The 288,358-nt window shown below is 40.9% G+C and overlaps 5 protein-coding genes, 1 long non-coding RNA gene and 3 pseudogenes across 11 annotated transcripts in view; 7 read left to right on the top strand and 2 right to left on the bottom strand.

Moving 5' to 3' along the window:
* Positions 1–26,941: 26,941 nt before the first annotated feature.
* Positions 26,942–64,738, top strand: NOX1 (NADPH oxidase 1). Its single transcript, XM_055437867.2, is given in 16 exon segments — positions 26,942–26,971; positions 27,190–27,344; positions 31,861–31,956; positions 40,234–40,344; positions 40,804–40,888; positions 41,219–41,364; positions 41,464–41,645; positions 41,735–41,794; positions 41,796–41,865; positions 56,387–56,447; positions 56,727–56,758; positions 57,796–58,031; positions 58,250–58,412; positions 58,834–58,980; positions 59,169–59,293; positions 63,908–64,738. Coding segments are annotated over 15 exon segments (1,686 nt in total). The 5' UTR covers positions 26,942–26,971; positions 27,190–27,299; the 3' UTR covers positions 64,035–64,738.
* A 7,227-nt stretch (positions 64,739–71,965) lies between these two features.
* Positions 71,966–106,631, bottom strand: CSTF2 (cleavage stimulation factor subunit 2). Of its 2 annotated transcripts, XM_055438633.2 has the most exons (13): positions 106,463–106,631; positions 105,270–105,348; positions 104,531–104,700; positions 100,028–100,164; positions 99,147–99,266; positions 98,916–99,053; positions 96,657–96,780; positions 84,862–84,924; positions 81,125–81,266; positions 80,140–80,315; positions 79,563–79,855; positions 72,809–72,919; positions 71,966–72,089 (listed from the first exon to the last, which is right to left on the bottom strand). In XM_055438633.2, the coding sequence occupies exons 1-13, from the start codon at positions 106,518–106,520 to the stop codon at positions 71,967–71,969; spliced, it is 1,734 nt and encodes a 577-aa protein (XP_055294608.2). In that variant the 5' UTR covers positions 106,521–106,631; the 3' UTR covers position 71,966. The 2 variants fall into 2 exon arrangements, with proteins under 2 accessions (XP_055294608.2, XP_055294609.2); XM_055438634.2 differs by lacking the exons at positions 80,140–80,315; positions 81,125–81,266.
* Positions 106,632–106,642: 11 nt separating this feature from the next.
* Positions 106,643–129,391, top strand: TYW2 (tRNA wybutosine-synthesizing protein 2). Its single transcript, XM_088834287.1, is given in 12 exon segments — positions 106,643–106,689; positions 106,840–106,991; positions 108,522–108,611; positions 108,614–108,628; positions 116,119–116,563; positions 124,770–124,957; positions 126,501–126,572; positions 126,575–126,612; positions 126,614–126,676; positions 127,426–127,593; positions 127,596–127,763; positions 129,290–129,391. Coding segments are annotated over 12 exon segments (1,548 nt in total).
* SYTL4 (synaptotagmin like 4) lies at positions 106,755–231,814 on the top strand. Of its 5 annotated transcripts, XM_055438408.2 has the most exons (22): positions 106,755–107,271; positions 108,522–108,628; positions 124,326–124,436; positions 124,863–124,976; positions 126,549–126,676; positions 163,116–163,310; positions 197,537–197,708; positions 197,952–198,167; positions 198,303–198,412; positions 198,652–198,754; positions 208,229–208,330; positions 208,806–208,881; positions 209,531–209,621; positions 209,731–209,834; positions 214,077–214,166; positions 215,782–215,960; positions 216,252–216,354; positions 216,875–217,036; positions 223,698–223,806; positions 225,652–225,751; positions 226,757–226,965; positions 229,154–231,814. In XM_055438408.2, exons 7-22 carry the CDS (start codon positions 197,599–197,601, stop codon positions 229,300–229,302), a joined length of 2,013 nt encoding a protein of 670 aa, XP_055294383.2. In that variant the 5' UTR covers positions 106,755–107,271; positions 108,522–108,628; positions 124,326–124,436; positions 124,863–124,976; positions 126,549–126,676; positions 163,116–163,310; positions 197,537–197,598; the 3' UTR covers positions 229,303–231,814. The 5 variants fall into 5 exon arrangements, with proteins under 5 accessions (XP_055294383.2, XP_055294386.2, XP_055294384.2 ...); XM_055438411.2 differs by lacking the exons at positions 124,326–124,436; positions 124,863–124,976; positions 126,549–126,676; XM_055438409.2 differs by lacking the exons at positions 124,326–124,436; positions 124,863–124,976; positions 126,549–126,676; positions 163,116–163,310.
* Positions 115,308–116,324, bottom strand: LOC129564423 (AP-1 complex-associated regulatory protein). Its single transcript, XM_055438414.2, has one exon. The coding sequence runs from the start codon at positions 116,240–116,242 to the stop codon at positions 115,334–115,336; it is 909 nt and encodes a 302-aa protein (XP_055294389.2). The 5' UTR covers positions 116,243–116,324; the 3' UTR covers positions 115,308–115,333.
* LOC148773376 (uncharacterized) lies at positions 133,893–140,597 on the top strand (annotated as a pseudogene).
* Positions 139,891–140,820, top strand: LOC148773377 (uncharacterized; annotated as a pseudogene).
* Positions 140,750–141,985, top strand: LOC148773378 (uncharacterized; annotated as a pseudogene).
* A 40,490-nt stretch (positions 231,815–272,304) lies between the features above and the next one.
* LOC129535072 (uncharacterized) overlaps positions 272,305–288,358 on the top strand; it is a 17,197-nt gene continuing 1,143 nt past the window's right edge. Inside the window, exons 1-2 of the long non-coding RNA XR_008681531.2 lie at positions 272,305–272,425; positions 282,205–282,364. This is a non-coding gene — a long non-coding RNA (uncharacterized LOC129535072). The remainder of the gene's footprint in view (positions 272,426–282,204; positions 282,365–288,358) is intronic.

Consider the following 288,358-nt stretch of genomic DNA (forward strand, 5'->3'; position numbering starts at 1 on the left):
ATCTCCTGGAATTTGCTCAAAATCATGTCCATTGAGTCAGTGATGCAATCCAACCATCTCATTCTCTATTACACCCTTTTCCTCTTGCCCTTAGTCTTTCCCAGAATCAGGGTCTTTTCTGATGAGCTGGATTTTTTTTATCAGGTAGCCAAAGTAACTGTATATTATTCCACTTCATGGATATACTGGATTTCTTTCAGTCTTTTGCTACTACAGATAATATCACAATGAATACATTGGACATATGCCATTTTTGCTTTTTTCCCCCAGTATGCCTTTGGAATAGTTTCTGGAAAGTGTGATTGATTTATGTATGCATATCTAATTTTATTAGATTGAGACAAATTTCTCTCCATAGGGGCTATGCCATTTTCCATTCCCATCACCAATGCGTGAGAGGTTAGACCTCTTTATATCTCTCCATATAGCCAGTGCAGATCAAATTGGTAACTCTGGCCTTCATAGCAGAGGAGAGACTTCACCTTCCTCACCATTCATCCCACAGATACATACCAGAGCTTGCATCCCATTATTTTCCCTATTACATGCTGCTGCTAAGTCACTTCAGTCGTGTCCGACTCTGTGCGACCCCATAGACGGCAGCCCACCAGACTCCCCTGTCCCTGGGATTCTCCAGGCAAGAACACTGTAGTGGGTTGCCATTTCTTTCTCCAATGTATGAAAGTGAAAAGTGAAAGTGAAGTCACTCAGTCATGTCTGACTTGTAGCAACCCCATGGACTGCAGCCCACCAGGCTCCTCCGTCCATGGGATTTTCTAGGCAAGAGTACTGGAGTGGCTTGCCTTCTCCAATAGCCTGTGCTAAAAACAAATGGGTTGCCTGACAGTAATGAGGACCAAAGTAATGTGGCAAGTTTTGTCTTGTTATGAGCCATGTCACAAGCTGCCTGAGGTTGAAGTACATTCCAAAACACATTAAACAGCCCTGACAGCCTGATTGCAAACGAGTCTACATTGTCTGCTGTCTATACCAACCATGTAATTTTGCCTATGGCTCTGTGACTGAAGCCCAAATGGTACATTAGATGTGCATCTTTAAACTTCCCTGAAATACTTGTTTTCTATTTGTTATTGTCAACACAGAGTTGGACACGACTGAAGTGACTTAGCAAATAACCCCACTGGAGGCATCCAAAAGACAAATGCATCATTGTTATTATGGTTGATATTTCTTCCATCTGTGGCACTTGTCTTCACTTCCATTTGCTTCTTCTCCACACATCTCTCTGGACTCCTGCCATCTTATTGCAGGTCAGCAGGCATAAGAATTGAAATATTGACTTTTCATAAGTGTGAAGAAAGTGTTTTCTAACCTGTAACAGGCTGAGGCTCCACCGCTGCCAACTTTGGCAGCACTGTGAAGTAGAAAATGTTCACTTCCAATGTTCCAGGTTTCCCTTTTCTAGACCTCCCCTTATTCTTGTGCTCCCAGCCCTTCTTCAAGGTGCCTTCTCTCTGACCTCAAATACTCAGAACCCTGGTGGTCTCTGCATCCATCAATAGCCTCTTGTGACCATATGTCATCACATTCCTCTCCTGGAGAGTTTGCTCTTTGATTGTGAAAAGAAAGGCTGTGTCTTTGGCTAAAAGGATTTCAGGCACCAAGGAGGGTGGCAATGGCAGAATGAAGGGAGTATACAAACTTGAGAGTGAGACCTTTTCCTGTAATCATGTCATGCAAACATTGTCTATTCAGCCTCTGCAGGGACTCTGACTTAGCAAGCTGAGAGAGGAACTGAAAGAACTTTCCAATATAATGGCAAATTTTCACAGCATTCTATCAGTTCTTTCTATCCATGATACATGCTGGGTACTGCAGTTCATTAAAGTTCTCCACAGCGGAACTGATGTTTCAGTGGTAGTCAAAAAGGTGTGATCCAAAGGGTTCTGGAAAGACTCCGGGGCCAAAAAGATGTTTTCCATTAGACTTTTACTCTTCTGGAAATTTTCACTTGTATGTGAAAATATGTATTTTAAATTGTAAAAGCAAAGCATGGTTCTACTTGAGGCTGGAAAATATGAATTTGGTTTTGCTCCTTCACCAAGATCCATTTAAGTGACAGTGAAAGAAAACCTCCAAGACTTGCAAAATAGTAACAAAAGGATTAATATCCAGAATATGTGTTTTTAATATGTAAAAATGACAGTGAAGGAATTTTTTAAAAGAAGAACCAAAAAAAAAAAAATGGGAAAGAAGACAGCATAGATAGTATTTTGAAAGCTGGAAAGCAAATGGTGAAGTGGGTAATTTACTCAGCAGATCTGACAAAGCTGAACCTTACAACAACAGTGAGAAAAAAACAATTTGCACTGCCCCCCAAAAGGGCTCAGGAATTGACAGCTCCTTTGAAAGTGGGAATGAAGATGAGGCTAAAAATAGGGGCATTGGTTGAAAGTCTAAGAAGCAAATCCCCAGAATCCTTCCTTCATTTCATGCATATAGCAACTGTCCTTTTTTCTAGCATAAGAATGGAGATTTATTTTATGGAAAAGATAAAACAGAGAACCTCCAGCCGGCGGGGGAGGATACAATTGAGGACAAAGTTATCCAACCATAAGCATAGGGATTAAGTGAATGTTTGGGCTTCCCTGGTGGCTCAAACAGTAAAAAATCCACTTGCAATGCAGGAGACTTGGGTTCAATCCCTGGGTCAGGAAGATTCCCCTGGAGAAGGGAATGGCTACCCACTCTAGTCGTCTTGCCTGGAAAATCCCATGGACAGAAGAGCCTGGCGGGCTACAGTCCAGGGGTCACAAAGAGTCAGACATGACTGAGCGACTAACTTCTTTCTTACATGAATATTTACATACTGAATACTGATACTTTAGTCCTCTTCTCCACTCAATTTCCAGAAAGCTGGTGGCCAGGTATGTATCCTCCAGATAGGAGACTGAAGACTCTTCTCTGGAGAATCAGAAGAGCCCCAAAATAAAGACCTAAATATATTGAAGTCAAGTGTTCCCCAATGAAATGGCCTGACTACATTTTCCTACAGTGAGTGTCACAATTAACACCAACTACAGGCTTTGAATTTCAATTAACGTTTGAGCAGCCTGTTGTTCATTATAATCAGATGGCCAAAGATCAGTACACACCTGATAGATAATGGCCAACATAGCAAAAATGGTATGTAAAGTTTTTCTGTTTCCTCTACCCCAAAGCAGAGCTTGAGGTAGACTTTTCTGCAGGTGATCTATTTTGGGATGTAATCCCAGGAAACAAGAATGGAGACTTGGGATAGTAAAACAAGGAAGAAAAAAAAGATGTATTATCAAGTAGTCACTGCTGTTGGCAACTGGGGTTCTATCTTGCCAGTGCCTTCTGAAGAGCTATGTTTAACCTACCTCAGAATTATCCTCCTGAGGTATGAAAAAGGAGAGCATTAATCCACTGGCTCCCATCCCTCATTGGTCAAGGATGTCAACTACCCTGCACTTCTAGGTTGTGTAGGCTGCAGTGGAGAGCTGATTTCCCCAAACATAACTGTAGGTCAGAAGAGCCCTAGGGTGTAAAGCAATGCTTGGTGCAGTTAAAGTGAGGCACTGTCAGATTACTCCTGTGGAAAAAACTAATTGCCATAGCAATGGCTGGGCTAAAGTGTGGGCTGAGAGGATATGAAGCAATGTATACCAGCTGTTTGCTACAAAGAAGAATAAAAGACTTTTTTTAAAAAAAAAACAACAAAAACTATTGTTAGTATCCGTAGAGTTAAGAGAACCCATAAACAAGATGAGTGGCACTTTTTTAAAAGGAAAAATCAGAATAACAACAAAGAGCTCTCTGGAAACAAAAATATAACAGCAGGAAAAATTCAATAGGCATGTTGAAGGTAAAGTTGAAGGAAACTCCCAGAAAGGAGAGCAGAACAATAAAGATTGAAATAGGAGAAAGAATATTTGAAAATTAGAGGACTTGTCCAGCAAATCAATAGCTAAATAGGAGGCATTCTAAATGGAAGAGAAAATGATGGAAATAAAATGTTTAATATAGTCAAGAAATTTCCCTCAAAGTGAAGGTCATGAGTTTTCAGGTTGAAATATCCCTGATGGATGAAAATGGACACCACAGAGACACAGCTTCATAAAATTTCTCAGTTCAGTTAGTTCAGTTCAGTCGCTAAGTCGTGTCCAACTCTGTGACCCCATGAACTGCAGTACACCAGACCTCCCTGTCCATCACCAGTTCCCAGAGTCCACCCAAACCAACGTCCATCAAGTTGGTGATGCCATCCAGCCATTTCATCCTCTGTTGTCCCCTTCTCCTCCTGCCCTCAATCTTTCCCAGCATCAGGGTCTTTTTCAAGTGAGTCAGCTCTTCACATCAGGTGGCCAAAGTATTGGAGTTTCAGCCTCAACATCAGTCCTTCCAATGAACACCCAGGAATGATCTCCTTTAGAATGGACTGGTTGGATCTCCGTGCAGTCCAAGGGACTCTCAAGAGTCTTCTCCAGCACCACAGTTCAAAAGCATCAATTCTTCGGTGCTCAGCTTTCTTCACAGTCCAACTCTCACATCCATACATGACCACTGGAAAAACCATAGGCTTAACTAGATGGACCTTGGTTGGCAAAGTAATGTCTCTGCTTTTTAATATGCTATCTAGGTCGGTCATAACTTTCCTTTCAAGGAGTAAGTGTCTTTTAATTTCATGGCTGCAATCCCCATCTACAGTGATTTTGGAGCCCAGAAAAATAAAGTCAGCCACTGTTTCCCCATCGATTTGCCAGAAAGTGATGGGACCGGATGCCATGATCTTAGTTTTCTGAATGTTGAGCTTTAAGCCAACTTCTTCACTCTCCTCTTTCACTTTCATCAAGAGGCTCATTTGTTCTTCTTCACTTTCTGCCATAAGGGTGGTGTCATCTGCATATCTGAGGTTATTGATATTTCTCCTGGCAATCTTGATTCCAGCCTGTGCTTCATCCAGTCCAGCGTTTCTCATGATGTACTCTGCATATAAGTTAAATAAGCAGGGTGACAATATACAGCCTTGACGTACTCCTTTTCCTATTTGGAACCAGTCTCAACATTGGGTTAAAAAGAAGACTTTACAAGTTCTACAAGTTAAAACAGGTCACATATAATGGAACAGGAATTACATGGCTTTGAATTTTTCAATATCAACATTAGAAGCTAGGAGATTAGCAAAAATGCCTTCAGAATTCTGAAGAACAATTATTTTCAACCTAGAGTTCTGTACCCAGCCAAGGTGGCGATCAAGTGTGAGGATAGGACAAATACATTTTCAGACAAGTAAGGTCTCAAAAATTTACTCCTCATACTAACACAACATTGTAAAGCAACTATACTTCAATAAAAATTAATTTAAAATATTTACCCCCATGTATCTCTTGAAACCAAGAAAGAAATCTCTTTAAACATCTTGAAACTCTTTATTTAACACATTTTTTATTGAAATATAATTGACGTATAATGCTGTGCCAATCTCTGATGTGGAGCAAAGTGATTGTTATACATACACACATACACACACACACACACATATATTCTTTTTAATATTCTTTTCCATTATTATTTATTACAGGATATAGTTCCATGTTTGAAATCTTTTTAAAACCAAGAAGTGAGTGAAGTCGCTCAGTCGTGTCTGACTCTTTGCGACCGCATGGACTGTAGCCTACCAGGCTCCTCAGTCCATGAAATTTTCCAGGCAAGAGTACTGGAGTGGGTTGCCTTTTCCTTCTCCAGAGGACCTTCCCGACCCAGGGATTGAACCTGGGTCTTTTGGTTGGAGCATTTAATCCATTTAGATTTAAAGTAATTATTGATATATATGTTCCTATTGCCATTTTCTTAATTGTTTGAGGTTGATTTTGTAGATCTTGATTCTTCTCTTGTATTTCTTGAGTGTATAAGTCTCTTTAACATTTGTTGTAAAGCTGTTTTGGTGGTACTGAATTCTCTTAACTTTTGCTTGTCTGAAAAGCTTTTTATTTCTCCATCAAGTTTGAATGAGATCCTTGCTGGGTACAGTAATCTTGGTTGTAGATTTTTCCCTTTAAGTACTTTAAATATATCCTGCCATTCCCTTCTGGCCTGCAGTTTCTGCTGAAAGGTCAGCTGTTATGCATATAGGGTTTCCCTTGTATGTTACTTGTTGCTTTCCCCTTGCTGCTTTTCATATTCTTTCTTTGTGTTTAGTCTTTGTTAGTTTGATTAGTATGTGTCTTGGTGTGTTTCTCTTTGGGTTTATCCTGTATGGGACTCTTCGTGCCTCTTGGACTTGATTGACTATTTCCTTTTCCATGTTGGGGAAATTTTCAACTATAATCTCTTCAAAAATTTTCTCATACCCTTTCTTTTTCTCTTCTTCTTCTGAGACTCCTATAATTCGAATGTTGGTGCGTTTGATATTGTCCCAGAGGTCCCTGAGAAAATCCTCAGTTCTTTTCATTCTTTTTACTGTATTCTGCTCTTCAGAAGTTATTTCCACCATTTTATCTTCCAGCTCACTGATTTGTTCTTCTGCTTCAGATATTCTGCTATTGATTCAATCTTGAGTATTTTTAATTTCAGTAATGTTTTTCTCTGTATGTTTAGTCTTTAATCCTTCTAGGTCTTTGTTAATTGATTCTTGCATTTTCTCCATTTTGTTTTCAAGGTTTTTGATCATCTTTATCATCATTATTCTGAATTCTTTTTCAGGGAGTTGGCCTATTTCCTCTTCATTTATTTGGACTTCTGTGTTTCTAGTTTGTTCCTTCATTTGTGTAGTATTTCTCTGGCTTTTCATTATTTTTTAAAATCTTATTGTGTTTGAGATCTCCTTTTCCCAGGCTTCAAGGTTGCATTCTTTCTTCCTTTTGGTTTCTGCCCCTCTAAAGTTGGTCCTCCGTGGTGGCTCAGAGGTTAAAGCGTCTGCCTCCAATGCGGGAGACCCGGGTTCGATCCCTGGGTCGGGAAGATCCCATGGAGAAGGAAATGGTAACCCACTCCAGTCTTCTTACCTGGAGAATCCCATGGACGGAGAAGCCTGGTAGGCTACAGTCCACGGGGTCGCAAAGAGTCGGACACGACTGAGCGACTGAACGGAACAGAGATCTGTGTAAGTTTTGTATAGGGTGAGGCTTATATTGAGTTTTTATTTATTTGTTTGTTTTTCCTCTGATGGGCAAGGCTGAATGAGGTGGTAATCCTATCTACTGATAATTGGGTTTGTATTTTTGTTTTGTTTGTTGTTTAGATGAGGTGTCCTGCACAGGGTGCTACTGGTGGTTGGATAATGCCAGTTCTTGTATTCAGGTGGTTTCCTTTGTGTGAGTTCTCACTATTTGATACTCCCTAGGGTTAGTACGGAGAAGGCAATGGCAAGCCACTACAGTACTATTGCCTAGAAAATCCCATGGATTGAGGAGCCTGGTAGGCTGCAGTCCGTGGGGTCGCTAAGGGTCGGACACGACTGAGTGACTTCACTTTCACTTTTCACTTTCACACATTGGAGAAGGAAATGGCAACCCACTCCAGTATTCTTGCCTGAAGAATCCCAGGGACGGGGGACCCTGGTGGGCTTCCATCTATGGGGTCACACAGAGTCGGACATGACTGAAGTGACTTAGCAGCAGCAGCAGGGTTAGTTAATTAGGAGAAGGCAATGGCAACCCACTCCAGTTACTCTTGCCTGGAAAATCCCATGGACGGAGGAGCCTGGTAGGCTGCAGTCCATGGGATCACTAAGAGTCAGACATGACTGAGTGATTTCACTTTCACTTTTCACTTTCATGCATTGGAGAAGGAAATGGCAACCCACTCCAGTATTCTTGCCTGAAGAATCCCAGGGATGGGGGAGCCTGGTGGGCTGCCGTCTATGGGGTTGCACAGAGTCGGACATGACTGAAGCGACTTAGCAGCAGCAACAGCAGCAGCAGGGTTAGTTCTCTGGTATTCTAGGGTCTTAAAGTCAGTGCTCCCACTCCAAAGGCTCAGGGCTTGATCTCTGGTCAGGTATGAAGATTCCACAGTCGTTTGTTATGGCATTAAGTAAGAGTAAAACAAATATCCAAAAACGGGAAACCAAAGATGAACCCCAAATGGCAGTTACAAAATCAGACAAATAATAATTAAAATAATGGAATATACACGTATACATATACACCCGTGAGCAAAGTCAAAACAGTCCAATAAAAAAACAGTATAATAGATTGACCCAGGTAACAGCGGAAATCAAAAATTATATTTCCCAGTTAAGAACAAAACTAACTAAAGCACAAACTGGAAAACAAAACTAAAGTAAGGTGCCAAGTGGGGAATAAAGCAATGGAAACAAAACTAACAAATATGTTGAGAGGAAAGGAAAGAAAAAAAGAATTCATATACAAAGTTAAATAGAGGTAGATGAAGAAGACTTATATACATTATAGGTTAACTGCAAGCAGAAAAGAACAGTAGGAAAGGCAAACAAAGAAATAAATGAAGAAAAAATATAATAGCTTTTAAAAAATTAAAAATTAAAATTACAAAAATAAAAAAGGAAAAAATGGAAAAAGAAAGAAAAAATAAAAAAAAAACAAGAAAACTCCACAGAACTGCAGAAGCCCAATGTAGATGAAGGGGTTTATAGCAACAATAAAAAGTGTAACTGAATATATATGTATACATATACACCCATAAGCAAAATCAAAACAGTCCAACAAAAGTAAAGTACCGTAGATTGACCTGGCGAACAAAGGAAACCAAAAATTATATCTACCAGAAAAAAGACTAACTAAAGTACAAACTGGTAAAAACAAAACTAAAGCAAGGTGCCAAGTGGGGAATAAAGCAATGAAAATAAAACTAACAAATATTTGAGAGGGAAGGAAAGAAAGAAAGAATAGATATGCAAAGCTAAATAGAGGTAGATAAAGATTTATATACATTGAAGATTAACTGAAAGGGGGAAAGAACAATAGGAAAAGCAAACAAAGGAATAAATGTAGAAAAAATAATAATAGGTTTAAAAATTAAAAATTAAACTTAAAAAAAGAGAAAAGAAAGGAAAAAGGGAAACTCCCAGAACTGCAAAGGCCCAACATAGAGGCAGAGGTTTATAACAACAATAAAAAGTGTGACTGAGAAAAAAAAAAGAAAAAGAAAGCTCAAATACTTAGTTAGATTTCATAGTGCCAATAAAATCGACAACTACAGCAGAAGGGGAAAAAGGGGGAAAAAAGAAAAAAATCCTAAAGAATCTACAGAACAAGTCAAAATATAAGAGTGATAAATGTTTTTCTTCAGTCACTACTGTCAGGGTCCTTTCCCTCACTGGGAGTCACAGTCCACCTCACCTCCCTAGGATGCCCTCCAACACTGTGCTGATCTTTAGACCTGTTGTGGGGGCAGCTTAGATTCTAATTTCGTCCTACTCCTCTGTGTTCTTGCCTCCATTGTCCACAGCTATCAGAACTAGTACATTTTCTTTTGTGGGAGCTCTCAGTGACTTTTTATATGTTCCATAGACACAGAGTCTGCCTGGTTGATCATGCGGATTTAATCTGCAGTTTGTACAGCTGTTGGGAAGGTTTTGGGTCTTCTTCCTTAGTCACACTGGCCCTGTGTTTCAGGTTCGATCCCTGGGTTGGGAAGATTCCCTGGAGGAGGAAATGGCAACCCATTCCAGTATTCTTGCCTGGGAAATCCCATGGCCAGAGGAGCCTGGCAAGCTATAGTCCATGGGATCACAAAGAGATGGACATTACCGAGCATAAAAACTGAACTCATTTCTTACCGTATTCTCTCAGTCCTCTTCATGGCTGTATTCATTTGCTAGGACTGCCATAACAAAATACCACACACTGAGTGGCTTCAACAGAAGTTTATCTCACACTTCGGGAGGATAGAAGTTCCAGTTCAAGATGTTGGCAGGGTTTTTTTCCTTCTCAGAGCTGTGAAGAAGAATCTGTTTCATGCCTGTCCCCTAGCTTCTGGTGGTTCACTGGCCATCTTGGGTGTTCCTTGGCTTATAGAACCATCACTCTGATCTCTGTTTTCATTTTCACATGTGTTCTCCCTGTGTGCATGTCTCCGTTCAAATTCCCTTTTATAATGACATTAATCATATTGGATTGGAAGCTCACCCTACTCCAGTATGATGTCCTCTTAACAAATTGCGTCCAAATAAATTTGCTTTCTGAGGTACTGGGGTGTCTGTATATATTATTTTTTTTTGGCCACTCCTTGAGGCCTGTGGGATCCATGACCAGGGACTGAACCTGGGACTTCAGCAGTGAAAGTGCTGAGTCCTAACCACTGGACCACCAGGGAATTCCCCTGCATATGAATTTTTGAGGAGACAAAATTCAACCCATAACACTGGCCTTCTTTTTGTTCCTCTAGCATACCAAGCTCATTTCTACTTCAGGTCCTTTATATGTACTAGTTCTCCCTCTAGAACCCCAGAGAAGCATGACTGTTCCCTTCTCAGCACACAAGTGTCATCTCATATGTCACTTCCTCAAAGAGGTCTTACTTGATCATCCTAGCTAAAATAGCCCCTCCACTACACACATCATTGTCTACTCCTTTCCCTGCTTCAGCTTTCTTCATAGCACTCATCTTTACCTGGTATATTTCTTTTTACTTTTTTAAAAATTTTTGGCTGCACTAGTTTGGTCACCTGGTGTGAAGAACTGACTCATTGGAAAAGACCCTGATGCTGGGAAAGATTGAAGGCAGGAGGAGAAGGGGACAACAGAGGATGAGATGGTTGGTAGCATCACGGACTTGATGGCATCACCAAGTTTGAGCAAACTCTGGGAGTTGGTGATGGACAGGGAAGCCTGGCATGCTGCAATCCATGGGGTCACAAAGAGTCGGACCTGACTGAGTGACTGAACTGAGGTCTTCCTTGCTGCACATGGGCTTTCTCTAGTTGTGGTGAGCGGGGGCTACTCTCTAGATTCGGTGTGCAGGCTTCTCACTGCAGTGGTTTCTCTTATTGCAGAGCATGGACTCTCTAGGCATGAGGGCTTCTGTAGTTGTGGCACACAGGCTTAGTTGCCCCATGGCATGTGAAATCTTCCTGGACCAGGGATCAAACCCATGTTCCCTGCATTGGCAGGCAGATTCTTAACCAATGGACCACCAGGGAAGTCCTCTTTTTATTTTTAATTTGTCTTTCCCACCGAATATAAGTTCCATAAGGACAGGAAGCTTGTCCATCTTATTTACTGCTGTATCATCAGCTATTAACACAATGGCTATTAGAAAGTAAATATTTAATAAATGTTTGTTGAGTGAACATTTGAATGAGCAATTGCTCACTTCATTGATTCTCTGATTTAGTCTCTGGAAAGCTCACTAGAATCAAGTTTTCCCTGAGAAAATGGAACTTACACCAAGATATTAATTTTCCTCCTTGAAATGAACTTATTGTCCAATTATAAAACAGTAAAATAATATTCCTCCTCTCCCCCAAAGTTACCTTTTTTTCCCTCCATTTGTACTACCAGGAAGCCACCTGAGGGCAGCAAAAAATCAGAGTGGAGAGAGGTCAGTTCCAAGGCAGAGGCACACTTTCAGTTTTTCCTCAAAGATTGTCTACCACATGCTCTGTCTCCAGCCTGGCCAGTTCTTTTCACTTCTAGTGCATGCTGCTGTATACCACATGGCATGCGTGCATACTAAGTCACTTCAGTCGTGTCTTACAATTTGTGACCCCATGGACTGTAGCCCTCCAGGCTCCTCTGTCCATGGGATTCTCCAGGCAAGAATACTGGAGCGGGTTGCCATGCCCTTCTCCACGGGATCTTCCCAGCCCAGGGATCAAATCCACGTCTCTCAAGTCTCCTGCATTGGTAGGAAGAGTCTTTACCACTAGCGCCACCTGGGAAGCCTTCACTTCTAGTAGGTGCACATTAACAGGCCTAGCTGGACTGGACTCTGTGTGCTAAGTCGCTCAGTCCTGTCCGACTCTTTGTGATCCCTTGGACTGTAGCCCACCAGGCTCCTCTGTCCATGGGCTTCTCCAGGCAAGAATACTGGAGTGGGTTGCCATGCCCTCCTCCAGGGAATCTTCCCAACCCAGGGATTGAATCAGTGTCTCTTAAGTCTCCTGCGTTGGCAGGTGGGTTCTTCACCACTAGTGCCACGTTAGGAAAAGTAGGGGATCCCTTTTCATTGAATCAGCTTGCTCAGAAAAGGCCAAGGAACTAAGTTACCATCCAATTGAGATTTCTAGATTTAACAGCCTTAAGTCAGAGAAATGGCTATATTTTGTTCTTTATTTTGTTTATTTTTTGAAAAGAACAGTCCACTTTGAGATCTGACCTGCCAGGTATCTCCCAGCTCTCAGCTATATGACTTCTGACGGGCACTGAGATAAGATGGTATCTAAACAAAGTCTCTTGGTTTATTATTATTATTATTATTGTTTTCCTATTTCCTTAATGATCAAAAGATGACTCCAAGCCAGAATCTTTGATGTTTATTCACGTAAACTCAGGCTTTTCCTGTCATAAAAAAAGGGAGGAGTGTGTGTGGTTTATGATCTGGAAAGAGTCAAGCAAGAGCAGAGGGAGGTTCAGTTTCTAAACCATTTATTAAAGGACAAGAAAGGAATCTAATTAAACCATCTTGAGAGATCAGTGCTCCAATTTTTTTTCCATTTAATCTTTTCCCGAACCTGCTTAAATGTTTGAGCCCTAATGGGTTTCAGACTGTAGAGCAACACTTCTCAAATTTAATGCGCACATGAATCACCTGGTGATCCTGTCAGAATGAAAATTCCTATTCAGTAAGTGTGGTCAAGCTTGTATATTGTCACCCTGCTTATTTAATTTATATGCAGAGTACATCATGAGGAATGCTGGGCTGGAAGAAGCACAAGCTGGAATCAAGATTGCCAGGAGAAATATCAATAACCTCAGATATGCAGATGACACCACCCTTATGGCAGAAAGTAAAGAGGAACTCAAAGGCCTCTTGATGAAAGTGAAAGAGGAGAGTGAAAAGGTTGGCTTGAAGCTCAACATTCAGAAAACAAAGATCATGGCATCTGGTCCCATCACTTCATGGGAAATAGATGGGGAAACAGTGGAAACAGTGTCAGACTTTATTTTTTTGTACTCCAAAATCACTGCAGATGGTGACTGCAGCCAGGAAATTAAAAGACGCTTACTCCTTGGAAGGAAAGTTATGACCAACCTAGATAGCATATTAAAAAGCAGAGACATTACTTTGCCAACAAAGGTCCGTCTAGTCAAGGCTATGGTTTTTCCCGTGGTCATGTATGGATGTGAGAGTTGGACTGTGAAGAAAGCTGATCGCCGAAGAATTGATGCTTTTGAACTGTGGTGCTGGAGAAGACTCTTGAGAGTCCCTTGGACTGCAAGGAGATCCAACCAGTCCTTTCTAAAGGAGATCAATCCTGGGTGTTCATTAGAAGGACTGATGCTAAAGCTGAAACTCCAATACTTTGGCCACCTCATGCGACGAGTTGACTCACTGGAAAGGAGTCTGATGCTGGGAGGGATTGGGGCTGGGAGGAGATGGGGACGACAGAGAATGAGATGGCTGGATGGCATCACCGACTCGATGGACATGAGTTTGCTTGAACTCCAGGAGTTGGTGATGGACAGGGAGGTCTGGCGTGCTGTGATTCATGGGGTCGCAGAGAGTCAGACACGATTGAGCAACTAAACTGAACTGAACTGAACTGAAGTGTAGAGAGGATATTATAGGTGGATTAACTGGGCCTTCACACATTCACTTTGGCTTCAGCCCACCTCTGAACAGCCAATGCACCCTTGTTTTCCAGAGTCCTCTGCTAAAGTGCTCCATTCTAACTACTCCTTACTGCCAGATGCCCCAGGGACCTGTAATAGGTTCCTTTCTCAGTGGACCCTGCCTTCTGTGAAAATACAAATTACAGGTGATAGTGGACTGATTAGTAACTTTCTCCTCTCTCCCTGGAGCAGAGGATCCATCCCCCACCCCTTCTTCAACACAAGATAACAGTGGAATTTAGTCACAGCCTCCAAGAATGTAGTTTTCCCCAAAGGAATAATTCCAATGGTAAGAATTCTTGTCCTTTGACAGACTAATAAAAAAAACTATTTCAGTGGGATAGGGAAGAGGAACATCATTTTGAATTTCTGAAAAAAAAATTTTACAACATAGGAGACTGTCAACCTGATTTAGTTTCTCCTCTACCTGTCGTCTGCTTTGGTCTCATTAAAGGAAGCATTTTCTTATTTTAGAAGTAGAACCATGAAACTCATATTAGTCTCTATTTCACATTTATGTACAAAGGAGTTGCAATTCCATAGCAAGAGAAGCAACAGAAATCTGAATGAAGTTTCCCAGTGGATGACAAGACATTATTTGGTGTTTACTGAAGCTTAAAGGATCCTGATAATACTTGACCAATATTTCACCCAATAATTTTTCTATAATTTCTTTATTTTGGTAGAATTGAAACTAGTTATCTAAAATTATTTAAACCTTCAAACCATAGCACAAAATATTTTATAAGGTAGCTTATTCTCATGTTCATTTATAAAAACAAAAATGAGCTCCTCAAGAGATAAATTTGCCCTACTAGAGATATAAATGATGGCCTGCTCTACCCTCACCATGTTGTTGTATTTTATTCGCTCAGTCATGTCCAACTTTTTGTGACCCCATGGATTGTAGCCCACCAGGCTCTTCTGTCCATGGGATTCCCCAGGCAAGAATACTGGAGCAGATTGCCATGCTCTCCTCCAGGGGATCTTCCCAACCCAGGGTTTGAACCCTTGTCTCCTGTGTCTCCTGCATTGGCAGGCAGATTCTTTACCACTGTGCCACTTGTCCTCTTCCTGCCACAGTGGCCATTATCCTGCACTAATAATCACATTAATTGATCAGATGATCATATAACCCAAGGATAAGAAATCTCATCTGATAGAATGGCCACCTATCACATCTGGCCTATAGCATAAGAAAGGCTGGACCAATCAAATTCTGTTCTCAGAAATATTGCTGAGGGAACAGAATAGATATGGAGATGAGAGGGAAAGTAATCCACGAAAAGAACAGAGAAGATACACCTGAAAACAGGGCCTCTTCTTTTCTTGCCATGCATTGAATTGGTTTCTGTTCTTTGCATCAGAGGAGTGAGAAAAGAAGCAATAACAAAGGGAAAAAAAAACCAAAACTGTAGCCTAGAGAGATAAATGATGGTAGATTGTGAAGTTGGTGGCTTCTGCATAAATAAAACATTAAAGACATTCCTTCCATCCTTCTTGCTACACTGTGAGCTCCTTGAAGGTAGGGACTATGTCTTATTCATTTTTTATTTCCTTACACCTTGTGTAGAACAGATATCCAATAAATATCAAATTCCTTTTATTTTTTATGCATGCAAGTCATCAAGATCTGATAGCATAGTTTGGTTGATCACAACCTTTTCATCACCTAGGACTTCTTTCTTTACATTTCCCTCAGTACACCTTATATATTAAAAAATATTGTTCAACTTGCATTAAGTAATAATGATTTTTCTTACAAGATGCCTGAACTTCATTAATTTTCAAATTGTAAAGTCTGAAAGAAAGTCCAGTTTAGTTATTTGAATTAAAAAGAATTGAGCTAGGCTCTTGGGTAAAAATAAATATACCAATTGAATCCTATATAGATGACAAACAGATTAAAAATAAAATTTAAAATATTCAAAATATCAGGCAATAATAAATATGAACAATTAGAAATCAAAATACAGAAAAATATGGAAGACTTCTATGGTTAAATAATAATAGTTCATGAAAGACATTTTAAAATACCAAAGTGCTCTGTCCCAGCCCTGGGGCTTAAGCTTGATTAGCTTATATTTTCTCCCAGAGCAGATGCAGAAACTTACCTCCACTACCTAAATAGATGTCCAAGGCTTATAGGTTTTAAGAACTGAAAGGGCAGGGATTTTACCTTAGAAGCTAGTAAGTGAGACTGTGTCGTGGATGCTGGTGAAGACAAGAGACTTCCGGTCAGAGACAGAGGATTTTATTATTCATGACACAGCAAGCAGCATGAACTTCATGCTGGTTTTTGTGAGTTCCCCACACCTCTCAGGACCCATAGGGGAGACATAAGCAGGGTAAGCGAGGGCCAGGCTGATGCTGTACATGACATGGGTTTGCTTTGTGGCCAAGGTACACTTAGCTTGGGGGATTTATTGATTTATAGCAGGCAGAATCAAGGCCACTCTTTGTCTATGGGGAGATATTAACTCATCTCTCAAGGCTGCTCATTGCCATAAGACTCAGAAATGGCCTGGGTAAAGAGCAGGTCAGGACCTTGCATTCTTGGCATAGCAATATTTGTAGAAGCATGAGAGACTTGTGTGGAAGAGTAGATCCCTACAAGGGGTGTTTATGGTTATTGTGAGGAGATATCTGCATGGGATAGGTGGTTTATGACAGAGCAAAATCTTTTTTTTTTAATTGAGGTATAATTGACATATAACATATTATTTTCAGATGCATAACACAATGATTTAATATTTGTATATATTGTCAAATGATCACTGCAATAAGTCTTGTTAACATTGGTTGTCATATATAGTTATAATTCTTTTTCTTGTTAAGATATACTCTTTTAACAACTTTCAAATATGTAATACAGTATTATTAATTATAATTACCATGCTGTACATCCCTAGCAAAATTTTATTGTGAGATGGTGCAGTCACTGTGGAAAGCTGTTTAGCAGTTCCTCAATATGTTCAATATAGAATTACCACATGACCCAGCAATTTTACTGCTAGGTACATACCCAGAAGAATTGAAAACAGGTGTTCAGACAAAAATTTGTACATAAATGTTCATAGCAGCACTATTCACAAAAGCTAAAAGGTAGAAGTAACCCAAATGTCCATCAATGGATGAATGGATGAACAAAATGTGGTATATTCATACAACAGAATATTATTCATTAAGGAAAGGGAATGAAGTCCTGATATATGCTACAATATGGGCGATCTTTGGAACCTTATGCTAAATGAAAGAAGCCAGTCACAAAAGTCACATACGTTACATATGTTCAAGCCAGCTCTGCTCACCATACGACAGGCCAATTAACCAAGGAGACGAGGTGTTTAGGAAAAACATGCATGCTCAGTTGTGTTAGGGGAAGCACACTGACTGAAACCACCAACCCTGGGCAGGCACCATAGTAACCATTTGCATGAGTTGTTTTAAGACAGGAGGTCCTGGTAAGGAACTAATAAGCCACCATCAATGAGAAGAGTATGGGAAAGGTCAAAAGGAGACACCATGTGTCCAACCACCTCCCAGAATCTTTCTCACTGGGGTCCATTTTGGCTAAGCAATGCATGCACCACCAGGAAGGTCTCTGAGTCAGAGTGATTGGTCAGGGACAACCTGAAAACGAATCCCATCACCATAAAACCTAAGACTGCACATGGCAGAGCAGTTCTGCTGGGTTCCCTTACCCTACTGCTCTCTGCCTGGGCACCCCTTCCCAATAAAATCTCTTGCCTTGTCAGCACATGTTTCTCCTCAGACAATTCATTTCCGAGTGTTAGACAAGGGCCCACTTTTGCACCCTGGAAGGGGTCCCCCTTCCTGCAACAGTTGTGTCTGACTCTTTGCAACTCCATGCCCACCTAGGGTCTTCTGTCCATGGGATTTTCCAAGCAAGAATATCGGAGTGGCTTGCTGTTGTCTTCTCCAGGGGATCTTCCCCACCCAGGGATCAAACCCATGTCTCTTGAATTTCTTGCATTGGCAGGCAGATTCTTTACCACTGTGCTACTCAGGAAGCCTGTCGAGGTAAGGAATAACAACTTTATTTGGAAAGCTGGCTGACGAAGAAGATGGCAGACTAAAGTCTCAAAATAACCATCTCGTCAGGGTCTGGATGCCAGGTTCTTTTATAGAACAGAGATGAAAGGAGGTGAGGAAATAAAGTAAAAAGGCCATTAATCCTGCAAATAACTTCTAGAATGGAAAGACTTGGGGAAGGGATGTGTTAATGTCTTCTTTCTTGCAGTCATTCACAGGTGGAAAGGGTCAGATTATCTCTATGTGCACTGAACAAAGGCACTTTAACAGGCAGAGGGGCAGGATTCTCTGAGGTAAGCCATTATGTATGAGCTTCCTAGGTTGTGCTAGTGGTGAAAAACCTGCCTGCCAATGCAGGAAACATAAGAGATGCAGGTTCAATAGATGGGGACAGTGGAAAGAGTGGCTGACTCTTTTTCTGGGCTCCAAAATCACTGCAGTTGGTGATTTCAGCCATGAAATTAAAAGACGCTTACTCTTTGGAAGGAAAATTATGACCAACCTAGACAGCATACTAAAAAGCAGAGATATTACTTTGCCATCAAAGTTTCGTCTAGTCAAGGCTATGGTTTTTCCAGTGGTCATGTATAGATGTGAGAGTTGGACTATAAAGAGGGCTGAGAGCAGAAGAATTGATGCTTTTGAACTGTAGTGTTGGAGAAGACTCTTGAGAGTCACTTGGACTGCAAGGAGATCCAACCAGTCCATTCTAGGGGAAATGGGTCCTGGGTATTCATTGGAAGGATTGATGTTAAATCTGAAACTCCAGTATTTTTTCCACCTGATGTGAAGAGCTAACTCATTTGAAAAGACCCTGATGTTGGGAAAGATTGAAGGCAGGAAGAGAAGGGGACAACAGAGGATGAGATGGTTGGATGGCATCACTGACTCAATGGACATGGGTTTGGGTAAACTCTGGAAGTTGATGATGGACAGGGAGGCCTGGCATGCTGCAGTTCATGGGGTCACAAAGAATTGGACACAATTGAGTGACTGAACTGAACTGAACTGAAGCTAATACAGACTAATCTACCTATTTTAAGATCAACTGATTAGCAACCTTAATTCCATCTGCAAACTTAACTCCTGTTTTCCATGTAAAATGGCATATTAACAGGTTCAAGTGATTAGAATGTGAATGTCTTGGGAGGAACATGATACCACCTACTATACCATTACTTGACAATGTTTATTGAACACTTACTGTGCATAGAGAGTTTCATACTCTGCCTTCATTTGGGTGTGGCAGGATTTATTTAGAAAAGATTAAATAAGGAAGGTTTCACAGGCCACAGGAGAGGTAAGAAAATAAGAGGAACTTCTGCTATGAAAATTAGAACACAGTGTGATGTGATTGTTAAGGTATTCAGAGAAGACTTCCTGGAAGAAGCAGAACTTGTGTAATCAGGTTTAAAGAAAAGGCAAGACTGAAATATTGTTTCAGTGACATTTAACCATTGAACTGAGTTCAATGAGTTGAACGTGTTACATACTGTTAAATTAATTAAACAAGCAGGCCATTAGACTGAGGTGGCTCTAATGCTTTCATGACTTAGGTGAGCAAATAAAAATCTATACCTCTACATGCTTCACTGTTAAGAAATAGAAACTTAAGGATAACCAATCACAAATAGACAATGAGGCTTTAAGCTGTGGCCAAATAATATCCTTTCTTTGCTTCCATACCTTTTCTATATACGTCATTCCCTTAGTTCCTGTTGGTGGAGTGCTCCTAACCACTTCTGGTTTGGTGCTGCTCTATCCAAATCATTTTTGCTCAAGTAAACTCTTAATATTTTTAATATGCCTGTTTGTCTGTAAATAATACACACTTCTGAGTTCAGCTTTCCAATGCAACAGTTGTAAAAATGAAAGTACTCACTGCTATTAAAGAGATGTCTCTGTAACACTTACCAGCTTAAAAAGCAATGTTATAAGGTCACTTGGTGCTTACCACAGCCCTCTGAGGGAAGTAGAAAGGACAAGAAAACACAAGAGCCTTGCCATAATTAAGTCCTCAGACCCCTTCCCAGGCCTAGGCCAGCTCCCCATGTTCCTTCTTCCTTGTAGCCACAGGAACATACCTGTTTTCTCTTCTTTTGCTGTTGTCTTCCTAAACATAGCTGCAGAATGATACATGGTCTCTTCACCTCCCCTACTTGTTTGCTGACATTGAAGTCAAGCATAGGGCTCATTTAGTTTTAAGGTTTATCTGCTAACTACCTTGGAGAAACATGGAATAAAGTTAACAGACATAAGGGAGTGGCAAAGGTTCTATAATCTTACAAAGTTCATATAATTATGGCTTTTAAACTATAATTTCTGTTCCCATTTTCAAAAGTAAAAGGAAGTACCATTGGGTTCAGGGCATCTGCTTATATTTTCTTATGGATCATCATCATCAGAGTAGTAAGCAACTATGGAGTGCATTGTTCTAAATGAATGCTTTATATATTTTAACTCATAATCTTACAACAAGCCATTTTATGGAAAAGTAAAATGAGACAGGCTTCAAACTCAGGTAGGCTGCCTCTGGAATCTGTGTTTCCAACCGTTAGACCATACTGCTTCACTGTCTCTTTCTACCACCACCCCACCTTCTGCCTGTCAGTGTAGGTTACTGCTTGGACAGTTGCTTCATGAGGAACCAGAGCACTAAGTTATAGATGAATAAACTGAGTCCTAGGAAAATTAGACTTTCCAAGGCAGCATTGGTTGTGACTGGGGAGTGGGGAGTTAATTCTAGTTCCATCACAACATGCTATCTTTTTAAAAATAATATTTATGTATTTATTTATTTTTGGTTGCTCTGGGTCTTTGTTGCTGCATGTGGGCTTTTTCTAGTTGTGGTATATGGGCTTCTCATTTCAGTGGTTTCTCTTGTTGCAGAGCACAGGCTCTAGATTGTGTGGACTCAATAGTTGTGGCTCTAGGGCTTAGCTGCCCCAAGGGATATGGGATCTTCCTGGGCCAGGAATGGAACTTGTGTTCCCTGCATTGGAAGGCAGATTCTTAACCAGAGCAGGGAAGTCCTATACCATGCTATCTTTATGTTCACTTTGTGAAGTCTGGTTCTGATCCGACATAGTGAAAATAATTGATTTCAAGTGATTCCACATGCATCAACCCCTTTTATCTCTATGGGATGTTTCATTTTTGCACACTTCAGGCAAGGCCAGATTAATACCATTAGACTCTAAGCTCTAAAAGAGTAGGATTCCAATACCATTCTCTATGGATTTGAATTAAAAACCTTTATAAACAGTAAAATAAATATAACGAAGTACCAATTTTCCCCATCATGACTACTTAATTTTTTTTCTTTTTGAAACACCAACAATCAAATTCTTAGAAGAATTCTTAAAAACATTTTTCTGGATGTCCCATGTTTAAACTGTTAAGTAATTCAGCACTGACCATTACATATTAATTCCTGGAAATTGTATACAAGAGTTATAACCATGAAAGTAAGTTTAGGACAAACAATGACAGAGACAAGTGATCAGAAAAGAGAGCACGCAAGTCAGAGAAGGGTCCTGTGTTTGAAGTTTACAAAATCCACTTACAATCGGTGGAATCAACTGTCTACAGGAAATCCTTCAAAAGACTGAAGCCTATTTACATCAATAGCATAACTATGGATAAGTTACTGATGACATTTGAGTACTCCCTAGAGGTCTCCAGGAAGCAGCCAACGTCACACTTAAGTAATGTCAGTCTATAAACCTGGGAAATGCCAACATTAAGATAATCTGGTGAAACAAAGAGGGAAAGCATTACAATATGTAGAACCAAAAGAAGGAAAAATATTCTTAGAGAATTTACAAGAAAGGAAATTGGAAGCTAAAAAAAGTTTTTAGTATGTTCAGCATTGCCTAAGGAAGAGGGACTTCAGTTTTGGGTCATGAATGTTTTAGTTGGATTAGCTGATATAATCTTATTTTCAAAGGGCCCAACTGATCCTGCTGCTGTAGCTTGATAATATTCCATTAAGATTTGTTCAGATTCTGTGCTCACCAACTTATCAATTGACTTCCTAGCACATTGGGAATGGGGGTCCTCCAGCATGGCCTATATAATCCCTTGGGTAGTACATAAATTATCATCTAAATTATGTCATTCTCCAATGAATCACAAGATTGGAGGATACTTCAAAGACATTTAATTAACTATCCATCTGGTGCTGAAATTCCTCCCATAATGGCAAGAGGGTCATTAATTTTTCCTTGAGCAACTCAAGCAACAGGAAATTTACTATCTCTTTACTTTTTTGAACACCTGTGATAGGAAATTCTGTTTTATATTGAACAAAAGTTTATCACTTTAGAGGCTCCAGTCCTAGGTTGACTCCTTGTATCCAAATACAAAACAAACTAAGCCTCCAAAAACAAGAAATCATAGATAAGCTCATGTCCCTGACAAACCTCTCTTCCAGGCCAAACTCTCCAAATTTTTAAAAGTTCCTAATATAGGGTAGTTTCAAATCATGACAGCATCCTGGTTACCCTCCCATGGACAGGCATTAATTATTCTTTTAAGCTGTGGTCTTAGACAGGGTCAAGTGTGTTTGTAAAATTTGCAAAAGTTAAAATATCTTCATCACAAATGGCTAAGATGAGTGTCTCTTTCCACTCCTCCTTCTTCTCTGTCACAGTTCCCCTCCTGTCAGGCAATGCTGGAGTGGCCATGTGAATTCTTGAATAGAGCAAAGGGGAAGTTGCATTGGCAATGTAGTTAGTTTGGATTTAAGAGAATTTACTTTATGTGGTTCACTGATACTTTTGTGTAAGTCAACTGATTGTCTTAATGTCGGAATGGCTTCCAGGAATACACCTACCACTAACTGCTAATTTCACACAGCATTGAGACACTAGGTTGCAGGTGTGTTAGACAGTTAAAGAAAGTGTTATATTATTTTATGAGCTTTGTGGTATTGAAGAAATTTTACAGCTTTTTAAAATATAAAATGTGCTGTGCATTGAGCTGTACCCTTACAATGGGGAGATTTTATGGTACGTAAATTATATCTCAAAAAATCGTTAAAATGTACTGTAACTTCTTTTTTTATTTTAAATAAATATTCACTTTTGTGCCTGAAGTGAAGTAAAATGAGAATATATAGCCAGGTGTCTATAAAAAGCTACACCAAACATCATACTTAAGGGTGAAATGTTGAAAGAATCCCCTTTGAGACTGGGGATTAGACAAAGGAATTGATATTACTACTTTTGTTCAACATTGTGTTAGAAGTTCTAGTAATATAAGCCAGGAAAAAAAATACAGTGGACTTTTGAACAACATGAGAGTTAGGAATACTGACCCTCCACCCAGTTGAAAATCTGCATATAGTCAGCCCTCTGTTCAGGGTCTGTGGTACTTCTATATCTGTGGTTCTGTATCTGCAGATTCAACCACCTGGGGATCAAGTAGTACTGTAATATTTACTATTAAAAAAAGCCACGTTTAAGTGGACTCATACAGTTCAAACCCATGTTGTTCAAGGGTCAACTGTAAAAGATTTAAAAATCAGAAAGGAAGAAGTAAAATTGTTATTATACCCAAAAATATGACTGTTTATAGAAAATGTGAAAGACTAAATACAGGGATATTATTAGAATTAACAAGTGCATTTAGCAACATTGTTGGACACAAAAGTCAATATGTTGCACTTTTGTATAATAACCACAATTTCAATTAAAAGATATAATTTACATTTCTAGAAAAATGTAAAGTATTTAGCAATAAATGTAGTAAAAAGGTGCAAGAAAAAAGAAGTTGAATCTAAAATTGACATGAAAGTGCAAAAGACCAAGAATAACCAAATCACTCTTGAAAAACAAGATGGGGAATCTTGCCCTATCAAATGTCAAGACTTATTATAAAGTCATAAAAATTAAGGCTGTGGTGTGGGGAAAAGTAAATAGAGAGTTCAAGAACAAATCTACCTGAATATAGACATTTAATATATAATAGAACTGATATTTAGATCAGTGAAGAAAGTGTACTTTTCAAAAATGGTGCTGGAACAATTAGTTTTTCATATGGAAAAATAATTAATTGGACCCCCTACTTCACACCATACACATACACACACAAACCAACTCCACATGGACTCAAAGCATAAATGTGAAAAGCAAAAATATAATAGAATCTTAATGAGGTGGAACAAAAGATGAAACATCAAGAAAAAAGAAAAAGAAGAAAAAAGGAAGAAACAAGTTCATGTATCACCTTTCCAAGAAGGGCCGAAGAGAGGTTGAACCTTTTGATTTCCACAACAGTCGTGTGGTGTAAGGTGGCCAAACAAGGATGCAGAGTCAAGCACTGTGAATCCTACAGAAACACTGAAGAGCTCAGGGAATACAATGTCTTTCCCACCACATCAAAACTCCTGAAACCACATCCTCTGTAACCACACAATAAAGACTTGGGAATTTACACAGAGAAAAAAGGAAGGAAGGAAGGAAGGAAAGAAAGAAAATAAAAGGAAAGAAAGGTCAAAAAGTAGAATAGGCAATTTCTTTTTTTCCCCTCTATTTATTTATTTTACTTTACAATATTGTATTGGTTTTGCCATACATTGACATGAATCTGCCATGGGTGTACACATGTTCCCCATCCTGAACCACCCTCTCACCTCCCTCCCCATCCCATCCCTCTGGGTCATCCCAGTGCACCAGCCCCGAGCACCCTGTATCTGCCATGGGTGTACACATGTTCCCCATCCTGAACCACCCTCTCACCTCCCTCCCCATCCCATCCCTCTGGGTCATCCCAGTGCACCAGCCCCGAGCACCCTGTATCATGCATCGAACCTGGACTGGCGATTCGTTTCACATATGATAATTTACATGTTTCAATGCCATTCTCCCAAATCATCTCACCCTCGCCCTCTCCCACAGAGTCCAAAAGACTGTTCTATATATCTGTGTCTCTTTTGCTATCTCACATACAGGGTTATCATTACCATCTTTCTAAATTCCATATATATGCATTAGTATACTGTATTGGTGTTTTTCTTTCTGGCTGACTTCACTCTGTGTAATAGGCTCCAGTTTCATCCACCTCATTAGAACTGATTCAAATGTATTCTTTTTAATAGCTGAGTAATATTCCATTGTGTATATGTACCACAGCTTTCTTATCCATTTGTCTGCAGATGGACATCTAGGTTGCTTCCATGTCCTGGCTATTATGAACAGTGCTGTGATGAACATTGGGGTACACATGTCTCTTTCAATTCTGCTTTCCTTGGTGTGTATGCCCAGTAGTGGGATTGCTGGGTTGTATGGCAGTTCTATTTCCAGTTTTTTGAAGAATCTCCACACTGTTCTCCATAGTGGTTGTACTAGTTTGCATTCCCACCAACAGTGTAAGAGGGTTCCCTTTTCTCCACACCCTCTCCAGCATTTATTGCTTGTAGACGTTTGGATAGCAGCCGTTCTGACTGGCGTGAAATGGTACCTCATTGTGGTTTCGGTTTGCGTTTCTCTGACTATGAGTGATGTTGAGCATCTTTTCACGTGTTTGTTAGCCATCTTTATGTCTTCTTTGGAGAAATGTCTGTTTAGTTCTTTGGCCCACTTTTTGATTGGGTCTTTTATTTTTCTGGAACTCAAATGGCCAACAGTTGAATTAAAAGATGTTCAACTGGGAGTTCCCTGGTGACTTAGTGGTTAGGATTCCAGGCTTTCAATGATGTGGCCTGGGTTCAAACCCTGTTCGGGTAACTGAGATACTACATACCATGGGAACTACATGTGCCAAAATGTATGAATCTCAGAAACAAAGTTGAGTGAAAGAAGCAAATCATAGGAGCATACATACATACACACAAACAGCTAGATTCCATTTATTTAAAAGTTTAAAAACTGAGAAAATCTAAACACTATGTTGTTTAGGAATGCATTTAGTTAGTAAAACTATAAAGAATAACAGGGCAATGATTACTCCAAATTTCAGGATAGTAGTTACACCTGGGGAAGAAGGGAGATTGTGATCACAGAGGGACACACAGAGGAAGATACGGGAAATGAATATTCAATTTTTTAAACCTGGGTACTGAATACATAGATAATCACTCCTTAAAATTATTTTTAAATTACATATATATGTTTTGCACATTCTTCTGCATATATTTCATCATTTTAGAAAAGGATAAATAGCAGTGCCCAGAACTGAACACACAACTCTAGGTAATCCATCATACTAGAAGACAATCACCTCCCTCGTTTTAAACACTTTGCTGTTTTTGTTTAGTAACTCAATCGTGTCCAACTCTGACACCATGGACTGTAGCCCAACAGCCTCCTCTGTCCATGGGATTTTCCAGGCAAGAATATTGGAGTGGGTTGCCATTTCTTTCTCCAAGGGATCTTCCTGACCCAAGTGTCAAACCTGGGTTTCCACATCTCCTGCATTGGATGTGCATTCTTTACCCCTCTGCCACCAGGGAAGCTCATAAAACCCAGTATTTACTTATGAAAATTAATTGCATTCATGGAGAAAAATTCAAACTTTATAAACTAGATGTTAAATGTTACTAGTTATTTCTTATTTGACAAAAACCAATTAAACCAAAAAGGTCTCATTTTCATAATACCCCCTTATATAACAAATTATCAGACACATTTGTACATATGGGTGTACTATCTTAGAATATTTTTATAAGTAACCTAAAATCTGATTCGACAAATCATTCAACTGAAAAGTATTGTACTGATTTTATTATACAGTCTTGACTCAACAGTGGCTTTCAGCTTTACCTATCTATATAACATAAAAATTCCCAAATATTTTGAGACAAATACTTTGCCTCTATTTTCTTCTGAGCTGAGGTGTACATTTATACCTGTGAAAATTTCTTTTATTCTATGTGGCCATTCTTTTCACTTATCCTTCCAACCAGTCAAGAGCTCTCCAGAATCAGGTCATCTTCCAGGAGAACTGGTAAACTAAGTTTCTGAGCTAGCCAAGCTGAGGTCCAAATTGCAGCCAGCAGAGGCAACAACTCTTCTGAAAACCCACCTCAAAGCAGCATCCTTAACATGCTTGTGTTCTGCCCTGCTTTTCCAGAGGTCATCTGTTTATAGCTTCAGCCTGAACTCTTCCTTCTGAGAAACCTTAGCAAATGTCTTATCAAGGAAGACAATGCCTCATATTAAGACATGTTGGTAAGTTAATGGGAGGGGATATTCTCACCTAAGAAGATTGTTATTTCCTGAAGGGATAAAACCCCACCTGGGAAAACCCCTGTGGTACTTATAGGTAGGGCTGGTCTACCAAGGCTGATAACATAGTTCTGACCAGAGGAGGAAGACAGAGTGCATTTATTCGTTCCTGAAAGCTTTGTGGGTAGATGTACATCTTTCTGTAATCTGCAATCTTAAAGTTTCACAAACTCTGAGCTGGACAGAGGTGCTAACCCTGAAGAACCTCTCCAGAATCCACGTTGCTGAATCTTCCTTGCTGCCTGCAGAGGCTCCAAACCACCTTTTGACAATGGGAAACTGGGTGGTTAATCACTGGTTTTCAGTTTTGTTTCTGGTAAGTGATTTTTCACTTTCTATTAATTACTCTTAGAGTAAGGAGATGTTACATTTGTTAATATATGTACAGTTACTGGAAAGGGAAAGATTCCATGACAATATTGAGCTCTTCAAGGTCAGTTATCACTGAAAGGTCCAATCCTAGGATTTCATATAATGTTTAATATACTTTTCTGTGTATGATGTATTTCAGTATTTTAGAAATCAGTCCAACTCCAGAAATTGATTGATAAAGAGACAAGAATATAAAACACAAGTATTTGGAGTTTCAATCTGTTTTCATTTTTTTCCTCTTTTTCCTTTTCATTTCACTTCTAACTACTGCTATGGAGCACTCATTTCTGTCCATTCTTTCTATCCTGCTCACACCAAGAAATCATAAAATCATTGAATGTTTGAGGTAGAAGTGATCTTAGAGATTATGGCCTAGCACTGTCCACTAGAAATATAATGTGAAGTCACATATGTAATTTTAAAATTGTCTAATACCTATGTTTGGATGTGAGAGTTGGACTATAAAGAGGGCTGAGCACAGAAGAATTGATGCTTTTGAACTATGATGTTGGAGAAGACTCTTGAGAGTCCCTTGGACTGCAAGGAAATCCAACCAGTCCATCCTAGGGGAAATGGGTCCTGGTTGTTCATTGGAAGGGCTGATGTTGAAGCTGAAATTCCAGTATTTTGGAAACCTGATGTGAAGAACTGACTCATTTGAAAAGACCCTGATGTTGGGAGGGATTGGGGGCAGGAAGAGACGGGGACGACAGAGAATGAGATGGCTGGATGGCATCACCGACTCGATGGACATGAGTTTGAGTGAACTCCGGGAGTTAGTGATGGACAGGGAGGCCTGGCATGCTGCGGTCCATGGGGTCGCAAAGAGTTGGACACAGTTGAGCGACTGAACTGAACTGAATACCTATGGTGAAAAAGGTAAGAAGAAAATGGTGAAATGAATGTCCAGTAATATAGCTTGTTTAACCCAGTATATTTAAAATGTTATCCTTTAAACATGTAATCAATATGAAAATATTAATGAGATAATTTATATTATTTTATTTTGACTGTTTTTGAAATTCAATCTGTATTTTATACTTACAGCACATCTCAATTAAAACTAGACATATTTCGTGTACTTAGATGCCACATGTGGTTAGTGGCTATGACTTTAGGTAGTACAGAAAGAAAACAACTCTTTGATTTTACAAGGGAAAATAAGACCCAGATGTCACACAGTGAATTGATTGCAGAGCCATCACTCAATTCCAGCTCCCCAGTGTTCAAGCCAGAACTCCTTTACCATACTATATGTACACAATCCCCTACTCCTAACACACTCTCTAATTGAACTCTAGCTTCATTTCTGCTATTAACTGAGTGACCAAGATCAAATTACTTATCTTCTCTAGACTTCAGGTCACCAGTGTTATAGGTGGGGGAGGATTAATGAAAACTAGATTACATATAAATATGAGTGTTTCTAGCTCTAAAATCCTCTTTTTTAAATCCCTCTCTTAGGTGATGGTGATTTAAATATCTTTCCACCTTGCACCAATCTCTCCAGAGGGCTCAGACTTCTTATTATCTCTGACATGTACTCCTTTGCTATTTTTTTAATGAAAAATAAATTACTCCCAAAATACTTTTACTCCTCCTTCCTGCCAGGTCTTCTCCTTGACTTTCTTTTCCATTCATAGTGGAGGAAATTATAGTCTAGGTGGGGAAGGGAATGGACTTCCTTACAGATGTCACTGTATTTCATAATTCATATTTCTTGCAGTTGATTATTTGGCTGACACAGTGTTCTTTGCCTCTGTGTCCCTGTCAGATTCTGAAATATTTTTGCTCTCTCTAAATAAGTTTCTCTACCTTGTCTTCTGAACTCTTAAATTATCTGTGGCTTTCACCTCTCTTTTTCCATTAGGGTCAAAGATCTCTGGAAGACACACAACTCTGGAAAGGGTGTGTGGGCAAAGAATGCAGAAAGAAATTGAGTAGAAAAGCCAATCTGGTGATGACACAGCCAGAATTTATTACAATGCACCAAGCATTGTATTAATCACTTCACATGTATTATTTCATGTAACATTCACAGCATTGCTGTAGTGTAGATATTGTTATTATCCTCATTTTGTAAGTGAAGAAATTGAAGTTCAGAAAAGTTAAATCACAGATCTAAGATTACAGAGCTAGAAAGTGGTGGAGCTAGAATTTGAGCCCAGGGAGTTTGACTCCAACATCATGCTTCAAATCACTATCTTATGATGCTACAGGTATGTGACTGGTCCAGATCTAGGGAATCTGAATGGGCCATGTTCTAGACTAAAGGCCCTCTACTCATATGGCTGAGATGGTTCTGGACCATCCTAGGGCCAAAGATATATATTCAGTTTAGTTCAGTTCAGTCGCTTAGTCGTGTCCGACTCTTTGCAACCCCATGAACCACAGCATGCCAGGCCTCCCTGTCCATCACCAACTCCTGGAGTTCACTCAAACTCATGTCCATAGAGTTGGTGATGCCATCCAGCCATCTCATTCTCTGTCGTCCCCGTCTCCTCCTACCCCCAATCCCTCCTAGCATCAGACTCTTTTCCAGTGAGCCAACTCTTCACATAAGGTGGCCAAAGTATTGGAGTTTCAGCTTTAGCATCAGTCCTTCCAATGAACATCCAGAATCAATCTCCTTTAGAATGAACTGGTTGGATCTCCTTGCAGTCCAAGGGACTCTCAAGAGTCTTCTCCAGCACCACAGTTCAAAAGCATCAATTCTTCGGCGATCAGCTTTCTTCACAGTCCAACTCTCACAACCATACATGACCACGGGAAAAACCATAGCCTTGACTAGACGGACCTTTGTTGGCAAAGTAATGTCTCTGCTTTTTAATATGCTATCTAGGTTGGTCATAACTTTCCTTTCAAGGAGTAAGCGTCTTTTAATTTCATGGCTGCAATCAGCATCCGCAGTGATTTTGGAGCCCCAAAAAAATAAAGTCTGACACTGTTTCCACTGTTTCCCTATCTATTTCCCATGAAGTGATGGGACCAGATGCCTTGATCTTCGTTTTCTGAATGTTGAGCTTCAAGCCAACCTTTTCACTCTCCTTTTTGACTTTCACTAAGAGGCCTTTGAGTTCCTCTTCACTTTTCTGCCATAAGGGTGGTGTCATCTGCATATCTGAGGTTATTGATATTTCTCCCGGCAATCTTGATTCCAGCTTGTGCTTCTTCCAGCCCAGCATTCCTCATGATGTACTCTGCATATAAGTTAAATAAGCAGGGTGACAATATACAACCTTGACGTACTCCTTTTCCTATTTGGAACCAGTGTATTGTTCCATGTCCAGTTCTAACTGTTGCTTCCTGACCTGCATACAGGTTTCTCAAGAGGCAGGTCAGGTGGTCTGGTATTCCCATCTCTTTCAGAATTTTCCACAGTTTATTGTGATCCACACAGTCAAAGGCTTTGGCATAGTCAATAAAGCAGAAACATATTCAAGGTATGTATTCCAGTGCCCCCAGAGTCCTGATCAATTACAGACTTTGTTCTACAAAGCAATGGAGAGTAGGTTCCAAATTTCTCTCTTTGCCAATGGAGACAGATCTTGGGTCAGACAAAGTCTTAAGCGCTCAAATGAGTCCACAGCAATGATAGGTTAATTTGAAGAAAAGAATAACTACCTAAAAACAGGGAAGTGTATGTCAGGGTATAATTAAAGAGGCAGGCCCATCTGGAATGGTTTATTCCCTTCAGATGGGTATTGTTACAGATGTTGAATTTATTCTTTCTTTCTTTAGAAATCCATTTATTCACTTATTGCCATCTTTTAAGTGTAGTGGTTTGAATGATCTAGTCCAGGAGTTGGCAAACGTTTTCTGTAAAAGGCTAGATTGTACAATTTTAGGCTTTGCGGGCCATATGTTCTCTGTCACAATTTCTCAACACTTCCATTGAATCACAAAAGCAGTTATAAACAATACAGAAACAAGTAGGTGTGGCTAAGTTCCAATACCATTGTATTTATAGATACTGGAATTTAAATTTCGTATAATTTTTGCGTGTCATGAAATATATTCTTCTTTTGATTTTTCCAACCATTTAAAAATGGGAAAAAATATAAAACCTATTCTTTAGCCTGTAGGCTGTACAAAATAGGTGGTGAGCTAGATTTGGCCTATGAGCCTTGATTGGCTGACCTTGGTGATTAGCATCATTAGTGTATGTCTTAGAGTCCTGACTCACTCTGAGATTAAGTTTACTCATTTAAAATGAAACCAGATAGGATTTCCCTGATGGTCCAGTGGCTAGGAATCTGCACTTTCACTTCAGGGGGCACAGGTTAGATCCCTGGTCAGGGAACTAAGATTCCACATGCCTCGCAGCACATGCCCTCTGCCAAAAAAAGAAAACATATAAACACAAAATAGCCAAATGGTGAAATTATTCTTTACCCCTTATCTACTCCTTCCCATACCCAAATTTCACTTTATTCCTTGCTTCATTTTTCTTCCTCTAGGCTGCTTGGTTGGGGCTGAATGTTTTCCTGTTCGTGCATGCCTTCCGGTCATTTGAGAAGGCCACCAAGTACTACTACACGAGACAAATACTGGGGGTGAGTATCACAGTTGTGATGTGGGGAATCTCTCTGTTTTTTCTTGTCTATGAACCTGGCTCCTTTGTGACCCAATGCCCTCATTTTCACTAGAGATAGGGTTGCCAGTAAAAACTTCAGGCTACCCAGGTAAATTTGAATTCCAGAAAAATAACAAATCTTTTTTATTTATTTTACTTATTTATTTTTGGCTGTGTTGGATTTTCACTGCTATGCAGGCCTTTTCTCTAGTTGTGTTGAGCCAGGGCTACTCTTCTTTGCAGTGCCCAGGCTTCTCACTATGGTGGCTTCCCTTTGTTGTGGAGCATGGGCTCTAGGGCATCTGGGCTTCAGTATTTGTAGCTCCCAGGCTCTAGAGCAAATGCTAAATAGTTGTGGCCACTTAGTTGCTCCACCACATGTGGGATCTTCCTGGACCAGGGATCGAACAGGTGCGCCTTGCATTGCAAGGAGAATTCTTAACCACTGGGCCACAAGGGACGCCCCAAATCTTTTTTGTTAATTTAGTATTTATTTATTTGGCTGCGTCAAGCGTTAGTTGCAGCATGAGAGATCTCTCCTTGTGGCTCTGCGGTGCACGGACTCTCTAGTTGTTGCACCTGGGCTCAGTAGCTGTGGCATGTGGGTTTAGTTGCTGCATGGCAGGTAGGATCCCAGTTCCCTCATCAGTGATTGAATCGGCTCCCCCCCTCCCCCATCACAAAGTGGACTCTCAACCACTGGACCACTAGGCAAGTCCCAACAAGTATTTTTTTGGGGGTATCATTTATTCCAAATATTGCAAGAGACAGGGGCATATCAGAAAATGATTCATTTTTTTAAAGTTCAAATTTAGCTGAGCATCCTGTGTTTTTGTTTGCTAATCTGACAGACTTATCCAGGGCACACTCCCTGGCTCCAATAATGAAAACACACAATAAAGAAACACAATAATGAAAACACACAATATTGAGTAATTTTCAAACCAGTTTCCATAGAAATTCAGGTGTCCCTGCAGAGTGTGAGGGGAAAGCTAACAGGACAGTGTCCCTACATCAACCAAAGCAGCATTTACCTATCTTGTGGATTCCTGCTTATGATTTTAAGAAAGAGTTTGGCTGAAAACAAATGAATGAACAACTTGAAAACCATTGCTGTGGACTGATCTCACAGAAAAATACCTATCAAACAAGAGGGATACTTGGTGTGGCAAGTTTTGTGGAGTGGGTGGTGTTGCCAAATCCAAGGCCTGTAGAAAGATGGGGTCAAGTCAGAGTAACAGGATGGAGAAGCCTGGGGAAGGAGCAGATTATAAGGACAGGAGAGGAAGGGTGAGGTGGGTATGGCACGTTGGCATGGAAGTCAACAAGTAGAAGCTTGGAGATAAGAATGGTTCTCTCATAGGCTCGTCAATTTGGCCACTGCCTGGATAAAGAAACAAATTTGACTGCTAACTCTTGTCAGTTATTCAGTAACATGTAAGGATTTGAAGAAGTCACTTTCATCTTGATGGTGCCTTTTTTCATTAGCTTTCCAGGATGACTCACCTAGTATACATGTTTAAAGACAGCTTGTCCATTTTAAAAATCCTTCTTGTCTCTTCATAATCAAATGATTCATGTTGAGGTCACAACTCATTTGAATGTTCTGTTCAGACTTATTTCACCCTGCTGTTTTCCATTTTAAATGTTGTTCCTTGATCCTTCTTTGAAAACTATAACTCCAAAAGAAGTGTTAATTTGTTTTAAAAATAGTTTTTTACTAAGAGAATGATATAATAAATGTGACTAACTATTAAGAACAGAATTGCTTTATGATCAAAAACTCAGCAGGAGAAAAATGAATCATGCTGATATCCTGTGGACATCTCATTTTGTAAAATCATTTCTATAAAAAATTAACTATAAATGTTACTGCTTTCAAGGAGATCAAATGATATAAAAGTGTTAGAATAAAATGTGAAAATCACTTTCCATCACATTCCATGGAGATAACCTTTGTTAATGGTTCGACTTGTGTGTCTCTAAAGACACACTGATGTATACTCACAAATGCATCGGATATATAGGTTTTGTTTTTGAGATAGGTAATTTTTTTTATGGGAGGAAATTTGTTTTTTTTTTATTTTGAATTTTTATTTAATAAATGGTACAAAGCACAATGCCAAAAACATTAACAGTCAAAATTTCACCAAATGAAAAAATTACCACAGAATACACAGTTGCAAAAAGCCACATTAAGCCACTCTACAACTGCCTCAAGCTGCAAAAAGAAAAAAAAAAAGATAGGTAATATTTTTATTCACTTATTCCATATAAACAGTAAAACTTGCTCGTTTTGGTGTATGCTTCTATGAGTTTTGATAAACATTCAATAGAACACTTTAAAAAAAATTAACCAAAGAAAAAAAAGGATCACATTGTAGATATTGGCTGGAAATTTCTTCCTATACTTAGTGTATCTCAGATATCTCTCCATGTATGTACATAACCAGTGATGTACTGGGACTAGCTCATGCCAGTATGCAGTTGCCAGTTGTGCATCTCTTCCCACCCCTACATCCAGTATTGTTTAATGACATAAGGTTGGTATCTTGAAATCTGCCATGGTGGGAGTATTTACAACAGGTAAATTGACAAACACTGGAAATCAAGAATCTCCTTTCCCCTGAAAACTGGTTGTGAAGCATTTACCAGCCTTACACTACTGCCTATAGATAACGCTCATTCTTTTAAGAGAATAACAGTTAATGGCATTCAGGTACCATAATTTATTTAACCATTCCCAAGGGTATGTCTGAAATTTATGCTTCCTTTAGGAAAATACAGAGTTATTTTATTCAGAGGAATGAGTTTAAATCCATAGTCAATGAGGTATTAATGACAGCTGCAACTGAATTAAAAAATCAGTTAGTGTTGAAAAGTGAACATAAATTGGTGTATTTCAAAGTGCTGCTATGGGGGAAAAAAGATTTGCTCTGAAAACATTTTATCGCATACAGATATCCTCAACAGAATATGAAGCTGTGAAATTGTAGTCCTATATTTTTCAATTCACTTGTCAATTTTAGCTTTAAGGAACATTTGTGATGCAAATAATCAAGCGGTGGGAACTAATGTGGAAATGCAGGATCTTTGAGATAAGCAGAGAATATTTACTCAGAAACAGAACAGACTATCTCTACCAAAAACAGCTGGGGTGTGACTCAGCAGAGGGAGAAAACACAGGTCATGTGGAAGAGTCAGAAATGGAAAACAGTAGGGCAGCTCATGTTCACTGTACTGCCAGACATTATAAGCCATTATGGTTGTAGGCATATCTTGACCTAGCTTATTAAACCAATGTCATGTTGTCTGGGTTTAGGTTGTATGGAAAAATAGTCTTTGTGCGAAAAGATTATTAGAAAAAGGTGGGTGGTGGTGATGATTTAGTCACTCAGTCATGTCCGACTCTTGTGACCCCATGGACTGTAGCCCACCAGGCTCCTCTGTCCATGGAATTTTCCAGACAAAAATACTGGAGTGTGTTGCCATTTCCTACCCCAGGGGATCTTCCTGATCCAAAGTCAGTGACAAATTGTTTATTGTAAAAACCAATTGCATAAATAGAGGGGTTCTTTTTCAGTACCATGGATTACCCTGTCTAGTGAAGCCTACCTACCAACTCCCTTTCAGATTAATATTTTTAAATATAGTCAATAAAATACATGGGATTACAATAGAAACCAATTATATTAAAATATAATCAAAATATACAATAAAAAAATTTGTGAGAGAGTAACATATCTATCTGCTTCTTTAGTTGTTGTTGTTTAGTCTCTCAGTCATGTCTAACTCTTTGACACTCCATGGACTGTAGCCCACCAGACTTCTCTGTCCATGGGATTCTCCAGGCAAGAATACTGGACTGGGTTGCCATTTCCTTCTCTGAGAAAGGGCAAAGAAATTGTTAACTCTGCCTCATCTTCTTCCTTTTAGCAAGTCACTGACAGGCACAAATGTAAGGCTGGTCAGTCAGATGAAGTGCAACAAAAATTGTCTGGCTGTTGCCACAACGTTGTTGCTGCTAGGAAATTGTTATACTACATTGTATGCAGTCCCAAGTACATGGAGCTGACTCAGAGACCAGTTGTACAGTTGAGGAGAGAAATTGAAATTAGCTACCACAGAGTTGAACATATTCTGTCCAGTCCATACGTAATCAAGCCTGTTTCTGGGCTCAATACTTTGAAGCACCGATTCCTTGTCTCCTTTTCTAGCAGCTTCTACTATTACATCAGATGTAATACTGGAGAAAAGAATGGCAAATGACTTCAGTATTCTTGCCTTGAGAACCCCATGAACAGTATGAAAAGGCAAAAAGATAGGACATTGAAAGATTAACTCCCTAGGTCGGTAGGTGCCCAATATGCTACTGGAGATCAGTGGAGAAATAACTCCAGAAAGAATGAAGGGATGGAGCCAAAGCAAAAACAACACCCAGCTGTGGATATGACTGGTGATAGAAGCAAGGTCCGATGCTGTAAAGAGCAATATTGCATAGGAACCTGGAATGTTAGGTCCATGAATCAAGGCAAATTGCAAGTGGCCAAATAGGAGATGGCAAGAATGAACATCGACATTTCAGAAATCAGTGAACTAAAATGGACTGGAATGGGTGAATTTAACTCAGATGACCATTATATCTACTACTGTGGGCAGGAATCCCTTACAAGAAATGGAGTAGCCATCATAGTAAAGAAAAGAGTCCAAAATGCAGTACTTGGATGCAATCTCAAAAACGACAGAATGATCTCTGTTCATTTCCAAGACAAACCATTCAATATCATGGTCATCCAAGTCTATGCCCTGATCAATAACGCTGAAGAAGCTGAAGTTGAATGGTTCTATGAAGACCTACAAGACCTTTTAGAACTAACATCCAAAAGGATGTCCTTTTCATTATAGAGGACTGGAATGCAAAAGTAGGAAGTCAAGAAACACCTGGAGTAACAGGCAAATTTGGGTTTGGAGTGCAGAATGAAGCAGGGCAAAGCTAATAGAGTTTTGCCAAGAGAACACACTGGTCATAGCAAACACCCTCTTCCAACAACACAAGAGAAGACTCTACACATGGACATCACCAGATGGTTGAAACCAAAATCAAGTTGATTATATTCTTTGCAGCCAAAGATGGAGAAGCTCTATACAGTCAGTAAAAACAAGACCGGGAGCTGACTGTGGCTCAGATCAAGAACTCCATATTGCCAAATTCTGACTTCATTTGAAGACAGTGGGGAAAACCACTAGACCATTCAGGTATGACCTAAATCAAATTGCTTATGATTATACAGTAGAAGTGAGAAATAGACTTAAGTGCCTAGATCTGATAGAGTGCCTGATGAACTCTGGATGGAGGTTCGTGACATTGTACAGGAGACAGGGACCAAGACCATCCGAAGAAAAAGAAATGCAAAAAAGCAAAAGGGCTGTCTGAGGAGGCCTTACGAATAGCTGTGAAAAAAGGAGAAATGAAAGGCAAAGGAGAAAAGGAAAGATATACCCATTAGAATGCAGAGTTCCAAAGAATAGCAAGGAGAGATAAGAAAGCCTTCCTCAGCGATCAATGCAAAGAAATAGAAGAAAATAATAGAATGGGAAAGACTAGAGATCTCTTCAAGAAAATTAGAGATACCAAGGGAACATTTCACGTAAAGATGGGCTCAATAAAGGATAGAAATGGTATGGACCTAACAGAAGCAGGAGATATTAAGAAGAGATGGCAAGAATACACAGAAGAACTGTACAAAAAGGATTTTCATGACACAGATAATCACGACGGTGTGATCACTCACTTAGAGCCAGACATCCTGGAATGTGAAGTCAAGTGGGCCTTAGGAAGCATCACTCTGAACAAAGCTAGTGGAGGTGATGGAATTCCAGTTGAGCTATTTCAAATCCTAAAAGATGATGCTGTGAAAGATGCTGCACTCAATATGTCAGCAAATTTGGAAAACTCAGCAGTGGCCACAGGACTGGAAAAGGTCAGTTTTTATTCCAATCCCAAAGAAAGGCAATGCCAAAGAATGCTCAAACTACCGCAAAATTGCACTCATCTCACATGCTAGCAAAGTAATGCTCAAAATTCTCCAAGCCAGGCCTTAGCAATACATGAACCGTGAACTTCCACATGTTCAAGCTGGTTTTAGAGAAGGCAGAAGAACCAGAGATCAAATTGCCAACATCCGCTGTATCATCGAAAAAGCAAGAGAGTTCAGGGAAAACATCTATTTCTGCTTTATTGACTTTGCCAAAGCCTTTGACTGTGTGGGTCACAATAATCTGTGGAAAATTCTGAAAGAGATGGGAATACCAGACCACCTGACCTGCCTCTTGAGGAACCTGTATGCAGGTCAGGAAGCAACAGTTAGAACTGGACATGGAACAATACACTGGTTCCAAACAGGAAAAGGAGTATGTCAAGGCTGTATATTGTCACCCTGCTTATTTAACTTATATGCAGACTACATAATGAGAAACGCTGGACTGGAGGAAGCACAAGCTGGAATCAAGATTGCCAGGAGAAATATCAATAACCTCAGATATGCAGATGACACCACCCTTATGGCAGAAAGTGAAGAACTAAAGAGCCTCTTGATGAAAGTGAAAGAGGAGAGTGAAAACGTTGGTTTAAAGCTCAACATTCAGAAAACGAAGATCATGGCATCTGGTCCCATCACTTCATGGGAAATAGATGGGGAAACAGTGGAAACAGTGTCAGACTTTATTTTTCTGGGCTCCAAAATCACTTCAGATGGTGACTGTAGCCATGAAATTAAAAGATGCTTACTCCTTGGAAGGAAAGTTATGACCAACCTAAACAGCATATTAAAAAGCAGAGACATTACTTTGCCAACCAAGGTCCATCTAGTCAAGGCTATGGTTTTTCCAGTGGTCATGTTTGGATGTGAGACTTGGACTATAAAGAGGGCTGATCGCCGAAGAATTGATGCTTTTGAACTGTGGTGTTGGAGAAGACTCTTGAGAGTCCCTTGGACTGCAAGGAGATCCAACTAGTCCATCCTAGGGGAAATCGGTCCTGGGTGTTCATTGGAAGGAGTGGTGTTAAAGCTGAAACTCCAGTATTTTGGCCACCTGATGCGAAGAGCTGACTCACTTGAATAGACCCTGGTGCTAGGAGAGATTGAGGGCAGGAGGAGAAGTGGACGACAGAGGATGAGAAGGGTGGATGGCATCACGGACTCAATGGACATGAGTTTGTGTAAACTCCGGGAATTCATAATGGACAGGGAGGCCTGGTGTGCTATGGTTCATGGGGTCGCAAAGAGCTGGACATGACTGAGTGACTGAACTAAGTGAACTGAACTTATGTATGCTGCCTGACCACATAAGGAAATAATTTTGAAATTCTGTTCTTAGAAATTCTCCCTTCTCAAATCTTTACCTAAGTTTAAATTTTTACTCTGAGGGGTTTCTTTGTTTTGTTTTATTCAATTATTAAAGGGATCTTAAATATAAACAGTTAATTTTTAAATTGTTTTTATTACATGATTATTACATACTTATAACTGCAACATTAGAAAGTATAGAAAAGAGAAAAATAGTCACTTTAATTATAACTCAAAATATCTAAGCTATATTTAAAATGCAATATATATATTCAAGACTGTTTTACAAATGATGAACTAAATTCATAATTGACTGTATTAAGCAAAAATCCTCATTGCAAAGTGTTACATTCATATAATTTATTTGTTAACTCAAATCATTAAATCCTGTTCTCTTTCATATTGATAAATATTTAGTCAAACATTTCCAAACCACTGTCATGAGGATTTCTCAATTCAGTATTCAGTTCAGTTCAGTCGCTCAGTCGTGTCCTACTCTTTGAGACCCCATGAATCACAGCACGCCAGGCCTCCCTGTCCATCACCAACTCCCGGAGTTCACCCAGACTCATGTGCATCAAGTCGGTGATGCCATCCAGCCATCTCATCCTCTGTTGTCCCCTTCTCCTCCTGCCCCCAATCCCTCCCAGCATCAGAGTCTTTTCCAGTAAGTCAACTTGTTACATGAGGTGGCCAAAGTATTGGAGTTTCAGCTTTAGCATCAGTCCCTCCAATGAACACCCAGGATTGATCTCCTTTTGAATGGACTGGTTGGTTCAGCAAATTTTCTGTCATTTGTAAACAGAGAGTTTGGACTCATTGTCGGGTCTCAGACAGGTGGACCAGGCCTGTGCTCACCTGCTAGATGAAGAGATGAAGCAGCTGATGGTTTCTTCTCTCCTCTGTTCTAGTCAGTGCTGGCCTGGGCCTGAGCCTCTGCTCACTGCTTGAATTTTAACAGCATGCTGATCCTTCTTCCTGTGTGTCGAAATTTGCTGTCTTTCCTGAGAGGCACCTGCTCAGTGAGTCCTAACCACTTGTAGGTCATTTTTCACATTAAAGGCAAAAGACTCTGTACATCTCAGTAGGACAACTCAATACGAAGACCCTAGGAATGGAAGCCAGAGATCTCCTTTGGGGGGTGAGGCAAGGGGGTGAGCAAGAGTAGGTGGGTATTGGCATGCTTTATGTAAGACATGTTGGTTATATATTGAAAGTGAAAGTATTAGTTGCTCAGTTGTGTCCAAGTCTTTGTGATCCCATGGACTGTAGGCTGCCAGGTTCCATGGAATTCTCCAGGCAAGAATACTAGAGTGGGTAGCCATTTCTTTCTCCAGGGTATCTTCCCAACCCAGGGATTGAACCTGTGTCTTCTGCATTGCGGGCAGATTCTTTACTATCTGAGCCACCAGGGAAGCTCAAATAGTGAATTTCATAAAGCTTCCTGGAGACACCTGACCATGATCATTTCACATTTGTAGTTTTATAGGAGTACCCTGAGAAAGCAACTGGATCACAACCTCACCTTCCACAAACTGGTGGGATATATGATCTGCCTACACACAGGTAACTGGGGCAACGGATGAACCTGCAGGCTTCCAGACATTCAGAATCTGGTTTCACTCATCCATGTGTATAAACATTCAAATATATTTATTGAATACCTGGCACTATTTGCCAGGCACCATTTTAGACCTGCTTTCATGGAATTTACATTTTATTTTTGGGAGTGAATATTTAAAAAATCTTAATTATCTCTGTAATCATTATTGGGCACTTTATGTGGACTCACCATTCTGCTTGGTACCACATGTAGGATTTTCCCTTTCTAGTGAGGCATGCCTGCCATGATGTTTCTCAGACAACTTTCACATTCCTTTCCATCTTTCCATTTAGCTATTCACATCATTGCACACCTGTTTAACCTTGAACGATATAGCAGAAACAGACAGGCCACAGATGGATCCTTTGCTTCCATTCTCTCCAACCTACCTCATCAGGAGACTGATTCATGGCTAAATCCCATCCAGTCCCCAAACACAGTGAGTTAATTCAAGGGGAAAACATCTGGGATCTGGACATGAGCAGGAAGGTCATGATGTGGTGGACATTGTGTCTGGCTGAAATTTCTCCTTTCATAGACAGTGGTGTATGTGACATTCACCAGCATTGCTGGTCTCGCTGGAGTGATCATCACAATGGCTCTGGTTCTCATGGTGACTTCAGCTATGGAATTTATCCAGAGGAGTTATTTTGAGGTCTTCTGGTATACACACCACATTTTTATCATCTACTTCATTGGCTTAGGAATTCATGGTCTTGGGTAAGGTCCTCAAACTCCCATTTTTCATGCCCCAGTTCCTGATCTTGTATAATTTTTTGCCAGATATTGTCCTTTTTTTCCTGCCTCAGTGGAATTGTCCAGGGTCAAACAGAAGAGAGCATGGCTGAGAATCACCCTCACAAGTGTGCAGTTTTTTGAGAAGTGGGATGATCCTGCTTCCTACTGCAAGCCTCCCCAATTTGAAGGGCTCCCTGCTGAGGTAAGGCCAGGACAAGGATAGTAGACTCTTGCTAGGAGATGTTATTGTCAATGTTGTTATTATCACTCTTCTTATAATCATTATTAGTTCAGCCTGGTGCTGACTCCTATGGAGGACATATGCTGTAGGTTATTCATCTTATGGCTGAATGCTTGTACTTTTTGACCAGCATCTCCCAATTTCCCTCACCTTCCAGCTTTCCCTTACAACTTTGTTTTTGAGTTCAATTTTTTTTTTCAAATTGAACTATAGTTGACTTACAGTATATATTAGTTTCAAGTGTACAACAGAGTGATTTGGTATTTTTATATATTACAAAATGATCACTGTAATAAGTTGCCATCTGTCACCATGCTGCTGCTGCTGCTGCTAAGTCACTTCAGTCGTGTCCGACTCTGTGTGACCCCATAGATGGAAGCCCACCAGGCTCCCCCGTCCCCGGGATTCTCCAGGCAAGAACACAGGAGTGGGTTGCCATTTCCTTCTCCAATGTGTGAAAGTGAAAAGTGAAGTCGCTCAGTCATGTCCGACCCTTAGCAACCCCATGGACTGCAGCCTACCAGGCTCCTCCATCCATGGGATTTTCTAGGCAATAGTACTGGAGTGGCTTGCCAGTTATTAAAATGTTATTGACTATATTTCACATGCTGTACATTACATCTCTGTGACTTATAACTGAAAGTTTGTACCTTTTAATCTCCTCACCTATGTTATGCATTCCCCCCCATACCCCTTCTGGCATCACCAGTCTCTTCTCTGTATCAATGAATCTGTTTCTGTTTTGTTTGTTTATTTGTTTTGCTTTTTAGATCCCACATGTAAGTGAAATCATGTGGTATTTGTCTTTCTCTGACTTATTTAACTTTGCATAATATCCTTAGGGTCCATCCATGTTGTTGCAAATGGCAAGATTTCACTCTTTTTTATGGTTGAGTAATAATATGTATAATATATATATATATGACATCCATTATATATGCACATATAAAATCATATCTTCTTTATCTATTCATCTATCAATGGACACTTAGATTGTTTCCATATCTTGGTTATTTTAAATAATGATGCAGTGGATCTTTTCCAGTTAGTGTTTTTTGGTTACTTTGGAAAGATACAATTGACCCTTGAACAACAGAGGGGTTAGGAGTGACAATCCTTGGGAAGTAAAAAATCTGTGTATAACTTTACATCTGGCCTTTTGCATCCACAGTTTGGCTTTAGTAGACCCAACCAACAACAGATCTTGTAGTACTGTAGTATGTATTTATTGAAAAATCTGCATATAAATGGACATGTGCAGTTCAAACTCATGTTGTTCAAGGGTCAACTGTACCCAGAAGTGGAGTTGCTAGCTCCTATGATAGTTCTGTTTTTAATTATTTTGAGGAACTGCCATACTGTTTTACATTAAGTAAAATTGGCTGCACCAATTTATACTCCCTCCAACAGTGTGTAAGGATTCTCTTTCTTCCACATTCTTACCAACACTTGTTATTTGTTGTCTTTTAAATAATGGACATTGTGACAAGTGTGAAGTAATATCTCATTGTGGTTTTGATTTGCATTTCCCTGATAATTTAGTGACATTTTGTATCCTTTCATGTGTCTGTTAACCATCTGTATGTCTTTTAAAAAAAATGTCTATTCAGGTTCTCTATTTTTAAATTGGGTTGTTTGTTTGATGTTGAGTTATATGAATTCTTTGCATAGTTTGGATATTAACCCTTTGTTGGATGTATCATTTGCAAGTATCTTCTATTCTATAGGCTATCTTTTCATTTTATTGATAGTTTCTTTCACTGTATGGGTTTTTTATTTGATATAGTCCTATTTGTTTATTTTTGCCTTTGTTTCTCTTGACTGAGGAGACATATTAAAAAAAATATATTGACTGACTAAGACTGATGTCAAAGAGCATGCTGCCTACTTTCTTCTAGGAAATTTATGGTTTCAAGTTTTACATTAAAATCTTTAATTCATCATCATTTGAGTTTATTTTTGTTTATAGTGTAAGAGAGTAGTCCAATTTGATTCTTTTGCATGTAGCTGTTCAGTTTTCCCAAAACCATTTATTAGAGAGGGTATCTTTCCCCCATAATCTTGCTGCCTCTGTCATAGATTAATTGTTCATTTAACTGTGGATTTATTTCTGGGCTCTCTATTCTGCTCCATTTAGCTATATGTGTTTTTGTGTCAGTATCATACTGTTTTGATTACTGTAGCTTTGTAGTATAGCTTGAAACACAGGAGCTCAAGCTTTGCTCTTCTTTCTCAAGACTGTTTTGGTTATCTAGGGTCTTTTGTGTTTCCACACATATTTTAGAATTATTTGTTCTAGTTCTGCAAAAAATGCCATTAGTACTTTCGTAGGAATTGTACTGAATCTGTAGATTGCCTTGGGCAGTATTGTCATTTTAGCAATAATAATTCTTCCAATCCATGAGCACAGTATATCTTCCCATGTATTATATCCTCTTCAATTTCTTTCATCAATATCTTATAGTTTTCCAAGTATAGATATTTTTTTTTACCTCTTTGGTTAGGTTTATTCCTAGGTGTTTTATTCTTTTTGATGCCACTGTAAGTGGGATTGCTTTCTTCATTTCTCTCTCTGATAGTTCATTTTTAGTGTATGGAAACACAGCATTTCTGTTGTGTTAACAGAACACATAATTAACATATTAGTTATCATGTTGTTGTTTAGTCACTAAATTGTGTCCAACTCTTTGCAACCTCATGGACTATAGCCCACCAGGCTCCTCTGTCCATGGGATTTCCCAGGCAAGAATTCTGGAGTGGGTTGCCATTTCCTTCTCCAAGGCATTTTCCCAACCCAGGGATCAAACTCATGTCTCTTGCATTGGCAGGCAGATTCTTTACCACTGAGCCACCAGGGAAGCCTACATTTGTTAGTAATTCTAGAATAAGATCTATTTAGGTTGAACTGGATGAAACTGCCATTTTTGTGGGATAATTGCTCAACATCAGCAGTTTCATCCACTTTGACCTAATAAGACAGGAAAGTAAGACTGCTGTGGATTTCCCCTAACTAACTCATTCTGCTGAGTGGTCCAGACCCAAAGTTTCCAAGGTCCCCAGTTACATTGTCTGTGACCTTTGTAAGAGCCACAGTGCTTTCTTTGGCTACCACAGTGCATCCTAAGGAGTGTCACTAGGAAAGCACAAAAATAACTTCAAAAGTAAGAACAAAACTGAAAATGTCAGCCTGGTTGCAGCACCAGGACATGTGTCCCAGACATGCCAGCCACAGGCTGGGCCCATAGGAGGTAGCTCTTAACTTGTTAATATATATTATTGATATATTAATTTTGTATCCTGAAACTTTACTCAATTCATTTGTTAGTTCTAATAGTTTCCTGGTGGTGGCCTTAGAGTTTTCTATATATATTATTTTGTTACCTACAAACAGTGACAGTTTTACTTCTTTCTAATTTAGATTCCATTTATGTATTTTTCTTGTCTAGTGTGGTTAATACTTCCAATACTATGTTGAATAACAGTGGCAAGAGTGGGCATCCTCATCTTGTTCCTGATCTTAGAGAAAATACTTTCAGGTTTTCACTAGTGTAGATAATGTTGGCTGTGGATTTGTCATATATGGCATTTATTTTGTTGAGGTATGTTTCTTGTATGCCCACTTTTTTAAGAGTTTTTTTTTATCATAAATGGATGTTGAATTTTATCAAAAGATTTTAGGCATCTATTGATATGATCATATAATTTTTATTTTTCAACTTGTTAATGTGATGTATCACATTGATCGATTTGCAGATATTAAACCATTCTTGCATCCCTGGGATGAGTCCCATTTGATCATGATGTATAATTCTTTTAATGTATTATTGAATTCTGTTTGCTAATATTTTATTGAGAATTTTCACATGTATGTTCATCAGTAATATTGACCTGTAATTTTCTTTTGTAGTGTCTGGTTTTGGTATTAAGGTGGTGCAGGCCTTACAGAATGCATTCAGAATTGTTTCTTTTGTGATTTTTTGGAATAATTTGAGAAGGGTAGGTGCTACCTCTTCAGCTGTTTAGTAGAATTCACCTATGAAGCCATCTTGTCCCAGACTTTTGTTAGGAGTATTTTTTTTTTTTACTACTGATTTAATTTCTTTGCTGGTAATCAATCTGCTCGTATTTTCTATTTCTTCCTGATTCATTCCTGGGAGATTGTATGTTTCTAGGAATTTATCAATTTCTTCTGCTTTGTCCATTTTATTAACCTATAATAATTTTTTGTAGTAATCTCTTATGATCCTTTATATTTGTATGGTGTTAGTTGTAACTTTTCTTCTTTCATTTCTGATTTCATTTACTTGGGACCATTCTTTTTCTTGATGAGTATGGTTAAAAATTTATCCATTTTGTTTATCTGTTCAAAGAACCAGCCTTTAGTTTCATTGATTTTTTTTCTTTTAGCCTCTGTTACATTTGTTTCCACTCTGATCTTTACTGATGCTGAGCTCTTTAAGCTTTTGCGTGACTGTAAAACTCTCTTTTTCAAATCTGAATGATAGCGTTGTCAGGTATTCTTGGTTGTAGGTTTTTTCCTTTCATCCCTTTGAATATATAGTGTCTCTTTCTTCTGGCCTGTAAAGTTTCTGCTGAAAAGTTAGCTGCTAGTCTTATGGAAGTTCCCTTGTACATAACTACTTCCTTTTCTCTTGTTCCTTTTCAGATTCTCTCCTTATCTTTAATTTTGCCATTTTAATTATAATGTGCCTTGGTGTGGAAATCTTTGAGTTCATCTTGTTTGGGACTCTCTGTGCCTCCTGGACCTGGATGTCTGCTTCCTTCCCCAGGTTAAGAAAGTTTTCAGCTATTATTTCTTCAAATAAGCTATCTGCCCCCTTTTCTCTCTCTTCTTCTCTGAGACCCCTATAATACAAATGTTAGCCTGCTTGACAAGGTCCCAGAAGTCTCTCAAGCTTTCCTCATTTTTAAAAATTGTTTTTTCTGTTTAGCTCCAGTGATTTCTCTTACTCTGTCTTCCAATGTGCTGATCTGTTCTTCTGCATCATCTAATTTACTGTTAATTCCTTCTGGTGTATTTTTTATTTCAGTTACTTTATTTCAGCTCTGTTTGGTTCCTCTTTATCTTTTCTAACTCTTTGCTAAAATTTCTCAGTGTTCAGTTTTTATTTTCCTGAGTTTGTTGAGCATCTTTATGATCATTACCTTTAACTCTTCAGGTAGATTACTTATCTCTATTTTGCCTAGTTTTTCTGAGGTTTTATGTTGTTCATTTATCTGGGACATATTCCTCTGTCTCCTCATTTTGGCTAATTCTCTTAATTTATTTCTGTATATTAGGTAGGTCAATTACATTTCCTGATCTTGAAGAAGTAGCCTTACGTAGGAGACATCCTTTGAGGCCCAGTAGCACACTCCTCTCTGATCATCAGAACTATATGCTTATGGGTGCCCCCTTTGTGAGTTGTGTGGTCTCTTCTGTTGTGAGGCTGACTACTGTGGGCCTGTGGGCATACTGGTAAGCATGATTGGCCTCTGGCCCAGTTGACTGCCATACCCTGCCTCTTGGGGTGGCCACCAACATACTGGGGGACTGGGTCCCCTATGTGGCTGCCTTCACAGTCTGGGGGTCCTAGGGTTGGTGCCAGCCTGCTGCTGGGTGGGTCCATGTCCAAGTGTGACTACCCTGGGGGTGGGGGGACATCAATGCCAGCCCACTGGTGGGTGGGTAAGCTCCCAGCACTAATAGCCTAGCGGCAGGACTCCAAAATGGCCCTTGCCAGCATGAGTGTCCTTGTGGAAGAATGAGCTTCCTCAAATGGCTACCATCAGTGTCTATATCCCAGAGGTTGGACTCCAATGACCTCTTGCCTCTCTGAGAGGCTCTACAAGAATAGTAGCCTTCCAAAAGTAAGCCCCATTGGCCTTCAAAGCTAAAAAAAATCTAGGGGTTTTTTCATCTTCCTGGTACAAGACCCTAGGCCGGAGAGCCCAATGTGGGGCTCAGACTTCTTTCTCCTTGAGGAGAGCCTCTGCGGTTGTAGTCATTCTCTTGTTTGTGGGTTACTCACCTGGGTAAGTGACTATAACATGACTCCACCTCTCCTACTCATCTCGTTTTGGTTATTTCTTTATATTTTTAGTTGTGGAAAATCTTTTCTGCTGGTCTTTAGGTCATTTTCATAGAGAGTTGCTCTGTAAATATTTATAATATTGGTGTGTCTGTGGGAGGAGGTGAGCTAAGGGTCTTCCTAGTCCACCATCTTGGTCACAGTCTGCTGCCTCATGATTTCGTAAAATGCTAAAAAGGACCCTCTGAAGGAAGATCTTCTCCTTAGTCCTTGGATGGGGAACCTGAAGCTCAGGGAGCTTAGTGTCCTATTTTGCCGTAGGTCACTGGCAGAGGACACACTGGAAGCCTCCTCAATTTAATTTTTAAAACATTCTTGAAGTTGGCTTTCTTTGCTGTTATAAGAACGTGCTTGGAAATTATTATTAAATAGTGGATGATCAATAAACTGGGTTCCAGGAATCTTAAGGTGTGCCTCAAGTTAATTACCATAGATATTATGTTTTACCTTTGCTTGTTCATAAAATGTTAGATTGAGGATGAAATGGAAAGGAAAATTTGACTTGTGGTGTCTTAAAGTGTTCTGAGGATAATTAAAATCTTTAAATCACATACACAATTAAGAGCAATAGTTCAGTCCTCATACAGAAAGGGAAAAATGTTTTTTTAAGAATCCCCTAAAGTTGACATTTCAAATCAGTTGGAAGAAAAGATGCAGTATTCAATAATTTTCTTTAGGATAGGATGGACATCTAAAAAAAGCTGTCTCTGTATTCCACTTTACAGTAAAATATGGTCCAAGATACATTGATCAAGGATTTAAATGCTGAAAAAAGAAAGACATCATAGACATACCCTAAGTCCTCATGGGAATTTTTTCTAATACAAAAATGTTAGTAAATATTTTTTAAAAGGTCAAAGCCAGAAAAGGAAAGATATTATATATTTTCTTAAAATTTATTTATTGTTTCCTGCTCTCTTTATACATATATATATATATATATATATGGCAAAACCATCATAAATAAAGATAGGTAACAAATTACCAACTAGGAAAAGTATTTACAATTCACAGACCATGAATTAATTTCCTAATATACAAATATAGAAATCAATAATAGAAAGCCCAACCTGATTAAAAGAAAAATGTAGAAGATATGAACAAAGTGATCACAGAAATAAACCTAACAGATTAGCAAAGATCAAAGATTTTGCTCACATGCTGTGTTGGTAATGCTCTCAAGCATTGCTGGTGACTGTGTAAATCTATAAAGCTGCTTTTAAGTGCAATTTGACAGTATTTACCAAGCTTTAAAATTCTACTTCCAGGAGTTTGTTCTAAAATATGCTTGCATATGTGTTAAATTACATGCATTAGGTTATTCATGTAGCATTGCTTGACAGAGCAAAAGATTGGAAATAAGTGCCCATCAGTAGACTATTTAAATAATAGGACTTTCCTACGATGGCATACTCTGTAGCCATTGAAAAGTAAAAGGTAGCTTTATAGGTATATGGAGCAGTCTCTAAGATGTTGTTGTTGTTCAGTCGCTCAGTCATGTCTGACTCTTTGTGACCCCATGGACTGCAGCACGCCAGGCTTCCCTGTCCATCACCATCTCCCAGAGCTTGCTCAAACTCATGTCCATTGAGTCGATGATGCCATCCAACCATCTTGTCCTCTGCCATCCCCTTCCCCTCCTGCCTTCAATCTTTCACAGCATCAGGGTCTTTTCCAGTGAGTTGGCTCTTCACATCACGTGGCCAAAGTATAGGAGTTTCAGCTTCAGCATCAGTCCTTCCAATAAATATTCAGGATTGATTTCCTTTAGGATTGACTGGTTTTATCTCCTTGCAGTCCAAGGGACTCTCAAGAGTCTTCGCCAACACCTCAGTTCAAAAGTATCAATTCTTCAGCGCTTACCTTCTTTATGGTCCAACTCTCATATCCATACATGACTATTGGAAGATGTTAAAGAAAAAAGGCAGTGCAGTGTGTATGGTCTCCTACCACTTGTACTTAATGAAATACTTTCACTTAAATGCATATTCTCCAAAAGGGTTCACAAAATAATAATACTGATTGCCTTGGGGAGCTGAACAGGGCTGGAAGGGAGATTTACTTTTTATTGTATACTCTTTTGTACTTTTGAGTTGCATGACATGTCCGTGTATTACCTACTTTAAAAATAATTTTAAAAGGACATACCTCGCATATCTTAATAGCACATTTCATTTCTAAAGTCAGTGGAACTTGTAGGCTATGACCTTTTATATTATTTGACCAGTAGACAAGAGATCCTTAAAGACAGAAAGCTATAAAGCTTGACTAGTCCCTTACTAGCTAAGGTAGTTAATCACCTGTCTTATCTTGAGCATCAGCTTCTATTCTTATATTTGGCCTATTTGGTTGTATACTTAGAACTTGGGGGTTGCTTTGATCAGGCATGTAACACTGCAAGGGAGAGAATATGTTTTACCATCTGTTTGAATGTATTGGTTGAATGTATTGGTTTGCTTCTTTCATGAATGCACACAAAAATACTCTCTCATAGTCTCCCCACTTAAAAATTATAACAATATATTAACACATGCTTATTGTAGAAAATTTGGAAAATACAGAAAAATATTTAGAAGAAAATAAAAATTTCACAGAATTTTACCACCTAGAAGTAATAATTTTTTTTCTTTAATCTATATCGATGCTTTTGAACTGTGATGTTGGAGAAGACTCTTGAGAGTCCCTTATACTGCAAGGAGATCCAGCCAGTCCATTCTAAAGGAGATCAATCCTGGGTGTTCACTGGAGGGACTGATGCTAAAGCTGAAACTGCAATACTTTGGCCACCTCATGCGGCGAGTTGACTCACTGGAAAAGACTCTGATGCTGGGAAAGGTTGGGGGCGGGAGGAGAAGGGGACGACGGAGAATGAGATGGCTGGATGGCATCACCGACTCTGTGGACATGAGTTTGAGTGTACTCCGGGAGTTGGTGATAGACAGGGAGGCCTGGCGTGCTGTGATTCATGGGGTCGCGGAGAGTCGGACACGACTGAGCGACTGAACTGAACTGAACTGAACTGATATCATAGATCCTTTCCTATACTGTCAAATATTCTTTTGAAACTTTTTTGTTGTTGTTGTACTGCACTGCATGCAGAATCTTAGTTCTCCAAACAGGGTTGAACCTATGCCGGCTGCAGTAGAAGCGTGGAGTCCTTACCACAGGACCAACAGGGAATTCCCCATAGCATTTGTTTTTAAAATGCCATATAGTATGCCATTTTGTCATTTTCCCCCCACCTAGTCATTTTTAAAGACCTTGAGGGTATTACTTATTTTTAATTGTGCTAAGTAAATATAAGTCAGACAGAAAAAGACAAATGCTATATGATCTCATATGTGGACTCTATTTTTTTTTAAACTTTATTGTGAAGTGAACACAGGTATAGAAAACCACACAAAATAAACATATGGCTTAATGAGTCATCTTACGGCAAATAAATTTGTAACTACATCCCAAGTTAATAAAGAGAACTTTGCAGGCAATCCTCTCCCCTCAACTCTCTCCAGGTTTTCCGCTCAATCTAAGCCCTCTCATTCCCCTGAAATGAACATGTAGCCTGACTTTTATACTTATCATTTTCTTTCTTTTTTAAAAAAATTATTTATTTATTTTTGACCATGCAGGATCTTCATTGTGGCTCAGGCTTTTCTCTAGTCACAGTGAGCAGGGGCTACCCTCTAGTTGTGGTGTGCACACTTCCCATTGTGGGAAGATTTCTTTCCTTCTACTAACCCTGGGGTTCTTCATTTCTTCCTTTTCTAGTTGCTTTTGGTGTAGAGTTAGGTTATTTATTTGACTTTTTTCTTGTTTCTTGAGGTAAGCCTGTATTGCTATGAACCTTCCCCTTAGCACTGCTTTTACAGTGTCCCAGAGGTTTTGAGTTGTTGTGTATAAATTTTCCATCATTTCTAGGCATATTTTGATTTCTTTTTTGATTTCTTCTGTGATTTGTTGGTTATTCAGCAGCGTGTTGTTCAGCCTCCATATCCTGGAATTTTTAATAGTTTTTCTCAGGACTCTACTTTAAAAAAAAGGAAAAAAGAAGCTCATAGATACAGAGAACAGACTGGTGGTTATCAGAGGCAGGGGTGGGGGAGTAGGTTAAATGGGTGAAAGTAGTGATTCAATATTACAGTAATCCAAGTCTATGCCCCAACCAGTAACGCTGAAGAAGCCGAAGTTGAACAGTTCTATGAAGACCTACAAGACCTTTTAGAACTAACACCCAAAAAAGATGTCCTTTTCATTATAGGGGACTGGAATGCAAAAGTAGGAAGTCAAGAAACACCTGGAGTAACAGGCAAATTTGGCCTTGGAGCATGGAATGAAGCAGGGCAAAGGCTAATAGAGTTTTGCCAAGAGAACGCACTGCTCATAGCAAACACCCTGTTCCAACAACACAAGAGAAGACTCTACACATGGACATCACCAGATGGTCAACACCGAAATCAGATTGATTATATTCTTTGCAGCCAAAGATGGAGAAGCTCTATACAATTAGCAAAAACAAGACCAGGAGCTGACTGTGGCTCAGATCATGAACTCCTTATTGCGAAATTCAGACTTAAATTGAAGAAAGTAGGGAAAACCACTAGACCATTCAGATATGACCTAAATCAAATCCCTTATGATTATACAGTGGAAGTAAGAAATAGATTTAAGGGACTAGATCTGATAGATAGAGTGCCTGATGAACTCTGGATGGAGGTTCGTGACATTGTACAGGAGACAGGGACCAAGACCATCCCCATGGAAAAGAAATGCAAAAAAGCAAAATGGCTGTCTGAGGAGGCCTTACAAATAGCTGTGAAAAGAAGAGAAGCGAAAAGCAAAGGAGAAAAGGAAAGATATAAGCATCTGAATGAAGAGTTCCAAAGAATAGCAAGGAGAGATAAGAAAGCCTTCCTCAGCGATCAATGCAAAGAAATAGAGGAAAACAACAGAATAGGAAAAACAAGAGATCTCTTCAAGAAAATTAGAGATACCAAGGGAACATTTCATGCAAAGATGGGCTTGATAAAGGACAGAAATGGTATGGACCTAACAGAAGCAGAAGATATTAAGAAGAGGTGGCAAGAATACACAGAAGAATTGTACAAAAAAGATCTTCACAACCAAGATAATCACGATGGCGTGATCACTGACCTAGAGCCAGACATCTTGGAATGTGAAGTCAAGTGGGACTTAGAAAGCATCACCATGAACAAACCTAGTGGAGGTGATAGAATCCCAGTTGAGCTATTTCAAATCCTGAAAGATGATGCTGTGAAAGTGCTGCACTCAATATGCCAGCAAATTTGGAAAACTCAGCAGTAGCCACGGGACTGGAAAAGGTCAGTATTCATTCCAATCCCAAAAAAAGGTAATGCCAAAGAATGCTCAAACTACCACACAACTGCACTCATCTCACACGCTAGTAAAGTCATGCTCAAAATTCTCCAAGCCAGGCTTCAGCTATATGTGAACCGTGAACTTCCAGATGTTCAAGCAGGTTTTAGAAAAGGCAGAGGCACCAGAGATCAAATTGCCAACATCCGCTGGACCATGGAGAAAGCAAGAGAGTTCCAGAAAAACATCTACTTCTGCTTTATTGACTACGCCAAAGCCTTTGACTGTGTGGATCACAATAAACTGTGGAACATTCTGAAAGAGATGGGAATCCCAGACCACCTGACCTGCCTCTTGAGAAACCTGTATGCAGGTCAGGAAGCAACAGTTAGAACTGGACATGGAACAACAGTCTGTTTCCAAATAGGAAAAGGAGTACGTCAAGGTTGTATATTGTCACCCTGCTTATTTAACTTATATGCAGAGTACATCATGAGGAACGCTGGGCTGGAAGAAGCACAAGCTGGAATGAAGATTGCCGGGAGAAATATCAATAACCTCAGATATGCAGATGACACCACCCTTATGGCAGAAAGTGAAGAGGAACTTAAAAGCCTCTTGATGAAAGTGAAAGAGGAGAGTAAAAAAGTTGGCTTGAAGCTCAACATTCAGAAAACAAAGATCATGGCATCTGGTCCCATCACTTCATGGGAAATAGATGGGGAAACAGTGTCAGACTGTTTTTTTTGGGCTCCAAAATCACTGCGGATGCTGACTGCAGCCATGAAATTAAAAGACGCTTACTCCTTGGAAAGAAAGTTATGACCAACCTAGATAGTATATTAAAAAGCAGAGACATTACTTTACCAACCAAAGTCCGTCTAGTCAAGGCTATGATTTTTCCCGTGGTCACGTATGGATGTGAGAGTTGGACTGTGAAGAAAGCTGATCGCCGAAGAATTGATGCTTTTGAACTGTGGTGCTGGAGAAGACTCTTGAGAGTCCCTTGGACTGCAAGGAGATCCAACCAGTTCATTCTAAAGGAGATTGATCCTGGGTGTTCATTGGAAGGACTGATGCTAAAGCTGAAACTCCAATACTTTGGCCACCTCTTGCGACGAGTTGACTCACTGGAAAAGACTCTGATGCTAGGAGGGATTGGGGGATGGGAGGAGACGGGGACGACAGAGAATGAGATGGCTGGATGGCATCACCGACTTGATGGACATGAGTTTGAGTGAACTCCGGGAGTTGATGATGGACAGGGAGGCCTGGCGTGCTGTGATTCATGGGGTTGCAAAGAGTCGGACATGACTGAGCAATTGAACTGAACTGAACTGAGTGAAAAGGTACATACTTCCAGTTATGAAATAAGTTCTGAGGACTTAATGTACATGGCGACTGTAATTAATAATACTGTACAGGCTATTTGAAAGGTACCAAGAAAGTGAATCTTAGACTTTGTCATCACAGGAAAAAAATTTTTTTGTAACCATGCATGGTGCAGAAGGTTAGCTAGATGTACTGTGGTGATCATTTTGCAATATTTATAAATATTGAATCATTATGTTATACACATAGGCTAATATGTTATATGTCAATTATATCTCAATATAAAACTAAATAAAATTAAGAAAAGACAGTTTGGTCTCCAAAAAAATCTATATAGTATGCCATTTTAATTTTTTCCCTTAATCAATAGTCATGACTATACTCATGTACTTTGTGCATGCCTTAATTATTCCTTTATGCTCCATTTCCTAGGAGTAAAATTCCTGTGTCAAAGAGAAGGAATGCTTTCAAGGCTGTTAGGTGTGTTGCCAAATTTCTCTTTGGGAAGACACTACTTATTTTTACTTCCCAGGTACACATGTGAATGGTGCACATCTATTCGTCTGCATCCCAGTTAATGGTGGGCATCATTGTTTAAAGCTGTTTTCCAATTTGAGAGGCTAATATGCTATTTTGTTTTAATATTCATTTTCTCTGATTACTTTCAAAGCTAACATTTCTCCCCTACCCCATTGGTGACTAGCAACTTCTTAAATATATTTTTTCATGTCTTCTGAATCATCTGGGGATTTTTTTTCCAAATAAGAGGTAGTATCAAATTGTAATATGCCCCTTATCAGGTTTACTGGCCCTGTCTCTGCCCCCCTTTTCCCCAGAGATACCCAAGGAAGTATCTTTCCTGAAATAGCATAAGAAATCTCTTTCCACAGAGTTCCAGTGTATTGTGGTTGAGCAACTGTGCAAAAAAGAACATGACTTAGCATTGCTAGGAAATACATTTTTAGGAGCCCCTGTGGGTAGGGAAGCAACCTGCTGCCTTTGAGAAGATCTGAGGGATAGAAAGGCTTTTTTTTTTAAGTAGACAAGATAAAAAGTATATTACTATGTTAGATGTTTTGAGCACCTGAGAAAAGACGTGATGAATAAATACCAAGTTTTATATATCGCTGTTATCAATAATGTGAGCCACACACTTGTTTGCCTTGTTTTTAATCATCTACTTCTATTTCACATCAACCTTTTTTGTTGGCTTTTCAGATTGGACAAGTTGTCCTGGAAGAGAGTCTTAACTTCTTTTTTTTTAAGTCTTTACAACATTGCTTCTGTTTCATGTTTTGGTTTTTTGACTGAGAGGCATGCAGGATCTTAGCTCCCTGACCAGGGATCGAAACCATGCCTCTTGCATTGGAAGGTGAAGTCCCAACCACTGGACCGCCAGGGAAGCCCCAGCCTTAGATTCTTAAATATAATTTTAAAATATATATTATTACCATGTAGTTTATTTCTGTGCTTTTCTCTTGTTTCCAGGTGAGACCTGTAAAATTTCAGGAAATGATCTGCTTTATGAGTAACAGATTAATAAAACTGTTGTGGATTACTCCTTTCCATTTCTGTCTTCAAGTTTTGGTGAACTTCGTGGCTTAATAATGATACATGTCACTCAAAAATATTTATTTATTGGATGAAGGAATGAACTGCTACACAAATAAATCCTAGAGAAGAGATTAGTGTGTAACCTTGCTTTTTATTGTCTCTGTATGCAGTCTTGGAAATGGATCCTTGCACCAGGCATTCTTTACATCTTTGAAAGGATCCTCTGATTTTACCGCTCTCAGCTGCTGCTGCTGCTAAGTCACTTCAGTCGTGTCCGACTCTGTGTGACCCCATAGACGGCAGCCGACCAGGCTCCACCGTCCCTGGGATTCTCCAGGCAAGAACACAGGAGTGGGTTGCCATTTCCTTCTCCAATGTGTGAAAGTGAAAGTGAAGTCGCTCAGTCGTGTCCGACTAGCAGCGACCCCATGGACTGCAGCCTACCAGGCTCCCCCGTCCATGCGATTTTCTAGGCAAGAGTACTGGAGTGGCTTGCCATTGCCTTCTCCAACCGCTCTCAGCAGAAGGTTGTAATTACCAAGGTAAAGAATATGCACTTTCTTCTTGCTGTGCTAAGAGTTCTGTTCTTCCTGATTATAGAAATAAATTGCCATGTTGTCACCTTCATGGGAATAAAAAAGAACTTGCGGGCAATATATTTGAGTTCCTCTGGTGCTGGACAGAACTGGAGAGGTTTGGCAGAAATCATCAGCATGGGTCTATGTCAGAAGTTGCTAACAGGCAGTCTCCGCCATATCTCTGTAGACTGTCAGGCTCCTCTGTCCATGGGATTCACCAGGCAAGAATACTAGAGTGGGTAGCCATTCCCTTCTCCAACACTTTGGCCACCTGATACGGAGAGCCGACTCATTGGAAAAGACCCTGATGCTGGGAAAAGATTGAGGGCAGGAAGAGAAGGGGATGACAAAGGATGAGATGGTTGGATAGCATCACCGACTCAATGGCCATGAATTTGGGCAAACTCCAGGAGATGGTGAAGGACAGGGAATCCTGGCATGTCCATGGGGTCGCAAAATGTCGGACATAACTGAGCAAATGAACTATAACAACAACAATCTAGCCCACAGATGTATTTTGTTTGACCCATACACTGATTATTTAGAAAGTCAAATTGGTCACTAACATTTAGAAACCTGGATGGAGTCTTTCACATAAAAAAAAATGTCATTTCTTGTTGCTTTTCCAGCTTATCCAGTTATAGCACAGGGAATTGTATTCAATATTTTGTAACAAGATAGAATGGAATTTAATCTGAAAATAGTAACTGAATCACTTTGCTGTACACCTGAAACTAACACAATTTTGTAAATCAACTATGCTTCAATTTAAAACTGGCATTTCTAGCCTCTCTTGAAGAATCAAGCAACTTGATAATGCTGAATCTCTGCTCCATAGTGCAACCATAGTCTGGACTTGGTAATTGCTGCCCTCTTCAGAAAGGACTTCTGTTTGCAATTTACTGTCATCATCAGCCCTCCAGCTTTACTCATTTACTTTATCGGCTTGCCCTTGTTGCCATTTGAATTTGCCTCTTTTGGCCTCTGTGCTTCGTTCATAGGTTGTCATGCACCCATCCAAAGTTTTGGAATTGCAGATGCACAAGCATGGCTTCAGCATGGAAGTGGGACAGTATATTTTTGTTAATTGCCCCTCAATCTCTTACCTGGAGTGGCATCCCTTTACCCTGACCTCCGCTCCAGAGGAAGACTTCTTCTCCATTCACATCCGAGCAGTGGGGGACTGGACAGAAAATCTCATAAGGACTTTTGAACAACAGTATTCACCAGTTCCTAGGTAGGTCCTTAAGAGCAGTAGAGACCCGGACCAGAATGCAGACAGGCAGAAAAGAGAAAGGAATTCCTCACTGAACCTTAAGTCTGGTAAAAATGGAATATGATTAAAATAAACAAGCAACAGTGAGCTGTGGAGCAGTTATGCCTCTGGGAGGACGTTTGAGGTTGCAGGTAGAGGTGAGACTTCACTTTTACCCATTGTCTTTTGCCTTCTGTCAGGATCCAGGTGGACGGACCTTTAGGCACTGTCAGTGAGGATGTTTTCCAGTATGAAGTGGCTGTGTTGGCTGGAGCAGGAATTGGGGTTACCCCCTTTGCTTCTATCTTGAAATCCATCTGGTACAAATTTCAGCATGCAGATCACAACCTCAAAACACAAAAGGTACACTCCTGAGTATCATTTTTCATCTGGTCTGAGCCTGACAGGTCCATGGTTTTCATGGACTAAGCTCTTTACAATTAGTAAGAGCGTAACCTCTCCCTGGAATTATGAGAGTAAGTGATCACTTCTCCCAGCCAAGGCATCCACTTCTGCAGACTTGCCATAAGAACTGGGTTTCATTTTCAACTGGATTTAAAAGCACCTTGAACTGAAGCTGATGTTTGAGCTCTTTCCATAAGGGAAGTTGTCAGGACTCTGGATATTAATGCCACTTGAGGTCAGCAGCTCTGTAGAAGTGATTTTTTCCAGGTCACTCTTAGACTTGATCAACAAATATAGTGTATATGTGCATAATCGTGTCACCATAGTGCACATTGTAAGAGGCACTTAATAAGGCTATATTCTCTTTTGCTGATTCCAGATCTATTTCTACTGGATCTGTAGGGAGATGGGTGCTTTTGTTTGGTTCAATGACCTATTGGCTTCCCTGGAACAGGAGATGGAGGAATTAGGCAAAGTGGGTTTTCTAAACTACCGTCTCTTCCTCACCGGATGGGACAGCAACTTTGTGAGTTCAAACAACACACTAATTCCCTAAGATGAAGGTCAGATAAAACATAATGCATGCTGAGCAGAAATAATCACATCTTAGGATTTCCTACCTGCTCCCACCTTCACACCCAAGTTTAAAAGTGACTGAAGGAAGGGCAGCTATCAGGACCCGCTTTTTCTAACTTCCTATTTCTCCAACTCCAGGCTGGTCATGCAGCACTAAACTTTGATAAGGCCAATGACATCCTGACAGGTCTGAAACAGAAAACCTTCTTTGGGAGACCTATGTGGGACAATGAGTTCTCTAAAATAGCTACCGCTCATCCCAAGTAAGTGTATTCTCCTCTAGTTGGTTGATTTTGCAGAATTAGGTTTAGGAAAAAGTATTACAGCATGTTGAACACTCTTGGGAAAAGATCTCTGGGGCCAAAACTATTTGCACCAATCTTAGATTCTTGCTTAAAAGTGAGGAAATTTCATCTGAGATTTCAGCCAAATAGGGGTCTTGATCTTGTAATTGATGGGAAGACGTTTGTTTTCCCCACCTGCATTGAACAGTGAGGCAAAGAAACTCAGTTCTGGCTGTGAAAGTGAAGTCATTCAGTTGTGTCCGACTCTTTGCGACCCCATGGACTGTAGCCTACCAGGCTCCTCCGTCCATGGGATTTTCCAGGCAAGAGTACTGGAGTGGGTTGCCATTTCCTTCTCCAGATCTTCCCAAAACAGGGATTGAACGCAGGTCTCCTGCATTGTAGGCAGACGCTTTACCATCTGAGCCACCAGGGAAGCCTGGCTGTATTACCAAATAAAAGAGAGACAATTCTGAAGAAAAATAACAAAGCTGGAGGCATAACTCTCCCAGACTTTAGATAATACTTCAAAGCTACAGTAATCAAAACATCTTGGTATTGGCACAAACATACAGATCAATGGGACAGAACAGAGAGTCCAGAAATAAACCCACACACTTAGGGCCAGTTAATTTTTGACAAAGGAAGCAAGAATATACAATGGAAAAAAGACAGTCTTTTCAGAAAATGGTGTTGGGAAAGCTGGACAGCCTCAGGTAAATCAATGAAGTTAGAATGCTCCCTCATACTATACACAAAAATAAATTCAAAATGGCTTAAAGACTTAAATATAAAACATGTCACCATAAAACTCCTAGAAGAGAACCTAGGTAAAACATTCTTGGACATAAATCATAGTAATATTTTCTTAGATCAGGCCCCAAGGCAAAAGAAATAAAGGCAAAAATAATAAAAAAAGGATCATGTCAAACTTCAAAGCTTTTGCACAGCAAAGGAAACCATAAACAAAATGAAAAGGCAACCTACAGACTGGGAGAAAATATTTCCAAGCAGTGCAACTGACAAGGGCTTACTTTTCAAAATATATAGACAGCTTATACAACTCAATGTCAAAAAAACAACTCTATTAAAAAATAGGCAGAAGACCTAAATAGCCATTTCTGCAGAGGAGGCATACAGGTGACCAACAGGCACATGAAAAGATTCTCAGCATTGCTATTAGAGAAATACAAATCAAAACTAAAAATGAAGTATCACTTCACACCAGTCAGAATGGCTATCATCAAAATGTCTACAAGTAACAAATGCTGGAGAGGGTATGAAGAAAGGGAAATCTTCTGACAGTAGTAGTGGGAATATAAATTAGTTAAGCCACTATGGAAAGCAGTATGGAGGTCTCTTTAAAAAACTAGAGTTACCATATGATTCAGCAATCTCACTCTTTGGCATATATCCAGAGAAAAGTCTAATTTGCAAATATACATGCCATCCCAATGTTCATAACAGCACTATTTACAATAGTCAAGACATGAAAGCAACCTAAATATCTATTGACAGATGAATGGATAAAGAGGGTGTGATACACATACTCCCATGCAATGGAATACTACTCAGATAATGCCATTTACAGCAACATGGAGGGATTACCATTAACATTAACATGGAGATTACCATACTAAGCAAAGTAAGACAGACAAAGATATAATATCACTTATATGTGGAATCTAAAAAATATGGTACAAATGAACTTATTCATAAAACAGAAATGGACTCAAAGACAGAAAACAAACTTATGGTTATCAAAGGGGAAAGGGGAGGGGGAGGAATAAATTGGGAGTATGGGATTAACAGATACACACCACTATATATGGGCTTCTCCAGTGGCTCAGTAGTAAAGAAACCACCTGCAAAGCAGGAGCTGCAGGAGACTTGGGTTCAATCCCTGGTCAGGAAGATCTCCTAGAGGAGGGCATGGCAACCCACTCCAGTAATCTTGCCTGGAGAATGCCACAGACAGGAGTCTGGTGGGCTACAGTCCATGGGGTTGCAAAGAGTCAGACATGACTGAACACAAAACTAAATAACTGATGACCTGACCTCAGTTTTCTGAGGGGTTTTGAGACACGCTGGAACATGAAAATCAGTCATAAAATCAGCCATTCAGATGGGAAGGAGATTAAGCTGATTGTATTAGACAAATTCCTGACACTTCCCAGTTCTGGAACCTTGAGCTAGAAAAAAAACCCTCTGATCTTCATATTCCTCATCTGTAAATGGGGTTTATATTAGTAAGCGCCTGCTCTACTCACTTGCAGGATTGTCATGAATAATAAACAAGACAATTTATAAAAAATGCCCTGTAAACTATAAAGCAGCATATAAACAAAAGAGATTATATTAATTATTGTGTCAGGTTGACCATAGTTGAAGCTGCATTAAGGAATGCTCACATTATGTGGGAAAGGAGAAAGATGAGCCAGGGAAGAAGTAGGAGAGTGTGGAGAAGCAGTGTCACAGAAGCCAAGAGAGGATGTATTAGAGGAGTGTTGTCAACAGTGCTGGAGGAATGGCAGGGTCCAGCAAATGCTTAGTTTAAGGATGATCTAACCATATTTATAGACAGATCAGGAGCCAGGAGATAGGAATAAAATAAACATGCAAAATAAAAATGCAAAAGGGGTTTCTCCCACATTGTTTATGGGAATGTGAAACAGTGCACCACTTTGGGAAAACTCTGGCATTTACTCAAACTGTTAAATTCCATCACCACATGACTCAGCATTTTGACTCCTAAGTATATACCCAAAAGAAATGAAAACATATGTCCACACAAAAACTTGTGTATGAAATGTATGTAAAATAGACAAAAAGTGTGGAAACAAGTGTCCATCAACAGATGAATGGATAAACAAAATGTGATATATTCACAGAAGGGAATATTCAGTTCAGTTCAGTCGCTCAGTTGTGTCCGACTCTTTGCAACCCCATGAATCACAGCACGCCAGGCCTCCCTGTCCATCACCAACTCCCAGAGTTTACTCAAACTCATGTCCATCGAGTTGGTGATGCCATCCAGCCATCTCATCCTCTGTCATCCCCTGCTCCTCCTGCCCTCAATCCCTCCCAGCATCAGGGTCTTTTCCAGTGAGTCAACACTTCGCATAGGTGGCCAAAGTATTGGAGTTTCAGCTTTAGCATCAGTCCTTCCAATGAACACCCAGGACTGATCTCCTTTAGAACGGACTGGTTGGATCTCCTTGCAGTCCAAGGGACTCTCAAGAGTCGTCTCCAACACCACAGTTCAAAAGCATCAATTCTTCGGCACTCAGCTTTCTTCACAGTCCAACTCTCACATCCATACATGACCACTGGAAAAACCATAGCCTTGACTAGACAGACCATGGTTGGCAAAGTAATGTCTCTGCTTTTTAATATGCTGTCTAGGTTGGTCATAACTTTCCTTCCAAGGAGTATGCGTCTTTTAATTTCACGGCTGCAGTCACCATCTGCAGTGATTTTGGAGCCCAAAAAAATAAAGTCTGACACTGTTTCCCCTGTTTCCCAATGAAGTGATGGGACCAGATGCCATGATCTTAGTTTTGAATGTTGAGCTTTCAGCCAACTTTTTCACTCTCCTCTTTCATTTTCATCAAGAGGTTTTTTAGTCAAGGGAATATTATTCAGTTGTAAAAAGGAATGAAGTACTGTTATATGCTACAACATGGATGAACCTTGAAAACAGTATGGTAAGTGCAAGAAATCCAACACAAAAGGCCACCTGTCATATGAGTCCAGATTAGGCAAATCTAGAGACAGGAAGTATATTTGATTATCTAGGGCAGGGGTGGGGGCAGTTGGCAGAAAATGGCAAATGACTGCTAACGTGTATGGGATTTTTGAGATGAAAATGTTCTCAGATTTTGCACAACTTGGTGGTTATACTAAAAAGCACCACCTGCACACTCTAAAAGGGTATGTCATAGGAATTACATTTCAAATAAAACAGGGGAGAAGAAGATATGAGGGAAGGAAGGAGAGAGTGAGGCCCAGAGCCTAGTTAGAAAGAGTATCTTTGGCAAGAAGAATCACCACCTGTTCAATGTGAGAAAACACTGGATGGCTTTAATGGCAGCTTAATGGAACAATGCCTGCTATGTGCCAGGCTTTTTTCTAATTGCTTTACACATGTTGTTTTTGTTTAAACCTCCAAACAAGACTATGAGCTGGATACTATTTTTATCCCCATTTTACAGGGTTGGGGAGGGTATGGTGAAAAAGAGATTAAGAAACTTGCCTAAAGTCATACAGCTGGGACAAATGACAGAACAGGGATTAGAACCTAGACAGCCTGGCTTTAGAGTCTAGCAGTTCATAGCATACTGCTCTCCATATCCTATGGGTGTGCCCAGTAGAATAGGCAAGGCTAAGTACTGAGAGGGTTAAGGGCTGGGAGCATATTGGGGATTGCAAACAGAAAAGGTGAGATGAACATGAAGAACGTGAGACTGTCAATAACCAAATTTTTATGTAAGGTTGTTGGGAGGAGAGGCATAGCAGAGGTAGAAAACATTCCCAAAAACCATCAGCAGCCTTTGCTGCCTTCTAGCTCTGGCTACCATTCTATTCTTGCAGGTAGGCGGTGGGAGTCTTCCTATGTGGTCCTCAGACTTTGGCAAAGAGCCTGAGCAAATGCTGTTGCCAGTATTCCAGCCTGGATCCTTGGAAGGTTAAATTCTACTTCAACAAAGAAAATTTCTGAGTTATAGGAATAAGGATAGTAATCTGCATTTAAGTCTCTTCATCTTCAACAATTTACTTGGTTTGGTCAGGTTGAGGCAACCACTTAAAGACAGTAACATGTTTCTTTCAAGCCTTGAGTCCCTGGCATTCTTTTTTGATTGGATTCAACTTAGTCATCACTGAGCTTCATGGACCTAAGAACTTTAGAAGTTATCATAATTGCAAAGCCCATGGATTCTTTCTTTGGAAATCACTGTAAGTTCTTCTGGAATGCCCTGATTGCAGCAAGGCCTGATAGCAGATGCAGTTGACAGTTACATAATTTAACCTCGGGTGATTTTGTTGATTCCAAGTGTTAACCATATCCTGGACTCTGGGTCATTCTCGTAGTCCTCCTACCCACCAAGAAAATTTCTAAGTAAGGTGATTATTTTTGAAATAAAAATTTATTAAAGAATTAATGACAAAATATAATAAATATAAATAGTAAAACAACAATCATAAAATTACCAAGAACTCAATCCCTATATAACAGTATGTACATTCTGTTAAACATGGTCTTATCCAGTGTGAACGGCAACTTATACTTATTTTTGCTTATCAAAAAATGAAGGATTTTCCTGTTTAATGAATAAATCTTTTGTTACTTTATCTAGGCTCTCCATTTAGGAAAGATAATCTTGAAAGTATGCTAATCGTAACTGAAACTGTATCATAATTGAAAGTCAGCTATGTTCTCATTAGCTTGCCTTGTTCTGTTGGAAATAATTGTGAAAACTTGAACTCCATCTTAGGATGATTATTTAGTCAACAAGGACTCTTTATTACCATTTTAATCAAGGGGCGTTATTAATGTCTTGTCTTAAAAAGATAATTTAAAATTTTGACATTTCTTTGGCTCCTATGTACCTATTAAGTAATTGTTCAGTAACATAAGCAAAATGCCTTTTCTTTCTCCTATCAAAATGCTTTTATTTCTTCCATCCACCTGGCCCTGGGGTGTCAGTAGTCACAGTGAATCAGAAGGAAAGAAAACTGGGGCCCTTAAAAGAGGAAAAATAATATACATTTTGTTGTGCTCAAAGACAATTCAAATCATAAGATTTATAAGAATGTTTCTACTGAATGAACATTAGCGCACCTATCTCTCTACCATTGTGCCCAAAAATGAATGATTGCTTCTAATTGTCCAGAAACCTATATGACTTGAAGGATTAGAAAAACCGATTTTTTTCAGTCACTGGTCTGAACAAAATAAAGGAAGGTCATGAACTCATGGTAGCTAATTGTGTTTCATGTATTAACTGGACATCAAGAAAAAATACTAATGGACGTTTCCGAGAGAATAGATTGGGATACCCCTGCTGTTACCAATTTCCCGGATTTCAGCTAATTTAAATTTAATAAGGCTTCAGGAACATGCACACCACAGCCTTGATTATTTGGTTCCTATTAGACAACTGCTGACCAAGTTATAATTTGATCTCCAATGAGCCTGATTTGGAATCTTAGTGTTCCTTAAAACTTATTATAATGAGTTCCTAAGGAGAAAGACTGTATTCTCGGTCTTGATGTCTCAATATATTGACACTTTGGACATGGCTGCTGCTAAAATCAACATATCAAGGCCTAGAATGTTCATGGAAGCTAGCAGAAAAGGTAATGATAATAAAAAATTCTACATACAATCAACATCTAAGCCCAAATTAGGGATGAGCAGGCTACCTAGAAAGCTTCTCAGCTGTTTTAAGCAAGTTTTTCTTCCTAGGTTGCAATTATCGAGTATCTTTCTCAGCAAATTTTGTTGTAGTAAATGCTTATATATGAGTAGAAAATCTCTCAATTTTAATGTCCCTCATAATTTTGATTATCTTTGCATTCTTTTGCTTGACATGTAAGCAATATGCTATTACATTCTCTATACCTATGGCAGGCTTTTAATTCACTTGACCATAATCCTAACGCAGAGGCTAGGACTTTGAGAATATAAAGACTCAGGAGTAGTTCCAGTGAACTTTACTAATTATTAAGGCACCTCTTAACCTCTTGAGGTTGGCCTGATGGAGATAAATCATGTCTCTCCTTAATGCCACTACGAGAGAGAATACTAGGCTGGAAAAGAGCTGTAGGTTATAGCCAGCGGCACTGACTGTGTTTACACCCATCTGAAAGGAAGCAGGCAGGGTCAGGCCTAATGGGCAATCTGACTGCTTCTACATTTGGTCCTTTTGAAATAAATGAGAAAAATGTAAAAATTTTAGAATTTCTATGTTTTAATTTCCCAGAATAAATTTGGTTACTGGGTAGGACTGCAGATTATTTAAAAGGCAAGATGAAATGTATTGTTTGATTTCTGTTCAGTGTTTATTTCATCTTGAACATGGGAAAAATTAGTGGCTTTCTAAACTTTTAAAGTTAACAACCCAGACTGAAGAGTTTTAGAACAAGAAAATGTCAATAGTCTCTTGTGTTGCTGACACATTAAACCAGTGATCATACATCGTCCTTAACTCTGAACTATGTATGTGAATAGACTTCAGTTCATTTCAGTCACTCAGTCTTGTCCGACTTTGTGACTGCATTGACTGCAGCATGCCAGGCCTCCCTCAGTCAGTTCAGTTCAGTCGCTCAGTCGTGTCCGACTCTTTGCGACCCCATGAATCACAGCACGCCAGGCCTCCCTGTCCATCACCAACTCCCGGAGTTCACTCAAACGCATGTCCATGGAGTCGGTGATGCCATCCAGCCATCTCATTCTCTGTCGTCCCCATCTCCTCAGCTTGTGCTTCTTCCAGCCCAGCGTTCCACATGATGTGCTCTGCATATAAGTTAAATAAGCAGGGTGACAATATACAACCTTGACGTACTCCTTTTCCTATTTGGAACCAGTCTGTTGTTCCATGTCCAGTTCTAACTGTTGCTTCCTGACCTGCATACAGGTTTCTCAAGAGGCAGGTCAGGTGGTCTGGTGTTCCCATCTATTTCAGAATGTTCCACAGTTCATTGTGATCCGCACAATCAAAGGCTTTGGCATAGTCAATGAAAGCAGAAATAGATGTTTTTCTGGAACTCTCTTGCTTTCTCCATGATCCAGCGGATGTTGGCAATTTGAACTCTGGTGCCTCTGCCTTTTCTAAAACCTGCTTGAACATCTGGGAGTTCACGGTTCACATACTGCTGAAGCCTGGCTTGGAGAATTTTGAGCATGACTTTACTAGAGTGTGAGATGAGTGCAATTGTGCGGTAGTTTGAGCATTCTTTGGCATTCCCTTTCTTTGGGATTGGAATGAAAACTGACCTTTTCCAGTCCTGTGGCCACTGCTGAGTTTTCCAAATTTGCTGGCACACTGAGTGCAGCACTTTCACAGCATCATCTTTCAGGATTTGAAATAGCTCAACTGGAATTCCATCACCTCCACTAGCTTTGTTCGTAGTGATGCTCTCTAAGGCCCAGTTGACTTCACATTCCAAAATGTCTGACTCCAGGTGAGTGATCACGCCATCGTGATTATCTTCGTCATGAAGATCTTTTTTGTACAGTTCTTCTGTGTATTATTGCCACCTCTTCTTAATATCTTCTGCTTCTGTTAGGTCCATACCATTTCTGTCCTTGATCGAGCCCATCTTTGCATGAAATGTTCCCTTGATATCTCTAATTTTCTTGAAAAGATCTTTTGTTTTTCTTATTCTGTTGTTTTCCTCTATTTCTTTGCATTGATCGCTGAGGAAGGCTTTCTTATCTCTCCTTGCTATTCTTTGGAACTCTTCATTCAGATGCTTATATCTTTCCTTTTCTCCTTTGCTTTTCGCTTCTCTTCTTTTCACAGCTATTTGTAAGGCCTCCTCAGACAGCCATTTTGCTTTTTTGCATTTCTTTTCCATGGGGATGGTCTTGGTCCCTGTCTCCTGTACAATGTCATGAACCTCCGTTCATCAGGCACTCTATCTGTCAGATCTAGTCCCTTAAATCTATTTCTTACTTCCACTGTATAATCATAAGGGATTTGATTTAGGTCATATCTGAATGGTCTAGTGGTTTTCCCTACTTTCTTCAATTTAAGTCTGAATTTGGCAATAAGGAGTTCATGATCTGAGCCACAGTCAGCTCCTGGTCTTGTTTTTGCTAACTGTATAGAGCTTCTCCATCTTTGGCTGCAAAGAATATAATCAATCTGATTTCGGTGTTGACCATCTGGTGATGTCCATGTGTAGAGTCTTCTCTTGTGTGGTTAGAACAGGGTGTTTGCTATGAGCAGTGCGTTCTCTTGGCAAAACTCTATTAGCCTTTGTCCTGCTTCATTCCGTGCTCCAAGGCCAAATTTGCCTGTTACTCCAGGTGTTTCTTGACTTCCTACTTTTGCATTCCAGTCTCCTAGAATGAAAAGGACATCTTTTTTGGGTGTTAATTCTAAAAGGTCTTGTAGGTCTTCACAGAACCGTTCTACTTCGGCTTCTTCAGCGTTACTGTTTGGGGCATAGACTTGGATTACTGTAATACTGAATGGTTTGCCTTGGAAACGAACAGACAGCATTCTGTTTTTTTTGAGATTGCATCCAAGTACTGCATTTTGGACTCTTTTGTTGACCATGATGGCTACACTCCATTTCTTCTAAGGGATTCCTGCTCACAGTAGTAGATATAATGGTCATCTGAGTTAAATTCACCCATTCCAGTCCATTTTAGTTCACTGATTCCTAGAATGTCGACGTTCACTCTTGCCATCTCCTGTTTGACCACTTCCGATTTGCCTTGATTCATGGACCTAACATTCCAGGTTCCTATGCAATATTGCTCTTTACAGCATCGGACCTTGCTTCTATCACCAGTCACATCCACAACTGGGTATTTGTTTTGCTTTGGCTCCATCCCTTCATTCTTTCTGGAGTTATTTCTCCACTGATCTCCAGTAGCATACTGGGCACCTACCGACCTGGGGAATTCCTCATTCAGTATCCTATCCTTTTGCCTTTTCATACTGTTCATGGGGCTCTCAAGGCAAGTATACTGAAGTGGTTTGCCATTCCCTTTTCCAGTGGACCACATTCAGTCAGACCTCATCACCAACTCCCAAAGTTTGCTCAAACTCATGCCCACTGAGTTGGTAATGCCATCCAACCATCTCATCCTCTGTCGTCCCCTTCATGGTACTGACCAAAAAATACATTTTGATATTTGGATTTTTCTAAACTAAATACACTGGTCTGCTATGTAGGCTCTTTGCTTTGCTGGCCTTCTGACCATTTTACAGCTCTAAGCACATGCTATTTTCTGAGTAGACTCAGAAGCTCTAGCAAGTTCTCAAAGGGCAAATATTATTCCTGTTGGAAGCAAACTAAGCAAAAACTAAGTTCCAGAAAACCCTGCTTCTGAGAAATTCTCAAATATCATTAAGAAGAATAAATGGTTAACTTAAAAGGAAAAACAGCTATGCAACATTAAAGTATAATACTGAAGTAAGGGTAGAAAACACGTGTGAGGTTTCACCCTTGGAGTTCAGCCTTTTAAAAGCAAAAAGGTTATGCGTATCAATTTGCAGTATACTAAAATTATGTTCAAAGTTTATTTCAAGTCACAGAAAATATACAAACTAAGACAACAGAATGATCTGATTTTGTTCTGAAAGAAGGTGATAGGAGTCCTCCACCTGGCACCAATTTGAGCCATTCAAGGTTTAGGATGCAGAAGTCATCTTTTTGCAACATTTCAACAAAGTTATGGAATTCATTTCCGTATCTGTTGCCAGGTATTTTTGAAAACCTGTAAGGAAAAGTTGGGAGAAAGCCATTACAAGTGGAGACAAAGTTCTCTTCCCCAAACATCAGGAAGAAAAGAATTTAAAGGTAGGGGAAGGAGGCTATGCATAAGAACAAATTATCAGGGACAGATTCCTAAAGTGTCTGCCTCCTGCTTCCCCAAAATAATCATCTCTTATAGTGGAGTTTCTCAACCTCAGCACTACTGACATCTGGGGCCAGATAACTCTTTGTTATCAGGGGGTATCCTGGGCATTACAGGAGGTTTAGCACTGAAAGCCAGTAGCACACCATACCCGCTAAAGCTGTGATAACCAAAAATGTCTCCAGACATTTCCAAGTATCGTGTAGGGGGCAAAACCACCCCTGGCTGAGGACGACTGACCTAATGGTAATGGTACATAAGCCTGTCAGTGATAGCAGAGCTGGATCACAACCAGTAAGGTATAGGATGGAAGGAGAGCCAACCTATTGGCTACAGTGTGCACCAATACCAGCAAATACACATTAAAGCCTTCCCAGTGGAAAATTGCAAAGAATTACATGCACCACACGTACATATTAGTGGAGGTTTAAAAGAGATAAAAGGTGAATAAGGTCTGTAACCTAGGTAAGAGTAATGTACCAATGTACATTTCTTCCTTTTGCACTATAAACCAAAAAGGTATTGTGTACAATAGATTCCCAAAATTTTATCATTGTGGGAAGCTAAGGGAAAGGTGCAGGAGGCTCTCTGTACTATTTCCCCAACTTCCTGTGAAGTTCTAATTATTTCAAAATAAAAGATCAAACAAACAAAAAACCCTGCTCTGTTTTATGTGCAAGGCTTTGAAATGAGGTACCTTATAAGCAAGAACACACAAGGAGTGAAATTTCAGAAACATTTTTTACCTCTACTATCCCAAAACATAATTTTCTCACATTCTAGGGGATACCTTTTCTGGCATAAATAGATTAGAAAAAGTAAAAGAGAGGAATAGTTTTTTAAAATCTATTCCTCTAACTGTAATAGGCGGTCTACACTTTCACTAAAGAAAATAGAATGCCTTGCGTATCTGGACTAAAAGTTCTAGTCGCACTGTAAGTCTAGTGCCATCCATCTATGACAGCTTCCCATTAAAGTTCAGTCAATTTAATGTCTGCTGCTGCTGCATCGCTTCAGTCGTGTCCAACTCTGTGCGACCCCATAGACGGCAGCCCACCAGGCTCCCCCGTCCCTGGGATCCTCCAGGCAAGAATACTGGAGTGGATTGCCATTTCCTGTCTAGATACAGATATAATGCATATTTACAGTTTGAAAGTTTTAACAATATTACAAATATGGATTAAAATACAATATATTTAGTAAAGACTGCTAGTTAGTGTAAATGAGACCACTGTTAAAAGATAATATATGGACAGAAATTATTACAAAGATGGAATAAAAAGCAGAAATTCAAAATGTGAAATTCCAATTGATATTGGGACAATGTAAATTTTAAACTGTTTTTAAAAAGCAAAATTGTTTATGAAATACAAGATGTTGGGGAAATTTTTTTTAAAAAACCCTATACATGTAAACAGGTTAGGTCACATGATTATGTTCCTTTCTACCTGACTGAAGAGCAAGAAAACTAAGGGCAGTAGTGTACAGCAACCTCTAAAATGTACAGGGACTGATGGTGATGGTGGACATTCACTACCTTAAATTATGTGCTGTTAACAGTTTAACTTCAAAATATTCAATGTAAAATAAATACTTGAAACTAAAATGTTTACATCTTTTATTGAAATAGTTTATATTTTCATTTTGATGGGATAGTTGGGAATAAAATAATAACTGATTCTGGAAGAATACATACCAAACTATATTTAGCAGTTATGTCTTTGGAATGAGACTGAGAAACCAGAGCTTTTACCCTGAATTTTCTACATTTCTGTATTTGATTTGGTTAAACTGATCACATGTCACTATTGCCAATTTTAGGAAAAAAAGGTTAAATGAGATTACAATCAATTCAATAATTGAACAAATGCCTATCACCTTCCCCTACCATGACAGGGACTGAGTTACTGAAGAGTGAAGGGTCTAGTCAAGAGGGGTACAGGCCTTGGGTAGTCTTGAGATCAAAAGACTCTTGTTGGTTAAGCTTGAAAAGTACATACCCCAAATGCACAAGGAGCTTGTCTGACTCAGGCACAGTAAGTCTGCTCACCTTTAAGGAGCTCCAGTAGATTTCTGTATTTGTTCCTTTAAGATCAGGATACTCTGCCTCTGCTCAGGAGGCAGCATGGCAATCTGGTCTGCAGTTAGTTGAAGAACCTGCATGATCAAAGCAGCCTGTGCAGAGGAAAAAAAACATAATGAGTTTTAATGACGGTGGCTAACAAAATACCACCAGCTTCTGTCCAAGATGGAAGGATAGTTCACATACAGAAAACAGAAAGTCAAAAAAAAATTGTAAAAATCAAATCAAAGAAAAAACCAAACCAGCTGGTGAGAAGAGGCAAAATGAAAAGCACAGGTACAATGCCTAAGATTAGAAGATTCAAAGCAGACACCTTCATGAGCCCCAAATTCTTACAGATGAAGATGGTATTGGTAACCCCTGGGAAATCTACAGTTTTTAATCCTTTGAAAGGATTAAATCCTTTAAAAGGAGCTTTGAAAGTTGCTCCTTTTCACAAGTTTTGAGCTCCCTACAATGGTCAAATATAGAAACAGAAAGATATGCTTGTGGGGAATTTGCTATCATCTTTAGGGATAAAGTATAAAAGGGAAGAAAGGGATTTGGATTTCCAGGTCAATCAGGCCTGCACACAAAATATCTATTGGCAGATGAGTCTGAAAAGTAAGAAAAGCTACCACTGACATATAGCCATTTAAGAATTTTAGGACCTGGCCCACAGATTTTCAGGTAACAAGATCATCAAGAATTCTAAGAGTATAAGCATCATTTCCAAAGGGACTCTGAAGACCCAGGACCTCCACATGGTGACTATGAAAAGAGGACTCCAAAAGATTTGTGCAAATGGAGGCAGCTGGACAACATTACTTACCTTCTCATGGTCCTGGGGAGTGACTTGGTTCTGGCCAGGACTAAAGCCACCAGGCTGGCCTCCACCCTGAATGCTTGCTCCCTGCATGCCTGCTCCCTGCATGACTGGGACCTATGTGCACAGAGACAAGGAGAGATTTTCGGTACTTCTCATTTAAGTTACCAGAATCCAATAATATTAGCAATGTGAAAAAATAGGATCAGATTGTGGAGACGAGTAACAAAGGCAAATAAATGACTCTGAAGATCAGTTCCTACTGTTAGCAACCCCAGAAGGCAGGGTTTAGCCAGAGATCAACTAGTAAGTTGATACATTTGCTTATGACAGTACCAGCATCCTCAACAAATACCACAAAACATAACTGCGGTTGCTGCTGCTAAGTCACTTCAGTCGTGTCCGACTCTGTGCGACCCCATAGACAACAGCCTACCCGGCTCCTCCATCCCTGGGATTCTCCAGGCAAGAATATTGGAGTGGGTTGCCACTTCCTTCTCCAACGCACACATGCATGCTAATTCGCTTCAGTCGTGTCCAACTCTGTGCGATCCCACAGACGGCAGCCCACCAGGCTCCTCAGTCCACAGGATTCTCTAGGCAAGAATACTGGAGTGGGTTGCTATTTCCTTCTCCACAAAGCACAACTGGATACTATTAAATCAAGCAAAAGTTAGCCACATAAGCACAGGGAAAACTGACAGCATCCAAGAAACTATCGCTCAGTGGAAACAGAAATGAAAGCTGACATATTGTAAAATAATGTATGCTGGCCCACTGGGGAGTTACATTCATAGAGATACTGCCTACCTCTAATTTAAACACGGTTCGTCCCAAAGGGCCCTATCCCATAAGTAAGGCAGAAACGATCATAATGGCAGAGGCAGAAAGGAGACGGGAAGGTGTCTGGGGAAAAGACTACTATTAGCCCAACATTTGCTTTTTTATAACTTCCCTCAGAGAATATGCAGCAGATACTTTCTGCTAAATACAGACCAAGAAACATGATTGACCTGAGTTAACCAAGTGCAGTTATATCATTCTTACTGGTACTTAAGATCTTCAGTGGGTTCAATCTTTTGGAAAACAACCAGAACCCAAGGAAAAGGCCTCAGAGTGCCCAGAATACTTGTTAAAAGGTCCCTATGCTGGAATTATGTTCACACTCAAAGCATTCACCCAGAGCTTAGGTGGTGGTTGTTGATCAGTTGCTAAGTCGTCTCTTTGTGACTCTGTGAACCCATGACCTGCAGCATGCCACGCTTCCCTGTCCTTCACTATCTCCTGGAGTTTGCTCAAACTCATGTCCACTGAGTCAGTGATTTACCTAACCATCTCATCCTCTGCCGCCCCTTCTCCTCTTGTCCTCAATCTTTCCCGTAATCAGGGTATTTTTTCCCCCAATGAATTGGCTGTTTGCAATCAGGTGGCCAAAGAATTGGAACTTCAGCTTCAGCATAAGTCCTTCTAATGAATAATCAGGGTTGATTTCCTTGCGGACTAACTGGTTTGATCTCTGCTGTCCAAGGGACTCTAAACAGTCTTCTTGAGTACAACTCGAAAGCATCAATTCTTCAGTGCCCAGCCTTTTTTATGGCCCAACTCTCACGTCCATACATGACTACCAGAAAAAACCACAGATCTGACTATACGGACCTTTGCTGGAAAAATGATGTCTCTGCTTTTTAATATGCTGTGTAGGTCTGTCATAGCTTTTCTTCCAAGGAGCAAGCGTCTTTTAATTTCATGGCTGCAGTCACCATCTGCAGTGATTTTGGAGCCCAAGAAAATAAAGTCTGACACTGTTTCCCCAACTATTTGCCATGAGGTGATGGCAGTGGATGCCATGATCTTAGTTTTTTTAATGTTGAGTTTTAAGCCAGCTTTTTCACTCTCCTCTTTCAACCTCATCAAGAGGCTCTTTAGTTTCTTTTCACTTTCTGCCATTAGAGTGGTATCAGCTGCATATCTGAGTTTGCTGATATTTCCCCTGGCAATCTTGATTCCAGCTTGTGCTTCATCAAGCCTGGCATTTAGCATGATGTACTGTGAAAGTGCTGCACTCAGTGTGCCAGCAAATTTGGAAAACTCAGCAGTGGCCACAGGACTGGAAAAGGTCAGTCTTCATTCCAATCCCAAAGAAAGGCAATGCCAAAGAATGCTCAAACTACCGCACAATTGCACTCATCTCGCACGCTAGTAAAGTCATGCTCAAAATTCTCCAAGCCAGGCTTCAGCAATATGTGAACTCCCAGATGTTCAAGCAGGTTTTAGAAGAGGCAGAGGAACGAGAGATCAAATTGCCAACATCCGCTGGATCATGGAGAAAGCAAGAGAGTTCCAGAAAAACATCTATTTCTGCTTCATTGACTATGCCAAAGCCTTTGACTGTGTAGATCACAATAAACTGTGGAACATTCTGAAAGAGATGGGAATACCAGACCACCTGACCTGCCTCTTGAGAAACCTGTATGAGGTCAGGAAGCAACAGTCAGAACTGTACATGGAACAACAGACTGGTTACAAATAGGAAAAGGTGTACGTCAAGGCTGTATATTGTCATCTTGCTTATTTAATTTATATGCAAAGTACATCATGAGGAATGCTGGGCTGGAAGAAGCACAAACTGGAATCAAGATTGCTGGGAGAAATATCAATAACCTCACATATGCTGATGACACTACCCTTATGGCAGAAAGTGAAGAGGAACTCAAAAGCCTCTTGATGAAAGTGAAAGAGGAGAGTGAAAAGGTTGGCTTGAAGCTCAACATTCAGAAAACAAAGATCATGACATCTGGTCCCATCACTTCATGGGAAATAGATGGAAAAACAGTGGAAACAGTGTCAGACTTTATTTTTTTGGGCTCCAAAATCACTGCAGATGCTTACTGCAGCCAGGAAATTAAAAGACGCTTACTCCTTGGAAGGAAAGTTATGGCCAACCTTGATAGTATATTAAAAAGCAGAGACATTACTTTGCCAACCAAGGTCCTTCTAGTCAAGGCTATGGTTTTTCCCGTGGTCATGTATGGATGTGAGAGTTGGACTGTGAAGAAAGCTGATCACCGAAGAATTGATGCTTTTGAACTGTGGTGCTGGAGAAGACTCGAGAGTCCCTTGGACTGCAAGAGATCCAACCAGTCCATTCTAAGGGAGATCAATCCTGGGTGTTCATTGGAAGGACTGATGCTAAAGCTGAAACTCCAATACTTTGGCCACCTCATGCGACAAGTTGACTCACTGGAAAAGTGGAAAAGACTCTGATGCTGGGAAAGGTTGGGGGCGGGAGGAGAAGGGGACGACAGAGAATGAGATGGCTGGATGGCATCACCGACTCTGTGGACATGAGTTTGAGTGAACTCTGGGAGTTGGTGATGGACAGGGAGGCCTGGCGTGCTGTGATTCATGGGGTCGCGGAGAGTCAGACACGACTGAGCGACTGAACTGAACTGAACCCTGCATATAAGTTAAATAAGCAGGGTGACAATAAACAGCTCTGACGTACTCCTTTCCCAATTTGGAACGAGTCTGTTGTTCCATGTCTGGTTCCAACTTTTGTTTCTTGTCCTGCATACAGGTTTCTCAGGGGACAGGTAAGGTGGTCTGGTATTTCCACCTCTAAGAATTTTCCAGGTCGTTGTGATCCACAGAGTCAAAGGCTTTAGCATAGTCAATGTAGCAAAAGTACATGTCTTTTTTTTTCAATTCCCTTGCTTTTTCTATAATCCAATAGATGTTGGCAATTTGATCTCTGCTCTTATTAAACACAAACTGTTAATAAACATGTTACCTGCTTCCCTAGCAGACGAAAAGCTGCTGCTGCTGCTGCTAAGTCACTTCAGTCGTGTCCGACTCTGTGTGACCCCATAGACAGAAGCCCACCAGGCTCCCCCGTCCTTGGGATTCTCCAGGCAAGAACACTGGAGTGGGTTGCCATTTCCTTCTCCAATGTGTGAAAGTGAAAAGTGAAAGTGAGGTCAGTCAGTCGCATCTGACCCTTAGCGACCCCACAGACTGCAACCTACCAGGCTCCTCCATCCATGGGATTTTCTAGGCAAGAGTACTGGAGTGGCTTGCCATTGCCTTCTCCGAGATGAAAAGCAGCAAAGCATAAAAGAAATGTGGATAAACCATTAGGAACAGATAACATAATAGGATTGTGAAGAACCAGGTGACAGTCTGACAGTGAAGGACACCAGGAAACAAAGCAGGAAATAAGTATGATTCCTATTATAGCATATATAATAATGAGTGGCTACATTTAATGATGACCATGAGTAATCAAAAATGATCAAAATCATTTTTTGCATCCTGTTTAAGAAAAGAAGAAAGTATAGTATATTTTATAAATGATTTTTCATCAAAATAGTTTAAAAACTTGGTTGAATAATTCTATTATCTGGAATATTCATTTGCATGCATTAACTCCATTCCCAAAGACACTAGAGACATGAAGCATTAGAACAGCTTTGTACAGATTGATAACATACTGTCATTTTCAGTTCTTTATCAATACTGAATCCAGAGACCAGTCTGAGCCTTAATGATCTGTTACTGACCTGAAATATCTATGAGAATAACGTTTTTGAGGCTTCAGTCAATACTAATTTGAGGTACTGTAATGTGATCTAACCATTTAATAATGGCCATTTAAAGTTTCTAGAAGAACCTGTTCTAGGCAGACAAGTAATAATACAGGTAAGCATGAATCTAGGTTTACTAAGACAGTCCCAGTTTATGCTTTTGCCTCACAGTAATTACTGACAGCACCCTCAAATGTATCTCTGTATAGACAATAAGTTATATAATTACCCTAGAAATAAGAAGCCTTTATCAACAAGTTTCCAACTAGGTGGATGGAAGTTAATTTCAAAATTTGATTTAAAATTATGAATTAAGGATATTCTATTAGGTTAAAAAACAAGGTGCAGAACAGTGAAAGGGGGAAAAATAAGAATACATGTATATTCATATTTGTAAAAATAGTATGTATTCTGATTTGCTAGAAAGATACATTATAATAAAATGTGATTATCTACAGGAGATGGGGGTCACAGGGAGACAGGTATGGGGAGGAAGGGAGGTTCTTACTGTCTATCTTTTATACATGAGTGAATGTATTTTTTATATTATTTGTTTATAAGAAAACACACTGAACAATTTTTAAAAGTTTGAAGATAATTTTTTTCTCTACCTCAAATCTAATTGGCTTTACAAAATCTACTAATGAAAACTATGACAAATTTAACATTTTAGAGTAACAAGTCCGAGTACTAGAAGATAAAGGACCAAGAAATTATTGACAAATGGTCTTCCAACCATTATTTTTGACATCCTTCTCAAAAGACTTCTCAATAGAATTATATAAGGATATCATGCAGCTATTTGTTATTTATCTCTCCACTAGAATGCAAGCTCTAAAGGGGAAGGACTTTATTTTGTTCACCCTGCTCTATCCCCACTACCTATAGCTCTGTCTGATATACAGTAAGTGCTCAACAAATATTCATTGAACGACTGAATGAAAGCATTAAAACCCCATTTTAATTATGAGGCTTACTGACCATAGAGGGCACAATAAAAATCAAGCCCCAAAACACATTTTTAAAAAAAGTACAACTTGAAAAACAGTAACCAAGTTTTTTCCTGCACATACCAGAAAACAACATATTCACATTTCATATTAAGGAGGAGGGGCAGATAAACATATACACGATATACAATGTGCAGATAACAGAGACGTAGTAGTATAGTAGGAAACAACATAGGTTCTATTTCTTGCTCTACCACTTTTTAGTTTTGTGAATTTGGATAAGTCACCTGAATTCTTGGGTCTCAGTTTCCAAACCTATAAAATGAGAGAACTGGATGTCTGATATGTTCCATTCCACTCTGACCATACAATTCTCTCTCATACACACATATGCATGCACACCTGAGAGGGAGTAAGGCACAGAGCATATGGGAGAGAAAAGAGAAACACAAGTACATAGAGGAAGGAGGAAGTCACACTGAAGAAATATGAAGGTGGCAGAGCTAGAGGCAAACAAAAGTATTAGCAGAAAACAAAATAAGCAAACAAACTCACAGAGAAGATACACATGTACTATCTGAAGGGTAAAAAGGATGGAGATGACAACATATAGATAATCATAGCCCACCATAATACATAGCTGGAGAAAGCCAAATAAAGAGAAAGAAGAGAAAATTCAGTTGCACAGCTTTTAAGGTGAGCATTAGTAAATTGCCGTTCATACTCCACTGTTCACTTTAGGCTATGTGATGAAAGTAAAGTAAAACAGATTTCTCAAACCTAAGATTAGCTGCTGCTGCTGCTGCTGCTGTGTCACTTCAGTCGTGTCCGACTCTGTGTGACCCCATAGACAGAAGCCTAAATGACCACTAATAGCTCTTTACATGCTTGAATGCAGTAGTTCTTAGGGCTATACATTAGAATCATTTGGGGGGAGGCTTTTCAAATTATCCATGCCTAGATTCTACTAATGTACACACTGTCCCTTAAAATCAGGGGCTCTGTTCTGAATGGAATTTGAAATTGTGGGACAAGTTTACACTTATGGACTATACTCCTGGCAGTCAGAAAACCACCACAAGCTAAGGAAACAGAAACAAAAGGAAGGGAGATCCTAATCTTCCCCAACAAGCTCAGAAACCAGAAAGCAGTAATAATCAGCCTCAATAACCATTTCCTGAATAGATCAAGACTTCACATGGAAGTGAGAGTACTTACTACACCTACCTGTCTGGACCCCTGGGGTCCAACGGCCCCTATGTTAATTGGACTGGGACCTTGGATTCCACTAGGTATAGGGCCTCTTGGGCCTGGCACTGGGCCCCGTGTATCCATGCTTCTGGCCTCCATTCCTCTGACTTCCATTGCACGAGCCTCCATAGCACGGGCCTCCATAGCACGGGCCTCCATTGCACGGGCCTCCATTGCACGGGCTTCTAATCCTCTAGCATCTAATCCTCTAGCCTCCATGGCTCGTGCCTCCATCCCTCGTGCATCTATGCCTCGGGGATCTCTTCCACCTATAAAAAAAAGTTGAAAGAAAACTATTCGGTAGCTACCCACATTTACTGCAACAAGAACCAATAATCAAAGAAAGACAGAAATCTATTTTCTCCAGTCACATCTCCCCCAGCTACATGAGACTGCTTTCTCCTTCTCAGTTTCTCAAATTTGCAGATCAACTTGAAAAATGTTTGCCAACTCTACTGCCCCAACATTCTGTATCCCAGATTGGAGCCTAAGACAGAGCATTCATCATGAGTCCACAACTACCAGTCAGCTTTGTGACATGGCTTCCCCTCACCTCTGCCATCCAAGGGTGGACCCCTCTGATCTATCATGGGTCCTCTTGGCTCTGCCATTAGAGGTCTGGGCTCAGTTAATGGCCCTCCCCTCATCTCATGTGGGGGTGGGCCACGGCTGTCATGGCCAGGGACATGGTGCATGGGCGGACCCTGATGAGGTGGTCCCAGGTAACCTCTAGAGATGGAGAAAAAAATGTTATATTTTATAAGAGAACAAAACAACATGAAAAGTGTCAACCAGAAGATTAGTAAGTAAAAATTAGATAAAGAACTGATACAAACATCAGTCTGCAAATTCTAAGAGAATAACACAAAACAGGTCAAAGACAACTAAAGAGATGTAAACCCATGTATTTCAGAATTTCATATTTGGTCAGCGAACTCATATTAAGGAGGAATTAATGTATATCCATTATATATAATGAATACACAGTATGGTGCTTAAGAACATGAGTTATTGTATGGGTTCAGATCTGGGCTTTATCACGTATTTATCTGGGCTTTATCACGTATTTATCTGGGCTTTATCACGTTGTGTGATCTTCAGCACATTTGTTTAACTTCTTGATGCCTTGGTTTCTTCATCTGTAACATGGGACTGATATTAGTATCAACCTCAGGGTTGGTATCAACAGGGTTGTTGTGTAGATTTAATGAAATAATCTCAATAAAGTATTCAAAGCAGATTCAGAGGCATAAACCCCATTAATATCCATTATTATTATTATTGCTATTATTATTAGTTTTTCCCCAGTTCGATATGTCTGCTAGAATTTCTAATTCCTGAGGATGAAGTAGTAATGGTTAGTTCAAAATGACATACTTCAACTACAAATTCTGCCCAGCAAGTGCTTCGTTTTGGACAGTAGTCATGAATATTTATTTATCTTTTCAAACAGGCACAAATGGTATAAGAAGACTTTGTTCTCAAAGCAAGGGAAAATTCTAATTCCTCCAATCTTTTTCTTCTGTGTCAGGGCTTACCTAGGTTCTACCTCTCCCGTTACAGAAAGTAAAGTGCCTCCGCGTGGGTCATTTGGAGCATCTCCCAACAGACCTCGAGGCGTTGGGACGTTGGCAGGCAAGGGCCCACGCTGCATAGCTGCTCTGGGGTCTTGCATTGGCACTGACAGGGAAACAAACGGGGAGTTACTGCTGTGAAGGACACATATGGCAACAAGGAATGACTCTACCACTGACAACGTAGTTCAGACACTGTAGAGTGGATGAAATCTCACCACAGCAGAGTCCTCTTGCAGCTCAAGAACAGAAGCAGGGTATAGGCAGAATCTGCGCCAGGTAAGAGGTATGGATGGAATTATAAAAAGAGCAAACTGGGGAGCAACCTGCCAAGGCCTAGCACTGCAATCTGAAGAAGAAACTTGGGCCCTTGGTTTTGCTTAGAAACAGTCTTAGTTCAAGGACCAGAGCCACAAAAGAGTTATGGTCTTGGCATATGTGAACACTGCCATGGCTCTCTGAGAACCGGCTGTCTCCTTACAGACTGCTATTCCATCCAAGCCTCCTGACACCAGTAGGGAGGGAGTACAGCCTCAGACAGATGCCCATATCCTCCATGTTCTCTGCCCTGTGTGAAGACATCAATCTTAGGCCTGTGGCCCCAAGAGGAAATAAAAACCAACAACCCCAAACGCTACCCTTTTGGGTTCCAAATGTGAGGATGACTGCTGAGCAGTCCTTATCCTCTCAATGTCCCACCCTGAACATCACAAGCAAAAGGAAACCCGAAGATACAATGGGTACCTTGAACTCGCTCAATTGATGCAGGCCCGGTGGGTCCCACGGGCGAGTGCTGTACAGTTCCTAAGTGAGCAGTAAGTTCAAAAGGAGAAAGAGCAGATACTTAAAATAGCTTGCACACACACATGCAGAAGCATACAGACACTGGAGATTTATATATAATATCAGTTAAAAAGCTAAGAGGTCATTAGCTTGCCTTGGGCTATAAAATCTTCCTAAACTATATGATCTGAAACTGTCCTGCTTTGATGAGATTGCTTCCTAAGGTTAACACCTGTGGGCCACTGATTTTATCTGGGCAGGAATAACCAGCCACTTGTAATTTTCACCTCTGCTACTAGGAATCCCCTTAAATCTTATGATACTATGAAAAAAGAAACAATATAAAACAGATGCTTCTGAATCTCTAGTTAGGCAAAGAAGGCAAACATATTTTCATAAGCAAAAAATGGAAGAAATTGCAGTGAATCTGGAAGGCAAGATTTATTCTGGAAAAGCCCATAAGAAAAGTGGGACAGTATTACTTCTGTCATACCTTAAGGCACAAAAATTTCTGCTATCAAATGGGTAAATACAGTGAATGAACTTTAGATAAAGAAAGAGAATATCACTCCTCAAGAAGTACTCAGCCACTGTAAGTTTTCGATAAACAAATATCACGACATCATTAAAGACTAATAAGATGACAAGGGCACCAATGTTAAACTAAGGCAGCAGAAGGCAAGAAGTCTCTTCTTAAACATCTCACTGTCTCTTTTCACCTTTACAAATGTTCAAAAGAAGTATGGATTGCAGGAAAAGAATGGCAAACTGGGTACAAATGAAAGATTCTTGCTTCTTCTGCTGGGTACTAAAGGAAAACTAGGAAGGGAAGTCTCATTTTATCTCTTTATGAATACATCCTTGATATACCTTCAAAACTCATTTCCCTTTGTTAACTTTTGACCAAAAAGGTGAAGATAACTACATCAAGAGGGAAGATGTCTTATGGAACTGTGTATTAAACAAAGTTTAGTTTATTCATGGCTGGGGGAGAGGCAAAGGTATGACTGAAACTCTAATTCCCTCTTTCTAAGTATTCAAAGCAGAAATACTCTGTGACACATACTACTGATAGTGGCCGAGCTGGGTAGGGCACAACATCACAAAAGCAAGGGCTGCTCAGATGAGGTGTTCGGACGAAAGCTTGCTCCACTGTCGAAAGCCTGACAAGATTATGCGTTGTCGCTTCAGCCACCAATATCAGTATATAAACCACAGACAAGGAGTACAGTGCGTAGACCTTTATCTTAGTATTTTGCTTTAAAAAAAAAAAAGGGTTTGGGGGAATTCCCTGGCAGTTCAGTGGTTAGGACTCAGTGCTTTTACTGAGGTGGCCTGGGTTCAATCCCTGGTTGGGGAATTAAGATCCCCCAAGCCATGGAGCATAGCTAAAAAAAAAAAAAATTAAATAATTAAAAAATGGGATTTACTTATAGACCACATGCTAATAAGTAATTTAAGCTTCCCTATACTTATCCAACTGGAGAAGGAAATAGTAACCTACTCCAGTATTCTTGCCTGGAGAATCCCATAGACGGAGAAGCCTGGTAGGCTACCGTCCACGGGGTCGCAAAGAGTCGGACACGACTAAGCGACTTTACTTACTTACTTACTTATACTTATCCAAAGTAGTTTTTTCTAATCACAAGGACACAATAAACAAGAATATGTGCTTAGTCACTCAGTTGTGTCCAACTCTTTGCGACCCCATGGACTGCAGCCCGCCAGGCTCCTCAGTCCATGGGATTTCCCAGGCAAGAAAACTGGAGTGAGTTATCATTTCCTCCTCCAGGGGATCTTTCTGACCCAGGAACTGAACCCAGCTCGCACTCTCTCTCGCATTGTAGGAAGATTCTTTACCATCTGAGCCACCAAGGAAGCCCATGAATTACAAAAGAAGACATTAAAAAGCATTTTTGGAAGTTAATAGAAGTAGTGTGGACTGACAGCAAGAGGAGAGATTTTAGAGTCAGAGACTTTGGAATCTTAGTTCTGCAACTTATTAGCTGGAAGAGAAGATGAGTGCACCACACCCAGTCTACATTATTCAGATACCAGTATTTACTTACCTTGTCCCCTTGAGAAAGTAACTCAGAATTCTGAGCTTCCAGCTCTTCACCTGAAAACTGAAGTGCTGCCACCCCCACCTAACTCGCAAGGTTGTTTATGAAAACTAAAGTGTGTGACCTATAGGATACACTCAGTTTTATTGTTAGTTCCTCCTGTTTTTTTTTTTTCCTCTCTCTCTCTTCCCGATGTTGGTTTCAAACAAATCACTGCATTCTTTTTCTTCAAACTTCAGTAACAGAGAGAAATAACGTGGCGATTTTGGAGTGGCTGTCACTGTGGTGGCATCCAGTGTTACTACCACAGTATAACATACACTTACCGAGCAGGCATCACAGACCTTTGATTCCTTCCCCCACCCCAGTTTTCTCTGGGGTTTAAATTTAGTCTTCCAAATATCGGGCCACATGTTACATGCTCATTACTAAAATTCCTTACTCAGATCTCCATAGAGGGAGAGAGAACATGTGAGTAGAAGCATTAAACTACCAGGAAAATGTGATATAAGTTAAATAGAAACAAAGGATTCTTTTGCTTCATCATTAATTCTTGTAGAGTTGGGCTCTAAATCACCTGACAGTGCTGTCCAACAGAATTTTCTGCAATGATGGGAATGTTCTATATCTGCAATATCCAGTATGGTATCCTAGCCATATGCAGCTACTGAACACTTAGAATGCAGCTAGTGTACACGAGGAACTGAGTTTTAGATTTTACCTAATTTCCATTTAATTCAATTTAATTAATTTCATATTTGAATAGCCATGTGTGGTTTCTGGCTGCCATATCAGTGCAGATATAGAACATTTCCAAGTCTAGTCCACATTAATTGGATATTAGTATTTATTTACCTTGTCCCCGCTCCATGGACACTGGTCCACTTCCTGGCATTCCAACCTGGGCCTGCATTCCTCCTAGAAGATACAAGGCAGGAAAGAAAAATATAAAGACAGTAGGGGAAAAATTTGGACAGTGGCTGAGTTAACAAATTTCCTTTCTGCCCCACAAGCAGAAACCTACAAAGGAGGATCATTAACTACCACTAAACAATGGATTTATACAGAAGATGGAGTTTGTTCGTGTACTTAAGCTTCAGTGACAGAAAAGTGAGTTATGTGAGATTCATTAAGATTAAGCGAGTTAAGATTGAGATTCTTAATCTCACTCATTACCAAAACCTTGGCAGGGGGTACTATAATACAGCATAATGGCACATACCTCGTCCCACAAGAGGTAGTACTGTTCCCAGGGTACTCTGTATTATAAATGTGAGTATATTGTTTCAGTGGTGACAAAGATTTGTGGGGGCACAGCTGGCATTTTATGAGAAGCCAACAGGTATACTATTAATAGATGTCCTGCAAAGTGTGAGACAGTTCTATAAAATCGAGAATTACTCTATCTTGCAAAACTTTCAAATGTCTTGCTGAATATTCACATAAATGAATCTTTTTACAATCGTCTGAACTTAGAACTTGCCTGTTTTATTTGTAAGCAAAGAGCATCCTTGCCCTGTTTTTACACCAACACATACACACAATGAATTTTCCAAAAACGCAATTACTGAGTATTATGGGTACTGTCTCTTGTTAATAACTTTAACAAGAGTTTTCATTTTCACCATTCAGAAAATCACATCATCAACATCAATGGTCCTTGTGGTATCTGAATTGCCAAAACATACCTGGATCTGTCTTTTAAAGTATAGGTGCAAGCATCTGTTATTTTTTGTTTTCTAGTGTACTTGTGCTTAAATACTTGCATATTTATAATATTTTTTATTATAAGTTAATTTCCTTTTACTTCCCCCTTACATTATAGTTAGGGTAACTATACCGAATTTTCTTGGAAACCATGTTAAGTATGTTATGTCATCTGTAAATTTCATTTTAGGACAGAAAAGCATCACTGTAAGATACCTGTTACAAAAAGGAGTCACTGGGTCTAACAGTGTTAAGAATGACAGGTCTACTCTAACCAGCAGTGGTATGATCGCTATACAAAGACTAAACATGTACCATAAATACTTGTCTGGTCCTTCCCACACAGCAGTAATTTTCTTTTCCTCAAAACAATAACATTTACTGCGAAAGGGGAGAAAAGACAGGCTGAACTATTTGCAGTTCTTTAATACTTACCTAAAATACCCAAGTACACGTCACATTCTCTTATCCCATTTAACATGTGAGGCACCAAAGAGCCATGAATTGAGAACCTAAATCTGTGTTACCCTAACAATGTTACTAAGTAATTGTCATTTTAGACAACTAATTTGATAAAATTAATATAGCCTCCAGGTTTGCTCATCTGTACAGGGAACGAGTATCTTCTCAGAATGTCTTCCCCAGACAAGCAGCATCAGCATCAGCAGGAATGTGTCAGAACAGCAAAGTTCAGAGCCCTACCTCAGACCTGCTGAATTAGAAAGACTGGGTGTGGAGACCAGTAATCTGTGTTTCAATAAGCCCTTCAGGTGAAGCTAATGCACATTAACTAATGTGCATTAACTAATGCACTAAATGATTTCAAAGTTCTTTTAGCCATAACATGCTATGATTTATTCAGACCACTCACCGAAACAATACAAAGATTTAGGATCTGAGGTAAGCAGTGGCAGAAGGCATCATGGGCCTAATTTCTCATATTACACTATCACATAAAGGCACCTTTATTTGTATGCGCTAGCTTCCCAGAAGTGGAATTGGTGGGTCAAAGTGTACATGAATTTTTAATGTGAGACTATTAAAAGGAAGAAAAACTTCACATTTCCACTAGCAATGTACAGTATCACTCCCTCCACCAAGTGTCATCTCTGAAAACTTTTGCTTGTATGCTAGGCTCAAGTATAGTGAAATCTTGTTATTTAATTTGCAATCCCCTGAAAAGAAACAAATGTTTTTGTTGCCACCTGGATTTGCTGTTCTATGAAGTACCTATTCATTTTCTTTGCTTACTTTTCTAGTAGTTTGTTTCCCCTTGTCAACAATTGCCAAAGAGCTTGTACAGAGTATCCCAAAACTTGTAGTGAAGTTTTAATAACTTTAGAACTATAAATGCTACAAACTCATTAAAAAAACTTCAAAATCCAATTACTTAAATTCCTTTTACATTTACTTTATGTTTCTAATACTCTAGAACTATCAAAGTTCCTTTATTCTTTAAAAAGGTGCTAAGAAAATTCACTTTCCTTTAAATACTGATTTCACCATTTCTCCACAGGCTTTTTAATGGAGTGTATTACTTTTTGTTGTATTTTTGATAATTTATAAATTTCTTACTTCCTCTTTAATTCAAGGATTACCAAGTTATGCTCCTTAACTTTAAAAGGCTTTTCTCAGTTGCCTTTTAATTATTTGTTCCTATCTTTATTGGCTTATAAGCAAAGAATGCAGCATGTAAAATCTCTACATAGTAAAACTTGTTTTTATTTTTTATGGCTAAGTAGTCACTTTTTAATGGGGTGACTATATTTTCTAGTCAAAATATGTACGGCTCCCTCTCTATATTAAATCAAGCTTACTGGTTCCATTATTTTATTTCGCAACATCCTTACTTATGTTTTGTCAACAGATGACAATGATTTATACACTGTATGTTAACAGTTCATGACAATGTTAAGTACAGAAATGGAGAGCAGACATTTTTATAGCAACTTGACACTGCTGTGACATACAAATGCATGATGTGCACTAGGTTCACTGAACAGGGTATAGACCAGCTTAGGTGATTCTCAACTCATGTAATGAGCTGCATGTCACAAGTGGCACACTTGCCATGTGTAGTAGGACCACGTTATATACTACTTGTGATATTTTAAGGTAAGCTAGGAACCTATAACACAAGAAAATATATAAAACATGGAATCTTTTTCTTTCAGTGAAAGGTAACTTAAGTTCAACGGTAACTCTATAGGATAAGGGAAAACTGTTGAGTTTGCTGAAATTTATTTAAAAATCCCTTCTCCCAGGAACATACCTCAACATAATAAAAGTCATATATGATAAACCCACAGCAAACATCATCCTGTTGATGAAAAATTGAAAGCATTTCCCCTAAAGTCAGGAACAAGACAAGGGTGCCTGCTCTCACCACTACTATTCAACATAGTTTTGGAAGTTTTAGCCACAGTAACCAGAGAAGAAAAAGAAATAAAAAGAATCCAGATTGGAAAAGAAGAAGTAAAACTTTCACTGTTTGCAGATGACAGGATCCTCTACACAGAAAATCCTAAAGACTCCACCAGAAAATTACTAGAGCTAATCAATGAATATAGTAAAGTTGCAGGATATAAAATCAACACACAGAAATCCCTTGCATTCCTATACACTAATAATGAGAAAATAGAGAAATTAAGGAAACAATCACATTCACCATTGCAACGAAAAGAATAAAATACTTAGGAATAAATCTACCTAAAGGAAAAAAAGACTTATATATAGAAAACTATAAAACACTGATGAAAGAAATCAAAGATGACACAAATAGATGGAGAAATATACCATGTTCATGGATTGGAAGAATCAATATAGTGAAAATGAGTATACTACCCAAAGCAATCTATAGATTCAATGCAATTCCTATTTAGCTACCAATGGTATTTTTCAGAGAACTAGAACAAATAATTTCACAATTTGTATGGAAACAAAAAAATTTCGAATAGCCAAAGCAATCTTGAGAAAGAAGAATGGAACTGGAGGAATCAACCTGCCTGACTTCAGGCTCTACTACAAAGCCACACTCATCAAGAAAGTATGGTACTGGCACAAAGACAGAAATATAGATCAATGGAACAAAATAGAAAGACCAGAAATAAATCCACTCACCTATGGACACCTTATCTTCCACAAAGGAGGCAAGAATATACAATGGAGAAAAGATAATCTCTTTAACGAGTGATGCTGGGAAAACTGGTCAAGCACTTGTAAAAGAATGAAACTAGGGAGACAGGAAGATGGCGGAGGAATAGGACGGGGCAACCACTTTCTCCCCCACAAATTCAGCAAAAGAACGTTTGAACGCTGAGTAAATCCCACAAAACAACTTCTGAATGCCAGCAGAGGACATCAGGCACCCAGAAGAGCACCACATTGTCTTCGAAAGGAGGTAGGAAATAGTATAAAAGATAAAAAGAGAGACAAAAGAGGGAGGGACAGAGCTCCATCCCGGGAAGGGAGGCTTAAAAAAAAAAAGAGAAGTTTCCAAACACCTGGAAACACTTACTGGCGAGTCTGTGGTGAGCCTTGGAACCTCAGAGGGCCACATAACCAGGAGAAAAAAGAAATAAATAATTAAAACCCACAGACTAAGTGCCCAGAGGAAACTTTCAGCGGAGAAGCAGCGCAACCGCCCGCAACCCGCACTAGCAAGCGGGGTCTGGGCAGGGAGGCACGGGCGGCAGCACTTAGACAAAGGACCGGGCCTGAATGCCCCGAGGGCAATCTGAGGGCGCTAACTTAAGATAGCGAAGCAGACTGTGCAGCTAAAAGGTGAAAAGCCTGCGAAAAGGTGAAAAGCCCCAACCTAAGACTCCTCCAGCCCCATTCACAGAAAAAAGGACAGGGCAGAGCTAGCCGGCTGCAGTCAGCCCATCCCCCTTCCCCCGCCAAGACAGGCAGGGGAGGGCAGTCAGCGCTGGAAGGGGGCAACCGCGGCCCCAGAGAGTCTTCCCATACCAAGTGGCAGGCAGGCTTTGTTGATAACCTAGACTTCTTGGGTTCCAGCCAGTGGATATCTGCCAGAGAAGCTGCGCTGGTTGTACACCCAGAAAAAACCAACGGCAGGGACTGGGGAGGTGAGAAGTCGCAGTGACCGTGCTCGCCAAACACCTGGTCACCTGAGCTGCTCGGACCAGGGAAGGCACAAAACGCAGGCCCAACCAAGTCTGCGCCTTTGTGGAGTACCCGAGAACCTGAACCTGAGCCACTCAGACCTGGGAAGAACATACAACCCAGTGCCAGCCGTGGACAGCTTCCAGCAGAGCAACCTAGAGCCTGAGCAACATAAACAGGGAAAGCACACATGTGGTGAGCGGGGACAATCCCAGTGTAGCTGAGACACTGCAAGCACTCCCCACAGACGCCAGTGATATTGGTTAGCAGTGTTCCTCCCTCCCCACAGCACGACTGAACGGATGAGCCTAAAAAAGTGTCCACCACCGCCCCCTTGTGTCAGGACGGGAATTAGACACTGAAGAGACCAGCAAACAGAAGAGCTTTAACAGAAGGAACTGCCTTGGAAGTGACAGATGGAGAAGTCTTGAGCCTTCTGCAAGAATAAGACTGATAATTAGAGGCAGAGGCATAAGTCCAAAACCTGAGAACACCAGAGATCTCCTGTTCCAGGGAACATTAATTGATAGGAGATCATCAAACACCTCCATACCTACACTGAAACCAAGCACCACTCAAGGGTCAACAAGTTTCACAGAAAGACATACAATGCAAATTCGCCAGCAACACAGGAGAATAGCCCTGAACTTCAATATATAGGCTGCCCAAAGCCACTCCAAACCCATTGACATCTCAAACTCATTACTGGACACTTCACTGCACTCTATAGAGAAGAAATCCAGCTCCACCCACCAGAACACCGACACAAGCTTCCCTAAACAGGGAACCTTGACAAGGCACCCGTCCAACCCCACACACAGTGAGGAAACTATATAATAAAGAGAACTTCACAAACTGCCAGAAGACGGAAAGGCCACCCCAAGCAAAGCAATATAAGCAAGATGAAGAGGAAGAGAAATACCCAGCAAGTAAAGGAACAAGATAAATGCCCACCAACACAAACAAAAGAGGAAGATATAGGGAACCTACCTGATAAAGAATTTCGAATTTTGATGGCGAAAATGATTCAAAATCTTGAAAGCAAAATGGAGTTACAGATAAATAACCTGGAGAAAAGGATTGAGAAGATGCAAGAAAGATTTAATAAAGACTTAGAGGAAATAAAAAGGAGTCAATATACAATGAATAATGCAATAGATGAGATCAGAAACACTCTGGAGGGAACAAACAGTAGAATAACAGAGGCAGAAGACAGGATACGTGAACTAGAAGATAGAATGGTAGAAATAAATGAAACAGAGAGGAAAAAAGAAATACCAATTAAAAGAAATGAGGACAATATTAGAGACCTCTGGGACCCCAACATTCGAATCATAGGAGTCCCAGAAGAAGAAGACAAAAAGAAAGATCATGAGAGAATACTTGAGGAGATAATAGTTGAAAACTTCCTTAAAATGGGGAAGGAAATAATCCCCCAAGTCCAAGAAACCCAGAGAGTCCCCAACAGGATAAACCCAAGGCGAAATACTCCAAGACACATATTAATCAAATTAACAAAGATCAAATATTAAAAGCAGCAAGGGAAAAACAACAAATAACACACAAGGGGATTCCCATAAGGAAAACAGCTGATCTTTCAACAGAAACTCTTCAGGCCAGGAGGGAATGGCAAGACATACTTAAAGTGATCAAAGAAAATAACCTACAGCCTAGATTACTGTACCCAGCAAGGATCACATTCAAATATGAAGGAGAAATCAAAAGCTTTACAGACAAGCAAAAGCTGAGAGAATTCAGCATCACCAAACCAGCTCTCCAACAAATGCTAAAGGACCTTCTCTAGACAGGAAACACAGAAAGGGTGTATAAACTCAAACCCAAAACAATAAAGAAAATGGCAACGGGATCATACTTATCAATAATTACCTTAAACGTAAATGGGTTGAATGCCCCAACCAAAAGACAAAGGCTGGTTGAATGGATACAAAAACAAGAACCCATATATGTTGTCTACAAGAGACCCACCTCAAAACGCGGGACACATACAGACTGAAAGTGAAGGGCTCGAAAAAGATATTCCACGCAAATAAAGAACAAAAGAAAGCAGGAGTAGCAATACTCATATCAGATAAAATAGACTTTAAAACAAAGGCTGTGAAAAGAAGCAAAGAAGGAAACTACATAATGATCAAAGGATGAAATCAAGGAGAAGATATAACAATTACAAATATTTATGCACCCAACATAGGAGCACTGCAATATGTAAGGCAATTACTAACAAGTATGAAAGGGGAAATTAACAACAACTCAATAATAGTGGGAGACTTTAATACCCCCACTCACACCTATGGATAGATAACCAAACAGAAAATTAACAAGGAAACACAAACGTTAAATGATACAATAGACGAGTTAGACCTAATAGATCTCTATAGGACATTTCACCCCAAAACAATGAATTTCACCTTTTTCTCAAGCACACATGGAACCTTTTCCAGGATAGATCACATCCTGGGCCATAAATCTAGCCTTGGTAAATTCAAAAAAATTGAAATCATTACAAGCATCTTTTCTGACCACAATGCAGTAAGATTAGATCTCAATTATAGGAGAAAAACTATTAAAAATGCCAATATATGGAGGCTGAACAACACGCTGCTGAATAACCAACAAATCATAGAAGAAATCAAAAGAGAAATAAAAATATGCATAGAAATGAATGAAAATGAAAACACAAAAATGCCAAACCTGTGGGACACGGTAAAAGCAGTGCTAAGGGGAAAGGTTCATAGTAACACAGGCACACCTCAAAAAACAAGAAAAAAGTCAACTAAATAACCTAACTCTATACCTAAAGAAACTAGAAAAGGAAGAAATGAAGAACTCCAGGGTTCATAGAAGGAAAGAAATCTTAAAAATTAGGGGAGAAATAAATGCAAAGGAAACAAAAGAGACTATAGCAAAAATCAACAAAGCCAAAAGCTGGTTCTTTGAGAGGGTATATAAAATTGACAAACCACTAGCCAGACTCATCAAGAAACAAAGGGAGAAGAACCAGATCAATAAAATTAGAAATGAAAATGGAGAAATCACAACTGACAACACAGAAATACAAAGGATCATTAGAGCATACTATCAGCAATTATATGGCAAAAAAACGGACAACTTGGAAGAAATGGACAAATTCTTAGAAAAGTAGAACTTTCCAAAACTGAACCAGGAAGAAATAGAAAATCTTAACAGACCTATCACAAGTACGGAAAAAGAAGCTGTAATTAGAAATCTTCCAGGAAAAGGCTTCACAGCTGAATTCTACCAAACATTTAGAGAAGAGCTAACACCTATTCTACTCAAACTCTTCCAGAAATTTGCTGAGGAAGGAAAACTTCCAAACTCATTCTATGAGGCCACCATCACACTAATCCCAAAACCTGGTAAAGATCCCACAAAAACTGAAAACTACAGGCCAATATCACTGATGAACATAGATGCAAAAATCCTTAACAAAATTCTAGCAATCAGAATCCAACAACACATTAAGAAGATCATACATCATGACCAAGTGGGTTTTATCCAAGGAATGCAAGGATTCTTCAATATCCACAAATCAATCAATGTAATACACCACATTAACAAACTGAAAAATAAAAATCATATGATTATCTCAATAGTTGCAGAGAAAGACTTCGACAAACTTCAACATCCATTTATGATAAAAACCCTCCAGAAGGTGGGACTAGAAGGAACATTCCTCAACATAATAAAAGCTATACATGACAAACCCACAGCAAACATCCTCAATGGTGAAAAAGTGAAAGCATTTCCCCTGAAGTCAGGAACAAGACAAGGGTGCCCACTCTCACCACTACTATTCAACAGTTCTGGAAGTTTTGGCCACAGCAATCAGAGTAGAAAAAGACAGAAAAGGAATCCAAATTGGAAAAGAAGAAGTAAAACTTTCACTGTTCGCTGATGACATGATCCTCTACACAGAAAACCCTAAAGACTCTACCAGAAAACTACTAGAGCTAATCAATGAATAAAGTTGCAAGATATAAAATCAACACACAGAAATCCCTTGCATTCCTATACACTAATAATGAGAAAATAGAAAGAGAAATTAAGGAAACTATTCCATTCACTGTTGCAATGAAAAGAATAAAATACTTAAGAATATATCTACCTAAAGAAACAAAAGACCTGTACATAGAGAACTATAAAACACTGGTGAAAGTAATCAAAGAGGACACTAATAGATGGAGAAATATACCATGTTCCTGGATTGGAAGAATAAATATTGTGAAAATGAGTATACTACCCAAAGTAATTTATACATTCAATGCAATGCCTATCAAGCTACCAACGATATTTTTCACAGAACTAGAACAAATAATCTCACAATTTGTATGGAAGTACAAAAAACCTTGACTAGCCAAAGCAATCTTGAGGAAGAATGGAACTGGGGGAATCAACCTGCCAGACTTCAGGCTCTATTACAAAGCCACAGTCATCAAAACAGTGTGGTACTGGCATAAAGACAGAAATATAGATCAATGGAACAAAATAGAAAGCCCAGAGATAAATTCACGCACTTATGGACACCTTATTTTTGACAAAGGAGGCAAGAATATAAAATGGAGAAAAGACAGTCTCTTTAACAAGTGGTGCTGGGAAAACTGGTCAGCCACTTGTAAAAGAATGAAACTAGAACACTTCCTAACACCATACACAAAAATACACTCAAAATGGATTAAAGATCTAAATGTAAGACCAGAAACTATAAAACTCCTAGAGGAGAACATAGGCAAAACACTCTCTGACATAAATCAGAGCAGGATCCTCCATGACCCACCTCCCAGAATATTGGAAATAAAAGCAAAAAATAAACAAATAGGACCTAATTAAAATTAAAAGCTTCTGCACAGCAAAGGAAACTATAAACAAGGTGAAAAGACAGCCTTCAGAATGGGAGAAAATAATAGCAAATGAAACATCTGACAAAGAATTAATCTCCAAAATATACAAGCAGCTCCTGCAGCTCAATTCCAGAAAAATAAATGACCCAATCAAAAAATGGGTCAAAGAACTAAACAGACATTTCTCCAAAGACATACAGATGGCCAACAAACACATGAAAAAATGCTCAACATCCCTCATAATCAGAGAAATGCAAATCAAAACCACAATGAGATACCATTTCACACCAGTCAGAATGGCTGCTATCCTAAAGTCTACATGCAATAAAAGTTGCAGAGGGTGTGGAGAAAAGGGAACCCTCTTACCCTGTTGGTGGGAAATGCAAACTAGTACAGTCACTATGGAGAACAGTGTGGAGATTCCTTAAAAAACTGGAAATAGAACTGCCATATCATCCAGCAATCGCATTCCTGGGCATACACACTGAGGAAACCATAATTGAAAGAGACACATGTACTCCAATGTTCATTGCAGCACTGTTTATAATTGCAAGGACATGGAAGCAACCTAGATGTCCATTCACAGACGAATGGCTAGGAAAGCTTTGGTACATTTACACAATGGAGTATTACTCAGCCATTAAAATGAATACATTTGAATCCGTTGTAATGAGTTGGATGAAACTGGAGCCTATTATACAGAGTGAAGTAGGTCAATAGAGTATACTAACGCATAAATATGGAATTTAGAAAGATGGTAATGATGACACTATATGCGAGACAGCAAAAGAGACACAGATGTAACCAACAGTCTTTTGGACTCTGTGGGAGAAGGCGAGGGTGGGATGATTTGAGAGGGTAGCGTTGAAACATGTATATTATCAATGTGAAGTGGATTGCTGTCCATGTTTGATGTATGAGACAGGGTGCTCAGGGCTGGTGCACTGGGATGACCCTGGGGGATGGGATGGGGAGGGAGGTGGGTGGGGGGTTCTGGATGGGGAACTCATGTGCGCCTGTGGCTGATTCATGCCAATGTATGGCAAAACCCACTATAATATTGTAAAGTAATTAGGGTCCAATTAAAATAAATAAAAAAAATCCCTTCTCCCATTCCCTGTCATCTTAGCTCTTTAGACTGGTTTCTTTATAAAGCAGAAAAATTTAAATCCAAATTATCACTTATTAGTTGTGCTGCAGTTAATCTAACCCAGATTAGATAAAATAACAAGTCAGTTTGTTGAATAAAAAACTTTAAATACATGTCATATGTTCATACAGGTGTTTCATATGAAGAATTACTATTACACTCATAACATTTTTAGTTATGGCTGCTGAATGATGAAAAGCTGTAAGTGTAATATTAATTCCTATATACACAATTTTAGTGAACATATTAGTTTTTAAAATTCTTTTTTCCTCTTGTTGCTGTCTCATTATAGTTCATGAAATACAGTGTTATGTTTGTTAAATATAATGGTAACAACAAACATGACCAGGCATTTTGTTTTTGTTTCCAGCCCCCCACCCACCCCATGTACTTTTTAAGCTAACCTAACAGTCTCTGGCTTTTAGTGGGAGAATTCAGTCCATTTACATTTAGCAGAATGACTACATGAGACTTTATTCCTTCCACCTTAACTCTATGTTTATTATTACTAACTTCACAATGTTGTTTCCTTTGGTCTGTATTTGTTGATTTGGTCTAGTTTCCATTCATTTTATTTTTTCCCTCATTAACTTGGAATTTTATCATTCTTTGCCTTGCTCTTATAATCTGACATGTAAATTTGTATACAATAAATCAACTATTTCTTCCACCTAGGATATATACTGCCTAGCTTTACATTAGTATCAAGATCTTGTTGCCACATCATAATTTTGCTATAACAAAACTCTAGCAAAACACCAAAGTGGCAAAGACTCTAAATGAAAACATACCTCCAGGAGCTAAGGAACCAGGGCCAGGTCCTGTTACAGTGGCTGGTATCTGCCCTGGTGCTGCAACTCCAGCCTGCAGGGAAGCTTGCATCAGAGGAGGTGCACCATTGACATGCATTCCACTCTGACCAAGAGAAAAACCAGAGTATGTATATGCCTCTGTGGAGACTCAGCATGCAAAGTCTTCAAATGGACACCACCAAATATTCTACCAAATACCCTTTTCTTACAGCATGTCTAATGCATCATTAGATTTATAACACTTTGAACAGAAGTTGCAATACATACAATGAGCCTGGTTACACAGAACACGACTAAGAGAGACCATATTCTAAAAGTAGAGATACACAAGTCTTGTCTGTGCAGTGAGGCCATTTTGTTGTTCAGTGGCTCAGTTGTGTCCAACTCTTTGCAACCCCATGGACTACAGCACACCAGGCTTCCCTGTACTTCATCATTTCCCAGAGTGTGCTCAAACTCTTGTCCACTGAATCGGTGATGCCATCCCACCATCTCATCCTCTGTCGTCTCCTTTTCCTCCCACCTTCAATCTTTCCCAGCATCAGGGTCTTTTCCAATGAGTCAGTTCTTCACATCAGGTGGCCAAAATATTGGAGCCTTAGCTTCAGCATCAGTCCTTCCAATGGACATTCAGGAGTGATTTCCTTTAGGATTGACTGGTTTGATGTCCGTGCTGTCCAAGGGACTCTCAAGAGTCTTCTCCAACACCACAGTTCAAAAGCATCATTTCTTTGGCCCTCAGCTTTCTTTAGGGTCCAACTATCACATCCACACATGACTACTGGAAAAACCATAGCTTTGACTAGAAGGACCTTTGTTAGGAAACTAACATCTCTGCTTTTCAAGATGCTGTCTAGGTTTGTCACAGCTTTCATTCCAAGGAGCAAGCATCTTTTAATTTCATGGCTACAGTCACCATCTGCAGTGATTCTGCAGCCGAAGAAAATAAAATCTGTCACTGTTTCCATTTCTTCCCCCATCTTTTTGCCATGAAGTGATGGGACCTGGATGCCATGATCTTAGTTTTTTGAACAATGAGTTTTAAGCCAGCTTTTTCACTCTCCTCTTTCACTTTCATCAAGAGGTTCTTTAGTTCCTCTTTGCTTTCTGCCTTAAGGGTGGTGTCATCTGCATATCTGAGGTTACTGATATTTCTCCCTGCAATCTTAATTCTAGCTTCTGCTTCATCCAGTCCAAGGAAACATATTATATATATACATATACACATATACATATATGTGTATACATATATATACACATATACAATTGAAATCTCCTATAGGTCTTCCCCAGTTGCATCCTGTATCTCCCTCTTAAGACAACCACTGAACATGATGGATGTTTTGAAATTTTATGTAAACAATTACATACTGAACATATTCTTTGCAACTCACTCAACACGCTTTTGAGATATGTACAGAAACATACATCCCATATTTTGAAAATACTTCCACATTTACTTATTTTCACTTCTGTATGATATCACATTTTTGAGTTATCTGTGTTGATAGCATGTATCCTAGTTCACCTTAACTGCTACATGAAACTACATTCTGAAAGTTATTCATGGTGACACATGTATTTTATTGAACTGTTATAGAGTATTTCATTAAATAAATACACTTTTCTCCATTCTTCCACTGGTATACATTTAGGATGTTTCCAATTTTTCACTATTATAAAGTTGTGATAAACATTCTAGAACATGACTAACTTAAGTAGTCAGCCTGCAGTGCATCATGTGGGTAGCAAATACTTTTTACCAATTTGTCGTTTGTCTCTGGTGGTTATTTCTTTTTCTCCATACAGGATTTTTCAGTTTTCAGATATATTGATTTTCATGGCTTCAAGGTTTTGTGTCACACTTGGAAAATTAGCTTCACTTTTTTCATCAGTAAGAATGGAGATAAGAGTACCAACATCATATAATGCTCTAAGTATTAAATGAGATAATATCTACGGAAGAACAAAGTGCCAACCACAGTGCCATGCATGCATACAGACAAAATTAGCTTATAAAAAAGGGCATAAAGCAAGGATCTTTGTTTTAAAAACTTGGCACCAAATATGTCTTCATTCAGATGTCATGTACTATGCAACCTTGTTAACTGTTTTTATGGCTGGAAATTGAAATTATCATCTCTGGCTGCTGAACATTCTTATTTCAATATACCCTTCTAAAATGAAAATGACATTCTCAAGGCAGATTTAAAAAAATGTTAAGGGATAAAGTCTTACCAAAGTCGGAGCCTGAGGTGTTTGAGGATTCTGCTGGTTCATTGACACACTGGATCCTGAGCCAGGTCCGGCACTGTGGACTGCCTGAGGGTTGCCTGCAATCAGCGTAGGGATATTTGTCTGGCGATGCAGAATTTTCTAAAAAGTGAGAAGACAGATCTATGTGCTGTCTGTTTCTTTCCTACTCATGGTTTACCTTAGCATTTCCATAAAAGAACCAGAAGCACTTACCAAGGCAATTTCTGGATCTACAATTCTCATGACTACCTGTGCTTGTAGCAAAGCATAAGCCAGTTGAGGGTTCTGAAGCAGCATGTTCCGTGCTTCTTGAGGACTATTTTGGACACACAGCTGTGAAGATAAACCGATTCATCATTAGGTTCAATACTTATTACTCAGAAATTGACAGTGATTTAGAGCTATTCCCATCTGAGAAATGGAACATGCAAGAGGCTTTTAAAGCTACTACTGGGACTTTCCTGGGGGTCTCCTGGTTAAGAATCCACCTGCCAATGCGGGAAACATTGGTTCCATCCCTGGTTCAGGAAGATTCTACATGCTGCAGGGCAACTAAGCCTATGTGCCACAACTCCTGAGCCCGCATGCTCTAAAGCCCATGCTCTGCAACATCAGAAGCCGGCACACTGCAACTAGAGTAGCCCCCACTTGCTGCAACGAGAAAAAGCCCATGCAGCAACGAAGACCCAGCACAGCCATAGATAATTAATTACTTTTTAAAAAAGAAGCAATTATCAATTTTTACATAGCACAGAAAATCTTGGGTATGGCAGGCCAGAATAGGAGGAGGTGTTTCAAATACCATAATACCACCATTTAGGGAAAAAAGCCACATTTTAACATCTACACATGATATCTATGGGCCACAAAAACAGCCAGATTGAGTAGGTGTGTCTGCGCACAAAAAATAGAAAACTCTGTATGAAATATATAATACAGTGTACATGTGGAATATTGAAGGTGTAAGAAAGATTGGTCAACAGGCACATCTACTATTTGAACTCAGGATATCATTTCCATTAACTTATCAATGACTCCTTGAAAAGTTGATATGATACAATATGATTTAATCATAACCTAATCCCTCCTCCCACCTTCATCTGTTTCATCAGCTCAAACATCTGCTCTGGTGGAAGGCTGGCAACTGCTTTGCTAATGGACTCAGGGGCATCCTCAGGACTGATGGTCTCTCCATAAGGTGACTCAATGACAGGGGCACCAGTTCCAAGGCCTGATTGGGAAGAAGGTACAAAAACGTTAAGGAGGTAAAATAAAGAGCTAAATCATTTCATGTATCTACTTTCCAAGGCTGCTGTAAGAACTTGATAACTTTAAATTTTCTGGAGCCTAGAAATAAGTGATTTGCAAATATTTTATTTCTGTGAAGTCAGAGTGTATTTTCTGTTCCTGGATGAAAGTTGAGACCAAGATCACACAGGTGAACAGTGTTAACCTAAATTAGGGACTGCTGCTGCTGCTGCTAAGTCACTTCAGTAGTGTCCGACTCTGTGCGACCCCACAGATGGAAGCCCACCAGGCTCCCCCATCCCTGGGATTCTCCAGGCAAGAACACTGGAGTGAGTTGCCATTTCCTTCTCCAAGACATGAAAGTGAAAAGTGAAAGTGAAGTTGCTCAGTCGTGTCCGACTCTTAGCGACCCCATGGACTGCAGCCTACCAGGCTCCTCAGTCGATGGGATTTTCCAGGCAAGAGTACTGGAGTGGGTTGCCATTGCTTCTCCAATTAGGGACTAGGCATATCCATTTCCAGATGAGAGATCATGCCATTGTGATTATCTTCGTCATGAAGATCTTTTTTGTACAGTTCTTCTATATAGTCTTGCCACCTCTTCTTAATTATCTTCTGCTTCTGTTAGGTCCATACCATTTCTGTCCTTTATCGAGCCCATCTTTGCATGAAATGTTCCCTTGATAGCTCTAATTTTCTTGAAGTGATCTCTTGTTTTTCTGATTCTGTTGTTTTCCTCTATTGCTTTGCATTGATCACTGAGGAAGGCTTCCTTATCTCTCCATGCTATTCTTTGGAACTCTGCATTCAGATGCTTATATCTTTCCTTTTCTCCTTTGCTTTTCGCTTCTCTTCTTTTCACAGCTATTTGTAAGGCCTCCTCAGACAGCCATTTTGCTTTTTTGCATTTCTTTTCCATGGGGATTGTCTTGGTCTCTGTCTCCTGTACAATGTCACAAATCTCCGTCCATAGTTCATCAGGCATTCTATCAGATCTAGTCCCTTAAATCTATTTCTCACTTCCACTGTATAATCATAAGGGATTTGATTTAGGTCTCACCTGAATGGTGTAGTGGTTTGCCCTACTTTCTTCAATTTAAGTCTGAATTTGGCAATAAGGAGTTCATGATTTGAGCCACAGTCAGCTCCTGGTCTTGTTTTTGCTAATTGTACAGAGCTTCTCCATCTTTGGCTGCAAAGAATATAATCAATCTGATTTCGGTGTTGACCATCTGGTGATATCCATGTGTAGAGTCTTCTCTTGTGTTGCTGGAACAGGGTGTTTGCTATGACCAGTGCGTTCTCTTGGCAAAACTCTATCAGCCTTTGCCCTGCTTCATTTCGTGCTCCAAGGCCAAATTTGCCTATTACTCCAGGTGTTTGACTTCCTACTTTTGCATTCCAGTCCCCTATAATGAAAAGGACATCTTTTTTGTTCTAAAAGGTCTTGTAGGTCTTCATAGAACCGTTCAACTTCGGCTTCTTCAGCGTTACTGGTTGGGGCATAGACTTGGATTACTGTAATATTGAAATGAACAGAGAGCATTCTGTCGTTTTTAAGACTGCATCCAAGTACTGCATTTCGGGCTCTTCTGTTGACCATGATGGCTATTCCATTACTTCTAAGGGATTCCTGCCCACAGTAGTAGATATAATGGTCATCTGAGTTAAATTCACCCATTCCAGTCCATTTTAGTTCACTGATTCCTAGAATATCTACATTGACTCTTGCCATCTCCTGTTTGACCACTTCCAATTTGCCTTGATTCATGGACCTAACATTCCAGGTTCCTATGCAATACTGCTCTTTACAGCATCGGACCTTGCTTCTATCACCAGTCACATCCACAACTGGGTATTTGTTTTGCTTTGGCTCCATCCCTTCATTCTTTCTGGAGTTATTTCTCCACTGATCTCCAGTAGCATACTAGGCACCTACCGACCTGGGGAATTCCTCATTCAGTATCCTATCATTTTGCCTTTTGATACTGTTCATGGGGTTCTCAAGGCAAGTACACTGAAGTGGTTTGCCATTCCCTTCTCCAGTGGACCACATTCTGTCAGACCTCTCCACCATGACCAGCCCGTCTTGGATGGCCCCACACGGCATGGCTTAGTTTCACTGAGTTAGAGAGGGCTGTGGTCCATGTGATCAGATCAACTAGTTTTCTGTGATTATGATTTCAGTGTGTCTGCCCTCTGATGCCCCCTTGTAATACCTACCGTCTTATTTGGGTTTCTCTTACCTTGGTCATGGGATATCTCTTCACAGCTGCTCCAGCAAAGCGCAGCCTCTGCACCTTACCTTGGACAAGGGGTATCTCCTCAAGGCCGCCCTTCCTGACCTTGGACGTGATCTCTCACCTGCAGCCAGACCTCTTGGAATGCGAAGTCAAGTGGGCCTTAGCATCACTATGAACAAAGCTACTGGAGGTGATGGAATTCCAGTTGAGCTATTTCAAATCCTGAAAAATGATGCTGTGAAAATGCTGCACTCAATATGCCAGCAAATTTGGAAAACTGAGCACTGGCCACAGGACTGGAAAAGGTCAGTCTTCATTCTAATCCCAAAGAAAGGCAATGCCAAAGAATGCTCAAACTACTGCACAATTGCACTCATCTCACACGTTAGTAAAGTCATGCTCAAAATTCTCCAAGCCAGGCTTCAGCAGTATGTGAACCATGAACTTCCAGATGTTCAAGCAGGTTTTAGAAAAGGCAGAGGCACCAGAGATCAAATTGCCAACATCCGCTGGATCATGGAGAAAGCAAGAGAGTTCCAGAAAAACATCTATTTCTGCTTTATCGACTATGCCAAATCCTTTGACTGTGTGGATCACAATAAACTGTGGAACATTCTGAAAGAAATGGGAATACCAGACCACCTGACCTGCCTCTTGAGAAACCTGTATGCAGGTCAGGAAGCAACAGTTAGAACTGGACATGGAACAATAGACTGGTTACAAATAGGAAAAGGAGTACATCAAGGTTGTATATTGTCACCCTGCTTATTTAACTTATATGCAGAGTACGTCATGAGGAATGCTGGCTGGAAGAAGCACAAGCTGGAATCAAGATTGCTGGGAGAAAAATCAATAACCTCAGATATGCAGATGTCACCACCCTTATGGCAGAAAGTGAAGAGGAACTAAGAAGCCTCTTGATGAAAGTGAAAGAGGAGAGTGAAAAGATTGGCTTGAAGCTCAAGATTCAGAAAATAAAGATCATATCATCTTGTCCCCTCACTTCATGGGAAATAGATGGGGAAACAGTGGAAACAGTGTCAGACTTTATTTTTTTGGGCTCCAAAATCACTGCGGATGCTGACTGCAGCCATGAAATTAAAAGACGCTTGCTCCTTGGAAGGAAAGTTATGACCAACCTAGATAGCATATTAAAAAGCAGAGACATTACTTTGCCAACCAAGGTCCGTCTAGTCAAGGCTATGGTTTTTCCCGTGGTCATGTATGGATGTGAGAGTTGGACTGTGAAGAAAGCTGAGCGCCGAAGAATTGATGCTTTTGAACTGTGGTGCTGGAGAAGACTCTTGAGAGTCCCTTGGACTGCAAGGAGTTCCAACCAGTCCATTCTAAAGGAGATCAGTCCTGGGTGTTCCTTGGAAGGACTGATGCTAAAGCTGAAACTCCAATACTTTGGCCACCTCATGCGACGAGTTGACTCACTGGAAAAGACTCTGATGCTGGGAGGCGTTGGGGGCAGGAGGAGAAGGGGACGACAGAGAATGAGATGGCTGGATGGCATTACCGACTCGATGGACATGAGTTTGAGTGAACTCCGGGAGTTGGTGATGGACAGGGAGGCCTGGTGTGCTGTGATTCATGGGGTCGCAAAGAGTCGGACACGACTGAGCGACTGATCTGAACTGATATCCATTTCCTTTCTCAAGTTGTTTCAGAAGCAAAAGGTTCAAACAGAAAAAATTCTAATTTCAAAATGGAATTTCTGGATCTATTTCCTTGTGAAAAAAGCCATGAGAATGCCTTGGTATCCCCTCCAGTTACAGATATGGCAGCATAATCACAGGAGTGGCAAACACTAACGACAGTTAACATGACTTATGGTAAGTAAGTCATGTTACTTTCATGTAAAGCTGAAATTCATCTTCAACTGGAAAATCAACTCCTTGGAGATGGAAGGGCTTAAGCCAATCTTACCCTATTTCTCAAAGATACACACACACTTCCCTAATGCAAGCACTTTAGTTGGGTCAAGTAAAAAGGCTGATAACCATTTCAACAGATACTAAAACATATCATTAAGTGAGAAATCTTCATTGTTACATCTTTACTAACTCATGTTATATATATACAGCTTGGATTTATACTCACTCTTCAGCTCTTCTTTGTTCTTTTCGCTGGCAGCATTGTCCACTCGAAGTGCTCTCCCACTAAATTCACGCCCGTTTAGGTTTCGCATGGCACTAAGTGCTGTTTCCTGGTCTTGGTATTCACAGAAGCCATAACCTTTTGGCTTTCCTGTCTCCCTATCATAAACCAACCTGGAGAGCAGAAGCAAGCGTCAGGCGCAAATGTTACATATACACAGGGTTCCTACTACCATTACTGTTGTTTTAGTCGCTAAGTTGTGTCCAACTCTTTTGTGACCCCATGGACTGTAACCCACCAGGCTCCTCTGTCCATGGGATTTTCCAGACAAGAATACTGGAGTGAGTTGCTATTCTCTTCTCCAGGGAATCTTCCAAACCCAGGGATTGAACCCAAGTCTTCTGCATTGGCAGGCAGATTCTTTAGCACTGAGCCACCTGGGAAGCCCCTCCCACTACCACTGCCTTGTAATTTGGTCTACCGTAAGACAGATAACCCCATTGCTCTGTCCCACTGAAATATTTTTTACACATCTTTTTAAGTGAAAAAAAATGTTTCTCAATAGAAATGAATGTGAATCCTATATGTGAATCTCAATGAAACAAAAGCTTCAAACTAACTTACAAACTAACAAAGAAGAAGAATGCATGTGAAAACTCACCAGTAAAAACCTTGCCATTATTACTAAGGGCCAAACCTGTGGTGATTTTGAAGAAACTTCAATCGTAAAAGGGGATCTCACCTGAAACTAACAACAGGTCCAACCTCAGAAAAGATGTCCTTTAACTGCTCTTCAGTAGCCTCATAAGGAATGTTCCCCACTAAGGAAGAAAATAGATAATGTATCAAAATTCTGATTTTTGTAACCTATATCTTGAGAAAATATCTGCATGTATCACTGACAATTTAACAACTGGTTCAAATACAATGTTCCTTCAATCCCAGTTCCCTGGTAGTCCCTTAGACAAGATTTTAATTCTGGCTGCTGATTTTAATTACAAGAGAAATAAACTACTGAGACTGGACACAAAAGGAGTAGGAACTCTTTAAGTATCGGTTCTCAGACTAGAGTGACAAGTGTTAGATTTCCCTTAACTATGGTGAAAATAAATACTTAGGCCTTGGTATTTATCTGAAGTTGTTTAATTTTTATCATTAACTACTAAAAAGGTCAATATTTTAATTTTTAAAGCTGGCACGTGTGTCTTTATTTTCACATATACATGCACTCAAAGGAGAATGACCATGAGTTGTACTAGAGAATGTTTAAAAATTATTTTGTTGTAAAACAACTATAACAAAAAATATTGGGAACTGTTTCCTCACGTTTCTTCCAAAAGATGGCTTTAAAATCACCACGCATACTTAAAAAAAAAACTTATTTCGGCTGAAAAGATTACTTAGAATAGACTCGACCCTCTTTAAAATTTCTTCAACGACGTTTTAACCGTTCGTTCATTCATTCATTCACAATCCACCTTAAGACGCCAGGTAGCCACTACTACTAAACACGAACTAAAATGTAACCGGTAAAAAGCAGAAGATGAAAGCCCTTATGAGAGGGCGGGAAGTGAACACAAGGCTCTACATCCTCAGCACACAACCTGTATTCTAGGCTAGAGAGTGAAAAGTAGCACAGGACAGTTGCCATGATCCCTCGCTTCTAATAGTTGAAGCTCATGAAGAGAAACGCACAGAAGCTGAACAGTAGTTTTTTGAAACACGGTAGTTTTTGCAGAGACACCTTGGGGGAAGGGGTGCGTCACTTTGCTCACGAGTCTATCAGGCTGGGGGCCCCACAAGATAGGCAGGTCGAGCTGTAAGCCCGACCTGTGGCGCCCATGGCGATTCCCGAGGGGCAGGGAGGGGATTCCCCGCCGCTCCCTCTCTTTTTCTGCCCCTCCCCGATGCTTGGTTCCACAGAATTCCTCTCACCGAACACGGAACGTAGAGAACGATCCACCGCAGGGTCTCTCACAGTCAAACCCGCCATAGCTCTTTTCCTGAGGCTTCCGGTGCGCCGAGGAACGCTTCCGTACGGCGCGTGAGCCCCGCGAACACACTTCCGTACGGCGCGTGAGCCGGAAGTGCCTGAGCCACAGGTGCTTGGGCAGGATGGACGCAGCGTCCCTCCCCCAGCGTCATTCCGTCACAGTCGGCACGTATTACTTCCACTAGCGCACTTGCCGTCGGCCCCGCCCCCGCCCCCTCGCCCCGTACCCCGCCTGAGAATTAAACGGTTCCAAGCTAGAGCTTGGCTAATTTGAAGGCTTTTAGTATATAGAATTTCTTATTATTCATTTTTCCCTTAGGCTAACGCAAGTAATTGTCGACCACAAAAATGATGGTGGCGGCGGCTTTACCATAGTAACAGGGAAGTCATTTGATAAACAACCCTGGCACTTTAACTTTAGTTCCGCCCTGTTAGGGAAGGGAAACGCGCGGCCCCGCCCCAGCGGCGTGAGTTTTATTCTTCTGCCAAAGGTGTGAACGTTCGGACTGAGGGAAGGAAACAAGAGTCGAGGCATCCTAGAGAATGAGGGTTGCTCACTGTCAAGGCGTCAACATAGCTGAGGATATGGGGAAATAAAAGCAGAACAAATCCGCCTGCTTTCATGTAGCCTGTGGGCTCCACGTGCTTGGTGATGAGGGGTCGGGGCGGCGGAGGATGTTGGCAGGCAGGGTATCAGAAAACATCGAAGCTGGAAGTATCTTTGATCCCTGGTACACAGCAAGCAGCTAAGGTATGATTTTAACTGGGGTTGCTTTGACTCCAGAGGATGAATATTTATGTGCTGTATCTACTACTTTCAAGTATAACTCATAATTTTTAATGGCATAACTTGAAATCATTTTGGGGAAAGAACTTAGAGCATAGGGCCCGGTGATGGTGGATCAATGGCTCATAATAATGAATCACTGAAGAACATGTTGAGGCACCACGGCTTGTTCTGCCTTCAGCCATTTGTGGAGAATGGACCGTTGGTTCTGTCACTTCATCAACCACCCCTATTGGTTAAAAAAGAAGAGATGTGTACAAAGGATATTTCCTAAGCCTTTTTTTTTTTAATATTTGGGTTTCAGATACAGGCTAGATACCTATGACCCTATGTCTCATTGCTATTGTCCATGATTGTCTTTTCCCTTCAATGCTTCACTCCCAGAGAGGCACATTTGTTTTGCCTCCAGTTTGTAGCAAAATGGAGACAGAAGGTGTTGTTTGATGCTGTTATAGGTATAACATCTCAGAGACTCATGGAATGACATCCCCCTCTGAAAGGTAGCAACTTCTAGATAGATGTCTTTTCATGGAAAAGATTCAAAATAGTCCTTGTAGCATTGCCTAAGTTAAGAAAATCCTCTAGGAGGCCTGCAGACATAAGGTAACTCGGGACCTTCAGAGAGCAACTGAATGTTGACACAGATCCTGGTCAGTATCTGGCTATGGATACCAATTGCCTTGCTTTCCAGAAAGAAACATCTTTCCTAGGTTTTGCACTACTGCATTATCACACTGGTTCTGCACCAGTGTTTATACTTTCTGAGAATGTCTGAGGGTTCAGCTGTGAGGCTACTCTACAGATAATTGTCTAATCCATCAAAGTTGGCTATTCAGTCTTTTGGTTTTAACATTTTCACTTTTTATTTCTTATCTAACTACTTTTCTCAATTCATGCTCAATGAATATATTTTCTGTATTCCTTTCCCATAATCCTGTTCCTTCAAAGGAGGTTTGGGATTCTTCACCTGTCCAAAGGCTGCCTTATGAGATCTTTTGCTTGGTAGCAGACCAGGGAGTTGGACAGTCAGCTGAATTGGAAGATTTCATTTGTTCTTGGCGATGGCATGCTGTCCTCTTGTTGCTGATTGAGGACTGCTTCCAAACTAAGCATTGGAGAAAACTGATTAAAAGGAAGTATTTTGAGTTTTTTTCTATAGAAACCACAAGGCTTGTCTAAAACTTTTGTCAATTTGGGGTCTTGTTCTGTTTCAGAACCAGAAATCTGGGAGACCATTACCTTGGCATGTGGAATCCAGGGCCTAGCGAAATGAAGGTGGATATCACTGGATAGCACTTAAACTCCAACAGTATGCTGCTAGGTAAGCAGGGCTTGATTGAGCATGTGGATAATGGTATCAGGTTGGGATAAAAAGGGTGATGATTAAAAAGAGTTACTATTTGTGAAGGGCTGTATGTTGGATTGGTCCTAAAGTTTGAGTTTTTCTGCAAGCTGTTACAGAAAAACCCAAACCTTTGGGCCAATCCAAGAGATTACAGAGCTTCTTTACATAGATCTCACTTGATTCTCACAAAACCTGGGAGACAGTTTTAGTGTGCTGTCTTTTTCCTTACTGTGATAAAATATGCATAACAAAATTTATAGTTTTAACCATTTTAAGTGTATAATTCAGTGGCATTAAGAATAGTCACTTTGTGCAGCCATCATCACTATCCATCTCCAGAACTTCCATATTTTCACAAACCAAAACTCTGTACCCAGCAAACACTAATTCCCACTCTCCCCAGCCCCTGTTAGCCACCATTCTGTCTCTATGAATTTGAATACATACCTCACATAAGTGTTATAACACTGGTTTTTTTTTTGGTTATGGTTTGTTTAACTTAGCATAATGTCTTCAAGGTTCATTTATGTTGTACCATGTATCAGAATTTCTTTCCTTTTTAAGGCTAAATAATAGTCCATTGTGTGTATATACCACATATTGTTTATTCCTTCTTGCGTTGTTGAACACCTGAGTTGCTTCTACCTTTTGACTGTTGTGAGTAATGCTGCTGTCAACATGGGTGTGCAAATATCTGTCTGAGTCCCTGCTTTCAGTTCTTTTGGATATATATGCGGAAGTTGAATTGCTGGGTTGTGTGGTGGTTCTGTGTTTAATTTTAAAAAATAATTTTATTTGGCTGTGCTGGGTCTTCATTGCAGTGTGGCCTTTTCTCTAGTTGTGGGGAGCAGGGGCTACTCTCTAGTTGTGGTGTGTGGGCTTCTCATTGCAGTGGCTTCTCTTGTGGAGTATGGGCTCTAGGGCAAGGCTTTCCATGTGGCACTAGTGGTAAAGAACCTGCCTGCCAATACAACAGGCATAAGAGTCATGGGTTCGATCCCTGGATCAGGAAGATCCCCTGGAGAAGGGCATGGCAACCCACTCCAGTATTCTTGCCTGGAGAATCCCATGGACAGAGGAGCTTGGTGGGCTACAGTCCATGTGGCTTGGACAGTAAAGAATCTGCCTGCAATGTAGGAGAATGGGTTCGATCCCTGGGTCAGGAAGATCCCCTGGAGAAGGGAATGGCAAACCACTCCAGTATCCTTGCCTGGAAAATTCCATGGACAGAGGAGCTTGGTGGGCTACAGTCCATGGGATCGCAAAGAGTTGGATATGACTGAACAACTAACTCTCACGGGCTCTAGGGCAGAGGCTCAATAGTTTTGGCACACAGACTTAGCTGCTTCAATGCATGTGGGATCTTAATGTGTCAGTGATCGAACCCATATCTCCTGCATTGGAGGGCAGATTCTTTACCACTGAGCCACCAGGGAAGCCCCTATGTTTAACTTTTTGAGGAACCATCCTATTATTTTCCACAGTGGCTGCATCATTTTACATTCCTGCCAGCAGTACACAAGGGTTCATATTTCATCCTCAGCAACATTGTTATTTTTTTAAAAAATACAGTCCACCTTAATGAGTATGAAGTGATATTCCATTGTGGTTTTGATTTGCATTTCCCTATTATACTGGAAAAACCTACAATTCTCCTCTCCTGTGTGTCTCTCTTACTTTAACATAGAACACTTTTAATACTTCCATGTTTTTTCCCACATGAAGCAATTCTCTGTGATACCAGGTGCATGTCCTACAATTTAACTCAATTCTGACACTATCTACCTGGCGATAGCATCAAATTCGTAGGTTAAAGGCTCAGTCCCACAAGACTGCCTTCCACCTCCACTTTAGATGCCAGTTGTAAGTTCAGGTTATCACCTGTGCTTCTGACTAACTGGCTATATAAATGAGAGGTCCCAATGACTCCCTCCTTGGGTTCAACTTATTAACTAGAGTGGCTCATAGAAGTCCAGAGAACAGTTACTTACATTTACTGGTTTATTAAAGGATATGACAAAGGATACAGTTGAACATCCATATAAAGAGATACATAGGATGAGTAATGTGAAGGTCCTGAGCGCAAGAGCTTCTGTCTCTGAAGAGCTGGGGTGCATCGCCCTCCTAGTGCTTGGATGTGTTCACCCACTGGGAAGCTCTTTGGACCCCTACTTTGGGGATTTTTATGGAGGCTTCATCACATAGGTATGATCAATTATTGCTCTATTTCCAGTCTCTCTCCCCTCTCTGGAGGATAGGGAGGGAGTGGAGCCAAAAAGTCCAAGCTTCTGATCCTAGCTTGGTCATTCTGATAACTAGCCCCCATCTAGGAGCTCACCCGGAGTTGCCTCATTAGAACAAAAGATACTCCTAGTGCTCTTACCACTGGGGTGAAAGACCAAATATTAGAATAAGAGGTGCTCCTAGTGCTCTTAGGAAAGGGTTTTAGGAGCTCTGTGCTAGAAACCAAGGATGTAACCAAATGTATATGTTTTCTGTTATCTCACACCTAAGGATTAATGAGGTTTTTGGCTGTATATCTTTGGAGAAATGTCTATTTAATTCCTTTCCCCATTTTTTATCTGGTTGTTTGGTTTTTTGTTGTTGTTGAGTTGTAGGGGTTTAAAAAAATATATTTTGGATCCTAATCCCTTATCAGGTATATGGCTTGCAGTTATTTTCCCCATGCTGTGGGTTGCCTTTTTACTGTGTTGATAGTGTCCTCTGATGCACATAAGTTTTACATTTTCATGGAGATCAACTTATCATTTTTTTTTATTTGTTGCCTGTGCTGCTGCTGCTGCTGCAAAGTCACTTCAGTCGTGTCCGACTCTGTGTGACCCCATAGACGAAAGCCCACCAGGCTCCCCCATCCCTGGGATTCTCCAGGCAAGAAACTGGAGTGGGTTGCCATTTCCTTCTCCAATGTGTGAAAGTGAAGTCGCTCAGTCGTGTCCGACCCTTAGCGACCCCATGGACTGCAGCCTACCAGGCTCCTCCTTCCATGGGATTTTCTAGGCAAGAGTACCGGAGTGGCTTGCCATTGCCTTCTCCGGTTGCCTGTGCATTTGGTATCATTTCCAAGAAAACTTTGCCAAATCAAGTGTCATGAACCCTTTCTTCTATGTTTTTTTCTTAGAGTTTTATAGATTTATCTCTTTAAATATTTAAGTCTTTGGTCCATTTCAAATTAATTTTTGTATCTGGTTTAAGGGAAGGATCCAACTTCATCCTTTAGCATGTGGATATCCAGTATTCCCAGTGCCATTTGTTCAAGACTGCCCTTGCCCCACTGAATGGTTCTGACACCCTTGTTGAAAATCGTGTGACCATTGACCATATATGTGAAGATTTATTTCTGAACTCCCAATTCTATTCCATTGATCTGTATGTCTGTCTTTTCTAGTAACACACTGTTTTGTTTATTGTAAGCTTGTAGTAAGTTTAAAAATCAGTAAGTATGAGGCTTCCAACATTTTTTTTCAAGATTTTTGTAACCAAAATCCCTTGAGATACTATAGGAGTTTTAGCATGGATATTTTAAAAAATTTCTGCCAAAATGACATTGGGATTTTAATAGGGATTGCTTTTGGTGGCACCATAACAATATTGAATTTTCCAATTCATAAGCAAGGATGGCTTTCTATTTATTTGTGTATTCCTTAATTTCTTTCAGTAATCTTTTATAGTTTTCAGCATAAAAGTCTTTCACCTTTTGGTTAAGTTTATTTCTGAGTATTTTTTGATACATATGCATGTATATATATATATATATATTTGATATATAGCATTGTGTTGATTTTACATGTACATCACAATGATTCCCTATTTGTATATACTGCAAGATGATCACCACAGTAAGTCTAGTTAACATCCATCACCCCACATAATTACACTGGTGATGAGAACTTTTTTTAAATTTATTTATTTTAATTGGAATCTAATTACTATATAATATTGTAGTGGTTTTTGCCATACCTTGACATGAATCCGCCCCGGATGTACATGTGTTCCCCATCTTGAACACCCCTCCCTCCTCCCTCCCCATCCCATCCCTCTGGTTCATCCCAGTGCACCAGCCCTGAGCACCCTGTCTCATGCATCGAACCTGGACTGGTGATCTATTTCACATATGATAATATACATGTTTCAGTGCTATTCTCTCAAATCACCCCACCCTCGCCTTCTCCCACAGAGTCCGAAAGACTTCTTTACATCTGTGTCTCCTTTGCTGTCTTGCATAAAGGGTCATCGTTACTATCTTTCTAAATTTCATATATATGCGTTAGTATACTGTATTGGTGTTTTTCTTTCTGACTTACTTCACTCTGTATAATAGACTCTAGTTTCATCCACCTCATTAGGACTGATTCAAATGTATTCTTTTTAACAGCTGAGTAACATTCCATTGTATATATGTACCACAGATTTCTTATCTATTCATCTGCTGATGGACATCCAGGTTGCTTCCGTGTCCTAGCTATTGTAAACCTGAATATTGGGGAACACGTGTCTCTTTCAATTGTGGTTTCCTCGGTGTGTATGCCCAGCAGTGGGATTGCTGGGTTGTATGGCAGTTCTATTTCCAGTTTTTTAAGGAATCCCCACTCTGTTCTCTATAGTGGCTGTGCTGGTTTGCATTCCCACCAGTGGTGTAAGAGGGTTCCCTTTTCTCCACACCCTCTTCAGTGTTTATTGTTTGTAGACTTTTGAATAGTAGCCATTCTGACTGGCGTGAGATGGTACCTCATTGTGGTTTTGATTTGCATTTCTCTGATAATGAGTGATGTTGAGCATCTTTTCATGTGTTTGTTAGCCATCTGTATGCCTTCTTTGGAGAAATGTCTGTTGAGTTCTTTGGCCCATTTTTTGATTGGGTCGTTTATTTTTCTGGAATTGAGCTGCAGGAGCTGCTTATATATTTTTGAGATTAAATTATTTGTCAGTTGTTTCATGTGCTATTTTCTCCCACTCTGAAGGCTGCCTTTTCACCTTGCTTATAGTTTCCTTCATTGTGCAAAAGCTTTTAAGTTCAATTAGGTCCCATTTTTAAAATTTTTGCTTTTATTTCCGTTACTCTGGGAGGTGGGTCATAGAGGATCCTGCTGTGGTTTCTGTAAGAGAGTATTTTGCCTTTGCTTCCCTCTAGGAGTTTTATAGTTTCTGGTCTTATGTTTAGATCTTTAATCCATTTTGAGTTTATTTTTGTGTATGCTGTTAGAAACTGTTCTAGTTTCATTCTTTTACAAGTGCTTGACCAGTTTTCCCAGCACCACTTGTTAAAGAGATTGTCTTTTCTCCATTGTATATTCTTGCCTTTCTTGTGGAAGATAAGGTGTCCGTAGGTGCGTGGATTTATCTCTGGTCTTTCTATTTTGTTCCATTGATCTATATTTCTGTCTTTGTGCCAGTACCATACTGTCTTGGTGACTGTAGCTTTGTAGTATAGCCTGAAGTCAGGCAGGTTGATTCCTCCAATTCCATTCTTCTTCCTCAAGATTGCTTTGGCTACTTGAGGTTTTTTGTATTTCCATACAAATTGTGAAATTATTTATTCTAGTTCTGTGAAAAATACCGTTGGTAGCTTGATAGGGATTGCATTGAATCTATAGATTGCTTTGGGTAGTATACTCATTTTTCACTATATTGATTCTTCTGATCCATGAACATGGTATATTTCTCCATCTATTTGTGTCATCTTTGATATCTTTCATCAATGTTTTATAGTTTTCTATATATAGGTCTTTTGTTTCTTTAGGTAGATTTATTCCTAAGTATTTTATTCTTTCACTGCGCTGGTGAATGGAATAGTTTCCTTAATTTCTCTTTCTATTTTCTCATTTTTAGTGTATAGGAATGCAAGGGATTTATGTATGTTAATTTTATATCCTGCAACTTTACTATATTCATTGATTAGCTCTAGTAATTTTTTGGTGGAGTCTTTAGGGTTTTCTGTGTAGAGGATCCTGTCATCTGCAAACAGTGAGAGTTTTACTTCTTCTTTTCCAACCTCGATTCCTTTTATTTCTTTTTCTTCTCTGGTTACTGTGGCTAAAACTTCCAAAACTATGTTGAATACTAGTGGTGATACTGGGCGCCCTTGTCTTGTTCCTGACTTGAGGAGAAATGCTTTCAGTTTTTCATCATTGAGGATAATGTTCGCTGTGGGTTTAACATATATAGCTATTATTATGTTGACATATGTTCCTTCTGTTCCTGCTTTCTGGAGGGTTTTTAATCATACATGGATGTTGAATTTTGTCAAGGGCTTTCTCTGCATCTCTTGAGATAATCATATGGTTTTTATCTTTCAATTTGTTAATGTGGTGTATTACATTGATTGATTTGTGGATATTAAAGAATCCTTGCATCCCTTAGATAAAGCCCACTTGATCATGATATATGATCTTTTTTTTTTTAATTTTATTTGCTAAAGAATTAAATTTAATTCATAACATGACAGAACCATTCAATTGTTTTTGAAAAGCAGAAGGCAGATGATGAAATTGCACTTAATTCTGAAGCAGTTCAGATACAGCCTATCATTCCTATTCCTTTCTAAGCATTTACAAAACAATTTCTTACCTCCCCTCACAAAAAGGCTCAGCACAACCATTTATACATTCTAGTTGGTTTGTAACATTTGGTCATAACTGATAAACAAGATCACACAATTTTTTTCTATCGTTTTTGTTGATCTGAATCATATTGCTTTAGACCAGAATCGGACAGTTCTAATACAGGATTTACAAATCCACAATACTCGGAATTGCCATTATCATCCATTTCGGCACTAACAAAATCATTCTCCCACTCCAGCCCATTGGAATCATCAGAGGCTGATGTAGGATTACTTCCAGTCTTCTTGCAGCTATACTTAAGTGCTGCCCGGAGAATGTCTTCCTCTGTTTTGGAACGTTCTCTCATTGGGAGCATTCGATTCATTCCTTCTTCATCTTCCCATTCTAGATCTAAAGATGTGCTGTCATCATTTCCACTAGTTGATTTAGTTTTGGTCATTAAATCACAACTGCTTTCTGTATTTGGTGTCAAAACGGTGGCATCTGATGAGAGTCTACTACTTCGAAAAACTTCATACTGTGACTTTATATTTCTCAAACAAGATTCAAAGTCATCTTCTGGTCCTGGACTTTGATATTCTCCATTGTTGGAAGCACGGCATTGCTGCACAACTCTCTGCCTTTCTTGCTCCAAGAGCTTTCGCTGCTTTGCTGCCCTGGCTGCTTCACGCTGTGCAGCGTATAAAGCTTCTTCTTCTAGTCTTAACTTCTCTTCTTGTAAGGCTAACTCTTTTTGGATTTTCATATCAAGATCTTTCTGTTTTTCAACAATAGAATCATAATGCTTCTCTCTCAGGTCAACAATTTCTTCCTCAGTAAGAGGCCTATGACTGCTTCCTGGGCTTTCTCCTTCATCGCTTTCTACTAGATTCTCAAACTCTATAGTTAAGTGCTCACCTCTTGAGCATGTTCTAAAATACTTGGATCCTCCGCCGCCTCCTGCACGGTGCAGCCGCCCAGCTTCCTTGCGGAGGAGCCCGAAGCACTGCGTCCAGCAGCAGTTCCCCATCGCATGCTGTCCGGGCGTCGCCGCTCCTCCTCCCCCGACGCAAAGCCCAGAGCCAGGCCCGGCCGCCGCATCCACGCGGCACGAGCCGAATGGGGGCTCGGGGGCCGAAGGCGGGCTGGCCGGAGCGCGGCGGCCTGCGAGGCGGGGGCGACGGGAGGAACAAAGACGGCGATCATGCTCGCGGCCGCCGAGTCGCCGCCGCGCGACGGAGGAGGGCCGGGCAGGCTCTGGACTCCCTCGCGGTCCGCATGGCCCCTCGGTCGCCTCAGCCCCCCAGCCCAGTTCGAGTGACCGCCTCCCGCCGCCGAAGGAGGGCAGTCTGTAATCTTTTTAATATGTTGTTGGATTCTGTTTGCTAGGATTTTGTTAAGGATTTTTGCATCTATGTTCATCAGTGATACTGGCCAGTAGTTTTCTTTTTTTGTAGCATCTTTGTCTGATTTTGGTATTAGGGTGGTGGTGGCCTCATAGAATAAGTTTGGAAGTTTACCTTCCTCTGCAATTTTCTGGAAGAGTTTGAGTAGGATAGGTGTTAGCTCTTCTCTAAATTTTTGGTAGAATTCAGCTGTGAAGCCGTCTGGTCCTGGGCTTTTGTTTGCTGGAAGATTTCTCATTACAGTTTCTGTTTCCGTGCTTGTGATGGGTCTGTTCAGATTTTCTATTTCTTCCTGGTTCAGTTTTGGAAAGTTGTACTTTTCTAAGAATTTGTCCATTTCTTCCAAGTTGACCATTTTATTGGCATATACTTGCTGATGGTAGTCTCTTATGATCCTTTGTATTTCTGTGTTGTCTGTTCTGATTTCTCCATTTGCATTTCTGATTTTATTGATTTAATTCTTCTCCCTTTGTTTCTTGATGAGTCTGGCGAATGGTTTGTCTGTTTTCTCAAAGAAGCAGCTTTTGGCTTTGTTGATTTTTGCTATGGTCCCTTTTGTTTCCTTTGCATTTATTTCTGCCCTAGTTTCAAAGATTTCTTTCTTTCTACAAACCCTGGGGTTCTTCATTTCTTCCTTTTCTAGTTGCTTTAGGTGTAGAGTTAGGTTATTTATTTGACTTTTTTCTTCTTTCTTGTGGTAAGCTTGTATTGCTATGAACCTTCCCCTGAGCACTGCTTTTACAGTGTCCCATAGGTTTTGGGTTGTTTTATTTTCATTTTCGTTTGTTTCTATGCATATTTTGATTTCTTTTTTGATTTCTTCTGTGATTTGTTGGTTATTCAGAAGCATGTTGTTTAGCCTCCGTATGTTGGAATTTTTAATAGTTTTTTTCCTGTACCTGACATCTAATGTTACTGATTGTGATCAGAAAAGATGCTTGGAATGATTTCAATGTTTTTGAATTTACCAAGGCTAGATTTATGGCCCAGGATGTGATCTATCCTGGAGAGTGTTCCATATGCACTTGAGAAAAAGGTGAAATTCCTTGTTTTGGGGCAAAATGTCCTATAGATATCTATTAGGTCTAACTGGTCCATTGTATCATTTAAAGTTTGTGTTTCCTTGCTAATTTTCTGTTTAGTTGATCTATCCATAGGTGTGAGTGGGGTATTAAAGTCTCCCACTATTATTGTGTTACTGTTAATTTCCCCTTTCATACTTGTTAGCATTTGCTTTACATATTGCGGTGCTCCTATTTTGGTTGCAGATATATTTATAATTGTTATATCTTCTTGGATTGGTCCTTTGATCATTATGTAGTGTCATTCTGTGTCTCTCCTCACAGCCTTTATTTCAAAGTCTATTTTATCTGATATGAGTATTGCTACTCCTGCTTTCTTTTGGTCTCCATTTGCGTGAAATATCTTTTTCCAGCCCTTCACTTTCAGTCTGTATGTGTCCCTTGTTTTGAGGTGGGTCTCTTGTAGACAGCATATATAGGAGTCTTGTTTTTGTATCATTAAGCCAGTCTTTGTCTTTTGGTTGGGGCATTCAACCCATTTACATTTAAGGTAATTATTGTTCAGTATGATCCTGTTGCCATTTACTTTGTTGTTTTGGATTTGAGTTTATACACCTTTTCTGTGTTTCCTGCCTAGAGAAGATCTTTCAGCATTTGTTGAAGAGCTGGTTTGGTGGTGCTGAATTCTCTCAGCTTTTGGTTGTCTGTAAAGCTTTTGATTTCTCCTTCATATTTGAATGAAATCCTTGCTTGGTACAGTAGTCTGAATTGTAGGTTTTCCTCTTTCATCACTTTAAGTATGTCCTGCCATTCCCTTCTGGCCTGAAGAATTTCTATTGAAAGATCAGCTGTTATCCTTATGGGACTCCCCTTGTGTGTTATTTGTTGTTTTTCCCTTGCTGTTTTTAATATTTGTTCTTTGTGTTTGATATTTGTTAACTTGATTAATATGGTGTTTTTCCAGTGGTCATGTATGGATGTGAGAGTTGGACGGTGAAGAAAGCTGATCGCCAAAGAATTGATGCTTTTGAACTGTGGTGCTAGAGAAGACTCTTGAGAGTCCCTTGGACTGCAGGGAAATCCATCCAGTCCATTCTAAAGGAGATCAGTCCTGGGTGTTCATTGGAAGTACTGATGCTATAGCTGAAACTCCAGTACTTTGGACACCTCATGTGAAGAGTTGACTCACTGGAAAAGACTGATGCTGGGAGGGATTGGGGGCAGGAGGCAAAGGGGACGACAGAGAATGAGATGGCTGGATGGCATCATGGACTCGATGGACGTGAGTTTGAGTGAACTCCGGGAGTTGGTGATGGACAGGGAGGCCTGGCATGCTGTGATTCATGGGGTCGCAAAGAGTCAGACACAACTGAGCGACTGAACTGAACTGAACTGGGGTGTTTTGCGTTGGGTTTAATCTGTTTGGGACTCTCTGGGTTTCTTGAACTTGGGTAGCTATTTCCTCCCCCCTTTTAGGGAAATTTTCAGCTATTATATCCTCAAGTATTTTCTCAGGGCCTTTTTTTTTGTCTTCTTCTGGAGCTTTTAAGATCTACTCTCTTAGCAACTTTGAAGTACACAGTGAAGTATTGCTAAGTATATTCACCATGCCATGCTGTACATTGCATCCCAGATCTTATTTATTTTATAACTGGAAGTTTGTATCTTTTAACCACCTTCACCCTTTTCACCCACTCCCCAATCCTGGCCTCTGGCAACCACCAGTCTATTATAACTGTGAGGGGTTTTTTTTTTTATAAGACTTCACATATAAGAGACCTCACATGGTATTTCTGTGACTTAATTCACTTAACATAGTGCCCTCAAGGTCAATCCATGTAGTCACAAATGGTAATATTACCTTGTTTTTGTGACTGAATGGTGGCTCAAAGGTAAAAGAATTCACCTGCCAATGCAGGAGATGTTGGTTTGATCCCTGGGTTGGGAAGATCCCCTGGAGAATGAAATGGCAACCTACTCCAGTATTCTTGCCTGGAAAATCCCATGGACAGAGGAGCCTGGCAGGCTATAGTTCATGGGGTCACAAAGAGTTGGGTACAACTTAGTGACTAAACAACAGAAATATTCCATTGTATATGTGTATTACATTTTCTTTCTAGTTATCCATACATGGGCACTTAGGCTGTTTCCATATCTTGGCTATTGTAAGTAATGCTGCAGTCCACATTGGAGTCACATAATTATTTTCAACTTAGTGTTTCTGTTTCCTTCAGATAAATACCCAGAATTGGAATTGCTAGATCATGTAGCAGTTCTGCATTTAATTTTTTGAAGACCCTGTATGCTGTTTTTCATAGTGGCCATATTAATTTACATTTCCACCAACAGTGCACAACAATTCCCTTTTCTTTACCCCCTCACCAATACTTGTTATCTCTTGCCTTTTTGAAAACAGCCTTTCTGACAGATCTGAGGTGATATTTCATTGTGGTTTTAATTTGCATTTCCCAGAAGACTAGTGGTGTTGAGCACCTTTTCATGTATCTGTTGACCATGTTTTTGTTTTCTTCAGATAAAAGTCTATTTAGATCCTCTGCCCATTTTAAAAGCAGATTGTTTGCTTTTTCCCCTTTGAGTGTTTTTTTTGCTCTTTGCTCTTGATATATTTTGGATACTAACCCCTTATCAGACATATTATCTGCAGATATTAAATTAAATATTAATCAAATATTAAAATATTATCGGACATATTTCCCATGTGGTAGGTTACCTTTTTCTTTTGTTGATACTTTCCTTTGCTGTACAGAAGCTTTTTGGTTAGGTGTAGTCCCACTTGTTTATTTTTGGTTTTGTTGCCTATACTTACTCTTTTTGATACTATTAGAAATGGAACTATTTTCTTAATTCCCTTTACAGATTGTTCATTATTGGTGTATAGAAATGCAACTATACATTTGTATGTTATTTTGTACCCTGCAAATTTACCGAATTCGTTTATTAGTTCTAATGAGCTTTTTTGGGGGGAGGAATATTTAGGATGTTCTACATACAAGATCATGTGATCTTCAAACAGATAATTTTACTTCTTCCTTTCCAATTTGGATGCCTTTTATTTAATTTTCTTGTCTACTTTCTGTGGCTAAAATTTCCTTTTTGATATTGAGCATTGTTTATCTGAGACTATTTTAATTCCTCCTTCATTTCTGAAGGACAATTTGCTGCTGCTGCTAAGTCACTTCAGTCATGTCCGACTCTGTGCGACCCCATAGACAGCAGCCCACCAGGCTCCACCGTCCCTGGAATTCTCCAGGCAAGAATACTGGAGTGGGTCGCCATTTCCTTCTCCAATGCATGAAAGTGAAAAGAGAAAGTGAAGTCGCTCATTCATGTCCGACTCTTCGCGACCCCATGGACTGCAGCCTACCAGGCTCCTCTGTCCATGGGATTTTCCAGGCAGGAGTACTAGAGTGGGGTGCCATTGCTTTCTCCTGAAGGACATTTTAGTCAGATATAATACAGAAGTCTCAGTTAACATTTATTCTTTCAGCCTTATAAATATGTTATGCCACTTCTGGACTCTGAGGTTTTCACTTAGAAATTTGTTGATCATCTTATTGAGGATCACTTGCACATGAATCACTTTTCCTTGCTCCTTTCAGGATTCTCACTTTAGCTGTTGTCAGTTTGATTATAATGTATCCTGGTGTAAGCCTCTTAAGTTAATCTTACTTAGAGTTAATTGAGATTCTTGAACTTATGAATCCATATTTTCCCTCAAATTTGGGAAGGTTTCAGCCATTATTTCTTCAAATAACCTCTCTACTCCTTTTTTCTTTCAGTCTCTGGGACTGTCATAATGCATATGTTACTTGATGATGTCCCATAAGTCTTTTAATCTCTGTTGACTTTTCTTCATTTGTTTTTGCCCCTCAGACTTGATAATTTCATATGATATCTTTAGTGTCACTGATTCTTTCTTCCTGTTTCAGTCTACTGTTGAGCCCCTTTAGTGGATATTTTTGTTGAACTCCTGTATTTTCAACTCTAGAATTTCTTTTTTGTTCCTTTTTATAATTTTTAATCTCTTTGTTGATATTCTCATTTAAAAAATATATCCCTTTCCTGATTCCTTTGGTTCTTTGTGTTTTCCCTTAGTTCTTTGAGCATATTTAGGATAGTTGTTTTAGTCTTTGTCTGGTACTTCTGTGCCTATTTTCAGGGACAGTGTCTGCCACTTTATTTTTTTCCTTTGAATGTGGCATTTTTTCCTATTTCTTTGTATGCTTTGTGATTTTTTTAAAATGGAAAATTAGTTTTTGTTTTTTTTAAAAAGCAGCCTTGCAGATAGGCTCTGTGCTGGGGATGACATTTGCTAACTAGTGAGGCTCTGAGCCTTGGAGGGCTTCCCAGGTCATTCAGCAATAAAGAACCTGCCCATCAATGCAGGAGATGCAGGAGCCATGGGTTTGATCCCTGGGTCAAGAAGATTCTGTAGAGAAGGAGATGGCAACCCACTCTAGTGTTTTTGCCTAGAAAATCCCATGGGCAGAGGAGTCTTGTGGTCCATAAGGTTGCAAAGAGTTCGACATGACTTAGCAACTGAGCATATATGAATGCACTGGGGGGGCTTCCCTGGTGGCTCAGAGGTTCATGCGTCTGCCTCCAGTGCGGGAGACCCGGGTTCGATCCCTGGGTCGGGAAGATCCCCTGGAGAAGGAAACGGTAGCCCACTCCAGTATTCTTGCCTGGAGAATCCCATGGATGGAGAAGCCTGGTTAGGCTACAGTCCATGGGGTCGCAAAGAGTCGGACATGACTGAGTGACGGAACGGAATGGAGGCCTTGGAATCAGCCTCATGTGAAGGCTTAAAGTCTTCTTGGACCTTTTCTAGGTATACAACTTGCTTTGGCAACTTTGTGTGCTTTTTCTTTTGTTTTTGTGTGTGCTTTTTCCAATTCCCTTAAATACACATCTGTTTTTAAGTGTTTTTAATTCCCAAAGACTCTCATTACTGCTGCTTCTAGGGACCATTGATGTTCTGTTGTGCTCCTCTACCTCTAGTCTCTTACCCCAGACTGTAGTACCTCTGCAGCTTTCTTGAGGGATTTCCTGTGGCTTTTCCTAGTCTAATATCTGAGCCATACTGCTTTTCTCTTTTTAAACTCTTAAGACCAGTACCTCAAGCAGTCCCTCGACAGATTAGAACATTGCAAAAAAGATCTGCCTTCCTTTTTCCAGTTAGAAGGAAGGAATTGACACTGGGCCACTGCGTCCCCCATACTGGGCTTCAGTGCACTACAGGGGAAGGGGAGGTGGGGTACAAGTAAGTGAAAATACCATGGAATTTCTTAGCTTTCCCTATGTGGCTTTATCTTGATTAATCTTTTGCTTGGTTGCTATAGACTGTTTTCCAGACTTCCAACAAAGTTATTTTATCCAATTTCTAGTTGGTTTTTAAAAGAATGTTAATGAGGGTGGGAGAAGGAGAGTCTGGAGCTTCCTAGTTTGCCAACCTGTAGATGTCACTAAAAAAAGTATTCTGTTTTATAAATAGAGATGCCAGTGTTTAGACAGTGACTTGTACAAAGTTCACAATTAATGAGAACAGAAGTGGGCTTTGATTCTATTTCTTTTCCACAGTTTTGTGTTTTTTTTTAAATAAACTTTGTACTTTAGGATAATTTCATATTTATCAAAGAGTTGCAAAATTAGTAGAGAGTTCCCATATCCACCCACTCCCTACCCTGCACACAGTTACCCCTTTTGTCAACATGTTCCATTAGTGTGGTACGCTTGCTATAGTCAGTGAACCTATACTGATGAGCTAAAATCCATACATTATTCAGTTTTTCCTTACTGTCTTTTTCTGTTCTAGGATTCAATCCAGGACACCACATTACATTGTTCCCATATCTCCTTTGGTTCCTGTTGACTATGAAAGTTTCTCAGAATTTCTTTGTTTTGATGACCTTGACAGTATTTAAGAGTACTAGTCAGGTATTTTGTAGACTGTACCTCAATTGCAGTTTGTCTGATGTTTTCCTCATGATTAGACTGGAGTTATGGGTATTTGGGAGGAAGACCACAAAGGTAAAATGTCATTCTCCTCATACCATATCAAAGCCTTTATCAGTTGACCAACCTTTGCCAGGTTTCTCCTCTATAAAGTTATTTTCCCCCCTTTCTATACTTTATTCTTTGGAAGTTAGTCACTAAATCCAACTCACTTCAAGAAAGGTCGGGGAAGATTAAACTTCACTTCCTGGAGGGTGAGAATCTTCACAAATTATTTTGCATTCTTCTATAAGGAAGAATTGTTTATTTCATTTTTCAGCTTGTTCCAGCTTTGTTCATTAGAAACTCTTTTTTTAAATTTATTTATTTTAATTGGAGGCTAATTACTTTACAATATTGTATTGGTTTTGCCATACATTGACATGAATCCGCCCAGGGTGTACATGTGTTCCCCATCTTGAACCCCCCTCCCACCTCCCTCCCATCCCATCCCTCTGGGTCATCCCAGTACACCAGCCCCGAGCATCCTGTATCATGCAGCGAACCTGGACTGGCAATTCGTTTCACATATGATCACATACATGTTTCAATGCCATTCTTTCACATCGGTCCCGATGTCCCTTAGGCATGTCCTCATTGTTTTGTTTTTTGAGCACTTCCTTACTTTCTGGCACTATAGTTTACTCGTTTTGTATGTTTCCCGCCACAGCCATGGGAGAACCAGCCATTTCACCAAGGAGAGCCAGTAAATTAAAATGTCTTCCAGAATACGAAAGCTCTAGATGACTGTAGTAGAACCAGTGGAAATCCATTTGGAGAGGTATGTATGTATAGGAGGTGGTTAACAAGAGCAAAAGAAAAAGGTAAAGCTGGAAGGGTCATGATCCAATTCTTTCGAGTGATAGTTTACTGGAAACTTGGAGGCAATTTAAGAGCACAAACTAAGAGATACCTTAGGTTCAAATGCTAGCTCTATCACTTTCTAGCTGTGTATCTGTGAACCTCAGTTTCCTCATCTGTAATGTGGTTGTAATAACCTATGAGATTGTTGGGATGATGATTAAGTGATTTGGAACACTGTATCTGCATAGTGCCTCACACATAGTAAGCATTCACATCTTAGCTATTGTTCTTAGTTTATTGTCTGAACTAGCAACTATAATGTCATGAATAGCTGTGAGCTCTCACTTTTTAAATTTTATGCCTTTGTTATTCAGCTTTCCACTTATTATATTTCTTTCCTTAGGGATGATTTTGATGGGACCCAGTACATCTTCTCCTTTGAGATCATCACTGAGAGGCTGTGAGTGATGTCACTGCCCTGTACTGGAGAAGCACTGGGTGGGAGTTCTTTATGCAGGTGATGATTCTAGGGACCATGAGTTTGAAGTAGCAGCCTCTTCCCCAGACCCCTATTCAGGTTTGGTCCACTCTTGAGTCTTTATTTGTGTTATTCTTCAAGGCCATGAGAAAATTATGTTGTTCAAATACGATATATTCGTATTAAAGTGCAATGAACTCCAAATCTCTTTTTGTTAATAGAATAAAAATTCTTTATCACCTTCCTAGGAAATTTAATGTCCCCTTGTCAGGTGAGCTCTTTAAAATGTAGGAAGAAATTGTCTTCCTTTCGATCATGCGATTCTCTTCCTGAAGACTCTTCCTGTTTCATTGTGGATGAAGTCTAAAGTCCTCCTACTGAATGTCAGCACCCCCTAATGAAAGTGAAAGTGAAAGTGAAGTCACTCAGTCGTGTCCGACTCTTTGCCACCCCATGGACTGTAGTCCACCAGGATCCTCCATCCATGGGATTCTCCAGGCAAGAATACTGGAGTGGGTTGCCATTTCCTTCTCCAGGGTATCTTCCTGACCCAGGGATCGAACCCAGGTCTCCCACATTGCAGGCAGATGCTTCAACCTCTGAGCCACCAGGCATTTTTTATACCCATGAGCCTTCTCCCACGACTCTGATGCCTGACATGTTTTCTCATAATTTTCTTCAAGAGACCGTCATTCAAATAACTTTTTAAACTCTGCCCAGAGTGATTTAAGGAGTGCTAATGCTTCTTGATGGCTCAGCAGTAAAGAATCTGCCTTCAATGCAAGAGCTGCAGGAGATGCAGATTCAATCCCTGGTTCAGGAAGATCCCCCAGAGGAGGAAATGGCAACCCACTCCAGTATTCTTACCTGGAGAATTCCATGGACAGAGAAGCCCAGAGGCTAGAGTCCAAAGGTCACAAAGAGTTGGACATGACTGAGCACAGCATAGCAAATGCCTTCCTATCTACTATCTTTTGAACACTGCTGTGCGGTTATTACCTAAAATGCACTGGCCTTTGGTATGTGCATAGTATAAATAATCAAAATATTCAAAGTTTTGTGGTGTTTCTATGTATCTTTTAAATATTTGTATTATTAATAATAATATCTTAGCCCTGAGGAACATGTTTGTAAGTACCTCAGTCAATATAGTACTAAGTATCTGCTTATTGAGATAATGAGGAGGAAGATAAAGATAGGTCTCGAATATGAAAAGTGAAAGTGTTAGCTGCTCAGTCATGTGTGACTCTTTGTAAGCCCATGGACATAGCCTGCTAGGTTCCTCAGTCCATGGGATTCTCCAGGCAAGAATAGTCAAGTGGGTATGCATTCTCTTCTGCAGGAGATCTTCCTTATCCAGGGATCGAACCTGAGTCTCCCGCATTGCAAACAGATTCTTTACCATCTGAGCCACCAGGGAAGCCCCGTGATTATAGGAAATTAACTCCCAACTCTGTCCACAGCTGGGTGTTCCGTCAAGGAGATTGCAATTTCTGAATCTTGGAACTTGAAACCTTTATTTATGGTTGGCTATTTGGGACCTATAATGTTAATATCAACCAGTGTCTAATCTTTCTGTGGAGATTGACTATTTTACATTACTGTTCTTAGTTTATGCTGATGATGCCTTCATCCATGCTGTGATTGGAATCCTCATACTGTAGCTGCTCTGAGGGAAAAATCTAGAGATAAATGGAGTAGCAGATTGGTGTCAACTATACTTGGAGGATAATGGGAAGGTGAGTGCAGGGGAAATATATCTTTTGACAACTCAGAATGACTTTCCACATATACTCCCAGGCAATGACTTTAAGAAAATATCCTTTTGTTCAAAAACAAAATAAGACCAACTGTATTGTTCACCTTTATCATCTCACTGTATGAAGTACTGTTCTTACATAGAATGATTTTACTCAAAGAATTTGAATGTTACATGTAGATAGTTAATTGCATGTAATTGGGTAGAGGAGGGGTTGATTGGGTACGCAGCCAAGGTCTGGAACTAGTATAGGAAGATAATCAAGTGGTTGAAGTAAAACTATGAGACAGGATTTTTCAGTTCAGTTCAGTTCAGTCGCTCAGTCGTGTCCGACTCTTCGTGACCCCATGAATCACAGCACGCCAGGCCTCCCTGTCCATCACCAACTCCCGGAGTTCACTCAAACTCATGTCCATCGAGTTGGTGATGCCATCCATCCATTTCATTCTCTGTCGTCCCTGTCTCCTCCTGCCCCCAATCCCTCCCAAAGCTGCTTAAAGATATGGAGTGCCTGCAGTGTTAAGTTGGAGTGAAAACTCATGAAAAATGAGTCATTCTTATTTCCTACAAAATAAAGAGGAAAGAATTTGTTTTTCCTTCTTTTCAAAATACACAACTGGAAAAGAAGATTGGGAAAGTCTTCATAGTCATTTTCCTTCTTGCTGTTCTGTGGCTATATCCCATTTTATAATACTGCTGTTGTTGCTCATTTATTTACATCTCTTGTAGCTGAAACTGTTGCCCATTGCTGACAGGTTAGGTCTTGGGCTGGCCCATACCTCTGGCCAGTTCATTGCCTGCCACATGTTACACCAGAACACTGGAGGTGTTTTGCATGTCCACTGAAATATGAAATCTTTTCTTGGGGAAGAATCTAGCTTTCTGGAAGTAGGGACATAGAAGAGAAGCAGCACTGTTAGTATCCTCAGCAAATTATCAATGACAAATAGAAATATAAAGCTACTAGAGTTCCTGTGAGGGAAATGCTGGTTGTAGCCACCAGACCACAGAGGCAAAGGTGGGCTAAACCTGTAGAAACTCATGGTGCCAGTCTCTGCCAACAATTTGTATGTCTTCCTCTTGGATTGATCTCTTGATCATTATGTAGTGTCCTTCCTGATCTCTTGTAATCTTCTTTATTTTAAAGTCTATTTTGTCTGATATTAGGATTGCTACTCCAGCTGTCTTTTGCTTCCCATTTGCATGGAATATATTTTTTCATCCTCTCACTTTCAGTCTATATGTGTCTTGATGTCTGAAATTGGTTTCTTGTAGACAGCATATATATAGGTCTTGTTTTTGTATCCATTCAGCCAGTCTGTGTGTTTTGGTTGGGACATTTAATCCATTTACCTTTAATTATTGATATATATATTCCTGTTGCCATTTTCTTAATTGTTTGGGGTTGATTTTATAGATCTTTTTTCTTCTCTTGTATTTCTTGAGTGTATAAGTCCCTTTAACATTTTTGTAAAGCTGGTTTAGTGGTACTGAACTTTCTTAACTTTTGCTTCTCTGAAAAGCTTTTTATTTCTCCATCAAATTTGAATGAGATCCTTGCTCCGTACAGTAATCTTGGTTGTAGATTTTTCCCTTTCAGTACTTTAAATATATCCTGCCATTCCCTTCTGGCCTGCAGAATTTCTACTGAAAGATAAGCTCTTAAGTATATGAGGTTTCCCTTGTATGTTACTTGTTTCTCCCTTGCTGCTTTTCATATTCTTTCTTTGTGTTTAGTCTTTGTTAGTTTGATTAGTATGTGTCTTGCATGTTTCTCTTTGGGTTTATCCTGTATGGGACTCTTTGTGCCTCTTGGACTTGATCGACAATTTCCTTTTCCATGTTGGGGAAATTTTCAACTATAATCTCTTCAAAAATTTTCTCATACCCTTTCTTTTTCTCTTCTTCTTCTGGGACCCCTATAATTTGAATGTTGGTGTGTTTGATATTGTCCCAGAAGTCTCTGAGGCTATCCTCAGCTCTTGTCATTCTTTTTACTATATCCTGCTCTTCAGCAGTTATTTCCACCATCTTATCTTTCAGCTCACCGATTCATTCTTCTGCTTCAGATATTCTGCTATTGATTCCTTCTAGTGTGTTGTTAATTTCAGTAATTGTGTTGTTTGTTTTTGTATGTTTATTTTTAATTTTTCTAAGTCTTTATTAATTGATTCTTGCATTTTCTCTGTTTTGTTTTCAATGTTTTTGATCATCTTTACTATCACTCTTCTGAATATTTTTTCAGGAGTTTGCCTATTTCCTCTTCATTTTTTTGGATTTCTTCATTTCTAATTTGTTCCTTCATTTGTGTAGTATTTCTCTGCCTTTTCATTACTTTTTTAACTTATTGTGTTTGAGGTCTCCTTTTCCCAGGCTTCGAGGAAAGTTGAATTCTTTCCTTGAAGAAGGTTGAATTATTTCTTCCGTTTGGTTTCTACCCTCCTAAGGTTGGTCCAGTTGTTTGTGTAAGCTTCACATAGAGTGAGATTTGTGTTAAGTTTTTGCTTGTTTGTTTGTTTTTCCTCTGATGGGCAAGGCTGAGTGAGGTGGTAGTCTGTTGATGACTGGGTTTGTAGTTTTGTTTATTGTTTAGATAAGGCATCCTGCTCAGGGTGCTACTGGTCCTTGGGTGATACCGGGTCTTGTATTCAAGTGGCTTCCTTTGTATGAGTTTTCACTATTTGATACTCCCTAGGGTTAGTTCTCTGGTCTTCTAGGTTCTTGGAGTCAGTGTTCCCACTCCAAAGGCTCAGGGCTTAATCTCTTCCAAGGAGTGTCCTGGCCTCATGGTAAACATATGTTCCATCCATTCTTGGAGAGTGACCACTGTCTGGAGATGATGAGACTGTCAATCTGGACTTCAGACCTCGTTCCTAACTCTTTAATTCTTGCACATTCTCCTGATTAGGGCTCTAGTACTCCTGATAGGCTTAGCTCCCGGTCCAAGATCTTCATCCACTGGTTAGAATTCTGCCAAGAGTCAGACATGAACTGAACTGAAGTCAGAGTCCAAAATCATCCAGTGTAATTAATTCTTGTTGATGTTGATCTTTGGTTGGCAGTTTTATAAATTCATCAGTTTTTTCCTTTAGTTCACCGCAGTTCAGTTGTTCAGTCGTGTCTGACTCTTTGTGACCCCATGAAACACAGGGGGTAATGGACCTCCCTGTCCATTACCAATTCCTGGAGTTCATCCAAACTCATGTCCATTGAGTTGGTGATGCCATCCAACCATCTCATTCTCTGTCGTCCCCTTCTCCTCCTGCCCTCCTTCCCAGGATAGAGGTCTTTTCAAATGAGTGAGCTCTTTGCATAAGGTGGCCAAAGTATTGGAGTTTCAGCTTCAACATCAGTCCTTCCAATGAACACTGAGGACTGATCTCCTTAAAGATGGACTGGTTGGATCTCCTTGCAGTCCAAGGGACTCTCAAGAGTCTTCTCCAACACCACAGTTCAAAAGCATCAATTCTTCACTACTCAGCTTTCTTTATAGTCCATTTCTCACATGCATACATGACTACTGAAAAAACTGTAGCCTTGACTAGGCAGACCTTTGTTGACAAAGTAATGTGTCTGCTTTTTAATATGCTTTGTAGGTTGGTCATAAACTTTCCTTCCAAGGAGTAAGCGTCTTTTAATTTCATGGCTGCAGTCATCATCTGCAGTGATTTTGGAGCCCAGAAAAATAAAGTCTGCACTGTTTCCCCCATCTATTTGCCGTGAAGTGATGGGACCGGATGCCATGATCTTAGTTTTCTGTATGTTGAGTTTTAAGTCAACATTTTCACTCTCCTCTTTCACTTTCATCATGAGACTCTTTAGTTCTTCCTCACTTTCTGCCATAAGGGTGGTGTCATCTGTATGTCTGAGGTTATTGCTATATCTCCCAGCAGTCTTGATTCCAGCTTGTGCTTCTTCCAGCCCTGCATTTCTCATGATGTACTCTACATATAAGTTAAATAAGTAGGGTGACAATATGCAGCCTTGATGTACTCCTTTTCCTGTTTTGAACCAGTCTGTTGTTCCATGTCCAGTTCTAACTGTTGCTTCCTGACCTTCATACAGGTTTCTCAAGAGGCAGGTCAGGTGGTCTGGTATTCCCATCTCTTTCAGAATTATCCAGAGTTTATTGTGATCCACACAGTCAAACGCTTTGGCATAGTCAATAAAACAGAAGTAGATGTTTTTCTGGAACTCTCTTGCTTTTTCGATGATCTAGCAGATGGCAATTTGATCTCTGGTTCCTCTGCCTTTCCTTAAACCAGCTTGAACATTTCGAAGTTCATGGTTCACGTATTGCTGAAGCCTGGCTTGGAGAATTTTGAACATGACTGTACTAGCTTGTGAGATGAGTGCAATTGTGTGGTAGTTTGAGCATTCTTTGGCATTGCCTTTCTTTGGGATTGGAATGAAAACTGACCTTTTCCAGTCCTGTGGCCACTGCTGAGTTTTCCAAATTTGCTGACATATTGAGTGAACACTTTAACACCATCATCTTTTAGGATTTGAAATAGCTCAACTGGGATTCCATCACCTCCATTAGCTTTGCTCGTCGTGATGCTTCCTAAGGCCCACTTGACTTCACATTCCAGGATGTCTGGCTCTAGGTGAGTGCTCACACCATCGTGATTATCTGTGTTGTGAAGATCTTTTTTGTATAGTTCTTCTGTGTATTCTTGCCACCTCTTCTTAATATCTTCTGCTTCTGTTAGGTCCATAACATTTCTGTACTTTATTGAGCTCATCTTTGTGTGAAATGTTCCCTTGGTATCTCTAATTTTCTTGAAGAGATCTCTAGTCTTTCCCATTCTATTGTTTTCCTCTATTTCTTTGCACTAATTGCTGAGGAAGGCTTTCTTATCTCTCCTTGCTATTCTTTGGAACTCTGCATTCAGATGGTTATATCTTTCCTTTTCTACTTTGCTTTTCACTTCCCTTCTTTTCACAGCTATTTATAAGGCCTCCTAAGACAGCCCTTTTGCCCTTTTGTATTTCTTTTCTTGGGGTATGGTCCTGATCCCTGTCTCCTGTACAGAGTCACGAACCTCCGTCCATAGTTCATCAGGTACTTTGTTTTTCAGGTCTAGTCCCTTAAATCTATTTCTCACTTCCACTGTATAATCATAAGGGATTTGATTTAGGTCATACCTGAATGGTCTAGTGGTTTTCCCTGCTTTCTTCAATTTAATTCTGAATTTGGCAATCATGAGTTCGTGATCTGAGCCACAGTCAACTCCTAGTCTTGTTTTTGCTGAGTGTATAGAGCTTCTCCATCTTTGGCTGCAAAGAATATAATCAATCTGATTTTGGTGTTGGCCATCTTGTTTTGTCCATGTGTAGAGTCTTCTCTTGAGTTTTTGGAAGAGGGTGTTTGCTGTGACCAGTGCATTGTCTTGGCTAAACTCTATTAGCCTTTGCCCTACTTCATTCTGTACTCCAAGCCCAAATTTGCCTCTTATTCCAGGTATTTCTTGACTTTCTACTTTTGCATTCCAATCTTGTATAATGAAAAGAACATCTTTTTGGGGTGTTAGTTCTAAAAGGTCTTGTATGTCTTCATAGACGTTTTTTCCTTAGAGTTCTGTAAATTCTTACTCAGTTCAGTGGTATAATCTTGTTTATCAGAAGCCCGTACTTGTTAGCCTTTTTCTATGTATTTCCTTGAATAGGAAACACTTTTGCAGAAATATCTTTACAAAAGTATCAGAGTGAAGAAAATAACTGTCTCTAAATGGAAAAAGACTTTGAAAATGCCAAGGTTAAACATCTGATGAGAGTTCATTATAATGCAATTGACAACAGAATTTGGTTATTTCAATAACATCAGTTTTAAAATAACTGTAATTTTTGTTGAAGGAGGTCTTTGAGAGGACATGACCACTGGTTGGCGCATGCGCTAGACCTGGGCAATTCAAGACTCCTCACCTCTTCCCCATCCTTGCAATATACATTCTAAGTTACACTGTTATCAAAAGTCTTAGCTCTTGGAATTCCCTGGTCTCACAGTGGATGAGAGTCTACCTGCCAATTCAGGAGACACAGGTTTGTAATCCAGGAAGATTACACCTGCCGCTGAGCAACTAAGCCTGTGCACCACAAGTACTGAGCCCACATGCTGCAATTACTGGAGCCCTCAGCCTAGAGCCTGTGCCCTGCAACAAGAGAAGCCACCACAATGAGAAACCTGTGCACCCCAATGAAGAGGAGCCCCCAATCATCAAAACTAGAGAAAGCCCATGCAAAAAAACAAAACCAATGAAGACCCACCACAGCCAAAATAAATAGACAAACTTTTAAAAAAACTTAGCTCCTTTAATCAACAGTTTTCTTAAGTAATGAAAGAACTGATAAAGACAGTGTGAAGCACAGAAATTATTGTGATGAAACAGAGTCTTTGTTTTCTAGGCAGATTACTTAAAAGGTAAAAAATACCTTTCATAATCTTATCAAGAACAAAGCAATAGTTCAAGGAAACTTTTTCTTCATTCCACTGACTACACACAGTCTAACTGGTAAAGAGAGATTTGTTATAGACTGTGAGATTGGGTATATGGAAATGGGTATTGGTTTCATATAGGAATTTGGTTCCAGGCATGTTAGTCCCTGCCGGGTATTAAAACTACCCAGTTTTCTCACCAAAAAAATGAAGGAGGAATATCTTTGGTTCTGGTATCATTTTAAGTCAGTATGACTCCTTTGGACAGCAAATAGGGTTGTAAGAAATAAGTCATAAAGATTTATGTGCTGATTTGGGTTTAACTTTTGCCTCTTTCACGTAGTAGCTTTCAGACTTTGAAATTAAGTCACCTAACATCTCTGTGATCTGGAGAAGGAAACGGCAACCCACTCCAGTACTCTTGCCTGGAAAATCCCATGGACGGAGGAGCCCGGTAGGCTACAGTCCATGGGGTCGCAAAGAGTCGGACACGACTGAGTCACTTGACTTCACTTCAGCATCTTTGTGAAAATCATTTGTGAAAAGGCACTGATAACAAAAATACTTTGAACGGCTATTAGGATTAAATGAGAGATTTAAGTAGCTAGCACAATGCATGACGCCGAATAGATGATCCACAAGTGTTACTTCTATTCCAAATTTCATTTGTAAGTGACCCTAGAACGAAAGTCCGAGAAAGACGATCTATTTGTTTCACATGAATTTGCATCTCTCATTGTGGGCTCCTGGGGCTTTCATAATGGTGGCATGGTGAGCTGTCTCTGTCCTCTCTTCAAACATGCCCATATAGGCTAGACATTTTGTTGGCAGTGAGACTGCATCTTTTTGAATTTCACTCATTCTAGGGAGAGCACCTAGATGAGAAAGAGTTAGCTTTGGTGATATGAAGTGATGTTGGGGATAGTTGGCTTGGTTGTCATATCAGGATAGGGATGCCACTGATAGAGTCTCCTGACAGTCTGAGAGTGTAAAGTTTCTGTAATAGCAAGGATATGGAATTTCAGCAATCAACACAGCACACTTGCAAATAGAAGTAAGGATTCTTAGATCCTTACAAGGACTTGTCTGCTGATGACACCCTCCTTTCTCTGACCCAGGACCTTTGGATCAGCTCGCCAGCTTTTAGTGGGAGCAAGTAATTGGAACAGGTAACCCCAGAACATTCTTGAGTGTTCTTTGTGGGACTGGATGAGTTGAAAGACATTTCCTAGGTAATAGCATTGTTCAGCAGACCCAGGCTTCAAACCTGCCTCAGGTTCATTCCTATACTGACGTTTGGGGAAATCAAAATGAGTGCTTTGAATGAAATAATATATGGTATTGAGCTAAGGGTGCCAGGAGAGAAATTGCAGAACGTGGGTTATTTCAACTTTGCCTATTATTGTTCACAGTCAACAAGTTGGGTGTTCTTTCATTGTGTATAGAGAATTCCTCCTCAATACTTGGATTGAAGTTGGAACATGTTCAAATAAATCGGGTGAATGTCCATTTATTAAATTGGAGAAAAGATCCTTGTTAATATGTTAGTATGTTTGTTTCTCTTACTTTACAAAACGTGCGTTTCTACATAAACACACACATTAAATGTTTCTAAAGTTCTTAACTTGATGCCTGTCTTTTCCCCAAGTTTTGTGGCTTTTGATAGAAACAAGATTGCTCATTCCTGAGTTTCCCACACCATTTTGAACTGTCTAAATTGCCAAGTACAGGATGCAGTACAGTCGTCTCCAATGTACAACTGACATTGTACAGGAGACAGGAATCTAGACCATCCCCAAGAAAAGAAATGCAAAAAAGCAAAATGGCTGTCTGAGGAGGCCTTACAAATAGCTGTGAAAAGATGGGAATCAAAAAGCAAAGGAGAAAAGGAAAGATATAAGCATCTGAATGCAGAGTTCCAGCCAATAGCAAGGAGAGATAAGAAAGCCTTCCTTGCGATCAGTGCAAAGAAATAGAGGAAAACAATAGAATGGAAAGACTAGAGATCTCTTTGGAGAAGGGAATGGCAGCCCACTGCAGTACGCTTGCCTGGAGAATCCCATGGGAGGAGCCTGGTAGGCTGCAGTCCATGGGGTCGCTTGGAGTTGGACACGACTGAATGGTTTCCTTTCACTTTTCACTTTCTTGCACCAGAGAAGGAAATGGCAACCCACTCCAGTGTTCTTGCCTGGAGAATCCCAGGGACGGGGGAGCCTGGTGGGCTGCCGTCTATGGGTTGCACAGAGTCGGACACGACTGAAGTGACTTAGCAGCATGTACACTATTGGTATTAAAGCTTTTTTCTTTAAGCCAATTAAATAGAGCTCTTTTATAAATTAATTTTGACAATATTATTCAGATGTAGAAAAGTATCATTTATATGTAAATATAGACATATAAAAGCATGCAGACAGACACAAATAGAGACCATATATAGGTTCCATTCCAAAATCTTAGCCATGAATCAGGTACAACAATACAAAACTCACTAGTTTACAAATAATGCATGCATGCTAAGTTGCTTCAGTCATTTCTGACTCTTTGGGACCCTATGGACTATAGCCCACCAGGCTCCTCTGTTCATGGAAGTTCCCAGGCAAGAATATTTGAGTGCGTTGTCATTTCCTACTCCAGGGAATCTTCCTGACCCAGGGATTGAACCCATGTCTCCTGCATTCTCAGGAAGATTCTTTATTGCTAGTACTTCCTGGGAAGCCCTTATAAATAATAGTAGAATTCAAATGTGTCTTTGGTAGACAAAACAAGTTGAGACTAACCATTCAAATGGCCATGTTTCTAATATATGTGGAGAGAACTTTTAAGATTTGTATTTTCTCTTGACCAGTAATAATATCCCTTTCATGGATCACAGCCTTGTCACGGTGGAAGGGGCTTGCTTAATTCAGTGAAGCTATGAGCTTGGGTGCAGGGCCACGTAAGACGGATGGGTCATAATGGAGAGTTCTGACAAAATGTGTTCCACTGGAGGAGGGAATGGCAAACCACTCCAGTATTCTTGCCACAGGAACCCCATGAACAGTATGAAAAGACAAAAAGATATGACACCGGAAGATGAGGCAAATTGTTCAAACTACCAAACAATTACACTCGTTTCACAGTCTAGTAAGCTATGTTCAAAATCTTTCAGCCTAGGTTTCAGCAGTACATGAACTGAGAACTTCCAGATGTACCAGCTGGATTTAGAAAAGGCAGAGGAACCAGAGATCAAATTGTCAACATTTGTTGGATCATAGAGAAAACAAGGGATTTCCGGAAAAACATCTACTTCTGGTTCATTGACTGCACAAAAATCTTTGATTGTGTGGATCACAACAAACTGGGAACATTCTTAAAGAGATGGGAATACCAGACCACCTTACCTGTCTCCTGAGAAACCGGTATGCAGGTCAAGAAACAAGAGCTTGAACCTTATGTGGAACAACTGACTGGTTCCAAATTGGGAAAGGAGTTTGTCAAGGCTGTATATTGTCACCCTGTTTATTTAACTTATATGCAGAGTACATCATGTGAAATGCTGGACTGGATGAATTACAAGCTTGAATCTAGATTGCTGGGAGGAATATTAGCAACCTCATATATGCAGATGATATCACTCTAATGGCAGGAAGTGAAAAGGAACTAAAGAACCTCTTGATGAAAGTGAAAGAGGAGGGTGAAAAAGCTGGCTTAAAACTCAACATTCAAAAAACTGAGATCATGGCATCCAGTCTTATCACTTCATGGAAAATAGAGGAAAAAGTGGAAGCCATGACAGACTATTTTCTTGGGCTCCATTATCACTGCAGATGACAACTGCAGCCATGGAATTAAAAGGTGCTTGCTCCTTGGAAGGAAAGCTATAAACCTAGACAGGGTATTAAAAAGCAAAGACATACTTTGCCGACAAAGGTCCGTATAGTCAAAGCTATGGTTTTCCCAGTAGTCATATATGGATGTGAGAGTTGGACCCTAAATAGGGCTGAGTGCCAAGGAATTGACATTTTCAAATTGTGGTGTTGAAGACTTGAGAGCCCCTTGGATTGCAAGATCAAGCTAGTTAATCCTAAAGGAAATCAACCCTGAATGTTCATTTTAAGGACTGATGCTGAAGCTGAAGCTCCAATACTTTGGCCACCTGATGCAAAGATGATTCATTGGAAAAGACCCTGATGCTGGGAAAGATTGAGGGCAGTAGGAAAAGGGGGCAACAGAGGATGAGATGGTTGGATGGCATCACTGACTCAATGGAAAGGAGTTTGAGCAAACTCCAGGAGATAGTTGAAGAAAGGGAAGCCTGATGGCTGCAGTCTGTGGGGTTGCAAAGAGTTGGGCACAACTTAGCTACTGAACAACAACAACAACAATAATCATATAGAGGCTATGGACTAGATTTTGGGCACGGGAGCTCTTATAGCAGTGTCTGTTTTAAAAAGCCTCTTTCTGTCACCTTTTCCCCCCTTCAGTCTCAAACAATCCTGGGCAGTATTTTAGTTAGCTGCTGGGGTATTTACATTTCAAAGACATTATGAGATTTACAATTACAATGGACAGAGAAAAAAAGCAAGTTTTTCTCTTAGAAGTTTTGGGGTATATTTCTCTATTATCAGAAATCTGGTGATTACTGTCTGAATTTTTCATTTGTATTAGGGGTTTGATGGTGTAGGGTGTTTTGTCTGTTTCCTTGTCAATCACTGCAACACGTCTCCCTTTGTTCTCCTCACTTTCCCAAGGATTCCACGTCTTAGTGTCTCAGGCTTTGTATCAGAACTTTATCTGCAGCAGCTTGTGCTCTCCTAGTTTTGCAAAATGGGCAGCTATTGTCTCCAACTTATCCTGCTCTGCTGTAAAGCTTGCAGAGTACTGAACAATCACCCATCCTTCTCCACCCTCAGCTCTTCTTCCAAGTGTATAACATGAGCTTCAGCTTCTTATTGCCCATCAGTGGCCAGATGAAGTGCCCACAGTAGAGACTGGCCTACTGTTGCAGCCGTTTGTTTCCTTTCTTTGCTGCAGAGTCCTGTATGTGATTCCTCAAACACATTAAACCAGCTAGCATTTGTGGGGGTGTCCCTGTAGTCATGTAGCAGTCCACAGGCATCTAACCCTGCACTACCTCTGTCCACAGAGACACCACTGGCTAACTTGGGATTTCCCCTATGTATACTACTTTCCCAAGACCCTTCAGGCTTCTGGCTGGCTTGCCAACTGTTGGTTTGCAGTTCTTAGGAGTTCTCTGGCTGGAATTCAAAACCAGTCCACATATAACAGAGGGCAAGGAGAGACCAAAGAAAGAGGCAGCGCACTCCAGATTGGTAGGTTGTGGTTTTAATAAGCAAAGGAACTTATATATGAGGCTTGTCTTGGGTGGTTGCAAGATGAGTCGTTCTCTGCATCTACCACCTGAATCTTAAATTTATATAGAGGCCTTAGTGGGGGGGTCAGTCACATACATAGTCCAGATAGTCTCAGCAACACATGAATAGAACGTACATCCCAGTGACAGCAGAGGCGGGTAAGGAGCCTCTGATTGCCTGGGCCGGGTCGTAGGTCAACCAGCACTCACATCCTCTCAATTACCTCCTCTGTAGAGAGCATCACCAACTCAATGGGCATGAATCTGAGCAAACTCTGGGAGACAGTGGAGGAGAGAAGAGCCTGGTGTGCTGCAGTCCATGGGGTTGGAAAGAGTTGGGCATGACTGAGCGACTAAGCACAGCACATAGTTGGTTTACAATGTTGTTTTATTGTTTTTGCTTTTTTAATTTCTTATATACAATCTTAACTGTGTTATTGAAGACAGATTTCCTTTGCCCTGATTGCTATCTCTTGGTAGAATCTTGATAAGTTTATGATTAGAAACGAAGACTTTCTTGAGATGCGTGTGGTCTTACTTCTTTGGCACATTTCTTACTGGATGTTTTAAGTTATAGAAAACTAGCATGGTAATCTTTCGAAAATGACAATACATCTTGTTCTGGATTAACTCTGGAACTTCACGAAAGAAGCTTGAAGAAGGATCTCAGTACACTACTGAAAATTTATGCTGTTAATATTTCTCCCAAAGAGACCTGCAGCCTTTTATCAGAGTAACTGTACATTGAGAAAAGGGAAATAATCAGACCTTTCAGGGGCTACTGGCCACTGGATCTGAGCTAACACGGATTCTAGGAGACCTGAAGCACCACTGGCCCTCCAGTCAGAGTAGAGGTTTATTGAGGTCAGTTGATCAATGATGTTTTAGTTTAGGTCTATCTCACAATGAGCTCAGTAGCTTCCCAAATCCATCCTGTGGTTATTAATATTTCCTCCATTCCAGAAAGCATAATTAGAATAGACATACATAGCAGCTGGAACAACCAGTACATTCATTCCTTGATCTGTGCAGTGTGGGCTATTCGTGGTGGTAAAGGCCAAGTGGAAGTCATTATAATGAACTGCCTCTACCTACAAAAGTAATAGTAAAAATAATACCACATTTCTGGAGAGATTGCAGATTAGTTCTACCATCAAGGACTTGAAAGATGCAGAGGTTGTGATTTCCTCCATATCCCCCTTCCATTCTATTTGGCCTGTGCAGAAGACAGATGGATCTTGGAGAATGACAGTGGATTATTAAAAGCTTAATCAGTAACTCCAGTTGTAGATGCTGTACCAAATATAGTTTCATTGCTTGAGCAAATTAACACATCACCTGGAATCTGGTATACAACTATTTATCTAGCAAATGATCTTTTTCTTCAATTCATGGGCTGTTAGCCAATGGTTTGAATGAATGGTCAGGGACTTGGAAGGAGCATAGTTGAAAATTGGTGACAAAGAAACTTAGGGAAGAGGTTTGTAGATAGACTTCTCTTAATGGGAAAAAGATGTGAAAATATTTGTGTTGCGTGTGAATATTCACCAAAATGTTACCTCAGAAGAGGAGGATTTTAATAATCAAGTGGATTGAATGACCCATTCTGTGGTTACCATTCAGCATCTTTCCCCAGCCCATCTCTGTCATTGCCCATGCCTATATTCATGTCATAGGTTCATGAACAAAGTGGCCTTGGTGACAAGGATAGTGGTTACATGTGGGCTCAGCAATATGGATTTCCACTCACCAAGGCTGACCTGGCTGCAGCCACTGCTGAGTCCCCAGTCTACCAGCAGTGGAGACCAACATTGGGCCCCTGATACAGCACCATTCTCTAGCATGATTAGCTAGCTACTGATTGATGGCAGGTTGATTACGTTGGACTGCTCCCATCATGGAAGGGGCAGCATTTGTCTTCATTGGAATAGACACTTACTCTGGGTATAGATTTGCCTTCCCTGCATGCAGTGTGTTTTCCAAAACTACCATCTGTAGACTTATAGAATGCCTTAGGTATTTCACAGAGTATTGCTTCTGATCAAGGAACAATGTTTACAATAAAAGAAGTGTGACAATGGGCCCAAGCTCATGGAATTCAGTGGTCTTACCATATCCCCCAAGTTTCCCAAATGGCGCTAGTGGTGAAGAACCTGCCTGCCAGTGCAGGAGACATAAGAGACACAGGTTCGATCCCTGGATCAGGAAGATCCCCTGGAGGAGGGCATGGCAACCCATTCCAATATTCTTGCCTGGGGAATCTTATGGACAAAGGAGCCTGGCAGGCTATAGTCCATAGAGTTGCACACATTTGGACATGACTGAAGTGACTTAGCATGCATGCATGTACTATATCTGCCACTATTCTAAAGCAGCTTGCTTAATAGAACAGTTGAATGACCTTTTGAAGATTTAGTTACAACACCAGCTAGGTGGGCAGTACTTTGCAGGGCTGGGGCAAGGTTCTTTAGAAAACTGTATATTCTCTGAATTAGTATCCAATATATGGTGCTGTTTCTCCAGTAGGCAGGATTTATAGGTCCAGGAATCAAGGGGCAGAAATGAAAGCGCACTACTCACTGTTACCTGTAATAACCCACTCGCTTCCTGTTCTCATGACTTTTATCCTCTGCTGGCATAGAGGTCTTAGTGCCAGAGTGAGGAACGCTTCTATTAGAAGAACTGATGCTTTTGAACTGTGGTGCTGGAGAAGACTCTTGAGAGTCCCTTGTACCGCAAGGAGATCCAACCGGTCCATTCTAAAGGAGATCGATCCTGGGTGTTCATTGGAAGGACTGATACTAAAGCTGAAACTCCAATACTTCGGCCACCTCATGTGAAGAGTTGGCTCACTGGAAAAGACTCTGATGCTGGGAAGGATTGGGGGCGGGAGGAGATGGGGACGACAGAGGATGAGATGGCTGGATGGCATCACCAACTCGATGGACATGAGTTTGAGTGAACTCCGGGAGTTGGTGATGGACAGGGAGGCCTGGCGTGCTGTGATTCATGGGGTTGCAAAGAGTTGGTCACTACTGAGCGACTGAACTGAACTGAACAATGATTCCATTGGAGTGGAAGTTAAGACTGCTACCTAGTCAGTTTGGTCTCCTCATGCCTCTGAATCAACAGGCAAATAAAGGAGTTATGGTGTTACCTGGGGTGATTGATCCTGACTATCAAGGGGAAATTGAACTACTACTACATAGTGGAAGTGAGGAATAATATGTCTGGAATACAGGAGGTGCCTTAGGTCATCTCTTAGTATTACCATGCCTGTGGTCAAAGTTAATGGAAAACTGCCACAAACCAACCCAGGGAAGACTACTAATGATCCAGACCCTTAAGGATTGAAATTTAAGCTTACTCCGCCAGCTAAAGAGCAATGACCAGCTGAGGTGATTGCTGAAGGCAAAGGGAATACAGGATGGGTAGTAGAAGAAGGTAGTTATAAATGCCACCTACAACCAGACAGCCAGTTACAGAGATGAGGACTATAATTGTCATAAGTATTTCCTTTTTATTTTGTTATACATATGTTTGTGTGTGTACATACGCTTCCCTCAAAGCTCAGTTGGTGAAGAATCTGCCTGCAATGCAGGAGACCCCAGTTTGATTCCTGGGTCAGGAAGATCTGCTGGAGAAGGGATAGGCTACCCACTCCAGTATTTTTGGGCTTCCCTTGTGGCTCAGCTGGTAAAGAATCTGTCTGCAATGTGGGAGACCTGGGTTCGATCCCTGGGTTAGGAAAATCCCCTGGAGAAGGGAAAGGCTACCCACTCCAGTATTCTGGCCTGGAGAATTCCATGGACTATACATAAATTAGCAAATATCTCTTTTCCCCTTTCTTATACTCTTATCATACAAGATAAATTGTATTGACTTTATGTCAGTAGTTAAGTATTGCTAATTTTACATCATAGTATTTAAGTTACAGAATATCAGAAGAGTAAGCATCATTCAAGGACTCTACCCCCTCTTCTGGGGAAGGGATTAGTGCATTTTCAGTTGTATATAGGATAGCTGTATCCTGTCAGTGGAACTATGACCTTGTTATTGTCTTATTTGGAGATTAAGTATGGTTTACAGTGATATGTATGAGTACCAAGCTGACAAGGGGTGGAGTAATTATGGTTAATTTTGTGTTAATATGATAGGGCTTAATATTGTTAAAATGATAGTGCTTTCCAAAATAATCAACACTCCACAGGAATAACCACTATTAACATTTTGATGAATATCCTTTTGAACTAAGTTGTACACTTCTTTTTTAAAAAAATCCACCATTCCTGAAGCAGTGCCAGCCTGAATTATTGGACTTTTGGAATTTTCACAACTACCCCATTTCTAGTAGGGTGTATAAAGCAGGAGCAATTGAAGAAAAGAGGAGCACAGTGGAGGAAGCAGATCTGGGGGGGTTCTGTAGTTTAACCCCTTTCTGGACTGTCATATTTGATGCCCTGGATGGACTTCACCCGCATTAAGTCCTGCTGTGCTGGGCTGGGCTTGTGTGCTCTCTGGGAGGGGCTACCTTCTCCACTTCTCACACTCAGAGGAATCTAAGCCAGAACCATGGGTAAATAAGCCACAGTTCCACAGCTGGCTGCCGTGCACAAAGCTCCTTTGCAATACATGGAACCCTCTAGAGCCTAAGGCAACCCAGAGAGAAAAGTTAAGAACTAGTTAATTCTGCAGTGGCCCTGAAAAGGTTAATCCCAAATTGACTGCAGAACACAAATGTGTTCCCACAGGGCAGAATCTAGTCTAATTGCGGGTAGTGATTTCACTCTTCGGAACTAGAGCTTATTATCTAGATTGCAAGGTCATTTTGTTTTCCCTCAGAATGTGAAGAGCCAAAAATTCCTGCCATTTGATTCCTCAGTTAGGTTCAGTTCAGTTGCTCAGTTGCGTCCAACTTTTTGCAACTCCATGGACTGCAGCACACCAGGCTTCCCTGTCCAACACCAACTCCTGGAACTTGCTCAAACTCTTGTCCATCGAGTTGGTGATGCCGTCTAACCATGTCATCCTCTGTTGTCCCTCTCTCCTCCTTTGTCGTCCCACTCTCCTCCTGTCTTCAGTCTTTCCCAGCATTAGGGGCTTTTTCAGTGGGTCAGTTCTTCGCATCAGGTGTCCTAAGCATTGGACCTTCAGCTTCAGCATCAGTCCTCCCAATGAATATTCAGGACTGATTTCCTTTAGGATGGACTAGTTTGATTTCCTTGCTGTCCAAGGGACTCTCAAGAGTCTTCTCCAGCATCACAGTTCAAAAGCATTAATTCTTCACTATTGAGCTTTCTTTATGGTCCAACTCTCACATCTATACACGACTACTGGAAAAACCATTGCTTTAACTAGATGGACCATTGTCAGTAAATGTCTCTGCTTTTTAATATGCTATCTAGGTTCGTCATACCTTTTCTTCCAAAGAGCAAACATCTGAATTTCATGGCTGCAGTCACCATCTGCAGTGATTTTGGAGCCCCCCAAAATAAAGTCTGTCACTGTTTCTGTTGTTTCCCCTTCTATTAGCCATGAAGTGATGGGACCGGATGCCATGATCTTACTTTTTTGAATGTTGAGTTTTAAGCCAGCTTTTTCACTCTACTCCTTCACTTTCATCGAGAGGGTTTGTAGTTCCTCTTTGCTTTCTGTCATAGGGTGGTGTCATCTGCATATCTGAGGTTATTGATATTTCTACCTGTAGTCTTGATTCCAGCTTCTGCTTCATCCAGTCCAGCATTTTGCATGATATACTCTGCATGTAAGGTAAATAAGCAAGATGACAGTATACAGCCTTGATGTGCTCCTTTCCCAATAAGGAACAAGTCCGTTGTTCCATATCTGGATCTCATTTGCTTCTTCACCTGAATACAGATTTCTCAGGAGACAGGTAAGGTGCTCTGGTATTCCTATCTCTTTAAGAACGTTCTACAATTTGTTGTGATCCACACAGTCAAAGGCTTTGGTGTAGTCAATAAAGCAGATGTTTTTTTGGAACTTTCTTTCTTTTTCAGTGATCCAACAGGTGTTGGCAATTTGATCTCCAGTTCCTCTGCCTTTTCTAAATCCAGCTTGAACATCTGGAAGTTCATGGTTCACATACTGTTGAAGCCTCACTTGGAGAATTTTGAGCATTACTTTGCTAGCGTGTGAGGTGCATGCAATTGTGTGGTAGTTTGAACATTCTTTGGTATTGCCTTTCTTTGGGATTGGAATGAAAACTGATGTTTTCCAGTTCTGTGGCAACTGCTAAGTTTTCCAAATTTGCTGGCACATTGAGTGAAGCACTTTTACAGCATCATCTTTTAGGATATGAAACAGCTCAGCTGGAATGCCATCACCTCCACTAGCTTTGTTCATACTGATGCTTCCTACGGCCCACTTGACTTCATTCTCCAGGATGTCTGGCTCTAGGTGAATGATCACATCATCGTTGTTATGTGGGTCATGAAGATCTTTTTTGTACAGTTCTTCTGTGTATTCTTGCCACCTCTTCTTAATATCTTCTGCTTCTTCTAGGTACATACCGTTTCTGTCCTTTATTGAGCCCGTCTTTGCATGAAATGTTTCCTTGGCATCTATAATTTTCTTGAAGAGATCTCTAGTCTTTCCCTTTCTATTGTTTCCCCCAATTTCTTTGCACTGGTCACTGAGGAAGGCTTTCTTAGCTCTCCTTGCTATTCTTTGGAACTCTGCATTCAGTTGGGTTTATCTTTCCTTTTCTCCTTTGCCTTTTGCTTCTTTTCTCAGCTGTTTGTAAGGCTTTCTCAGACAATCATTGTGCCTTTTTGCATTTCTTTTTCTTGGGGATGGTTTTGATCATAGCCTCCTGTACAGTGTCACGAACCTTCGTCCATTGTTCTTCAGGCACTCTCTCTATCAGATCTAATCTTGATTCTATTTGTCACTTATACTTTATAATCATAAGGTATTTGATTTAGGTCATACCTAAATGGTCTAATGCTTTTCCCTACTTTCTTCAATTTAAGTCTGAATTTGTCAATAAGGAGTTTATGATCTGAGTCACAGTTGGATCCTAGTTTTGTTTTTGCTGATTGTATAGAGCTTTTCTATCTTTGGCTGCAAATAATATAATCAATCTGATTTTGGTATTGAGCGTCTGGTGATGTCCGTGTGTAGAGTCCTCTCTTGTGTTGTTGGAAGAGGGTGTTTGCTATGACCAGTGTGTTCTCTTGGCAAAACTTTGTTAGCCTTTGCCTAGCTTCATTCTGTACTCCAAGGCCAAATTTGCCTGTTTCTCCAGGTATCTATTGACTTTCTACTTTTGCATTCCAGTCCACTATGAAGAAAAGGACATCTTTTTTTGGTGTTACTTCTAGGACGTCATGTAGGTCATCATAGAACTGTCCAATTTCAGCTTCTTTGGCATTAGTGGTTGGGGCACAGACTTGGATTATTGTGATATTGAATGGTTTGCCTTGGAAACGAACAGAGATCATTTTTGAGATTGCACCCAGGTACTGCATTTCAGACTCTTTTGTTGACTATGAGGGCTAGTGCATTTCTTCTAAGGGATTCTTGCCCACAGTAGTAGATACAATGGTTATCTGAATTAAATTCACCCGTTCTGGTCCATTTTAGTTTGCTGATTCCTAAAATGTGGATGTTCACTCTTGCCATCTCTTATTTTATCACTTCCGATTTACCTTGATTCATGGACCTAATATTCCAGGTTACTATGCAATATTGTTCTTTATAGCATTAGACTTTACTTCCGTCACCAGTCACATCCACAACTGGGCATTGTTTTCTCTTTGGCTCAGCCTCTTCATTCTTTCTGAAGCTATCTCTCTACTCTTCTCCAGTAGTATATTGGGCACCTACCAACCTGGGGAGTTAATCTTTCAGTGTCATATCTTTTTGCCTTTTCATAATGTTCATGGGGTTCTCAAGGCAAGAATACTGAAGTGGTTTGCCATTCCCTTCTCCAGTGGATCACATTTTGTCAGAACTTTCTACCGTGACCAGTCTGTCTTCGGTGGCCCTACATGGCATGGGTCATAGTTTCATTGAATTAGACATGTCGGTGATCCAAGTGATCAGTTTGGTTAGTTTTCTGTAATTGTGGTTTCCATTGTCTCTGCTCTCTGAGAGATAACGATAAGAGGCTTGTGGAAGCTTCCCTGGACATCAACATGTGAAGGCCAAACAGTTGTATAGAGATGGGAATGATACCAACCCACAACACTCATTGGGTGACCCATTAGTTCATCCAGTCTCTCTGCCTCTCTTGAGGCCACAGACAGCTACTGTGGAGAAATTTCCACTTGATCCTTCCTCTTATCAGAATGTTGCAAGATGATGACAGACTTTATGTGAACAGTTCTGATGGTGTCAACCTTTTCAGCAACTGTGTGGATTTCAATTCCAGTATATGTAAATTTGGGGTCATTCCTTAAGTCATCATTCAACTGCCCTATGCACAGCCCCATCACCTCTTCCTTCTCAGTGCTCCGAGTGTGGTTGATACATACTTGGAAAGCATCCAACTCCAGATGAACTGCTTGCACCACCAAATTGGGTTTTGACCAAGATCTAGACTTAAACAGCACTGGGAAGTCCTGTGTCACAGCACATCTGGAGTCCCAGTTGGGAAAAGGTCCCAGGTAGCAAGTCCACTCTGTGGATCAGGCTTTTTTTCCCCTATATCTCCTCAAAAGAAATGACACTAGTAGATATGTGTAGAACATCTTGTCCTTATTCCCTGTATTTGCTTTTCCACTGCCCAGTGTTACCCTGACCTGAAATAATCAACCCTTTTGTCATCAAGTTTATCAGTTTATTGACAAGGCTGTTGAAGAACACCCTAGAGTGGTGGAATCTTCCCCAGCAGAGATGTGAGAGAGCTAATTCTTAGGTAGGTAGATAAGAAGTCTGGGGACCCTGAGGAGGAGGAAGGGGTCTGGGGCTCTCAAGGAGGGGAAAAGGACAAATGTTTTTTCTACATTGCTTTGTCTTAGTCAGTATAACAATGTGTCTTGCTGGAGGATGTGTTTCTCCTTAACAAGAACCTTCTGACTAATCTTGTTATCTTAAGACTATGTTGTGGGAGTGGGTCTGTAAGACCTTTCTATCTTACTTCTAATCTTGTTAATTTAAGATGTATGTTGGGTGATTGGGTCTGGTAAAATATATAAGGCCTTGATAAGACTACCAAATGGGGCACTCTCCAGTCCCCGCTTCTGATCCGCATCAGAAGCTTTCTCTGTCCCGTTTTATACTTTAATGAAACTCTGTTACACCAAAGCTCTGGAATGATCAAACCTGGTCCCTGGTCCCAAAGCTAAATCTTCTTTAGAGATCAAGAATCTGACATAAACTCATCTTGAGGGCTTGTCCTGGATCTTCAGGACAGCATAAGGACTACTCAGAGTTCTAGCTCACCTGTTCTTTTAGTATATATACTTTTTTCCTTTTCCTTTACTAACTCAATGGTGTGCCTGTCTTTGTGGATGTAGAATGAAAGAGATGTACAGAAACAAGTATGAAGCGAATATTGAGCCCTGCTCTGTGCTTCATAATGACTGAAGGCAGCCCCCAAAAGGGGAGCCTTGTTGGGGGTTTATATCAACCTGTCAATGCCAAGAGGCACTCAACGTCCCTGAGAGGGGAGCAGCCAGAAATGGGTGAAGCATGTGGACTGAACTCTCCTTTCTCGGTCAGACTTTCCAGGCTCTTTGATCATTTCTTAACTGCATGGGAATTAGAACTACTAATCTAATCTATCAGATCGTAGACTTTCAAGGGACTTGTGTTCCATGCTATTATTGTGTACTTCTACTTAGGGCTTCCCTGGTGGCTCAGAGGTTAAAGCGTCTGCCTCCAATGCCAGAGACCCGGGTTCGATCCCTGGGTTGGGAAGATCCCTGGAGTAAGAAATGGCAACTCACTCCAGTACTCTTGCCTGGAGAATCCCATGGATGGAGGAGCCCGGTAGGCTACACTCCACAGGGTCGCAAAGAGTCGGACACGACTGAGTGACTTCACTTTCTTTTCACTTAGACCCCAAGCTTGATAGTCATGAGACACCCAGCCTTGCTAGTAACACATTCAGGAACTAGGTGATGTGCTAGCTCCAGCAGCACATTTGGAAACTAGGTGAAACTCTAGCTTCAGCAGCATCTCTCTCTTGGGTGCTTCCATACGGGGCCTGAGTCCTAAAAGCAAGTCCTTGTCATACCCTCTGCCTCCAAACTATATAGATGGAAGTGCTGCTTGCAAGCATGGGGTTTCTAAGAACACAGGTCAGGAATCCCAGATTGGAAGTACAGTGGGCTTCTTCTTTGGTAGTGCTAGCTCTTGGTGGACTAGATTAAACTGGCCAGTGGCTTACTGATGTGGTGATGACTCACTGCTTTTACAGTGGTCAGGATTGTACTCAGGAATGTACACAGGCACATGAATGATGGATGCATCCCCTAGTAGTCCTAGCTTGGGAAATATTCCGCAGAGCTACTCTGTTACACTATAGGTGGCATCAGAGGAAAGTTCAGTTCAGTTCAGTCGCTCAGTCGTGTCCGACTCTTTGCGACCCCGTGAATCATAGCACGCCAGGCCTCTCTGTCCATCACCAACTCCTAGAGTTCACTCAAACTCATGTCCATCAAGTCGGTGATGCCATCCAGCCATCTCATTCTCTGTCGTCCCCGTCTCCTCCCGCCCCCAATCCCTCCCAGCATCAGAGTCTTTTCCAGTGAGTCAACTCATCGCATGAGGTGGCCAAAGTATTGGAGTTTCAGCTTCAGCATCAGTCCTTCTAATGAACACCCAGGACTGATCTCCTTTAGAATGGACTGGTTGGATCTGCTTGCAGTCCAAGGGACTCTCAAGGGTCTTCTCCAGCACCACAGTTCAAAAGCATCAATTCTTTGGCGCTCAGCTTTCTTCACAGTCCAACTCTCACATCCATACATGACCAAGGGAAAAACCATAGCCTTGACTAGACGGACCTTGGTTGGCAAAGTAATGTCTGTGCTTTTTAATATACTATCTAGGTTGGTCATCACTTTCTTTCCAAGGAGTAAGCGTCTTTTAATTTCATGGCTGCAATCAGCATCCGCAGTGATTTTGAAGCCCAAAAAATAAAGTCTGACACTGTTTCCACTGTTTCCCCATCTATTTCCCATGAAGTGATGGGACCAGATGTCATGATCTTTGTTTTCTGAATGTTGAGCTTCAAGCCAATCTTTTCACTCTCCTCTTTCACTTTCATCAAGAGTCTTTTTAGTTCTTCCTCACTTTCTGCCATCAGGGTGGTGTCATCTGCATATCTGAGGTTATTGATATTTCTCCCGGCAATCTTGATTCCAGCTTTTGCTTCCTCCAGCCCAGCGTTCCTCATGATGTACTCTGCATATAAGTTAAATAAGCAGGGTGACAATATACAACCTTGACATACTCCTTTTCCTATTTGGAACCAGTCTGTTGTTCCATGTCCAGTTCTAACTGTTGCATCCTGATCTGCATACAGGTTTCTCAAGAGGCAGGTCAAGTGGTCTAGTATTCCCATCACTTTCAAAATTTTCCACAGTTTATTGTGATCCACACAGCCAAAGGCTTTGGCATAGTCAATGAAGCAGAAATAGATGCTTTTCTGGAACTCTCTTGCTTTCTCCATGATCCAGCAGATGTTGGCAATTTGATCTCTGGTGCCTCTGCCTTTTCTAAAACTTGCTTGAACATCTGGAAGTTCATGGTTCACATATTGCTGAAGCCTGGCTTGGAGAATTTTGAGCATGACTTTACTAGCGTGTGAGATAAGTGCAATTGTGTGGTAGTTTGAGCATTCTATGGCATTGCCTTTCTTTGGGATTGGAATGAAGACTGACATTTTTCTGTCCTGTGGCCAGTGCTGAGTTTTCCAAATTTGCTGGCATATTGAGTGCAGCACTTTCACAGCATCATCTTTCAGGATTTGAAATAGCTTAACTGGAATTCCATCACCTCCACCAACTTTGTTCGTAGTGATGCTTTCTAAGGCCCACTTGACTTCACATTCCAAGATGTCTGGCTCTAGGTCAATGATCACGCCATCGTGATTATCTTGGTCGTGAAGATCTTTTTTATACAATTCTTCTGTGTATTCTTGCCACGTCTTCTTAATATCTTCTGCTTCTGTTAAGTCCATACCATTTCTGTCCTTTATCGAGCCCATCTTTGCATGAAATGTTCCCTTGGTATCTCTAATTTTGAAGAGATCTCTTGTCTTTCCTATTCTGTTGTTTTCCTCTATTTCTTTGCATTGATCGCTGAGGAAGGCTTCCTTATCTGTCCTTGCTATTCTTTGGAACTCTGCATTCAGATGCTTATATCTTTCCTTTTCTCCTTTGCTTTTCGCTTCTCTTCTTTTCACAGCTATTTGTAAGGCCTCCTCAGACAGCCATTTTGCTTTTTTGCATTTCTTTTCCATGGGGATGGTCTTGGTCCCTGTCTCCTGTACAATGTCACAAACCTCCGTCCAGAGTTCATCAGGCACTCTATCTATCAGATCTAGTCCCTTAAATCTATTTCTCACTTCCACTGTATAATCATAAGGGATTTGATTTAGGTCTCACCTGAATGGTGTAGTGGTTTGCCCTACCTTCTTCAATTTAAGTCTGAATTTGGCAATAAGGAGTTCATGATCTGAGCCACAGTCAGCTCCTGGTCTTGTTGTTGCTAACTGTATAGAGTTTCTCCATCTTTGGCTGCAAAGAATATAATCAATCTGATTTCGGTGTTGACCATCTGGTGATGTCCATGTGTAGAGTCTTCTCTTGTGTTGTTGGAAGAGGGTGTTTGTTATGACCAGTGCGTTCTCTTGGCAAAACTCGATATTAGCCTTTGCCCTGCTTCATTCCATGCTCCAAGGCCAAATTTGCCTGTTACTCCAGGTGTTTCTTGACTTCCTACTTTTGCACACCAGTCCCCTATAATGAAAAGGACATCTTTTTTGGGTGTTAGTTCTAAAAGGTCTTGTAGGTCTTCATAGAACTGTTCAACTTTGGCTTCTTCAGCGTTACTGGTTGGGGCATAGACTTGGATTACTGTAATATTGAATCACTACTTTCACCCATTTAACCTACTCCCCCACCCCTGCCTCTGATAACCACCAGTCTGTTCTCTGTATCTATGAGCTTCTTTTTTCCTTTTTTTAAAGTAGAGTCCTGAGAAAAACTATTAAAAATTCCAGTATATGGAAGCTGAACAACACGCTGCTGAATAACCAACAAATCACAGAAGAAGTCAAAAAAGAAATCAAAATATGCCTAGAAATGATGGAAAATGAAAACACAACAACTCAAAACCTCTGGGACACTGTAAAAGCAGTGCTAAGGGGAAGGTTCATAGCAATACAGGCTTACCTCAAGAAACAAGAAAAAAGTCAAATAAATAACCTAACTCTACACCTAAAGCAACTAGAAAAGGAAGAAATGAAGAACCCCAGGGTTAGTAGAAGGAAAGAAATCTTCCCACAATGGAAGTGTGCATACCACAACTAGAGGGTAGCCCCTGCTCACTGTGACTAGAGAAAAGCCTGAGCCACAATGAAGATCCTGCATGGTCAAAAATAAATAAATAATTTTTTTAAAAAAGAAAGAAAATGATAAGTATAAAAGTCAGGCTACATGTTCATTTCAGGGGAATGAGAGGGCTTAGATTGGAGCGGAAATCCTGGAGAGAGTTGAGGGGAGAGGAGTGCTTGCAAAGTTCTCTTTATTAACTTGGGATGTAGTTACAAAGTTACAATCTTGACCTACTCCTTTTCCTATTTGGAACCAGTCTGTTGTTCCATGTCCAGTTCTAACTGTTGCTTCCTGACCCGCATACAGTCCTAGCATGGTGTAATAGAAAGGTGTTGGATTTATTCCTCCCTTTATCATTAATGTGTTACTTAACTTCTCTGAGCCACAGTTTCTTCATCTGTAAAGTGGAGATAGTAATAGTGCCTAATTTATAGGGCTCTTGTGAGGATTAAAAGAGATAATGCATGTAAAGCCAAAAATAGTAGCTCTAAAGAGTTCTCTGAATCTACTTAAAGCGCTTTGGACCATGTGTAGAATGGTACATCTCCCTGTAGAGAAAGTATTTTCCCAAATATGAGTTTTAACACACACTGAAATGTGGTTTTGCTCATCCAGGAAAACCCAGGACCACAAGGACTTCATCTTTATGACTTCTTTTCCTCCTCATTATTATCTTAGACCCCAGAAGACAGGACTGGATTTCATAGGCAGCTCTATAATTCAGCATAAGAAAAACAAGGCTAGAAATTCCACCATAGATGAGGGCTTTGCTTGCCCTTGGGTGGAGTTTCTTAGCCTCCACACTATTGATGTTTTCACCTGGATACTTCTTTGTTGTTGGGGGGTGGGGTGGGCTGTGCTGTATAGTGGGGGCTTTCCTGCTGGCTCAGACAATAAAGAACCTGCCTGCAATGCAGAAGACCTGGGTTTGATCCCTGGGTTAGAAAGATCCCTTGGAGAAGGGAATGGCAGCCCACTCCACTGTATACTACAGGTTGTTTAGAAGCATCCCTGGCCTCTATCTATTAGATGCCAGTGGCACCTCATTCCTTCCCCTAGTTGTGCTGACCAAAAGTACCCCCAGATATTGCCAAATGTCCTGTGGGACAAGGGTCAACTTTCAGAACCTAGGAGAAATTAATCTGCTAGCTGTTTAGCACACAAACATCCTGTAGGATAAGCTAATGAAATCTTACGAATGATTGGTAATTTAAAGGGCAAGGAAGAATGAAGAAAAGAATTCAGGCAGAGGAACACTCTGAATTTTGAAAGAGAACCTGTGTTATATTTCAGGTCTTACTGATACAGAGATTAATAAGACATAGGTTCTGCTCTCAAGGGGCTCATGTTTTAATGAGAAGGTCCACCACTTGAACAATGAGAATGCCATGGAGTGAGTGCTATGTCTGAGATATATAGAAGGTGCTGTGGGGCAGTGGGAGCCCAGAGGACAGGCACCCATATTAGTAGGGTACAGGAAAGGCTTTCCAGAAGAGATCATATGTGAGCTGAAGAATGAGAAAGGATTAGCATGGCAAAGATAAAGGGAGGATGGAAGAGACATAAGAGAATTTGGGGTTTGGTTGGAAGTGCAGATCATTTAGGTTGATTGGGAGAGGAACACTCAAGAACAAGGAGTGGTGGAAGAGATGGCATGTAAGAAATAGGAGGCAGGAGGCTCAGGAGGGAAGGGATATATACATGGCTCAGTGGTAAAAGAATCCGCCTGTGAAGGCAGGAGTTGCACGAGATCCCAGTTCAATCCCTGGGTACTGAAGATCCCCTGGAGAAGGAAATGGCAACCCACTCCAGTATTCTTGCCTGGAGAATCCCATGGAGAGAGGAGCCTGGCGGGCTACAGTCCATAGGGTTGCAAAGAGTCGGACATGATTGAGCACTCAAACACCATATATATATATATATATATAATTTTGATTGGTTCATGTTGTTGTTCGGCAGAAACCAACACAAAACTGTAAAACAATTTTCTGCCAACTAAAAATATAAGTAACATTCTAAAAATAGCTAAGAGAGCCTACCCTTTAACAAAAACTTTGAGAATATAAAAATAAAGCCGATTGAAAATTAAAAAAAAAAAAATAGAAAGCAGATCATGAAAGTCCCTCTAAGCCACATGAAAGACAACTCTGAGAACTGTCAAGAGCCATTGAGTTTCTCCATTATCCTGTTTGACTTTAACGAAGATTACTTTGGCTGCAGGGTAGAAGATAGACTGAAAGTAGGGTGACCAGTCAGGAGGTTATTATTGTAGTCCAAGTGAGAGATGATTATGACTTGAGTTAGGGTAGTGGCAGTGAGAAGGATTTCAAGATTTGTTTATGTGATGAGAACAATGGGATCTGGGGATGAGTTAGGTATGGGGACAATTTCTGGTTTGTGCTATTTGTATGCTATTCATTAGGGTGGACAACACTGGGGACAGAAGAGGTTTGGAAGGAAGATGAAGTTTATTTTGGGAGAAGTTGAATTTGAAAGAGTTGTGATCACTGAGGTGGGGATATCTAGTAGACATTAAATAGATGAGCTTGAAGATTGGGAGAAAATTTAGGGTAAAGATTCAAGATTAAGAGTCATCAGGAGTAACAAGCCATGAAAATGGATGAGATAGTCCAAGGAGAATGTGTATACTGAAAAGGGATGAGGGCTGAGGATATTCCTAGGGCCTGGTTCTTCACTTCATTTTTATCACATTCTCTGATAAGCGTTCCTCACTAACTTATGTAAAATATCACCTCATCACTCTCTATTCCTTTACCCTGCTTTCATTTGGTAACACATTACAATTGCACATTCAGTTCAGTCGCTCAGTCGTGTCCGACTCTTTGCGACCCCATGAATCACAGCACGCCAGGCCTCCCTGTCCATCAGCAACTCCCGGAGTTCACTCAAACTCATGTCCATCAAGTCGGTGATGCCATCCAGCCATCTCATTCTCTGTCGCCCCCATCTCCTCCCGCCCCCAATCCTTCCCAGCATCAAAGTCTTTTCCAGTGAGTCAACTCGTTGCATGAAGTGGCCAAAATATTGGAGTTTCAGCTTTAGCATCAGTCCTTCCAATGAACACCCAGGACTGATCTCCTTTAGAATGGACTGGTTGGATCTCCTTGCAGTCCAAGGGACTCTCAAGAGTCTTCTCCAGCACCACAGTTCAAAAGCATCAATTCTTCGGCGATCAGCTTTCTTCACAGTCCAACTCTCACATCCATACATGACCACGGGAAAAACCATAGCCTTGACTAGACGGACCTTGGTGGGCGAAGTAATGTCTCTGCTTTTTAATATACTGTCTAGGTTGGTCATAACTTTCCTTCCAAGGAGTAAGCGTCTTTTAATTTCATGGCTGCAATCAGCATCCGCAGTGATTTTGGAGCCCCCAAAAATAAAGTCTGACACTGTTTCCACTGTTTCCCCATCTATTTCCCATGAAGTGATGGGACCAGATGCCATGATCTTTGTTTTCTGAATGTTGAGCTTCAAGCCAACCTTTTTACTCTCCTCTTTCACTTTCATCAAGAGGCTTTTTAGTTCTTCTTCACTTTTTGCCATAAGGATGGTGTCATCTGCATATCTGAGGTTATTGATATTTCTCCCGGCAATCTTGATTCCATCTTGTGCTTCTTCCAGCCCAGCGTTCCTCATGATGTACTCTGCATATAAGTTAAATAAGCAGGGTGACAATATACAACCTTGACGTACTCCTTTTCCTATTTGGAACCAGTCTGTTGTTCCATGTCCAGTTCTAACTATTGCTTCCTGACCTGCATACAGGTTTCTCAAGAGACAGGTCAGGTGGTCTGGTATTCCCATCTCTTTCAGAGTGGCTACATAGGCAGGCCTAAACATTTCTGTAGTGCAGCAAGCCTTCAACCTGAGATTAAGATACTAGTCTCAACTCTTGAAAGGTTTAATTGAGACCTTTTTGCTTGGCTTGAACAGAGCTTCCCTGGCTCAGGTAGTAAAGAATCTGCCTTCAATGTGGGAGATGTGGGTTCCATCCCTGGGTTGGGAAGATCCCCTGGGAAGGGAATGGCAACCCAGTCCAGTATTCTTGCCTGGAGAATCCCATGGACAGAGGAGTCTGGTGGGCTACAGTCCATGGAGTCGCAAAGAGTCGGACACAACTGAGTGACTAACATACTTAACAGGGGAACCATAGTGCCTTCTACTCCCATGAATCCTCTTAAACATTCTCTTTCTCTTCCTCCAGTTAATTTCTAGAGTTCTCCTGGATGTAAGGGAGGTGACTGGTGAGTAATGATAATTGAAATACCAGTTTAGCTACCTCTTAGTACTTATTTGATGTGATTATTTATAACTGAGAAGCAATATAAAATACTTGTTAAGAACATAGACTCTGGAGGCATACTGTCTGGTTTCAAATCCCAGCTTAACCATTTGACCCCTCTGTGCCTCAGTTTTTTTATTTGTAAAATGGGAGTAGTAATGGTATCTATACCACAGGATTTTTTGGTGAGGACTAAATGTGTCTGTGTGTGTCTTAGATTAATATCTTAGAATAGTAATTGGAATAATAGTAGGTGCTCTGTGTGTTTGCTACTGTGCTACTATTTATTGTTCTTTGACTTAGAGTGTAAGCTCCATGTGTGCAAGATCTTTGTTTGTTTACTGCTGCATTTCCAGCTCCTAAAACCAGTGCATTTAATAAGCACTGGTAAAAGTGCCCACAGATTTCTCCTGAGTAAATGTGATGGTTAAGCCTTGAATGTTAAAGTGTGGGCAGACAAAGTGTGGTCTGAGAAGAGTAAGGAAGACAGAGAGAGGAGAATAAGGGAGCTATGATATTCCAGAAACGATAGGAGAGGAGGAGAGCTTCCCTGGCTCAGGTGGTAAAGAATCAGCCTACAATGCAGGAGACCCCGGATTGATCCCCGAGTTGGTAAGATCCCCTGGAGGAGGGCATGGCATCCTACTCCAGTATTCTTGCTTGGAGGATCCCATGGACATAGGAGCCTGATGGGCTACAGTCCATGGGGTTGCAAAGAGTCGGACATGACTGAGTGACTAACACTTTGTCACTTTCATAGGAGAAGAGACTTAAGTAAGAAGCAGGCAATAGCATCAAACATTGCTAGAGTGGCAAAGGAAAATAAAACACATATGGTCATTACATTTTATAACAAGGCACCCCTATCTTTTGCTTTCATAGCCTGGTAAATAATGTTTTTCCTTCCTTCAGAAATGCTTTTATTAGAATGAATGACCACTCAGAGTAAATCTTTGGATAGTTCTTAAAAGTTGCTGCTGCTGCTGTTAAGTCGCTTCAGTTGTGTCCGACTCTGTGCGACCCCATAGACGGCAGCCCACCAGGCTCTCCCGTCCCTGGCCTTCTCCAGGCAAGAATACTGGAGTGGGTTGCCGTTTTCTCCTCCAATGCATGAAAGTGAAAAGTGAGAGTAAAGTCGCTCAGTCGTGTCTGACTCTTAGCGACTCCATGGACTGCAGCCTACCAGGTTCCTCCCATGGGATTTTCCAGGCAAGAGTACTGGAGTGGGGTGCCATTGCCTTCTCCGTCTTAAAAGTTGCCAGCCCTCAAAGAATAAACCAGTCCTGCATTTATTTATTTTGGCCATAATCACAAAGGACCCATTCTCAATAAAATTCAGAACATTTAACCCTGACGTCCACCCTCCTCTTGAATCAAACAGCAAAACCTGCTGTTAACATCTGCATTCAACTCCATGCCACTTCTCCTAAGAATGTCCTTCTCCCTTTTCCCTTCCCTCAACCCATCTTCTCTTTTCAAGAGTGTAAGTAGTATATATAAAGTGCCCTTACAACTAATAATAAAAGACAAATAATCTAATTTAGAAATGGACAAAGGATTTAAATAGGCATTTCTTCAAAGAAGATATACTAATGGCTAGTAAATACATGAAAAGGTGCTCAACATCTTTAGTTATTCAGTTTAGTTGCTCAGTCGTGCAACTCTTTGTGACCCCATGAATCACAGCACGCCAGGCCTCCCTGTCCAGAAATGCAAATCAAAACTACAATAATATACCCACTTCACATCCACTGGAATGTCTAATCAAAAACCCAATAATAACCACTGTTACCAAGGATGTGGATAAATTAGGACTGTCATACATTGCTGGTGGGAATGTAAAATGCTGTAGCCACTTGGGAAAGCATTCTGGCTATTTTTGAACTGCAGTGTTGGAGAAGACTCTTGAGAGTCCCTTGTACAGCAAGGAGATCCAACCAGTCCATCCTAAAGGAAATCAGTCCTGAATATTCATTGGAATATGATGCTGAAGCTGAAACTCCAATACTTTGGCCACCTAATGCGAAGAACTGACTCCCTGGAAAAGACCCTGATGCTGGGAAAGATTGAATGCAGGAGGAGAAGGGGATGACAGAGAATGAGATGGCTGGATGGCATCACTGACTCGATGGACATGAGTTTGAATAAACTACGGGAGTTGGTGATGGACAGGGAGGCCTGGGGTGCTGCAGTCCATGGAGTCGCAGAGTCGGACATGACTGAGCGACTGAACTGAACTGTGAGTGTCTGGGTTTGCTTGCATTGGAACCCTCACAATATTTGGCATAAGAATTAGAGCACAGTATCCTTGGGGCAAACAAGGAGGCTCAAACAGAAATAGACAGCAGTTTGTAAGGCACAGAATCTGTATAAATAGGCCGCTGACTAACTGTTTTGGTTCTTCGTTTATGTTTGTCCCTGTGTATTTGTAGCTGGTTCATGAGACTGTCTTAGAGTAAAGGAATCAGATCCTCACATTCTCCTTAATGAGATGGACCTTGGAGAGTAAGAAAGTGCACATATAGAAAGAAGTAAGAACACAAAATACTATTACTGAGGAATAAGGGGATTGGACTAAATATTTTCTGAATTCTCTACTGGATGAAGGTATTTCCAGTTCTTCCAAAGACCACCTGCAAAGAAGAAGCAGAGAAGTGCTTGGTCTGAGTTCCCCACAGGCCAGGATAGGGAGATGAACACATACAAAGCCCAGGGTGAGTAGCAGGCCCTGTGAGCTGAGTTGGCAAAACTAGACAGAACAAAAAGATTTCCGTTTTGAAGTGGCTTCTTTACACTTCAGGCTGTAGGCAAGGTACTGAAGGACTAAAGTATGGAAGAAGAATATGGGTAGAGCCTGGAAGCTGAATTTTTCTGTTTTGTCTGTTAGAATTAAAATAATTTTTTTCTTTCCCTTTAAAGGTTTTTCCAAAAAATTTTATATCATCAATGCCATATTTGCTCATTATAAGAAAGTTGACAATTAAAATTTTAAAAATATAGTTCAGTTCAGTCACAGAGTCGTGTCCGACTCTTTATGACCCCATGGACTGCTGCATGCCAGGCCTCCCTGGCCATCACCAGTTCCCAGAGTTTATTCAAACTTGTGTCCATTGAGTCAGTGATGCCATCCAACCATCTCATCCTCTGTTGTCCCCTTCTGTTCCTGCATTCAATCTTTCCCAGCATCAGGGTCTTTTCCAAGGAGTCAGTTCTTCACATCAGGTGGCAAAAGTATTGGAGTTTCAGCTTCACCATCAGTCCTTCCAATGAATGTTCATGACTGGTTTCCTTTAGGATGGACTAGTTGGATCTCCTTGCAGTCCAAGGGACTTTCAAGCGTCTTCTCCAACACCACAGTTCTAAAGCATCAGTTCTTCAGGGCTCAGCTTTTTTTATGGTCCAACTCTCATATCCATACATGACTACTGGAAAAACCATAGCTTTGACTTGATGTACCTTTGTTGGCAAAGTAACGTCTCTGCTTTTTAATATGCTGTCTAGGTTGCTCATAACTTTTCTTCCAAGGAGCAAGTGTCTTAATTTCATGGCTGCAGTCAACATTTGCAATGATTTTGGAGCCCCCCAAAATAAAGTCTGCCACGGTTTGCACTGTTTCCCCGTCTATTTGCCAGGAAGTGATGGGACCAGATGCCATGATCTTAGTTTTCTGAATGTTGAGTTTTAACCTAACTTTTTCACTCTCACATTCATCAAGAGACTCTTTAGTTCTTCTTCCCTTTCTGCCATGATGTGCTCTGCATGTAAGTTAAATAAGCATGGTGACAATATACACAGCCTTGATGTACTGCTTTCCCAATTTGGAACCAGTCTGTTCCATGTCCAGTTCTAACTGTTGCTTCTTGACCTGCATACAGGTTTCTCAGGAGGCAGGTCAGGTGTTCTGGTATTCCCATCTCTTTTAAGAATTTTCCACAGTTTGTTGTGATCCACACAGTCAAAGGCTTTGGCATAGTCAATAAAGCAGAAGTAGATGTTTTTCTGGAACTCTCTTGCTTTCTCCATGATCCAGCAGATGTTGGCAATTTGATCTCTAGTTCCTCTGCCTTTTCTAAAACTAGCTTGAACATCTGGAAGTTAATGGTTCATATCCTGTTGAAGCCTGCTGCTGCTGCCAAGTCACTTCAGTTGTGTCCGACTCTGTGCGACCCCATAGATGGTAGCCCACCAGGCTCCGCCGTCTCTGGGATTCTCCAAGCAAGAACACTGGAGTGGGCTGCCATTTCCTTCTCCAGTGCATGAAAGTGAAAAGTGAAAGTGAAGTCGCTCAGTCGTATCTGACTCTTCGTGACCCCATGGACTACAGCCTACCAGGCTCCTCCACCCATGGGATTTTCCAGGCAAGAGTACTGGAGTGGGTTGCCATTGCCTTCTCCTGTTGAAGCCTAGCTTGGAGAATTTTGAGCATTACTTTGCTAGCGTGTGAGATGAGTACAATTGTGCACTAGTTTGAGCATTCTTTGGCATTGCCTTTCTTTGGGATTGGAATGAAGACTGACCTTTTCCACTCCTTTGGCCACTGCTGAGTTTTCCCAATTTGCTGGCATATTGAGTGCAGCACTTTCACAGCATCATCTTTTAGGATTTGAAATAGCTCAGCTGGAATTCCATCACCTCCACTAGGTTTGTTTGTAGTGCTGCTTCCTAAGGCCCGCTTGACTTCACATTCCAGGTTGTCTGGCTCTAGGTGAATGGTCACACCATCGTGATTATCTGGGTCGTAAATATCTTTTATGTATAGTTCTTCTGTGTGTAATTGACACCTTCTTCTTAATATCTTCTGCTTCTGTTAGGTCTCTACTATTTCTGTCCTTTACTGAGCCCATATTTGCATGAAATGTTCCCTTGGTATCTTTAATTTTCTTGAAGAGATCTCTAGTCTTTCCCATTCTGTTACTTTCCTCTGTTTCTATGCATTGATCACTGAGGAAGCCTTTCTTATCTCTCCTGCTATTCTTTGGAACTCTGCATTCAAATGGGTATATCTTTCCTTTTCTCCTTTGCCTTTCACTTTCTTCTTTTCATATCTATTTGTAAGGCCTCCTCAGACAACCATTGTGCCTTTTTGCATTTCTTTTTTTGGAGGGATGGTCTTGATCCCTGTCTCCTGTACAAAGTCACGAACCTACGTCCATTGTTCTTAAGGCACTCTATCAGATTTAATCCATTGACTCTATTTGTCACTTCCACTGTATAATCATAAAGGGATTTGATTTAGGTCTCAGCTGAATGGTCTAGTGGTTTTCCCTACTTTCTTCAATTTAAGTCTGAATTTGGTAATTAGGAGTTCATGATCTGAGCCACAGTCAGGTCCTAGTCTTGTTTTTGCTGACTGTATAGAGCTTCTCCATCTTTGGTTGCAAAGAATATAATCAATCTGATTTCGGTATTGACCATCTGGTGATGTCCATATGTAGAGTTTTCTCTTGTGTTCCTGGAAGAGGGTGTTTACTGTGACCAGTGTTTTCTCTTGGCAAAACTTTATTAGCCTTTGCCCTGCTTCATTCTGTACTCCAAGGCCAAATTTGCCTCTTACTCCAGGTATCTCTTGACTTCCTACTTTTGTGTTCCAGTCCCCTAAAATGAAAAGGACATCTTTTTAGAGTGTTAGTTCTAGAAGGTCTTGTAGGTCTTCATAGAACCATTCAATTTCAGTTTCTTCAGCATTACTGGTTGGGGCATAGACTTGGATTACTGTGATATTGAATGGTTTGCCTTGGAAAGGAACAGAGATCATTCTGCCATTTTTGAGATTACATCCAAGTACTGCATTTCGGACTCATTTGTTGACTGTGACAGCTACTCCATTTTCTCTAAGGGATTCTTGCCCACAGTACTAGATATAATGGCCATCTGAGTTAAATTCACCCATTTTGGTCCATTTTAGTTTGCTGATTGCTAAAATGTGTATGTTCACTCTTGCCATCTCCTGTTTGACCACTTCCAATTTGCCTTGATTCATGGACCTAACATTCCAGGTTCCTATGCAATATTGCTGTTTGTAGCATTGGAGTTTACTTCCAGCACCAGTTACATCCACAACTGGGTTTTGTTTTTGCTTTGGCTCTGTCTCTTCATTCTTTCTGGAGTTATTTCTCCACTGATCTCCAGTAGCTTATTGGGCACCTACCGACCTGGGGAGTTCATCTTTCATTGCCCTTTCTTTTTGCCTTTTCATACTGTTCATGGGGTTCTCAAGGCAAGAATATGGAAATGGTTTGCCATTCCCTTCTCCAGTGGACCATGTTTTGTCAGAACTCTCCACCATGACCCGTCCATCTTGGGTGGCCCTACGTGGCATGGCTGATAGTTTCATTGAGTTAGACAAGGCTGTGGATTAAAGATTTTTTATCTTATTGGATTTACTGAGCATGGCCCCACCCATCAGAACAAGACCCAGTTTCCCCCTCAGTCAGTTTCTTCCATCAGGAAGCTTCCATAAGCCTCTTATTCTTCTCCACCAGAGGGCAGACAGACTGAAAACCACAGTCACTGAAAAAATATAGTGTAAAAGAATATTTAAAAAAGAATGTATATATATATATGTATAATTGCTGTATAACATGAATTAACAACAATGTAAATCAACTGTACTTCAATAGAAATAAGAAAAAAAGTTGAAAATACAAAAAAAAGAGGAAAGCAAAAAATTCATTTTGTTCTACCACCTAGAGACAGCCACTATTACTATTTTCTGCATTTCTTTTTAGCCTTTTTCACTCATTTCCACTAATTCTTGTGATCATATCTTATATTAAAGTTGTATTATACTTTCAGGGCTTCCCTGGTGGCTCAGACGGTAAAGAATCTGCTTGCAATGCAGGAGACCTGGGTTCGATCCCTGGGTTGGGAAGATCCCCCGGAGGAGGGCATGGCAACCCACTCCAGTATTCTTGCCTGGAGAATCCCACAGACAAAGGAGCCTAGCAGACTATAGTCCATGGGGTTGCAGAGTCGGACACCACTGAGCAAGTAAGCACAGCACATACTTTCAATTAATCCTAGAGTATAAACATTTTCCTGTCATTAGGAGTTATGTGTAAATATCATTTTTATTATTTATATAATATTCTGTGACTATACTATAAGTTACTTAACCTTTGAACCATAAGAATTTTTTTCAACATAATTAAGTTTTAAACAATTTCACACAACATTAGAAAACAAATTCTATTCGAGTTCTCACAGACTATAAACCAGGAGACACTGGAATATATCCAGGGACATAGAACAAGATGCAGAGATTTCATGGTCTAAAGGTATTGAAATCATAGAGGGTCTGTTCTCTTATCACTGTGAACCATAAGGATTTTTTCTAGTATTTTATTATTCTAAGTAATACTGGGATTACATCATTCTGCAAAAATTTGTGTACATTTTTGTTTCCTTAGGAAACATTCATTCATTCATTATAGGCAAATATTAGTGAGGACTTACTATATGCCAGGTACTATGCTTGGTGCAAAGTTTCTGCCTTGGGTGACATGTTGTCAGCTACTGAGATAAGGAGGAGGAGCAAATTTAAGAGAAAAGGTGGTGGGTTCAGCTTCGGATGTGTTGAGTTTGAGACATCCAAGTGGAAATGTCAAGAAAGCAGAGCTCAGGGTAGAAGTCTGGATAGAGGTATAAAATTACAGATGTAGTCATATAGATGGTAATTCATGCCAAATGAGTGAAAGATCATACAGGGAAAGAGTATAGGTAGCCTAGTCCTAAGAATGTCCGGCTTTCAGAGGCTAGATAGCAGAAGTGGAATCTGCAAAAGAGACTGAGGAGAGGGCAAAGGGTTTGGAGGAAAAGCAAGAGTGCAGCATCATAGATGCCACAGGAAGACTTTCCAGGAGGAGGAAATGGTTAACAGTGTTAAATGTAGGGGGAAGGTCAAGCAAGATAAGCAGGGAAAACACCGCATTTATTTATTTAATATAGCTTTTCTGACACAGAGTTCATTGGTTGAGTGTCTTGTTGAGCAGTTTCAGTGGAGTGTTGGGGGGAAGGAAGCCAAATTGCTGAGTAAGAAGGGAATAGAAATTGCCCATAAAGAGGAGCTAGAGAGGTACCTAGTGTGTAGGGAGGATTTTTTTTTTCAAGGTGACAGAGACTTGAGCATGTTTAATTGCTGATGAAACATGGAAGGGACTTGAGCCTGGGTAATAGCTGATGAGAAGAATGAAGGGGAGTAGGGAGACTGGGGAGAGGAATCTATAATTACTGGGTAAATATAAACATTTTAATGTCTATTGATATATACTGCTCACATGCTTTCTAAAAGGGTTTTAAGCCAAAACACACTCCTCCTCGAAATTATGAAAGAGCTTGTTTTGTGGCCACTTTGTCTTCATTAAGTGTTATAAAAACAAACAAACAAACAAAAACTGTTGCTGAAGATTTTCATTATGGTTCTAATTTACTCCATTTGGATTACTAGTGAGCTGAATATTTTAACCAGTTGTGTCTGTATGTGAATTTAGTGTCCTTTCCCAAAACGTTTCTGTTTTGGACAGACACTTTCATTTGCCATAAAAAAACTGAAAGTCAAAGGATCAGAATAGCATCGTATTTTTTCTTCCCAAATTATATGGTCGGGAGTCTTCATCTTCTTAGAAGTACACAACAATTTGACAACTTGTGGCTCAGCTGAACGGAAGAGACATGATGTATCATCTGAGAGAGGGACCACCTATGAAACCCAGGTCTAGTCAGACTCCTATATCAGTCGTCAAGCTCCCTTTGCTAACCTGGGATCGCATCCCTCCAGTGCCTTAAGGATTTGGTCCTCAGGGCTCCCTTCGGGAGGCCGGTGGCGCGGCCCCCTACCACGGAGCCTGGAGTGCTGTGCGGCCCCTTTAAGAGTCCAGCTCCTCCCCGCTCCAGGGAAAGTTGCAGCTTTTTCCGCCTCCAGGGAGGGTGAGAAGGGCGGGCTGCGGGAGCGGGGCTGCGGTTTTCCCAGAGCGGGAGACCCTTCTCTGAATCCGGTACTGGGACGTCTCGCCTTCTCGTGGCACCTGTTGCAGGTGACAGGTAGGTCCATGGCCCACGGCCGTCCCTCCGCACTCGGTCCGGGACGCCTCCTGGGCCCCCAGCCCCTTTTCACTGCCTCAGCGCCCCCACTCCCATCTAGGGGACCTGCGCTTCCCTCCCTGCTCCCGGCCGCCCAGCCCCTTCTTGTCCGGAGCTGACCGTCTGTCCCTCGGCCTCGTTCGCCTGGGCGGACCGCACCCCCACGCTTTGACTCCCGTCCGCTGGGCGGTCCCTCCCCACCACTTCGCTTTCCCTTAGCCTCCCGGCCCTTTCCCCGGCCCATCCCGTCGCTGCCAAGGGCTGTGCCCCTCTGGGCTCTGCTTCCTCCGGTGTGGACGGCTTTTCCCGTCCATGGGAGCCGGGGCCCCTCCCGGGAGCCGGCCCTCGGGGCGGGGGTGGGGCCCAGATCCTAGCGGGAACTGCGCCCTCCGAGGCGTCGAGTCACCTTTTCTGCGGTGTCTGGGACCCGCATTGCTTCCGGATCTCGGCCCTCACGGCGTCCACTTCCCTGGCCTCCGCGGATCCACCGCAGGTAAAGGCTGGAGGCCGGTTGGCCCCTAGTCCTGCTTCAGTGGGCACTCTCTGCCCTTGGGGCTGAGGACTCAGTTGTGTGCTCTGGAGCTGAACCGCTTTATCTTGCCACCCTTAGGCTTCCCTGGTGGCTCAGTAAAGAATCCGCCTGCCAATGCAGGATCCCTGGGTTGGGACGATCCCCTGGAGAAGGGAATGGCAACCCACTCCAGTATTCATGTCTGAGAAATCCCATGGACAGAGGAGCCTGATGGGCTACAATCCATGGGGTCGCACAAGAGTCTGACACGACCTAGTCACTAAAGGACAACTTACAGCGGTCAGCGAGGTACGCTTCTGAAAGGGTCCTCAGAGCCCTCAGAAGGGACATAGAACGTTTCCATCTGTAATGGTTTGTAAAGGGGTAGAAAAAATGTCCCTCCAACCCTTAATGTTGAGTAAGATGGTTGGAATTTTGGGTGCTAAAATCATTGGGTTAGAATTTTGGCGACTGGAACAGGTGATGTTTCTAATTAATCAAACTTTTCTTCCTGAAGTATCCTGCCTGCTTCTCCAAGACCAGAGGACCTAGCATTCCAGAATACTGCTTTGGGCAGGGTTGATCTTAGACCTTGTACATTGGTGCCAGAAATTAGTCTTCAGTGCATATTGTACCTCTGGCTTCTTTTCTGCTTTAAGCTCCCCACCCCTCATAAGTCCATTAATTTTAAGGTGTAAATGGTCTTATGTGTTTACCCGATGGTCTGTGGAGAGAACAGTCGTTAATGCAAAGAGTTGAGGCCCTAATGAAGTTTTCGGCTGTAGTTGTAGTTATTGGGTGTTTTGTTTGTTTTTTTTTTCGCATCTGTTGGGAATTCTAATACTAAAAGACCACCAACTTGGCTTGTGAGACTTTTCCTGGCAGGAGATGAACATTTATGATAGCACAATTTCAGGTGCCTCTCACTAGGTCAGAGCAGTGAAATGGAGTTTGGAGGCCTGTTCAGGGATAATTGGTCTGTGAATGTATGTGACATTTCTGATTGATGCTTTCTGAGCTTTTCCCCTTAAAGCTGCTACTAATCAGGGTTGTTAGAATCCATTGAGCCAGGCATGGTGAGAAGTTCTTTATGTAATTACCTCACATAATCCTAATGATAACTGTATGTGTGAGGTACCACAATTATAAGCCTGAAGGCTTAGGCTTCTCTGGTGGCTAAGCAGTAAAGAATCTGCCTGCCAATGCAGGAGACATGGGTTTGATCCCTGGGTCGGGAAGATCCCGGGGAGAAGGAAATGGCAACCCACTCCAGTATCCTTGCCTGGGAAATCCCATGGACAGAGGAGCCAGGCAGCCTAATAGTCCGTGGAATGGCAAAAGAGTCAGATATGACTTAGTGACTCAACAACAACTTAATGAAAGGGGGACTCTGAGAGTTTAAGTACCTTGACTCAAATCACCTAACTGGTGAGGGCCAGAGCTGGGCCATCTGACTGCAGCTGAGCTGTATTCTTCTCCCCTGTCACACCAACTCTGCTGTCTTAGATTTCAGGAACACTAAATAGCTCACAGATGAGGACTAAGTGATGAAAAATTTCCCTTCCAAGCTGAAGCCTAAGTTTTGGTCCTTGATTCCACCTCAGAGGGACTGCAGAGACTTTGGAGCACTTACCTCACTGATGGCTCATCCACTTCATTTCCACTGTGGGAATGCTTGCCACATTGCCACTATAAGCACATACCCCCCACCCGGCCCCATGTACCCAGGAGAGTGAACCTCCAGGGCTGTCAGCTCAGAAGAATTGTCCTGAAGTTAGAGAAGGTGACCCTTGATTCTAGGGATGTGTGCCTGACTCAATTTTTTTGTTTTCCGCTAGGTAGGGAGAAATGAGGGTGTGGAAAGTGGTAAGATTTCCCAGCAGCCATGCCAGAACGTCTGAGGCTGAGTATGGGCTTGTTTTATCATGGAATGAATGGACTACCTTAGGGAAGAACAGTCCATGAGAAAATTTCCCTCCTGATCCCGTCTCTGGGTCTTTGCTTAAATTGCTTTTTTTTTTTCTCTCTCTCTCTCTCTTTTTTTCCCTGAAGCGATAACTTTGTCACCCATACCCACTTCCCTGCCATTAATTCCTATTCATCAAGATTTAGCTCTAAGGTCACCTCCTTTGGGACAACCTTACTGAGCACACAGTTCCTTCCCCTAAGCAGAATTACCAATTATTCTGTGTCCTAAAACTCTTTGTTAACACCTCAGGAAAATCCCTTAAAACCTCTCTCAGTTGATTTTCCTGGAAAAGGAAATAACAACCCACAAGTTTTCTTGCCTGGAAAATCCCATGGACAGAGGAGCCTGGCGGACTACAGTCCATAGGGTCAAAACATGACTAAGTGACTGAGTTCATGCCGACCACAGTTGGTTTTCCATCTTGAAGATTGTAATCTAAGACAAGGTCTAGATCTTGGAGCTCCCTTTGTCTTGAGCACAAGAGATTAACAAATATTTGTACAAGGACCTGGGGATACCATCCCTTCAAGGGCCTGAGGTCAGGTGATGATGGGATTGAAGTACAGAAGATGCTTTTTTGAGGCACTTGAATCTACAGCTAGGACTTTGTACTTAAATGTCACCTTAGTGAGGTCATCCCTAACCACCCTAATTAAACTTATTTAAATAAGTTTTAAAGTTTTAAGTCCTTCCTTGAACATTCTGTTGATATATGCCCCTTCCCTATCTTATTACTCTAATGTAATATTTTGTGTATTTTATTCATTTTTCTTTCTTGTTATTCTTTTTCTTTTCTTGTTTTCTCTCTTATTCATTTTTCTTTTCTTCTCCCTCCATGGTGTAAGTTCTATGTGGGCAGAGATTGCTGTCTGTTTCATTCACCAGTGGACCCCAGCATCCATAACAGAGCCTGGCACATTGTAGATGCTTGCTAATATTTGTTAAATGAATTAATGTGTGACATCGCCATTGTAGGAATTGGCACTCTTTTATGTTCTCTTGGACCGGAAATTTAAGGGTCCCCAGTCTGCCCCAGGCCCAGTTCTCACACAATTCTGCTTTGAGATTGCATGCTTGCTGACAACTTTGACCTCCTTGGAAGTACTTCCTCTCTCTTTTTGTAAGGCATGAGTCTCTGGATGGAAAGTTCTAAAATTTAAAGTGGAAATGTAAAGATGCTGTGCTTCTTGTGGTCCGCACTAGGAAGAGGGGTATGTCTTGTCAGATGTCTTAAGGCATTTATCCAGTGAGCTCAGTAAGAAGCTGGAGAAAGTTGCTGTGTGATAGGGAAGTGAACAGCTCAAAAGAATAAAAGATGCCTAACACATCATGCCTAAAAGGCTAAGAGTGACTTGAGGCCAGAAGCTTAATTTGTTGCTGCTGCTGCTAAGTCACTTCAGTCGTGTCTGACTCTGTGTGACCCCATAGACGGCAGCCCACCGTGAGGTCATCCCTAACCACCCTGCAGCAGCTGCAACAAATTAAGCTTCTGGCCTCAAGTCACTCTTAGCCTTTTAGGCATGATGTGTTTATTGGATTATTAACTTTATGAAAAAGCCATTGCTGATTACTGCTTGTGTGGTACTTGACAAGTTTTATACTAGGAGAATTATACCATGTGAGGAAACCACTATGTAACAGGAAAGAAAAAAAGTACTGTTCTATTTAAAATGTTTTGAAACATTCAGAAAAAAAAAAGAAGACTAGAATTTTTCCAAAGACAGGCTGGAAGGAGTTGGACTCTTGATACACTGGTAAATATGTGATTCTCCACCATTTAATGAATGATAACTTCTCTGAAACTGAAGTTTGTACAAAAACCTTCTGCCCAACCTCTTCTACTCAATTTATCTCAGCTTCTCAATTTAGTGTAGTGACCCAGGGCTCAGTCCATGGACTTTTCTCTGTCCAGAATCTTTCTAGAAGCATTCATCCAACCCAATGGTTTTAAATACCATCTGTCACTCCAAAATTTATGTCTCTGTCCCAAGCCTTTCTTCTAAGATGCAGCCTCATAGATCTAATCGGCTGTTAAGCATTCCTACTTGGCTATCAAACAGGCATCTCAAACATAACATGGCCAAAACAACATTCTTTAAAATATTTTTATTGACATATAGCTGATTTACAATGCTGTGTTAATTTCTGCTGTACAACAAAGTGATTCAGGTATACATATATATAGTTATGTATACGTACATATATATATTTATACAGTTATATCTATATGCACACACACACACATTATTTTTGGCCCTGCCACACAGCTTACGGGATCTTAGTTCCCACACCACAGATTGAACCCATGCCCTTGGTATTGAAAGTGTGCAGTCCTAACTGCTGGACCACCAGGGAATTCCCTATGCATTATTTTTTTAAACATTCTTTCCGCTATGGTTTATCATAGGATAATAGAATATAGTTCTCTGCTATATAGTAGGACCTTGTTGTTTATCTATCCTCTATATACTCGTTTGGATCGCTACTTCCCAACTCCCAATCCAGCCCTTCCCCAGCCTCCTCCCGCTTGGCAGACACCAGTCTGTTCTCTATGTTTCTGAGTCTATTTTCAAAACAGGACTCGAGTCCTCTCAAATCCCTAGCTCTTTCCCTCAACCCTCCCGTGTCTCAGTAAAATGACACTATCATCCATTCAAACCAAGAAACTACAGTCACCCTTGATTCCTCTCATTCTCTCACCCCCTCCCTATTCCCAATTCATCAGCAAATCCTGTCCATCATGTTATATTCTGCCACCTCTCCATCTCCTCTGCGTATCCCCCTAGTCCAAGCCACCACATGCTGCAGTGAGCATCTTTGCACAGTGCTCAATGATGTATGTAGAGCTAGGTAAACACACAGGTATTTCTGCTGGACAGGTTTCTAGTAGGATAATTGTTGGGTCAAAGGACATGCACATTTAATAAATGTGAATAGGCATCAGAAAAGTGGCATCCAAGAGGATTTACACTCTCACCATTGAGAGTGCTTTTCCTTATTCCCATGCTGAGAATGGACAGTCTTTAATTTTTGCCAATCTGACAATGAAAAATAGTATCTAACTGATTTAACTTTCATTTATCTAGTCATTAGTAAGGCTGAGTATCTTCATGTGTGTTAGCTACTTGTATTTTTCCTGAGACTTCCCCTCAATATCCTTCCCAAATTTATCTTTTGGATTATACATTTCATTTATTTATAAGAACACTATTTTTTAGGGATATTTACCCATTGTCTGTTACACAGTGCAAGTTGTTTTTCTCTTTAGTCTGCCATAGTCATAACTTTGTTCATGATGTGTACCCCTCTTGTAATCAGATAAAGCATACTATAAAACATTTAAAAACATGTTCATTAGATTTGGCAATTAGGATGTCAGTGACGATGTCAGTGCAGCAGGAGAGAGGCAGATTGTAGAGGGTAGGGGGTAGCACTTAGAGGGACTGATAGGGAATATGGTATACGTTTGAAGAGGCTTGGCTCTGATGGGAAGGAGAGTGCTTCCCATAGACAGTGGAGCACAGGGGAGAAGAAAATGTTAATTTTGTTTCTTTTTAAATATAGGAGAGAGATGAACCCATTTCAGAGCTTGAGTGATACCAGGTTGATTGATTTGGAGGATGCAGGAGGGTGGGGGCTTCAGCATGAAAGAGGTGAAAAGATGGGTCTTTGAGAAAGAGAGGCAGCTCTTCGAGACAGGAGGGAATGCGAGCAGGAATGTTGGAGCTGTGGAGAAGGAAGGAGCCATGGAAGGACAGGATTTTGGAGGAGATCCCAACTGATGAGAGTGGTGATGGGTTGGAACAGCATTTGAGAAGGCTGAATAGAGGAGCCCCTTAGTGGCAAATCATCCAGATTGCCACATCATAATGAGCCCAGAGAGGCTTGGATAACTTGAATTTGTCTCCTTCCAAGTCGCAGAACTCTGTATCCATTCTCTCCAGAAGCCCTCCTCAGCCCAGGTATAGGAACAAAGTGGAGACTGTCTAGTTTGGGGGACATTTCTGGGTGGCTGTGGCGGAAATATAAGAGGGTAGGAAATCGGACAGTGCTGCCAGAATAGTTGAAGCGATGGAACACTGTGGCTTTCATATCTGTGTCTATCTAAACCTAACTTGATGTTTAACAATTCATAAGAGATGGAAAATTTCCTTGACTTCTGCACTGTTTCTTGTTTGTATCTCTGTCAACTCAGGCATAAGAATAACTTTATTGGGACTTCCCTGGTGGTCTAGTGGCTAACACTCCTCATTCCCAAAGCAAGGGGGTCCAGGTACGATCCCTGATCAAGAAACTGGATCCCATATGCCACATCTAAGACCCAAAACAGCCAAATAAATAAATAAATAAATGTTTTTTTCTAATAGCTTTAGTATCAGTGTCTTTAAACTATTGCTTGTCACTTTTCAGAAAGTATAGGTTTATTTGGGCTTCCCTGGTGGTTCAGTGGTAAAGAATCTACCTGCAGTGCAAGAGATGCAGGAGACTCGGGTTCGAACCCTGGGTCAGAAAGACCCTCTGGAGGAGGGCACAGCAACCCACTCCAGTATTCTTGCCTGGAGAATCCCATGGACAGAGGAGCCTGGTGGGCTATAGTCTATAGGGTCACAAAGAGCCAGACACAACTGAAGCAACTGAGCATGCATGCATGCATGCATGGGTTTATTTACTGAGAGTCAACAATGTGCCAGTTTCTAGACTAGGTGCTTGAGGTGGAGTGTATAAGAAGGTAGATGATGCCCTTTTTTGGGAGTAGAACTTATTTCAACCAGGGGGTATATGTTTTAAAAAGAAACATATTTTATAATCAATGATTTAATTGCAATTGTGATAAGTTGTATGAAGTTTTGTTTTTTATAAATCAAATTTAAATTTATTTCTTTTAATTTTTATTGGAGTAGAGTTAAATTACTGTGTTGTTTTCTGTTGTACAGCAAAGTGACTCAGCTATACATATATCTACTTCTTTTAAGATTCTTTTCCCATTGAGGTCATTACAGAATATTGAGTAGAATTCCCTATGCTATACAGTAGATCCTTATTAGATCAAAACTGTTTTGCATTTGCTAACGAAGTGTGAGAGTACTTCTTACATCTTCCCTTTTAAAATTGAATATTGTCTTTAAAATTTTGCTTAATTGATAGGCAAACATAAAAAAATCTTTGTTACGAGTAAGAATGAAACTTTCTCTTTTACATCTGTTGGTTATTTGATCTTCTTCAAGAATTCATGCTCTTTATTTATTGTACACCTGCCTCTTCTTTTTAGTAGATCTTTCTTTCCATGTTTAAAACCATTAGCTACCTTTCTCTCTCTCCTCCCTTATCTCTGGTACACTAAAATATACTTTACCCAGTTTCTCTGGCCATTCCCTTTTGATCTGCTTTGAACTTCTTTCTTACCTGCTTTGGAAATGTTGGTGTGCTTAGGGATCTGACTACATTTTTATTACTTGACCCAATAAAAGATAAGTATTCCATTCTCCTTTCCATATCCTGTTTCCCACAGGTAATAGTATTAAATTTGTATCCCCTTTCAGACATTTTCCCTGCCCATATGAAATATTTCCCTTCTTCCTTCCATTCGTCTATTCATCCATCCTGTCTGCAGTTATGTGTTACAAAATACAAATGGAATTATCATATGTATGTTCTGGAATGTATTTTTTACTTAACATTTGTGGCATGCTTTCAGTGTTAGTATATGTAAAACTCTCTCTATTTTCTTGGCTGCACTGTGTGTCATGTGGGTTCTTAGTTCCTTGACCAGGGATGGAACCCTTGCCCCCTGCAGTGGAAGCATGGCATCTTAACCACTGGGCCATCAGGGAAGTCCCTTACCTCTTTCTTTTTAACAGTGACATTGCATTACATTATATGTATGTGCCATAGTTTATTTAATCAGTTTTGTATTGATGTTTAAATTGTATAATTTTTTTGCTGGTTTAAACACTGAACATTCTTATGATATATATTTGTGTATCTACTTGAATATCAGGAGGATAAGTTTTTCAAGATGGAATGGCTCCATTAAAAAAATAGTCAATGTTGCTAAAGATTCAGAGATGTCTACAATAATAAAAACTGACTGCTCTCCATTGGATTTAGGAGGTTGTTGGTGACCTTAGAGCAATTTCAGGGGAGTGGGGGATGGAATGCTAGACTTTGATGGGTTAGGAAATGTTTGGGGATATGAGGAAGTGGAGGCAGTGGATATGGACAATTCCTTAGACAAATTTGTCTCTGTAGAGCAAAGAAAGGGTGGTAGTAGGGGAAGAATTGAAATCCAGAGAAATTTTTTCTTTTCCTTTTTTTTTTTTTAAATTTAGGAAGACTTAGATGTCTTTAAAGGCTCATAGGAAAGAGATAATTGATAGAGTGAAGTCCTTACCAAGTAAAGTCCTTATTCCAGATGGGACAGGATCCCAGAATGGAGTGGAGAGATTACCCTTAAACAAGAGGAAGGACATTACAGTCTTGAAGGTAAAAAAAGTGAATAGATATAGATAACAATAAGTTTATAGATTTGGTGGCAGGAGCTTGTCTGAGGGTGTTTATATTTCCCTATGATGGAATAGGAAAGGTAATCCTCTTAGAGCAAGGGGTTGAAGTGGAGCAGGATTTGAGATGGAGTATTGAGGTGCTTCACGCTAGTAAAGTCATGCTCAAAATTCTCCAAGCCAGGCTTCAGCAATATGTGAACCGTGAACTTCCAGATGTTCAAGCAGGTTTTAGAAAAGGCAGAGGCACCAGAGATCAAATTGCCAACATCCGCTGGATCATGGAGAAAGCAAGAGAGTTCCAGAAAAACATCTATTTCTGCTTCATTGACTATGCCAAAGCCTTTGACTGTGTGGATCACAATAAACTGTGGAACATTCTGAAAGACATGGGAATCCCAGACCACCTGACCTGCCTCTTGAGAAAGCTGTATGCAGGTCAGGAAGCAACAGTTAGAACTGTACATGGAACAACAGACTGTTTCCAAATAGGAAAAGGAGTACGTCAAGGTTGTATATTGTCACCCTGCTTATTTAACTTATATGCAGAGTACATCATGAGGAACGCTGGGCTGGAAGAAGCACAGGCTGGAATCAAGATTGCTGGGAGAAAATATCAATAACCTCAGATATGCAGATGACACCACCCTTATGGCAGAAAGTGAAGAGGAACTCAAAGGCCTCTTGATGAAAGTGAAAGAGGAGAGTGAAAAGTTTGGCTTGAAGCTCAACATTCAGGAAACAAAGATCATGGCATCTGGTCCCATCACTTCATGGGAAATAGATGGGGAAACAGTGGAAACAGTGTCAGACTTTATTTTTTGGGCTCCAAAATCACTGCAGATGCTGATTGCAGCCATGAAATTAGAAGACGCTTACTCCTTGGAAGGAAAGTTATGACTAACCTAGACAGCATATTAAAAAGCAGAGACATTACTTTGCCAACCAAGGTCCATCTAGTCAAGGCTATGGTTTTTCCTGTGGTCATGTATGGATGTGAGAGTTGGACTGTGAAGAAAGCTGATCGCCGAAGAATTGATGCTTTTGAACTGTGGTGCTGGAGAAGACTCTTGAGAGTCCCTTGGACTGCAAGAAGATCCAACCAGTCCATTCTAAAGGAGATCAGTCCTGGTTGTTCATTGGAAGGACTGATGCTAAAGCTGAAACTCCAATACTTTGGCCACCTCATGCGACGAGTTGACTCAATGGAAAAGAGTCTGATGCTGGGAGGGATTGGGGGTGGGAGGAGACGGGGACGACAGAGAATGAGATGGCTGGATGGCATCACCGACTCGATGGACATGAGTTTGAGTGAACTCCAGAAGTTGGTGATGGACAGGGAGGCCTGGCGTGCTGTGATTCATGGGGTCGCAAAGAGTCAGACACAACTGAGCGACTGAACTGAACTGACTGCGGTGCTTGTGGAAAGTTTGAAATACTGTGATGAACAGGAGAGCAAGCTAGGTCTACAGAAGCATAGCTGGAGTGTCAGGCAGTATTTAAGTGAGCTTGGCAACCAAGATTTCATATTGATCATAATCCACCATATTGTGATTTTTTTTTTTTTTCTCCAGCAGATCTCAGTAGTCCCAGTGCGGCATAAAACATAACAGTTGGGCTCTTCCAGGGTTACGTTTATATTAAATATTTGCAATGAAAATGGGTTATTGAGGATGATGACAAGAGTGCAGTTGAAACAATAGAATCCAAACTGTCTAGGAAAAGAAGTGAAGACAGGAAGGAGCTGACAGAGCGGAAGTGAAAGGTCTATGAGGACTGTCTCCCCGCCATGAGGTCTGAACTGCTGTAGGGCTGGGAGAGGTCATTGAATGAACAGGCCAGAAGGACAGGCGACTGTAGCTAGAGTGGGGTATTTGACTTAATGATATCAAATGTAGAGAAGTCCTGGGTGATAAACTTTTGGGTGTGGCTAAATATGATCTATGGTATTTTTAATGCCACCTCAGTCATTCAACAAGCATTTATTGTGTGCATATTATGTACCAGACAGCACTCTTGGCACTGAAGGGCACAGAGATGAATAAAACAAAGCCCCCTCTCTCATACAGTTAATTAACTAGTGAGGGAGATTATTCATTTTTATAAAGTGAAAGGGCACCCTCATTGATATGCTGATTACTGATTGTATAGTTCTGTTTAGAAATAATAGTAATACCAAGGTCAAATGTTTATGTATGTGGGGCTAAGAAAGTCCATCTAGACATAGTGCCTTGCTTTATTGTAAATTACATTAACTGAATAATAAAAATTAATTTATCTTCCCCCCTTGGAACTTTTAAAGGTACTTTATATGCTCTGTCACAATTGAAGATAAAACAAATATATGCACATGGAATTTGAATGTTTTAGCAATTTTAAAATTTTTAATACTTTTTTTAGTAGTTTTTATAGTATTTTTTACTATAACCATATGTTTTAGAAAATATATGAGCAAATTGCAGTTTTGATATCTTACTATGAAATTTGAGAAATCAAATCAGCATTCTTGCCCAGATAGAAAGTCACCATACCTCTCTGCAGGGAAGTAGCTAACAAGCATAAATATTAAGCAAATGTTAGTAATTAGAAATGATCAGTTTAAAAGATATTTATACACTGTCCCAGACTGCATTTAAAGTGACTCATAAAGATACATAGTGAACTATACATAAAAACTATTTTTAGTAGTTTTTATAGTATTTTTTTAGTATTAGGATATTGCTTCTAGCTGTTCACCAGATGTTGATAATACATGTACTAATCTTATTCTAGGGATTTGATGTAATGTGTAATTATGATTAAGCAGTTTAGGAGGCAAAGAGAGCCTGTACATTAATATTGTATCTTTATTTTATATTCTCCAATTTATACCTACTCTTCTGCTTACATACATTCATTATTAATGTCATATTTGAAGGAAGTTAGCATTTATTTTATGTCTTATAGGCCTTAAATAGCACCTTAAAATTATCTGCCACATATATAGTTCAATTCAAGTTCAACTACAGGTTATTTCATTGTGTTTAAAGTTTCTGTGACCATAGCTAGATCACAGCATCCCTAAAATTAAAAAAGAAATCAAATGCATGAAATCACAGCTATGTGTGAACATGGGTTGGATTAGTCATGAACCATCATGATTTCTCATTTAAGGGGACTGCGTGGGTGATTTTTAGGTGATGTATCCTGCAAGAAAGAATTAGATGCTAGCTAGAGTTCAGTTTAGAAATCCCCACCATCTGTGACCCAGGCATGAGAAGAGGGTCTTCCCTGAGGGGCATGCTGGTTCATCAAAGCTGGTTGACTAAGGAAAGATAATGGAGCTTCACACGGTGATAGTGAAAAGGCTTATTGAAAAATGACATGTCGACTCTCACTAGACTTAAAAAGTGTTTTATGCGTATAAATGACCTGGGTTTTAAAGCATTCTATTCTTTTTCGTGTGTGCTCAGTCATGTCTGAGTCTTTGTGACCCTTTGGACCATAGCCCGCCAGACTCCTCTGTCTATGGAATTTTTCAGGCAAGATTACTGTATGTGTTTGCTCCATTGATGGGCTTGTGGGGGTCTGGAGACCCTAGCTGACCACTGGGAAGCCTCAGTTGCCCTTTCGTTTTGGAGTCTTGATTTTTACTCTATTTTGTCTCTGCTTTTGCTTTTCTTCTTTTTGATACTGTTTTTTAAATTTCTGCTATCTTGTTCTATATATCTTTATATTCCCTGGTGGCTCAGATGGTAAAGCGTCTGCCTGCAATGTGGAAGACCCAGGTTTGATCTCTGGGTTGGGAAGATCTTCTGGAGAAATGGCAACCCACTCCAGTACTATTGCCTGGAAAATTCCATGGACGGAGGAGCCTGGTAGGCTCGTGAAGAGTCGGACACGACTGAGTGACTTCACTCACTGCACTATGTATCTTTATGAGTCACTTTAAATGCAGTCTGGAACAGTGTATAAATATCTTTTAAACTGATCATTTCAAATTACTAACATTTGCTTAATATTTATGCTTGTCAGCTACTTCCCTGCAGAGAGGTATGGTGACTTTCTATCTGGGCAAGAATGCTGATTTGATTTCTCAAATTTCATAGTAAGATGTCAAAACTGCAATTTTCTCATTTATCTTTTAAAGCATATGGTTAATAATAATACAATTAAACAGCTACCAAAATTGAATGCTTATTCTATACCAGGCACTATGCTGTGCCCTTTACTCATGAATATACTTGAATACTCACAGCTTTACGTGGCTCTTATTATTAATCACTTTTTGCAGATGGGGGAACAGATTCAGGGAGGTTGAATAACTGGTCCAAGGTTACACAGCTAAAAAGTAGTGAAGCTATGATTTGAACGCTCTAGATCCAGTCCTTGTAGGCACTTTGCTATGCCATGCTGCTGCTGCTAAGTCACTTCAGTCGTGTCCGACTCTGTGTGACCCCATAGACAGCAGCACATCAGGCTCCCCCGTCCCTGGGATTCTCCCGGCAAGAACACTGGAGTGGGTGGCCATTTCCTTCTATGGTTGCTATGCCATACTGCTCTTAATTAGAAACCTAGAAAATCAGAACTCCAAGTCCTAGTAGAAGAGGCTGTTCTGTGTTATAGAACATTCACAGGTCTGGCAGATTTTATCTCAGTGTTAAATCTTCAGTATGGCCCCTTTCCATCTCTTCTATCACTGCCCTCTGCTTTGGGCTCTCATCATCTTCCCCCTGGGTTTATACTAGATCCTCCTCACATCTATATTCTGCAAAACTGTCAGAGTGATCTAACGAGTCCTTACCTTCCTGAGATGTCTTCAGTCGTTCCCATTGTCCAAGGCTAATTATCCATGTCTCTGAGCATAGCATATCAAGCTCCTCCTTTGATCCCCATTTGCCTCTTCCACATCCTTCCTTACAACTTGCTATGCGATATCACTGCACTTCTTGCCTGTACCACATTGCTTTGTGCCTCTATGCTTATGCTTTTGCTTTTGTAATGCTGTGCCCTCTACCTGGTTAACCATCTGGTAGATATTTACAACCATTTCATGTGCTATTGCTGTTTCATTCTAGTTCCCTTTCCCCAAGCTGGAATAGGTGCCCTAACTTGGTATTCTCATAATACCCTGTGTGTATATTTCTTTGATTACCATGTTCTTTTATGACTGTCTCTCTCAGTATTTCCTTCGATAGACTGTGTGTTCTTTGTGGGCAGATACTCTGCATTGTTTTGTGAGCATGGCGCTTAGCACATAGTTGGCCTTCCTGAATAGTCAGCAATTCTGTAAACAGTGCAGAATACAGAGCTCCAGGTCAGGGAAAGAAGTAGAATTTCGAAGGCCTGAAACCACACAGACATTCAGAGATAACTACCAGTATAGGAGAGGGAGATCTCACAGAGTAATCTTTGGAGCCAGATACATTTACATCATTTAATCTAGGAGCCAGAAGGGACTTCAGGGGACGAGAGTGGGAGTCTGTATCCAAGAAAATTGGAAAGATCTGAGAAACCAGACTTAGCACCTTTGCAATTTGAATCTACCTTAAATTTGTCTGAGCAACCTTGACTAGATATAGAAGACAGACACATTTTAATAAACATTTACATTTCTTTTCTTGGACAGACATCACCTTAAAATTGAAAGGGACGATTCATAAAATAACCAATGCAGTATCCTAATGTAAAACTTTTTGTTGACTGTAAGCGATGTTGCGTGTCACTCAGCTGTTACCAACCAAGAGGATGTTCTCAGTTGGTGCCTTTGTGTATAGATGGCTGGATCCAAACAAGGGGACTTAGGGAAGCCTGGCATCCCTGGGAACTTTCTTTTCTACATGGAGTCTTTTTTGGGGGGCAAGGGTGTTATGTGATGTGACTCATCACATAACATGTTTTGGTTTCATTTCTCCATGCTCTAAAATCCTCTCTCTTTTACCTTTAGATTTTAAAATAATTAGTTCTTTTCCTCCAAAGTGGGCTGGATTTTGCTAGGTATGCTTCACTCATGTTTTGGAAACCCACACACATAATAGATATTAATTCTGACTGTGCTAGATTGGTCTGCTTCAGATACAGTAATTGCCTTCATCACAATTAGCTAATAGAGTCCACTGTGGAATATACCTTATGGCAGCATGATCTTCATTCATTAAGCTGCCCTCCTTGCATCTGGGCAACTGGATTACAGTCATCAGAATGATATATTCTTTCCTAATTAACATATAACTATATGTAAGCAGAATCATGATAATACATGGCAATTAGTAAGAATTGTTTCTCTTCACCCTCCTTTAAGCAAATTGTTTCCCAGCTTTTTGATCACTCTCCCTTACCAGCAAAATTTTTGATCACTTCTAATATACTCAAGGGCTTCCCTGGTGTCTCAGTGGTTAAGAATCTGCCTGCCAAGGAGAAGACCTGAGTTCAATCCCTGGGTGGAGAAGATTCCCTGGAAAAAGAAATGGCAACCCACTCCAGTATTCCTGCCTGGGAAATCCAAAGGACACAGGAGCCTGGTGGGCTACAGTCCATGGGGTCACAAGAGTTGGACATGACTTAGCAACTACACAACAACAACAAATACACATAAATTTATTTACAAACTATATATTTCTCACTGTCCCAATATTTTATAAGGCATTTACAAAAATATAAATAAAGAAGGGTATGTGTTCCCCATCTTAAACACCCGGGGCAGATTCATGTCAATGTATGGCAAAACCAATACAATAATGTAAAGTCATTAGCCTCCAATTAAAATAAATAAATTTTAAAAAAATTTAAAAAATAAAGAAGGATATGAGGTGAAACCAACACTCTTTAAGATTAATTTTAATATTTATTAATAGTGTAACAACTGTTGCTCTCACTTTGAGAGCAGTGACACTGTGGTGCTTCATTTGAACAAAATCTTGGTTTATGGTGTACAGCTACCTGAGGGTCTGATTCTAAGTTGTTTATCTTAGTACTTGATTTTTTTTTAAAAAAATATTTTTGGTTGTGCTGGGTGTTTGTTGCCGCGCAGGCTCTTTCTCTAGTTGCATCAAGTGGGCCTACTGTCGTTGCAGTCCATGGCTTCTCATTGAGGTAGCTTCTGTTGTTGTGGAGTAGCTGCAGCATGTGGGCTTAGTTGCTGCACAGCATGTGGAATCTTCCCGGATCAGGTGTCAAACCCATCTCTCCTGCATTGGCAAGCAGATTCTTTACCACTGAGCCATCAGGGAAGCCCCTATGCTTGAGTTTAATGACTGTTGTAGCTGAGAAAGGATACCTCACAAAACATATAAATCTAAAAATTAAAAAGTGCATTGTTGGATGCACTTACTAAATAACAGTATAAATATTAATTTCAGGAAACAGTTAAAGAAACGTTTTGTTGTTGTTCCATCTTCTCAACTCTCAGCATGCTGTCTTTTCATCTTTTTAACATATGGTTCAATACAGTCTTCATTTGGAAGGGTTAGAAGATGAAATACATCTTTTAGGTAATAATTAAATAATAATAGAAAAAAAATTCAAATCTACTCTGTATTCTTTATAAAAGCCCCTTTGATAAAAATATATTTTACTGTTTGAATGCATTTAAAATCTCCTACTGCCTTAGAGGTATTTTGGGAGTATAAAGCTGCTGGTTACAAAACATTTAGTTCCATTTAACCTTAAAACTTTAAAAAGTACGTTTTTGAGTCATCATTTACATACAATAAGCTGTGCATATTTAAAGTATACAATTTAATAAAATTTGACATCTCTGTATATCCATGAAACCATTACCAAAATCAAGAAAATAATCTATTACCTTCAGAAGTTTTCCTTTTGGTGTTTTGTAATCCTTCCTTGGAGGAGCCTGGTGGGCTACAGTCCATGGGGTCATAAGAGTTGGATACTGCTTAGTGACTAAACAAACCACACCAATCCTTCCTTCCTGTTCATCTCTGTATTATATCCCTGTTTTCTCACAACCACTGATCTGTTTCCTGTCACTATACATTATTTTTCATTTTCTACTAGTTTTATGTAAATGAAACAATGTACTACTGTGTGTTCTTTCCTGTCTGATTTTTTTCAGTCAACACAATTAATTTGAGATCATCCATATTGCTGTGTGTGTGTCAGTAGTTCAGTCTGTTCTATTGTTGAGCAATGTTCCATTATATGGATATACCTCAAGTAAGAAAAATCCATTTACCTTTTCATGGGCATTTGGTTGTTTCCAGGTTTTGGCTATTATGAATAATGCTGTTATAATCATTCACATGCAAGTCTTTGCATGGACATATGCTCTTGCTTTTCTTGGCTTAATACCTAGAAGTGGAAAGTCTGGGTCATATGGGAGATATATGTTTAACTTTGTGAGAAACTGCTAAAATGTTTTCCAGCATGGTTGTATCATTTTATTAATACATTCCCACTGCAGTGTGTGAGAGTTCCAGTTGCTTCACATCTTGACCAACGTGTTACAGTTTTAGTTTTAGTCTTTCTAATAAGTGTGTAGTGGCATTTCATTGTGATTTTAGTTTGCATCTCACAAAGAATTAATGATGTTGAACATCTTTTCAGATGCTTATTTGCTGTTTATATGTCTTTGGTGATACATTTGCCTAAATTTTTGGTTCATTTAAAACGTTTAGAGTTTTTTTTGTCTCAAAAATCTTTATTTAAATAAAGATAAACATTAATACCATAAAGCATTGGTTTTTCTTGGCTCTTGTGTCCCAATCCTGTGTTTCTTTTTTTTGGTGGGGTTGATGAGCAAGAACTATGTTTTGGTTTTTTTTTTTTTAATTGGAGTATAATTGCTTTACAATGTTGTGTTAGTTTCTGCTGTACAGCAGGGTGAATCAGCTATAAGTATACATATATAGCCTCCCACTGGAGCCTCCCATCCCTCTAGGTCCTCACAGAGCACCAGGCTGAGCTCCCTGTGCTATGCAGAAGCCTCACACTAGCTATCTGTTTTACACAGGGTAGTGTATATATGTCAGTGCTACTCTCTCAATTTGTCCCACCCTCTCCTTACCCCACACCATGTCTGTTCTCTACATCTGCATCTCTATTCCTGCCCTGCAAATAGGTTCATCAGTACTATTTTCTAAATTCCATGTATATGCATTAATATATGATATTTTGTTTTACCCTTTTTGACTGAATTCACTCTGTATGGCAGATGATAAGTTCATCCATATCACTACAAATGACAAATTTCATTCCTTTTCATGGCTGAGTAATATTCTATTGTATATATACACATCACTTCTTTATCCATTCATCTGTTGTTGGACATCTAGGCTGCTTTCATGTCCTGGCTATTGTAAATAGTCCTGCCATGAACATTGGGGTACATGTTTCTTTTTGAATTATGGTTTTCTCAGGGTGTATTCCCAGTAGTGGGATTGCTGGGTCATATGGTGATTTTAATTTTTAAAGGAACATCCATACAGTTCTCCGTAGTGGTTATATCAATTTACATTTCGACCAGCACTGCAAGAGGGTACTTTTTTCTCCACAGCCTCTCCAGCATTTATTGTTTGTAGATTTTTTGATGATGATGGCCGTTCTGACTGGTATGAGGTGATACCGCATTGTATAGAGTTTTGAGAGTACCTTACATGTTCTGGATACAAGTCATTCTCCGATATACTGCTTACAAATATTTTCTTCCAGTATATATAGTTTTTTTTTAAATTTTCTTTTTAGCATTTTTCAAAGAGCAGAGTTTTTAGTTTATGTTTTAGCAAGTTCTGGATCACGTTTTAGGTGTTATATCTAAGAAATCTCTGCATTTTTTGCATATGTCTACCCAATTTTCTCAGCACCATTTGTTGAAAAGACTGTCACTTCTCCACTAAATTCCCTTGCATCTTTTTTTTTTTTTTAAATTGTTTTTGACTGTGCTGGGTCTTCATTGTTGCATGCAGGCTTTCTCTAGTTGCGGTGAGTGAGGCCTACTCTTCGTTGCTGTGTGCAGGCTTCTCATTGTGGTAGCTGCTCTTGTTGTGGGGTACAAGCTCTAGGCAGGTGGGCTTTAGTAGTTGTGGTGCTTTGGCTCAGTAGTTGTAGCACATGGGCCTAGTTGCTCCACAGCATGTGGGATCTTCCTGAACTAGGGATTGAACCCGTGTCCCCTGCATTGGTAGGCAAATTCTTAACCACTGGATTACCAAGGAAGCCCCTCCCTTACATCTTTATCAGAAATTAAGGGACTATAAACATAAGGATTTATTTCTAGACTCTGTTCTCTTCAAGTGTTTACCTGTATGCTACTAAAACACTCCCTTGATTACTATAGATTTATAATAAGTCTTGAAAACAGATTGTGTAACTCTTCTAATTTGGTTCTGTATATGTCTTGAACTTCACAATATGTTTTGTAAATTGTTTTGCTTTAAGGAGTCAATTACATTTTTAAAGGAAACTTAAATAAGAAAATAATATTTTTTACCTGCATATTTTGGAGTAGGAAATGGCAACCCACTCCAGTATTCTTGCCTGGAAAATTCCGTGGGTAGAGGAGCCTGGTGGGCTACATTCCATGGGATCGCAAAGAGTCAGACATGACTGAGTGACTAACACACACACACCCACATATTTACTATAGCATGTGTTCTTCATTACTTTTTATAGATCCATATTTCTATTATTTCTATCTGGTATTATTTTTCTTCTACCCGAAGGACTTCCTTTAACATTTTTTATAGTTGCAGATCTGATTGTGATTAATTCTTTCAATTTTTGCATTTTTAAAAAAGTCTTTATTTCACCTCTGTTTTTGAATGACATTTCACTGGGTTTAGAATTCTAGGTTGGCAGATATTTTCCTTTCAGTGTTTTAGAGATGTTCCACTGTCTTCTCGTTTGCATTGTTTCCAATGGTAAATTTACTTTCATCATTGTCTTTATTCTTCTGAGTATGGTATGTTGTTTCTCTCCTGCCTCTCACCTGCTGGCTGCTTTTAAGAATTTCTCATTATCTCTGCTTTTAAAAAATTTGACTATGCTGTCCCTTATGGTGCAGTTTTCTTTCTGCTTCTTGTGAAATTCATTGAGCTTCTTGGATCTGTGAATTTGTACTGTTCATCAAATTTAGAAAAAACTTGGGTCAGTATTTTCTCAAATATTTTTTCAGTGCCCCCATTTCCTTCGATGACTCCAGTGACATGCATATTAGGCAGCTGAAAGTTGTTCCACTGCTCATTAATGCTCTGTTTTCTTCTGTGTTTTTTCTGTTTCATTTGAATAGTTGCTATTGCTGTCAACTTCAGTAATCTGCTATTAATCCAATTCTGTGTATTTTTCATCTCAGACATTGTTTTTTAATTAATTTAATTGGAGGCTAATTACTTTACAATATCGTGGTGGGTTTTTGCCATACATCAACATGAAGACATTGTTTTTTATCTCTAGGCTTGATTTGAGTCTTTTTAAAAACATCTTTCATGTCTTTATTTAGCTTTATAAAATATGGAATACAGTTACAATAACTTTTAATGACTTTGCTAATTCTAACGTTTGTGACCATTCTTGGTCAGCTTTTGATTAATTTTTCCTCTCATCGTGGACTGTATTTTCTTGCTTTTTTGCATGCCTATTTTTTATTGGGTACTAGATGTTGTAAATTTTACCTTGTTGGGTGCTAATATTTTTATATTAGTGCAGATATGCTTGAGCTCTGTTCTTGGATGCACTCGAGTTACTTGAAACAGATTAATCCTTTCAGGCTCTTCAGTTTAGGTTTATTAGGCAGTGCACAATCTAGGACTAATTATTCCCCTTTATGTAGGCAAGACCCTTCTGAGTACTCTGCCCAGTGCCCTGTGAATCATGAAGTTTTCCAGTTTGACTGGTGGAACAGGCACTATTTCCGGTCATGTTTGAGTGACAGGCGTTGTTGTCTTGAATCCTTTCAGCTAGGGTTCTTTCTCTGGCCAAGTGTAATTTCCTCACAGGCATGCCCCATTGTTGACCAGTCCTTTGCTGAATATGTGAGGGAGACCCTTTGCAGACCCTCTGCACTTCTCTCTGTGTGACTCTCTCAGGTACTCTGTCCTATGAATTCCAGCCAGACTCTCATCTCTGTCACCACAACTCAGGGAGTTCACCGGGCCCTGCCTGTATTTGTCCTCCCTGCACCATGGTCTGGAAACTCTCTCAAGACAATGAGCCTAGAAAGTCAGAGGGCTCACCCTGTTTGCTTCCTGTCTCCCAGGGATCACAGTCCTCCATTGCCTGATACTCAGTGTCTTCAAAATTACCATTTTAATATATTTTATTCATCTGGGGAGGTGGAGGGGGTCCAGGCAGGGTAAAAATCCATTCTTGGCCAGAAATAGAAGGCCACTGACACTTTATAATCCCCAATTTTCATGAGCAATTATAATTTGTAGCCCCATTTCAGTTCTAATTTTTCAAAAAATGTATACATCATCATGTTTCTTGACATAGCTAGATCAGTTCTAAATATCTGTTCAAAAGTATACAGAATGACATGCAGCAATGCAAATCTTCCCATATCACTCATCAGTTTCTGTGTAAAACATACTATCATTTGCTTAATGATAGCAGTTTAATTCAGGGTTTCTTGGTTAGACTAATGTCCTTTGAAAGACACTGGTTCACTTTTTCATTTTCAGTGAGCCCAAACAGCAAAATGCTTTTGTCATATCACTTAAGTGAGACATGACTGATGATGGAATAGGATTTATATGCAAAACCATCACATAATTATTACCCATAGGTTTAGAGGAATAATTTAATACTGGTTCAGTCTTTTTGCCCTTAAGCGTGGGTCAGTTTTTCTGGAATTCTCTGTCATCTCTAAAGTTGTCAGCATAGTTTCTCACTGAAAAAAAGGCCTGAAACTTTAAACTTAAATGCAGTTTAACTCACAATTCATTTGTATTCTTTAATAGAAAATCAATGTCACTTTGTAACACCCAGTTACATCTTAAAGAACAAATGCACATGTAAAAACTGACAAAAATAAAAATAGCTAAACCTTAGAGTTTAGCACTCTCTCTGTTCACATTACTTTACACACTGCATACTTAAAAAAACTCATGAATCTTTATAATAAACCCAAGACAGTAGGTACCGTTTTCTTCCTTTTACCAGTGAAGAATTTGGGAGCTTCCCAGGTGGTACTAGTGGTAAAGAACCCGCCTGCCAGTACAGGAGACATAAAAGACATGAGTTCGATCCCTGGGTTGGGAAGACCCCCTGGAGGAGGGCATGGCAACCCACTCCAGTATTCTTGCCTAGAGAATCCCATGGACAGAGGAGTCTGGAGGGCTACAGTCCATAGGTTCACACAGAGTTGGACACGACTGAGTGACTTAGCACACATGCACAGTTTTCTTCCTTTGACCAATGAAGAAATTGAAGCACTGAGAGGTTTAGTAGCTTGCCCAAGGTCACACAGATAGTCATTAATGAAGTTGGGATTCATATTCAGGCAGTTGGGGTCCAAAGGCCATGTTTTTGGCCTGATACCAGACTGCCTCCGGAATATAAAAACACTTTGTTTTCAGCTCTAGTGCCACTCTTCAGTTTCTGTGAGTTTTAAATTTAAGCATATAAATACAAATAGATTTCTGGGTGAAGACATTCAGCAAAGTTTATTGATCTCATATTGTGTATCAGACACTGTGCCAAGTAAGCTCTTGGGGGTACTAAGTCCAGATACAGTGCCTACCTTCAAGAAGGCCACATGTGGTAGAAGTTTCTAGTTTGAGCATAAGTATTACCATCTTCCCATTTACATGTGCCATATGCATTGCATGTTTGACAGAGGGATGGGTACCGATGTGCCCAACAAATTAAACACAAAAAAATCTGTTTTATTTGCTGGCCACTACACGGACATTATTTGATGTTTTTCTAATTCACATCAGTTTCCGTTTTGGGAATACCACAAAGATTTTAAATCAAGCACTATTCTTACAAGGAATTCTATGTCTTTGATGGTTTTTTTTTTATATTTTTGGTCATTGCCCAAAATCATATAACTAATAAAAATCTCTGCTCTATTTAGCTGGTCTTCAGAATTTAAGGGAGAAGGCAATGGCACCCCACTCCAGTACTCTCGCCTGGAAAATCCCATGGGCGGAGGAGCCTGGCAGGTCCATGGGGTCGCGAAGAGTCGGACATGACTGAGCGATTTCACTTTCCCGTTTCACTTTCATGCATTGGAGAAGGAAATGGCAACCCCCTCTAGTGTTCTTGCCTGGAGAATTCCAGGGATGGGGGAGCCTGGTGGGCTGCCATCTATGGGGTCACACAGAGTTGGCCACGACTGAAGCGACCTAGCAGCAGTAGCAGCAGCAGAATTTAAGACAATTCACGAGAGCTCCCCTACCCCTTCTTGAAAACTAGCTCTGTTAGTGTTGGTATTAATGTTCTCTTAATCTACAGGAATAGGGTATAAAATAGATATATCTCTTTGGATAAATAATTCTACATATCATTATACCAAGATTATTGTGTTGTTTAAGTTGTTTACACACACACACACACACACACACACACACACACACACTCAGTTTTTATCTGCTGTGCTATCAGTAATTGAGAGATGTATATTAACCTCCCATTTAAAAAACTAATTTATTTATTTTAATTGGAGGCTAATTACTTTACAATATTGTGGTTAACTTCCCATTTTGATGGTAGATTTTTCAGTTCCCTCTTGCTTCCTGGTAGCTCAGTGATAAAGAATCTGCCTGCCAGTGCAGGAGACATGGGTTCAATCCCTGGATTCGGAAGATCCCCCAGAGAAAGAAATGGCAATCCATTCCAGTATTCTTGCCTGGAAAATCCCATGGACAGAGGAGCCTGGTGGGCTACAGTCCATGGGGTTGCAAAAAAGTCAGACATGGCTTAACGACTAAACAGCAACAACTTGATTTGTAGGTATTTGCATTACAATATTTTCCTGAATTTTGTGTAATAAGTATTTGTAATTTTATAACTCAATGAATCATCTTTCCTAAAATATCTTCTTGTGGGCGGGAAGCCTATAAGATGTTTCATCTGAGTCTTGACACCCCATGACTAATGTGGAACAAACTGTCCATCAGAGCTCGGGTTTGGACACTCATGTTATCTGAGCTGTGGTTCTTTTCAGTGGATAATCCTTAAACTTTTGACTGGATAGTGTTAGTTGCTCAGTTGTGTTTGACTCTTTTTGACTCTGTGGACTGTAGCTGCCAGTATACCTGTAATTGAATTTCAGTGAAGGACTAAAGTTTTCTTGGTCTCTTCATTAAATCCTAGTACTGTGTTTGTCAATTGTGAGAAAATGAAAGGTCACAGGTTTTCTGTGATGCAGATCTGTCTGGTTTTCTTATTTGTGCCTCAGTATTTTTTTGAATTATATTTTTCAAAATGTGATATGCCATTTCCCATAAGAATATATCACTTAAGTCATTGCATATAAAAGCATTTTTTAATGCCTTGTTTTCATTTATGAATTTCTAGGAAACATTCTACCCTATGGTATGGGCATGGTGATGGTGGTGAGGCAGGGAGCAGGTTTCTTCTTTAAGATGTTAATGATAGGTTTAGTACAATTATGAAATTATGATTACTTCTTTGGCATATGAGTTATTAAGAAGTATCTTTAAATTTACAAAAAGTATCAGGATTAAAGATTATCTTTCATTGTTGACTTCATATTTAATTTCCTTGAGGTCAGAGACCATGGTCTGTATGAGAATGGGTTTCTTTGAAATCTACTGAGACTTGCATTATAACTTAGTACATGATCATTTGGTGGGGCGGGCAGTAAATGTTCCAGCTGGATATAGAATTCTACATATGTTCATTAAATTAGACCTATTTTGTTCAACTTGTCTTATATTTAGTAATTTTTTATCTGCTTATACTATTAATAATTGAAAGAGGTATGTTATTTCCCCCTTTTTTTTTTACAAATTCTATTTTATTTCTTGACTACACCTATCAGTATAGTGCTAATTTACATAGATTACATCATATTTTCTTTTTAAATTGAAGTATAGTTAATATTAAAGGAAATGAACCCTGAATATTCATTGGAAGGACTGATGCTGAAGCTGAAGCTTCAGTACTTTGGCTACCTGATGCAAAGAGCCAACTCATTGGAAAAGACCCTGATGCTGGGAAAGACTGAAGACAAGAGGAGAAGGGGACGACAGAGGGTTAGATGGTTAGATAGCATCACCAACTCAATGGACATGATTTTGAACAAACTCTGGGAGACAGTGGAGGACAGGGAAGCCTGGCATTCTGCAGTCCAGGGGGTTGCACAGAGTTGGACACATCTCAGTGACTAAACAACAGCAATAATAGTTAATATACTTTATTATATGTTACATATAGTTATATGTAAGGTATACAATATAGTGATTTACAGTTATTAAAGGTTAGACTCCATTTAGAAGTGACAGTGATAGAGTTAGTCACTTACTCATGCCCGACTCTTTGCAACCCCACAGACTGTAGCCCACCAGGCTCCCCTGTCCATGGAATTCTCCAGGCAAGAATACTGGAGTGGGTAGCCATTCCCTTCTCAAGGGGATCTTCCCGACCCAAGGATTGAACCCAGATCTCCTGTATTGTAGGCAGAATCTTTATCATCTGAGCCACCAGGGAAGCCCAGACTTCTTTTATAGTTATAAAATAGTGGGTGTATTCCCTGTGTTGTATTCTTTTGGCTTATTTTATATGATCTCCCATTTTGATGGTAATTTTTCAGTTTCTCTCTCTAGTTGTACATAATCTTCTGTTATATATTTGGAGGATTTTCTGAATGCATGTTAATAAAACATACTTGATTTTTTTTAATTATGTAGTAGTCTTATCTTTTATAATGGTTTTATTATTTTTAAATTTTATTTTTTAGATATTAATATAACTGTCTCAACTTTATTTTGGTTTTCATTTACATGGTATATCTTTTTTCTATCTTTTTACTTTTAGTCTTTTGTGATCTTCATGTTTTAGATGTGTCCCTTGTGAAATGGCACATACCTGGATTTTTAAATTTTATGTAGTCTGTTAACCTCTGTATTTTAAAGTATGTTTTACATATACATTTAAAAATGTTAGTTGATATATTGGAGCTTTTTTTTTTAACATCTTATGTTTTGTTTTCTATTTATTTCATTTTTCTATGGTTTTTCTCCTTGCCTTTAAAACTTTTTTCCTTTTTCTATTTTCCCATTACTGACTCTACAAGATCACATCTCAAGTGAGCTGGCTAGTAACAGGGTTAACATTGGAAATAGCAACCTATCATCTAAGGTGAGGTTGAGGATGGAATGTAGCTTTACTGAAAGTAGTCAGATTGGCAAGTGATAGGGCAGAGGAGGCAAGAAGCTGATGGAGGTCATGGCTTATATATTCTCCTTGGGGATGAGAAATAAGAAAGTATATATTCTCCTTGGGGATGAGAATTAAGAGTATTTCCTCAAGACTGCCTAAGAAAGGGCCTGTGAAAGAGGCTTCAGTTCAGTTCAGTCACTCAGTCCTGTCCGACTCTCCGCGACCCCATGAATCACAGCACGCCAGGCCTCCCTGTCCATTACCAACTCCCGGAGTACACTCAAACTCATGTCCACAGAGTCGGTGATGCCATCCAGCCATCTCATTCTCGATCGTCCCCTTCTCCTCCCACCCCCAACATTTCCCAGCATCAGAGTCTTTTCCAGTGAGTCAACTCGCCGCATGAGGTGGCCAAAGTATTGCAGTTTCAGCTTTAGCATCAGTCCCTCCAATGAACATCCAGGATTGATCTCCTTTAGAATGGACTGGTTGGATCTCCTTGCAGTATAAGGGACTTAGCATCTTATAATTCAGTAAAGACCAAGACATAGTGAAGTCAAGGAAATGCTGATACTTCCAGAACCTGTGTAGCTTTGCTGTGATGTTTATACGCTCCATTATCTTGTTAATAATTAGGTTAATTACTTTTTATTACCTTTGTCATACTGATGGGTTCTAAAAGCCCACCAGGCTCCTCTGTCCACAGGATTTCCCAGTCAAGAATACTGGAGTGGGGGTTTCCTAGGTGGCTCAGAGGTAAAGAACCTACCTGTCAATGCAGGAATACTGGATTGGGTTGCTGTTTCCTTCTCCAGGGGATCTTTCTGACCTCGGGATTGAACCTGGGTCTCCCGCATTGCAGACAGATTCTTTACCATCTGAGCCACCAAGGAAGCCACCAACTCGAACTGAAGGCAAGTAAAAAGACTTATATATGACAGCGAGGGTACAGCTGAGGTTGTAGACCAGGAATTATTTAGGACCTGGGTATAGGAGAAGACTGGAGAAGGCAATGGCAGCCCACTCCAGTACTCTCACCTGGAAAATCCCATGGATGGAGGAGGCTGGTAGGCTGCAGTCTATGGGGTCGTGAAGAGTCGGACACGACTGAACGACTTCACTTTCACTTTCATGCATTGAATAAGGAAATGGCAACCCACTCCAGTGTTCTTGCCTGGAGAATCCCGGGGACGGGGGTGCCTGGTGGGCTGCCATCTATGTGGTCGCACAGAGTCAGACACGACTGAAGTGACTTAGCAGCAGCAGCAGCAGCATAGGAGCACACAAGGCAGACTATATAGCCTTGGTACAGGTTTGGGATTTTGATGGACAGTTGCTGCAGTGGGATGAAGGTGCGTGGATATGAAAGATACTGGTGAGAGTGGTTCAAATGTTGCACTGTCTGGAGTCCAGGATGGATAGGGAAGGAAGATAGATCAATGGGAGGCAAGTAGACCAAGAGAAAATGGAGGGAGGGCTCAAGAGACTGTGGTCTTGATAAGGTTGTAGATAGGTATAGTGGGAGTAAGCTGCAATTGAAAAAGTAGGGATTCTTGAATTTAAGATTCGGCAGGGGGGGCAGTCCTGGTTGGTCAACTCCATGAGTGAAAAATAAAGGGAAGATGTACAGTATTAGCAGTTCCATTTTGTTACCGTGCTATCTTTGATTCCTCAATGACACTCTTAATTCCTTGGCTTTTACTACTAGTTGGTCTCATTCTTGTGCCAGTGTGCTTGTCTCATCACAGAACTCTACTGCCTCTCCATAAATATCAGTTTTCTAATAAATTTGGTTTTGCTTTCATTTCCAGTGTGTCTGTGCCATCCTTGGTCTTTAATTGTCAGTCAATTGGTGATACCTAGTTTATCCAGGAGCCGCTGATTTTTTTTGGCCAGTTCTTCAACCATAATCACACATTTGGGAATTCATTTCCACAGTGCTTTTGATTGCTGTGTTCAATATTTTATAATTGTTTTGGCCATGGTCCTGCCTAGATAGAGCCAGTGGAGCACTAGCTCTTGAATGCAATTGCCTGGGCTTGAATCCTAGCAACTTCAGTTACTCTCTGTTTTTTCTTGGGCGAGTTAACCTAACCTCTCCTGAGTCCTCATCTATAAAATGTGGATAATAATAGTACCTCATTCTTGGGGTTGTTGTCAGCATTAAATTAATGTATGTCAAGTACTTGTTGTCTGGCATGTAATAAATTCTCAGTGAATGGAACTATTGGGGTTGATGACAGAGATGATGATCAACAGTAGTGGTGACATATGCAACAACACAATGTGCCAAATACAGTGTTAGATGCTGGGCCAGATACATAGAATATTGAAAAAGTCCTTGTTCTAATGGAGTGTATATATTCTCCTTGGGGGTGAAAATTAAGAATATTTCCTCAAGACTTTCTAAGAAAGGGCCTATGAAAGAGGCTTAGCATTTTATAGTTCAATAAAGACCAAGAAATAATGAAATCAAGGAAGTGTTGATATTTCCAGAAGCTGTGTAGCTTTGGTATGTTTGTGCTCAGTGTGCTCAGTCGCGTCTGACTCTTTGCGACCCCATGGACTATAGCCCACCAGGCTCCTCTGTCCGTGGGATTCTCCAGGAAAGAATACTGGAGTGGGTTGACATTACTTTGTTTGTACTCTCTATTATTGTCTTGTTGGTAATTAGTTTTAAAAAGTGAAAGCACTTGTGTAATTTCAAGGGTGAGCAGAGAAGGTAAGTATGGTCCTCATTTCCTTTCTCATACTCTGTCCTTCCTGGGCTCTTTGATTCTCAATATGACTACAACAAAACTTCTTGCCTTACTTCTATACCTGTTTCTTCTCTTACAGCCCCTGCCACTGTTACAACTCTTACTAGCCAGGTCTTTAACTTTGACATGCACACTAGGCATCTTTGCCTTCACCTTCATTCTTTCCATTCACTCAGTCACTCCATTTTGTCAATTCTACTTCTCAGACCTATTTGTGTTCTCTTGTCTTCCTGTTCTGGTTTAGGTCTGCTCTGCAGCAGATTCAGTGAGTACATGTATTCCAAATGTGTGTTCCAAACACTCATTGGACTTTTAGTGCACATTATTCAATTTTCTTGACACCTTTGAGAAGTAGTTCATTTTGTAGTTGAAAAATCAGAGGATGACAGAGATACAGTGATTTTGCCCAGTTGGTTAAAAGCATGGTTAAATAAACTTAGATTGTCTTTTTGTCCAGTAATCTCTCTGTCTTCTTTGAATGTTTTCTTTCCTGAAATTTAAAAGTAAGACTTATCTGTAAAAAAAATCAGAGCTATATAAAATAAAAGGTAGAAGTTGCCCCCCTCAGTTCTGCTTCTCAAGAGGAACCAATGATAATGGGTTTTGTTCTAGACTTTTTTCTTTGCATATACAAATGTATAGATAGATACTTTAGCAAACAGATCATTCTAGTCCTAAAATGATTATTTTTCACTCAGGATCTGTTTTCATACAGATCTACCTACCACATTTAAAAAATGGATACATAGTATGCCATCATATGGAAATATTGTTTTGTTTAATGATTTCTCTGTTAAAGAACTTTGTTTTTGCTCTTACAAATAATATTGCAATAACTTTCTTGTACATGCACCTTGCATACACATTTATGTGAATATTTCTATAACCTAGATTCTTAGATGTGGTATTGCTTGCTTTTGGAGTATGCACATTTTACAATATGTTATCTGTTATTGAATCTAAAACTCCAATACTTTGGCCACCTGATGCAAAGAACTGACTCATTGTAAAAGACCCTGATGCTGGGAAAGATTGAAGTCAGGAGAAGGGGATGACAGAGGATGAGATGTTTGGATGGAATCGCTGACTAGATGGACATGAGTTAGAGCAAGCTCCTGAATTTGGTGAAGGATAGGGAAGCCTGGCGTGCTGCAGTCCATGGGGTCGCAAAGAGTCAGACTTGATTGAGCAACTGAACAACAATGTGTTACTGTACTTCAATTTGTCTTTTGAACCAGCCTCTCATACTATAGCTAGAGTGATCTTTGTAAAACAAATTTGAGTATGTGATTTCCCAATATCAAAAACAAAGCAATAACAAAGGTGTTTGATGCATTTCTTCTCTGTGTCATAAATTTAAAAATTCTTAATTTTTTAGAGTATTTGAGAATTACATAATCAGGTTTCCAGCTATATTGCCTACCATTCTCCCCAACCAACAAACATATACTCTGTTCTATAAGGCAAAATCCACCTGTTCTGTAAAACCTTCCACATGTATATAGTTCTCTTTCTTCCCTCTCTAGGCAAGATGGAAATAATTACTCCCTTCTCTAAGTTCCCATAACAGTTTATTATCCCTCCAAGAGTGCTCAGTGCACTGGACTGTGTTTGTCTGTACCTCTCTCCTCTACTACTCTGTGATCTTCTTCAGCACAGGAACTGTGCCCCACTCATCTTTGTATCTGTAGCACTTTGCACAATGCCTGTCAGAGTGGGTTCTCAACAAATGTGGGTGAAATAGGTGAAGATATTCTTTTTATTTTTTATGGACTCAAGCATGTATTTATTTCCTATTTTGTTTTCAGTAACATTAAATAGGTTTCTTATCTTATTTAGAAACTGGAGCCTATTATACAGAGTGAAGTAAGCCAGAAAGAAAAACACCAATACAGTATACTAACGCATATATATGGAATTTAGAAAGAGGATAATGATAACCCTGTATGCAGGACAGCAAAAGAGACACAGATGTATAGAACAGTCTTTTAGACTCTGTGGGAAAGGGCGAGGGTGGGATGATTTGGGAGAGTGTCATTGAAACATGTATATTATCATATGTGAAATGGAGGCTAATTACTTTACAGTATTGTATTGGTTTTGCCATACAATGACATGAATCCGCCCCGGGTGTACATGTGTTCCCCATCTTGAAGCCCCCTCCCACCTCCCTCCCCATCCCATCCCTCTGGGTCATCCCAATGCACCAGCCCCACGCATCCTGTATCATGCATCGAACCTGGACTGGCGATCCGTTTCACATGTGATAATATACATGTTTCAATGCCATTCTCCCAAATCATCCCACCCTCGCCCTCTCCCACAGTCTAAAAGACTGTTCTATACATCTGTGTCTCTTTTGCTGTCTTGCATACAGAGTTATCATTACCATCTTTCAAATTCCATATATATGCGTTAGTATACTGTATTGGTATTTTTCTTTCTGGCTTACTTCACTCTGTATAATAGGTTCCAGTTTCATCCACCTCATTAGAACTGATTCAAATGTGTTCTTTTTAATGGCTGAGTAATACTCCATTGTGTATATGTACCACAGCTTTCTTATCCATTAGTCTGCAGATGGACATCTAGGTTGCTTCCAAGATATTCTTGAGGTAGTGTTAGCAATAAGAACTTTGGGAGATAGAGTAGGTGATGGCCATTTTGAAGTGTAGCAGAAAGCTGACTGAATCCAGGACTCTGGTCAGGAAAGGTTTGGAAGGAAATAGGCTTCAACTGGCAGAGGTCCCTGTGTGGTTTTCTCCAGTATGGAGATCAGCTGTCTGATTATTTGGCTTAATAGATTTGTGACTTGAGAACATTAAAAGTATTGAAAATTAGATAATTGAGGATCCACTTGTTGGAAGGAGAATTTGACTTAGCTGTTGTGTCCTTTTTCCAGACTAAGCTGCTTATGTTGAAAGACCCAACTGTTTGCCAGAGTCATGAATAAATTTTTCTTCTTGAAAAATTAGTCTCTTCATTTTTAGTGTCGGATTCACCTGGAAGTAGGAATGGTAAATTGGTCACATAGTTCTACATTGTCTCTTTAGCCTAGCTCAAGGGGGAAATAGTAAAGTATCTGTGCAAAATTAGTTTTTATCTTATTTCAGGCAAATCTGGTGGCCTGGTAGCTTTGAAGAAAGAAGAATAGAAGGAAAAACTAGGACAAGTCATGTCGGAGATACTTGATCTCTCTTTTCTGTCTGAGGTGGAAAGGGACTTGATCCTCAGTGTTCTACAACGAGATGAGGAACTCCGAAAAGCAGATGAGAAAAGGATTAGGTAAGAGTCCCAGAAATATCATGTTCCCAGGCTCTTAACCAGTGATACCTGAACTTTTGCTTATATTGCTCATCTGACTTTCAGAGGAACTTGTGTATGAGGTTTACAGCTCCTCAGTGGGTCAGGTTGGGCTCTGTTGCTTTCACAGAACTAAATAGTCTTACCGTCTCCACCCCTCAACCCATCTCTATCCAGCCCATGCAGCCTCCAAATCACTTGTGCCTCTCTTTTGGGTATTGGCAGGCGACTGAAGAACGAGTTACTGGAGATAAAAAGGAAAGGGGCCAAAAGGGGCAGCCAGCGCTATAGCGATCGGACCTGCGCCCGGTGCCAGGAGAGCCTGGGCCGTTTGACTCCCAAGACCAACACTTGTTGGGGTTGTAATCACCTGGTGTGTCGGGACTGCCGTGTTCAGGAAAGCAATGGTACCTGGAGGTGCAAGGTGTGCGCCAAGGAAATGTGAGTGTTACTCAGAGTTGAGAGAAGAAAGGGGGCCCCAGTTATGGTTCGCATTTCTCCCCTTGTCCTTTACTAGTTGAATGTCAAGGGCTGTTTTTAAAAAATCCATCTCTTGTTTTTTTTATTCCTTCCCAGAGAGCTGAAGAAGGCAACTGGAGACTGGTTTTATGACCAGAAAGTGAACCGCTTTGCTTACCACACGGGCAGTGAGATAATCAGGATGTCCCTGCGCCGCAAACCTGCAGGTACCAGACCTGTTGGGATATGGTTCCTTGAGGTGCCTGACCTCAGTCATAGACCCTCTGGTGTGGAATCTTAGTGTATTCTTACCAGTGGTATGTCTTCCTTCATTCCATGGGCTCAGCCCATTTGTGGGCAATGTAAAGACTGTGTTGCCATCCTTTCTGCAAGCATGCTGTGTTCTCCTTCCCCCCCATCCCCCCCCCATCATCACCCATATGCCATGATTTTGTTTGTCTTGAAGTGAATAAAAGAGAGACAGTGGAACAGTCTCTCCTTCATCAGTCACAATTGGGTGATATCTGGCCAGGAAGAAAGATCATTCAGGAGCAACAGAAGGAGCCCAGGTAAGAACCAAGCAATCATTTAAAGAAAAGGCTACACATACCTCTAATTGTTTTATCTTTTAACTTCTATTTATAAAATAATAGATGTTCATTGTAAGAAAATTTGGAAAGTACAGAAAAGAGTAAACAAGGAAAAAAAAATTCCTAATCCTGTAACCTACATATAAACATTAACATTTTGGTATATTTACTTTTTTCTTTATAAGAACAATTTGAAGACAAAATACAGATAACACAAACTCATTATTAAACATTTAACCAGTATAGAAAACAGTAGAGAAAACAACAAATCACCCAAAACCTTACTACCCCAGTATTCATATTATATGAAGTTATTTCAGATATGTTTTTTGCATATATATAGATAATGGGATGGATGGATGGATAGATCAAAAACCTTTTATGATATTGGATCATAATATATTAAATTAAAAGCTTTGGTTCATTTTACTTGAATTTAACAGAATAAACACTGAAATAAAATACAGGAATGACTAATCTTCAGATGAATGTTTCTTTACTGTAAAGGATATTAGTCATTGATATCCCTCTAAACTTAAGAAAAAATATTATGAAAACCACTGAGCAGATAATCATTTTTGTGTAGTATCTTTTGGGTAACAGCCTTATCAAGCTATAATTCAGACCATGTAATTCACCCATTACTAGTGTACAATGAAGTAGATTTTACAGAATTGTGCAACCACCATCTCAATTGATTTTAGGACCTTAAAAAGAAACCCTTGTACCCTTTAGCTATCACTGCCCCCCACCCACCTCCATATCATTCCCCATCCCTAAACAGTCTATAATCTACTTTTAATTTCTGTGTTGGATATTTTATTTAAATAGAATCATAAAATATGTGGTCCTTTGTGACTGTTTTGTCTCACTTGACATAATGTTTTCAAAGTTCATCCAAGTTGAAGCATGTATCAGTACTTCATTTCTTTTTATTGCCAAATAATATTCCATTATATGTAAATACCCCCATTTGTTTATCCATTCATCTGTGATAGATGTTTGGGTTCTTTCCACTTTTTGGACCAATGCTATTATGAACATTTGTAATGAGTTTTTATGTGGACATGTTAGTCCCTTAGTTGTGTCTGACTCTGCGACCCCATGGACTGTAGCCTGCCAGGCTCCTCTGTCCATAGAATTCTCCAGGCAAGAATACTGGAGCTGGTAGCCATTCCCTTCTCTAGGGGATCTTCCTGACCCAGGGATTGAATCTGGGTCTTCTGAATTGCAGGCAGATTCTTTACTGTCTGAGCCACTATACTTTAATAAAAAAAATTATTAAAAATAATGAAATAAAATACTTATGGAAAAAAGGAATTGCTTTTTATATACTTCTTTTCTATAACCCAAGGGAGGGATTACCAAGGGATAGAGATACCAAGGGAACATTTCATGCAAAGATGGGCACAATAAATGACAGAAATGGTTTGGACCTAACAGAAGAAGAAGATATTAAGAAGAGGTGGCAATAATACACAGAAGAACTATACAAAAAAGTTCTTCATGACCCAGATAACCACAATGGTGTGATCACTCACCTAGAGCCAGACATCCTGGAATGCAAAGTCAAGTAGGCCTTAGGAAGCATCACCACGAACAAAGCTAGTAGAGGTGATGGAATTCCAGTTGACCTATTTAAAATCCTAAAAGATGATGCCAGCAAATTTGGAAAGCTCAGCAGTGGCCATAGGACTGGAAAAGGTCAGTTTTCATTCCAATCCCAAAGAAAGGCAATGCCAAAGAATGTTCAAACTACTGCACAATTGCACTAGCAAAGTGATGCTCAAAATTCTCCAAGCTAGGCTTCAGCAATATGTGAACCAAGAACTTCCACATGTTCAAGCTGGATTTAGAAAAGGCAGAGGAACCAGAGATCAAATTGCCAACATCCATTGGATCATGGAAAAAGCAAGAGAGTTCCAGAAAATTATCTACTTCTGCTTTATTGGATACGCCAAAGCCTTTGACTGTGTGAATCACAGCAAACTGTGGAAATTTCTTGAAGAGGTGGGAATACCAGAGCACCTTACCTGCCTCCTGACAAATCTGTATGCAGGTCAAGAAGCAACAGTTAGAATTGGACATGCAGCAACAGACTGGTTCCAAATCAGTAAAGGAGTACGTCAAGGCTGTATATTGTCACCCTGCTTATTTATCTTACATGCACAGTGCATCATGTGAAATGCCGGGCTGGAATCAAGAATGCTGTGAGAAATATCAGTAACCTCAGATATGCAGATGACACCACCCTTATGGTAGAAATAGAAGAAATAAAGAGCCTCTTAATAAAAGTGAAAGAGGAGAATTTAAAAGCTGGCTTAAAACTCAACATTCAGAAAACTAAGATCAGGGCATCTGGTCCCATCACTTCATGGCAAATAGATGGGGAAACAATGGAAACAGTGAGAGACTATTTTGGGGGGCTCCAAAATCACTGCAGATGATGACTGTAGCCATGAAATTAAAAGATGCTTGCTCCTTGGAAGAAAAGCTATGACCAAGCTAGACAGCGTATTAAAAAGCAGAGACATAACTTTGCCGACAAAGGTCCATCTAGTCAAAACTATGGTTTTTCCAGTGGTCATATGTGGATGTGAGAGTTGGACTATAAAGAAAGCTGAGCAGCGAAGAGTTGATGCTTTTGAATTATGGTGTTGGAGAAGATTCTTGAGAGTCTCTTGGACTGCCAGGAGATCAAACTAGTCCATCCTAAAGGAAATCAGTCCTGAATATTCATTGGGAGGACTGAGGCTGAAGCTGAAACTCCAATACTTTGGCCACCTGATGCGAAGAACTGACTCATTTGAAAATCCCCTGATGCTGGGAAAGATTGAAGGCAGGAGGAGAAGGGGAAGACAGAGGATGAGATGGCTGGATGGCATCACTGACTCAATGGACATGAATTTGGGCAAGCTCTAGAAGTTGGTGTTAGACAGGAAATCCTAGAATGCTGCAGTCCATGGGGTCGCAAAGAGCTGGACACAACTGAGCAACTGAACTGAACTGAAGGGAAGGGCAAAAGATAACTTGGGGATACTGGGTATCAGTCTCCTGGAATTCTCATAAGTGTCTTGTTGTTTTTCAGTCTCTCAGTCATGTCCTACTCTATGCAACCCCATGGACTGCAGCATACCAGGCTTCCCTGTCTGGCTCACTCAGTCTTAAGTGTCTGTTCACACTCAATATAGCTCTAGATGCCTCCTCTAGTTCATACCAGTGCCCTGAGAGATGACATCCCACAGAAGGCTTGTCTGTCTTGGCTGGGGTGCCCCATTGATACGTGGGGTATAAATCTTGAGGATTTTTGTTTTCTTACCCCAGGATTGCCTGCTCACTCACTTAATCTGTACACATTGGAAGAAGTTTTGCCAAGCTAGATCTTTCTTCTGTTTTATTAGCCTTCATTTTTCAAACTTCATGTCTTGAGGCTTTATTCCTTTCCTCATTTGGTTGCTGTTGGCAAAGTTTTGACTTTTCATTTGTGTTTTTCCCCCTAACTTTCCCTCATCCAAAGAGAAATGAGATTTTATCATATTTTATATGATTGGTGAAAAGCAATATAGAAATACATCAAATGAGTCCCCAGTAAGTTTACTTCTTCTGCTCCAGACAGTTCTTATTGTCATTAATAATTCTGGTGTATAGACTACCACACTGTCTCAATGTACAAATATGAGTTGGATTCTTAAAATTTTAATTTATTTTTACAAAAGGATCATACTGTATACGTTGTTGTTCAGTCGCTAAGTCGTGTCCGACTCTTTGCGACTCCATGGACTGCAGCATGCCAGGCTCCTCTGTCCTTCACTATCTCCCGGAGTTTGCTCAAATTCATGTCCATTGAGTTAGTGATGCTGTCTAACCATCTCATCCTCTGTCGTCCCTTCTTCCTGCCTTCAGTCTTTCTCAGCATTAGGGTCTTTTCCAGTGAGTCAGCTCTTCACATCAGGTGGACAAAGTGTTGGAACTTCATCATCAGTCCTTCCAATGAATATTCAGTGTTGATTTCCTTTAAGATTGACTGGTTTGATCTTGCTGTCCAAGGGACCCTCAGGAGTCTTCTCCAGCACCACAATTCAAAAGCATCAATTCTTTGATACTCATCTTTCTTTGGGCTTCCCTGGTAGCTCACATGGTAAAGAATCTGCCTGCAGTGCAGGAGACCTGGGTTTAATCCCTGGGTCAGGAAGATCCCCTGTAGAAGGGCATGGCAACCCACTCCAGTATGCTTGCCTGGAGAATTCTATGAACAGAGAAGTCTGGTGGGCTACATCCTTGGGGTCGCAGAGTCGGACACGAATATGTGACTAACATTATACTTACTATGCTTTCTTAATTCCTTCAGTATTTTCATTACCCCATTTTTGAACTTGGTGTCTATTAGACTGAAGAGATCTATTTTGTTGTTTGTTCCTTCAGGGGAGTTCTCTTGGTCTTTTACCTGGGAGTGGTTCCTCTGCTTCTTTATTTTGCTTATATTTCTCTTACTTTGTGAGTTTAGGAGAAAAAAATATCTACTTTAGTCTTGGAGAGCTGTTTATCTGCAGGAGTGTTCCTGCATAGCATAGTGTGTTTAATATTTTTTTGGCATGAGGGCTGTTTTTGGTTTGGATGCTTGCCGTCTCTTTCCTCAGTCTGTGTTGGCTGTTATCCCCTTGACAGGGAGAGTGCAAGTGTGCTCCCAGGAAGGCAGGTACAGCAGTTGGCATCCGGTTGTGGGGCCCTCAGTGGTAGCAGCAGACTGCCCTGTTCTGGGGTCTGAGATGGCAGTGGTGGCTTGCACCCACCCCTGGAGCTTTTGTAGGCAGTGCTTTGCTAATATGAGAGTACATGGTTGGGGAAATAAGCTTCTATGGGGAGCCCACTCCTCTCCTAGCTCACCCCCTGCTAACGGCACCTTGCCTTTCTGGCAGGCCCAGGCTTCTTCTTGTACTATTGTTATGTGGCACACCACACCCTAGCCCCTTCAGGCTGTATTCATGCAGGCAACCCCAATCCTCTCCCCAGCTCTGGCCTCTATAACCTGAGACTCAGCACCTAGCCCCCACCTGCCCCCAACAGACCAGTGTCTCAGGCTGGGGAATGCCATTGGCACTGTCTGTGCAGGTCCCTGTCTGCTTTGCCGTCTGTCTGCAAACCTGTTACTACCCTCTGCTCTGAGGCTGTAAAGCTGCCCCTCTGTTCTGGCTGATCTCTTGCCAGTGAAGGCACTTTCCTGTGGTTGGAACCCTTTTCTCTTTCACAGATCCCTCCCAGGGGCACAGGTCCCAGTCCTGATTCCTTTCTCTCTTCCATTTTTCCTTTTTCCTGTCCAGTTATATGGAGATTTTTTTGCCCTTTTGGAAGTCTGAGGTCTTCTTCCAGTAGATGTTCAGTGAGGATATTCAGTGAAAATATTCAGTAGATATTCTGTGAGAATCGTTTCACATGTGTTTTTGATACATTTGTGGGAGGAGGTGAATTCCACATCCTACTCCTCTGCCATCTTGACCCAATCCCCAACCATACCAATTTTTGATGAGGATGTAGAGCAACTGGCTTTCTCGTACAGTGCTGGTAGGAATGTCCAATGGTGAAGCCACTTTGAAAAACAGTTTAGCAGTGTCTTAACCAGTTAAATGTGCACCTACCTTGTGAATCAGCCTTTACATTTCTAGATATTTACTCAAAAGAAACACAAGATTACGTCCATACAAAGACTTGTGCATGAATGTTCATAGAAGCTTTGTGATTGCCAAAACCTAGAGATAACCCCAGTGTCTATCAGCAGGTGAAAGGATCAACTTTGCTTTGTTTATGCAGTGGAATACTACTCGGCAATGGAAAGGAATGGGTTACTGATACATGTAACAACACGGATGAATCTTGAAACGATCATGCTGAGTGAAAGAAACCAAACAAAAAAGAGGACCTACCGTATGACTCTGTTTATATAAAATTCTAGACAAATCAAGCAAAATGTTAATGACAGCACATCAGCACTTACTTGGAGACAGGTCTGAGGAGGGAGAGATGGACTATGAAGGGTCATGAGGAAACTTTGGGGAGTGATATGTTCAGTAGCTTAATTGCAGTGATGGTTTCACAAATGTATACATATAGCTGATTCATGTCGATGAATGGCAAAAACCACAGTATTGTAAAGTAATTAGCCTCCAATTAAAATAAATAAAAAACTCATCAAATCAAACACTTAAACACGTGCATTTTATTAATGTTAGTTATAGCCCAAGGTGCAAATGGAAAAAAAATGACAGAAAAATATAACATTGGCATCTTTCTATGTCAGCACCAGGGGTCTGCCTCATTCTTTTTTGTTCTCATATGGTGTGTCATTGTATGTATGTAGTATGATTTTATCCACACAGCCTTGGTTGTGTGACTCATCTGTTTTAGGTGATGAGCCCCTCCCCTTCTTTTGTGGATAAGAATGGCTTTTATTTCCTGAACTTAATCAGATTAACACATTTGACATCACTGGTCAGAATGTAATTTCTGAAGCCCACTGCTTCTGGCTGTCTATGACTTCTTGTCTCATTGAACCCAGAAGACTTTCGTTTATCCTAAACATGAAAATGGATTAAGTGGTCATAAATGATCTTTTTCATAAAATTATGGAGCCTCACAAATAATCTAATTCAACTCCCTTATTTTTGCAGAAAAGAAAGCAGGGTAAGTGATTTACTTCAGATCATACAGATAGTTAGAGCCCAGGACTTCCATCTCTAAGTTTATTTTTCTACTGCACAGATGTCGAATAATTGCTTTTTTGCCCTAGAGTGGTTTGTATCAGCTTTGGATCAGTACGTATTAATCTTTAGGAAAAAATACAAGCAGAAAACACTCTCCATGAACCACTATTAAACTATCTCTCTCTAGAAGAATGATTCTGCTTTGGGTACTTTGTTCTTTGGAGCAAAGAGGGAAAAAGAATGATTCTAAAAAGAAAATCAAATCAAGCTCCCTGCTGTGTTTTTGACTATTAAGCTAATATATCTCTCAAGAAATGACACTGTTTTACCTCTGGCGTGCCTTAGGATTTCAACCCTTGCTGTTTGTTTTCATAGAGCTATCTCAAATATCATGTTACGATAACTTAGAAAGTTTATTTTCTCCTGCCTAAGACGTTATAGATTTTGGCTATTTCATTCTGTGTTCTTTTCTTATTAATTAATTCATTTGTTTGTCTATGAATGCCTACTATTTTCCAGGCACTGTTTTAGGCAATAGTATGTACTGGTGAAGACAACAAAGTTCCTTGCTTGAGGAGTGTAGATTTGGGAGTGGGGGACACAGTCAGTCAGTGAATAATCAAGTAAATATATGTCAGATGTTGACAACTGCTATGGAGAAAAATGAAGTAGTCTAAAAAGGAGTACCAGGAAAGCATGTATGTATGCAGGCAGTTTTATCTAGGCCAGTGCAGGGAAAGGCTTAATAATAAGATGACATTTTAGAGGAGACCAGCAAAGAGGACACAAACCCTGAGAGCATCTGGGGGAAAGAGATACTTTCTAGGCAGAGAAAGCAGCAGGTATAACAACCCTAAAGTGAGTTTGTGTTTGGCACATAAGAGTCATCTGGAACTGGCAAGCAAGGGGAGAGGGTGGGGGATAAAGACAGAGGCTGGGTGAGAAGCAGATCATGTAAGATTCTGACACTTGTAAGGACTCTGTCTTTATTTTGAGTTAGAAGGAGGGCTCTGAATGATGTGATATTATTTTTTTAATTGGAGTAAAATTCACATAAGGTTAATCATTTTAACAGTTTTAAAGTATACAATTCAGTATCTTTTAGTACTTTCAGAATATTGTGCAGCCATCACCACTATCTGATTTCAGAACATTTTCATCACTCCAAAAAGAAACCCTGTGCCCATTAAGCAGTCACTCCCCATTTCCGCAGCAGCTAATCTGCTTTCTGTTTCTATGGATTTGCCTATTCTGGACATTTCCTATAAATGGAATCATACAGAATGTGGCCATTTGTGTCTGGCATTTCACTTTAGCATAATATTTTCAAGGTTCATCTATGTTGTAGCATGTATAGAACTTCATTCCTTTTTGTTGTCAATAATATTTCATTATATGGCTGTGCCACATTTCCTTTATCTGTTCATCTGTTGATAGACATTTGGACTGTTTCCACCTGTTGGCTATTGTGAATAATGCTGCTGTGAACATTTATATACAATTTTTTGTGTGGACACGTGCTCCCAGTTCTCTTGGGTAGATCCCTATGAGTGGAATTGCTGGGTTGTGTGGTAATTCTGTATTGGATATATATATATTATATATATATGTGTGTGTGTGTGTGTATGTGTGTGTGTGTATGTGTGTGTGTGTATTTATTCCACATTGCGAGGTTTGCAGGATCTTAGTTCCGCAACCAGGGATTGAACCTGGGACCCTGGCAGTGGAAGTGTGGAGTCCTAACCACAAGACCACCAGAAGATTCCCTGGGGTTATATTTTTAAAGCTCATTTTAGCTGCTGTATTGAGGATAGATTGTATTGGGACAAGGGCAGAAGTAGGGAGTTCAGTTAGGAGACTGTTACAAGCATTCCTTGAGGTAAAGGGTCCAGGAATTGTGTCCTTCCCTTTAGAGATGAGGACTGTTGTTTTGTATGCCCAGGGTCATCCTTCATTAAACTGAAAAGAAATTCTGCTCTTCTTAATATCTTCAAAGCATACTGCTTATTTATGTTCATACTTTAAGCCCCACTGAAGGCATTTAGTCAAGAATTCAGTCAATAAATAATTGAGTGCCCAGTCTATGCTGGTTTCTCTGCTAGGCATTGGGAACATAGCTGTGAACAAAATATGTGATCACTGAACTCTTAGAACCTAGTCTAATGGAGGAGAAAGACACTAAACAAGTCATTTGTTTAAATTATTGAACAAATTAAATAATTTGTATAAAAGACATAATAATTATGCATATGATTGCCACAAAGATATCAGGTTGCTTTCGGAGCACATAGGAAGGCTGCTAATCCATACTTGGGGTTGGGGCATGGTTAGAAATGTGGAGGAATTGACATGTATGGAGAGACTGGAAGAAGAAGTAGATTTAGCCAGGAGTTTCAAGTAAACAAGAAAAGTGGCCACTGTGACCATCCCAGGCAGAGAGAAGAGGGAAGAAAAGCAGTTTGTCATATTCAGGGAACCAAGAGAGCTTCATCATTCCATAATGTAAAGTATAAGGAGAGGTGGAGGGTGAAAAATGAGTCTGTAGACATGAGCAGGGGGTCAACTCATAAGGATTTTCTTGCCATGCTAAGGAGTTTGAACACAATCCCACGGGCAATAGAGAACCTCTGAGCAGTTTTAAAAGTGTACTCAGCTCTTAGATTACTTAGGCTACCACTGTGAAGGTGTTGGAAGGAAGCCCAGCACCCAGATGGAGACCCCACTTTCTTTATGTGTTGCCTCTTGGTTTTTATTGTAGCATGTCATTTGAAGTGCCCCAGCTGAAAAGTGGAAAGAGTGCACTGGAAGCCGAGAGTGAGAGCCTGGCTAGCTATACAGCTGACTCGGATACCATGTCCAGGTGAGATGTCCTCGGTCCCAGCCATTCTACTCAACTGAGCTCCCGTTTTGTTCTCTAGAGCCAGGGTGTTGGGTTCCCCTGCCTTCAGTATTCCTGACTTCTGTACTTGGTAAGGTGAAAGAAGTATTTTCTCTGTTGCTGAAAGTCTCCCACTAGCACTTCTCTGAGCACAGCCTTCTGGAACACACTAACTTCCACAGGCTGCTGCATCTTGGAGGAGTATTCTTGGACCCCTGGACCAGCAGCAATGGATGCTGCTATCCCTTAGGCATGGGGGTGTGAGTGTTTGTATTTGTACAGAGCTACTTATCTGATTGTCTGCATTCCTTCAAGGTAAATCAGATGTGAAGTTTACCTTCTGCATTTGGTTACTGACCTTAAGCCAGTGGCTTTCCTTCCATAGAGCTTGGGTCCCTAGATAGATGGGGAAGGGGAGAGGAGGTGATATTATTAAAGTTTCTGTATCTGCCCCCAGGAGAGATTCTCTGGATAAATCTGGCCTCTTTCCAGAATGGAAGAAGATGTCTGCCCCCAAACCTCAAGTAGAAAAGGTAAGCTTTAGTTATTGGTTGGTTTCTCTGTCTTTCTTTGTCTTTCTCTCTCTCTTTCTTCTTCCTTTCTCAGGAAGAATTTAAATTAAGAATTGAAGCAAACAAATTTTAGTGCAGATTCCCATGGTAGCATTTTCTAAGGTTTTGGTTGAAATGTGAGAAAATAGGTTTTAGAAAGACACTTAGATAATGAACTTATGGTTGCCAGGAGGAAAGATGAGGAGAAGGGATAGTTAGGGAGTTTGGGATGGACATATACACACTGCTGCATTTAAAATAGATAACCTACTGTATAACACATGGAGCTTTCCTCGATGTTATATGGCAGCCTGGATGGGATGGGAAATTGGGGTAGAATGGATACATGTATATGTGTGGCCGAGTCCCTTTATTGTTCACCTGAAACTATCATAACACTGTTAATCAGCTATATCCCAATACAAAATAAAAGTTTAAAAAATTAGTGTAAACTACAAACAAAAAAATTGATTTTGCACAACATCCTAGGATTAAGTTAAAGCCCTAAGATTAAATTAATCATTCTTTTAAGTTTGTCATAATTTAGTGAATATCTGAGTCTTCTTCCCTAGTCCACTCTTCTACCTACCCAACTGTCTTTTTCTATTATTTTTCCCTTATCTGTTCCTAGGAAGCTCAACCTAGGGGTCAAAATGTGGTATCTGTGGATGAGGGTGAAATGATATTCAAGAAGAACACCAGAAAAATCCTCAGGCCTTCAGGTAGCTGGTTTCCCTTCATGGCCTTTTGAGATTGAAGTTCTGAGTACTTGGGTTATTGGTATGGAAAAGAGTATGTTTCTTTTGCTTTGGTTTTTTATTTTCCACTCAGAATATACTAAGTCTGTGATCGATCTTCGCCCGGAAGATGTGGGGCATGAAAGTGGCACCTTGGGAGACAGGAGCAAATCTGTCCCAGGCCTCATTGTGGATATGGTAAGTACCCTTGTATTTCACTTGGTCACCATATGAAAAATTATATATATGTGTGTGTATATATATATATATATATAAAGTTGACTTTGGCTTGCCTGGAGAATCCCATGGGGAGGAGCCTGGTGGGCTACTGTCCATAGGGTCACAAAGAATCAGACACAACTAAAGCAACTAAGCATGCACGCAAGCAAAGTTGACTTTGCTACCTGATAGTCTCAAATTTACCTGTTTAGTTCCTTAGGAAAAGGTAACATGAATTTTTATTTCTCCCTCAATTCTAAAGTAAATCTGGTTGCTAACTTGCTTAAAGAAAGAGATTATATTTCACTGTCTCTTTTGTTTTCTAAACATTGCTTGATATATGGTTGGAGGCTCAAGTAAATGCTTCAGTTAGTCAGTTCAGTCATTCAGTCATGTACAACTCTTTGCATGCCAGGCTTCCCTGTCCATCACCAACTCCTGGAGCTTGCTCAAACTCTTGTCCATCGAGTCAGTGATGCCATCCAACCATCTCATTCTCTATCGTCCCCTTCTCCTCCTGCCTTCAATCTTTCCCAGCATCAGAGTCTTCTCAAATGAGTCAGTCTTTGCATCAGGTGGCCAAAGTATTGGAGTTTCAGCTTCAGCATCAGTCCTCCCAATGAATATTCAGGACTAATTTCCTTTAGGATGAACTGGTTTGATCTCCTTGCAGTCAAAGAGACTCTCAAGAGTGTTCTCTAACGCCCCAGTTCAAAAGCATAAATTCTTTGGTGCTCAGCTTTCTTTATGATCCAACTCTCACATCCATACATGACTACTGGAAAAAAGATAGCTTTGCCTAGACGGACCTTTGTCAGCAAAGTTATGTCTCTGCTTTTTATTACACTGTCTAGCTTGGTCATAGCTATTCTTCCAAGGAGCAAGTGTCTTTTAATTTCATGGCTGTAGTCACTATCTGCAGTGATTTTGGATCCCAAGAAAATAAAGTCTGTCACTGTTTCCATTGTTTCCCCATCTGTTTGCCATGAAGTGATGGGACCAGTTGCCACGATCTTAGTTTTTTGAATATTGAATTTTAAGCTAGCTGTTTCACTCTGTTTCACTTTCATCAAGAGGCTCTTTAGTTCTTCTTCACTTTCTGCCATAAGGGTGGTGTCAACTGCATATCTGAAGTTATTGATACTTCTCCTAGAAATCTGGATTCCAGCTGGTGCTTCGTCCATCCTGGCATGTCGCATGATGTACTCTGCATGTAAGTTAAATAAGCAGGGTGACGATATACAGCCTTGACGTACTCCTTTCCCAATTTGGAACCAGTCTGTTGTTCCATGTCTTGTTCTGTTGCTTCCTGACCTGCATACAGGTTTCTCAGGAGGCAGGTCAGGTGGTCTGGTATTCCCATCTCTTTAAGAATGTTACAAAGTTTGTTGTGATTCACACAGTCAAAGGCTTTAGCGTAGTAAATGAAGCAGATGTAGATGTTTTTTCTCTAATTCCGTTACTTTTTAAGTGATCCAGTGGATATTGGCAATTTGATCTCTGGTTCCTCTGCCTTTTCTAAATCCAGCTTGAACATCTGGAAGTTTTGGTTCATGTACTGTTGAAGCCTGGCTTGGAGAATTTTGAGCATTACTTTGCTAGTGTGTGACATGCGTGCAAGTGTGCAGTAGTTTGAACATTCTTTGGCATTGCCTTTCTTTGGGATTGGAATGAAAACTGACCTTTTCCAGTCCCATGGCCTCTGCTGAGTTTTCCAAATTTGCTGGCATATTGAGAGCAGCACTTTCACAGCATCATCTTTTAGGATTTGAAATAGCTCACCTAGAATTATGTCACCTCCATAGCTTTGTTCATACTGATGCTTCCTAAAGCCCACTTGACTTCGCATTTCAGGATGTCTGGCTCTAGGTGGGTAATCACACCATCGTGGTTATGTGGATCATTAGGTCTTTTTTGTACAGTTCTTCTGTGTATTCTTGCCATCTCTTCTTAATATCTTCTTCTTTTGCTAGGTCCATACCATTTCTGTCCTTAATTTTGCCCATCTTTGCATGAAATGTTCCCTTGATAGCTCTAATTTTCTTGAAGAGATCTCTAGTCTTGCTCATTCTCTTGTTTTCCTCTATTTCTTTGCACTGATCATGGAGGAAGACTTTCTTATCTCTCCTTGTTATTCTTTGGAACTCTACATTCAGTTGGGTATCTTTCCTTAACTCCTTTGCCTTTCACTTCTCTTCTTTTCTCAGCTATTTGTAAGGCCTCCTGAGACAAACAGTATGCCTTTTTGCATTTCTTTTTCTTGGGGATGGTTTTGATCACAGCCTCCTATACAGTGTCACGAACCTCCGTCCATAGTTCTTCAGGCAGTATGTCTATCAGGTCTAATTCTTTGAATCTATTTATCACTTCTACTGTATAATCATAAGGTATTTGTATTAGGTCAAACCTGAATGGTCTAGTAGTTTTCCCTACTTTCTTAAATTTAAGTTTGAATTTTGCAATAAGGAGTTCATGATCTGAGCCACAGTCAGTTCCCAATCTTGATTTTGCTTCTCCATCTTTGGCTGCAAAGAATATAATGAATCTGATTTTAGTATTGACCATCCGGTGATGTCCATGTGTAGCGTCATCTCTTGTGTTGTTGGAAGAAGGTTTTTGCTATGACCACTGCATTCTCTTGGAAAAACTCTGTTAGCCTTGCCCTGCTTCATTCTGTACTACAAGACCAAAGTTGCCTGTTACTCTAGGTATCTCTTGACTTCCTACTTTTGCATTCCAGTCCACTATGAAGAAAATGACACCTTTTTATGGTCTTAGTACTAGAAGGTCTTGTAGGTCTTCAGAGAACCATTCAACTTCAGCTTCTTTGGCATTAGTGGTTGGGGCATAGACTTGGATTACTGTGATATTGAATGGTCTGCCTTTGTAACAGAGATCATTTTGTTGTTTTGAGATTGCTCCCAAGTACTGCATTTCAGATGCTTTTGTTGACTGTGAGGGCTTCCCCATTTCTTCTAAGGAATCCTTGCCCGCAGTAGTAGATATAATGGTGAATTAAATTCAGCCATTCCAGTTCATTTAGTTCCCTGATTCCTAAAATGTCGATGTTCACGCCCATCTCCTATTAGACTACTTCCAATTTACCTTGATGCACAGACCTAACATTCTAGGTTCCTATGCAATATTGTTCTTTACAACTTCGAACTTTACTTTCATCACCAGTCACATCCACAACTGGGCATTGTTTTCTCTTTGGCTCAGCTTCTTCATTCTTTCTGGAGCTATCTCTCTACTCTTCTCCAGTAGCATATTAGGCACCTACCAACCTGGAGAGTTAATCTTTCAGTGTCATATCTTTTTGCCTTTTGATAATGTTCATGGGGTTCTCAAGGCAGGAATACTGAAGTGGTTTGCCATTCCTTTCTCCAGTGGATCACATTTTGTCAGAATTCTGCACCATGAGCTGTTCATCTTGGATGGCCCTACACTGCATGGCTCATAGTTTCATTGAATTACACAAGGCTGTGATCCATGTGATCAGTTTGGTTAGTTTTCTTTGATTGTGGTTTTCATTCTGTCTGCCCTCTGATGGATAAGGATAAGAGGCTTGTGGTAACTTCCTAATTGGAGGGACTAGCTGTGGGAGAATCTGGATCTTGCTCTGATGGGGGGGGCCCAGCTCAGTAAATCTTTAATCCAGTTTTCTGCTGATGAGTGGGGCTGTATTCCCTCCCTGTAGTTTGGCTTGAGGCCAAACTATGATAGGGGTAATGGCAGTAATGGTGACCTCCTTCAAAAGGACTTATGCCAGCATGCTCTGCGGCTCCCAGATCTGTTGTATTCAGTGCCCCTGACCCCGCAGCAAGCCACTGTTGACCCACGCCTCCACTGGAGACTCCTGGACACTCTTTGATATAATTGTTCTCCAGTTTGTGGGTCATCTGCTTGGTGGCTCTATGGTGGGACTAATGGCAATCTTCTCCAAGGGATTTATGCCACACTTAATAAAATGTAGAGATGGCTGGGTTGGGGCAGTAAAATTAGAAAGAGATATTCTTACTATTTTGTGATTTGGGAAGGATGATTGGGATGCAGTTTGGGAGCCTGAAATAGGGAAACACAGAGATAGAGATAAGCATGTATGTGTGCACATAACTCCTCAGAGCTTAGCAACAATTATGGCCCCTACTAAAGGAAAGATATTCGTTTTTGAACTTTTTCTTATTTCTGTTAACTCTGAATCTATATTTATCTTTCCAGGAAGAGGAAGAAGAAGAAGACATTGACCACCTGGTGAAGTTGCATCGTCAGAAGCTCGCCAGAAGCAGCATGAGAAGTGGTTCCTCCATGGTTAGTTCTGTGTCTGTGGACATGTTGGGGTACTGGAAAGATGGAAGTGCTTTCCTAGAGCAAAGTCAGGATGTGGGGAAGTTCTGGTTATTCTTTCTAGGTAAGTGAGATGCATTTGTTTGTTCTTTTTCTCAAGTTAAACCATAGTTGCTTAGTGCACAGTTAGGTGACTTTGTTAGTCTCTGCCCTGGAAATTCTTATTTCAGGTAGTTAGGGCTAGAGATGTTCATCACAGCTTTGTGAACAGTAACCCATAACTTCTACCCTAAAAAGGTACCCAGGCCACAAAGTGAGAAAGGTCAGGTATCCTCATCAGAGCACACCCAAAGTTTCACATTCAAGGGCAATGAATGCCATGAGAAGGGTCTTGGCAGGGTTAACTGGCATCAGGATATGACTAAGGGAAAACTATACCAATTAGAATCATAAAGTTAAAGGGACATTTAAGAATCAGGGCCTAGTTCTGCCATTAAGTATGAAGATTGATGTTTAGAGGAAACAGAGTCAAAAAGCAGGGTAATTAGATGATCACACTCACACACAGGAAGAGAACAGTAGGCTTGCAGAGTTGATTATTAGCTGAGAGGAACGTAGCTTTTCACCTCTGGTGGGATTTTCCCTCCAAGTCTGACATAATCACTTTGCTCTATAGGCCTTGAAAGGGATAAGGTGGATAAAAGAAACCCACAGATAATTAATGCCCCTTATTTTCACTGGTAACTGATCCCTTCTAACCAACATTTGTAACATACATAATATACACCAAAATCAGACTCAGCTGCACGCTACCGCTACTCCTTGCCCACCTTCTGGATCAGTTGAAAATTAACAATAAAAATGTATAAAAAGAGAATAAGAAGAGCAGCTCAGAGCCTGGGTGAGCTGATTGATAAACCTGAGCAGTTGTGAGTGTACTGTTAGCTGTCTCTTATATTCTGGGTACAAGACCATTGGCAGTACTGGTTAGTTGCAGGGGCTTTTGCTTTGTTTAGTGACTATGACTTTCTCATGAGTGAAAATGTGAGCAATGTGTCAGGGAGAGTGTGCCTTCACCAGATGTTTATGGGTGCTTTATCTTGTTTGTTTATTTCTTCCAGTTTTATTGAGATATAACTGACATACAGCACTGTGAAAGGTATACTGCATAATGATTTGACTTACATACATCTGAAATGGTTACCACAATAAGTTTGGGAACATCCATCATCTTATATAGATACAAAATTAAAGAAATAGAGTTTTTTCCTTGTGATGAGAACTCTTAGTATTTGATCTCTTAACCACTTTAATATATATAACACACAGCAGTGTTAATTATATGTGTGTGTGTGTGTGTGTATCATACTATGCATTATATCCCTAGTACTTATTTATCTTATAACTGGGAGTTTGTACCTTTTGACCACTTTCATATAATTCCCCCTCCCCTGACCCCTTGCCTCTTATAACAACAAATCTACTCTCTTTTTCTATGAGTTTTGTTTGTGTTTAAAGTATAATTGACCTATAACACTATGTTAGTTCCTGTTATACAACATAATGATTTCTTTAAATTTAAAAATGCTCACCACGATAAGTCTAGTAACCACCTGTTACGTGGGTGCTTTATCTTCAGAGTACGATTGGCAGCATGATGAGCATCTATAGTGAAGCTGGTGATTTCGGGAACATCTTTGTGACTGGAAAGATTGCCTTTTCTCTGAAGTACGAGCAGCAAACACAGGCTCTGGTCATTCACGTGAAGGAGTGCCAGCAGTTGGCCTATGCTGATGAAGCCAAGAAGCGCTCAAACCCGTGAGTGCTTCTGGACCCTGCAGTGCTTGGAGATGATCAGACCCCACCATCTCTCTGGGCACCCTTGAACCAGAGCTCTCACTTCCTGGGCAGACAGAGAGGTGTGATTGAGAGCAGTTAGGGGAGATGTGGGAAAGGGGCCAGGATTGGGAAAATCCAAGAATGGTGTGTATAAGAGGGCTTGATGTGATATTTTCATTTCATCATGGCCTGTGTGTATGGAGGGCAGGGAAGTGAGAAGCAGGTTTCCAGAAAGACAGCCAATGACTTAATATTCTCCTTGGCTTCTAGATATGTGAAGGCTTATCTTCTGCCAGACAAATCCCGCCAAGGAAAAAGAAAAACCAGCATCAAGCAGGACACTATTAATCCGTTATATGATGAGATCCTCAGAGTAAGTATCTAGAGTCTGAGAGGATAGGAGAACTTGTTCTGTCTTCTGTGCTGAGCTGTAGCAATTCCTCTACTATATGGCTGGTCATCATGGTTTTCTGTGGCCATGTCTGTGTTTAAGGATACACGGTGGGCATCTATTCATATCCTGACCTCTCAGCAAACAAAGCTGGTTTGATTTTCTTGGATTCTGGTGAAGTTGGAGGGCCACGTGGTCGAAAATCTCATTTTAAGGGGTCATTTGTGATCAGGAGTCTCCCTGGCAGTTCTTTTGCATATTCCAGTGTTCTCTTACTCACTGAAAGAAAAATTTATATCCCAGGTCCTCCCCTGTAGTATGGTAGGTTTTTGTGAAATGGGATAAGTAAAGGCTTTGAGGGATGAAACTCAAAGTGCTTAGGGACTAAAGTGATTTGATCAGGACTATGAACTTTGAGTATGCTTGCTCAGATTTTGGAATTATCTTTTTCTGAGGAATTACTATGAACTAATCATCTTGGGTGTCTCTGTTTCTTTCACAGTATGAAATCCCAGAATCTCTCTTGGCCCAGAGGACTTTGCAATTCTCGGTGTGGCATCACGGTCGTTTTGGCAGAAACACTTTTCTTGGAGAGGCAGAGGTCCAGATGGATTCCTGGAAGCTTGATAAGAAACTGGATCATTGTCTCCCTTTACATGGAAAGGTAGTCTGCTTTAACAACTCCTTACAGAGTTTGCAGTGACTTCTGCAGGAACAGTTTTGATTGTAGTCTGTGGAATTCTCGCGCCCCCTGCTGGGGTTTCCTAGTTTAACAGTAATTTCAGTTGCTCTTGGATGGCAAGTGTCAGTAATCTCTTCTGTTACAAGCCAGGTGAACTATGAAGCCGTGGTTCCCCTTTGAAGTCTTTCATATATATGTGTGTCAAGTTTTGCCTCCTAATCTTCCAGAGTCTGGGTGTATCCTAACATCATGACTTGTGCCTTTTCTCCAAGCTAACCTTTTGGATGTATCCTCATCTGTGCTGGTTTTCCAGACTACCCTTTTCACTACAGAAATGGGAAGTAAACCAATTCATGGAGCTCCACTTCCCGTGCTCTTTGTCATACAAGCCAGGGAAAGTATTACTTTGGAAATGGAATCCCAGGGGAAAGTGTAGCAGTGTGTAATATTACCTGGGATCTGAGTGTGGAGCTGGATTTGAATCCAGACACTGTGATTTGACAGCTATGTAAATTACCTAACTTAAAAACTAACTTAGGTAAGTCACCTAACTTCTGTGGGCCTTAGTCTATTCATCTATAAAGTGGAAATGATAATAATATTCTCTTCTGCAGGATTGTATACAGAGTACCAATCAGTGCCTGGCACACAAAAGGTGTTTAGTAGGTTACTGTCATTCTGGTTAAGATGATGTTGCTAAAGCAGAGTTAGGACTTCTTGATTATCAGAACTTTTCAGTGCCAAGGTTCTTCTGTAAAACTTTTTAAAATTAGCATTTTTCAATGCTAAAAATAGTTCATGGTAGATAGAATAAATTGGGAAAGATAGACATAGAAGTAGCAGTAGTGACTGCTTCTAAAAAGAGAAACTGAGGTGGGAGGGTGATTTACTTTTCTTTGTATGCCTTTTTATAACATTTGAAATTTTTACCATGTCTACATATATTGCTTATCAAGAACATTAAGAATAAAAGGATTGATGTGTACTTGGTTCAAAATTAAAACACTATGAGTTCAGTTCAGTCACTCAGTCATGTCTGACTCTTTGTGACCCCATGAACCTCAGCACACTAGGCCTCCCAGTCCAACACCAACTCCCAGAGTCCACCCAAACCCATGCCCATCGAGTCAGTGATGCCATCCAACCGTCTCATCCTCTGTCTTCCCCTTCTCCTCCTGCCCTCAATCTTTGCCAGCGTCAGGGTCTTTTCCAATGAGTCAGCTCTTTGCATCAGGTGGGCAAAGTATTGGAGTTTCAGCTTCAACATCAGTCCTTCCAATGAACACCCAGGACTGATCTCCTTAGGATGGACTGGTTGGATCTCCTTGCAGTCCAAGGGGCTCTCAAGAGTCTTCTCCAACACCACAGTTCAGAAGCATCAATTCTTCTGTGCTTAGCTTTCTTTATAGTCCAACTCTCACATCCATACATGGCCACTGGAAAAACCATAGCCTTGACTAGACGAACCTTTGTTGGCAAAGTAATGTCTCTGCTTTTTAATATTCTATCTAGGTTGGTCATAACTTTCCTTCCAAGGAGTAAGCGTCTTTTAATTTCATTGCTGCAGTCACAATCTGCAGTGATTTTGGAGCCTAGAAAAATAAAGTCTGACACTGTTTCCACTGTTTCTCCATCTATTTGCCATGAAGTGATGGGACCAGATGCCATGATCTTAGTTTTCTGAATGTTAAGCTTTAGGAAAAAATTTTCACTCTCCTTTCACTTTCATCAAGAGGCTCTTTAGTTCTTCACTTTCTGCCGTAAGGGTGGTGTCATCTGCATATCTGAGATTCTTGATATCTCTCCCGGCAATCTTGATTCCAGCTGTGCTTCCTTTGGCCCAGCGTTTCTCATGATGTACTCTGAATATAAGTTAAATAAGTAGGGTGACAATATGCATCCTTGATGTACTCCTTTTCCTATTTGGAACCAGTCTGTTCCATGTCCAGTTCTAACTGTTGCTTCCTGACCTGCATACAGATTTCTCAAGAGGCAGGTCAGGTGGTCTTGTATTCCCAACCCTTTCAGAATTTTCCAGTTTGTTGTGATCCACACAGTCAAAGGCTTTGGCATAGTCAATAAAGCAGAAGTAGATGTTTTTCTGGAACTCTCTTGCTTTCTCCATGATCCAGTGGATGTTGGCAATTTGATCTGTTTCCTCTGCCTTTTCTAAAACCAGCTTGAACATCTGGAAGTTCACAGTTCACATATTGCTGAAGCCTGGCTTGGAGAATTTTGAGCGTGACTTTACTAGTGTGTGAGATGAGTGGAATTGTGCGGTAGTTTGAGCATTCTTTGGCATTGCCTTCCTTTGGGATTGGAATGAAAACTGACCTTTTCCAGTCCTGTGGCCAGTGCTGGGTTTTCCATATTTGCTGGTATGTTGAATGCAGCACTTTCACAGCATCATCTTTCAAGATTTGAAATAGCTCAACTGGAATTCCATCACCTCCACTAGCTTTGTTCGTAGTGATGCTTCCTAAGGCTCACTTGACTTCACATTCCAGGATGTCTGGCTCTAGGTGAGTGATCACACCATCATGATTATCTGGGTCGTGAAGCTCTTTTTTGTACAGTTCTTCTGTGTATTCTTGCCATGTCTTCTTAATATCTTCTGCTTCTGTTAGGTCCATACCATTTCTGTCCTTTATTGAGCCCATCTTTGCATGACATGTTCCCTTGGTATCTCTAATTTTCTTGAAGAGATCTCTACTCTTTCCCATTCTATTGTTTTCCTCTATTTCTTTGCACTGATCGCTGTGGAAGGCTTTCTTATCTCTCCTTGCTATTCTTTGTAACTCTGCATTCAAACGGGTATATCTCTCCTTTTCTCCTTTGCTTTTCACTTCTCTTCTTTTCTCAGCTATTTGTAAGGCCTCCTCAGACAGCCATTTTGCTTTTTTGCATGTTTTTCTTGGGGATGGTCTTGATTCCTGTCTCCTGTACACTGTCACAAACCTCCATCCATAGTTCATCAGGCACTCTATCAGATCTAGTCCCTTAAATCTATTTCTCACTTCCACTGTATAATCATAAGGGATTTGATTTAGGTCATACCTGAATGGTCTAGTGGTTTTCTCCACTTTCTTTAATTTCAGTCTGAATTTTGCAATAAGGAGTTCATGATCTGAGCCACAGTCAGCTCCTGGTCTTGTTTTTGCTGACTGTGTAGAGCTGCTCATCCTTGGCTGTAAAGAATATAATCTGATTTCGGTGTTGACCATCTGGTGATGTCCATGTGTAGAGTCTTCTCTTGTGTTGTTGGAAGAGGGTGTTTGCTATGACCAGTGCGTTCTCTTGGCAGAACTCTGTTAGCCTGTGCCCTGCTTCATTCTGTACTCCAAGGCCAAATTTGCCTGTTACTCCAGGTGTTTCTTGACTTCCTATTTTTGCATTCCAGTCCCCTATAATGAAAAGGACATCTTTTTTGGGTGTTAGTTCTAGAAGGTCTTGTACAGCTTCATAGAAGTCAGCTTCTTCAGCGTTACTGGTAGGGGCATAGACTTGGATTACCGTAATATTGAATAGTTTGCCTTGGAAACAAACAGAGATCATTCTTTTGTTTTTGAGATCGCATAAAACAATATAGAAGTATATAAAAAAGAAAAGTAGCTTAGCACTGTTATCAACTACTTGAATATCTTTATAGAAATTTTGTGTTAAGCAGCACAGATATATAAATATGGATTTACATTTTTTCCTTTTTACACAAATGAGTTCTTCTCATTGTGTGTATATATATCTTGATTTTTTTCATTTAGCACTTTGTCATTTGTCATGGACATTTTTCTATGCCATCACTACAGGTTTATCTCATTTTAATTGCTGGATAGTATTCTTCACATGGGCTTCCCTGGTGACTTAGATGGTAAAGAATGTACCTGCAGTGCAGGATACCTGGTTTCAATCCCTGGGTCCAGAAGATCACCTGGAGAAGGGAATGGCTACCTACTCCAGTATTCTTGCCTGGAGAACCTCAGGAACAGATGAGCCTGGTGGGCTACAGTCCGTGGGGTTGTAAATAGTCGGACACAACTAAGTGACTAAGCACACATAACACATTCTTCCTGTACATGTATTATATTTACAGTTCCCCCACTGATGGGCATTTAATTTTTTTGCCTCTTTTTTCTCTGTTAAAACTATGGTATACTATATCTAGTCCTTCTTTTGTGAGTGTAACTGTAGGAGAAATTTCTGGTGGTGGAATTGCTGAGTCAAAGGAAATGAACATTCGGTATTTTTAAGCTAATGCCCTCCAAAAATATAATAACAACGTTAAAAATCTCCCTTTAAGTACTAATAAAAATAGGAAAGCCATTATAAGAAAGCTATAGCATATTATTAGAAATTTATAATTTCTTAAGCATTTGACATATAAGTCATTCTCTCAAGGGCCTACAGTTGATACAATTATAATGGAAATATCATTGTAAACCATCATGAACTACTGCCAACAAAGAATGCCTTCCATGAAAAGAAAAACCTGCACTGAAATGGAACTGTTTGCTCTTTGAAATTATTTTGAGCCAGAATAAAAATATGCTCTTGAAACAAATAGGCCAATCATGCCAATTTCCAGCTAAGGTTAAACCCTAATTTTTAAGAGTCCACTGAAGCTCACAATCCAGAGACTAACAAATTGTATAGATATTTTATAAACAACCACTCCAGTGTTGCATATTTATTTTAACTGAAACCATTCTCTCATTTATTGTCTCTGAACTTTCCTTTTTTTCTTGCCCTAATCTGTTTGCTCCCATTCAGTTTTCTCTTCCTGGCATCCACCTCGCTATCCTTCTGTGTCTCTTTCATCCATTACACTGCCGTGCATTCTTGGTATATGGTACATTTTTCCAGACTGATGGGTATTATGCCTTCCTTGTATTGCAATACTCAGAGCTGAGACCTTGTGTTAGAGGAGCCCCCGTGAACACAGGCAGGGAAAAGCACCTCTGATCTGCACCAGCTCATGCTTTGGATTCCAAGGCATAAGGAACACAGCCATGCCAAGAGAGCCAGCAGAGTGAAACCATCCTGCTGCTCATGGCCACTTGTTGCTCATCCCTGACACCCACTCATTCCCTCTTGCATTCTTTCAGGAACTATCCGTAGAGCACCTATATATGCCAGGTACATTGCTAAGTGTCAGGCATGCTGGGATGAGCAATGATAAAAACACTTGATTCCTGTCTCCTGGCATTTAGATTCTAGTGGTAGAGAGAGTAATTAACCAAAAGTAACATAAAATTAAAATTGTGGCATATTCAAATCCTAGTAACAGAGTTTCACCGAGCCCTCAAATATCCACAAGCTCTCTTTAAGAAAAAAAAAAACTTCTGATCTTTGAACATCATACAAGTGATACTTGCCATTCTCATTAAAAAGATGCTATGGAAATAGAGTAAAAAGTGAAAGCCGTTTTTCCTTTCCCCATTCTACTCCCCTCTTTAGAAGATATAAGTGTTCAGTTTGTATCTTTCTGGGTTTTTCTATGCAGTGTAGCATAGTGCTTAAAAGCATGGATTCGAGAGCCAGTCTTTCTGAATTTGAATCCTTGCTTTGCCAATTACTATGTGATCTTGGGCAAGTTACTTAACTTCTCTGTTCCTCTGTTCCATAGTCTGTAAAGTGGGGGTAATTATACTCTTGTTATTGGGAGTATCTTGAGGATTAAACAAAATGATATACTTAAAATACTATAACAATACCTGGCAGATATAGTAAGTACTGTATGCGTGACAATGATGATAATCATTATTAACATATATACTCACATATACAAATAAGAATATGTTTTAATATAAGTGGGATACTTTTTCTGCATCTTGCTTTGTTGACTTAACAGTACATCTTGGATATCTTTCCCTGTTAGTGTGTAGAGATTCACTGCATCCTTTTTGAGGATCACATGCCATATGCCATACAAGGGCATTAAAATCACTCTTTTAACCTTTCCTATTTTGATTGACATTTAGATTGTTTCCACTTTGGGGCTATCACTAACAATGTTGGTAGCAAGATTCTTCATCATGGCGTCAGTCCCCTGTCAGTTTGTATGGCAGCCTTGCTTGAAGACCTTCAAGGGTATTTGGAATCTAGTAACAGTATCCCCCGGAGAAGGCAATGGCAACCCACTCTAGTACTCTTGCCTGGAAAATCCTATGGGCAGAGGAGCCTGGTGGGCTGCAGTCCAGGGGGTCGCGAAGAGTCGGACAGGACTGAGCAACTTCACTTTCACTTTCATTCATTGCAGAAGTAAGTGGCAGCCCACTCCATTGTTCTTTCCTGGAGAATCCCAGGGACGGGGGAGCCTGGTGGGCTTCTGTCTATGGGATCGCACAGAGTTGGACATGACTGAAGCGACTTAGCAGCAGTAGCAGCAGCAGCAACAGTATCCCCAGAGTAGCAAAACAGCCAGCATCACAGAATGCTCTTTGTTAGTTCTTCTGCAGCTCCTTCTGAAGAAACTGCCTAGAATCCTGTGACTGTCATACCTAGGGATCCTGGATGGTATTCATAAGGAGGAGGATACTTTTATGCTGTGAAGCTCTTCTTGCGGGTAATTTTAGAATTGCCTCAGTGAGAGGTCTCAACAGTCTGAATAGCCCAGCCTGACCTGTTGGGTTTCCCTGTCTTTCAGATCAGTGCTGAGTCCTCGACTAGCTTGCCAACACACAAAGGCGAGTTGGTGGTTTCATTGAAATATATCCCAGCCTCCAAACTCCCCACTGGAAATGACCAGAAAAAGAGTAAGTTTTCTTTGGTGCCTTGGATTTAGCTCTTAGTTTTCTGCATTTGATCTGTGCAAGGTTGGTGCTGGCTATTGGCTAGCACTGTTGGAGAGACCAGATTATGATTCACACTGGATTGTCTTCTAAGGAAGATTTCTGTAGTAAGTAAGCGATTTATGTTTTTCAACCAGAAGGGGAAGCCTTCAAGTTGGAATTATTTTTTTGTTTTGTCTTTTTTTGATGCCATTAAACTAACTTGGTCTTGGTCTAGCTCTGGAAGGCTACTAAGAGGTCAGAACAGAACAAAAACTTCAGGACTGAGAGAAGGTGGTTGGAAAGGGTGGTGTATAAGTATAAGGGACAGGAAGTTGAAGGCTGGGGAAGAGTAAGTCAACACACCAGGCACTGTACTAGTGACTGTGGATATGTAGGTGAATAAGACATGATTTTTGCCCTCCCTTGCACAGCTTATTTTGGAAAGAATGACAGTCATCCGCTCAAAGAACATAGATACAGGAGCGATGAATTCTGTCTGGTTGTATTTGGAAGAGTTTTAAAAAGGAAGTAATGATGATATTTGACTTAAGACTTTACCAGGCAGAAAAGGAAGAGGATAGGGTGAAAAGAGCACTTTCTAAGGAGAGGAGATAGCAGGAACAAAGGTTCGAAAAAAGCATGATAAATGTGAGGTAGTGTGTGACTGTGAGACAGTTAACTTCTTAGTTAAGTGGGGCTGGAGTTCTGGTATGTAGATGTGGGAGTAGAGATGGAATTGTTGATGGGATTGGAGCCTGGCTATAAATGGTAAGAAGTTGAACTTGATGCTTTGGCAACACAAGAAAATCAAGAAATTTTAAGAAAAATTTCTTAAAAAGTTACTTGCAGCAAGGTCTAATCTATAGGATATGGGGAAGTCAGTGAGATTTCCAAGGAGGCTGTGCAGGATGACTAGAAAAGAGAGGCAAGAAGAGAACAATGGGGAACAATTTAAAGTATGAAGAGGGAGAAGAGAAGCCAGTGAGGTAGAGGCTTATCAGAAGAGAGCTGGGAGAGAGCTTGAAGAAGGGAGCAAGGGTTGTCAACAGTATTGAAATACCACTGGCCTGTCAGGCCCAGTGAGAAGACACAACTCCTCGGCATTAGATTACATTTTCAGTGGATCTCAGTGGAAGCAGAAGCCAGATTTCACTAGAAACTAGGCTGAGTGAATGAGGCAAAGAAGTAGAAGCGATGCATGTGGACTCTATTTTCTAGGAAAATTGATGGTGAAAGAAAAGAGAACAATGGAGGAGAGCTTGAAAAGGAGATAGGGTGAAGGGAAATATTCTTTCAAAAGAATTTTTTAAAAGCAGAAGTGAGATTAGCATCTGTTTAGACTGAAAGGAATGGAACCAGTAGAGAACGAGATATTAAAATGTGAGCTGGGGGTTGAAATTGATGATGCCTGATGAGTCTTATTGCCATGGGGTTGGGATCCAGAACAGAAGTGGAGGAGTTCCCTTTTTTCAATCATTCAACAAATATCAGGCAACTTTATTTCTCTATGCCTCAATCTTCTCATGTGTAAAATGAGGACAATGATAGTCTATATCATATAATTGTTTTGAGGAATAAATGCTTAATGTAGAATATGGCACATAGCCAGTTTTCAGTAAGCCTTTATTGCTATTTTTGTTATGATTTGAGTGCCTGTTGCTCACTGTCAGGCACTGTGCTGGGTACTGCGAATACAAGGTAGGTGTGGTCCGCTTATTGTGGAGCTGGCTGTCTTCAGGAACCAGGAGAGAAAGTGCCTTGTAGATAAAGCTCTAGAGAAATGTGAAGGTGTCAGAACTCATTTGCTTTGGCTGATATCCCTTCCAGGTAAAGGTGGGAAAGGGGGAGAGCTCCAGGTGTGGATCAAAGAAGCCAAGAACCTGACAGCTGCCAAATTAGGAGAGACTTCAGACAGCTTTGTGAAGGGGTGAGTCCATGGACCAGCACCAAATTAACCAGTTGCAGGGCATGAGAGCTCAGAGAGGAATCCCACTAAACCTTTCTCTGTGGACATTATCCCTGTGTGTCCTGCCACCTCCAGCAGCCAGCTTTGTTCTTGAAATTAGGTAATGGCCCAGCCTCCACTACTGTGTTGGCACTACAGTTTGGACTGGGCTGCAGTGCTGATTTCCAAAAAGGAGAGTGGTGGACAGTTAGATCCGACTTTTCCTTTGTTGTAGATTTGTGCCATTAATCCTGAATAAAAATCTGCATTCCTCCACTGTCAAGATGGGGACTCAGGACTTTGTTACCACAGTATTTAAGCAATGCCAGCTTTTCCCAAGTTACAGTTCACCTCCACTGACTTCAGTTCTCTAGAAAATATGAAATCATGTTTGGCAATGCCTATGCTTATTACAATGCAATACTTCGGCTACCTGATGTGAACAGCCAGCTCATTGGAAAAGACCTTGATGCTGGGAAAGATTCCAGGCAGGAGGAGAAGAGGATGATAGAGGATGAGATGGTTAGATAGCATCACCGATTCAATGCAGATGAATTTGAGTGAACTCTGGGAGATAGTGAAGGCCAGGGAAGCCTGGCGTGCTGTAGTCCACGGGGTCACAGAGTCGGACATGACTTGGCAACTGAACAACAAAATTGCTTATTACTCTTGTTTTTGTACTAAAGAGGACTTTGCCCAATAGAGGTGGAACCAGATATTCAAAACCCATTTTTGGTGGAGTATAGACAACAGCTCCCTAATAACATTGTATTAATTTTCTCTCCAGGTTAAAGGCATTGAATCAGGTGAATGATCTAGTAGAGGTGGTAGGAACTATGCTTCCGCAGATTCAAAGGAGGGAATATGTGTTCTTGGATCTGAGTTTTGACTCACCTTCCTGGGCTAGGCCTGTGGGAGAGGAAAGGGGAATTTAGAGAGATGTTGCCACTTTGAGTAGGTTGTTGACTCCTCCACACTGTCTGCCAGATACCTCCTTCCCATGAGGAACAAGGCCAGTAAGCGTAAAACTCCTGTGGTGAAGAAGACCCTGAATCCCCACTATAACCATACATTTGTCTACAATGGTGTGAGGCTGGAAGATCTCCAACACATGTGCCTGGAACTGACTGTGTGGGACCGGGAGCCCCTGGCCAGCAATGACTTCCTGGGTGGGGTCAGGCTGGGTGTCGGCACAGGTGAGAGCTTCTCCCCTCACCCTCACTGTCTTCAGGGCCTCTTACATATTTCACTCTGAATAGACCCATCCCTCTCCCTGCATGGGCTTCCCTGGTGGCTCAGATAGTAAAGAATCTGCCCATAATGCAGGAGACACGAGTTCAATTCCTGGGTCGGGAAGATCCCCTGGAGGAGGGCATGGCAACCCACTCCAGTATTCTTGCCTGGATAAACCCCATGGACAGAGGAGCCTGGTGGGCTACAGTCCATGGGGTCACAAAGAGTTGGACATGACTGAGCCACTTTCACGGCATAGCTCCTCCCTGCATAGCTCCTCTATGTCAAGAGTTGTCTTCTTTCCTTTCAGTGAATATTCAGACAGGATTTACTGAGTGCCTACTGTGTGCAGGGCTGGAGGGAGGCCAGGCTCATGCACTGTCAGGTGTACAGATAAACGGTACCCTGAATGCCCAGGAATGCCATCAGCTTCCCACCAAAAACATCCCCAAATGTCCCTATATCTGTACCTCTGATTTCCACCTTCCATCCTGCTATATAAAAGAAGGGGTCCTTCCTAGCAAAGGCCAAGCTCTGTCCAAGTGTTCTAGAACACAACACCCTCACCTTCTCAATGACCTTTCTTCTGGAATCGCCTGTCTCTCCTGTCTGATCAGTTTTATTCTCTGTACCTCCCTATTGGAGGTGAAAGTCAATATGCTCTGGTATTTCTAGTCTTAATAAACAGAAACAAACCTTCTCTTGAGCCCACGTCCCCCCTCTAATCTCTGAGAAAGAGTCGTCCCCATGCCCTCATGACCTTTAGTCTTCAGTCCACTGTGATCCCACTTCTGTCCCACCACTCCACTGAGCAACTGCTTGTGTCAAAATTTTGTTTTCATCATTCTAGAATTTTCATGCTGTTTAACATAGCTGATCACTCCCTTTTTCTTGAAATAACTTAGCTTCTGTTGACACCACTCTTTTCTTTGGGGCATCCTCATTCTCTAGCCAAACTTGGAATATTGGTGGTTCTCAAGGCTTAGTCTTGAATACTCTTTTCTGTCTCTACAGTCTGCATTCCTGTGACTGTGAATATTACTTATATATTGTTAATTCATACAAAATATTTAACACAAATCATCTAGAATGATGTTCTTACAAATGTAAGCCAGTTCATGTCAGTCCCCTGCTTAAAACCCTTCAGAGGCTCCTACTGTACTTAGAAAACAACCCAAAGTTCTCACCATGCCAAGAGGCCCCTGTGTGATCTGGACCCTCTGTTCATTTATTATCTATCCTGGCACACTGCTTGCTCACTGTGCTCTGAACATGGTGACTAGCTTTCTGTTCTTAAATATACCAAGCTTCTCCCCACTTTATAACCTCTGCAATTAGTGTTCCCTCTGTCTGGAAGGGCTCCTTTCTATCCTTCAGCTCCTGACTCAAATATCTCCTCAGAGGGGTCCAAAGACCACTTCATCTAAGGGAGACCCTGATCTAGGCACTACAAATCACTGTTTATTCACTGTATGATGCTTACCTCACTCTTGTTGGTTTACTTCTGTATTTTCTATCTTCTCTATTCAAACATAAGCTGCCTGCAGGCAGAACTTTTTCTGTGTTGTTCACACTGTACCTCCAGAGCCTGGAAGAGTAGTTAGTACACAGTGGCCACTTGATAAATGTTTCCTGAATGAATGAATGTACAAGAGACTAGAAATGAGGCCCCATATGATCCAAACTTCAAGCCTGGAGTCTACAGCTAGAAAATAAAAATGTTCAGCTCTCTTTCTTACTTCCTCCCTCTCACCCTCTCTGTCTCCTTTCCTCCCTCCTTCCTTCCTCTCTCCCTCTTTCTTCCTTTCTTCCTCCCTTCCCTGCATTCTCCTCCTCTCCCTTTCCATCATAAGTCAACTTGGCAGTAACAGAATGGTCCTAGCTGTAATAGCCTTAGAATAAGAGGTCTCGAGCTATACAGTGTGCCATTTGGAGCCCTATTTTATCAAGTTGAAGTCTCTTGATGGAATCTCAGGAGCGGAGAAATATGGCAGTGCAGAGTCAACAGGGAGCTGTTCCCAGAACACTGTCCCCATTAGCCCATCTTCATAGCACACTTTTATGGGATACTGCCCTTAATGCATAACCCATCTTCCTCAGTGGACTGAGGAGTGGGATCTCTGTTCAGCTTCCTCTGGTGTTTTTCCTCAGGGATCAGTAACGGGGAAGTGGTGGACTGGATGGACTCGACTGGGGAAGAAGTGAGCCTGTGGCAGAAGATGCGACAGTACCCAGGGTCTTGGGCTGAAGGGACTCTGCAACTCCGTTCCTCAATGGCCAAGCAGAGGCTGGGCTTGTGAGCCCTGTCCTGCTCTGCAGGTCCATCCCTGTCCAGGGCAAGTCAGAGGAAGCGAAGAAACCAAGGGCGAAGATTTATAATTTGTGTATGTGTGTGATGTATGTGTGTGTATAAATGTGTATTTCTGTGGATCTCATTATGTTGGAGTGATGTAGACTTCTCCTTTTTAAAGCAGGCTTAAGAATAAGGGTCTCTTCAAAATATTTTTATTTGTGCATTAACTACTATATATTTTCAGAGTCCATGATTCTTATAACTTTATGAGATTAAATTTTTTTATCTTTTAAAACAACTTTTTAATCTCCTGTCTTGCTATCCTGGTTTCTCCTTCCACAGGAAGCCCTGGCTGCCTTTGGCAATTGTACTGGTCTGTGTTTCAGGCTGTGCCTGGTCTGAGGCCAAGGCTCTGGGAGGCAAGGGTGGTTTACTAAAGACAGAAGAAGATTGAAGAGAGGTGACTGGGTCCCTTCTTTCTTCTCCACTTTATGCTTTTCACTCCATTTCTACCTTGACACATTTCTGAAACTTGGCTTTTAACTCTTGTTTGGAGCAGTTTCCGCCTTGCTTGGGTCTAATAGTTTTCCTGGAAATGCTAAGAAGATGTCTAAGTTGCTTCCAGTTCTGAACATCTTCCCTAGACCTTTGCAGGACCCTTATAATAGAGTCGTTTTAAAAGAGCACTTTAATTAGATAATGGCCTTTGGACTAGGTCACAGGCATGCCTGGTAAGGCTTCTCAGTGGTCCCAGAGGACCAGCAATGGAGCATCTCTCAGCCCGTGCTGATTCTTTGCATTTTAAACTGATATAGCAGTGGCTAGAAAGCTCCTAATGAAAGGAAAGACATTTTCGCTCTCACATACCACATCTTTCGTAGTGTTTGTGTCCGCCATGTGTAACAGTCTACACACTTTGACTGTGTGGATATCAACAAACTAAAAAATTCTTAAAGAGATGGGAATACCAGACCAACTGACCTGCCTCTTGAGCAATCTGTATGCAGGTCAAGAAGCAACAGTTAGAACTGGACATGGAACAACAGACTGGTTCCAAATTGGGAAAGAACAACAAGGCTGTATATTGTCACCCTGTTTATTTAACATTTATGTGGAGCACATCATGAGAAACACTGGGCTGGATGAAGCACAAGCTGGAAGCAAGATTGCCAAGAGAAATATCAATAACTTCAGATATGCAGATGACACCACCCTTATGGCAGAAAGTGAAGAAGGACTAAAGAGCCTCTTGATGAAAGTGAAAGAGGAGAGTGAAAAAGTTGGCTTAACACTCAACATTCAGAAAACTAAGCTCATGGAATCTGGTCCCATCACTTCATGGGAAATAGACAGGGAAACAATGAAAACAGTGACAAACTTTATATTCTGGGGCTCCAAAATCACTGCAGATGGTGACTGCAGCCATGAAATTAAAAGACGCTTGCTCTTTGGAAGAAAAGTTATGACCAACCTAGACAGCATATTAAGAAGCAGAGACATTACTTTGCTGACAAAGGTCTATATAGTCAAAGCTATGGCTTTTCTAGTGGTCATGTATGGATGTGAGAGTTGGACTATAAAGAAAGCTGAGCACTGAAGAATTGATGCTTTTGAACTGTGGTGTTGGAGGAGACTCTTGAGAGTCCCTTGGACTGCAAGGAGATCCAACCAATCCATCCTAAAGGAAATCAGTCCTGAATATTCATTGGAAGGACTGATGCTGAAGCTGAAGCTCCAATACTTTGGTCACCTGATGCGAAGAACAGACTCATTGGAAAAGACCCTGATGCTGGGAAAGATTGAAGGCAGGAGGAGAAGGGGACGGCAGAGGATGAGATGGCTGGATGGCACCGACTCGATGAACATGAGTTTGCACAAGCTCCAGGAGTTACTGATGGACAGGGAGGCCTAGCATACTGCAGTCCATGGTGTTGCAGTGTCGGACACGACTGAGCAACTGAACTGAACTGTTATATCAGCCTGAATAGCCAGCTATGGTCTAAACCAGTCCAGTGTTTTCTCTGGCCTGGGGGCTGTTAGTGTCCAAGAGAGTGTGTTCAGAGAACACAGCTTTTCTGACCTCCTTCTTGAAATGGTTTCAGTTCCTATTTTTTTTTCTCTTGTTTCCAAAAGTTGACCTAGATGTAACCTGGGTGTGGTGGGCTGAAACCTTCCTAAGAAAGGTCTATTGACCTAAGGTTCATTTTCTGATACCCACTGTCCCAAACTGACCTTTTAATTCTCACAATTGTACCTTCCCAAAATCATCTGTAAAAGGAGTGTATCCCGGAGAAGAAGTTCCTTTCAGTAGTCAGCTGCCCAGCTGCCTGTCCTATGAGGCTGCAGGAATTGAGGGTGGATACTGTGGTTTCTGTTGTATGTGTGAAGTGAACAAAATAGTATTTGTTGTGGATTAATATTGTACTGGAAAGCATAACTTGGGATCCTGGACTGTCACTTGCTCCTTTGTTCTCCACACCCCCTGAAATGTCTGTGTGCTTCAATAAAACTTTCTTTCTTGTCAAGTGTTTGCATTCCTTGGTTCTCTAGACACTTTTGTCTCTGATGTCCTGACTTTGTTGTTGCTTTTCACATGATTTGAAGGATAAGAACCAAAGTGACAAATGCCCTGAGAGTCCCTTGGACTGCAAGGAGATCCAACCAGTCCATTCTAAAGGAGATCAGTCCTGGGTGTTCATTGGAAGGACTGATGCTAAAGCTGAAACTCCAATACTTTGGCCACCTCATGCGATGAGTTGACTCACTGGAAAAGACTCTGATGCTGGGAAGGATTGGGGGCGGGAGGAGAAGGGGACGACAGAGAATGAGATGGCTGGATGGCATCACCGACTCGATGGACATGAGTTTGAGTGTACTCCGGGAATTGGTGATGGACAGGGAGGCCTGGCGTGCTGTGATTCATGGGGTCACAAAGAGTCGGACACGACTGAGCGAGTGAACTGAACTGAACTGAAGCATCATTTGCTGACTCAAAGAAAATTTCCCTCTCCTCACATTACTGCCTGATACCTCCTCTGAGGTCTGATGCATTGATCTATATGTTTGGTATATAGGGAGAGAATGAGAACCCACCTTAGAAGTGCCAATGCTTGTCTTTCTCTAAAGTATCAAAGGAACTCCTCCTTTAGTTTTGTAGCCACCCCCACCCCATCTCTGCAGCTTCAGGAAGGAGAGAAAAGTACACAGAGGCGGAAAGACATCCTCTGCTGTTTCTTTCTGGATCTTTTACTCTAGGAGGGAGGGCCTTTTCTATCACTCCTACTTCCACTATTTAGTTTTGAGAGATAAATAACCCAGATGCCTAGTGACCCATCTCAGAAATAAAGCTCTGGGTTTCTGGGTAAAGCCCAAGTGATTCTTGATCTCTTGTACAAAAGGACATGAAGATATATTGAATGCCTCTTGGGTACAAAGCTTTCTGCTAGGCATATGTTATTTCCTTAATTTCTCCAAGTCCTTATTGAAAGGTTGCTGCTATGAACCGTGAACCATACTACAATTTTTGGCCTCTGGAGGAGAGGAATTCGATCTGGGGCCAGTGATAAGGCTTGATTGCTCAGAGATTTTTGTGTAATGAAGTTTTATTAAAGTATAAAAGAGAGAAAGCTTCTGACATAGATGTCAGAAGGGGACAGAAAGAGTGCCCCCTTGCTAGTTTTTAACAAGAGTTACATGCCTATTAGCAAGCTGCAAAACTGAGAGAGTTGCACCAGGCTGCTCACCCACAGCGTGCATTTTGAGATAGCATTGGCACAAGGTGAGTCATCCACGACCATAAAACAGTTGACAGGAATCTTGAAGAAAGGCAGTTCAGTCGCTCAGTAGTGTTTGACTCTTTGCAACCCCATGGATTGCAGCACGCCAGGCTTCCCTGTCCATCACCAACTTCCAGAGCTTGCTCAAACTCCTGTCCATCGAGTCGGTGATGCCATCCAGCTATCTCATCCTTTGTTGTTCCCTTCTCCTCCTGCCTTCAAACTTTCCCAGCATCAGGGTCTTTTCCAATGAGTCCATTCTTCACGTCAGGTGGCCAAAGTATTGGAACTTCAGCTTCAGTCCTTCCAATGAATATTCAGGACTGATTTCCTTTAGTATTGACTTGTTGGATCTCCTTGCAGTCCAAGGGAGTCTCAAGAGCCTTCTCCAACACCACAGTTCAAAAGCATCAATTCATTGGTGCTCTGCCTCTTTATGGTTCAACTCTCATATCCATACATGACTACTAGAAAAACCATAGCTTGACTAGATTTCCAAGCAATTACATAGTTCATTAACATAGCTTAAGGAAGACATTTCCATGAGAAAAATGCATTGGTTAGTTCAAGGTTTGAGAAAGTTAAGTTCAAGCGGAACCAGGTATTACCATGACAGCACATTAGAAGAGAAAAGAAAAAAAGCTCTGCCACTCCAGTTTTATTTCCTCCTGCCACTTGGGGACCTCTGGCCTCCCTGCTGCTGCTACTAAGTGGCTTCAGTCGTGTCCGACTCTGTGCGACCCCATAGACAGAAGCCCACCAGGCTCCCCCATCCCTGGGATTCTCCAGGCAAGAACACTGGAGTGGGTTGCCATTTCCTTATCCAATGCATGAAAGTGAAAAGTGAAAGTGAAGTCGCTCAGTCGGTTCTGACTCTTCGCGACCCCATGGACTGCAGCCTACCAGGCTCCTCCGTCCATGGGATTTTTCAGGCAAGAGTACTGGAGTGGGTTGCCATTGCCTTCTCCACTGGCCTCCCTACCGAGGCTATTAAGACTCTCATTATGAAGTAGGAAAACTTCCCTTTGCACAAGTGAGGAAAGTCAGCCCGCTCTCAGGCAGTAGAGTGGGGATGTGAATCAAAGTCTGACTCTGCTGGAACATGCTGCCTCCTATGAAGATGATATGTGTGTCGGGGGCCAAGATTTGAAGGAAGGGATGGCTCTTCTGAAATATCTCAAAGAAAGGAGTTATGCTCACAGGGCAGAACAATCAGAATGCTTTGATGTTACGTAGTCAGCAGACTGACGGAAGAGCGTGTGTGTGTGTGTGTGTGTGTGTGTGTCTGACGGAAGAGCGTGTGTGTGTGTGTGTGTGTGTGTGTGTCTGACGGAAGAGCGTGTGTGTGTGACTGACGGAAGAGCGTGTGTGTGTGTGTGTGTGTGTGTGTGTAGACCCTAGAGGGTTGGGTCTAGTAACCCCTTTGGGTCTGCTTGGCAGTCTGACTCCACTGTGTCTCCTTCCCCTATTTTAAGGAGTTAGAATTTCCTGACTAATAATCCAAAGGAAGTAACAGTAAAATTTGACTGAAAGAAAGCAAGATTAATTTGTCTTGACTATGCAATAAAGTGAAACAAAACAAAAGCTCCTGAATATTTTTAAGCTAGAGGAGCATTTATATAGAGTCAGGCCCAGGTGGGAACTCTGCTTGAGAGGCCGTAGGCCTCCTTGGATTTTCACTCAGGCCTTTGACCTTCTGGCATGCCCTGGCTTGCCACATGGAGCATGCGTGATAAAGACAAGGAAGGCATTCATTTTACCCAATGTGCAATCTTTGCCTTTGGAGCTACAGACCCTGTCTGGCCGGAGATATCCCACATTGACTCACTATATTTTACCTTCTGCCCATAACTTGCTTCCTGCCTTTCAGAGCTCCTGTATTTCCCGGGAGGGAAAAGGGACCTTTGTGCTCCAAGTTTGATTATTTCCTATTTGTCCAATTCCACCCAGAAACTGCCTTTTAATTTTTCATTTTTAAAACGATTTTCACTAACCAGCCCAGTGGAATAGATTCTCTGTGACTCACCACTGCACCCATAGGTCCTGGACATTCAAATTCCATTCCATCATTCTGCTTGAGACAGTGAGTTTTCTTGGGTCAAGAGCTTTTCTTTTCCCTCTTTCCTCCTGGGCAAACTCTGAGTTTTCCATCTGAGTGGAATTACAAAGGATGAAAACTTCTCCTTGCTTAGAGTTTTCAACTGTCTTTAAATGAAAAGTAGAAAGAGAAGCAGAAACAGTATAGCATTGTTTGGGAACAATGGCTCTGCAGCTAGGCCATTTTAGTTTAAATCCTGACTCTGCCACTTGTGAGCTCAGTGATGTTTGGCAAGTTTCCTGACCTCTCTGTGCTTCCACATCTGGGCTGTGTGATCTTAGGCAAGTTGCCTGACCTCTCTGTGATTCCGTATCTGAGCTGTGAGATCTTAGGCAAGTTGCCTAACATCTCTGTGCTTTCATTTATGAGTTGTGTGATCATAGACAAGTTGCCTGACCTCTCTGTGTCTCTGCTTCTGAGCTGTGTGATCTGATGCAAGTTGCCTGACGTCTCTGTGCTGCCATGTCTGAGCTGTGTGATCTTAGACAGGTTGCCTGACCACTGTGTGCTTCCACATCTGAGCTGTATGATCTTAGGGAAGTTGCCTGACTTCTCTGTGCTTCCACTTTTGCATTGTATGATGATAGGCGAGTTTCCTGACCACTCTGCGCTTAACTTCTGAGCTGTGTGATTTAAGTAAAGTTGCCTCACCTATCTGTGCTTCCACAACTGAGCTGTGCAATCTTAGGCAAGTTGCCTAAACTTCCTGTGCTTTCATATGTGAGCTGTGTGATCGTATGAAAGTTGCCTAACCTGTCTGTGCTTCCATATCTGAGCTGTTTCATCTTAGGCATCTTGCTTTACCTCTCTGTGCTTCCATATGTGAGCCATGTGATCATAGGCAAGTTGTCAGACATCTCTGTTTTCCAAATACGAGCTGTGTGATCTTAGGCAAGTTGCCTAACCTTTCTGTGCTTCCATATCTAAGCTGTGTGACCTTAGGCAAGTTGCCTAAATCTCTGCTTCCATATTTCAGCTGTGTGGTTTTATGCAAGCTGCTTAACCCATCTGTGCTTCCACTTAAGACCTGTGTGATCTTAGGCAAGTTCCCTGACTTCTCTGTGCTTAACTTCTGAGCTGTGTGATTTTAGGGGAGTTGCCTAACCTCTCTGTGCTTCCACTTCTGAGCTGTGTTATCTTAGACAAGATGCTTGACCACTCTGTGCTTCCATATCTCAGTTGTATGATCTTAGGTAAGTTGTGTAACCTCTCTGTGATGCCGTAGGTGAGCTGTGTGATCTTAGGCAAATTGCCTGGCTTCTCGGTGCTTCCACTTTTGAGCTGTTTGGCCTTAGAGAGTAGCCTTACATCTCTGTGCTTGCACTTCTGAGCTGTGTAGTCTTAGGCAAGTTGCCTGAGTTGTCTGTGCTTCCACTTATGAGCTGGGTGATGTTAGGCAAGTTGCCTAACTTCTCTGTGCTTCCACTTCAAAGCTCTGTACTGAGGCAAGTTGCCTGACCTCTCTGCTTCCATTTCTGAGCTGTGTGTTCCAAGGCAAGTTGCCTACCCTCTCTGTGCTTCCACTTGTGAGTTGTGTAATCTTAGGCAAGTTGAGGGACCTCTCTGTGCTCCATATCTGAGCTGTGTTCAGTTCAGTTCAGTTGCCCAGTCCTGTTCCACTCTTTGAGACCCTGTGGGCCGCAGCACGCAAGGCTTCCCTATCCATCATCAACTCCTGGAGCTTGCTCAAACTCATGTCCATCAAGTTGGTGATACCATCCAGCCATCTCATCCTCTGTCTGACTCTCTGCGACCCCATGAATCACAGCACGCCAGGCCTCCCTGTCCATCACCAACTCCCGGAGTTCACTCAAACTCATGTCCATCAAGTCAGTGATGCCATCCAGCCATCTCATTCTCTGTCGTCCCCGTCTCCTCCCGCCCCCAATCCCTCCCAGCATCAGAGTCTTTTCCAGTGAGTCAACTCATCGCATGAGGTGGCCAAAGTATTGGAGTTTCAGCTTTAGCATCAGTCCTTCCAATGAACACCCAGGACTGATCTCCTTTAGAATGGACTGGTTGGATCTCCTTGCAGTCCAAGGGACTCTCAAGAGTCTTCTCCAATACCACAGCTCAAAAGCATCAATTCTTCAGTGCTCATGGTCCAACTCTCACATCCAAACATGACTACTGGAAAAACCATAGCTTTGACTAGATGGAACCTTGTAAGCAAAGTAATGTCTCTCCTTTTTAGTAAGCTGTCTAGTTGTCATAGTTTTTCTTCCAAAGAGCAAGCGTATTTTAATTTCATGGCTGCAGTCACCATCTGCAGTGATTTTGGAGCCTAAGAAAATAGAGTCTGTCACGGTTTCCATTGTTTTCACATCTATTTGCCATGAAGTGATGGGACCGGATGTCATGATCTTAGTTTTGTGAATGTTGAGTTTTAAGCCAACTTTTTCACTCTCCTCTTTCACGTTCAAGAGGCTCTTTAGTTCCTCTTCACTTTCTCCCATAAGAGTTGTGCCATCTGCATATCTGAGGTTATTGATATTTCTCCCAGTAATCCTGATTCCAGCTTGTGCTTCATCAAGCCTTGACTTTCACATGATGTTCTCTGCATAGCTGTTAAATAAGCAGGGTGACAATATACAGCCCTGTCGTACTCCTCTCCCAGTTTGGTTTCAGTCTGTTGTTCCATGTCCAGTTCTAACTGTTGCTTCTTGACCTGCCTACATATTTCTCAGGTGGCAGGTAAGGTGGTCTTGTATCCCCATCTCTTTAAAAATGTTCCACAGTTTGTTGTGATCCACACAGTCAAAGTCTTTGGTGTAGTCATTAACACAGAAGTAGGTGTTTTTCTGGAACTCTCTTGCTTTTTCTATGATCCAACGGATGTTGGCAATTTGATCTCTGGTTCCTCTGCCTTTTATAAATCCAGCTTGAACACCTGGAAGTGCTCAGTTCATGTACTGTTGAAGCGTAGCCTGGAGAATTTTGAGCATTTTTTTTTTTGCTAGCGTGTGAGATGAGTGCAAATGCGTGGTAGTCTGGACATTCTTTGGCATTGCCTTTCTTTGGGATTGGAATGAAAACTGACCTTTTCCAGTCCTGTGGCCACTGCTGAGTTTTCCAAATTTGCTGGCTTATTGAGTACAACACTTCAACAGCATCAATTTCAGGATTTGAAGTAGCTCAGCTTGAATTCCATCACCTCCACTGGTGGTGTTTGTAGTGATGCTTCCTAAGGCCCACTTGACTTCATGTTCAAGGATGTCTGGCTCTAGGTGAGTGATCACACCGTCATGGTTATCTGGGTCATTAAAATCTTTTTGTATAGTTCTGTGTATTCTTTTCTCCTCTTCTTAATATCTTCTGCTTCTGTTAGGTTTGTCCTTTATTGTGCCCATCTTTGCATGAAAAGTTCCCTTGGTATCTCTAATTTTCTTGAAGAGAACTCTAGTCATTCCCATTCTGTTGTCTTTCTCTATTTCTTTGCATTGATCGCTGAGGAAGGCTTTCTTTTTGTTTTCTGGTAATTTGTCTTTTTATTTCCTTGACATTGTCTTTTGCAGAGCAGATATTTCTAATTTTAATTAAGTACAACTTTCTATATTTCTTCTGTGTATCATGTCTTGTTTTTTTTAAATTTATTTATTTTAATTGGAGGCAAATTACTTTACAATATTGTATTGGTATTGACATGAATCTGCCCCTGGTATACATGTGTTCCCCATCTTGATCCCCCCTCCCACCTCCCTCCCCATCCCATCCCTCTGGGTCATCCCACTAAACCAGCCCCGAGCATCCTGTATCATGCATCGAACCTGGACTGGTGATTCGTTTCACATGTGATAATATACATGTTTCAATGCCATTCTCCCAAATCATCCCGCCCTCACCCTCTCCCACAGAGTCCAAAAGACTGTTCTATATATCTGTGTCTCTTCTGCTGTCTCATATACAGGGTTATCATTACCATCTTTCTAAATTCCATATATATGCGTTAGTATACTGTATTGGTATTTTTCTTTCTGGCTTACTTCACTCTGTATAATAGGCTCCAGTTTCATCCATGAGGGAGGCTTTCTTATCTCTCCTTGCTATTCCTTGAAACTCTGCATTCAATTGGGTATATCTTTTCTTTTCTCCTTTGCCTTTCACTTCTCTTCTTTTCTCAGCCATTTGTAAGACCTCCTCAGAGGACCATTTTGCCTTTTTGCATTTCTTTTACTTGAGGATGGTTTTGATCTCCTGTGCAATGTCACAAACCTCTGTCCTTTGTTCTTCAGGCACTCTGTCTATCAGATCTAATCCCTTGAATCTATTTGTCACTTCCACTGTATAATCGTAAGGGATTTGATTTAGACCATACCTAAATGGTCTAGTCCCTTTCCCTGCTGCTGCTGCTGCTGCTGCTGAGTCACTTCAGTCGTGTCCGACTCTGTGTGACCCCTTAGACGGAAGCCCACCAGGCTCCCCCGTCCCTGGGATTCTCCAGGCAAGAACACTGGAGTGGGTTGCCATTTCCTTCTCCAATGTGTGAAAGTGAAAAGTGAAAGTGAAGTCACTCAGTCGTGTCCGACCCTTAGCGATCCCACCGACTGCAGCCTACCAGGCTCCTCCATCCGTGGGATTTTCCAGGCAAGAGTACTGGAGTGGCTTGCCATTGCCTTCTCCGAGTCCCTTTCCCTACTTTCTTCAATTTAAGTGAATTTTGCAATAAGGAGTTCATGATCCGAGCTACAGTCCGTTCCTGATCTTGCTTTTGCTGACTGTATAGAGCTTCTGCTTCTTTGACTGCAAAGAATATAGTCAGTCTGATTTAAGTGTTGACCACCTGATGATGTCCAAGTGTAGTCTTTCCTTGTGTGCTGGAAGAGGGTGCTTGTGATGACAGGTATGTTCTCTTGGCAAAACTGTTAGCCTTTGCCCTGCTTCATTTGTACTCCAAGGCCAAACTTGCCTGTTACTCCAGATATCTCTTGACTTCCTCCTTTTGCATTTCAGTTATCTCTGATGAAAACGACATAATTTTTTTGGTGTTAGTTCTAGAAGGTCTTGTAGGCATCATAGAACCATTCACTCCAGCTTCTTCGATATTAGTGGTTGGGGCATAGACTTGGATTACTGTGATACTAAATGGTTTGCCTTGGAAATGAACAGAGTTCATTCTGTCATTTTGAGATTGCACCCATCTTAGGCCAGTTACCTAAGTTATCTGTGCTTCCATATGTGAGTGGTGTGATCTTAGTCAAGTTGCCTAACCTTTTTGTGCTTCCATATCTTAGCTGTGTGATCTTAGACAAGTTGTGTGACCTTTTCTGTGCTTCCACTTGTGAGCTCTGTGATCTTGGGCAAGTTGCCTGTCTTCCCTTTGCTTCCATTTCTGAGCTCTGTGATCTTAGGCAAGTATCCTGCCCTCTCTGTGTTTCCACTTCTGAGCCCTGTGATCTTAGGCAAGTTGCCTACCTCTCTATGCTTCAGTATCTTACCTGTGTTATCATATGTAATTTTCCTGACCACTCTGTTCTTCTGATTTTGAACTGTCTGATCCTAAGCAAGTTGCCTAACCCCTTTGTGCTTCCACTTCTGGGTTGTGCAATTGTAGGCAAGTTGCCTGTCCTTACTGTGCTTCCATTTCTGAGCTGTGTGATCTTACACAAGGTGCCTGACCTCTAGGTGCTTCCTCTTCTGAACTGTCTTATCTTAGTCAAGTTGCCTGAACTCTGTGCTTCCCCTTAAGAGCTGTGTGATATTAGGCAATTTGCATTACCTCTATGTGTTTCCATCTATGAGCTGTATGAACTTAGTCAAGGTGCCTGACCTTTCTGTGCTTCCATTTGACCTGTGTGATCTTAGGCAAGTTACTTAACATCTCTGTGCTTCCATATGTGAGTTGTGTGCACTTAGGCAAGATGCCTAACCTCCCTGTGTTTCCACATGAGCTGTGTGTTCTTAGGCATGTTGCCTAACCTCTCTGTGCTACCATATGGGAGCTGTGTGATTTTAGGCAAGTTGTATAAACTCTCTGTGTTTCCAAATTTGAGCTGTGTGGTCTTAGGCAAGTTGCCTAACCTCTCTGTCCTTCCATATCTGAGACACAAGTTGCCTAACATCTCTGTACTACCATATATAAGCTGTGTCCTTTTAGGAAAGGTGACAAAAATCTCCATGCTTCCACTTGTGCTATGCAACTTGCCTAATCTCTGTACTTCGATATCTGAGTTGTGTGATCTTAGGCATGTTGCCTAACTTCTCTGTCCTTCCACTGAGCTGTGTGATCATAGCAAGTTCCTTGACTTCTCTGTGCTTTCTACTCTGAGATGTGTGATCTTAGGCAAGTTACCTGAACTCTCTGTGCTACCACTTTGGAACTGTGTGATCTTAAGCAAGTAGCCTGACCTCTAGTGCTTTCTTTATGAGCTGTGTGATATTTGGGAAGTTTTCTGGCATCTATGTGCTGTGTGATCCACATCTGAGCTGTGTGATCTTAGGCAATTTGTCTAACCTCTGTGCTTCCATATCTGAGCTGTGTGACCTGAGGCAAGTTGTGTAAACTCTCTGTGCTTCCACTTCTGAGCTGTGTGATCATAGGCAAGTAGCCTGATTTTTCTGTGCTTCCACTTCTGAGTCTGTTATCTTAGGCAAGTTGCCTGACCTCTCTGTGCTTTCAACTTGGATATGTGTGATCTTAGACTAGTTGCTACCTCTCTGTATTTCCACTTTTGAGCACTGTGATGTTAGTGAAGTTCCTGATATCTCTATGCTTCTACTTCTGAGTTGTGTAATCTTAGTCAAGTTGCCTGACGTCTGTGTGTTTCCACATGTAAGCTGTGTGATCCTGTGCAGGTTCCCTGACCTCTCTGTGCTTCCAATTCTGAGCTGTGTGATGTCAGGGAGGTTGCCTGACATCTTTGTGCTTCCAAGTCTGAGCTCTGTGATCTTAGGCAAGTTGCCTAACCTCACTACGCTTCCCCTTCTTAGCTTTGTGATCTTAAGCAAATTCCCTGACCTCTCTGTGCTTCCACTTTTCAGCTATGTGATATTAGGCAAATTGCCTGACCTCTCTGTTTCCACTTCTGAGCCCTGTGATCTTAGGCAAGTTGCCTAAACTCTCTATGCTTCAATATCTTACCTGTGTGATCATAGGTAAGTAGCCATACCACTCTGTACCTCCACTTCTGAGCAATGTGATCTTAAGCAAGTTGCCTATCCCCTTTGTGCTTCTACTTCTGAGCTGTTTCATCTTAGGCAAGTTGCCTGACCTCTCTCTGTTTCCAACATTGAGCTGTATTATCTTAGTCATGATGCCTGACCTCGCTGTGTTTCCATTTAAGAGCTGTGTGATCCTAGGCAAGTTTCCTGACCTCTCTGTGCTTCCACATCTGAGCTGTATACTGGTAGGCAAGGTGACTAACCTCTCTGTGCTTCCATATATGAGCTGAGTGCTCTTAGGCAAGGTTTTAACCTCTCTGTACTTTCACTTTTGAGCTGTGTGATCTTAGCCAAGTTGCCTAACCTCTCTGTGCTTCTACTTTTTATCTGGGTGATCATAGCCAAGTTGCCTGACCTGTCTGTTCTTCCACCTCTGAACTTTGTGATCTTAGTAAAGTTGCCTGACTCTCTGTGCTTCCACGTGAGCCATGTGATCTTAGGCAGGTTTTCTAACCACTCTGTGCTTCAGTTTATGAGCTGTGTGATCTTAGGCAAGTTGTCTGACCTCTCTCTGCTTTCTCTTCTGAGCTCTACAATGTTAGGCAAGTTGCCTGACCTCTCGGTGCTTCCACTTGTGAGCTGTGTGATCTTAAGCAAGTTGCCTAACTTCTCTGTGCTTCAATATATGAACTGTGTGCTCTTAGGTAAGGTCCCTAACCTCTCTGTGCTTCCATCTGCAAACTGTGTGATTTCAGTCAAATCGCCTGCCCTCACTACGCTTTCACTTGAGCTGGATCATCTTAGGAAAGTTGCCTAACCTCTGTGTTGTTCCATATATGAGGTCTGTGCTCTTAGGCAAGGTGCCTAACCTTTCTGTGATTCCATTTCTGAGCAGAATGATCTTAGACAGGTTGCTTGACCTCTCTGTTCTTCCACTTCTGAGCTGTGTTATGTTAGGCAAGTTGCCTAACTTCACTGTGCTTCCATTTCTAAGCAGTGTGTTCTTAGGCAAGTTGCCTCAACTCTCTGTGCTTCCACTTCAGAGCTGTGTGACCTTATACACAGGTTGCCTGACTTCTATGTGCTTCCACTTCTGACCTCTGTGATCTTAGGCAAGTTGCCTAACTTCTCTGTGCTTTGAGCTGTGAGTTCTTAGACAAGTGGCCTCACTTCTCTGTGCTTCTGCCACTGAGCTGTGCGATCTTAGGAAAGTTTCCTGACCTTCTGTGCTTCCATTTCTGAGCTGTAGTATCTTAGGAAAGTTGCCTGATGTCTCTGTGCCTCCAGTTCTAAGCTGTGTGATTTTAAGCATGTTGCCTGCCCTCTTTCTGCCTCCATTTTCGAGCTGTGTGATATCAGGCAAATTGCCTAACCTTTCTGTGCTTCTGTGTATGAACTGTGTGCTCTTAGGCAAAGTGCCTGACATTTCTGTGTTGTCTGAGCTGTGTGATCTTAAGCAAGTTGCCTGACCTCTTTGTGCTTCCACTTTGGAACTGTGTCTTCTATGAAAATTGCATGAACTCTCTATGATTCTACTTCTTGAGCTATGTGATCTTAGTCAAGTTGTCTGACAACTCTTTTTTTACACCTCTGACCTGTGTGATCTTATTCAAGGTGCCTGATTTCTCTCTGCTTTAATGTGAGCTGTCTGATCTTAGGCAAGTTGCCTAATATCTCTGTGCTTCCGTATGTGAACTGTGGGCTTTTAGTCAAGGTGGCTGACCTCTCTGGGCTTTCACTTGTGAGCTGTGTGATCTTAGGCAAGATGCCTGACCTCTCTGTGGTTCCATTACTGAGCTGTGTAATGTCAGGGAGGTTGCCTGACACGCTGTTCTTCCAGGTCTGAGCTCTGTGATCTTAGTCAAGATGTATAAACACTCTGTACTTTCACTCCTGAGCTCTGTGATCTTAAGCATTTTGTCTAACTGACTGTGCTTCCACTTCTGAGCTGTGTGATCTTGGGCACATTGCCTAACCTCTCTGTGCTTCCATATCTGAACTTTGTTAAATTCATATCAGTTGCTCTTTGTGATCCTGGCTGCACACCAGGCTCCCCTGTCCATCACCAACTCCCAGAGCTTGCTCAAATTCATGTCCATTGAGTTGGTGATGCCATCCAACAATCTCATCCTCTGTCGTCCCCTTCTCCTCCTGCCTTCAATCTTTCCCAGCATCAGAGTCTTTTCCAATAAGTCAGTTCTTCGTCAGGGGGCCAAAGAATTGTAGCTTCAGCTTCAGCATTAGTCCTTCCAAAGTATATTCAGGACTGATTTCCTTTCGGATTGACTGGTTGGATCTGCTTGCAGTCCAAGAGACTCTCAAGAGTCTTCTCCAACACCACAGTTCAAAAGCATCAATTCTTTGGCACTCAACTGTCTTTATGGTCCAATTCTCACATCCATACATGACTATGGGAAAAACCATAGCTCTGACTAGACGGACCTTTGTTAGTAAAGTAATGTCTCTGCTTTTTAATATGCTATCTAGGTTGGTCATAGCTTTCTTCTCAGGAGCTAGCATCTTTTATTTAGTGGATGCAGTCACCATCTGCAGTGATTTTGAGTCCAAGAAAATAAAGTCTGTCACTGTTTCCATTGTTTCCCCATCTATTTGCCATGAAGTGATGGAATTGGATGCCACGATCATAGTTTTATGAATGTTGAGTTTTAAGCCAGCTTTTTCACTCTTCTCTTTCACTTTCATCAAGAGGCTCTTTAGTTCCACTTCACTTTCTGCCATAAGGGTGGTGTTATTTGCATATCTGAGGTTATCGATATTCCTCACATCAATCTTGATTGCAACTCATGCTTCATCCAGCCTGGCATTTTACATGATGGAGTCAAATAAGCAGGTTGACAATATAGAGCCTTGATGTACTCTTCTCCCAGTTTGGAACCAGTCCTTTGTTCCATGTCTGGTTCTAACTCTTGCTTCTTGACTTTCATACATATTTATCAGGAGGCGGGTAAGATGCCCTGGTATCTCAATCTCTTCAAGAATATTCCATAGTTTGTTGTGATCCACACAGTCAAAGGCTTTTGTGTAGTCAATAACGCAGAAGTAGGTGTTTTTCTGGAACTGTCTTGCTTTTTCTGTGATCCAATAGATGTTTGCAGTTTCATCTCTGGTTCCTCTACTTTTTCTAAATCCAGCTTGAACATCTGGAAGTTCTCAGTTCACATATTGCTGAGGCCTGGCTTGGAGAATTTTGAACATTTCTTTGATAGCATGTGACATGTGTGCAATTGTGCAGTAGTTTGAGCATTCTTTGGCATTGCCTTTCTTTGAGATTGGAGTGAAAACTTACCCTTTCCAGTCCTGTGGCCACTGCTGAGTTTTCCAAATTTGCTGGCATATTGAGTGCAGCACTTAACAGCATCATGTTTTAGGATTTGAAATAGCCCACCTGGAATTCCATCATCACCACTAGCCTTGTTCGTAGTGATGCTTCCTAAGGCCCACTTGACTTCACATTCCAGGATGTCTGGCTCTAGGTGGGTGATCACACCATCGTGGTTATGTGGGTCATTAAGATCTTTTTTGTACAGTTCTTCTGTGTATTCTTGCCACCTCTTGTTAATAACTTCTGCTAAGTCCATACCATTTCTGTCCTTAATTTTGCCCATCTTTGTATGAAATGTTCCCTTGATATCTCTAATTTTCTTGAAGTGACATCTAGTCTTGCTCATTCTTTTGTTTTCCTCTATTTCTTTGCACTGATCACTGAGGAAGGCTTTCTTATCTCTCCCTGCTATTCTTTGGAACTCTACATTAAGTTGGGTATATCTTTCCTTAACTCCTTTGCCTTTCACTTCTCTTCCTTTCTCAGCTATTTGTAAGGCCTCCTGAGACAACCATTTTGCCTTTTTGCATTTCTTTTTCTTGGGGATGGTTTTGATCACAGCATCCTGTACAGTGTCACGAACCTCCGTCCATAGTTCTTCAGGCAGTGTGTCTATCAGGTCTAATTCCTTGAATCTATTTGTCACTTCCACTGTATAATCATAAGGGATATGATTTAGGTCATACATAAACAGTCTAGTGGTTTTCCCTACTTCCTTCAATTTAAGTTTGAATTTTGCAGTAAGGAGTTCATGATCTGAGACACAGGTAGTTCCTGGTCTTGTTTTTGCTGACTGTATAGAGCTTCTCCATCCTCATCCGCAAATAATATAATCCACCTGATTTCAGTGTTGACCACCTGGTGATGTCCATGTGTACAGTCTTTCCTGGTTTAATACAGTCTTTCCTGGTTTGCTGGAAGACAGGTGTATTATCTTGTCAAAACTCTGTTAACCTTTGCCCTGCTTCATTTTGTACTCCAAAGCCAAACTTGCCTGTTACTTCAGGTATCTCTTGACTTCTTCCTTTTGCATTCCAGTCTGCTTTGATGAAACTGACATCTTTTTTTGGTGTTAGTTCTAGAAGTTCTTGCAGGCATCATAGATCTGTTCACCTTCAGCTTCTTCTGCAATAGTGGTTGGGGCATAGACTTCGATTATTGTGATATTGAATGGCTTGCCTTGGATACAGAGTTCATTCTGTCATTTTTGAGACTGCACCCATCTTAGGCCAGTTACCTAACTTCTATGCTTCCGTATGTGAGCTGTGTGATTTTAGGCAAATTGTGTGACCTTTTATGTGCTTCCTTGTATGAGCTATGTGCATTTAGGCAAGTTTCCTGACCTCTCTGTGCTTCCCCATGTGAGCTGTTTGATTAGGTATGTTGCCTGGCCTCTCCCTGCTTCCACTTCTGGTGTGTGTTATCTTAGGCAAGTTGACTGACGACTTTATGGTTCCATATCAGAGCTCTGTGATCTTCAGAAAGTTGCCTAACTTCTCTGTGCTTCCAGTTATGAGCTGTGAGATCTTAGGAAATTGTCTAGCCTCTGTTTGCTTCCACTTTTGTGCTATGTGATCCCAGGCAGGTTTCCAGGCCTCTCAGTGCTTCCACTTATGAGCTGTGTGATCTTAGGCAAGTTGCCTAACTCCTCTCTGCTTCCACGTCTGAGCTGTCTGATCTTAAGCAAGTTTCCTGACCTCTTTGTGCTTCCATTTATGAGCTGTGTGATCTTAGAAAAGTTGCCTAACCTCTCTGTGTTTCCATTTTTGAGCCCTGTGCTATTAGGCAAAGTGCCTAACCTCTCTGTGTTTCCACTTAAGAGCTGTATGATCTTAGGCAAGTTTCCTGACCTCTCTGTGCTTCCACCAAAGTGCTCTGTGATCTAAGGCAAGTTTCCAGACCTCTCTTTACTTCCACGTCTGATGTCTGTGACATTAAATAAGTGGCCTGACCTCTCTGTGCTTACTCATCTGAGCTGTGTGATCTTAGGGAGGTTGCCTGACCTCTCCCTGCTAACTCTTCTGAACTGTGTTAAGTTGGCAATATGCGTGACCACTCTCTGCTTCCATATATGAGCTCTGTGACCTTAGGAATGTTGTGTAACCTCTCCATGCTTTCACATGTGAGTTGTGTGATTGTAGGCAATTTGTGTGACCTGTCTGTGCATCCACTTATGAGCTATACTATCTTAGGCAAGTTGCTTACCACACTCTGCTTCCATATATGATCTCTGTGGTCATAGGAAAGCTGTCTAATTTCTCTGTGCTTCCATATATGAGCTCTGTGATTATAGGGAAGTTGCCTAACCTCTCTGTGCTTCCACATCTGAACTGTGTGATCCCAGGCAGGTGGCCAGAACACTCCATGCTTCCACTTATGTGCTCTGTGGTCTTAGGCAAATTGCTTGACTTCTCTTTGCATCCAATTCTGAGCTGTGTGATCTTAAGCAATTTGCCTATCTCTTTGTACTTCCATTTTTGAAATGTGTGATCTTAAGCAAGTTGCCAAACCTCTCTGTGCTTCTACTCTGAGCCATGTGCTATTAGGCAAAGTGCCTAACATTTCTGTGCTCCCAACAAAGAGCTGTGTGATCTTAGGCAAATTCCCTGACCTCTCTGTGCTTCCACATCTGATGTCTGTGACATTAAATAAGTGGTCTGACCTCTCTGTTCTTCCACATCTGAGCTGTGTGATCTTAGGAAGGTTGCCTGACTTGTCCCTGCTAACTCTTCTAAGCTGTGTTAACTTCGCAAGTTGCTTGACCCCTCTCTGCTACCATATCTGAGCTCTGTGATCTTACAAAAATTGCATAACCTCTCTGTGCTTCCATATGTGAGTTGTGTGATTATAAGCAATTTGCCTGACCTGTCTGTGCTTCTCCTTATGAGCTATGCGATCTAAGGGAAGGTGTCTAACCTCTGTGTGCTTCCACTTATGAGCCCTGTGATCCCAGGCAGGTTGATAGACCTCTCTGTGCTTCCACTTATGAACTGTGTGATCTTAGAGAAGTTGCCTAACATCTCTGTGTTTCCACTTCGGAACTGCGTGATCTTAAGCAAGTTGACTGACCTCTTTGTGCTTCCATTTATGAGCTGTGTTGTTTTTAGACAAGTTGCCTAACCTCTCTGTGCTTCTATGTATGGCTGTGTGCTCTTAGGCAATGTGCCTAACCTCTCTGTGATTCCGCTTAAGAACTGTGTGATCTTAGAGAAATTTCTGACCAATCTGGGCTTCTAGTGCTGAGCTACATGATTTAGGAAAATCTCATGACCTTTCTGTGCTTCCATTTATGCCTCTATCCTGGTCAGCAAGATGACTAACCGAGCTGTGTGAACTTAGGCAAGTTGCCTAACCTCTAGGTGCTCCACCAAACAGCCATGTGATCTTCAGCAATTTGCCTGACCTCTCTTTGCTTCTACTTCTCAGCTCTGTGACCTTAAATAAGTTGTCTGACCTCTCTGTGCTTCCACATCTGAGCTGAGTGTCTTAGGGAGGTTGTCTGACCTCTCCCTGCTTCCTCTTCTGAGCTGTGTTATCTTAGGCAATTTGCATGACTACTCTCTGCTTACATATCTTAGCTCTGCATAGGAGAGTTGCCTAACCTCTCTGTGCTTCTATATGTGAGCTCTGTGATTTTAGGCAATTTGCCTGACCATGCTGTGCTTCCACTTCTGAGCTGTGTGATCTTAGGCAAGTTGTCTACCTTTCTGAGCTTCCACTTCTGAGCTGTTGAACTGAAGCAAGTTGCCTGACCTCTTTGTGCTTCCATTTCTGAGTCATGTGATCTTCAGCAAGTTGACTAACCTGTCTGTGTTTGTATGTTTGAGCTGTGTGCTCTTAGGCAAAGTGCCTGACATCTCTGTGCTTCTACCCTAGAATTGAGTGATCTTAGGCAAATCGCCTAACTTCTCTGTACTTCCAGCTCTGATCTACAAGATCTTTGGAAAATATCCTGACATCTCTCTACTTCCACTTAGGAGCTAAGTGCTGGTGAGCCTGGTGACTAATCTCTCTTTGTTCCCAACAAAGTTCTGTGTTTTCAGGCAAGTTGACTGAGCTCTCTATGCTTCCACTTCTTAGCTCTGTGACCTTAAATAAGTGGTCTGACCTATCTGTGCTTCCACATCTGAGCTGTGTGATCATAGGAAAGTTGCCTAAACTCTCTGTGCTTCCATATGTGAGCTGTGTGATTTTAAACAATTTGACTGATCTCCCTGTGCTTGAACTTATGAGCCTTGTGACTTAGGCAAGGTGCCTAACCTCTCTGTGCTTCCATTTCTGATCTGTGTGGTCTGAAGCAATTTGCCTGGGCCCTTAATGCTTCCATTTTTGAGCTGTATGATCTTAGACAAGTTGCCTAACCTCTCTTGGATTCTATGTATGAGCTGTGTGCTTTTAGGCAAAGTGCTTAACCTCTCTGTTTCTACTTAAGAACTGTGTGATCCCTATCAAGCTACCAATGGTATTTTTCACAGAGCTAGAACAAATAATCTCACAATTTGTATGGAAATGCAAAAAACCTCGAATAGCCAAAGCAATCTTGAGGAAGAAGAATGGAACTGGGGGAATCAACCTGCCGGACTTCAGGCTCTACTACAAAGCCACAGTCATCAAGACAGTAAGGTACTGGCATAAAAACAGAAATATAGATCAATGGAACAAAATAGAAAGCCCAGAGATAAATCCACGCACCTATGGACCCCTTATCTTTGACAAAGGAGGCAAGAATATAAAATGGAGAAAAGACAGTCTCTTTAACAAGTGGTGCTGGGAAAACTGGTCAGCCACTTGTAAAAGAATGAAACTAGAACACTCCCTAACACCATACACAAAAATAAACTCAAAATGGATTAAAGATCTAAATGTAAGGCTAGAAACTATAACTCCTAGAGGAGAACATAGGCAAAACACTCTCCGAAATAAATCACAGCAGGGTCCTCCAAGACCCACCTCCCAGAATATTGGAAATAAAAGAAAAATAAACAAATGGGACCTAATTAAAATTAAAAGCTACTGCACAGCAAAGGAAACTATAAGCAAGGTGAAAAGACAGCCTTCAGAATGGGAGAAATTAATAGCAAATGAAGCAACGGACAAAGAATTAATCTCAAAAATATACAAGCAACTACGGCAGCTCAATTCCAGAAATATAAATGATTCAATCAAAAAATGGGCCAAAGAACTAAACAGACATTTCTCCAAAGAAGACATACAGATGGTAACAAACACATGAAAAAATGCTCAACATCCCTTATAATCAGAGAAATGCAAATCAAAACCACAATGAGGTACCATTTCACACCAGTCAGAATGGCTGCTATACAAAAGTCTTCAAGCAATAAATGCTGGAGAGGGTGTGGAGAAAAGGGAACCCTCTTACACTGTTGGTGGGAATGCAAACTAGTACAGCCACTTTGGAGAACAGTGTGGAGATTCCTCAAAAAACTGGAAATAGAACTGCCATGCTGCTGCTGCTGCTGCTGCTAAGTCACTTCAGTCGTGTCCGACTCTGTGTGACCCCATAGACGGAAGCCCACCAGGCTCCCCCGTCCCTGGGATTCTCCAGGCAAGAACACTGGAGTGGGTTGCCATTTCCTTCTCCAATGTGTGAAAGGGAAAAGTGAAAGTGAAGTCGCTCAGTCGTGTCCGACCCTTAGCGACCCCACGGACTGCAGCCTACCAGGCTCCTCCATCCATGGGATTTTCTAGGCAATAGTACTGGAGTGGCTTGCCATTGCCTTCTCCGAGAACTGCCATACGATCCATCAGTCGCACTCCTGGGCATACACATGGAGGAAACCAGAATTGAAAGAGACACATGTACCCCAACGTTCATCGCAGCACTGTTCATAGTAGCCAGGACTTGGAAGCAACCTAGATGTCCATCTGCAGATGAATGGATAAGAAAGCTTTGGTACATATACACAATGGAGTATTACTCAGCCATTAAAAAGAATGCACTTGAATCAGTTCTAATGGGTTGATGAAACTGGAGCCTATTATACAGAGTGAAGTAAGCCAGAAAGAAAAACACCAATACAGTATACTAACACATATATATGGAACTTAGTAAGATCGTAATGATAACCCTGTATACGAGACAACAAAAGAGACACAGGTGTATAGAACAGTCTTTTGGACTCTGTGGGAGAGGGCGAGGGTGGGATGATTTGGGAGAATGGCATTGAAACATGTATATTATCATATGTGAAACAAATCGCCAGTCCAGGTTCGATGCATGATACAGGATGCTCGGGGCTGGTGTAGTGGGATGACCCAGAGGGATGGGATGGGGAGGGAGGTGGGAGGGGGGATCAAGATGGGGAACACATGTACACCCGGGGCGGATTCATGTCAATGTATGGCAAAACCAATACAATAATATAATTAGCCTCCAATAATAAAAAGTTAGTGGGAAGCTGCTGTGTAACATAGGGCGCTCAGCTCAGGGCTCTGTGATGATGTAGAGGGGTGGGATGGCAGGGGGAGTGGGGTAGAGTCTCAACAGGGAGGGGATCGATGTACGCATATGGCTGATTCACAAAGTTGTACAGAGAAACTAATACAACATTGTGAAGTAATTATACTCCAATAAAAAAATACATAAATAAATGATAAATGATGTTAAAAAAAAAAGACCTGTGTGATCTTAGGCTTATTGCCTGACCTCTCTGTGATTCCAGCTCTGAGCTACGTGATCCTAGCAAATTTTCCTGACCTCACTGTGCTTCCATTTAGGAACTGTGTGCTGGTGGGGCAGGTGACTAACCTCTCTGTGCCTCCACTTTTTAGATGTGTGATCCTAGGCAAGTTGCTTGGCCTCTCTGTGCTTCCACAAAAGTGCTCTTTCATCTTAGGCAAGTTGCCTGACTTGTCTGTGCTTCCAGTTCTGAACTCTGTGACCTTAAGTAAGTGGTGTGACTTTTCCGTGCTTCCACATCAGAGCTGTGTCATCTTAGGGAGGTTACCTGACCTCTCCCTGCTTCCTCTTCTGAGTTGTGTTAACTTGATAAGTTGCCTGACCACTCTCTGCTTCCATTTCTCAGCTCCTATGTACTTAGGAAAGTTGCCTAATCTCTCTGTGCTTCCACGTGTGAGCTGTCTCATTTTAGTCAATTTGCCTGACCTCTCTGTGCTTCCAGTTTTGAGCTGTGTAATTTTAGGGAAGTTGCTTAACTGCTTTGTTCTTCCATATATGAGCTGTGTGATCCCACACAGATTGCCAGACTTCTGTGCTTCCACTTATGAAGTGTGATGTTAGTCAAGTGTCTAACTTCTCTGTACTTCCACTTCTGAGCTGTGTGATCTTAAGCAAGTTTCCTGACCTCTTGTGCTTCCATTTTTGAGCTGTATGAACTTAGACAAGTTGCCTAACCTCTCTGTGAATGTATGTATGTGTTCTGTGCTCTTAGGCAATGTGCCTAACTTCTCTGTACTTCCACAGTAAAGTTGCAGGATATAAAATCAACACACAGAAATCCCTTGCATTCCTATATACTAATAATGAGAAAATAGAAAGAGAAATTAAGGAAACTATTCCATTCACTGTTGGAACGAAAAGAATTAAATACTTAGGAATATATCTACCTAAGGAAACAAAAGACTTGTACATAGAAAACTATAAAACACTAGTGAAAGTAATCAAAGAGGACACTCATAGATGGAGAATATACTGTGTTCGTGGATTGGAAGAATAAATATTGTAAAAATGAGCATATTACCCAAAGTAATTTATACATTCAATGCAATCCCTATCAAGCTACCAACGATATTTTTCACAGAACTAGAACAAATAATCTCACAATTTGTATGAAAATACAAAAAACCTCGAATAGCCAAAGCAATCTTGAGGAAGAAGAATGGAACTGGGGGAATCAACCTGCCGGACTTCAGGCTCTACTACAAAGCCACAGTCATCAAGACAGTATGGTACTGGCATAAAGACAGAAATATAGATCAATGGAACAAAATAGAAAGCCCAGAGATAAATCCACGCACCTATGGACACCTTATCTTTGACAAAGGAGGCAAGAATATAAAATGGAGAAAAGATAGTCTCTTTAACAAGTGGTTCTGGGAAAACTGGTCAGCCACTTGTAAAAGAATGAAACTAGAACACTCCCTAACACCATACACCAAAATAAACTCAAAATGGATTAGAGAGCTAAATGTAAGACCAGAAACTATAAAGCTCCTAGAGGAGAACGTAGGCAAAACACTCTCTGACATAAACCACAGCAGGATCCTCCAAGACCCACCTCCCAGAATATTGGAAATAAAAGCAAAAATAAACAAATGGGACCTAATTAAAATCAAAAGCTTCTGCACAGCAAAGGAAACTATAAGCAAGGTGAAAAGACAGCCTTCAGAATGGGAGAAATTAATAGCAAATGAAACAACTGATAAAGGATTAATCTCCAAAATATACAACCAGCTCCTGCAGCTCAATTCCAGAAAAATAAACGACCCAATCAAAAAATGGGCCAAAGAACTAAACAGACATTTCTTCAAAGAAGACATAAAGATGGCTAACAAACATGAAAAAATGCTCAACATCCCTCATAATCAGAGAAATGCAAATCAAAACCACAATGAGATACCATTTCACACCAGTCAGAATGGCTGCTATCCAGAAGTCTACTTGCAATAAGTGCTGGAGAGGGTGTGGAGAAAAGGAAACCCTCTTACACTGTTGGTGGGAATGCAAACTAGTACAGCCACTATGGAGAACAGTGTGGAGATTCCTCAAAAAACTGGAAATAGAACTGCCATATGATCCAGCAATCTCACTCCTGGGCATACACACCGAGGAAACCAGAATTGAAAGAGACACATGTACTCCAATGTTCATTGCAGCACTGTTTATAATAGCCAGGACATGGAAGGAACCTAGATGTCCATCTGCAGACGAATGGATAAGAAAGCTTTGGTACATATACACAATGGAGTATTACTCAGCCATTAAAAAGAATGCATTTGAATCAGTTCTGAGGTGGATGAAACTGGAGCCTATTATACAGAGTGAAGTAAGCCAGAAAGAAAAACACCAATACAGTATACTAACGCATATATATGGAATTTAGAAAGATGGTAACCTTAACCCTGTATGCTGCTACTGCTAAGTCACTTCAGTCGTGTCCGACTCTGTGTGACCCCATAGACGGAAGCCCACCAGGCTCCCCCGTCCCTGGGATTCTCCAGGCAAGAACACTGGAGTGGGTTGCCATTTCCTTCTCCAGTGTGTGAAAGGGAAAAGTGAAAGTGAAGTCACTCAGTCGTGTTCGACCCTTAGCAACCCCTGTATATGAGACAGCAAAAGAGACACAGGTGTATAGAACTGTCTTTGGGATTCTGTGGGAGAGGGTGAAAGTGGGATGATTTGGGAGAACGGCATTGTAGCATGTATATTATCATATGTGAAATGAATCACCAGTCCAGGTTCGACGCATGATACAGGACGCTCGGGGCTGGTGCACGGGGATGATCTGGAGGGAGGATATGGGGAAGAGGGAGGTGGGAGGGGGGTTCAAGAAGGGGAGCACATGTACACCCGTGGTGGATTCGTGTCGATGTATGGCAAAACCAACCAATATATTAATGGAAAGTAATTTGCCTCCAATAAAAAAAAATTAAAAATGAGCTATGTGATCTTAGGCACACTGCTTGACCTCTCTGTGCTTCCAGCTCTGAGCTGCATGATCTTAGGAAAATTTCTTGACCTCTCTGTGTTTCTACTTATGACCTGTGTAATGGTAGGCAAGGTGACTAACCTCCAGTCCTTCTACTTCCAAGCTGTGTGAAATTAGGCTGGGTGCCTAAACTCTCTGTGCTTCCATTTCTGAGCTGTGTGATATTAGCCAAGTTGCCTCTCTTCTCTGTACTTCCACTTCTGAACTTTGTGACATTAAATAAGTGGTCTGACATCTCTGTGCTTCCATTTCTGATGTGTGAGGTCTCAGCGAGCTTTCCTGACCTCTCTGTGTTTCCACCAAAGAGTTGTGATCTTAGGCAAGTTGCCTGACCTCTCTGTGCACTTTATTCTGATCTCTGTGACCTTAAATAAGTGGTCTGACTTCTCTGTGCTTGTGCATATGAGCTGTGTGAACTTAGGGAGGTTGCCTGACCTCTCTCTGCTTCCTCTTCTGAGTTGTATTAACTTGGCAAGTTGCCTGACCCACTCTGCTTCAATATCTGAGCTCTGTGATCTGAGAAAAGTTGTCTAACCTCTATTTGCTTCCACTGTTGAATTGTATGTCCCAGACAGGTTGCCAGACCACTCTGCTTCCACTTATGAGCTGTGTGCTCTTAGGCAAGTGGCCTAACTTCTCTGTGCATCTACTTCTGACCTTGTGATCTTAAGCAAATTGCCTGACCTCTTTGTGCTTCCACTGCTGAGCCATGTGATCTTAGGCAAGTAGACTAACCTCTCTGTGCTTCTATGTCTGAGCTGTGTGCTCTTAGGCAAAGTGCCTAATGTCTCTGTGCTACCACTCAAGAGCTTTGAGATCTTAGGCAAATTGCCTGACCTCTCTGTGCCTCCAGGTTTGATCTAAATGATCTCAGGAAAATTTTCTGACCTCTCTCTAGGAGCTGTGTGCTCAAGGCATGGTGACTAACCGCTCTGTGCTTCCAACATAGAACACTGTGATCTTAGGCAAGTTGCCAGAACTCTCTGTGCTTCCACATCTGTTCTCTGTGACCTTAATTAAGTGGTCTGACCTCAATGCTTTCATTTAGGTGCTGTGTGATCATATGTAAGTTGCTTAACCTCTCTGTGCTTCCAACATAGAGCTGTGTGTTCTTAGGCAAGTTGCATGAGTTCTCTGTTCTTCTACATCTGAGCTCTGTGACTTTCATTAAATGGTCTGAGCTCTCTGTGCTTCCACTTCTGATTTGTGTGACCTTAGGTAAGTTGCTCAACCTCTCTGTTTACACTTCTGAGCTGTGTGAGGCCACGCAGGTTGCCAGACCTCTCTGTGCTTCCAATTATGAGCTGTGTGACCTTAAATAAGTGGTCTGATGTCTCTGTGCTTCCACATCTGAGATCTGTGATCTTAGGTATGTTGTATGACCTCTCTCTGCTTCCTCTTCTGATCTGTGTTTTCTGAGGTATGTTGCCTGACCACTCTGCGTCCATAGCTGAGCTCTGTGACCTTAGGAAAATTACCTATCCTCTCTGGGCTTCCATATTTGACCTGTGTGACTTTAAACAATTTCTCCACCTCTCTGTGGGTCTACTTATGAGCTGTTATATCTTAGGGAAGTTGTCTAACTTCTCTGTGCATCCTCTTCTGAACTTTGTGATATTTATCAAGTGGCCTGTCCTCTTTGTCCTTACAGTTTTGAGCCGTGTGATCTTAGATAAGTTGCTTATCCTGTCTGTGCTTCTATGTATGAGCTTTGTGCTTTTCAGTAACATTTTTAATCACTCTGTGCTTCCCTTTAAGACCGCTGTGATCTTAGGCCACACTGCCTGACTTCTATGCTTCTAGCTTGAGCTACGTGATCTTAGGAAAATTTCCTGACCTCTCTGTGCCTTGACTTAGGAGCTGTGTGCTGGTAGGCAGGGTGACTACCTGGCTCACTTCTGAGATGTGTGATCTTAGCCAAGTTTCCTGACTTCTCTGTGCTTCCAGCAAAGAGCTGTGTGACCTTAGGCAAGTTGCCTGACCTCTCTGTGCTTCCACTTCTGATGTCTGTGTCATTACATAAGTGGTCTGACCTCTTTGTGCGTCCACATCTGAGCTGGGTGATTTTAGGGAGATTTCCTGACCTCTCCCTGCTTCCTCTTCAGAGCTATGTTAACTAGGCAAGTTGCCTGACCACTCTGCTTCCATAACTGAGCTCTGTGATCTTAGGAAAGTTGCCTAACATCTCTGTTCTTCCAGTATTTGAACCGTGTTATTTTATACAGTTTGCTGACCTCTCTATTCTTCCAGTTATGAGCTGGCATATCTTAGGGAAGTTGTCTAACCTCTCTTTGCTTCCATGTTTTAGATGTGTGATCCCAGGCAGGTTGTCCGACTTCTCTGTGCTTCTACTTATGAGCTGTATGATATTAACCATGTTGCCTAACTTGTATGTGCTTCCACTTCTGAGCTGTGTGATCTTAAGCAAGTTTCCTGCCCTCTTTGTGCTTCCATTTTTGAGCTGGGTGATCTTAGTCAAATTGCCTAACCTCTGCGTGTTTCCACTTCTGCTGCTGCTAAGTCGCTTCAGTCGTGTCCGACTCTGTGCGACCCCATAAACGGCAGCCCACCAGGCTCCCCCATCTCTGGGATTCTCCAGGCAGGAACACTGGAGTGGGTTGCGATTTCCTTCTCCAATGCAATGAAGTGAAAACTGAAAGTGAAGTCGCTCAATTGTGTCCGACCCTCAGCGACCCTATGGACTGCAGCCTTCCAGGCTCCTCCGTCCATGGGATTTTCCAGGCAACAGTACTGGAGTGGGGTGCCATTGCCCTCTCCTTCCAGTTCTGAGCCGTGTGCTATTAGGTTAAGTGCCTAACCACTCTGTGCTTCCACTTATGTGCTGTGTGTTCCTAGGCTAATTGCTTGACCTCTCTGTGCTTCCACTTTTGAGCTGTGTGATGTTACACTGGTTACCTAACTTCTCTGTGCTTCCACTTCTGAGGTTTGTGATCTTAAGCAAGTTTCCTGACCTCTTTGTGCTTCTATTTATGAGCTGTGTGCTCTTAGGCAAAGTGACTAAATTCTCTGTGCTTCTACTTAAGAACTGCGTGATCTTAGGCAAATTGCCTGTCCTCTCTGTGTTTCCAGCTCTGAGCTCCATGATCTTAGGAAAATTTCCTGACCCCTCTGTGCTTCCATTTAGGAGCTGTCTATTGGTAGGCAAGGTGAATAACCTCTATGTGCCTCCACTTTCGAGATGTGTGATCTAAAGCAAGTTGCCTGTCTTCTTTGTGCTCCCATTTTTGAGCGTGTGATTTGAGGCAAATTGACTGGCCTCTGTGCTACCAGGAGAGTGTTGTTTGATCTTAGGCAAGTTATCTGGCCTCTCTGTGCTTCAGCATCTGAGCACTGTGATCTTCAGAAATTTGCCTGAACTGTCTGTGCTTCCATATGTAAGTTGTGTGATTTTAGGCAATTTACCTGACTGTCTGTGCTTCTGCTTCTGAGCTGTGTGATCTTAGGTAAATTGGCTGACCTCTATTTACTTCCAGCTCTGATATAAATGATCTTATGCCTGACCTCTCTCTAGGAGCTGTGTGCTGATAGATATGTTGACTAACCTCTCTGTGCTTCAAACAAAGAGTTGTATATACTTAGGCAGGTTGCCTGAAATCTCTGTGCTTCCACATTTTTTCTTTGTGACCCTAATTAAGAGGTCTGAACTCAGTGCTTTCACATAGGTGCTGTGTGATCTTAGGTAAGTGGCTTAACCTCTCTGTGCTTTCAACAGAGAGCTGTGTGACCTTAGGGAGGTTGCCTGATCTCTCTGTGCTTCCACATCTTTTCTCTGTGACCTTAATTAAGTGGTCTGATCTCAGAGCTTTCACTTAGGTGCTGTGTTATCTCAGATAAGTTGCTTAACCTCTCTGTGCTTCCAACATAGAGAAGTGTGATCTTAGACAGGTTGCCTGAGCTCTGTGTGCTTCCACATCTTTTCTCTGTGACCTTTATTAAGTGGTCTGACCTCAGTGCTTTCACTTAAGTGCTGTGTGATCTTAGGTATGTTGCTTAACCACTCTGTGCTTCCAACAAAGATCTTTGTGATCTTATGCAAGTTTGTTGAGCTCTCTCTGATTCCACAACTTTTTCGTGTGACCTTATAAGTGGTCTGACCTCAGTGCTTTCATTTAGGTTCTGTGTGATCTTAGGTAAATTGCTTAACATCTGTGTGCTTCCATCATAGAGTTGTATCAGCTTAAGCAAATTGCCAGAGTTTTCTGTGCTTCTACATCTTTTCTCTCTGTCATTAATTAAGTGATCAGACCTCAGTTCTTTTACTTAGGTGCTGTATGATCTTAGGTAAGTTGCTTAAACTCTCTGTGCTTCCAGCATAGAGCTGTGTGACCTTAGGGAAGTTGCCTGATTTCTCTGTGCTTCCACATATTTTCTCTGTGACCTTTACTAAGTGGTCTGACCTTAGTGCTTTCATTTAGGTGCTGTGTGATCGTAGGGAAACTCTCTGTGCCTTGTGATCTTAGGGAAGTTGCCTGAGCAATCTGTACTTCCAAATATTTTCTCTGTGACCTTAGTTAAGTGGTCAGAAATCAGTGCTTTCACTTAGGTGCTGTGTGATCTTAGGTAAGTTGCTAAACCTCTCTGTGCTTCCAACATAGAGCTGTATGACCTTAGGGAAGTTGCCTGATCTCTCTGTGCTTCCACATCTTTTCTCTGTGACCTTAATAAGTGGTCTGATCTCAGAGCTTTCACTTAGGTGCTGTGTGATCTTAAGTAAGTTGCTTAACTTCTCTGTGCTTCCAACCTAGAGCTGTGGTCTTAGGCAAGTTGCCTGAGATCTCTGTGCTTCCACATCTTTTCTCTGTGACCTTAACTAAGTGTTCTGATATTTGTGCTTTCACTTAGGTGCTCTATGATCTTAGGTAAGTTTAACTTCTCTGTGCTTCCAACATAGAGCCCTGTGATTTTAGACAAGTTCCCTGAGCTCTCTGTGCTTCCACATCTTTTCTCTGTGACCTTAGTGAAGTGATCAGACCTCAGTGCTTTCACTTAGGTGCTGTGTGATCTTAGGTAAGTTGCCTAACCACTCTGTGCTTCCACTTTTGAGCTGTGTGATCCCAGGCAGGTTGTCCGACTTCTCTGTGTGCTTCTACTTATGTGCTGTATTATCTTATTCATGTTGCCTAACTTGTATGTGCTTCCACTTCTGAGCTGTGTGATCTTAAGCAAGTTTCCTGCCCTCTTTGTGCTTCCATTTTTGAGCTGGGTGATCTTAGTCAAATTGCCTAACCTCTGCGTGTTTCCACTTCTGCTGCTGCTAAGTCGCTTCAGTCGTGTCCAACTCTGTGCGACCCCATAAACGGCAGCCCACCAGGCTCCCCCATCTCTGGGATTCTCCAGGCAGGAACACTGGAGTGGGTTGCGATTTCCTTCTCCAATGCATGAAAGTGAAAACTGAAAGTGAAGTCGCTCAATTGTGTCCGACCCTCAGCGACCCTATGGACTGCAGCCTGCCAGGCTCCTCCGTCCATGGGATTTTCCAGGCAACAGTACTGGAGTGGGGTGCCATTGCCCTCTCCTTCCAGTTCTGAGCCGTGTGCTATTAGGCTAAGTGCGTAACCACTCTGTGCTTCCACTTATGTGCTGTGTGTTCCTAGGCTAATTGCTTGACCTCTCTGTGCTTCCACTTAAGAGCTGTGTACTCTGGTAGGCATGGTGACTGACCACTTGTGTTTCCACTTCTGAGATATGTGATCTTAAGGAAATTTCTTGACCTCTCTCTGCTTCCAGTAAATAGCTGTGTGATATTAGGCAAGTTGGCTAATGTCTGTTCTTCCACATCATTTCGCTACGACCTTAAATTAGTGGTGTGACCTCAGGGCTTTCACGTAGGTGCTGTGTGATCTTAAGTAAGTTGCTTAACTTCTCTGTGCTTCCAACATAGAGCTTTGTGAACTTAGACTTGTTTCCTGAGCTCTCTCTGCTTCCACCTCTTTTCTCTGAATTTAATTAAGTGGTTTAACCTCAGTGCTTTCATTTAGGAGCTGTGTTATCTAAGGTAAGTTACTTACCCTCTCTGAGCTTCTTATATAGAGCTGTGTGATCTTAGACAAGTAGCCTGAACTCTGTCTTCTTCCACATCTTTTCTCTGTGACATTTATTAAGTGGTCTGACCTCAGTGATTTCACGTAGGTGCTGTGTGATCTTAGGTAAGTTGCTTAACCTCCCTGTGCTTCCAATCTAAATTAGTGCGATCTTAGGCAAGTGCCTGAGCTCTCTGTGCTTCCACATCTTTTCTCTGTGACCTTTATTAAGTGGTCTGACCTCAGTGCATTCACATAGCTGCTGTGTGATATTAGGTAAGTTGCTTAACGTCTGTGTTCTTCCAACGTATAGCAATGTGATATTAAGCAAGTGCCTGAGCTCTCTGTTCTTCGACATCTTTCTCTGTGACCTTAAATAAGTGGTCTGAACTCAGTGCTTTCATAAGTGTTGTGTGTACCTAGCTAAGTTGCTTAACCTCTCTGTGTTTCCAACAAAGAGCTGTGTGATCTCAGGCAAGTTGCCTGAGTTCTCTGTTCTTCCACACATTTTCTCTGAATTTAGTTAAGTGGTCTGACCTCAGTACTTTCAGTTAGGTGCTGTGTTATCTTAGGTAAGTTGCTTAACCTCTCTGTCCTTCCAATGTACAGCTGTGTGATCTTGGGAAAGTTGCCTGAGTCTCTCTGTTTCCACAACTTTTCTCTGTGACATTATAAGTGGTCTAACCTCAGTTCAGTTCTGTTTAGTTCAGTCGCTCAGTTGTATCCGACTCTTTGTGACCCCATGAATCACAGCATGCCAGGCCTCCCTGTCCATCACCAACTCGCTGAGTTCACTCAAACTCATGTCCATCAAGTCGGTGATGCCATCCAGGCATTTCATTCTTTGTCGTCCCCTTCTCCTTCTGCCCCCAATCCCTCCCAGCATCAGAGACTTTTTTAGTGAGTCAGCTCTTCACATTATGTGGCCAAAGTGCTTTCTTTTAGGTGCTGTGTCATCTTAAGTAAGTTGCTTAACCTCTCTGTGCTTTCTATATAGAACTGTGTGATGTATGGCAAGTTGGCTGAGCTCTCCGTTCTTCCACATCTTTTCTCTGAATTTAAATAAGTGTTCTGACCTCAGTGCTTTCAGTTAGGTGCTGTGTGATCTTAGGTAAGTTGCCTAACCTCTCTTTGCTTCCAATGTAGAGCTGTGTGACCTTTGGGCAGTTGTCTGAGCTCTCTGTGCTTCCACATCTTTTCTCTGTGATCTTAACTAAGTGGTGTGTCCTCAGTGATTTCACCTAGGTGCTGTGTGTTCTTAGATAAGTTGTTTAATATCTCTGTGCTTCCAACATAGAGCTATGTGATCTTAGGAAAGTTGCCAGAGCACTCTGTGCTTCCAAATCTTTTCTCTGTGATCTTTTATTTGGTTTGACCTTAGTGCGTTCACTTAGGTGCTGTGTGATGTTAGGTAAGTTGCTTAACCTCTCTGTGCTTCCAACATAGAACTGTGTGATCTGAGGCAAGTTGCCTGAGCTCTCTGTGCTTCCACATCTTTTCTCTGTGAGCTTAATTAAGTCGAGTGACCTCAGTGCTTTCACTTAGGTGCTGTGTCATCTTTGGTAAGTTGCTTAACCTCTCTGTGCTTCGAGCATAGTGTTGTATCATCTTAGACAAGTTGCCTGAGCTCTCTGTGCATCCACATCTTCTCTCCGTTATCTTAATAAAGTGGTCTGACCCCAGTGCTTTCACTTAGGTGTTGTGTGATCTTAGGTAAGTGCTTAACCTGTCTGTGCTTCAGACATAGAGCTATGTGATCTTAGCCACGTTTCTTGACCTCTGTGCTTCCAACAAAGAGCTGTGTGACCTTAGGCAAGTTGCCCGACATCTCTCTGCTTTCATTTCTGATGTCTGTGTCGTTACTTAAGTGGTCTGACCTCTTTGTGTGTCCACATCTGAGCTGGATGGTTTTAGGGAGATTTCCTGACCTCTCCCTGTTTCTTCTTCAGAGCTGTGTTAACTAGGCAAGTTGCCTGACCACTCTGCTTCCATAACTGAGCTCTTTGATCTTCGGAAAGTTGCCTAACATCTCTGTTCTTTTAATATTTGAACTGTGTGATTTTATATAATTTGCCTGGCATCTCTATTCTTCCAGTTATGAGCTGGCATACCTTTGGGAAGTTGTCTAACCTCTCTTTGCTTCCACTTTTGAGCTGTGTGATCCCAGGCAGGTTGTCCGACCTCTGTGTGCTTCTACTTATGAGCTGTGTGGTCTTAATCATGTTGCCTAACTTGTATGTGCTTCCACTCCTGAGCTGTGTGATCTTAAGCAAATTTCCTGCCCTCTTTGTGCTTCCATTTTTGAGCTGGGTGATCTTAGTCAAATTGCCTAGCCTCTCCGTGTTTTCACTTCTGCGCCGTGTGCAATAAAGCTAAGTGACTAACTACTCTGTGCTTCCATTATGTGCTGCGTGTTCTTAGGCTAATTGCTTGACCTCTCTGTGCTTCCACTTTTGAGCTGTGTGATGTTACACAAGTTACCTAAGTTCTCTGTGCTTCCACTTCTGAGGTTTGTGATCTTAAGCAAGTTTCCTGAGCTCTGTGTGCTTCTATTTAAGAGCTGTGTGCTCTTAGGCAAAGTGACTAATATCTCTGTGCTTCTACTTAAGAACTGCATATTCTTAGGCACATTGCCTGACCTCTCTGTGATTTCAGCTCTGAGCTCCATGATCTTAGGTAAATCTCCTGGCCCCTCTGTGCTTCCACTTAGGAGCTGTGTGCTTGTAGGCAAGGTGACTAACCTCTATGTGCCTCCACTTTCGAGATGTGTGTTCTAAAGATGTCCATCTGCAGACGAATGGATAAGAAAGCTGTGGTATGTATACACAATGGAGTATTACTCAACAATTGAAAAGAATATATTTCAATCAGTTCTAATGAGGTGGATGAAAGTGGATCCTATTATACAGAGTGAAGTAAGCCAGAACGAAAAATACCAATACAGTATACTATAGCATATATGGGAATTTAGAAAGTTGGAAACGATAACCGTGTATGCGAGACAGCAAAATAGACACAGATGTATAGGACAGTGTTTTGGACTCTGTGGGAGAGGGTGAGGGTGGGATGATTTGGGAGAATGGCCTTGAAACATGTATATTATCATATGTGAAATGAATCGCCAGTCCAGGTTCAATGCATGATACAGGATGCTCGGGGCTGCTGCACTGGGATGACCCAGAGGGATGGGATAGGGAGGGAGGTGGGAGGGGGGTTCAAGATGGGGAACACATGTACACCTGGGGTGGATTCATGTCAATGTATGGCAAAACCAATACAACATTGTAAAGTAATTAGCCTCCAATTAAAATAAATATACTAAAAAAATAAAAGATAGAAAATTAGAGCTACCAAGGGAACATTTCATGCTAAGATGGGCACACTAAAGGACAGAAAATGTATGGACCTAAGAGAAGCAGAAGATAATAAAAAGAGGTGCAAGAATACACAGAAGAGCAAAAAAAAAAAATGAATAAAAAATAAAGCAAGTTGCCTATCTTCTTGGTGCTCCCATTTTTGAGCGTGTGATTTGAGGCAAATAGACTGGCCTTTGTGCTTCCAGGAGAGTGTTGTTTGATCTTAGGCAAGTTATCTGGCCTCTCTGTGCTTCAACATCTGAGATCTGTGATCTTAGGAAAGTTGCCTGAAATATCTGTGCTTCCATATGTAAGTTGTGTGATTTTAGGCAATTTGCCTGACCTGTCTGTGCTTCTATTTATGAGCTGTGTGATCTTAGGTAAGTTGCTTAAGCTCTCTGTGCTTCCAACATAGAGCTGTGTGATCTTAGGCAAGTTGCCTGAACTCTCTATGCTTCCACATCTTTTCACTGTGATTTTAACTAAGTGTTCTGAAATCAGTGCTTTCAATTAGGTGCTGTGTGATCTTAGGTAAGTTGCTTTACCTCTCTGTGATACCAACATACAGTTATGTGATCTTAGGCAAGTTGTCTGTGTTCTCTGTGTTTCCCCATGTTTTCTATGTGACCTCAATTAAGTGGTCTGAACTCAGTGCTTTATCTTAGGTGCTGTGTGATCTTAGGTAAGTTGCTTAACATCCCTATGCTTCCAACATAAACCTGTGTGATCTTAGGCAAATTGCCTGAGCTCTCTCTGCTTCCACAACTTTTCTCGGTGACCTTGGAAGTGGTCTGAACTCACTGTTTTCACGTAGGTGCTGTGTGATCTTAGGTAAATTGCTTAAGCTCTCTGTGCTTCCAACATAGAGCTGTGTGATCTTAGGCAGTTTCCTGAGCTCTCTGTGCTTCCACATCTTTTTTCTGTGACCTTAATTACGTCTTCTGACCTCAGTGCTTTCACTTAGGTGCTTTGTGAACTTAGCTAAGTTTTTTGACCCCTCTGTGCTTCAAGCATCGAATTGTGTCATCTTATGCAAGTTGCCTGAGGTCTGTATGCTTCCCCATCTTTTCCATGTGAGCTTAATTAAGTGGGGTAAACTTAGTGCTTTCACTTAGGTGCTGTGTGATCGTGGTTAGTTGCTTAACCTTTGTGTGCTTCCAACATAGAGCTGTGTGATCTTATTCACGGTGCCTGAACTTTCTGTGCTTCCATATTTTTTCTCTGAATTTAATTAAGAGGTCTGAGCTCAGTTACTTCAGTTAGGTGCTTTGTGAGCTTAGGTAAGTTGCTTAACCTCTCTGTGGTTCCAACAGAGATCTGTGTGATCTTCGGAATGTTGTCTGAGCTCTCTGTGCTTCCACATCTTTTTTCTGTGACCATAATTAAGTGGTCTGACCTCAGTGCTTTCACGTAGGTGCTGTGTGATCTTACACAAGTTAACTAAGGTGCTTGCAACATAGTTCTGTGCGATCTTAGGCAAGTTGCCTGAACTTTCATTATTTCCACATCTTTTCTCTTTGACCTTAATTAAGTGTTCTGACCACAGTGCTTTCACTTAGGTGCTGTTGGATCTTAGGTAAGTTGCTTAACGTCTCTGTGCTAACAAAATAGAGCTCTGTGATCTTAGGCAAGATTCCTGAGCTCTCTGTTCTTCCACATCATTTCGCTGTGACCTTAATTTAGTGGTATGACCTCAGGGCTTTCATGTAGGTGCTGTGTGATCTTAGGTAAGATGATTAAGGTCTCTGTGCTTCCAACATAGATCTGTGTGATATTAGGCAAATTGCCTGAGATCTGTGTTCTTCCACATCTTTTCTCTGTGACCTTAATTAAGTGGTCTGACTTCAGTGTTTTCCCTAAAGTGCTATGTGATCTTAGGTAAGTTGCTTAACCTCTCTGTGCTTCCAACATAGAGCTCTGTAGTCTTATGGAAATTGGCTGAGCTCTCTCTGCTTCCACAACTTTTCTCTGTGACCTTATAAGTGGTCTGACCTCAGTGCTTTCATATAGGTTCTCTGTGATCTTAGGGAAAGTACTTAACCTCTATGTGCTTCCATCATAGAGTTGTGTCATCTTAAGCAAGTTGCCACATATCTCTGTGCTCCCACATCTTTTCTCTCTGACCTTTATTAAGTGGGCAGACCTCAGTTCTTTCACTTAAGTGCTGTGTGATCTTAGGTAAGTTGCTTAACCTCTCTGTTTTTCCAACATAGAGCTGTGTAATCTTAGGCAAGTTGCCTGAACTCTCTATGCTTCCACATCTTTTCACTGTGATTTTAACTAAGTGTTCTGAAATCAGTGCTTTCAATTAGGTGCTGTGTGATCTTAGGTAAGTTGCTTAACGTCTCGGTGCTTCCAGCATAGAACTGTGTGATCTTAGGCAAGTTGCCTAAGCTCTCTGTACTTCCACATCTTCTCTCTGAATGTAATTAAGTGGTCTGACCTCAGTGCTTTCAGTTAGGTGCTGCGTGATCTTAGGTAAGTTGCTTAACCTCTCTGTTCTTCAATCATAGAGCTGTTTGATTTAAGGAAGTTGTCAGAGATCTCTGAGCTTCCACATCTTTTCTCTGTGACCTTAATTAAGTGGTTTAACCTCAGTGCATTCACTTAGGTGCTGTGTGATCTTAGATAAGTTGCTTAACTTCTCTGTGCTTCCAACATAGAGCTGTGTGATCTTAGGCAAGTTGCCTGAGCTCTCTCTGCTTCCCCGACTTTTCTCTGTGATATTATAAGTGGTCTCACCTCAGTGATTTCATTTAGGAGCTATGTGATCTTAGGTAAGTTGCTTAACCTCTTTGTGCTTCCAGCATAGATCTGTGTGATCTTAGGAAAATTGCCTGAGCTCTCTGTGCTTCCATTTATTTTCTCTGTGACCTTAATTAAGTGGTCAGACCTCAGTGCTTTAATTTAGGTGCTTTGTAATCATAGATAAGTTGCTTAAACTTTCTGTGTTTGCAGCAAAAAGCTGTGTGTTCTTAGGGAAGTTGCCTGAGCTCTCTGTGTTTCCACAGTTTTTCTCTGAATTTAATTAAGTGATATGACCTCAGTGCTTTCAGTTAGGTGCTGTGTGATCTTAGGGAAGTTGCTTAACGACTCTGTGCTTCCTACATAGAGCTGTGTTATCTTAGGTATATTGCCTAAACTCTCTGTTCTTCCACAGCTTTTCTCTTTTTAATTATTTGGTCTGAACTCAGTGCTTTCAGTTAGGTGCTCTGTGATCTTAGGTAAGCTGCTTAACCTCTCTGTGCTTCCAACATAGAGCTGTGTGATCTTAGGAAAATTGCCTGAGTTCTCTGTGCTTCCACATCTTTTCTCTGTGACCTTATTAAGTGGTCTGACCTCAGTGCTTTTCCTTAGGTGCTGTGTGATCTTAGGTAAGTTGCTTAACCCTCATGTGCTTCCAACAGATAGTTGTGTGATCTTAGGGAAATTGGCTGAGCTCTCTGTGCTTCCACATCTTTTCTCTGTAAGCTTAATTAAATATTCTGACCTCAGTGCTTTCACTTATGAGTTGTGTGATGTGAGGTAAATTGCTTAAACTCTCTGTGCTTCCAACATAGAGCTGTGTGATCTTAGGCAAGTTGCGTGAGCTTTCTCTGCTCCCTCAACTTTTCTTTGTGACCTTATAATGATCTGAAATCAGTGCTTTAATTTAGGTGCTGATTTATCTGACGTAAGTTACTTAACCTCTCAGCACTTCCAACATAAGAGCTGTGTGATCTTAGAGAAGTTGCCTGAACTCTGTCTGCTTCCACATCTTTTCTCTGTGACCTTTATTAAGTGGTCTGACTTCAGTGATTTCATGTAGGTGCTGTGTAATCTTAGGTAAATTGCTAACCTCTCTGTGCTTCCATCATAAAGCTGTGTCATCTTAAGAAAGTTGCCAGAATTCTCTGTGCTTCCAAATCTTTTCTCTCTGAACTTAATTAGGTGGCCTGAACTCAGTGCTTTCTCTTAGGTGCTGCGTGATCTTAGGTAAGTTGCTTAAACTCTCTGTGCTTCCAACATAGAGCTGTGTGACCATTGGCAAATTGCCTTAGCTCTGTGTTCTTCCACAACTTTTCTCTGAATTTAATTCAGTGTTCTGACTTCAGTGCTTTCAGTTAGATGCTGTGTGATCTTAGGTAAGTTTCTTAACCTCTCTTTGTTTCTAGCATAGCGGTGTGTGATCTTAGGCAAGTTGCCTGAGCTCTCTCTGCTTCCCCAACTTTTCTCTGTGACATTATAAGTGGTCTCACCTCAGTGATTTCATTTAGGTGCTGTGTGATCTTAGGAGAATTGCCTGAGCTCTCTGTGCTTCCACGTCTTTTCTCTGTGACCTTAATTAAGTCGTGTGAACTCAGTGCTTTCCCTTAGGTTCTGTGTGATATTAGGTAAATTGCTTAAGCTCTCTGAGCTTCCAGCATAGAGGTTTGTAAAATTAGGCAAGTTGCCTGAACTCTCTGTGCTTCCACAACTTTTCTCTGTGACCTTAATTAAGTGCTCTGAACTCAGTGCTTTCATTTAGGTGCTGTGTGATCTTAGGTAAGTTGCTTAACCTCTCTGTGTTTCCAGCATAAGGTGTGTGATCTAAGGTAAGTTGCTTGAGGTCGCTCTGCTTCCACAACTTTTCTCTTTGACATTATAAGTGGTCTGACCTCAGTGCTTTAATTTTGGTGCTGTGTGATCTTAGGTAAGATGCTTAACCTCTCTGTGCTTCCAACATAGAGCTGTGTGATCTAAGGAAAATTGCCTGACCTCTCCCTGCTTCCTCTTCAGAGCTATGTTAACTAGGCAAGTTGCCTGACTACTCTGCTTCCATAACTGTGCTCTGTGATTTTAGGGATGTTGCCTAACATCTCTGTTCTTTCAATATTTGAACTGTGTGATTTTGTACAATTTGCCTGAGCTCTCTCTTCTTCCAGTTATGAGCTGGCATATCTTAGGAAAGTTGTCTAACCTCTCTTTGCTTCCACTCTTGAGCGGTGTGATCCCAGGCAGGTTGCCTGACCTCTCTGTGCATGTACTTATAAGCTGTAAGATCTTAATCATGTTGCCTAACTTGTATGTGCTTCCACTCCTGAGCTGTGTGATCTTAAGCAAATTTCCTGCCCTCTTTGTGCTTCCATTTTTGAGCTGGGTGATCTTAGTCAAATTGCCTGACCTCTCTGTGATTCCAGCTCTGAGCTCCATGATCTTAGGAAAATCTCCTGACCCCTCTGGGCTTCCATTTAGGAGCTGTGTGCTGGTAGGCAAGGTGACTAACCTCTATGTGCCTCCACTTTCGAGATGTGTGTTCTAAAGATGTCCATCTGCAGACGAATGGATAAGAAAGCTGTGGTATATATACACAATGGAGTATTACTCAGCAATTAAAAAGAATACATTTGAATCAGTTCTAATGAGGTGGATGAAAGTGGATCCTATTATAGAGAGTGAAGTAAGCCAGAAAGAAAAATACCAATACAGTATGCTGCTGCTGCGTCACTTCAGTCGTGTCCGACTCTGTGTGACCCCATAGACGGAAGCCCACTAGGCTCCCCCATCCCTGGGATTCTCCAGGCAAGAACACTGGAGTGGGTTGCCATTGCTATAAAGGGAATTTAGAAAGATGGAAATGATAACCGTGTGTGCAAGACAATAAAATAGATGCAGATGTATAGAACAGTCTTTTGGACTCTGTGGGAGAGGGCAAGCGTGGCATGATTTGGGAGAATCGCATTGAAACATGTGTATTATCATATGTGAAATGATCGCCACATGATACACGATGCTCGGGGCTGGTGCCCTGGGATGACCCAGAGGGATGGGATGGGGAGGGAGGTGGCAGGGGGGTTCAAGATGGGGAACACATGTACACCCGGGGCAGATTCATGACAATGTATGGCAAAACCAATACAATAATGTAAAGTAATTAGCCTCCAATTAAAATAAATAAACTAAAAAAAAAAAGAAAATTAGAGCTACCAAGTGAACATTTCATGCAAAGATGGTCACACTAAAGGACAGAAAATGTATGGACCTAACAGAAGCAGAAGATATTAAAAAGAGGTGGCAAGGATACATAGAAGAGCCAAAAGAAAAAATAAAATAAAGCAAGCTGCCTATCTTCTTTGTGCTCCCATTTTTGAGTGTGTGATTTGAGGCTAGTTGACTGGCCTCTGTGCTTCCAGGAGTGTTGTTTGATCTTAGGCAAGTTACCTGGCCTCTCTGTGCTTCAACATCTGAGCACTGTGATCTTCGGAAAGTTGCCTGAACTGTCTGTGCTTCCATATGTAAGTTGTGTGATTTTAGGCAGTTTGCCTGACCTGTCTGTGCTTCTACTTCTGAGCTGTGTGATCTTAGGTAAATTGCCTTACCTCTCTGTGCTTCCAGGTCTGATATAAATGATCTTAGAAAAAATTCCTGACCTCTCTCTAGGAGCTCTGTGCTGATAGGTATGTTGACTAACCTCTCTGTGCTTCTCTTTTTTGTGCTACAAAAATGAGTTGTATATAGTTAGGCAGGTTGCCTGAAATCTGTGTGCTTCCACATCTTTTCTCTGTGACTCGAATTAAGTGGTCTGACCTCAGTGCTTTTACTTAGGTGCTGTGTGATCTTAGGTAAGTTGCTTAACTTCTCTGTGCTTCCAACATAGAGCTGTGTGATCCCTAGCAAGGTGCCTAAGCTCCCTGTGCTTCCACATTTTTTCTGTGTGACCTTAATTAAGTGGTCTGTCCTCACTGCTTTCACTTAGGTGCTGTGTGATCTTAGGTAAGATGCTTAACCTCTCTGTGCTTACAACATAGAGCTGTGTGATCTAACACAAGTTGTTGGAGATCTCTGTGCTTCCACATCTTTTCTCTGAATTTTATTAAGTAGTCAAAACTCAGTGCTTTCAGTTAGATGCTGTGTGATCTTAGGAAAATTACCTGAGCTCTCTGTGCTTCCACATATTTTCTCTGTGACCTTTATTAAGTGGTCTGACTTCAGTGCTTTCCCATAAGTGATGTGTGATCTTAGGTTAGTTGCTTAACCTCTCTGTGCTTCCAACATAGAATTGTGTGAATTTCGGGAATTTGGCTGAGCTCTCTGTGCTTCCACATCTTTTCTCTGTGACCTTAATTAAGTGGTCTGTTCTCAGTGCTTTCACTTAGGTGCTTTGTGACCTTAGGTAAGTTGCTTAACCTCAGTGTGCTTCCAATATAGAGCAGTGTGATCTTAGGCATGTTGCCAGAGTTCTCTGTTCTTTCACATCTTTTCTCTGAATTTAATTATGTGATTTAACCTCAGTGCTTTCAGTTAGGTGCTGTGTGATCTTAAGTAAGTTACTTAACCTCTCTGTGCTTCAATCATAGAGTTGTGTGATCTTAAGGAAATTACCAGAGCTCTCTGAGCTTCTGCATCTTTTCTCTGTGACCTTGACTAAGTGGTCAGACCTCAGTGCTTTACCTTAGGTGCTGTGTGATCTTATGTAAGTTGTTGAACTTCTCTGTGCTTTCTACATAGAACTCTGTGATCTTAGGGAAGTTGCCTAAGCTTTCTCTTCTTCCACATCTTTTCTCTGAATTTAGTTAAGTGGTCTGACCTCAGTGTTTTCAGTTAGGTGCTGTGTGATCTTAGTTAAGTTGCCTAAACTCTCTGTGCTTCCAGCATAGTGCTGTGTGATCTTAGGCAAGTTGCCTGAATATCTCTGCTTCCACAACTTTTCTCTGTGACATTATAAGTGGTCTGACCTCCGTGCTTTCATTTAGGTGTCTTGTGATCCTAGGTAAGTAGCTTAACCTTCTGTGCTTCCATCATAGAGCTGTGTGATCTGAGGCAAGTTGCCTGAGCTCTCTGCTTCACCAAGTATTCTCTGTGACCTTATAAATGGTCTGAACTCAGTGGTTTCATTTAGGTGCTCTGTTATCTTAAGTAAGTTACTTAACTTCTTTGTGCTTCCTACATTGAGGTGTGTGACCGTAAGCTAGTTGCCTGAAATCTGTCTTCTTCCACATGTTTTTTCTGTGACCTTTTTTAAGTGGTCTCACCTCAGTGATTTCCCGTAGGTGCTGTGTGATCTTAAGTATGTTGCTTAACATCTCTGTGATTCCAGCCTATATCAGTGTGATCTTAGGCAAGTGCCTGAGCTCTCTGTGCTTCCACATCTTTTCTCTGTGACCTTAACTAAGTGGTTTGAATCCAGTGCTGTCACTTAGATGCTTTGTGTTCTGAGATAAGTGGCTTAAACTCTCTGTGCTTTAGTTATAGAGCTGTGTGATCTTAAAGAAGTTTCCAGAGCTCTCTGTGCGTCCACATCTTTTCTCTGTGATGGTAATTAAGTGGTCTGACCTTAGTGCTTTCACATAGGTGCTGTGTGATCTTAGGTAATTTGCTTAACCTCTCTGTGCTTCCAACACATAGCAGTGTGATCGTAGGCAAGTGCCTGGCTCTCTGTGCTTCGACATCTTTTCTCTGTGACTTTAAGTAGTGTTCTGAACTCAGTGCTTTCATTTAGGTGCTGCATAATCTTAAGTAAGTCTCTTAAACTCTCTGTGCTTCAATCATATAGCTGTGTGATATTAAGAAAATTGCCAGAGACCCTGTGCTTCCACATCATTTCTCTGTGACCTTAATTAAGTGGTCTGATTTCCATGCTTTCATTTAAGTTCTTTGTGATCTTAGGTAGCTGGCTTAACCTCTCTGTGCTTCCATAATAGATATGTGTGATCTCAAGTACGTTGCCTGAACTCTCTGTTCTTCCATACATTTTCTATCAATATGATTAAATGGTCTCACCTCAGTGATTTCAGTTATGTGCAGTGTGAACTTAGTTGCCTAATTCTCTGTGCTTCCAGCATAGAGCTGTGTGATCTTAGTCTAGTTACCTGAATCTCTCTGCTTCCACAACTTTTCTGTGTGACATTATAAGTGGTCTGACCTCAGTGATTTTACGTAGGTGCTGTGTGACCTTAGGTAAGTTGCTTAACCACTCTGTGCTTCCAACATAGAGGTGTGTGATCTTAGGGAATTTGTCTGAGCTCTCTGTGATTCCATATATTTTCTCTGTGAACTTAATTAAGGGGTCTGACCTCCGTGGTTTCATTTAGGTGCTGTGTGAACTTAGGTAGGTGACTTAAACTCTCTTGCTTCCAAAATACAGCTGTGTGATCATAGGCAAGTTGCCTGAGCTCTCTCTGCTTGCACAGCTTTTCTCTGATTTTAATTAAGTGATTTAACCTCAGTGCTTTCAGTTAGGTGCTGTGTGATCAAAGGTAAGTTGCTTAAACTTTCTCTGCTTCCAACAAACTCCAGTGCATACTTAGGCAAGTTGCCTGAGTTCTCTTTGTTTCCACAGTTTTTCTCTGTGACCTTAATTAAGTGGTCTGAACTCAGTGCTTTCATGTAGGTGCTGTGTGATCTTAGGCAAGATGCTTAACCTCTGTGAGCTTCCAACATAGAGCTGTGTGATCTTAGCAAAATTGCCTGAGATCTCTGTGCCTCCACAACTTTTCTCTATGACATTATAGGTGGTCTGACCTCAGTGCTTTCATTTAGGTGCAGTGTGATCTTAGGTAACTGGTTTAAACTCTCCGTGCTTCCAACATACAGGTGTGTGAACTTAGGGAAGTTGACTGAGCTCTCTGTGCTTCCACATATTTTCTCTGTGACCTTAATTAAGTGGTCTGACCTCAGTGCTTTCAGTTAGGTGCTGTGTTAACGTAGGTAAGTTGCTTAACCTCTCTGTGCTTCAATCATAAAGCTGTGTGATCTTAAGGAAGTTGTCAGAGCTCTCTGTGCTTCCACATCTTTTCTCTGCGACCTTATTTAAGTGGTCTATATAGAGTCCTGTCACTTAGGTGCTGTGTGATCTGAGGTAAGTGGCTTAACCTCTTTGTGCTTCAATCATAGAGCTGTCTGATGTTAAAATAGTTGCCAGTGCTCTCTGTGTTTCCACACATTTTCTCTGAATTTAATTATGTGGTCTGACCTCACTGCTTTCAGTTATGGGCTGTGTGATCTTAGTTAAGGTGCTTAACCTGACTGTGTTTCCAGCATAGTGCTGTGTGATCTTAGGCAAGTTGCCTGAGCTCTTTCTGCTTATACAGCATTTCTCTGTGACATTATAAGTGGTCTGACCTCCGTGCTTTCATTTAGGTGCTATGTGATCTTAGGTAATTTGCTTAACTTCTGTGTGATTCAATCATAGAGCTGTTGATTTACGGAAATTGCCAGAGCTCTCTGTGCTTCTACATCTTTCCTCTGTATCCTTAATTAAGTGGTCAGAACTCAGATCTTTAACTTAGGTGCTGTGTGATCTTAGGGAAGTTGCTTAACTCCTCTGTGCTTCCTTCATATAGGTGTGTTATCTTAGGCAAGTTGCCTGAGCTCTCTCTGCTTCCACAACTTTTCTCTGTGACACTGTAAGTGGTCTGACCTCAGTGCTTTCATTTAGGTGCTGTGTGATCTTAGGTAAGTTTTTTAACCTCTCTGTGCTTCCAACATAGAGTTGTGTGAACTTAAGGAAGTTGGCTGACCTCTCTGTGCTTCCTCGTCTTTTGTCTGTGACCTTAATGAAGTGATCTGACCTCAGTGCTTTCAGTTCTGTGCTGTGTGATCTTAGGTAAATTGCTTAACCTCTCTGTGCTTCAGTCATAGAGCTGTGTGATCTTAAGGACGTTGCCAGAGCTCTCTGTGCTTCCTCAACTTTTCTCTATACCTTAATTATGTGGTCAGAACTCAGTGCTTTAACTTAGGTGCTGTGTTATCTTAGGCAAGTTGCCTAAGCTCTCTCTGCTTCCACATCTTTTCTCTGTGACCTTAATTAAGTGGTCTGACCTCAGTGCTTTCCCTTAGGTGCTGTGTGATCTTAGGTAAGATGCTTAACTTCTCTGTGCTTTCAACAAAGTGTTGTGTGAACTTAGGGAAGTTGGCTGAGCTCTCTGTGCTTCCAAGTCTTTTCTCTGTGAACTTAAGTAAATGGTCTAACCTCAGTGCTTTCACTTAGGTGCTGTGTGATCTTAAATAAGTTGAATAACCTCTCTGTGCTTCAATCATAGAGCTGTGTGATCTTAAGGAAGTTGCCAGAGCTCTCTGTGTTTCCACATCTTTTCTCTGTGACTTTAATTACGTGGACAGACCTCAGTGTTTTAAGTTAGGTGCTGTGTGATCTTAGGTAAATTCCTTAACCTCTCTATGCTTTCTAAATTGAACTGTGTGATCTTAGGCAAGTTGCCTGAGCTCTCTCTGCTTATACAACATTTCTCTGTGACATTATAAGTGGTCTGACCTCCGTGCTTTCATTTAGGTGCTGTGTGATCTTACTTAAGTTGCTTAAGCTCTCTGTACTTCAATCATAGAGCTGTGAGATTTACAGAAGTTTCCAGAGCTCTCTGTGCTTCTACATTTTTGCTCTGTAATCCTCATTAAATGGTCAGAACTCAGGGCTTTCACTTAGGTGCTGTGGGATCTTAGGAAAGTTGTTGAACTTCTCGGTGCTTCCTACATAGAGCTGTTTTATCTTAGGCAAGTTGCCTAAGCTCTCTGTTCTTCCACAACTTTTCTCTGAATTTAATTATGTAGTATGACCTCAGTGCTTTCTGTTATGGCCTGTGTGATCTTAGGTAAGTTGCTTAAACTCTCTGTGCTTCCGGCATAGAGCTGTGTGATCTTGGCCATGTTGCCTGAGCTCTCTCTGCTTATACAACATTTCTCTGTGACATTAGAAGTGGTCTGACCTGGGTGCCTTGATTTAGGTGTTGTGTGATCTTAGGTAAGTTGCTTAACCTCTCTGTGCTTGCAACATAGAGCTGTGTGATCTTGGCCATGTTGCCTGAGCTCTCTGTGCTTCCACATCCTTGCTCTGTGACCTTAATTAAGTGGTCTGAACTCAGTGCTTTCAATGAGGTGCTGTGCGATCTTAGGTAAGTCCTTAATAACCTCTCTGTACTTTCAACATAAAGCTGTGTGATCTCAGGCAAGTTGCCTGAGCTCTCTGTTCTTTCACATGTTTTCTCTGAATTTAATAGGGTGGTCTGATCTCAATGCTTTCAGTTAGGTGCTATGTGATCGTAGGTAAGTTTTTAACGTCTCTGTGCTTCAAGCATTGAGCTGTGTGATCATAAGCAAGTTGCCTGAGCTCTCTCTCTGCTTCCATAACTTTTCTATGTGATATTATAAGTGGTCTGACCTCAGTGCTTTCATTAAGGTGCTGTGTGATCTTAGGTAAGTTGCTTATCCTCTCTGTGTTTCCATCATGGAGCTGTGCGATCTTAGGCAAGTTGCCAGAGCGCTCTCTGCTTCCACATTTTTTCTCTGAATTTATTAAGTGACTTAAACTCAATGCTTTCAGTTAGGGGTTGTGTGATCATAGGAAAGTTGATTATCCTCTCTGTGCTTCCAAATAGATCTCTGGGTAATTTAGGCAAGAAGCCTGAGCTCTCTGTGCTTGACATCTTTTCTCTGTGGCCTTAATTAAGTGGTCTGACCTCAGTGATTTCACGTTGGTGCTGTGTGATCTTAGGTAAGTTGCTTAAACTCTCTCTGTTTCCAGCATAGTGCTTTGTGATCTTAGGCAATTTGACTGAGCTCTCTCCGCTTCCACAACTTCCGTGCTTTGATTTAGGTGCCATTCTGACTGGTGTGAAATGGTATCTCATTGTGGTTTTGATTTGCATCTCTCTGATTATGAGGGATGTTGAGCATTTTTTCATGTGTTTGTTAGCCATCTGTATGTCTTCTTTGGAGAAATGTCTGTTTAGTTCTTTGGCCCATTTTTTGATTGGGTCACTTATTTTTCTGGAATTGAGCTGCAGGAGCTGCTTGTATATTTTGGAGATTAATCCTTTATTAGTTGCTTCATTTCTATTATTTTCTCCCATTCTGAAGGCTGTCTTTTCACCTTGCTTATAGTTTCCTTTGCTGTGCAGAAGCTTTTGGTTTTAATTAGGTCCCATTTGTTTATTTTTGCTTTTATTTCCAATATTCTGGAAGGTGGGTCTTGGAGGATCCTGCTGTGATTTATGTCGGAGAGTGTTTTGCCTACGTTCTCCTCTAGGAGTTTTATAGAATCTGGTCTTACATTTAGCTCTCTAATCCATTTTGAGTTTATTTTGGTGGATGGTGTTAGGAAGTGTTCTAGTTTCATTCTTTTACAAGTGGCTGACCAGATTTCCCAGCACCACTTGTTAAAGAGACTGTCTTTTCTCCATTTTATATTCTTGCCTCCTTTGTCAAAGATAAGGGGTCCATAGGTGCGTGGATTTATCTCTGGGCTTTCTATTTTGTTCCATTGATCTATATTTCTGTCTTTATGCCAGTACCATACTGTCTTGATGACTGTGGCTTTGTAATAGAGCCTGAAGTCCGGCAGGTTAATTCCTCCAGTTCCATTCTTCTTCTTCAAGATTGCTTTGGCTATTCGAGGTTTTTTGTATTTCCATACAAATTGTGAGATTATTTGTTCTAGTTCTGTGAAAAATATCGTTGGTAGCTTGATAGGGATTGCATTGAATGTATAAATTACTTTGGGTAGTATACTCATTTTCACAATATTTCTTCTTCCAATCCATGAACACGGTATATTTCTCCATCTATTAGTGTCCTCTTTGATTACTTTCACTAGTGTTTTATAGTTTTCTATGTACAAGTCTTTTGTTTCCTTAGGTTGATATATTCCTAAGTATTTAATTCTTTTCGTTGCAACAGTGAATGGAATAGTTTCCTTAATTTCTCTTTCTATTTTCTCATTATTAGTGTATAGGCATGCAAGGGATTTCTGTGTGTTGATTTTATATCCTGCAACTTTACTGTATTCGTTGATTAGCTCTAGTAGTTTTCTGGTAGAGTCTTTAGGGCTTTCTGTGTAGAGGATCATGTCATCAGCAAATAGTGAACGTTTTACTTCTTCTTTTCCAATTTGTATTCCTTTTATGTCTTTTTCTGCTCTGATTGCTGCAGGCAAAACTTCCAGAACTATGTTGAAGAGTAGTGGTGAGAGTGGGCACCCTTGTCTTGTTCCTGACTTTAGGGGAAATGCTTTCAGTTTTTCACGGTTGCGGATAATGTTTGCTGTGGGTTTGTCATATATAGCTTTTATTATGTTGAGATATGTCCCTTCTATTCCCACTTTCTGGAGGGTTTTTATCATAAATGGATGTTGTATTTTGTCAAAGGCTTTCTCTGCATCTATTGAGATAATCTTATGATTTTTATTTTTCAGTTTGTTAATGTGGTGTATTACGCTGATTGATTTGTGGATATTGAAGAATCCTTGCATTCCTGGGGTAAAGCCCACTTGGTCATGATGTATGATCTTCTTAATGTGTTGTTGGATTCTGATTGCTAGAATTTTGTTAAGGATTTTTGCATCTATGTTCATCAGTGATATTGGCCTGTAGTTTTCTTTTTTTGTGGGATCTTTATTAGGGTGATGGTGGCCTCATAGAATGAGTTTGGAAGTTTCCCTTCCTCAGCAATTTTCTGGAAGAGTCTGAGTAGAATAGGTGTTAGCTCTTCTCTAAATTTTTGGTAGAATTCAGCTGTGAAGCCGTCTGGACCTGGGCTTTTGTTTGCTGGAAGATTTCTGATTACTTCCTCTAGTTCCGTGCTTGTGATGGATCTGTTCAGATTTTCTATTTCTTCCTGGTTCAGTTTTGCAAGGTGTACTTTTCTAGGAATTTGTCCATTTCTTCCAAGTTATTCATTTTATTGCCATATAATTGCTGATAGTATTCTCTAATAATCCTTTGTATTTCTGTGTTGTCGGTTGTGATCTCTCCATTTTCATTTCTAATTTTATTGATTTGGTTCTTCTCCCTTTATAATGAGATACCATTTCACACCAGTCAGAATGGCTGCTATCCAAAAGTCTAATGCAATAAATGCTGGAGAGGGTGTGGAGAGAAGGGAACCCTCTTACACTGTTGGTGGGAATGCAAACTAGTACAGCCACTATGGAGAACAGTGTGGAGATTCCTCAAAAAACTGGAAATAGAACTGCCATACGATCCAGCAATTGCACTCCTGGGCATACACACCGAGGAAACCAGAATTGAAAGAGACACATGGACTCCAGTGTTCATTGCAGCACTGTTTATAATAGCCAGGACATGGAAGCAACCTAGATGTCCATCTGCAGATGAATGGATAAGAAAGCTTTGGTACATGTACACAATGGAGTCTTTTTCAGCCATTAAAAAGAATGCATTTGAATCAGTTCTAATGAGGTGGATGAAATTGGAGCCTATTATACAGAGTGAAGTAAGCCAGAAAGGAAAACATCAATACTGTATACTAACGCATATATATGGAATTTAGAAAGATGGTAACCTTAACACTGTATACGAAACTGCAAAAGAGACATAGGTATATAGAACAGTCTTTGGGACTCAGTGGGAGAGGGTGAAGGTGGGATGATTGGGGAGAACGGCATTGTAGCATGTATATTAACATATGTGAAATGAATCACCAGTCCAGGTTCGACGCATGATACAGGATGCTTGGGGCTGGTGCACGAGGATGACCTGGAGGGAGGATATGGGGAAGAGGGAGGTGGGAGGGGGGGTTCAAGAAAGGGAACACATGTACACCCGGGGCTGATTCATGTCAATGTATGGAAAACCAACCAATATATTAATGTAAGGTAATTTGCCTCCAATAAAATAAATTAAAAAAAATAAAAGTGGTCTGAGCTCAGTGCTTTCAGTAAGGTGCTGTGTGATCTTAGGTAAGTTGCTTAACCTCTCTGTGATTTCTACATGGAACTGTGTGATCTTAGGCAAGTTGCCTAAGGTCTCTGTTCTTACACATCTTTTCTCTGAATTTTATTAAGTGGTCTGACCTCAGTGCTTTCAGTTAGGTTCTGTGTGACCTTAGGCAAAATGCTTAACCTCTCTGTGCTTCCAACATAGAACTGTGTGATCTTAGGCAAGTTGCCTGAGCTATCTTTGCTTCCACATCTTTTCTTAGATTTTAGTAAGTGATTTAAACTCAATGCTTTCAGTTAAGTGTTGTGTGATCATAGGTAAGTTGCTTATTCTTTGTGCTTCCAACATAGATCTCTGGGATCTTAGGCAAGAAGCCTGAGCTCTCTGTGCTTCCACATCTTTTCTCTGTGACCTTAATTAAGTGGTCTGACCACAGTGATTTCACGTAGGTGCTGTGTCATCGTAGGTAAGATACTTAACCTCTCTCTGTTTCCAGCATAGCGCTTTGTGATCTTAGGCAATTTGACTGAGCTCTCTCCGCTTCCACAACTTTTCTCTGTGATATTATAAGTGGCCTGACTTCCGTGCTTTGATTTAGGTGCTGTGTGAACTTAGGTAGGTGGCTTAACCTCTTTGTGCTTCCAATATAGAGGTGTGTGGTCTTAGGGTTGAGGTCTGAGCTCTCAGTGCTTCCACATTTTTTCTCTGTGACCTTAATTAAGTGGTCTGACCTCAGTGCTTTCACTTAGGTGCTGTGTGATCTTAGGTAAGTTGCTTAGCCTCTCTGTCCTTCCAACATAGTGCTGTGTGATCTTCGGCAAGTTGCCTGAGCTCTTTTTGCTTCCACATCTTTTCTCTGTGACCTTAATTAAGTGGTCTGACCTCAGTGCTTTCAGTTATGTGCTGTGTGATCTCAGGTAAGTTGCTTAACCTCTCTGTGCTTCCAACATAGATGTGTGTTATCTGAGGCAAGTTGCCTGACCTCTCTGTGTTTCCACTTCTGATGTCTGTGTCATTACATAAGTGGTCTGACTTCCTTGTGCAACCACATCTAAGCTGGGTGATTTTAGGGAGATTGCCTGACCTCTCCCTGCTTCCTCTTCAGAGCTGTGTTAACTAGGCAAGTTGCTTGACCACTCTGCTTCCATAACTGAGCTCTGTGATCTTAGGAAAGTTGCCTAACATCTCTGGTCTTCCAGTGTTTGAACGGTGTGATTTTATACAGTTTGCTGACCTCTCTTTTCTTCCACTTATGAGCTGGCATATCTTAGAGAAGTTCTCTAACCTCTCTTTGCTTCCAGTCCTGAGCTGTGTGATCTTAAGCAAGTTTTCTGCCCTCTTTGTGCCTCCTTTTTGAGCTGGGTGATCTTAGTCAAATTGCCTAGCCTCTCCGTGTTTTCACTTCTGAGCCGTGTGCTATAAAGCTAAGTGCCTAACCATGCTGTGCTTCCACTTATGTGCTGCATGTTCTTAGGCTAATTGCTTGACCTCTCTGTGCTTCCACTTAAGAGCTGTGTACGCTGGTAGGCAAGGTGACTGAACATTTGTGTTTCCACTTCTGAGATATGTGATCTTAAGGAAATTTCTTGACCTCTCTCTGCTTCCAGCAAATAGCTGTGTGATATTAGGCAAGTTGGCTAACCTCTCTGTGCTTCCACTTTTGAGCTGTGTGATGTTACACAAGTTACCTAAGTTCTCTGTGCTTCCACTTCTGAGGTTTGTGATCTTAAGCAAGTTTCCTGAGCTCTTTGTGCTTCTATTTATTAGCTGAGTGTGAAGCACAAAGTGAATAATTTCTCTGTGCTTCTACTTTAGAACTGCGTGATCTTAAGTGAATTGCCTGACCTCTCTGTGATTGCAGCTCTGAGCTCCATGATCTTAGGAAAATCTCCTGACCCCTCTGGGCTTCCATTTGGGAGCTGTGTGCTTGTAGCCAAGGTGACTAACCTCTGTGTGCCTCCACTTTCGAGATGTGTGTTCTAAAGATGTCCATCTGCAGACGAATGGATAAGAAAGCTGTGGTATGTATATACAATGGAATATTACTCAGCAATTAAAAAGAATACATTTGAATCAGTTCTAATGAGGTGGATGAAAGTGGATCCTATTATACAGAGTGAAGTAAGTCAGAAAGAAATATACCAATACAGAATACTATAGCATATATAGGGAATTTAGAAAGATGGAAAGGATAACCGTGTATGCGAGACAGCAAAATAGACGCAGATGTATAGAACAGTCTTTTGGACTCTGTGGGAGAGGGCTAGGGTGGGATGATTTGGGAGAATCGCATTGAAATATGTATATTATCATGTATGAAATGAATCGGCAGTCCAGGTTCGGTGCATGATACAGGATGCTCAGGGCTGGTTCACTGGGATCAGCCAGAGGGATGGGATGGGGAGGGAGGTGGGAGGGGGGTTTCAAGATGGGGAACACATGTACACCCAGGGCAGATTCACGTCAACGTATGGCAAAACCAGTACAATAATGTAAAGTAATTAGCTTCCAATTAAAATAAATAAACTAAAATAAAAAAGAAAATTATAGCTACCAAGGGAACATTTCATGCAAAGATGGGCACAATAAGGGACAGAAAATTGTAGAACCTAAGAGAAGCAGAAGATATTAAAAAGAGGTGCAAGAATACACAGAAGAGCAAAAAAAATAAAAAATAAAGCACGTTGCCTATCTTCTTGGTGCTCCCATTTTTGAGCGTGTGATTTGAGGCAAGTTGACTGGCCTCTGTGCTTCCAGGAGTGTTGTTTGATCTTAGGCAAGTTACCTGGCCTTTTTGTGCTTCAACATCTGAGCTCTGTGATCTTAGGAAAGTTGCCTAAACTGTCTGTGCATCCATATGTAAGTTGTGTTGACTTTAGGCAATTTGCCTGACCTGTCTGTGCTTCTCCTAATGAGCTGTGTGACCTTAGGTAAATTGCCTGACCTCTCTGTGCTTCCAGCTCTGATCTTAATGATCTTACGAAGAATTCCTGATGTCTCTCTAGGAGCTGTGTGCTGATGGGTATGGTGACTAAACTCTCTGTGCTTACAACAAAGAGTAGCATATTCTTAGGCAAGTTGCCAGAGCTCTCTGTGCTTACACTTCTTTTCTCTTTGACCTTAGTTAAGTGGTCTGACCTATGTGCTTTCCCTTAGGTGCTGTGTGATCTTAAGTAAGTTGCTTAACCTCTCTGTGTTTCCAACATAGCGCCGTGTGATCTTACGCAAGTTGCCTGAGCTATCTGTGCTTGTACATCGTTTCTCTCTGACTTTAATTAAGTGGTCTGACCTCAGTGCTTTCACTTATGTGCTGTGTGATCTCAGGTAAGTTGCTTAACCTCTCTGTGCTTCCAACATAGAGAAGTGTGATCTTAGACAAGTTGCCTGAGCTTTGTGTGCTTCCACATCTTTTCTCAGTGACCTTTATTAAGTGGTCTGACCTCAGTGCTTTCCCTTAGGTGTTGTGTGATCTTAAGTAAGTTGCTTAACCTCTCTGTGCTTCCAAACTATATCAGTGTGTTCTTAGGCAAGTTGCCTGAGCTCTCTGTTCTTCCACACATTTTCTCTGAATTTAATTAAGTGCTTTGACCTCAGTGCTTTCAGTTAGGTGCTGTGTTATAATAGATAATTTTGTTAACCTCTCAGTGCTTCCAACATAGAGCTGTGTGATTTTAGGCAAGTTGCCTGAGATTCTGTGCTTCCATATCTTTTCTATGAATTTAATTAACATGTCTAAGCTCAGTTTTTTCAGTTAGGTTTTGTGTGATCTTAGGTAAGTTGCTTAACCTCTCTGTGCTTCCAGCATAAAGCTGTGTGATCTTAGGCAAGTTGACTGAGCTCTCTCTGCTTCCACAACTTTTCTATGTGACATTGTAAGTGGTCGACCTCAGTTCTTTCATTTAGGTGCTGATTGATCTTAGGTAAGTTGCTTAAACTATCACTGCTTCCTAGATGGACCTGTGTGATCTTAGGCTTGTTGCTGGGGCTCTCTGTGCTTCCACATCTCTTCCCTGAATTTAATTATGTGGTCTAAACTCAGTGCTTTCAGTTAGGTGCTGTGTGATCTTAGGTAAGATGCTTAACCTCTCTGTGCTTCCAACATAGGGCTGTGTGATCTTAGGGAAATTGTCTCAGCTCTCTGTGCTTCCACATCTTTTCTCTGTGGCCTTAATTAAGTGGTCTGAGCTCAGTGCTTTCACTTACGTGCTGTGTGATCTTTGGTAAGTTGCTTAAGTAGTCTGTGCTTCCAAAATAGAGCTTCGTGAACTTAACGCAAGTTTCGTGAGCTCCATGTGCTTCCACATTTATCTCTGTAATCTTAATGAAGTGTTCTGAACTCAATGCTTTCACTTAGGTGTTGTGTGATCCTCGGTAAGTTGCTTAACCTCTCTGTGTTTCCAGCATACTCCTCTGTGATCTTAGGCAAGTTGCCTGATCTCTCTCTGCTTCCACAACTTTTCTCTGTAACGTTATATGTGGTCTGACCTCAGTGCTTTCTTTTTGGTGCTGTTATCTTAGGCAAGTTGCCTAAGCTCTCTGCTCTTCCACAACTTTTCTCTGAATTTAATTATGTGGTCTGACCTCAGTGCTTTCAGTTAGGTGCTGTGTGATCTTGGGTAAGTTGCTTAACCTCTCTGTGCTTCCAGCGTAGTGCTGTGTGATCTAAGGTAAGTTGTCTGAGGTCTCTCTGCTTCCACAACTTTTCTCTTTGACATTATATTTGGTCTGACCTCAAGTGCTTTAATTTGGATGCTGTGTGATCTTAGGTAAGATGCTTAACCTCTCTGTGCTTCCAACATAGAGCTGTGTGATCTAAGGAAAATTGCTTGAGCTCTCTGTGCTTCCACATCTTTTCTTTGTGACCTTAATTAAGTGGTCTGACCTCAGTCGTTTCCCTTAGGTGCTTTCTTATCTTAGGGAAGTTGCTTAAGCACTCTGTTTTTCCTACATAAGGCTGTGTTATCTTAGGCAAGTTGCCAGATCTCTCTGTTCTTCCAAAACTTTTCTCTGAATTTAATTATGTGGTCTGAACTCATTGCTTTCAGTTAGGTGCTGTGTGATCTTAGGGAAGTTGCTTAGCCTCTCTGTGCTTGCTACATAGAGCTTTGTTATCTTAGGCAAGTTGGCTAAGCTCTCTGTTCTTCCACAAGTTTTCTCTGAATTTAATTATGTGGTCTGACCTCATTGCTTTCAGGTAGCTTTTGTGTAATCTTAGGGAAGTTGCTTAACCTCTCTGTGCTTGCTACATAGAGCTTTGTTATCTTAGGCAAGTTGCCTAAGCTCTCTGTTCTTCCACAACTTTTCCTGAATTTGATTAAGTGGTCTGACCTCAGTGCTTTCGTTAGGGTGCTGTGTGATCTTAGATAAGTTGGTTAACCTCTCTGTGCTTCCAGCATAGAGCTGTGTGATCTTCGGCAAGTTGCCTGAGGTCTCTCTGCCTCCACAACTTTTCTCTGTGACATTATATGTGGTCTGACCTCAGTTCTTTCATTTAGGTGCTGTGTGATCTTAGTTAAGTTGCTTAAACTCTCTGTGCTACCACCATAGAATTGTGTGATCTTAGGGAAGTTGGCTGAGCTGTCTGTGCTTCCACGTCTTTTCTCAGTGAACTTAATTAAGTGATCTGACCTTAGTGCTTTCACTTAGGTGCTTTGTGGTATTAGGTAAGTTGCTTAACCTCTCTGTGCTTCAATCATAGATGTGTGTGATCTTAAGGAAGCTGCCAGAGCTCTCTGTTCTTCCACATCTTTTCTCTGTTACATTAATTAAGTGGTCAGAACTCAGTTCTTTCACTTAGGTGCTGTGTGATCTTAGGTAAGTTGCTGAACTTCTCTGTGCTTCCAATATAGAGCTGTGCCATCTTAGGCATGTTGCCTGAGCTCTCTGTTCTTCCTCAAATTTTCTCTGAATTTAATTAAGTGGTCTGACCTCAGTGCTTTCATTTATGTGCTGTGTGATCTTATGTAAATTCCTTAACCTCCCTGTGCTTCCACCAGGAATCTTTGAGATCTTAGTCAAGTCTCTAGCTCTCTGTGCTTCCACATTTTTTCTGTGTCCTTAATGAAGTGGTCTGACCTCAGTGCTTTCACCTAGGTGCTCTGTGATCCTAGATAAGTTGCTTAACCTCTCTGTGCTTCAATCATAGAGCTGTGTGATCTTAAGGAAATTCCCAGAGATCTCTGTGCTTCCACATCTTTTCTCTGTGACCTTAATTAAGTGGTCTGAATCCAGTGCTGTCACTTAGGTGCTGTGTGTTCTGAGATTAATTGCTGAATGTCTCTGTGCTTCTCCAACATATAGCAGTGTGATCTTAGACAAGTGCCTGATCTCTCTGTGCTTAGACATCTTTTCTCTGTGACTTTATTTAAGTGGTCTGAACTCAGTGCTTTCCCTTAGGTGCTGTGTGATCTTAGGTAAGATTCTTAACCTTTCTGTGGTTTCAACATAGAGGTTAACGAAAGCACTAAGATCACACAGCACCTAAGTTAAAGCACTGAGATCTGACTACATAATTAAGGTCACAGAGAAAAGATGTGGAAGCACAAAGAGCTCTGGCAAATTCTTTAAGATCACACAGCTCTATGATTGAAGCACAGAGAGGTCCTTAACCTCTCTGTGCTTTCTACATATAACTGTGTGATCTTCGGAAAGTTGCCAAAGCTCTCTGTTCTTCCACAACTTTTCTCTGAATTTAATTATGTGGTCTGACCTCAGTGCTTTCTGTTATGTGCTGTGTGATCTTAGGTAATTTTCTTAACCTCTCTCTGCTTCCAACATAGAGCTCTGTGATCTTAGGCAAGTTGCCTGAGGTCTCTGTGCTTCCACAACTTTTCTCTGTGATATTATAGGTGGTTTGACCTCCGTGCTTTCATTTAGGTGCTGTGTGATATTAGGTAAGTGGCTTAACATCTCTGTGCTTCCAACATAGGGGTGTGTGTTTAGGGAAGTTGACTGAGCTCTCTGTGCTTCCACATCTTTTCTCTGTGGCCTTAATTAAGTTATCTGAAATCAGTGCTTTCAATTAGGTCCTGTGTGATCTTAGGTAAGTTGCTTAACTTCTCTGTGCTTCCAACATAGAGTTGTGTGATCCTAAGGAAGTTGGCTGAGCTCTCTGTGCTTCCATATTTTTTCTCTGAATTTAATTAAGAGGTCTGAGCTCAGTCCTCTCAATTAGGTGGTGTGTGATCTTCAGTAAGTTGCTTAACCGCTCAGTGCTTCCACTTCTTCGCTGTATGCTATTAGTCAATTTCCATGACTCCTGTGTGTATCCATATCCAAGCTGTGTGATCTTAGTCAAGGTGCCTGACCTCTCTGTGCTTACACTTGAGGATCTGATCTTAGGCAGGTTGCCTGACCTCTATGTGTTTCCACCTTTGAGCTCTGTGATCTTAGGCAATTTGCCTGTCCTCTTTGTGCTTTCACTTAGACCTGTGTGATCTTAGGAATGTTGCCAGATCTGTGTTTCCACCTATTAGCTGTGTGACCTTAGCCAAGGTACCTGACCTCTCTGTGCTTAAACTTGAGCTGTGTTATCTTAGGAAAGTGCCTAACATCTCTGTGCTTCTATATGTGAGCTGTGTGCCCTTAGGCAAGTTCCCTAACCTCTCTATGCTTGCACATGAGCTGTGTGTTCTAAGGCAAGTTGCTTAACCTCTCTGTGCTTCCACTTTTGAGTTGTGTGATGTTATGCTAGTTGCCTGACCTGTTTCAGTGTTTTCATCTTTGAGCTCTTTGTTCTTAGGCAAGTTGGGTAATCTCCCTGTGCTTCCTATTCTGAGCTGTGTGACCTTTGGCAAGTTGTCTGACATCTTTTTGCTTTAACTTCTGAGCTGTTTGATCTTACGCAAGTAGCCTGACCTCACTCTGCTTCCATATATGAGCTGTGTGCCCTTAGTAAATATGCCTGACCTCTCTGTGTTTCCACTTTTGAGCTGTGTGATCTTAGGCAAGTTGCCTATCCTCTCTATGCTTCTACTTCTGAGCTGTATGATCTTAGGCCACCTCCTAACCTCTCT

Source organism: Moschus berezovskii, chromosome X (assembly GCF_049115385.1).
Source record: "Moschus berezovskii isolate FMDL1 chromosome X, NW_MosBer_1.0, whole genome shotgun sequence".
Taxonomy (NCBI): domain Eukaryota; kingdom Metazoa; phylum Chordata; class Mammalia; order Artiodactyla; family Moschidae; genus Moschus; species Moschus berezovskii.

Coding starts and splice junctions, on each gene's coding strand:
- CSTF2 (XM_055438633.2), bottom strand. CDS start 106,520: ATGGCGGGTTTGACTGTGAGAGACCCTGCGGTGGATCGTTCTCTACGT. Junction 96,781..98,915: donor CACCTCAGGCTCCGACTTTG/GTAAGACTTTAT, acceptor TCTCTTGGTCAG/AGTGGAATGCATGTCAATGG. Junction 72,920..79,562: donor GACCCCAGGGGTCCAGACAG/GTAGGTGTAGTA, acceptor CTGTGCACATAG/GTCCCAGTCATGCAGGGAGC.
- LOC129564423 (XM_055438414.2), bottom strand. CDS start 116,242: ATGGGGAACTGCTGCTGGACGCAGTGCTTCGGGCTCCTCCGCAAGGAA.
- SYTL4 (XM_055438408.2), top strand. CDS start 197,599: ATGTCGGAGATACTTGATCTCTCTTTTCTGTCTGAGGTGGAAAGGGAC. Junction 208,331..208,805: donor GACTCGGATACCATGTCCAG/GTGAGATGTCCT, acceptor ATCTGCCCCCAG/GAGAGATTCTCTGGATAAAT. Junction 209,622..209,730: donor AAAAATCCTCAGGCCTTCAG/GTAGCTGGTTTC, acceptor TTTTCCACTCAG/AATATACTAAGTCTGTGATC.